General features: G+C 45.9%; 4 protein-coding genes and 1 long non-coding RNA gene across 8 annotated transcripts; 4 read left to right on the top strand and 1 right to left on the bottom strand.

The window, feature by feature from the left end:
* The first annotated feature begins 21,999 nt into the window (after positions 1 to 21,999).
* Positions 22,000 to 64,207, top strand: LOC137570742 (uncharacterized). Its single transcript, XR_011031158.1, has 3 exons — positions 22,000 to 22,093; positions 58,349 to 58,457; positions 64,112 to 64,207. It is a non-coding gene; the product is annotated as an uncharacterized lncRNA (long non-coding RNA).
* Positions 64,208 to 72,025: 7,818 nt separating this feature from the next.
* ZUP1 (zinc finger containing ubiquitin peptidase 1) lies at positions 72,026 to 120,133 on the top strand. 3 transcript variants are annotated; one of them, XM_068231348.1, is made up of 10 exons: positions 72,026 to 72,081; positions 74,142 to 74,868; positions 80,262 to 80,372; positions 83,479 to 83,597; positions 83,907 to 84,075; positions 84,725 to 84,913; positions 88,156 to 88,324; positions 97,286 to 97,440; positions 99,498 to 99,718; positions 119,441 to 120,133. In XM_068231348.1, the coding sequence occupies exons 2-10, from the start codon at positions 74,202 to 74,204 to the stop codon at positions 119,486 to 119,488; spliced, it is 1,848 nt and encodes a 615-aa protein (XP_068087449.1). In that variant the 5' UTR covers positions 72,026 to 72,081; positions 74,142 to 74,201; the 3' UTR covers positions 119,489 to 120,133. The 3 variants fall into 3 exon arrangements, with proteins under 3 accessions (XP_068087449.1, XP_068087450.1, XP_068087451.1); XM_068231349.1 differs by lacking the exon at positions 72,026 to 72,081 and adding an exon at positions 72,099 to 72,312; XM_068231350.1 differs by lacking the exon at positions 72,026 to 72,081 and adding an exon at positions 72,327 to 72,589.
* Positions 120,134 to 127,858: 7,725 nt separating this feature from the next.
* On the top strand, positions 127,859 to 194,755 carry LOC137503829 (amine sulfotransferase-like). The gene is made up of 7 exons (XM_068231347.1): positions 127,859 to 127,933; positions 128,021 to 128,187; positions 142,233 to 142,441; positions 162,185 to 162,311; positions 165,440 to 165,534; positions 168,838 to 169,018; positions 194,547 to 194,755. Exons 2-7 carry the CDS (start codon positions 128,028 to 128,030, stop codon positions 194,672 to 194,674), a joined length of 900 nt encoding a protein of 299 aa, XP_068087448.1. The 5' UTR covers positions 127,859 to 127,933; positions 128,021 to 128,027; the 3' UTR covers positions 194,675 to 194,755.
* Positions 194,756 to 246,209: 51,454 nt separating this feature from the next.
* On the bottom strand, positions 246,210 to 251,486 carry LOC137503827 (uncharacterized). The gene is made up of 3 exons (XM_068231344.1): positions 250,485 to 251,486; positions 248,297 to 248,462; positions 246,210 to 248,025 (listed from the first exon to the last, which is right to left on the bottom strand). Exons 1-3 carry the CDS (start codon positions 250,735 to 250,737, stop codon positions 247,419 to 247,421), a joined length of 1,026 nt encoding a protein of 341 aa, XP_068087445.1. The 5' UTR covers positions 250,738 to 251,486; the 3' UTR covers positions 246,210 to 247,418.
* LOC137503828 (amine sulfotransferase-like) lies at positions 251,366 to 282,214 on the top strand. Of its 2 annotated transcripts, none has more exons than XM_068231345.1 (7): positions 251,366 to 251,498; positions 253,833 to 253,999; positions 266,204 to 266,412; positions 269,239 to 269,365; positions 273,459 to 273,553; positions 278,414 to 278,594; positions 282,016 to 282,214. In XM_068231345.1, exons 2-7 carry the CDS (start codon positions 253,840 to 253,842, stop codon positions 282,141 to 282,143), a joined length of 900 nt encoding a protein of 299 aa, XP_068087446.1. In that variant the 5' UTR covers positions 251,366 to 251,498; positions 253,833 to 253,839; the 3' UTR covers positions 282,144 to 282,214. The 2 variants fall into 2 exon arrangements, with proteins under 2 accessions (XP_068087446.1, XP_068087447.1); XM_068231346.1 differs by lacking the exon at positions 251,366 to 251,498 and adding an exon at positions 253,650 to 253,737.
* The last annotated feature ends 730 nt before the right edge of the window (positions 282,215 to 282,944 follow it).

Here is a 282,944-nt window from a genome sequence, read left to right as displayed (position 1 = left end):
ACCAAACACAACTGGGCTCCTGCAAGAGTTTGAAAAAAAAACAATAAATTCTAACTACACTTCATTGATGCAGGCTGGGTCCACAGTGGTCAGTTGCATAACGTTGCCTATTACAACCAGTCAATGGCCCTAAAGGTGTTTATTATTGATGCAATCTTGATTTTAAAATCTTACCAAACCTAGTAGATGCGTAAACTGTGTGAATATACTTTGAATGTATACTTAACCTCCCTGGCGTTCTGAATCCCCGCGGCCATGCGGCCGCGGGTGTTTTTTTTAACCTATTTTTTTTAATCATGTAGCTAGCCTAGCGCTAGCTACATGATACCCCCCTCCCTGCGGCGTCCCACCCACCCCTTCGATCGCTGCCGGCGATCATGCCCATCAGGAAATCCCGTTCTGAACGGGATTTCCTTCAGGGCTTCCCCAGTCGCCATGGTGACAAATGGAATGACTTCATCAATGTCGTGACGTCACAGGGAGTCCCGATCCACCCCTCAGCGCTACCTGGCACTGATTGGCCAGGCTGCGCACGGGGTCTCGGGGAGGCCTATTACGCGGCGGGTAGCAGCGGATCGGCGGTGAGTGGCGGCGATCGGAGAAACACGCAGCTAGCAAAGTGCTAGCTGCATGTTTCCAAAAAAATAATTAAAATCGGCCCACCAGGGCCTGAGCGGTGCCCTCCGGCGTTACTGGACGAGCTCAGCTCGTCCAGAACGCTAAGGAGGTTAAGGTAGACCCTCATATTACATAGAATTGCTAGATTGTACAATCAAGATTGAAATCATTAGTGGGCACCTTAAAAAGGACAGTTGGAACCATGACAATTATCTCAAGAGAACCAACAGTTATTCTCAGCGAGGAAGAAAATGCTGAGCACAGAAGCACAAACTTCCTGATGAGCGACTAAAAACATGAATTAGTTAATCTATAGACCATAAATAAGAAAACAGATAGTAGGCTAATCCTTATTAGTACTTATTATATCTGTCCATCCATTCAGCTTATTACGTTTAGTGACTATTTCTCTTTCATTTAGTACATGCAAATAGATTATTTCTACCTAGCTGACGCAGGACACATCTTACGCTAACTAGCCGCTATTGCAAAAGGAAGCATATGAAGCAATGCTCGCATTACACTGATCTTGTGACTGTTATGAAAACAACTTACGTTGATGTGAACTGTATGCAAACCAAAGAACCCATAAACCCTAATATCATCACATTAAACAGTGCATTGTTATGTCAACAAATTAAACCTTAAATGCCTCAAGAATGAAGCAATTACATTGTTCTCAACAAACGCAGATATGTTTTACAGTGAAAGGAGGAGATTAAACATTTGCCAAATTATTGTTCCGTTGTTTAATATAAACAGCTTCTAGTTGGACCAAGCAAAGGGTTGTGCGCTTGAACTTCCAATCTATCTTCTGTGGTACTGCACACAGTTCAATACAGACAACAATGGGTAACACAAACACATCCATAATTTACACATAGTACAATAGGAGCATATAATCATACAAGGACATAAATGTATACAGTATATGCATAATACATAGTACAGTTACAACACTCAGCAATAAAAATACATGTTGTTGTGGTAGAACCAGTATAGTAAAGACATTATACAGTTATCATTATTGTGTTGCAAAGCAATCATCATTACTGTGTTGCAAGTGTTGCTACTTAGAATAAGCCATCATTTACATGGTCAATTATGGCAAAAAACTGTAAATTTCCGTAACCTCAAAACAAAAAATACATGAAAATGAATAGCTGTGAGTAGGATCACAACCCACATCAGAAAACAGATCTGCAGTCTGTTAGATGGAGGTGCAAGTATATTTAGTGCAATCATTTTGGTGTTGAGTTTTTGACACCAGGGCCACCACAACAGAAGCCCCCCTCACCTCTGCCTCCACACCACAAACCTCTATCTTCTGAAAAAATGCCACATATTTCCCAAACATAATTAGGCAGAACCTCCCCCAAACATACTTTGTGTGAATGAGTGCTAAGGGGAAATAGTATGCATACAAAATGTGGAGAAGATTACAATTCGTTTGTATATTTGTGAGTTATAAGAGATGGAAGAGCTTCCAATCTCTTATGGTATGTGAAAGGAACGTAGAAAATATTAGAGATTGCCACCCCTGGATGTCTAAGGCCAAGTACAAACTTTACACTTTGGTTACCTAAAATAAGCATCAAACATTCTGCATGGCTTCCACTGAGTAGCTTCTTCTGCCCTAAGGAGATGAGACAGATGAGCATGTTCAGGATTGAACTTTGGTGGAAAACAATAGTGGTCAGGAAAGTGTGTCAAGTCTGTCTGATATCTAACAACCAGTCGGTTGTCAGGACAGAGGAATGATAATAATTACTGCATACGTTACAGAGTGTTTGCAAAAGAAAGCTGTTGAAACTAAATACTGCACTGAAATTTACAGGAGCACATACAAAAAAGATTACACATCAAGTAAATCGAGTCAAAGTGAATGAAAAGCTATTAATAGCCAACATCATTTTGATAAATTTTTGATCGATATATAGCTTTTCATTGATTTGGAAAGGCCGCTCTTTGGTCAGGTTAACATGCGTGGGCGGAAGAGGTTTACGATTAACGGTCGCATAGTTTTGTACTACATTAAGATGTACAAAGCTAGTGATGTAGTGGTATGACCAATATTCCTTTTACTGAAATCTGATGCAACAATGAATGGTGCATATTAGTTACCACATAAACAATTGGACAGTTAAATTAAGCTTTTAAAGAGATCTTATATGTGCAGGTCACAGTGTGCCCTTTCCTCAGCTCACCATTATCAGCAGGCTGTCAGTGAGGAGTACATGGATACAGGGAGGATTCCATTGTAAACAAAGATTGTGATAAAGGGACACACTCTGACCCATACAGGGAGTGCAGACTTATTAGGCAAATGAGTATTTTGACCACATCATCCTCTTTATGCATGTTTTCTTACTCCAAGCTGTATAGGCTTGAAAGCCTACTACCAATTAAGCATATTAGGTGATGTGCATCTCTGTAATGAAAAGGGGTGTGGTCTAATGACCACAACACCCTATTTCAGGTGTGCATAATTAGTAGGCAACTTCCTTTCCTTTGGCAAAATGGGTCAAAAGAAGGACTTGACAGGCTCAGAAAAGTCAAAAATAGTGAGATATCTTGCAGAGGGATACAGAACTCTTAAAATTGCAAAGCTTCTGAAGCCTGATCATCGAACAATCAAGGGTTTCATTCAAAATAGTCAACAGGGTCGCAAGAAGCGTTTGGAAAAACCAGGGCGCAAAATAACTGCCCATGAACTTAGAAAAGTCAAGCGTGCAGCTGCCAAGATGCCACTTGCCACCAGTTTGGCCATATTTCAGAGCTGCAACATCACTGGAGTGCCCAAAAGCACAAGATGTGCAATATTTAGAAACATGGCCAAGGTAAGAAAGGCTGAAAGACGACCACCACTGAACAAGACACACAAGCTGAAATGTCAAGACTGGGCCAAGAAATATCTCAAGCCTGATTTTTCTAAGGTTTTATGGACTGATGAAATGAGAGTGAGTCTTGATGGGCCAGATGGATGGGCCCGTGGCTGAATTGGTAAAGGGCAGAGAGCTCCAGTCTGACTCAGACGCCAGCAAGGTGGAGGTGGAGTACTGGTTTGGGCTGGTATCATCAAAGATGAGCTTGTGGGGCCTTTTCGGGTTGAGGATGGAGTCAAGCTCAACTCCCAGTCCTACTGCCAGTTTCTGGAAGACACCTTCTTCAAGCAGTGGTACAGGAAGAAGCCTGCATCCTTCAAGAAAAACATGATTTTCATGCAGGACAATGCTCCATCACATGCGTCCAAGTACCCCACAGTGTAGCTGGCAAGAAGGGTATAAAAGAAGAAAAACTAATGGCATGGCCTCCTTGTTCACCTGATCTGAACCCCATTGAGAACCTGTGGTCCATCATAAAATGTGAGATTTACAAGGAGGGAAAACAGTACACCTCTCTGAACAGTGTCTAGGAGGCTGTGGTTGCTGCTGCACACAATGTTGATGGTGAACAGATCAAAACACTGACAGAATCCATGGATGGCAGGCTTTTGAGTGTCCTTGCAAAGAAAGGTGGCTATATTGGTCACTGATTTGTTTTTGTTTTGTTTTTGAATGTCAGAAATGTATATTTGTGAATGTTGAGATGTTATATTGGTTTCACTGGTAAAAATAAATAATTGAAATGGGTATATATTTGTTTTTTGTTAAGTTGCCTAATAATTATGCACAGTAATAGTCACCTGCACACACAGATATCCCCCTAAAATAGCTAAAACTAAAAACAAACTAAAAACTACTTTCAAAAATATTCAGCTTTGATATTAATGAGTTTTTTGGGTTCATTGAGAACATGGTTGTTGTTCAATAATAAAATTATTCCTCAAAAATACAACTTGCCTAATAATTCTGCACTCCCTGTACAGCTGTACTGATTATATTGCCCTGACGGTGGCCCTGTTTCAACATGATCAGTCTCGGCTTATGTTTGGCACTACCATTGACTAAAATGGGTGTAGCACAGGTCTTTAAATTCCACCCACAAAAATAGACCCCCTTTGTTGTCTTACCGGCCTTAGGTTCCCCTTGATGTTACTCTCTTCATCCCAACTCCTCCCTATGCTTCCATGTTGTTTGTACTTTTACACACAGCCTGGATCTATACAATGTATAGAACAGCTCCATGGCCACATGGGAGGGGCCAAGTGGCACTCCATACTTAATCCATTCTTCGGTAGATGTAAACTAAGTCAAGGGCTTGGAGCTTGGAAAAAAAGTAGATTTATTGCAGGTAAGTATACATTATTGTGAGCACTACCTCTACCGTGGTCAGCACCTGTGTGTTGTGAGTCTATAGTTGCACTTTAAAAACTGCACATATAGGTCCCTTTTCGCACTAACATTTAACAACAATAACAACATTTTTAAAGTGCATTTCTCCTGTAGGACTCAAAGTGCATAAGCATGGCTCAGACCAGTAATTGGTTGAATGGTAAATTGTGGTACAGAGGAAACATTCTACAAATCTGCAAATGCCAAGCAAACTGGTGGCTTTTCAGTCTGAATTTGAATACCTACAGGGATGGGGCTGCCATTACTGGGTGTGTTATGGAGTTTCAAAGGGTAGGGGCAGCATAAAAGAAAGCTTTGGCTCCAAAGGTTTTGAGGTGCACTCTGAGAGTGACCAAGTTTATGGATTCTGATGATCTGAGGTTGTGTAAGGTCTGGTGCAAGCTCACCCAGTCCATCATGTATCCAGGGCCAAAATTCTGTAGGGTTTTGAATGCCAAACAGTGTCTAACTTTTAACTTCACCCTAATGCTAGTCACACACATATTTGTGAAAGCATTTTTACACTTGCCTAAAACCATTGCACAGTACTGTATGAATACACATACACATGTAATCCTGTATATATTAACAGAGAGAAAGGCATAGAAAAAGAAGTGTAAAAAGTATCATCCATGCAATATTAACCAACGTGTACACACAGCAATAAAATCCATAGCCTCCATTAAAAGATACAAGTCTATCTGTGTAACATAAGGGCTCTAAGTTATGCCTTTGTTACAGCAGTAATTTATTATAAGCATACTGACTACTTCACAGTGGTCCCGATGTACCATTGTATACAGCAGACCCCTTCGTTTTGTAAATATATCTCACACACACACTCTCAGGTAGTCAGAAGTACAGCATACTAGAACCTAGCTTTTCAGATCATTGCATACAATTATCTGACCAAAATTTTGCTAAAATGGGCTACTCCCGTCCACAACCACCACTCCCTTCTTGAAATTATAAATTGTACTGTATAAGCGAAAAAATGGCCGCTCCTCATCACCCAACCCATCTATGGCTACTCACGTTAACGCTTTTGCATATCCAATATCTCTTTCTAATCTAGAAAGATAGAGAAGGAAAATGCTTCCCATTTCCTCCTAGTGACATGGAGGTCTCTATAATGTTTTCCCCTTTTTGTGGTAGATGAAAGAGTGGGCCTGGACCTCAGAAATCAGGTCCTTTATGTAAAAAGCAAAAAACAAAAAAACTTGATAGCAATTACTTTGTGCCTATGTAATAGTTGCATCCACAATCACAACACTCAAGAGAGGAAAAGGAAATTGTTTTGGCTGGAAATATGTAACTATTGTGCATATTTAAACGTATATACGGTAAGTCCAGTGCTTATGCATTGACTTTGTGCATTGTGTGTGTTTCCCATGCATCATGCAAACAAGCAGCAAACTGTCTGTTCAAAAAGTATGACTGGAAGATCAGAAAAAGATGTACCATATTTTTTGGACTATAAGACTCACACAAAAGAGGGGGGGGAAAGTCACTGCACCTTATAGTCCAAATGCAGGGAGTTCATGACTTATGCATAATCCACAACATGCCCCTTCACCATGGATGCAGCAGGTTTAGTATATATTTTTTCCCCTGGTTTTTGTCTTCTAAACCTAGGTGCGTCTTATGGTCAGGAGCGTCTTATAGTCCGAAAAATACGGTAAACCAATCCCGTGACTAACAAGGGCAGCGTATGTTATTTCGTTGTGTAAAAGTACAGCAAAACTCATACAATGTGAATGAGGTCACAGTAAACTAGGGTCATAAGGTTCCTATGACTGCCTTCTGCCTTCTGCTTTGCATATCTTACAACATTCCTGTCAGATGATACATTTAGTACAGGGCTTAGTCATAATAACGCAATGTAATAACACAAACATTGACTTTGATAGAAATGCAAATTAACACAATACAACTTTAACATAAAACAATAATTATAAGAATCATAATAATTTAATAAATCAATCAATACAATACAAATACAAGGAAAAGGGAAGCTACTGGTAGGTTCCAATGCAGTATGATATCAACACCTTAATTTGTGGTTGATTGTTGCAGCAACTGATTAGTAAAAAAAAAAAAAGGTTATTTGTAATATTAGGTCTGGAATAAACCAACTGTGCAGAAAGTTTTTCCTCATTTGCTGTTAAGGCTAATATCCAATTTGCATGTGTAACGAAAAATCCGCAACGTAGGATGGATTGCGGAAATACGGTCACATCCGTTCCGGCAGGCGGACTTTCCAACGTGGGATGCGGAGATTTGTCCGCATCCGTTGCGCAAAATCTTCAGAGTGCACAGCGCCAAACTCCCCAGCATGCTGCTTACCAGGGCTCTGCCCGCGTGCCTCTAGGGGAAAAAGCCTTTCATGTGTCGCTCTTGAAGCCGGCGGTACAGAAGGATTCCTCTCCTCCTCACCCTATCATGGTTGATGGTGAACCTGAATGGGAGGTTGAGGAAATTTTGGACTCCAGATGGGTTCGTGGTTCACTGCAGTATTTGGTGCATTGGAGAGGGTACGGTCTTGAGGAAAGATCCTGGGTTACAGCAGATAATTTACATGCAGATAATATTAGAAAACAATTTCATGAGCTTCATCCTGACAAGCCTGGTGGGACGTGTTCGGAGTCCACATCTAGAGGGAGGGGTACTGTAACGAAAAATCAGCAGCGCCGGATGGATTGCGGAAATACGGTCGCATCCGTTCCGGCAGGCGGACTTTCCAACGCGGGATGCGGAGATTTGTCCGCATCCGTTGCGCAAAACCTTCTGAGCGCACAGTGTAAAACTCACCAGCATGCTGCTTACCAGGGCTCTGTCAGCGTGCCTCTAGGGGGTGCGCGCGCACACCGGACACGCCTTTATGCTCCCAGAAAGCGGGTCAGCTGACCTAGAGGTCAGCTGACGTTTTTAGCCTGCTCTGATTGGTTGCTGCTTGGGGTGGAGACTCATTTCCCAGGCAGTATTTAAGGAAGTGCTTTTCAGTAGCACTTCGTCTGTGTTTGCGATACCCTGCGTCAGCACTCAGACCTAGTCAGTTCCCGTGTGCTAATCCGGCAGGACCCCGGCTCTTGTCACATCTAGTCAGCCTTGTATTTGATATTGTGCTATATATTGGTTTATCGCCAATATATACACATATTATACTGTCTTGATTTACCGTGTATGATTCTGTGCCTGTTTTGACGATTCTTCTGCTTCCTGATTCTGTACTTCACCAGCCCGTACCGTTATCGACTATTGGCTTGGTTTCCGACTATTCTCTTGTCTCACGTTTCTGTACTGTTGCCGCCTGATCTGTTGCCGAACCTCATTTTGTCTGACCTTTCTCCCTTCAGTGGAACGTCTCCCACTGTAGGGTTCTATCAGAGGCTTGCCTCTTTGAGACGACCACCTCTAGCAAACCCTTGCTGCTAGAGGCCGAGACTCCTCCACTACGTCCTTTGGAGGATCTCACACACGGGGTTCCCATTCAGAGGTAACCACACCTCCGAGGAATTACTGTGTGGTGGACTTTTCCACAAACTTGTGAATTTACACTGTATACCATTGTTGTCTGCTGTTCCAGCTTGCTGGAGCTTGTATTTCTGTGCCCTATAAAGATACTCTATTGCACCAAGCACCTTATTGCATCCGATTGTTCCGTGTCACGCTATACTTGCATTATTGGCGATTCTGCAGATCACTATATAATCAGGTATAGCATCTGTATTATTGGTGATACTGCAGATCCCCAATAATCAGAAAATCTGTGCTTGCTGACACCAATCGTTACATAAACACAGACCAGAAAGAAGTAAGATGGAGGAGGTGGTTAATCAGCTTTAGACCGTAAGGGCAGAGTTAGAACAGCTGAAGCTTACTGTGGCTACTCAGCATGCTCAGATTACTCAGCTGACAGAGACTGTCCAGAGGCTGCAAACCACCACTTAACGTTCTACCTCCCCCAGCTCCTAGTGAGCCAAAAATGAAAATCCCTGAGAAAGTTTCAGGCGCCAGGTCAGACTTCCAGAATTTTCGCCACAGAGTTCTGTCTTATTTTCAGATGAAACCTGTGTCCTTGGGAACTGAGGCTCAGAAGGTCACATTAATTAAGACTCTGTTGCATGCAGATTCTCAAACTTGGGCTTATGGTCTACCTGATAAGCATCCTGCCCTTGCTTCTGTCGAGGAATTTTTTTAAGGCCATGGCGGTCATCTATGATGATCCAGATAGCGCCGCCACGGCTTCACGCAAACTTAAAAACCTCAGACAGGGACGCAGTACAACAGAGGAATATGCGTCAGAATTTAGGAAATGGGCTGTATCCTCTAGATGGGAGCGGTATGCACTTCTTGATAGGTACCTGGATGGGTTGTCGGAAGCAGTAACCAACGTAATGGTTAGCCATCCAGAGCCTAAAGATTTAGATGAGGCTATAACGTTATCTATTAGAATAGATAGACGCCTCAGGTATAACAAGAAGGGCAGGTACCCTATGTATCCTAGGGGTTCAGGGGCTAGTAGCTCGGCAACAGTTGAGACTGAGGAGCCTATGCAAATAGGCCACGGGCGCCTCACAGAGGCTGAAAGGACAAGATGACGCAGAGAGGGTCTCTGCATGTATTGCGGAGAGAAAGGTCACATTGCACAAAACTTTAGTAGGAAGTCGGGAAACTCTTCGGCTTAGGTGTGGTTGGGGGTACCACCCTAAGCGGACTAGTTTCACCTCCTAAACAAGAGAAGATATTATTGCCCTGCTGCATAAATTGGGAGGGGCAAAATTCTCCTACCACAGCGTTTGTAGATTCCGGTTCCACTGCTAATTTTATAGATTTAAATTTTGCGTTAAGTTTAAATATTCCTGTCCTTCCTGTGGAAAAACATTTGAACGTCACGGCAATTGACGACTCTCCTTTACAAGGAAAGTCCCCACTGTGTCAGACTCCTCCTCTCTCATTTCAAGTCGGAGTTTTGCACCACGAGACCATACAATTCTTTGTTTTAAAAATGGCTACTTCTACAGTGATATTAGGCTTACCCTGGTTACGTTTACATTCTCCTCAGTTTAATTGGAGGGATGGGTAGCTGACTACATGGTCTCCTTATTGTTCTCAGCATTGTCTACAAAATATAGCCTTGTGTTCTACTAAGGTTCATGTGGACGTAGCGCCTCTACAATATCAAGATTACTCTGATGTGATTTATCCTCGAGCAGCAGATCTATTACCCCCTCATAGACCTTTCGACTGCCCAATTGATTTGAAACCGGGAACCATGCCTCCTAGGGGTCACTTATATAACCTCTCTGTGAGAAAACGCGGAAAAGCCACCGCGCGTTCTGACAGCAAGGCGGCTGATTCCGCGTCCAACGCGGCGGTTTGCACGCAGAGGCGTGCATCTGGTAACATGGCAGAACGCGGAAAAGCCGCCGCATGTACTGACAGCGAGGTGGCTGGTTCCGCGTCCAGCGCGGCGGTTATCACGCAGCAGCGTGCCTCTGGTGTGGCTTAGTCTGTTAGTTCACACAGGTTTAGGAATACGAGAGGCAGAACTTTTATGACGGCCAAGAGGGGACCAGCTGACCAGGCTGGTCAGCTGACGCCAGAGCAAGTTTCTATTGGTCCATCACTTAGAGGTGGCGCCAGAGAGCGCTACACTATATATAGTTGCTGCTGGCCAGTCACAAGTTGTCTGTCGTTGCGAACACTACGTGGAAGCACTCAGACCTTAGTCAGATCCTGCAGTGTGTTTGAACCAGGTGGACCTGGGAATTCACACTGAGCCAGATTACTTGTATTATCAATCTGTTTATGCTTAGACCAGTTCCAGGGTGTAGAGACCACGGACCTCACACCCAGACTAGGGAACTTGTGTTACCATTCTGTTATACATCAGACTAGTTCCAGGGTGTAGAGACCACAGACCTCACACCCAGACTAGGGAACTTGTGTTACCATTTTGTTATTCATCAGACTAGTTCCAGGGTGTAGAGACCAAGGACCTCACACCCAGACTAGGCATTGTTTGATATCTGTTATGACTTATTGCTTTCCTGACTACTCCTCTGATCTCTGATTCGGTACCTCGCACATCTGATACTCTGTCGCCAAACCCTGCTTGCCTTGGATACCGAATCAGCCTTCTGTCTATGTACCTTATCTGACCGTGTGTTGCCGACCTGGCTTGCCCGACCTCGAGAGCTATCTCTACTATTAAGAGATAGTTTCCAGATCACTCAGTGACATTTGTCCTTATTGTCACTCTCTCTCTGGACCTTCCTTCTTCCAGCCTGACTCCGCCCCTTGGGGAGTCTCAGGCTACTGGAAGGTCTCCTTATTTGTAGAGCAGTATTGCCCATACTGTCTATAATTTCCTGTGCTATACTCAAAGTACTACCGTTACACCCAACACTCACATTATCCAGGTGTCCAGAGGTTAGAAATATATCTGTATTATCGGTGATTCTGCAGATCATCAATAATCAGGTATATATCTGTATTCTTGGTGATACTGCAGATCACCAATAATCAGATTCTCTCTGCGTGCTGACACCGATCGTTACACTCTCTCATCCAGAAAAACTGGCTGTAACGAATGTGGAATCGTCTCCGTGGTCAGCGCACCAGAGGTGCGCTGACGCGGCGGATTTCCTCCACAAGCGTATAATTGAGGACACCCAGGCTAGGTGCTATGCACCCGCAGAGGGCAATTCCCACCGGCAGAGGGCAATTCCCACCGGCAGATGGCGCTGTGGAGTGCAGGCGAACACCGCCGCTGCACAGCCACAGATGCCAGGTGGGAATTGTACAGAACCCGACAAACGGGGCTGAAGAGCCCTTAAAGAGAAAGAGCACAGGGACAGGATGTATGTGTGTGCACCAATCTAGCCGCCACCCAGCGACAGTGAACACACAACAGCGGAAACAAAGTGGGAACGCAATCGCAAGATTGGCGATTGCCGATAGAGACACAAGACAGAGCAGGACAGCGCACAAGGGTAGCAAAGGCACAGAAAATCACACAATGAGAAGATAAGAAAAATAACAAACGCTAGCTAAACGCGTCCACCGCACTCATTCGCAACAGTGAACGCATTTACGCACGGTCCCTGCGCGTTAAGCACCCGGGGACAAGCGTGCCGCCCTAACTAACCAAAACAAGACAGACACCACACAGACACGCTAGCTACACGGTTGTCTTACCACAGGCACCAGCAAGCGTAAACAAACAGACAAACAAACAACAGGAAAAGGTCACACAGGAACCACTGCTCTTACTGTCAGAGCCAGTGCGAACCAAGTATGAGAAAAGACCCACTGCTCTTCCGCCAGAGCAGTGTGATCCAAGCACACGACAGACAGAAGGAGTAACCGATAGCGACCGCAGCCAAGGTTAACTCCCAGATTCAGACCAGAAGGATCCACCCCCTCTAACGCTAGGGCGAGTGCGATCCAAACACACGGCAGACAGAACAGATGAGGTAGGCAGAAACAACCGCTGCTCCAACCTACACTCCAGACTCAATCAGAAGGATCCACGCTAGGGCTTGTGCGATCCAAACACATGACAGACGGAACAGGCAAAACAGATAATGCAATCCTAACTGCACTAGGGAAACTGCCTAGTGCATTCCCACGAATTACCCTAAGATAACTTTAACAAACGAGAATGGCTGACACTCCAGGAGTGTCCATCAGGAACAGACCATGAAAGGGAAATGTCCAACAAAGCATTCTGGGAGCAGAATGCTTTTATAGTGCCAGTCATCAAAAGAAGGCAGGTAAGGGATTTGCATGACTAATGTATGCAAATTCCTCAGCAACACAAGCTGCAAAACTGACAGAAGATCTCCTTTCCAGAGTCCTGCAGCATGCAAACCTAAACAATGGTCAAAAGGCTGCCTGCCTGCGCAGGCAGCTGAGCGGATTCTCACACTGGCCATGGATGATTATATTCAGGAGAACTTACAGAAGGGTTTCATCCGCCCTTCAAGATCCCCTGCGGGAGCGGGATTCTTTTTTGTTAAAAAAAAGACGGAGGTTTGCGTCCCTGTATTGACTACAGGGGTTTAAATAAGATCACGATTAAAGTTGCGTACCAATGTTCTGCAATTGTTTCATGGACATAAGAATGCCGGACATCCTGGTATTTCAGAACCCAAGAATTGTTATGTAGATCTGTCTGGTGGCCATCTTTACAATCTGATTGCAGAAAATTTGTTAAAGCTTGTTCTGTCTGTGCTAGGAGCAAACCCTCCCGACAGGCTGCAGCCGGAACCTTACAGTCTCTGCCCTCTCCTCAGGAACCATGGACGCATATTTCCATGGACTTTGTGGGAGAACTTCCGGTTTCCAGTGGAAAGACTGTCATATGGGTGGTCACAGATAGATTCAGTAAGATGGCCCATTTTGTGCCTTTGAAGGGTCTCCCTACTGCCCAAGAATTGGCTGATCTTTTCGTGCAAAACATTTTTAAATTGCACGGCATTCTGGAGAATATCGTCTCAGACAGAGGGGTCCAGTTTGTCTCAAAATTCTGGCGGGCCTTCTGTAAAAGGATGGGTATGTCATTGTCATTTTCGTCGGGTTACCACCCGCAGACCAACGGTCAGACGGAAAGGATCAACCAGTCCTTGGAACAGTTCCTGAGATGTTATGTGGCGGACGCCCAACACCAGTGGGTAGTTTCTACCATTTGCAGAGTTCGCACATAATAATCTCAGGAATGAATCTTCGGGGTATGCAGGGCCGGTTTAAGCAACAATGGGGCCCCAGGGCAAAATAAACCTGGGCCCCCCCCCCCCCCCCCCCCAACATATACCCCGGAACAAAAATCAGCATTAGGGGACCTTTTTTGCAGCTGGTATAGTCAGGACGTGAAGCCCCAATCGGGCGGAGCTCCACATTCTGGCTACCCCAGCCTGAATAAGGGACAAGGGGTTAAAAAGTTTCAGGAGGGGGGACCCCACATAATTTGTTTTTTAAATTCCCACACTCTAAACATAAAAAAAATATTGGGAAAATAGGAAAAAATGCCAGGGATCTCCATGCAGCCATATTGCGGCTGTATAGCGATCCCTGGCCAAAGCGCTGCGGCTGCGTATAGACCCCCTGGAAACCCCGTCAGGAAATTTATTGCGCTTTTGTTTGATGCATGTAAAATTACACTACCGTTAGGTTTGCTACTAAAAGTGACATTTACCGCATTTAAAACTATACTTTTTTCCTTCTAAACTTTAAAATCGATTTTCTCATAAACTATAAGGTCTTTTTGAAAAATAGTTTTTTCCTCTTATTCCTAATGATCTCCTTAACATATCCTGCAAATTTAGGGTTTCTAGCATTTAGGCCTGGTGCACACCAAAAACCGCTAGCAGATCCGCAAAATGCTAGCAGATTTTGAAACGCTTTTTCTTATTTTTCTATGGCTTTTTGCTAGCGTTTTGCGGATTGCTGCAGCGGATTTCAGTATAGTACATTTCATATATTGTTACAGTAAAGCTGTTACTGAACAGCTTCTGTAACAAAAACGCTGGTAAAACCGCTCTGAACAGGCGTTTTTCAGAGCGGTTTGCGTTTTTCCTATACTTAACATTGAGGCAGAAACGCATCCGAAATCCAAAAAATGCCTCACCCCGGCATTTTTCGTTTCTGCAAAACGCCTCCCGCTCTGGTGTGCACCACCCCATTGAGATACATTGACCAAGCGGATCCGCAGCCGCAAGCGGCTGCAGAAACGCTGAAAAAGCCGCTCGGTGTGCACCAGCCCTTAAGGTGGATTTGCTATTAACCATTAAAATCGGCAGGTTTTTAAATGTGTTTTTTTTTTCTTTGAAACTTTAAAATCAATTTTCTCAAAAACTATAAGGCCGATTTGAAATTTTTTTTCCTCTTGTAGCCACTGGGGGCCCCTACAAGCTCTGGGGCCCTGGGGCAGCTGCCTCCTTTGCCTTAATGGTAGCGCCGGCCCTGGGGGTATGCACCTTTACAGGTGGTCAATGGGAAGTTTCCCAAATTTTCCCCCTTACCCGTGAGGGCCTCTCCGTTCCCTGTTCTGGAGGAGTGGCAGAAATCTTTTAGAAGGATTTGGGCTAATGTCAGTGCAAATTTAAAAAAAACTTTTGGCATACAGAAGAGGCAGGCAGATAAGAGACGATCTGCAGAGTAGGAGTTCAAACCAGGAGACAAGGTTTGGGTGTCTACTCGACATATAGCTCTGAGACAGCCGTCCGCAAAACTGGGGCCCAGGTATATTGGACCATATCCAATCTCCGAAAGTGTTAATTGTGTCACTTATAAGGTTAATTTAACCAATTCCCTGAAGGTGGGAAAAGCCTTTCATGTGTCGTTCTTGAAGCCGGCGGTACAGAAGGATTCCTCTCCTCCTCACCCTCCGTTCCGGCAGGCGGACTTTCCAACGTGGGATGCGGAGATTTGTCCGCATCCGTTGCGCAAAATCTTCAGAGTGCACAGCGCCAAACTCCCCAGCATGCTGCTTACCAGGGCTCTGTCCGCGTGCCTCTAGGGGGAAAAGCCTTTCATGTGTCGCTCTTGAAGCCGGCGGTACAGAAGGATTCCTCTCCTCCTCACCCTATCATGGTTGATGGTGAACCTGAATGGGAGGTTGAGGAAATTTTGGACTCCAGACGGGTTCGTGGTTCACTGCAGTATTTGGTGCATTGGAGAGGGTACGGTCTTGAGGAAAGATCCTGGGTTACAGCAGATAATTTACATGCAGATAATATTAGAAAACAATTTCATGAGCTTCATCCTGACAAGCCTGGTGGGACGTGTTCGGAGTCCACATCTAGAGGGAGGGGTACTGTAACAAAAAATCCGCAACGCCGGATGGATTGCCGAAATACGGTCCGGCAGGCGGACTTTGAAACGCGGGATGCGGAGATTTGTCCGCATCCGTTGCGCAAAACCTTCCGAGCGCACAGTGCCAAACTCACCAGCATGCTGCTTACCAGGGCTCTGTCAGCGTGCCTCTAGGGGGTGCGCGCGCACACCAGACACGCCTTTATGCTCCCAGAAAGCGGGTCAGCTGACCTAGAGGTCAGCTGACGTTTTTAGCCTGCTCTGATTGGTTGCTGCTTGGGGTGGAGACTCATTTGCCAGGCAGTATTTAAGGAAGTGCTTTTCGGTAGCACTTCGTCTGTGTTTGCGATACCCTGTGTCAGCACTCAGACCTAGTCAGTTCCCGTGTGATTATCCGGCAGGACCCCGGCACTTGTCACATCTAGTCAGCCTTGTATTTGATATTGTGTTATATATTGGTTTATCGCCAATATATACACATATTATACTGTCTTGATTTACCGTGTATGATTCTGTGCCTGTCTTGACGATTCTTCTACTTCCTGATTCTGCACTTCACCAGCCCGTACCGTTATCGACTATTGGCTTGGTTTCCGACTATTCTCTTGTCTCACGTTTCTGTACTGTTGCCGCCTGATCTGTTGTCGAACCTCATTTTCTCTGACCTTTCTCCCTTTCAGTGGAACGTCTCCCACTGTAGGGTTCTATCAGAGGCTTGCCTCTTTGAGACAACCGCCTCTAGCAAACCCTTGCTGCTAGAGGCCGAGACTCCTCCACTACATCCTTTGGAGGATCTCACACACGGGGTTCCCATTCAGAGGTAACCACACCTCCGAGGAATTACTGTGTGGTGGACTTTTCCACAAACTTGTGAATTTACACTGTATATCATTGTTGTCTGCTGTTCCAGCTTGCTGGAGCTTGTATCTCTGTGCCCTATAGAGATACTCTATTGCACCAAGCACCTTCTTGCATCCGATTGTTCCGTGTCACGCTATACTTGCATTATTGGTGATTCTGCAGATCACCATATAATCAGGTATAGCATCTGTATTATTGGTGATACTGCAGATCACCAATAATCAGAAAATCTGTGCTTGCTGACACCAATCGTTACAGCATGTTTGATGATTCAGTTTTCGTATTTCTCTTTGTAAAGCATAGACCATAGCATTTAAAAAGAAAACCTCCCAGCTACTTGTTAAATCTCTTTTTTTGTGATAACAGAACAGGAGCACATCCAATGACAAGTATAGAGGAGAAATGACCCCACATGTAAGAAATATTGCAGCAGTACATCATATATATCATGTATAGATAAACAAATGCCCCAAGGAAACTAGTGCTAGGGAGAACAAAGAGAAGAAATTAGTCAAGAAGAAAATAAATAGAACAGTACAGTACCCAAGGGCGTAGCAATCCTCATAGCAGCCATAGCAGCTGCTATGGGGCCATGGAGTAGAGGGGTTCCAGGTGGAACTTGATTTATTCACCAACTTTCTTGTGTTCCTCCACCCTATGATTGTATCTAAGTGCCCATGGACTACATGCATTGTAGATCACATGAGAATGCAAATCTCTCAGTTAACTCATATCCATACGGTAGAGGTAGGTGGCATTTCTAAAGAATGCCTGCATCTTATGGCCCCATGAAAGTTTTGCTATGAGGTCCCATAATGTTTAGCTACACCACTGAGTCAGTGCCCCATTGCCCAGGATTAGGCAAGAAAAGTAGGAAAGAAGTAAAATAAAGCAGGCAAGCAAGAAAAAATAAACAAAAGAAGAGGATCCCTGAGGGATCACATTGTTATTAAACTGTCAGAAAATGATACATCACAACAATTTCTTAAGAATGAACCTAAAGTAAATAAACAGTGGCGATGTAAGGTTAGAACTAACACTGCTCAAGTCAACAGTTAACGGTCTAATGATCTATAGAACTTGAAAAAGTGTAACCAACAGAACACAATGGCTCATATACAAATAACGTAATCTCCTGAGTAGGAGATGAGTGGGCGGATAGAGAAAGGAGAGCAGGTGCAGGAGAGCAGTAGCCATACAGACCTTCAGATCTCATGGCCAACCCAGCATCAGTTGGCAAAGGACGGGGTCGGCTTGTTAACAGCCTTGCAGCAGCATTCTGTACAAATCACAGTCAGTGTAGGTCTTTGTTTGGAAGGCCTGCACAGAGAACATTGCAGTAGCCCAAATGTGATGTTATGAAGGCATGAACTAGGGTTGGAAGATCTGCTGGAGGTATGAGGTGCTTAATTTTTGCAAATTTCCTTAGTTGAAAAAATAAATGTTTCACAACAACTGAGATTTGATTCCTGAAGCTTAATTTCTCATGAATCAGTACACCCAGGCTGCACACACAGTTTCAGTTGTTCAGGTCTGAGTTCCCTATCCTTAGTGGTGCTGGCTGAGACTGGAGCTGCTTTGCTGTCGAGTGCTGACTGTTCACAAGAACCTCAATTTTGTCAGCATTTAGCTTTAGCCGGTTATCATTCATCTACTTCTGAAGCTCACCTAAGCACACATTTATTTGTGGAGTAGGGTCTGTTATGCCAGGCTTGAATGATAGATATAGCTGGATGTCATCAGCATAGCAATGATATGTCAGATCATGTTTAGGACGATTTTTCACAGTGGCAGCAAGTATTTGGTAAACAGCAAAGGGGATAGTATCGCTCCCTGGGGTACACTAAATTTTGTGGTACAGGGTTGGAGAGGAAAGGCCCCAAGGATACCTTTTGTGTTCTGCCAGGAGGGAAGGAGTTGAACCACTGGAGAACTATTTATTTGCTGTTGGCTTATCCACATAACTGGAATTTAGAGAAAAAAAGCCTCTTACTGTACATTGCAGTCTATGGACCATATGCAATTCGAGCTGGTAAGAAGCTTGCAGCATGCAAGCTTCTTATCACCTGACATGGCACAGGATTTACTGCTCGGCTAGTAGCTATTTGCCTGAGGTTTACTTGTGACTGCCAGGCGATGGGGAGCTCATGGCCACTTCAGCCCCAAGCACCCTGGAGCTCACCCGACGTCCATCCTCTATCCTCAAATTAGCGGGGTAGTTACCCCCACCTCCACCTGGGCACAGGAGGTGGGGATGAGCCCCTTGGCCATGATCAGATAAAGGCTTTGTAAGAGAGGGGGGTGCACTTACAGAGCCCCCATATCATGCACCATGGGGGCTGGTGAAATTTAGTATGGCAGAGCCCCGGGTAGGTTGACTCCTGTCTATAAAGGCCTGCTGCATGGGTGAGAAAGGGGTTAAAGGATGTCTAATAGGTATGGGGGGCATGCATTTTATTTTTAAGAACGTGGCCCCAGCGCAGCTTTCTTTAACCCTTTCTCACCCATGCAGACTGGTGCAGGGGGATGACTTAGTCGCCAAACTGACCAATGAAAATCCTTCTCAGTGGGGATTCGGGGATTCTCATTTGCTGATACTCTATACCATTGGTGAGCCCCAGCAGGAGGCTCAAAGATGTTTTGGCTGAGCTCAGCACTGGAGAGCTGGTGAAAAGCAGTGGCACAATGTGTGCTCCCAGCGGGCAGTGGTGGAAGCAACGCTGTTGAGGGTGCTCGGCAGAAGGTGGGTGTGCTTGGCAACAGAGCATCAGTAATGCTGCTTTTTACTTTTTTTTTTTTACACTAAAGAGGTTAGAAGTCAAATATGACTCCCTTTACCTAATTACAAGGCAGACATCCTTATTGTCCTTAATAAAAGGAGCCTCCCAGATGCCTAAAGAAGCCATCTGCACATTGGCAATAGAGGCTTTTCACCAACTCTCCAGACATGCAGCATGATGTAGTGCAGAAAGTGGGCTCAAGCACAGCATTTTTCAGAGAGCCTACATGCTGCATCACTTTTCAGGTAGGCTTTAACAGAAGTCTTATCTTTTATATTTTAAAATCTGTTTCCATTATTCTGGCTTTTCTTTTTTTTACAAATATAATGTTAAGAAATTTCTAACAGTGTCAGGTCTGCATGAAGATATAGCCCTGGGTACGTGTTCTTCATATCACAAAATCTTTTGGAGCAGAGGGTGGTCTAAACAGTAATGACGTAAGTGGAAACAAAAACTGGCAGATTTCCAGGATGTCATTTAAATCAAAGCTGGGAATATTAAGAAAAGGCAAGCAGTACAGCAAGCAGATTTTGAGAAAGCATGTCTGTTGTCATATCTACAGGAAGAGGCTTAAAATTAAGCAAGATCATGTTTACATGCTATGATCAGAAGATGGCAATATTAAACCATACAAGACGAAGACCACCTGCTCCTGCATATTATTCAGTTGAAAGCAGTGCAGGAGGTAAGTGACATGGCATACTAAGCAAGCTTATTTACTTTTCTGAATGTTTTACAGTAACACTGTTTTTCTTTTCTTTGCATTGCAGTTTGTGTGGGTGTTAGTGTATATATTGCGTTCATAAAATGGCATTTTGTCATATAATTTATATTAAAGTGGTATTATACTCAAACTTTATCTATAGTCTAAAGCATTTAACACAGAATAAAATTAACAGCTAAAACCATCTGACTTTTTTTCAAGGTACTGGAAGGGTTAAAAGGCTTAAAATGCAAGCTTTTTACCTCATTTAGCTGCTAATTGATAAGCTTGTCATTGCTGACCAGAATTATCAGATTGTTTTGGAATTTTAACAAACTGTGCAAACAAGGCAGAAAGGTTTCAGCTGTATCCAGGGAGGGAGTAGAGAATTCTCCTTTATTTGCTCAGCAATTTAATTATGCTGCATTCATTTCTGAATCGGACGTGGCACCCGTGCTTCTGCAAAGCCAAATAGCTATAGATATTCAGGGCTATAGGGATTTGGATGTGTGCTGCAGCATGCAATTCAGATGGAATTCTGGTGTTTGCATAGGTAGCGTTTCCCCATCCAGTGTGCATGCGGGGAAACGGTCCCTAAGGAATCAATCTGATCTTTGGCCATGCAGCTGGCAGTGATATCAGTTAACTTCAGGGAGGTGTAAATATCCATTCAAATGATGTCAGTGTAGTCTTATAGTGTTGCATATTGTTTTTTACTGTTTAATGCAGAGGTGCACACACTTTTTTGGCTTGTGAGCTACTCTTAAAACTTAGCAAGTCAAAATGATCTACCTATGTACAATTTTAGGAGCACACTTGTATATACAGAATGGAAATTGTAGTGGGGTCGGGATCTACCATGAAGTCCTTTGCGATCTACCTGTAGATCGCAATCTACCGAATGGACAATTCTGGTTTAATGCATAAGGGCAAAAATTACATTTTGATTGTAATCCCACTTTAACCCATTAGCATTTTCAAACTAAATATTTTGTTAGAAAATGCTTGCTCATTTTAACCTCAGCTGGCAGAGCTCATTGTTCTGCCTAATGAGGTCATGCAGAGCGGGTGGCAGGGAGCGGTTATAGTTACATTTTCCAGATGTTGGTCACTTCCATTACCCCTCTTCCACCACTGGGTGGCTCTGTAGCACAGACACTTCTGAGCCCCGATCACATGTAATAACCTGATCTAAAATCATAAGAGCATGCCGTGGGTGCAGTGCCATGGCTGGATGAACAGAGGAAGCTAGTCCACAGTCCGTAACAGGTAACTATAAAAGCTCCCACTTTGCATAGCCTGCCAGTCTGGGGAAGGCACACTTCCCCAGCGGCAGAAAAAAAAAATTGACCCCGCAGCCATATTCTTCTCACTTCAGTTGTCTTTTAAATGTTTATCCATGGTGCTTCTAAATATGTCTAGGTGTCTCTCTGTTTATGTGAAATGTATGAAAAGGCTGGATCACATTTTTTCTGTTTATGCTACTTTCAGTGGAACCACATAGCCAACCAGTATGGTTTTTTTTATTTTTTTGGGGGTTGTGGAGGAAACTGGAGGCAACACATACAAATAAAAGTGTAAAGCATTTAGGCACCTTCCTGTCCCTCTTAGGCCCCCTGCACCCTGAAAATCCTATTTGCGATTTCAATTTGCGATTCAGATTTTCCCTGGATGCTATCAAAAGAAAAATGCCAAAAAATACAGCATGCAGTACCGATTAAAAATCAAAAATCAGAATTGCATGTGAAAATCGATTAAAAATCGGAATCGCATGTAGTGTGCAAGAGGCCTTATGTTAAACACCTATCACATGACCAATTTCTCACAAACAAAAATGAAACCATTTCCAGACCAGAATGACTACACATTTTACAGTAAAGCCATATTCAAAATGTTGTATTTGTCTATTTTGTGCTCACATTCCTAGGTGGTGAAAAAGACAATGTTCATCGCCATATACCAAGTCGTTTTGATAAAAAATTACTGAAGTGGACAGGACGTTACAAATCAGAAGAGGACATTCCGCAAACAATTTCGTAAGGTTTTACACAATTGACCTAAATGCTAAAAACAGGACAGGAAGAGCTGTTACTAAGTAAAGTGGCTCACAAATCAAGATTTGAAAAAGTGTCCATATTCCCATGAATAAAAATAAAAGCCAACAGTTTGAAGTGGAGCTATACTGGGTGATGTACTGATTAAGAGCCTTAAAGGCCCCACTTCTGATATGGGATACCAGGGTTTGAATCCTTGCTGGAGCCAACACCTGTTCAGTAAGATGGCAAAACCAAATTGGGAAATTTGGGTGAACGCAATTGTAAGAAACTTGTTCGCTGCCATAGGCACTATTATTAATTTCGGCTATAGTATGAAATGTGTGTGCCTGATAAATAGAAATTTCACACTCAGGGCCCATTTCCACTATCGCGAATTCGCATGCGTTTTTCGCATGCAAATTCGCATAGCAATACTGTTTCCACTTGTCAGGATTCCTTTGCGTTTTTCTGTGCAGAAAAAATTTGCATGGCAGAGCCATCAGAATTTGCATATCGCATACCGCTATGCGAATCGCATACAATGTATTTAATAGGAAATTCGCATGAGGTTTGGGTATGCGAATTTAAAGCACACCAGCACTGCCATGGTTAAATTCGCATACATCGTCATCCATGCGAATTCGCATGAAAATTCGCATAGACCCGCATGCGAAATTCGCATCCGCATGCAAATTTTTACCACGGCGATTCGCACCGCACAAGTGGAAATGCAGCGTAAAGGTGCCTGATAAATAACAAATTTAACACTATAGCCACTATTTATAATGGCACCCGTGGCACCCAACATTATTGTACTAGTGGCGGATTGGCGGCGGGAGGGGGGGGGGGAGCGGTTAAGGTAAGGCTCGGGGGGGATGGTTAACTGCTTATTGCTTCAAGATGTAGATTTTATGTCCTAATCAGTGCTTCTGTAGGTTTTAGGACATAGAATCTTGGGGCTTGATTTACAATGCGGTGCTAACCTAGTTAGCATGCCTAAAGACTTTGGGCGTGATAAGTAAGGTGCTAACTAGGTTAGCACCGTTTTGACAATAAGATCGCACGCAAAACGTTGCACTGCGATGCAACGATAACGGCGCATCCAATGCGCCTATAAGGTCGCACCCCATGCAACGGTCGCACCCCATGCACCGCAGTGTGCGCACGCAAAGTTTTGCTCGTGGGACTTTGCGCGCGAGTTGATTTTATCACGCCTAAACTAAGTTTAGGCGTGAAGAGGGGCTTTTCATAAGCGTGCTAACAGTTAGCACTGCTTTGTGAATCAAGCCCTATGTCCTGCATTAAACTCTGCCGCACATGCAATTTGTCAGTAGTAAGGCTTTGTGATAGCAATCTGTCAGTAATCTGTCAGTGATCTGTGTAATTGCAGCCAGGAGTGTAACTACAAGTGGAGACACCCTGAAAATCTTTGATGGTGCTCCCCAATGTTCACTTCTTCTCCCTTACCTACCCCTGTTAACCTTTGCAGCCTGGGGGCCTATCTTGCAATGATCATAAAACAAGTGTAGTCATCATAATCTTCACATCCATAAGTGTACCCACAAAAGCACCTTCTCTGAAGGATGAACCCATTTATTGGAGGGAGTGAAATAGTAGTTGGGGCCCTATTATAACTCTGGGCACCTTCATGGTTGCAGGGGCTGCTCCCCTGTAGTTACACTCCTGATTGTAGCCTCTCAGCATTCAGTCTCTAAAATAGCATCCGAACAGTGGGCAGCATCAGTACAGAATGATGTCAATATCTGTCAAGGCAGTACCTGTCACTGGCAGGGCCGGATTTGTACTAGTGATCACTGGGTTACATGGGCTCCTGTCTGTTTTGCTGCTTTGCCCCCCCTGTTCAACAAAGAAGCAGTGCATGCTCTCTCCACTCCATGTAATTTTGCACTCCAGCCTGGATGCACAGCAGCCGATAGTGTTCAGGGATTGCATAATTCAGAAATGATGCTCATATATGAGCAGCACTTGTCAAGTACACATACCCATAACACTCCAAGCCTCAGCTGCTGTGCATCTGCATACAGGAGTGCGAAATTACAAGAAGCCAGAGAGGACAGAGTATGCACTGCTTCTTTGTCCTTTGTGCGACTTGCTTCAGTCAGTCACAAACAGGTGATGGTGCAGCGCAAAGGCGAGAAACCCACCCAAAACAAAACAGGTAAGTAGAAGGATCCGACACTACACACGCTGGCATAGATGTAGTGTAATGCTAGGTACACACAATGCAATTCTGACAGATTTACTGTCAGATTGATTATTTCCAATGTCTGATCTGATTTCCGATTAATTTTTCAATCGATTTTCCGTTCATTTCTATAAAAAAATCATTCAGAAAATTGGAGAGCAGATCGGACATGTTGGAAATAGTCGATCTGACAGTAAATTTGTCAGAAAATTGCATCATGCGTACCTAGCATAAGCTCAGGTGTACTTTACACAGTGACAATTTAGCACTTGGGGCAAGTTAAGACAGATTGTCAGAATCCGCTCTGCTGGCCTTGATTCCTTGGACTGTGTTGTTTCCTATGCAACTTGCATAGTGCAGTCCAGGAAAAAGAGGCCTTTCTGTCAGTTTGCAAGGCTGACTGATTTGCATTCACTTATCTTGCAGATCTGCTTGTCTGCTTCCTTTGGAGGTTTGGCATAAGGGTGCGTTTCCACTAACGCGAATTCGCATGCGTTCCCCGCATGCAAATTCACATAACCAATAAAAGTGAATGAGCCTGTGTCCACTTGTCAGGAAAACGGAGCGTTTTCTTGTGCAGGAAAAATCTGCTCAGCAGAGTCATCCGAATTCGGACACCGCACACACGCATGCGATTCGCATACAATGTATTTAATAGGGAATTCGCATTGGGGTTTTTTCATGCAAATTCGCATACGATTTTGCATGGAATCAATGAAAAAGCACACAGGCACTGACATGGTTAAATTCGCACACAGCGTCATCCATGCGAAATCGTATGCGAATTCGCGGTAAAATTCGCATACAACCGCATGCGATTTTGCTCCTGCATGCGAGAATCCGCGGCGATTTCCCACCGCACTAGTGGAAACGCACCCTAAATGTTACTTCCTCCCGAATTCCTTGCTCGACATAGTTATCTGATTAGGGAAGCTTACCTTGGAGCGTCAGCCTCTTTTGTGCGAATATTCTAGTGTAGTAATTATTGGGGAGTGCATTTTGCACTTCCTATAGTGCCATCGGGTTCTGTTTTATTTGTAATGTTTATTCCTGTCTGTATTGTCCTGTCCTTGCGATTGTACTGTCACCTGCGGTGGCTGACATTGAATCGTTTGGTCTCGCTCCTAGATCGCTTTCGCCCTAGCGGTAGAGGCGGTGGATCTCCCTTGTCTGACTCTTGGAGTATAACCTTAGCTGCGGTTGCTATTGGTTGCTCCTTCAGTCTGTCTTGTTTAGCACGAACGCTTGCTGTTGTCTGGCGTGAGGCAACCGATTAGCAAGCGTTCGCGTTATTTGTCTTCATTTTCTGTGTTCATTCGATAGTTAGGGTTGGTACGTTTTGTCACTGTTGTGCTTATCGTGCAGTGGCTGTACCGTTAACGCGCTTGTCTTTGTTGTGCATATCGTGCGGGAACCGCGTTTAGCTAGTTCATTTGTTATTTTCTTTGACGTTCGGATTGTGGTTTTCTGCTGTGTCTTCCTTACTCAGTTCACGCTCTGTCTTTACTCAGTCTTGTGTTGCTGATAGCAATCGCTTCTCTTGCGATTAGCTTTCTCTCTGGTCTGCTCTGATGTGATATGTCTACCGTCGCGGGGTGGCGACTAGATTGGTGGACATTCATGTTGTCTGTCTCTGTCTTTGCTTTCTTCTGAATTGTTGCTTTGTTGTTCAGTCGGGCAATTTCAATCTGGCATTTGTGGTTGTACAGGGGACTTGTTCCTCTGTACTCCACATTTCCATCTGCTGGTTGGAATTCTCCTCTGTTGTCCTATCTTGCTTAATCGTGCAATTTCAATATGGCATCTGTGGCAGTGCAGAGGGTTTATTTCTCTGCACTTCACAGCTCCATCTGCTGGTTGAAATTCCCCTCTACAAATTTATACTGGGTACTTTGCTTCTGTGACTGTGGCGATTTCCTTCTGCTTCAGCGCACGTGGTGTGCGCTGGCTGGAAATCGCCCGCACATCATTACACAGATCTTAATCAGTCAGCAGGAAGTTTTTACATTTTGTAATAGAATGATAATATTTATTGGCTAACCAAAAGAAAACAGTGAGCCATTGGCTAATGAGCCATCTTCAGACTTTGTTCCTGTATACAAGATGTTAGGACACAGCTATATATACAGTCAGCAGGAGATGCATACATTGTTTTGTAAATATAAATAAATGTAATACAGTTGTCATTCTGTTTCAAAACATCCTGCTTTCACTGATGGCTAACACAGAACAATGCTTTGCTGCTTCTAAAACATGTCAGGAAAGAGTTAAACTGTAGCACAGAGAATGTTGCTGTCATTCCTTAGGAAAGAAAACCAAACCATAAATTCAACAGGTCTCAAGTCTTTAACAGCTCTGACCAAGTAATAAACATCAGTCAGGGGGAGAGGAGAGCTGATAATTCCTGTCCTTGAATGTGTGCATAAAGAAACTAATCTGAACTCAAAAGTTCTACTACTTGAGCCCATATATTTTGTATGTCCCCACTTATTATACTAAGGACAAGATCCTCAGACGACAACAGATGCTGTCATCACACACACTTTGCAGTGAGAGAGATGCAGGGATCTCTGGAATTCAGGCAGAATAGAGCAAAGCAGAAGTGATTTACTTTGACTTGTGACCGCTTATCTCTCCAAGTCCTGCGCCCTGCTGAATTTTAACGCCCTAGGCCTTGACCTTTGTGGCCTTCCCAGAAATCCAGCCCTGGTCACTGGCCTTCTGCAACATTAGTACTGTATTCAGTGGGAAGTATCACGTTCAGCAAAACAGGTGGTTTTGGCACACGGAGCTCACCACCGGGCGCTGAAACCAAATGCCACATAGCAGAAAAGTAATGCTGCATGGGGCCTGTAAGGGTAATTTAGGGTTCCGGCGGTTGCCAGACCCCAAATTATATTTCCCTCCAAGTTGCGACAGCTTGCAGGGAGAATGGTATTAAACTCTGTCACACGCCCCCTAGTGGCCGGACCGCACAATGCCTTCCAATCGGTTTCAGCACACAGACCATGCAATCTGTGGTTGCACTCGGTGCACAGAAACCGCTGAAATTTTGGAAGCAGACAGACCAGAGGGAGGCATGCGATCTATTAAACACAAAATACTATGCTGCCACCATCTCTGTTACCATGCGACAGAGAAGCCCACTGACTGACTCTAAGACCTGCAGGAAAATGGTTAAAACACACCCTGTTCTGACTAATAACAATTCTCAGTAGCGATCTTCAGAGGCTAGGATTCGGTTTGTGTTGCTGAATAATAGGTGTAGCTGAACAAATAAATGACGTTAGCGTCGCTTATTATAAATGCAATATAAATAATTAATATATACAGAAAATCATTAAAATCAACAATTATGGAGACAATTGTAGCGAAGTATGAAAATAAAAATGGAAGAATATACGTATACTTAAGGTCAGGTGAAATATGTCCTTTCTGGAAAAACACGTGCAGTTCTTTGTTTCAGTTCAGGAGCCAAAGTTCAGACAAGATGGCTGCTACTCTTCCTCAAAGCAGCAGCAGGCTCCCATGAAGATGGAATTGGAGGAATGTATGAGGAGTCCCTGGCAAGCACTTTTGAATAATCCACTTTTTTGGGTGGGGTCTCAGGTTCAGCCCAGGGCCTGGACAGGGTGCGGTTAACCTCCTGGGTGGGTTTCTGGTGCCCACCAAATATGACATTTTCCATATCTTGGCTTACGCTTCCCGCACACACATAAGGGCCTGTTCATACTTGCTGCGTTTGTAGCACGCGTATAAATTCAAAGAAACGCTTTGCGTTTGAATGCGTTTTCTATTGCGTTTTGCACAAACGTGACCCAGGGGAAAAAAAAGAATTATGGGAACCGCAGAGGAAAAACGCTAAAAACGCAATAGTACGCGTTTTTGATACGCGTCCATAGACTTTCATTGCGTCCGTTTCTATGCGTATCGCACAGAACTGCGTGCAGCAATGCGGATAAGAAACGTATGCGTCTCATACGCATACATGTGAACTAGTCCATTCAAAAGCATTAGGAGCCGTTTCTATGCGTTTTTGGTACCAGTACGCGTTCCCTGAAAACGGCTAGGAACGCATATAGTGTGAACAGGCCCTTACAGTCACAGATTCATGTCCGGTTACGAAGTAGCGGAATAACTCAAGTTCTGTGTATGTCAGTGGCCTCAATTTAATATTAAAATATTCACCAGATCCAGACCAGCAGAATGAGATAACTTTCGTACCTCTCATATGAACGATATTCCTTAAACCGGCTAAAAATCATAAACTCCATGTATTTCTAAGCTGTCTACATGGCTCCTGTGAGTCTGAGCCCTTGCTGTGTGGGAAGCTCACTTTGCTGGGGCTCACCAAATAGTATCCTTTCCAAATGGCAGGCTCACACTTTGATCATGCTGTGATCTGCCTGTGACAGGAAATCCTTTGTTCCTTGCTAATTAAACAAAACCTTGGGACAGTCACAGACAAAAGGGCTTCATGAAAAGACTTCCTCTTGCAGCTTTGAAAGCTAGATTTCCAAAAGAAGACCCCCTAGACATAAAATCTTGATCTGGCAATGCAACGACAATCGGTTCAGGAAACCGGTTGCGATTGCGTTTTTTGGCCTCACGGCTCTTCCGTGACAGAAGCCGCCGAGGAGTTTTGAGGCAGCAGGGAGAGCAGTCATTCGGCTCTCCGGGCGGCCATCTCACCGGGGACGCGTACATACATACAGTGGCTTGCAAAAGTATTCGGCCCCCTTGAAGTTTTCCACATTTTGTTAGATTACCGCCACAAACATGATTTTATTGGAATTCCACGTGAAAGACCAATACAAAGTGGTGTACACGTAAGAAGTGGAATGAAAATCATACGTGATTTCAAACATTTTTTACTAATCAATAACTGCAAAGTGGGTTGTGCTTAATTATTCAGCCCCCTTTGGTCTGAGTGCAGTTAGTTGCCCATAGACATTGCCTGATGAGTGCTAATGACTAAATAGAGTTCACCTGTGTGTAATCTAATGTCAGTACAAATACAGCTGCTCTGTGACAGCCTCAGAGGTTGTCTAAGAGAATATTGGGAGTAACAACACCATGAAGTCCAAAGAACACACCAGACAGGTCAGCGATAAAGTTATTGGGAAATTTAAAGCAGGCTTAGGCTGCAAAAAGGTTTCCAAAGCCTTGAACATCCCACGGAGCACTGTTCAAGCGATCATTCAGAAATGGAAGGAGTATGGCACAACTGTAAACCTACCAAGACAAGGCCGTCCACCTAAACCCACAGGCCAAACAAGGAGAGCGCTGATCAGAAATGCAGTCAAGAAGCCCATGGTGACTCTGGACGAGCTGCAGAGATCTACAGCTCAGGTAGGGGAATCTGTCCATAGGACAACTATTAGTTGTGCACTGCACAAAGTTGGCCTTTATGGAAGAGTGGCAAGAAGAAAGCCATCGTTAACAGAAAAGCATAAGAAGTCCCGTTTACAGTTTGCCACAAGCCATGTGAGGGACACAGCAAACATGTGGAAGAAGGTGCTCTGGTCAGATGAGACTAACACTGCACATCACTCTGAACACACCATCCCCACTGTCAAATATGGTGGTGACAGCACCATGCTCTGGGGGTGCTTCTCTTCAGCAGAGACAGGGAAGCTGGTCAGAGTTGATGGGAAGATGGATGGAGCCAAATACAGGGCAATCGTGGAAGAAAACTTTTTGGAGTCTGCAAAAGACTTGAGACTGGGACGGAGGTTCACCTTCCAGCAAGACAACGACCCTAAACATAAAGCCAGGGCAACAATGGAATGGTTTAAAACAAAATATATCCATGTGTTAGAATGGCCCAGTCCCAGTCCAGATCTAAATCCAATCGAGAATCTGTGGCAAGATCTGAAAACTGCTGTTCACAAACGCAGTCCATCTAATCTGGCTGAGCTGGAGCTGTTTTGCAAAGAAGAATGGGCAAGGATTTCAGTCTCTAGATGTGCAAAGCTGGTAGAAACATACCCTAAAAGACTGGCAGCTGTAATTGTAGCAAAAGGTGGTTCTACAAAGTGTTGACTCATTACAATGTTCTCATTATCACCGCAACTCCACGAGGTGAGATCTTGCATGGAGCCCCAGACTGAGGGAGATTGCCAATTATTTTGTGTTTATTCCATTTGCAAGTTATCATATCAGCTGTTTTCACCTTCCCATCAAGCTGCTTGGCCATAGTTTTGTAGCCCAGTCCAGCCTTGAGCAGGTCTACAATCTCGTCCCCAACATCCTTGGACAGCTCTTTGGTCTTGGCCATGGTGGCTAGTCTGGAATCTGATTGATTGAATTCTTCTGTGGGCAGGTGTCTTTAATACAGCACCTCTAACTTGCCGCTTTACACCACTTCCGCTGCTGGCTGCGTCACTTCTGCATCTCCCGATGCGGAAGTGTATTGGAGAAGATGGGGGCGGGGCTGCGGGCGGATGCGGCCATGCAGGAATCTGCAGCATGCTGTAGATCATCGGATCGCTCCGCACCGCTCCACTCAACATGCACAGAATGGAAACAATTCCATTGTCATGCATGTGTTTCAGGACACCCTTGGCACCGCTTCTAGTGGAAACGGGCCCTTACAGAGGGTGCTCCTAATCTCAGCTCATTACATACAGTACATACTGTGAAGACATCTAGGAGACTGAAATCTTTCTGGTTGATCTTGGATCAAAAATGTATTTCACTTATTATAATGCACATCAAGGTCTGACTTTGAGGCACTCATTATTAGAGGGTTCTTTTGTTCTTGTTCTTAGTCTTGGAGCAAGAATGCAAACATAAAAAAAAGTTGATTTGGGTAATACCTTTAATGATTTACTGTACAGGGTTAATTGCAATTAACCCCCTACAGTTAGTCATTAACGGTATTTCCCGAATCAACGTTTGTTGGATTGATGTTTGCATTTTTGTTGTAATTCTGTCTCTCTCAGCTACAATATAAGCCTACCATTACAATTATAGACTGAATTTTTTTTGGGTAAGAGGAAAAACAAGCATAATCAAAATGGTTTCTTCATCCCAATAGTACGGTAAAGAGTTCAGGGGTGTGCCTAGACATATAAGCCACAGTGTACCAACTGGGGTTTAAAGGTCTAGGCACACCACTGAACTCTTTACCCTACTTTTGGGGTTAAGGAACCATTTTGAGTGCTAGTCTCTCTCCCTCTGTGTTAGATACAGATGAAGATATTAAGACAAGTACATAGAAACAAGGGGTTCCCGATCCTAAATAATTATTGTGCAAAGTTTACAATGGTAGCCCAATATAAGTGTCTGAACAGAAAATACGTTATACTCACTCTCTTTCTAATTTTCTTATGCTTAATAAGAAATGTTGGTAGGAATCACAAACAGAGGTAATAGCAGGAAATAGCAGACTATAATGATAAAATGTTACATTTCAAATATAAAACGTAAATATGTAATCTGAAATCCCCTTTCCTTTTAAATAACTGTTATTCCTTCAAAGATGTCACAATAAACTGTGTGCACCTTACATTTACAGTAGCATTTGCTCAGAGACATTTCACACAGCTATTGTGTACGTGACATATTACAGGATTTGTCTGTAGTCACAGATCTGCCACAATATGAATGTTCTCTGAAGATGAAAGCTCCTGTTGACCTTACTTTACTGTCCATTTAGATGTCTTGTGTCTGTTCTAAATCTAAAAGCAATTACAGCTTTAATTTCCACTCCTCAAATTATTTGGCATTGAAGTGCATCTATGTACAACCTTTTTAGAGTTACTGAAACCAGATTTTCCACTTTTTCCTTTTACCATAAAATTAAATTAATTTACTTTATTTTTTTTCAAATTCTTGATTGAAATCGAGGTATACAATTAGAAAAACGCACAAGTACAGGATTATATAACAATAAAATCACATATGGAATCAATACAACTGGTATTTTGCATATTTTAGAAATCTAAAATTTACAATGTAACATGTCCTAACGCGTACATCATTAAGAATTAAACTTTCCATGTCATACACAGCAGGGATATTATAGCGATACAACCTTAGTAGAGGTTGTAACGTAGGACATGGGAGGATTTCAGTTTAACCTCTTTCGAAATTAGTAAAGAGAGATATATAAAGTCATATAAACAGGAACATAATGGCGTAACATGAACTAGTCAGATCCAGAATCCACCAGGGTAACCAGTAATAAGCCATCTAGATGTCAGTGATTATGTAAAACAAATGCCAAAGGTTCATATATGCATGAGTGGAACCTGATTCAGAGTGATAATATGTCTTTCAAATCATCAGATTCCCTATAAACCGACCACAAATCCCACGTTTTGGAATATTGTTCTTGTTTATCTAAGATGGACAATCTTTCATGTTCCAACCCTTCAATAATATCTAGTTCTTGGACTACTAGTTTGAGAGAAGGTATCGTGGTCTTTCCCCAAAGTCTCACCAGTACCGTCTTGGCTGCATTTAAAGAGACACTGAAGCGGAAAAAAAATATGATATAGTGAATTGGTTGTGTACTATGAATAATTACTAGAAGATTAGCTGCAAAGAAAATATTCTCATACTTTTATTTTCAGGTATATAGTGTTTTTTCTAACATTGCATCATTCTATATTATGTGCAGATTACACAACACTCAGCATGCAAAATGAGTCTTTCAGAGCAGTCTGTGAAGTAATGACCTCTCCTCTAGCAGAGAAAAAGTAAGCAGTTCACTTACAGTTGAGATAATAAAAGTCAGATAACAGCCCTCTCCACGACTAAGACTTAGTCGGAGAGTTAATGGCTTGTTTGCATAGAGATAATAACTGGAGTTTCTTAACTCTTCCTGTACTGGAAACAATTAGATTGATGTATCTGATCTTAATGTTTTATTTCTTAGCTGTACTACACATACAAATCATAATATCATAATTTTTTTTCACTTCAGTGTCTCTTTAAGATATGTCTAACCACTGAATTTTTGTATGATTTCATTTTCCAGTTGTGCATATGTAGCAGAAAAAAGGGGCAGGTAAAGGGAGCATCTCTAGCTGTCTTTTCCCTGACCAAGGTTTCAACCGATTTCCAGAATGGTAGAATTTTATTACAGCACCAGAAAATGTGTATTAGTGACCCAACTTCAACCTTACACCGCCAGCAGTTGGGGTCCTTGCTTAGGTAGATTTTATTTAACCGCAGAGGAACGTAATACCAGCGACCTACGATTTTAAAATTGATTTCTTGGATCCTGGAAGAAATGCTAGATTTATGAGCAAAGATACACATGTTGGTTCTTTCTCTATTTGAGAAAATTATTCCCAAATAATTTGTACTGTATACTAAAGATAAGGTTCGTTTGATTGCTCTCCTTCCACAACATACTTCTTCAAATGGAGTCAAAAGGGCCCTGCAGGAGACATCAACTCCCAAGGCAGTTAAAAAATGCCTGATTTGCAGGAGACCCCACCAATCCAAGTCTTGGGAATCTAACTGCGGGTCAGTTAAAAATGGTGCACAGCGCCAGGGGGATAAAAAAGGCGCCCCATAGACTTACATTATATAGCGCTATTTAGCATTATAAGTGTTAAAAAATGGCGCAGGCAGTGTGCCTTACACTTATAACGCTAAATAGCGTTATAAGTGTTCAAAGATGCAGCGGGGGTCGGGGAGGAGAGAGGCAGCGGGACATTGGAGGGCATAGGCATCGGGGGAGGATGTGCAGAGGCATACGTTACCTTGTCCTGGGCCGCCGATCGCTCCTTCCCTCCGCTCCTTCACTTCTTCCATTCGTTTACTGTAGTCCTGCAGCCGGCCAATCACCATGTGGCTTCAGTCTCCGCATGGTGATTGGCCGGCTGCAGGACTACAGCAAACGAATAGAAGGAGCGGAGGGAAGGAGCGATCGCCGGCCCAAGACAAGGTAACATATGCCTCTGCATACATCCGCTGCCTATGCCCTCCAGTGTCCCGCTGCCTCTCTCCCCCAGCCCCCGCTGCCTACACTAGCAGCCCCCGCTGGCTATACTAATGACCCCAGCCCTCTGCATGTTTTTCATGGCGCACCGCTCTGTAATCTGTAGCATAAAACGAAATTTACCGTTTTATTGTATTTACATTAAAACGGTAAATAGCGTTTTATGATACATTTATCGTCAGAACGGTGCGCCATTTTTCTCCCTGCGCCATTTTTAGATGGACCCATCTAACTGTGATCTAAGTTCGAGTAGGGTAAGCCATCTGTGTCCATTATGCAGTTTGGCAATGTTAAAGTGTGGTACTGCCATCCTTCTTAAATATTGATGTGAACAACCTTAGGAGAACTCTGGGTTATCAAAAATAGGTAACAGTGGTGAAGGCCAGGGAGATAACTGTGGTAAGGATCTGGCTTTTTGCAAGGTCTTAAGAGTATTGAAGACCAGGTTTGAGTTAGGCCAGCATATTTTAGGAATCAGTGCAGCCCAAGGAAGATTTTGCAGTTGGAAGGGAGTAAGGGCTCTTTCACATTAGGGCAGACTTTGTGCGTTAACGCAAATGGCAGCCGTTTGCGTTAACCAAGGTAAGATGAAAGTCCATAGACTTTCATTTTACCTTTCACACTCGACGCTGCGTTTCGATGCGTTGCTGTTCCGACGCACCCGGGCGCAGTTTTTCCTCCAACGCACCCGCGAGGCGGCGTTTTCCGTCAGGTTTAATTACCAGCTACCGCCGCTGATTGCGTCGCACCGCAGATACCCGACGAAACGCCGTAGGCAGACAACGCGTGCAGGAGAACGGCTCCTGTTCGCGTTGTCTGATGTGAAAGAGCCCTAAGTGATTGTTCAAGGGAAACCCATTGTTTGGTGTTTAAGTGTCTATTCCAGTCTACTATGAGTATGAGAACAGCTGCTCGATAGTAATTCTGCACATCAGGAACTACTAGGCCCCCTTCAGGTTTAGTCCTGAATAGGACATTTTTACTTATACGTGGAGGTCTGCCCTTCCAGATATATCTATTGAAGACAGATTGTACCTAAGAAACACATTTGGAATAGGCACTGGGAGGGTTTGGAATAGGTATAACAAGCGTGGCATAAGATTCAGCTTAATAATGGATATTCTACCCAGCCAGGAAAAGTGTGGCAAATTCCATTTTTTTTTGATCAGCAGACAATATTTCCAATAAGGGTGGGAAATTATATATGTACACGTCTTTAATGCCAAGGGTCAGTTTCGTGCCTAAATATGTAAAGTGTTTACCATTCCATTTGATAGGAAAGTTGCTTTCAACATGTTTCCTCATATCTATATCCAGGTTTATATTTAAAGAGAACCCGAGGTGTGTTTAAAGAATGTTATCTGCATACAGAGGCTGGATCTGCCTATACAGCCCAGCCTCTGTTGCTATCCCAAACCCCACTAAGGTCCCCCTGCACTCTGCAATCCCTCATAAATCACAGCCGTGCTGTGAGGCTCTGTTTACATCTGTAGTGTCAGTCTCAGCTGCTCCTCCGCCTCCTGCATAGCTCCGGTCCCTGCCCCCGTCCCTTCCCTCCAATCAGCAGGGAGGGAAGGGATGCAGGCGGGGACTGGAGTTCTGCAGGAGGCGGGGAGAGCAGCAGACTGACACTATAGAGATTAACACAGCCAGCTCTGACAAGCTGTCAGCAGCGTGGCTGTGATTTATGAGGGATTGCAGAGTGCAGGGGGACCTTAAGGGGGTTTGGGATAGCAACAGAGGCTGGGCTGTATAGGCAGATCCAGCCGCTGTATGCAGATAATATTCTTCAAACCCACCTCGGGTTCCCTTTAATGCTTCGCTTTTATCATAATTATCATCATTTTATAATTAATTTTGAAGAGGGAGAGAGCCCCGAATCTCTTGAATTCAGCCATCAAATTGGGTAGCATGATTATAGGGTTAGTAATGAAGAAGAGCAGGTCGTCCGCATAAGCCGCTACTTTATGCGTATTATTTCCTATCTTAAGGCCAGAGACATCTGGATTGTTTCTTATGCAGCACAGGAAAGGCTCCAAGGCCTGTGCGAATATTAGGGGAGAAAAGGGGCAGCCTTGTCTAGTTCCGTTGGTGATTGATAGGCTATCTGAAAGAACCCCATTGACTCTGATACGAGCTGATAGTTTTGAGTATAGACTGTTAACGCATGACATCATCCTGCCTCCTAATCCAATATGTGACAACACCTCTGTCATCCAGAACCAGTCTACCCAATCAAATGCTTTTTCAGCATCAGTTGATAGGAACATACAGGAAGTATTGGATGACCGGGCAGACTGGATTATGTTTAGGGTACGGATAGTGTTGTCTCTAGCTTCTCTGTCAGGGATGAAGCCCACCTGGTCCCAGTTAACTAAGTGTCCCATTAGTGGCGCCAATCTATTAGTTAATATTTTGCAAAATATCTTAAGATCTAGGTTAAGTAGTGAGATAGGCCTATAGCTGGTACACGTAGTAGGATCTTTACCGGCCTTGTGTATAACGGAGATGTGTGACTCCAGCGTTTGAGAGGGGAAAGAGGAAGAGCTTTCTGGGTCAGCAATCACATTAAATGAGGAGCATAGTTTGGGAATCAGAAGTTGCTTATATTTTTTATAATATTAAATGGGGAGCCCATCTGGCCCTGGAGCCTCTTCTGGTTTTATCTATGCTATTACCCTAGCTACTTTATCTTCTGTGAAGTTAGTGTCCAGTTCCTCTATCATATGTGGTTGTAAGGTTGGCATTTTGGAAGATTGTAGGTATTCTTGTATTTTATTACGAAGGACTATTTTAGATTGTGGGTCTTGATTGTTTGCTAGATTGTAGAGACCGGAGTAAAAATCTTTAAAAGTTCGAGCCATGGATTCATTCATTATGTGGTGTTTAGCTTTATGATCTATGATGCGGGCTATATAGTTTCTTTGCTGTTGCTGGCGTAGTGCCCTCGCTAAAAGCTTACTGGATTTATTGCCATGGAGATAGTAAAGATTTTGCATTCTATATGCTGCTTTTTGAGCTTTGAACTGCAAGATCTTTTTAACCTTGTCCCTGGCTTCAGTCAGTTTATCATAATCCTGCTGTTGTAAGTTACTCTTATGTTTTTGTTCTAGAATGTATATCTCTTTTAGTAGATTGGATAATTCCATAGTTCTTCAACCTAGCTCCTAGCTGAATTATGTATCCACATAAAACGCCTTTATGTGCTTCCCATACTATAGGTGCTGGAGTATCTCCTATGATATTAACTGCAAAGTATCGTTCTATTTCCAATTTAATTCTTTCTGCAGTCTCTTCATCATTCAGCATTGAGGTATTGAGTTTCCAATTAAAGGGTCTCTCTCTTTTGGGTTTATTAGCCAGGGTGAGCAATACTGGAGCGTGGTCTGAATATGTCATGACTCCAATGTCTGAATTAACAACATCAGAAAGCAAGTTATGCATGGTCAATATGTAGTCGATTCTAGAATATACGGCATGAACCGGTGAATAATAGGAAAAATCCTTATCTTTAGGGTGTAGAGCTCTCCAGACTAGAGATGGCCCGAACCTCCGATTTTAGTTTCGCGAATCTTCGCCAAACGTTCGATTCGTGCGAAATTTCGCGAACCGCAATAGACTTCAATGGGGAGGCAAACTTTGAAAACTAGAAACATTTATGCTGGCCACAAAAGCGATGGAAAAAATATTTCAAGGGGTCTAACACCTGGAGGGGGGCATGGCGGAGTGGGATAAAACCTGGATTTGACGCAAAGAAGCGTTTTAAGGGCCGAAATCACATTGAATGCTAAATTGCAGGCCTAAAGTGCTTTAAAACAACTTGCATGTGTATAAATCAATCAGGGAGTGTAATTAGAGTACTGTTTCTCACTGACAAACCAAACTCACTGTGTAATGCACTGCAAACATCTGTTTGTGTTGTGATGGCCGTGCTGGACTGGTGCGCACCATGGCAAGATTGCTCTTCCTCAGTGATATCAGGTAATGTCTGTCTGCTTTATCAACTTTCGATGGTTCTTTCTCTGCCATTGTTAAAGCTTACATCTATTTTTTTTAAATTACATTTTCTGCTGGCTGTTCAGTACCTGCAATGAGAATCTGTTATGGAGGGCAAGTCTGCCATTGTGAGTGACCACGGGTAATGGCCGGGGAATCAGGGTTCGATTCCGGTCCGGAATGGGAGCCTGAGAACTGGCTACCACCAGCACACATCCAAGTAAGGACCCATTTGCTGTATAAGTAATGTACCTGCCCTGACCGTGCTTTGCAGACCAGGCATCTGTGGTCAGGTGGACCCTTGACCCAGCGCTGTGTGCCAGAGATGACACCACTTGCCTTTAACGAGAATGTGTTATGGAGGGCCAGTCTGCCATTCATTCAACTGTGTGAAACTTTAGATGGTACTTTCTCAGTAGCATGGTGACCACGGGTAATGGTCGAGGAATCCTGGTTCGATTCCAGTCCGGAGTGGGAGCCTAAGAAACGGCTACCACCACCAGACATCCAAGGAAGGCAGCAGGCACGCTGTGGGCAAAGGAGTAGGAATGGCTCCCACACATCCAAGGAAGGCAGCAGGCATGGCATGCAGGTCCCGAGGTAGTGACCAAAAATAGCAATACAGGAGGACTTTCGAGGCCCTGCTATATATGACACTAATAGACTTTACTACCTTAAATAAGATTCTGTTATGGAGGGCAAGTCTGCCATCCATTCAAGTGAAAGGTATGCACTGACTTGACTAATACAATGTGCAGTCAGACAGGTGCAGTTAACAGGTATGCACGGAGTGGTATATCACACTGTGTGCGCTCATGTAGGTAGGTGGGCGCACTGTGAACAACAGGTAGGTATATGCAATGATGGGTATTACAATGTGCACCTGTCAGTCACACACAGACAGGTACCGGACAGGCACAGTGACACTGCGTGCATTCACAAAGGTAGGTGGGTGCACTGAAGTGAACAACAGGTAGGTATATGCAGTGATGGGTATTACAATGTGCACCTGTCACACACACAGGTAGTCACTGAATGTGCTGGGCCTGTCAGTGGCACACACACTAGGAATTACCAAGGCTGTCTATGCAACACAAGTGTCAGTGGGACACACACACACAAAAAAATAGATCACAAGAACAAGATTAGCTCTCAAAAGAGCTGTTGTGGGGTGCTTTTTTAGCAATAAGAATCAGCAAGGAGCAAGCTAACAAGACTACAAGAGCCTAACTAAGCTTTCTGTAACAATTGGTGTCAGCACACAGAGTGTATCTGATTATTGATGATCTGCAGTATCACCAATAATACAGATGTTATACCTGATTATATGGTGATCTGCAGAATCACCAATAATACAAGTATAGCAAGACACAGGACACCTACGTAATGTGAGTGTTTGGTGCAACAGTAAGAAAGGTTATGTCCCGAGGAAGATACAGACACCACTGCAGCCAAGGATTCCCTGAAGAGCAGGGAATTGGAATGCACTACCGCCAGTGGACACCTGAGGAGCAGGTGGCCCCTGACAGTGTAGATACTAATCTCCTTAGGAGGAGGAGATGGAGATTGTACTGCAGCCAGGGATTCCCTGATGACTCAGGAATCAGACTGTACTGCAGCCAAGGATTCCCTAATGGGCTGGGAATCAGACTGTACTGCAGCCAGTGGACTCCTATAGGTAAAGTCCCCTGACTGGACTGTAAGGAGACTTCCTGAGGAGCAGGCAGCCTTACAGCTAATGGACACCTATAGAGCTGGTGTCTCAAGAATGACAGAGTAACTGTTCACCCAAAGGAAAGGGTGACAGCCAGAAGGGTCATACAAGCCAGGTTGGCAACACACGAGCAGATAAGGTACAGAGACAGAATGCTGATTCTGTGTCAGGGTATAGGCAAGGTTGGCAACAGGTAATCAGATATGCGAGGTACCAAATCAGAAAGCAGGAGAGAGGTCAGCGAAGCTAGATATCATAACAAGTATCAATATAGCACAATCCTAGTCTGAGGTGTGAGGTGCTTGGTCTCGACACCCGGGAACTAGTCTGAAGTATAACACAGTAATATCCTAGACTTAGGTGTGAGGTCCTTGGTCTCAACACCCGGGAACTAGTCTGAAGTATAACACAGTAATATCCTAGACTTAGGTGTGAGGTCCTTGGTTTCAACACCCGGGAACTAGTCTGAAGTATAACACAGTAATAACACAGTAATCTCCTAAGCGGAATCTGGCTAAGTGTGAATTCCCAGTTCCAAATGGTTCTAACACACTGTAGGATCTGACTGAGGTCTGGGTGCTCACACGTGAGTATTCGCAACGGCAGGGATTGAACACGGAGACCGCCGCCCTGCCGCTTGTCCGCGCGGCGGCATCTCCGCTATTCATTACAGTACCTACCTTCCGCATGCATGCGACAATCCGGCACCCAAGTTCTTTCCTCCAGACCATACCCTTTCCAATGGACCAGATACTGCACCGAATTTTGCACTAAGCGAGAGTCCAGAATCTTCTCGATCTCATACTCTGGTTGGTCATCGACCATCACGGGGGGGAGGGGGGGGGAAGGAATCCACGTGCACTGCCGGCTTCAACAGAGACACATGGAATGATCTCACACCTCTCATGCTGGCTGGGAGATCAATCGCATATGTGACATTATTAATCTTTCTGGTCACTGGGTATGGTCCTATAAATCTAGGTCCCAGTTTGGGTGATGGTTGTTTTAAGGCCAAATGCCAAGTGGATACCCACACCATGTCCCCAGGAGAAAACTTCCACTCTACAGATCGTCTTTTATCTGCCTGTTTCTTCTGGGTCTGGAAAGCTTTCCCCAAGTTCCTCTTAACCATTTCCCAAATCTCCCTCAATGCTCTCTGCCAATCCTCCAAGGCCGGAAATGGTGTAGATGCCACAGATAACGGGGCAAACTTGGGTGATCTCCCCAAAACTACCTGAAATGGGGAAAATCCTGAAGAGGAACTCTTCAGATTGTTATGTGCAAATTCCGCAAATGGCAAAAATTTTACCCAATCTGACTGTGCATCTGCCACATAACATCTGAGAAATTGCTCTAGGGACTGGTTAACTCTCTCGGTCTGGCCATTGGTCTGGGGGTGGTAGCCTGATGAAAATGCAAGGTCCATATCCAGCTGATGGCAAAAGGCTTTCCAAAATTTTGACACAAACTGGACTCCCCGATCTGACACCACATTCTCCGGAATGCCATGCAGCCGGAAAACGTGCTGGATGAAGAGATCAGCCAATTCCTGGGCCGAGGGGAGTCCTTTCAATGGAACAAAATGGGCCATCTTACTGAATCTATCCACTACCACCCAAATGACCGTCTTGCCCTCAGACCTGGGGAGTTCTCCTAAAAAATCCATGGACAAATGAGTCCATGGTTCACTTGGCACTGGTAAGGATTGTAAAGTACCCACAGGTGCCTGGTGAGAGGGCTTGCTTCTAGCACATACTGCACATTCCCTCACGAACTCCTTACAATCTGTTGCTAATTTAGGCCACCAAGCACATCTGGCCAACAAATCCTGAGTTCTGGTGGCCCCGGGATGACCTGCATTCTTATGGGAATGGAACAGATGTAAGAGTTGCAGGCGAAAGGGTAGTGGAACAAACATAACTCCCTCAGGCTTCCCCTCTGGAACATCCTGTTGGTAAGGACTCAGAGTGGCCATCCAATCTTTCCAGGTCTCAGTAGCTGCCAGGACTACCTTCTGAGGTAGGATGGTTTCAGGGGTTGAGGGCTGCACTGTCTCGGGCTCGAAACATCTGGACAAGGCGTCAGCTTTGATGCTTTTACTACCTGGGGTATACGTTATAACAAATCTGAATCTTGAAAAGAACAAAGACCATCGGGCCTGGCGAGGGCTAAGTCTCTTGGCGCCCTCTATGTACTCCAAGTTTTTATGATCCGTATAAACTGTGATAGTATGCTCTGCCCCTTCCAGCCAATGTCGCCACTCTTCAAAAGCTAATTTAATAGCCAAGAGCTCCCGGTTGCCAATAACGTAGTTTTTCTCTGCAGGTGAAAACCTACGGGCCTTCTACTGAGGCACCTATACCATGGGCAGGGTCCGGCCACAAAACACTGCCACCCTATCTAGAGAGGCTCTCCTCAAATGGGAACCCCTGGACACCCCCAAGACTTCATGGGGCTCCGCCCTGTGGGATGCTGTAACCACCCACGCCAAATACCTCGTCTCCAAGTGTGCTCCGAACAAACGCCGCCACAGAGGTAGGAGGGCGGGGGCCCAGGTCAGACTCAAAAGGAAAGGTCTGCGCACTCCCGTCCCGGCCATCCTATTAGCAAACGTCTGCTCACTCCCAAATAAACTAGATGAGCTGCTCCTTCTGCTAGGTGGCAAACCCCATATCGGCAATAACACCCCTGTCCTCTCTTTTACAGAGACCTGGCTGAGTGACAGCACCCCTGACAACTTCCTACATGTACCAGGCTACAACCTCCTTAGAGCAGACCGTGACGCATCCCTCTCTGGGAAAACGAGAGGGGGGGGGGGGGCATCTGCTTTTACATCAATACCTCCTGGTGCTCCAACATCATCACTCTCAACAAAACCTGCACCCCTGATGTCGAGTTTCTGGTCATAAACTGCAGGCCCCAGTACTCCCCCAGGGAGTTCTCTTCCCTTGTCCTCATCGGAGTCTACATCCCTCCCGACGCATGCACCAAGACGGCCTTGAAAACCCTCAGGGACTGTATCTCGCGGTGGGAAACTGCCTTCCCGGAGGCCCTGTTTATCATCCTGGGCGACTTTAATAAGGCGAACCTTTGACATGAGTTGCCCCGCTACAAGCAGCATATAACCTGCCCTACCAGGAACTGTAACACCTTGGACCACTGCTACACGGTCCATAAGAACGCTTACAAGGCCTCTCTAGTTGCCCCCCTGGGAAACTCCGATCACAATACAATCCACCTGATCCCCACGTACAGGAGGCTCCTGGAGACCTCTAAGCCCACCATCAAAACCATCAAAAAATGGACAACCGAAGCAAAACTGGAGCTCCAGGCCTGTTTTGATACCACCGACTGGTCGACCCTCGAGGCTCCCTCCCTTGATGAATGGGCTGAAAACGTCACCTCCTACATCAGCTTCTGCGAGGATATGTGCATACCATCCAAGACCTTCAGGGTTTTCCCCAACAACAAGCCCTGGTTCAACGACAACCTTCGCCGACTTCGGAAACGCAAGGCAGAAGTGCATAGGTCTGGCTAAACTGAAGAGTACAAGGAGGCCAGGTATACCCTGAAAAGAGAGCTGCGATCAGCAAAGAGGGCCTACTCCGAGAAGCTGGGGCTCTGCCTCCAGTCTAACAACACACGGGAAGTATGGAAGGGCCTGAGGGCAGCCACGAACTTCAAACCAGCTTCTCAGCCGGTGACCCCAAGCCTTAAACTGGCGGAGGAGCTCAATGAGTTCTACTGCAGGTTCGAGCGTCAACCTGGCCAGCGCACAGACCAAACAGCCACGGCCAAGGTGACCCCCCCCTCGGGGGAATCCGGCACCCTGGAACCTGCTGCCGTCCATGAAGCTGAGGTACTCCGGCTACTCCGCAAGCTAAATCCCAGGAAGTCTTCTGGCCCCGACGGGGTGTCGTCGATCTGCTTGAGAACTTGTGCTGAACAGCTAGCCCCTGTGCTCTCCTCCTTATACACCCAGTCACTATTGGAGGGCATAGTCCCCTCCTGTTTTAAGCGATCCATAATCGTACCAGTCCCCAAAAGACCAGGCAGCACCGAGCACAACAACTTCCGACCGGTGGCCCTGACCTCTAACATCATGAAGCTCCTCGAGCGGCTGGTCCTTGCTCACCTGAAGAAGTTCACTGACGCCCACCTGGACCCACTCCAATTCACATATAGGGCAAACAGATCCGTGGAGGACGCCATAAATGCTTGCATGGCATACGTCTCGGAGCACCTAGACAACCCTGCCTCCTACGCTAGGATCCTGTTCCTGGACTTTAGCTCAGCATTCAACACGATCTGCCCAGATATCCTGCTCTCTAATCTGACGCAGCTCGGAGTAGACGCCACCCTTCGGGCATGGATCAAACACTTCCTGACAAACAGAACGCAACAGGTGAGGCTGGGAAACTGCTATTCCAGCGTCAGAACCACCAATACAGGGGCTCCACAAGGCTGCGTCCTGTCACCTCTACTGTTCTCTCTCTATACAAACAATTGTATCTCGTCCGCTGACTCTGTGAAGGTCATCAAATTTGCGGACGATACCACCATAATCGGCCTAATTGGCAGCAACGGAGAACAGGAATACCGCGGCGAAGTCGAGAGCATCTGCAACTGGTGCGGGGACAACAACCTGGTACTCAACACAGCTAAGACAGTTGAATTAGTCGTTGACTTCAGGAGGAACCCTCCCCCCCCACATCCATCCTCATTGGGGGAAATGAAGTCTCCAGGGTGTCATCTGTACGGTTTCTAGGCACGACCCTCACAAACAACCTGAAATGGGGACAAAACACCATCAAAATTCAGAAGAAATCTCAGCAGAGGCTATTCTTCCTGCGCCAACTGAAGCGATTCGGCATGCCCCGGAAACTGCTCACCAGCTTCTATTCCGCCACCATAGAATCCATCCTCTGCTCCTCAGTCATTGTCTGGTACGCGGGTGCAACTGCCAGTGACAAACTCAAACTGCAGAGGGTCATATCTGACGCAGAGAAGATCATCTCTTGATCTCCTTCACTCCGCCAGGATGATGAAGAGAGCCACCATGATCTCCCGGGACCCCTCCCACCCAGGCAGTCGCTACTTCGAAATCCTCCCGCGGGGCCGCCGCTACAGAACATTAACATCCAAAACCACCAGGCGGGAGAACTCCTTCTACCCCCAAGCGGTTCGGCTGCTTAACGCCAACCTTCCCTGTCGAGGCCTGCCTACTAGCATGCCCTAGCGCCAGCATCCGTCTTCTGCCTGCCCTGGTTCCCAATGCTCCTGGGAATGTTATACGTAAAGGACATATCTATACCTCTACTGAAGTTTTTGCTACCTATAAAAATTGTTACTTGTATGTGTTTTCGTGTCTGTCCTCATACTATGTCTATGCCATGTGTACCATAAGCAATTCCGAGTATGGCCCTGCCGTACTTGGCGAAAATAAAGTGATTCTGATTCTGATAAGTAAGCGCACGGGTGAAGTTTGCCCTGCAAACCAGAGCGTTGAGACAATACAGCCCCCACCCCAACCTCTGAGGCATCGACCTCCACTATAAAGGGGAAGGTGACATCCACATGTCTCAAAATGGGTGCAGAACAGAACAGTTTTTTCAGAGTAGAGAAAGCAGAATGTGCCTCTGCTGACCAATGGTAAGTATCAGCCCCCTTCTTGATGAGACTGGTGAGGGGTGAGACTACTGAGGAGTACCCCCTGATAAATCTCCTGTAGTAATTGGCAAAGCCCAAGAATCTTTGGAATGCCTTCAAACCTACAGGCTGAGGCCTTGCTTACCACCTGTACTTAATGAGTGCGTACCTGCTAGTCAGTCAGCTGTTCTATCCCTTCCATGTAAATCAATTCAGTGTAACAATCCGTTTAATGTCTCAGTACATAAAGCTGCTAAAAAGGTAAAGTCTGAAATGTGGAACACACTTGAATGTGATAAATCCAGAGAGACTTCTCAGGCTCAGGTTCTGCTGCCCCAAGCAAAAGCATATGTGGATCCGGTGATAGGCAGAATTATTCAGTATATTAGAGGAGTAAGAAAATGTATGCATGCTCCTGATCCCAACCCGTATGAGTGTTATCTTGATACAGGGTTGTTTGAGCCCCAATTTGCTCCATGGGAGATTGGGGCTTTGATTGAGGAGTTCGAGATTGATTGGAAGGCGTTTTGCGATTTTTACATCGCAAAAAGTGAAGAGATTCTTAATGCTTGTGTTAATTCTGTGTACACTTTGATTGGATCTGATGAGTGTGATGAATGTTTTGTGGATCCAGTGATTTGTGTGTGGCAGACGATTTTGGATGAATTGCACACACACCAACCAATTGACTCCAATAAAGTGACACCGTTATCAGATGCTTGTTCCTGCCTTTCTGGGGTAAAGCAAGTGAGTTTAGACACTGTGCGATCTGAAATGATTGGGTGTACCACTGTTGTTGACACCTGTGTGAATTCTGAAAGATCTTCTCCTGCTTGTGTGGAGTTTGAATCTGTGCGATGTGATGCCTGTTTCTCAGGTGTTCCTGCAGATTGTGATCGGCGTGAATGTGTCAGTTTTGTCAAAGATATGTGGGATCCCTTGTCATTTAAAAACAGATTTTTTTCTCCCAGTGATTCTTTAAGATCTTCCATCTATGATCCTGCTATGGGGAAAATTCCTAAACCATTCAGCCTCAAGAGTAATGTTAATATGACTAATAAATCTATGTGTCGCTCTGTTCACACCTGTAATGGCACGTTGCCAGATGACAGTTGTTCCAGTGTTTCTGTCTTGAACACTTTGCAGTCTGGTCCACAGATTGCGGAGGCTTGCGCTTTGGAAGCGTTAGTTTCACAACCCAAAGCGATCTTGGATTCACAAATTTTGCGTTCTGACTCCTCGGTTTCGACATTGTTAGCCGAGTCTAAGGGTGAGACAGTGCTTTGGTTTTGCGAATCTGATACTGAGGGATCTTTGCTTTGTCCAGTGAATGTTTCTGTGAGTCTACCCTGTACCATGGATGAAACTATGATGTCCACTCGCACTGACATTTGTGAGTCCCTTTCTTGCTCTGAGGAAAGTACTGACTTTCCACCCTGTACTCTGGATGAGTCAATATTACCTTGCAATAAATCTCCTGCAGGGAGCCCAGAGTCTCCTCGAGGTATTGCAGCTAATTTCATCTGTTTTTCTGCCATTTCAGATTTGCAGTCTGGTTTGACTGCTATGAATGATTCTGTCTGTAGTGAAACTAGATTCAGAGAGACAGTGTTGGTTTCACTAGATATTCCTGTGCATCCTGTTCTTGAAGATGAGATTCAGTCCCAACGTATGGTAAAACCATCCCTGGGACATCTGCCACGTCCGCAGAAGGTATTTGAGGTTCGGCCCTGTAACATGGATAGTTCAGAATCCTTGATTGCTTTATCAGAAAACTTGGAAAATGATGTTCCTGAAGTTTTGTTTGATGTTCTGGAGGTCTCCGAGTTCCTCCCAAAGGGTGCAGAACTTTTAGGAGTTGCCTCCTTCCCCGCACGGCCATCTGAGGTGTTGCCCACTTCAGTAGGCATTGCTGCTATACTGACTACTTTTGCAGCTCTTGTGGAGCTTCAGTCATGCGTAGTCAATAATGACTTCTGGTTGGATACAATTACAGTCACAGAGACTTCTAAGTCTGAATCCAAGTCTTCTTTTCAAAGACCAGTACTTGTGACCACTACTCGTGATGATTCTCTGCCCAAGTTCCTCCCAAAGGGTGCAGAACTTTTAGGAGGTGCCTCCTGCCCCGCACGGCCATCTGAGGTGTTGCCCACTTCAGTAGGCATTGCTGCTATACTGACTACTTTTGCAGCTCTTGTGGAGCTTCAGTCATGCGTAGTCAATAATGACTTCTGGTTGGATACAATTACAGTCACAGAGACTTCTAAGTCTGAATCCAAGTCTTCTTTTCAAAGACCAGTACTTGTGACCAATACTCGTGATGATTCTCTGCCCGGTCCTGGTTTTGGTCTTGTCGTGGTGGACTCTGAGGTTGGCAGTTCCTCGACATGTCCTGAGGCTTCTCTTGTGCTAGTGTACCCCGATGCGCTCTGTGAGCCAGAATGCCCAAGTGTGTGTCAGTTACCAGCATGCTCAGATGCTTCCTCGGTGGAGACATGTTCTGATTTTGCAAAACAAACCAAAGCAACTACCAGTATATGCTGTTCAACCACCTGAAGTTTATTACAAATTATTGATCAATTCACATAGGTCGATCAGAAGTAAAAATAGGACCTATTCAAGCTTATACATATTGCACACACCTATATTGCACAATAATCATTGTAAAGGGATTCCCCTAACATGTCTCCTCAGGAGGTCCGAGATGACTGTGCCCCGAACAGAACACCAATGTTGCAAAATTAACCATGTCAAATCCACACATGGGAAGAGGCAAACCCGGACACTTACAATGCCAAGAGATTAAGCATCTAATATGCCAATTGCTTGTCCGTTTGTCTGCGTCGTCCCATGTGCTGACAATAATGGTGGTCAACAGCAATTTGAATGCACCACCCCATGCCCCCCTATGCCCCCCGCAAATCACAGCACCATGCCCCAACCACAAGCGATACCCCAAAGATTCTGTCATAAGGGGTCGTCACCCCTAAAAAAACAAAAATGAAAATGAGAACAAAGTTACTGATATATATGAAAAGATTCCACAAGCGTTCCCAATCAGGACTTCAATTGTATTGAACAAAGTTCAGCATCAATATCATCATCATAGCAGAATATGAAAGATCACTGGCTTTTTTTCCCAAGAGTCTTTTCAACACAATAAGGCTGGTGCACCTAGCCAAGTTGCTATATGTAGATTACAGGCCTATGTTGATGAAAGAGATCGTTCATTCAGCAAAGCCGTGCATCTCACCATCCAGGTGTCGATGCATACAGTGTTCCTCCATGGAGCTCTGTGGATATTGGTATCATATAAACTTTTTCTCATAGTTACCACCTCCTGTATCAATACGAGATGCAATGTCCGCATAGACTGCTAGGCCGGCCCAGCTAACCGCAGCGTCCATGATGTATGTCTGCGGGAGTATTCCACTCAGGGCCTTAAGCCTGTGTCCTCGCGTCCAAGCGGGAATCCAATCTTAGGGGATACACGTCATAGTCCCGGGCACCGCGCCCCGATCCAGCGGGAGGGCAGAGGGGGGCAGAGAGGCACATCTCAGCGCGTGACGCAGGCCTACGTCGACGCGTTTCGCCCCGCCCAGGGACTTCCTCAGGACGTACTGCGCAACTGCGCTGGATCACATGATCGCCTTTTATGCGACCCGGAGGTCGCTTCCGCCAGTAGTTCTTTTAAACACCAGACATCATACTGCGCAGGTCTGTTCATCCAGATGACATCATATGGCACAATTTACGTATTCAGCGGATACAGACGCCCACATAGCTCCCCCTGGTGGCGTTGATATATATATACAGTCCCCTGCATCTTTCAATAAATTTGCACATAAACACCAAACACCCATGCCCAGAGCGGAGCACCATTCCATCATTGCCATCTAGTGGACATTATTTAATTAACCTCCACTCTATTTTAAAGAAATCAGACCATAGTACTATATCTCACAGGTACTATCTGTTTGTGCATCTGCACTTCAATATGTACAATAATACGTATAGTAGTCATCCCTTTATCATATAAAACAGATAGCATTTCCAACATAACTTCAATGAGTACCAACCAGGGCCGATTAATTCAAAAACACCTTTAAATTGAATTTGTGAAAAGTCTTAATTCAAATAGGTTCAATATTTTTCTTACTTCTACAATAGATGAAAATGAACTTGATTTTCTTGACATCAAGGTGTCCAGGAATGATGGGGGCCTGTCTACTAGGACTCATAGAAAGAAAACTGCAGGGAACCTACTTTTACAGTACGATAGTGCCCACTTAAATTCACAAAAAAGAGCTGTACCCATTGGACAATTCCTCCGGATTAGGAGGAATTGTTCTTCAACAACAGAGTATTTAAAAGAAGCTCAAGCTTTGAGGGCAAGACTACGAGCAAGGGGTTACCCACATAAATTGTTAAAATAAGCCCTATATAGAGCCCTGCATACGGATAGACATATGCTATTGATGAAAAAGCCTAAGGTGGCAGTAGAGGATTTCCCCAGAATGATTGCCACATATGGGGGACACTGGGACAGATTAAAAGAAATTTTGGAAAAATATTGGCATATATTGCTTAAAGATGATAAGATCGCTACAATAGTGGGCCCCCGACCGATGCTAACCGCTAGGAGAAACAAAAATCTGTCTGATTTATTGGTACAATCTGAGTACAAACCTGACCGGGATAGGGTCTCCCTGAGTATTAAGGGTATGACAAGATGTGGTAAATGTTCAGTCTGTCCCTTTGTCGATGAAACAGATGTGTTTTACGATTCCAGCAATAAACAGCAGTTTAAAATCACTAGTAGAATAGATTGTGATACTACACATGTAGTCTATCAGTTAACATGCCCTTGTGGTTTATACTATATAGGGAAAACTAAAAGAGAGTTTAAAACCCGTATACAAGAACACATTAGGAGCATTAATGACTCTATCAAGGAAGAGAAAAGAGACAAAACTCCTATTTCCACTCACTTTGCTGAATTTCATGAATCCAGCCCCGCTGGATTGAAGGCAAAAGGTATATATTGCCTAAATCCAAGTATCAGGTTTGAGAAGACTGATTCTATACTGTATAGGAAAGAAAGCTATTGGATATACACATTGGACACATTATATCCCAAAGGCCTAAATAGGGACCTCAATTTAAAGGTGTTTTTGAATTAATCGGCCCTGGTTGGTACTCATTGAAGTTATGTTGGAAATGCTATCTGTTTTATATGATAAAGGGATGACTACTATACGTATTATTGTACATATTGAAGTGCAGATGCACAAACAGATAGTACCTGTGAGATATAGTACTATGGTCTGATTTCTTTAAAATAGAGTGGAGGTTAATTAAATAATGTCCACTAGATGGCAATGATGGAATGGTGCTCCGCTCTGGGCATGGGTGTTTGGTGTTTATGTGCAAATTTATTGAAAGATGCAGGGGACTGTATATATATATATATATCAACGCCACCAGGGGGAGCTATGTGGGCGTCTGTATCCGCTGAATACGTAAATTGTGCCATATGATGTCATCTGGATGAATAGACCTGCGCAGTATGATGTCTGGTGTTTAAAAGAACTACTGGCGGAAGCGACCTCCGGGTCGCATAAAAGGCGATCATGTGATCCAGCGCAGTTGCGCAGTACGTCCTGAGGAAGTCCCTGGGCGGGGCGAAACGCGTCGACGTAGGCCTGCGTCACGCGCTGAGATGTGCCTCTCTGCCCCCCTCTGCCCTCCCGCTGGATCGGGGCGCGGTGCCCGGGACTATGATGTGTATCCCCTAAGATTGGATTCCCGCTTGGACGCGAGGACACAGGCTTAAGGCCCTGAGTGGAATACTCCCGCAGACATACATTACGGACGCTGCGGTTAGCTGGGCCGGCCTAGCAGTCTATGCGGACATTGCATCTCGTATCGATACAGGAGGTGGTAACTATGAGAAAAAGTTTATATGATACCAATATCCACAGAGCTCCATGGAGGAACACTGTATGCATCGACACCTGGATGGTGAGATGCACGGCTTTGCTGAATGAACGATCTCTTTCATCAACATAGGCCTGTAATCTACATATAGCAACTTGGCTAGGTGCACCAGCCTTATTGTGTTGAAAAGACTCTTGGGAAAAAAAGCCAGTGATCTTTCATATTCTGCTATGATGATGATATTGATGCTGAACTTTGTTCAATACAATTGAAGTCCTGATTGGGAACTCTTGTGGAATCTTTTCATATATATCATTAACTTTGTTCTCATTTTCACTTTCATTTTTGTTTTTTAGGGGTGACGACCCCTTATGACAGAATCTTTGGGGTATCGCTTGTGGTTGGGGCATGGTGCTGTGATTTGCGGGGGGGCATGGGGTGGTGCATTCAAATTGCTGTTGACCACCATTATTGTCAGCACATGGGACGACGCAGACAAACGGACAAGCAATTGGCATATTAGATGCTTAATCTCTTGGCATTGTAAGTGTCCGGGTTTGCCTCTTCCCATGTGTGGATTTGACATGGTTAATTTTGCAACATTGGTGTTCTTTTCGGGGCACAGTCATCTCGGACCTCCTGAGGAGACATGTTAGGGGAATCCCTTTACAATGATTATTGTGCAATATAGGTGTGTGCAATATGTATAAGCTTGAATAGGTCCTATTTTTACTTCTGATCGACCTATGTGAATTGATCAATAATTTGTAATAAACTTCAGGTGGTTGAACAGCATATACTGGTAGTTGCTTTGGTTTGTTTTGTATGTTCTTTTGACCAGTGCGTGTACCCACCTGTATTGCACACATGAATATGGACACTTATGTGTAGTTGGTTTATGTTCTGATTTTGCCTGCCTGCCTGCATGCCCAGAAGTGGTCCCTGAAAGCCCTGATCTTGATGGTTGCCCTGGTAATCCTGAATTGTCATAGGTTCCATGAGGGTTCTTGGTAGTTCTCCATGTGAGCCTGGTGAATATTCTGGCCTCTTGGAATCTCTGCAGAGCTTCAAAGTTTTCTGGGAGATTCTGGGAGAAATTGTCTTGGTACCCTGGATGGGATCAACAGTGGCTTCTCTGTTGAAAGGGACACTTCAAATGGCGATTGTGGCAGATTTGGTATTTTTGGACGGTCCCTGGAAGGTGGTGGGTATTGCTTGGAGGTATCGATGGGTTCTTTTCTGGCATTTGCAGTTCTGATGGGTGTTACGCTGAGACTGGTAGTACTGATGGGCATGTTTCGGTGGTTTCTGTCTCCGATGAGTACCCCTCCGATGGGGGGTACTGTAATGATCTGCTCAGCTGTCTGCACAGGCAGACAGCTTTTTGACCATTCTTTAGGTCTGATTGTTGCGGGTCTCTGGATAAGAGACCTGTCTTCACTCTGCAAGTTGCAGAGTTGCTCTGCTGGTGAGGAATTTGCATCTACTTGTCATTCAAATTGCTTAGCTGCTTCCTTTGATGGCTTGCAGTATAAAGGCCATTCCTTCCCAGAATTCCCTGCTGGTCATGATGGTTTATTCCTGCTAACTTGCCTGGAGTCTCAGCCCTCTGCTCATTGTTGGTTACTATTGCTAGCTTAGAGTAGATACCCTTTGGGAGTGCTCCTTGCATTCCTGTTTAGTGCAGTCAGGATTGTGTATATTTGTACTGCCTATTCTGTCGTGTCTTGTTCTTGCGATTACGCTGTCGCCAGCGGTTGGCGGTAGCAAATTGTTTTGTCGGTTGGGATCGCACTTGCTCTTCCGGACGAGCAGTGGATCCAATCTGACTTGTTCCTGTTGTCTGTTTGTCTGGAGCAAACGCTTGCGGTTGCCTGAGGTAAGGCAGCCGATTAGCAAGCGTTTCTGTTGTTTGTTTGTTTGTGTTTCTAGGTTCATTTCATAGTTAGGGTTGGCATGTTTTGTCTCTGTTGCACTTTTCATGCAGAGACCGCGCCATTAGCGTGCTGTGTCGCTGTTGCGCTTTTCGCGCGGCGACCGCGCTTAGCGAGTGCGTTTGTTATTTTCCTTGGCGTTATGATCATTGTTATTTGTTGTGTCTTTCTTGCTACACTCGTGCTCTGTCTTACTCGGTCTTGTGTCACTATTGGCAATCGCCACTTTTGCGATTGCGTTCCCACTTGGTTTCCGCTGTTGTGTGTTCACCGTCGCCGGGTGGCGACTAGATTGGTGGACACACATACATTCTGTCTTTGTGCTCACTTTCTCTCTACAGGTGCATTGCACCCAAGCTGGGTTCTGTCATTTTTATACGCTTGTGTCAGCGCGCATCTGGTGCACTGATCACGGAAATAATTCCCCAATCGTTACAGAACACAGAGTGCTAGAAGCCCTTGAACCGCTCAAAGAAACAGTAGGTCAAGTGTGCTCCCTAACTCTGTGTTTATCTTGGTGTCTTTTTACGTCTTGGATTAATGTCCTCCTTGTTTAATCTGTGAGTTTTGGTGGGTGGTCTTCACTTTTTAGGTTTGTAATGTTGCATTTTTTTTCTATTTTGTTATCATGGATTTTATGGTGCTCCACAAGATATTCATTGTACGACTTATTTTCCAACCCAATCCTAATCTATAATTCTTTAAGGATTTGGCATTCCTATAATTTATATGAACTTGGGGGGACACCAGTACACACACTTGATTCTCAACCAAGATGGCCATGAACAGCTGTCTTAGCCGAGTTTCAACTAAATAAAAAAGTTCAATAGGTCAAGATTTGTATGTATGGGAGCTGAAAAACATAAAAAAAAACCTTCACCTTATACTCAAGTATAAGCCTAATTTTTGGGACCAAAAAAGTGTCCCAAAAGTGGGGGTCTCGGCTTATATTCACTAACTGGAGCAGTCCCCCTCCCTGCCATAAGTAGATGACTGTGAGCTCCCCGCCAGAGCAGTGTGCACTATTTACACATCAGTGTATCTGTGTCATAGTGTTTTGTGGTATTTGTGCAGTGTATTTGCATCAGTGTCCCCCTGCCTTTGTGGTATGTGCTACTTGTTAAGCAGTACCCTCCCCCCCTCCTGACATATGCATGGCGGTGCACAGCGGGGATAGTTTATTCACTGCCTGTAATCACCTTGTCTGTCGGCTCAGCGGGGAGACTTTACTCTCTGCTTGGAATCTCCTTTTCTATCTGGATATTGCATAACGGTGCTCAGCGGGGAGACTTTACTTGCTGCTCGAACTCAACTTTGTCTGTCGCAGTCCCGTCTCTATGACTTCCTCCGGGCACATGTAATAAATGGCGCCACTAGAGGGTGTCATAGAAATGAGACTGCGACAGACAAGAAGAAGTTGAGTCCGAGCAGCAAGTAAAGTCTCCCCGCTGAGCACCGCTATCATATGCCGACAGACAAGGTGATTACAGGCAGTGTGTAAACAATCCCCGCTGTGCACTGCTATGCATATGCCCACAGACAAGGTGATTACAGGCAGTGAGTAAACGATCCCCGCTGTGCACTGCTATGCATATGCGAAATAGGAGGGTACTGATTAACAAGTAGCACATAATGCCATAGCGGGGGACACTAATGCAAATACACTGCACAAATAGCACATAACACTATGACACGGATACACTGATGTAAAAATAGCGTACACTGCTCTGGCGGGGGCTCACAGCCCTCTACATATGGCAGGGAGGGGGAACTGTTCAGTTAGTGACTCAATCAATTAGTAAATACCTGTACTGTTCCAGGTGGGGACATGTGCACTGCTCGGCATATGGACGTATGTGTAAATGTGGATGACTTTGGGTTCACACAATGAAGCCTTCCATGTCTGTGCTGCAAATATGTGAGCACTGCAAAACGCCCATGTGCAAGGAAAGGTTCTTAATCTGACCTGCCCATCAATCTATAATGAAAAGAGCAATATTCCCACTTGCACCAATTACCTATAGTAGGTGCTGCATTACCTACCCCCGGCTTATACTCGAGTCTTTCATTATTCCTTGTTGGTTTTTTTTTAGGGCAAAGTTGGGGGGTCGGCTTATACTCCGAGTATATACGGTAAACTTACATTTTGTGAACACTTAGATACAAAAAAGAAAATTGGATTCCAGGAAAGTTTTGTTTAGGATTAGGACTATAGATATTTATTTTCATTTCAGGTTTGCATTAAAGTGACACTGAAGTGAAAAAAAAAATGCATGATATAATGAATTGAATGTATAGTACTGATAATTAACCCCCTTGGCGGTAATCCCGAGCTGAGCTCGGGGTATGCCGCCGGAGGTCGCCGCTCAGGCCCTGCTGGGCCGATTTTCAATCTGAAAAAAGCAGCACACGCAGCCGGCACTTTGCCAGCCGCGTGTGCTGCCCGATCGCCGCCGCTCCGCGGCGATCCGCCGCGTGCAGCGGCGAAAGAGGGTCCCCCCAGCCGCCCGAGCCCAGTGCAGCCGGAACAAACAGTTCCGGCCGGCGCTAGGGGCTGGATCGGGCGGCTCTGACGTCAGGACGTCGACTGACGTCCATAACGTCACTCCGCTCGTCGCCATGGCGACGAGGAAAGCGAAACAAGATAGGCCGCTCATTGCGGCCTATCTTGTTACTTTCGATTGCCGGAGGCGATCGAAAGTACGCTTCCGGAGCGCCCTCTAGTGGGCTTTCATGCAGCCAACTTTCAGTTGGCTGCATGAAATAGTTTTTTTTTAATTTAAAAAAAACCCTCCCGCAGCCTCCCTGGCGATTTTAATAGAACGCCAGGGAGGTTAATAGAACATTAGTAGCAAAGAAAATAGTCTCATATTTTTAGTTTCAGATATATTGGCCTCAATTCACCAGAGGTTACCGACCTATTTATCGCATGGTAGGTAATTTACCTCCTGTGATATCTCAAAATAGCAATTCTCTACAAGCATAGGGTGAAATACCGACAGGTAGAAATTCATGCGAAATTTGGGCGATAAATGTACGATAAATAGGCTATAGTTATTCGTTATTTTTTCTCAAAATCACAATTCACTAGGGAAAAAAGGGGGTGTGACCATTCGTTATTTTAGATCTATTCGTTATTTTAGATCTATTTAACTCCTGCATATACCTAGCGATATGTGTTTCTTCTCACAGCTGCTGAAGCTCACTCTGCAGCTAGTTTACTAGCAGCACACAGTAACAGCTTATACTGTACATATTTCAGGCACCAGAGAGCAGCCCATTTACAATATTAAGCATATTAAGCAGTATTAAGCATTTACAATATTAAGTGGATAGGCGAAATGAAGGAGGAATTTGGATACATTTTTCATTCGGAGGGAGTGTGAAAATGTATCCAAATACCTCCTCCGTTTCACCCATTCACTTAATATTGTAAATCCTTAATCACCTTTGCGTTCCATTACATGCGCCAGGGTGGCGGCACAGCAGTTTTTTAAAAATATTTTTTTTTTCTAAATCATGCTAGCCTAGCGCTAGCTACATGATGCCCCCCTGCGGCGTCCGGCGCGTACCTTCGATTGCCGCCGACGCATACCCTTCTAAGGAAATCCCGTTCTGAATGGGATTTCCTTTAGGGCTTCCCCTGTCGATGACGACGATCGTGAGTCCTGATCCACCCCTTAGCGCTGCCTGGCACTAATTGCCAGGCTGCGCAAGGGTCATGGCGGGGGGGGGGAGGGTAGGGGCGTTACGCGGTGGGTAGCGGCACATCGGTGGCGACGATCGTCATCAACACGCAGCAAGCAGAGTGCTTGCTGCGTGTTTAAAAAAAAAATTGTGAAAAACGGTGCCCTCCAGCGGTCATGGACGAGCTGAGGAGGTTAATATTGCTTGATATGCTTAAAGAGAACCCGAGGTGGGGATCTTAGAAATAAATCTATACACAGAGGCTGGGTCTGGCTATAGTGCCCAGCCTCTGTTGCTATTTGAATCCCCCAAAGTGCCCCCTGGGTTTCGCTCTAGCCCATAAATTACAGCTGCGCTCTCGGGCAATGTTTACCTCCCTAATGTCACTCACGCCGCTCCCCCTGCCTCCTGCAGAGTGCCGGTCCCCGCCCACGTCCCTTCCCTCCAATCAGCAGCGTGGGAAGGGACGCGGGCGGGACCGGCGCTCTGCAGGAGGCGGGGGAGCGGCGTGAGTGACACTAGGGAGGTAAATACAGCCCGCTGCGACACGCTGCGTGTCGCCAGCTCGGCTGTAATTTATGGGGGAGAGGGGAGCGCAGGGGGGACTTAGGGGGGATTCCAATAGCGACAGAGGCTGGACACAATGGAGGGAGGAATTTGTAATGGAAGGAGAGGGTCAAAAAACAGGGAGGGAAAGCCTCTGCAGTCACATGCTGGTAATAACCTCCTCCTACCCACAATCCTTTACTTCCAGCATCCAGAGAGGCAAAGTATCGCATGCAAATCATTAACACTGCATAACTACCGACCGTTTATTGCTCAGTTTTAGCATCCATATCGCTCCATTATCGCACCATTATCGCCTGCTACCGAACACTCCTCTCTTTATCCTCTCAGAGTGGTGAATTGCAAACAAAGTGTTAAAATACCGCATGAGATAAAATACAGACCTTTTATCTCTTACTAACTCTCCTCTGGTTAATTGAGGCCATTATTTGCTACCAATGCTCTATTTCTTAGCTTTACTACTCATACAATTCCTTATATCATAAGTTTATTTTTGCTTCAGAGTCACTTTAAATAGTGTCTCATTATATAATGTAACATATATAAGTTCCAAGTAAGAATAATATTCCATTCTAACTATATTTTTCCATTTTGTATTCAGGATGGAAATGCTGGTTAAAGCTCAGAACAAAGCACGCATTAAAGCTTGCTACATTATGATTGCGATCACTATCATAGCTTGCTTTTCTGCGATTGTATCCGGCAAAAAGGTAAACAGCTTCTCTCAGATAACAGTTTTAATGATCTGACTCACTATTTTAAACATGCCACAATCTTCTAGCAAACAAATATACATTATAGGATTTAAAAATCACTAAACATCATTTGGCTACGTAACGACTGCCCTGACTAAGTGTCTTGACCTATGAAATCTAAACACTCATGCAAGAAAATATTACAGTAGTAAATCTGTAAAGTGCAGAAATAGGGAAATTTAAAAAAAAAAACCTTTTTTATTATCAGTTAACAACACACAAAGTGCACTAACAGATTACAGTTCCATGTATCAATCCTCAATGTGACCACCCTTTGTCTATACAATTCTCCACTATATAAAGTCAGAAACCCACTACTGGTAGGTAAGTGAATCTGATGCCAGCACTCCACATCTGGTACAACACTCCAAGAACTACAGATCCAGAGGCAGCACACTACATACAATGGTTTAAAGCAGTGTATTGAGAAGCAGATCACTATGTCCCATATGCAATTTTTTTTCTCCTGGGTTATCTCTTAAGAGAAAAATTTCATATTCTCTTTAAATAAACCTTTCAGCATTTAACAATTGAAAAAGAGCCCAAAACATGGTGTAAAGGACTATTATTTTAAGTATTTTCTTGCTTGCTGATGGTTTAAAAGGCTTTTTATGACAAGGGCCCATATGCATTTAACTTTTTCTCCTGACATATTTCCTAGGAGATCATTTTTCATCTTCACTTTAAAATAGCTTCTCAGCACTCTGTAATTGAAAAATACCAATAAGTAGTTCAACAAGTACTATCAAAATTATTCAGAGTATTATTCAGAGTATTTTCTCGCTTGCTGGTGTCTTAAAGAACATTTTTTGATAAGGTGCAAAATATCACCTAGGAGAAAACTCAACAGAAAATGTGAATTGAATAAGGGCCATTGGCTCGGGTCCTAAAGGGGAAAAGCACCTCAGTGGTCAAATACCACCAGCAAGCAAATAAATACTCAAAATAATTTTGATAGTACTTTTTACACCTATGTTTTGGTACTTTTTCAATTTAAAAGTGCTAAAAAAATTATATTAAAAATAAGTTGAAGAATTATCTCCTAGCATAAAGCTCAGGAAAAAAAGTTTATTGCATATGGGCCCTTATCAATAAAATGCCTTTTAAGCCACTGGCAAAAAGAATACCTTGTATAATTTTGATAGTACTTTTACATATCCTTTGGTACTTTTTTAACCACTTCATGTAAACTGGAAATACATGCACATCCAGTTTGCTTATATCACCGCGCTGCATAATATGTTGGCGCTTTATAAATACAATAAATAAATAATAAATAAAATAGTTGCTGCAGACAGGACCAGCAGGCGTGTCCTGCCAACTAGCTGATTTATGCGTGCATGGGACTCGCTTGATAATGATTGGTGAATGGGAACTGGTTCCCAAAGCCAATCAAAGTGCCTGATGAATGAATGATCACAGCTTCAGCCAGAAGCCATGTTTATTCATTAAAATAAAAGCAAAAACATACACTAACACTTACTGTAAACTACTACTTAAGATAAAGTGTGTAAGGCAGGGGTGCCCAATAGGTCGATCGATATCTACCGGTAGATCGCGACCGCCTATTTGGTAGATTGCGGGCTTTCGGCCGCGTCATGTTAAATTTTGCGGCCGGCAGCTATCAGATTCTGCTGTCGGCTGCTGGCCAATCGGAAGAGGCAGAGAGGAGAGAGGCAGTATAGCGGCATCCACCTTCAATTTACCTGCAAATGAGCGTAAAGACAATCCTCCAAATTTAACTTTTATACAGTGGTTTGCAAAAGTATTCGGCCCCCTTGAAGTTTTCCACATTTTGTCATATTACTGCCACAAACATGAATCAATTTTATTGGAATTCCACATGAAAGACCAACACAAAGTGGTGTACACATAAGAAGTGGAACGAAAATCATACATGAGTCCAAACATTTTTTACAAATCAATAACTGCAAAGTGGTGTGTGCATAATTATTCGGCCCCCTTTGATCTGAGTGCAGTCAGTTGCCCATAGACATTGCCTGATGAGTGCTAATGACTAAATAGAGTGCACCTGTGTGTAATCTAATGTCAGTACAAATACAGCTGCTCTGTGAGGGCCTCAGAGGTTGCCTAAGAGAATATTGGGAGCAACAACACCGTGAAGTCCAAAGAACACACTAGACAGGTCAGGGATCAAGTTATTGAGAAATTTAAAGCAGGCTTAGGCTACAAGATTTCCAAAGCCTTGAACATCCCACGGAGCACTGTTCAAGCGATCATTCAGAAATGGAAGGAGTATGGCACAACTGTAAACCTACCAAGACAAGGCCATCCACTTAAACTCACAGGCCGAACAAGGAGAGCGCTGATCAGAAATGCAGTCAAGAGGCCCATGGTGACTCTGGACGAGCTGCAGAGATCTACAGCTCAGGTGGGAGACTCTGCCCATGGGACAATTATTAGTCATGCACTGTACAAAGTTGGCCTTTATGGAAGAGTGGCAAGAAGAAAGGCATTGTTAACAGAAAGCATAAGAAGTCCCGTTTGCAGTTTGCCACAAGCCATGTGGGGGACACAGCAACCATGTGGAAGAAGGTGCTCTGGTCAGATGAGACCAAAATGGAATTTTTTGGCCAAAATGCAAAACGCTATGTGTGGCGGAAAACTAACACTGCAAATCACTCTAAACACACCATCCCCACTGTCAAATATGGTGGTGGCAGCATCATGCTCAGGGGGGGGGGGGGGGTGCATCTCTTCAGCAGGGACAGGGAAGCTGGTCAGAGTTGATGGGAAGATGGATGGAGCCAAATACAGGGCAAACTTGGAAGAAAACCTCTTGGACACTGCAAAAGACTTGAGACTGGGGCGAAGGTTCACCTTCCAGCAGGACAATGACCCTAAACATAAAGCCAGGGCAATAATGGAATGGTTTAAAACAAAACATATCCATGTGTTAGAATGGCCCAGTCAAAGTCCAGATCTAAATCCAATCGAGAATCTGTGGCAAGATCTGAAAACTGCTGTTCACAAACGCTGTCCATCTAACTTGACTAAGCTGGAGCTGTTTTGCAGAGAAGAATGGGCAAGGATTTCAGTCTCTAGATGTGCAAAGCTGGTAGAGACATACCCTAAAAGACTGGCAGCTGTAATTGCAGCAAAAGGTGGTTCTACAAAGTATTGACTCAGGGGGCCGAATAATTACGCATACCCCACTTTGCAGTTATGTATTTGTAAAAAATGTTTGGAATGATGGATGATTTTCGATCCACTTCTCACATGTACACCACTTTGTATTGGTCTTTCATGCGGAATTTCAATAAAATTGATGCATGTTTTTGGCAGTAATGTGACAAAATGTGGAAAACTTCAAGGGGGCCGAATACTTTTGCAACCCACTGTATATATTTAGAGGCTCACCTACATTGCTGCCGTGGTTCTACTTGAACAGACGCCCTACCGAAGTCACCAGCATACTAACAGTTCAGACTGGCAGAAACCAGTGGAACCCTGGTATGCTTATCTACATTTTGTAAAAGAGGTCAGAAGAGGTCTTTTATGAAAGCCAAACCTCCAATGTGAAAACAATAATTGTCAGGAATGCTATTTGAACTATGACCCATGTGCAATTAACTTTTTCACCTAAGTTTTCTCCTAGGTGATATTTTCACTACTTGTCATAAAAACCATTTTAAGCAACCAATAAGCAAGAAAATACTCAAAATAAATTTGGTAGTACTTTTTCACCAACTTTTGGGTAATTTTTCAATTTTAAAATGTTGAAAAGTTAGTTTAAAGAGAAGATGAAAATTATCTCCTAGAAGATAACTTTATTGGAATAAGAAAGCTGAAGCAACACTAAAAATATGGAATAATTGGAGCAGATATGTTCTCCAGCTATGGAACACTGGCTGGGAGATGTAATCGCATTAATGAGCTACCTCTCCCAGCAAGCATTGTGGTGGCCAGTGCCAGAGCAGGATCATCCACCAGGCAATCTAGGCAGGTGCCTGGGGCCTAGTGGGTGTCAAGGGGTCTACCAGCCACCTTCTCTGGCCTCTCTTTACTACGGCTTACCAAAAAGGCCACAGGGGGCCCCAGATCTACTACCTTGCCCAGGGCCCCATTACATTAATTCCATCTCTGGTAAAAGCTACTTTGTGCTGTGGCAGTGCAGCACAAGGGACAGACAAGGCGGAGACCTGCATGTAGATGAAGGGGCTATGGAGCAGTCCTCCGTAGGTAAGTAAATACATGCTGACCCCCCCAAAAAACACACCATTGACAAACATCCACTTGTATATGTTTGGAGCACCCAAGTGTTCAGTTAACCTTAATAAATTAGGTCAACTGCTGCAATGCCAGATGCACTAACCTAAGCAGTTCCTGTATACGTAAAAGTATCAGGAGTCAATGAGAAATGTGTACCCGGCACTGCTGTTTAAATACTGTAATATTTTATTTTTCAAACAGTCATAGACATTGTGATATCAAAAATGAGTGCAGGCATACTGATAGAAGCTTGAATAGGACTTTGTGTGCAGGGCACTAGAGGTGGCTGTTTTTCCCTGGGCTGCGTCCTTAGAAGAAGCCTTCAGAGGAAGAGCTGCCTGGTGCAAAATGGCTGTCAGGTTCACCTGACTGTTCTAACCACTATCATGCAGTTCTGCATGATAGTAAGAAACTTCCAAAATCCTACATAATACCGGCAGTTTAGCGTGGATTTCTAGAGCTGCACTATAGTTAAGAAAAGTGCAAATCCATTCCTAAACTGCTGCAGATTAAGAAGCGCTCAATAGCAGTTCTACAGATAGTGCAGGCTAGACATGATTTGTGAAGGGCTCCTCCCCCTGCTGAATTCCTCCTCAGAGCCTGCTGACAGCAGATATGTTGGCTACCTCAGCAACCTCATTTGCCCTCACACACTGCAATGCCTGAGAGACCTTCCTAACTCCTTTTATTCTTAACAGTTTAGGAAGGAATCTGCACTATTTACTGATTTCTTAGGACGTCTGGGACAGTTCTGCACAGATTTCTAAAAACCTACTAATATTTTGTCTCAGACACTCTTGATAAATGTCCCCCACTGTCCTATTCAAACTTCTATCTGTATGCCAGCACTCATTTTTTATATCATAATGTCTATGTTTAGAGAATAAAATATTGGTCTTTTTACAGTAGTGCCAGGAATACATATCTCCTCTACTCCTAAAGCTTATTACCTGGAACTACTAATACCCACAGCACACTAGCCATACAGACTGCCCTAACAGGACCATTCGACAAACTTTCACATTTGTAGTACCAGTTTAGCCCACCATTTTCCCTCTACCGTATTCCATATGTAAAAGTATAAACGTGTCACAGTTTAGTAGAAATGCATTTTTGCAAACCTTAACGGTGAGAATGATGGAACCATTGCTTCAAATTTCTATGTTTTAGCCTTTTGAGGCCAACTATTTCCTAGAACAGCAAATTAAAAACATACGTTTTTTTTATGACTTTGAACAACCACACATCAGTTAGATTGGCAACCACACATCAATTAAAGTAAACCATAGCAGATGTGTATTTTAATAATTGTTGATTTCCTGTAAGGAATATAAAAATCTAATATGTGCTATTTATATCTCGCTTCTGTTTTGCAGGCCGCAGCACGCAATGAGTCACTAACGCGTTTAAACCTAGCAAAAAAAGAAATGTGGCGGAGAGAGGCGGAGATAAAACAAGGAATATATACAGAACCTACAAATAAATAGATACAATACATAGGAAATGTTAATTACAGTTTAGCTTTTTTTTTTTTTTTTTGTACCAATGTTGCATGGGCTTTCCAGGTCCCCTTTTCTTGATGCCATGTCCATTAGGGGTAACATAGTGTGCCTGGCCTCTGTGCAAGCAAAACCATTTGCAGAATTCTTTCAGACATAAAGTATCTATATAGACTATCATTCAGCTTCTTCTTTTATTTCTCCAAAAGGAAAAAGACTGGAAGATAAAAGATCTACATGGTTGTTACAAGCAGCACAACAAGCTCTGTGCACCTCCACTGTTGTATAGAAAATTATATTGCACTGTATGTCAATGATACACATATCTAATAAAATTACCTTTCCAGTTCAGTCTGCAGTCAGTTATGATTTTATAGACATGCTAAAATTTCATTCTTTGCAGCCATGGCCAGAGTCCACTGTTTGGAGGACAGAGAAGCTCAACATTATTTATGCAAAACTGTTTCTCACAATGGGTTTGTGTAAGGATTCCTCCTGTAGCGTGTTCTGTCCGTTGCAGTGGAGCTGCAAACAGACAGTTTGGGCTTATCTGCTTGCATTCGGTTGTGCATTCGCAATAAGTCTCTATGGCCTCAATTCACTAAGCTTAACTCCTGTCTTTAATAACTCTTCTGAGCTGTTTTACAGTTATCACCATGGTGATGTAATTGTTAAAACTGTAAAACAGCTCAGAAGAGTTATTAAAGACAGGAGTTAAGCTTAGTGAATTGAGGCCATTGTCATTTGCAATCGCCCTGCAGTTCTGGGCAGCTCATGATGCTGTCATCATCATTTCACCAATTGCTTGCTGCAGCTGAGCTGCAGCCGGATAACCCTGGATTTCCTGCACGCATGTTGTTACATAATACTGCATGTATTTTTTTATGGGAGTCCTTTGCATTCACAGCCAGCTAGCAAATGGTAATCAAGCCAGCTCAGGATTGAATAATTACTATTCAGCTGTGTGGAAATTTGCATGCTTGCATCCATTGGCTGATGCCGGCATAAAAGTCTGCTTCCCATTTTAGACTTTGCCCGACATAGCGATTAGTACACTGGTCTGCTGGGCGCCTTGATACTCGGTTACAGATTGGTTATTGTAGTTCAATGTGACCTTATTATTTGTGCTTTAGCTAGTTCCTTGATAAATATATATGCAGACTTGCTAATATATATTTATCCATTAGTTGAGCCGTTTGTTATTTTTCTGTACTATTGTTTATTGCCTTGTTTCCTTGCCTGAAGGATGTTTGCTGAATCCGCGGTGGGTCAGTGAAGTCCACTATCCTGATAGCTTGGATTCTGCCATCACCACGTTGGTGACTGGTAGTATTCCTGCTACTCTAGTTTCTAGGAACGTAACTATAGGCTGCAGTTGCAATTAGTTACGTTCTATCCTGTAGCCTTGCCTGTGTGGATGCTTGCTGGTGACTCTTGCTAGCCTGCTTGCTCTGCTTCTGTGGACATGACTGTGAGCTACGGTTGCTACTAGTTACGCTCCAATCTGTAGTCCTGTCTTGTACCTGTCCGAATGCTTGCTATCACTATTACAGCGCAAGATTGCACTGCGCTGCCATTGTGTCTTATTTGTGGCAATATCGGAAGCCCAGAGCTGCAGTTGTTCTGGGCAGCCTGTGTGGCCTCTTCCATTATTCAGCTACCCGCCTTGTTGCTCTGTGTGGTCAAAGTATAACCCCCAAGCATTACAGCTTGATTCAGTAAGACAAATAGCATGCCTTCAAAGTTAGCACGCCTTAACAAAGTTAAAGCGAACCTCCGGACTAAAAATCGACTCAGCAGCACTGAAAAGGCCTGGTGTTTCTTTAACAGTTTCACAGCATCAGAACTTTGTTTCTCTTATCCAAGCCTCATTTTTAGCTGCACAGAAGAAAACTGCCCGGGCTTTTTTCCTCTGATGCTGTGCAAAGCATGATGGGATTTCTGATGTTGTTGCTCTCGTTCTGCTGTTTTGGTGCAATTTTTTTTTTGACATTTTGAATTAGACATTTGAAGCCTAGTGTGTGCAGCTCGGAGGGGTTATCAAGACACAGGAAAGTTGGAACTGTGTCTCCTGCTCCTTGTCACCTCCTTTCAACCAAAAAGATGGCTGCCCCTATGACAAAGATGGCAGCCCCCATGAATCACAAACATTTGCCTGTTTTTTTAAAACAGGGTGGGTAAAAAATTATATTACCTACCTATTCTAATTAACATAACTAATGTAACTTAATGACAGTATGTTTGTTTAGGCTGAAGTTCCCCTTTAAGACGCCTTATCAGAGTAGCATAGCAAGCTCTACCAACCCGCAGGGGCTCAGGGCAGGACGAGTGAAGCTCTCGTCATTGCCAATTAGCAGGCATAAGTTTGCTGTGCTACTCTGATAAGGCGTGTTAACTTTCATAAGGCGTGTTAAATTTGATAAGGCATGCTACTTGTCTTAGTGAATCAAGCGCAATGTCTGCAGTGGGTGTGCCATTCACTTAAAAGAAACCTGATGTGAAAATAAACTAAAGAGATAAAAGATCTCTTCTCCCACTCCTAAAAATTACCTGTATTTATTTATTTATTTAATTTTTGAAACACACTTTTTTTTTTAATTTTCTTTTTAAAAGCTAAAAACTAGATTTAATGTTGTATTGTCTCAAATGGATGATACAGTCTTTCACACAATCTAAGTGCACAACAGCTAAATGATATGAACTATTGACTTTTTTTTTTTTTTTTTTTCATTCAATTTACTGGCAAGAAATAATAAAAAAGACACTTGTACAAGGATATGCAAATAGCACGGGTCAAACTGTTACATAACAGGAGTCCTGGAGGGCAAAAAAAAAAACATATTCCAACAAGTATTGTACATACATAAAAGTCCAGAAAATCTTTCCAAAGAAAATAAAAACACAACCAAAGAGACCAAGAAACAGAAAAAAACCAATTCAACACAGCATCTACCACAGTAAGTAAACACTAAATTGGCAATCGTGAAACAATACCTCCCTCCTGCTCCCATTAGACAGAAAGTATACCCCACATTAGAATATTCCCCACCACTTTTAAGTAATCATCCTCTCCCTTGTTCATAGTTCATATCCCAGAAATCACACACCTTTCCAAAATACCTGATATTGGTTCCAATTGTCAAAGGTCTTAACCTCTTGTCGACCGCGTCACGCCGATGGGTGTGGCCGCGGCGGCAGCCCCAGGACCGCCTAACGCCGATTGGCGTAAAGTCCTGGGGCTCTGTTTTTGCAGTTCCTGCTTGGGGGGCGGAGCTATGCCCCACCTTCAGTCTCCGAGACTGTTAGACGGCGTGATCGTCGTCTATTTGTATGGTGCAGCGCTGCGATGAGCAGCAGCGCTGCACTGGGGACAGCCGTGTGACACGGCTGTCCCCTGGGGGACAAGAGAGCGATCGGCTCTCATAGGGTGAAGCCTATGAGAGCTGATCGCCATGATTGGCTGGCTAGGGGGAGGGAGGGAGGGGGGAGGGAGGGAGGGAAGGGGTTTAAAGGAACAGTTTATTTTTTTAAAAACACAAACAAAAATATTTGTTAAAAAAAAAAAAAACATGGGGGGAGCGATCAGACCCCACCAACAGAGAGCTCTGTTGGTGGGGAGAAAAGGGGGGGGGATCACTTGTGTGCTATGATGTGCGGCCCTGCAGCTTGGCCTTAAAGCTGCAGTGGCCTTTTTTACTAAAAATGTCCTGGTCACTAGGGGGTTTAGCCCTGCAGTACTCAAGAGGTTAAACCTTCAAAACAAAGGGAGAAAATTAAGATCATACAAAGAGTGATAGGAAGTGCTTAGTTGCATGCCCAAATACTTGATGCTATCAGATTTCCACTTAAAGTGAAAGGTATGTTGTAAATGTTGGCGGTCACGTATGGGTATATGAAGAAGGAGGGCTTCCGTTTTGTCTGGACTAATCTTGAACCCTAATATAAATTCAAAGTCCCTTTTCAATTTGAAGAAGTTAGGAAGGGATATCAGTGGCTGGGGCAATGTCAGGAGGACATATCGACAAAGAGGGACTATTTACATTCTCTCCCGCCTACGCTTACTCCTGAGATGTCAGTTGAAGTTTTTATAGCAATAGCAAGAGGTTTTACCATTTTTTTATCTATCTTCGGCTCTCAGAAGCTGTTCTTTTCCAGGCAAGAGTTTTATGGCTGTAAATCCTTATTAGTGAGGGTTATGCTATAGTCTGACTGAGTCCCGGTTGGAGTCTCTTGCACACCTAAATGGTTAACTCTTTTAGGAAGAAAAAGATTAAAAAGAAAACAGCCTCGTTATTTGTATGCTTGGCACTATACATACACATGTCTATCTCATCATTTCACATCTCCTCGGGTACACTTTAAATAGCACCATTCATACCTAAAGAATGCCTAATGTCAGTTAACAGTCTATGTGCACCTACACATTTCCTGAGAGACACAAAGAAAATGAAAGAAGTGAGAAACATTTTTACCATGAAAGCTCAGTTACATTTTAAAGAGAAACCGTAACCAAGAATTGAACTTCATCCCAATCAGTAGCTGATACCCCCTTTCCCATGAGAAATCTATTCCTTTTCTCAAACGGATCATCAGGGGACTCTGTATGACTGATTTTGCTGTGAAACCCCTCCCACAAATGATGTCAGCGCCTCACATCACTGAGGTACTGATATCACACTTTAGAAGCCTTGTTGCATTGTGGGAAATAGCAGCTATTTACAACTGCCAAAAAAGCAAGCAGCATCTTCTTTCAGGGACATCACCTGCCAGCAGTAAAAATGTCATCATGTGATAAATGTCATAATGTAAATCAGGGAAAGAAATTTTTTGTACAATGAGCAAACACTGACTAGATCATTAACACATAATTATTGTAACAATTAAGCACTTTTTTATTACATTATTTTCACTGAAGTTCTTCTTTAAGCAAGCTACTTTGCTAAATATAATTTTGTATCCTCAGGCCGGGATTTACATCATAGAAGCCTGTAGGCACAGATGTCCTGGCACCTTAGACTGCACCGTCCATGAACCCACAAACCCCCGCTTAGCCGCACTGCAAGTGTGCTGGCTGTTCCAGCTGTCACTTCTCCCATACTTCCTTTGCCCATCATAGGCAGCTACAGACACACGGTGTATAAGACGACCCCTGACTTTTCAGAAGATTTTCAAGGGTTAAAAAGTAGTCTTATACGCCAGAATATACGGTAAATTAAATAGCACCTGTTTCCTTGTATGTGAAGGGGTTTTCCACTAAATTCAACACCGGAAAACTCCCTACTATAAGAACTACGTTATATTAGGCTAGGTTCACAGTAAGACATTGCATTGTAAAGTTGCAACACTAGATTACAACACAACAAAAAAGTGGTAATGAAGATTAATGCTGCATTACCTTTGCGTAAAGTAGGTACCGTAAAGCCTACAGTCAATAAAAAGTATGCTGTCTTGTACCTGGTAATGTGTGCGTTAGTGCGTAGAGGTAACACACTGCAGTACCATAAAACTAAACGTTACAATGAAACTCTAACTTCGCACTGTGAACGTCGTATACACTCATTGCAAACTTTATAATTCAGCAACTCAAAATCCTACTGTGAACTTAATCTTAAAGTACTTTATTTTCTTTAAAATGAACCTGAGATGGGCAGTGGGGAGAAAAAATATACACACCTGGGGCTTCTGCCAGCCCCCTCAATGCTAATTGCTCCCTCGCTGTCCTCCTACGCTGTTTGGATCTTTGACAATTTGCCCCGGTAAGTCCTTCGGTCTGGGGAATACTGCATGCGCCCCACTTGTGCCCCCATGGCTGGGAGTGTCCTGTGCAGTACTACTTACTACGGACCGCAATGACTGGAGGACTTTTTGGGGATAGTTGAAGAAGATCCAGGAGGTGGAGAAGGACGACGAAGGAGCGATAAGCCTGGAGGGGGCTGGAGGAAGTCCCTAGTGTTTATATTTTTTCCCCCACTATCCATCTCAGGTACCCTTTAAGGGCAGGCTACACATTTGGTATAACTATTAGACTTTCTATATAGACAGCCTAATAGCTGCTACTAGATGGCACCTGGCAGGGCTAAGAACGCTCTGACTAGTAATCATGTATGCCACTAGCAGCACCAAGACTTTTTTGATTGCAACCTTTATAGTATTTTCTAGCGGGACTACCAAGCTAGCTAAAATGTAACGTTCCTTTGGGGTCCCTGTTACATCGATCAGTTATTTGTATATGGTTAGATGTTTATTAGATTTTTTATTTACCAGCCCATCCATTAGGACAATGACTGATAAGTACGGTGACCATACGTCCCGCTTTACCCGGGACGCGTCCCGCCTTCGGGGGCGCTGTCCCAGGCTGCATGAGGTCCCGGGAAACGTCCCGCTTTTAGCAGCGGGACATCCCGGCCTCGTGACTCTGGCCACCGTATCTGTATGAACTGGCTGCGACGCTGGCTATAGACGCCGTACCAGTTCATTGCCCGCAGCCCCGCTCCAGCCTACATAGTCTCCAGCAGGCAGAGCAGGGCTACGGGAAGATGGCTGCCGAAGCCCTGTACTGGAGACAATTTGTGTCTCCAGTACAGGGCTTCGGGCGCCATCTTGCCATAGCCTTGCTCTGCCTGTCAGCGCGGGAGACTGCAGGAGGAGCAAGATGGTCCCGGGAGCAGTGCGCCAGAAGCCAGCCGAGAGCGAGAGGAGACTTCTGTCAGGTGAGTAAATGCTTTTTTTTTTCCAGGTGAAATGCTGCCCAAATTGCGTTTATTTTGTGCTGACATGTTTCTCACATTGCGTTAATTTTGTGCTAACATGTTGCTCACATTGCTTTTATTTTGTGCTGACATGTTGCTCACATTGCTTTTATTTTGTGCTGACATGTTGCCCACATTGCGTTTATTTTGTGCTGACATGTTGCTCACATTGCGTTTATTTTGTGCTGACATGTTGCTCACATTGCGTTTATTTTGTGCTGACATGTTGCCCACAGTGCGTTTATTTTGTGCTAACATGTTGCCCACATTGCGTTTATTTTGTGCTGAAATGTTGCCCACATTGCGTTTATTTTGTGCTGACATGTTACTCACATTGAGTTTATTTGGTGCTGACATGTTGCCCACATTGCGTTTATTTTGTGCTGACATGTTGCTCACATTTCGTTTATTTTGTGCTGACATGTTGCTTACATTGCCTTTATTTTGTGCTGAAATGTTGCTCACATTGCGTTTATTTTGTGCTGACATGTTGCATACATTGCGTTTATTTTGTGCTGACATGTTGCCCATTGCGTTTATTTTCTGCTGACATGTTGCCCACATTGCGCGCTGCAGCCCCCTATTTTTCGCGTGCCGCCCCCCACCCCCGGCCCAGGTTGAACCAACTAAAATCTGGTCACTCTATGATAAGGCAACTGTTAATCTGTCATTTCAATGTGGTCTGCAGAAGAAATCACTTTAGCTCAACAGACGATCCAATATTTTTAAACAGGATTCAATATTTTGTGTGTGTCAGCCCCAAAGGTGCCCATTACAATCCAATTTCTTGAATGAATGATCTTACTGCCTGATCTGATTGTTCTGGCTCACCAATGGAGGGGAAAATGATACAAAATCCAAACAGACTCAATCCGAAATTCTGATCGACAGAACGATCATCATCGATTGGCATCATTGTACCTGATCCGATTGATAGTAGTGTCTAGGCAGCGGCAGGCAGCCAGCAGATACATACCTTCCTTGCGTTCCACCTCGTATAATCCTCGCTCTAGTGTCTGTCTGACGCTACTTCCTGTTTATACAGGAAGTAACGTCAGACGCTAGAAAGAGAAACTTTCCCGGTGGAACGCAAGGAAGGTATGTATCTGCTCGCTGCCCGCCGCTGCCCACTGTGCCCAGACACTAATTTAAGCAGGAGGGGAGCGCAGAGGGGAGAGCCCCGAGGTGAGGGTGGGGACCGTGCCCCCTTCCCCCCGAGTGTGGCAATGGCTTTCACCTCATGGTGCGTCCCCTCCAGTCCCCTAAAGCGGCCCTGAGCGGGCATATGTATGAGGCAAAGCACCAAGCAGACGCTATAAACGGATCTCAGTAGGTGGTAGCCTGACTGCAGTCACTCTGTCTCATATAAAATGCCAACTATCTCTTCATTTCCCATGAAATGTCAGTTCGCTGTGTCTTCTCCTACAAGCAGGGCTGTGGAGTCGGAGCAACTTTGGGTACGGGGGTTTCATAAACTAAGGAGTCGGATGATTTTTGTACCCACTCCACAACCCTGCATACAAGTCACTGCATTTTGTTGTAGCATACCATTCGTTATGGTGCCTTCCTGTAACACTTCAGTGGTCACTGTGTCTTCCTCCAGCAGGTTAGTGGTTGCTCTATCTTCATGTTGTATATGTGCAATTGGGGTGTTTCCAGCAGCTGCTCTCCCTGTGACATGGTAAGAAGTAACTGCATGATCTGCATCTTCCCTTTGCCAGAGGAAACAGGAACAGCAAGTGTAAAGCCCCTAATTTTTGCGATGCCATGCCCCTGCTGCATCTCATTGCAATGAAAAAAATTACAACCACATGACCCTGTGGCAGAGTTCGCCAACAGGGTCATATGCATAGCATCGCCCTCGCTCAGTAACATACACCTTGCTAGACAGGAAGTATATCACTGCACTCCATCATTCACACTTACTTCATCACCCATTGACTTCCATTACCCCAAGCACCGTGCTTCAGGCTGTGCGGTAGAATGGATACTTCTGGCGCAAAGCAATGCGGTAAGTGTAAAAGGCAGAGCTGTGGAGTTGGAGTCGAGGAGTCGGAGTAATTTTGGGCACCTGGAGTCGGAGTTGGAGTCGTTGATTTCATAAACTGAGGAGTCTGAGTCGGATGGTTTTTGTACAAAATCCACAGCCCTGTTAACCCCTTGCCGGTTGAACTCCTCCGGCAAGGAGGCAGCGTGGAACTTTTTATTTATTTATTTTTTTAAATCATGTAGCGAGCCCAGGGTGCTAAGCGGCGGCATCCCCCCCCCCCCACCCACTCCGATCGCCTTCGGCGATCAGAGTAAGCAGGAAATCCCGTTCAGAACGGGATTTCCTGCAGGGCTTCCCTGGTCGCCATGGCGACGGGGCGGGATGACGTTGGGCCATCATAGGGAATCCCGATCCGCCCCTCAGCGCTGCCTGGCACTGATTGGCCAGGCAGTGCTGGGATCTGGGGCGGCTCGGCGGGTGGCGGCGGCGATCGCGTACCACAACAAAGTGCTAGCTGCGTGTAGGGAAAAAAAAATTTTGCAAATCGGCCCAGCGGGGCCTGAGAAATCCTCCTGCGCAGGTTACCCCAAGCTGAGCTCGGGATAACCGGCAAGGAGGTTAAGTATTTGGCTAAGTAGTTGAGGAGTCGGAGCCATTTTGGGTACTCTGAGTCGTGGTTTCATAAACTGAGGAGTCAGAGTTGGAGTCGGAAGATTTTTGTCCCGACTCCACAGCCCTGCTAAAAGGCCCGAATAACTTGCATTGCCGCTGTGTTACCCTGCGGTAAAACAGGGTAACGCAACACACACTTGCAGTGCAAAATGTAAAAGAGTTCTCTGGGTTTGTGCAGGCAGAGGTAATTTCAATTTCCAGACACTTCATCCAAGTCCAACAGCAATGTGCTGATGGTTGAACCAAGTGACCTATTTACTTTTTAGCCAGTGAGAGCTTCACTTTGGCCTCTTCTCTTGTGCAAGAAAACTCTCTTTCACAGAGGAGGCTGAACTGTGCACTAGTTGGACACTTTACCCTCCCGTCTTGCCAGGCCACTTCCCAATTGTAGTTAGTGGTGTCGTTCCTTATATTCATTGGGTTGCAATGAATGAGTATATTTAACATGTCCTTGTATATTAATTGTGTATTATTTCTACTTTTTTTTTTTCTACAGCTTTAGGCAGAATCTAATGAAAACCAAATCTTTGAATCATCACTTAGACTTATATGTACGATGTCCAGTATGTTGGTTTGTGACATTTGCACACAAGAGGTGCCTTCGGAAGATGATATGAAGAGCCATTTGTTATTAGCACACATGGAAGAGAACAGTTGCTGTCCATTCTGCACCGTCGTTGGACTCACATATGATGAACTTACCTATCATATAAATACAGCTCATTCAGACTCACTAGAACTGGAACCATGGAATAATGATGAAGAACAGCCGCAAGAATTCCAAAAAGCTGCACCCTCTTCACCTGAATATATAGACAGGTCACCAGCTGCAGTGGGTTCAAAACAACATATAGAACATATATTGCCAGAGCAAATCTCACCTGTCAGTTTAGAGAAGAATAGCACAAAACAGAATAATCTAGTAGAATGTATACAGATAGATGACACAACTGAATCCTTAAACAGCTCCCCGGTAGCTTCAAACACTGAATATTTGCCGTTACCTGTGACACCTCTGGATTCTGATGTATGCAATGCTAGTTTTGATTCTGACAGCTTGAGGGAAAGTGGTTGTCAAGCCAGTGCTTCAGCACAACACACAGACTTTGATGTGGATACAGTTATGGAATGCCCTTTTTGTTGTGAAACTACAATCTCAATTGAAGAACTTGAATTCCATGTGAAGATGGAACACGCAGACTTGGTAGATACACCTACCAAAGGTAATAATTTATACATTTTATTTTAGGAGCCAGCTCCGGTGATAACTATTGTTGGAGACTATGAGCCTGATGCACCCGGTACTGTGCAAGAGTTTTAGGGACTTTCTGAAAAAATGCTGTGAAGTTAGACTGTTGTCAGAAATAATAAATAAAAACAATAAACTAATCATTACTTCTAAGTGCAGGAACAGAAAACATCCAATCAAAATAATATCCACTCAGTGGCCGATTCACAAAACTGAGGTAAGATTGCCATGTGCAAGCAGCGCGCAGCAATTTTACCAGTAAAAACAGGAGAGCACCGCCCATTAACTAATTAGCACCATACACTTTACCGGGATAACGCACATCTTCCTATGGTAGGCACATGGCACTAATAGGTTAACGGGCGCGGTTCCCCTGGCATACAGCAATCTTACTTGTCTTGATTAATTAAGGCCTGTGTTTTTAAAGAGGCAGCACAAGGACATGTAGTAAAATGTTATTCAGGATAACTGATTTTACATAAATATCCTGGTTTCAGCATCAGAAACACTTTCTATATGTGTATATTGGTACAAACCCCGCCCTCCCAGTGATGTTTTAGCCTAGGCTATGAGGTCACACAATACTGCCCAAAAGTACTCAGAGATCAGGTGTTTCTGCTCACTTATATATATAACAAAGAAACAGCGAACTGTGATGTTACTTGCCAGCAGTAAATGTGTTTCCACCTGGGGTAAATTTCAGAATGTAAGATTTTACAATGGGCAAACTCTAATGAATACAACTGCTTATTTTTTACAGCATTACTTTATAAAATTATTTCATCAAAGTGTACCTGGGCCGAAAGCTCGGACACAAAATTAGATAATTACCTAAAGAGAGGGAAGCATCAGGATCCTATTGAGGCTTCCCTCGGTGCTCTGATATCCCCCGTCGTTGAGTGTAGCCCCCTCAGAAGATTAAAGACAAGGCATTGTCGTTAATCATATTGGGGTGGTGCATTTGCTCTACCTTTAGCATGGCTGCGCAGTAGCTGCGTGAGCACGCCCGTGCAGTAAGCCAGAGCTACGGGCCATTGCGTATACGCGGCTGTGCTTGCGTGGCTACTTCATAGCTCATAAGAGGAGGAGTATGTCCCCGATGTGGTGAGGGGCCACGCTTAGCGACAGACATCAGACCATCGAGGAAAGCCTCAATAGGATCCTGAGGCTTCCCTCTCTTCAGGTTAATATCATATTTTGAACCTGAGCTTCAGCTCGGTATCACTTTTAAAGGAGACCTAAAGTAAAAAAAAAAGCCCATTTACTTTCCTGGAGCTTCTTCCAACCCCCTGAAATCTTCCTAATCCTTCACTATCATCCCACATTTCGCTGTTCCGCCTGTATCCCCCTCTAACACTAGATGTGTGGTGTACCTCTATCGTGCTCCCATGGCTCGGAGCGCTTGTGCAGAAACTGGTACCACGGATGTGCAAAATGCTTCAGACTGAGGGAGCACGATAGAGGATGATGGCGACCAGACAGCGGGGGGAACGGCTGACTGCGGGATGACGGCAAAACGACCAGGAAGACTTCAGGGGCTGGAGAAAACCCCAGGTAAGTAAATGGTCAAAAAAATGTTTCTAACTTTATGTTCACTTTGTTATATTCAGTTAAGTTCCACTTTAAATTCACTTTAGATCTCTTTGGTACAATTGTGCACAGTTTTCTTGTTTCTTTTCTTTTTAAGATGTTTATTTCCAGACATTTATGAGAATTTATCACTGTTCTGGGAATTTCGGCTGTCTCAGTTGCTTCTGTATGTTCATCTAATCTCTTACAGACTCAATTACCGTATGTCATGCAGGGCTCTGTGGTGGCCATATTTCCTAGACTTTGTGAGCTTTTTCTTTCTCACAAAAAGAGGTCTTTATGATTGTGGCCATATGCTTGGCCTGGATAGTGTTAAGGGCTCTGCCTCTGACACAGGAGACCAGATTTTGAATCTCGGCTTCCTAATCAGCCCTGCAGCGCTTTGAGTCTGCCAGGTGAAAAGCGCAATATAAATGTTCTGTGTCTTGGGGTTATTGTTCTGCAATTCTGATTATTCCAGTATAGGGCCTACCGGTAATCCCCATATTACTTTATTTAAAAGAAACAAATAGTCTCCACACCTCAGGAAAATACATGGTTGCTGGACATCCGACAATGACTCCAAAAACAGGCACAAGAAGGCTATACAGATTGTATTTCTTGTGATAGGTATATAAAAAAGTTACTGGATTTACTCTCTCTTAATAATAAGCCTTTGAGGTGAATTTCTCCCTCCTTGCAGCTGGGAAGTGGTGATCATTGTCCACCTGATAGGGAAAACCCAGCCAATTATAGTTTTAACCACCTATAACAAAGAATACAAGTCAAATGGCCTTATTTCCCTAATGGCCCCCAACAATGTATTGCCTGGAAGTGTGGAGACTGTTTAAGTGTCTAATATGGAGTTATTACTATGGTGATTAGGTCTTATGGAACAACTGAAATGAGAGGGATATGGAGGCTGACATATTTCCTTTTGAACAATGCATATTATCTGGCTGTACTGTTGATCTTGTTCCTGTAATATAGCCATAGAGCCTGTACAAGCAAGCAGATAATGTGTTTCTGAACAAAATCTGGCAAGATTAGCTGCATGTTTGCTTCAGGTGTGTGATTCCGAAACTACTGATGCCAAATAGATCAGCTGGACAGCCAGGGAACTGGTATTGGTTTAAAAGGAAATAAATGTGTCAGCTCTATATCCCTCTCAGTTCAGTTGTCCTGTAAAGAGCAATTGTGACTTTCTTTTAAATAAAAAGCACAGTGTTCTCCCCAAGCTCTTTTAGCCGGGTGCTCCACCCGTCTAATTTTAGGGAGCACCCGGCTGTAATTGGCTCGCCGCCTCATTCTCCTCCAATCCAGTAAGCAGAGTTACAGCGGCCCTGCATTCCCCCGTCGCGCCCCACCTGGCTACTTTTTCATGCCACCCGGCTGGAAAAACTGGGGAGAACACTGAAGCAGATACTTACCTCGGGAGGGTAATGAGGCTTCCACCCATTCCTCTCCATCCCTCCATTCCAGTGCTGGCAACCCCTAACAAAGTAAACAACAATTACCTGTGCCACTGCGGAAATAGCCGCTGGAGCCCAAGAGGAGGTTAATACTGCACCTGCGCAAGGCGCCTGACAAGCAGATCTTCGGGGGTTCGGGCACTGGATTCCCTCTGCTGAGGAGGATTGGGCAAGCCTCTTTAGAATCCAGAGGCTTCCCGCTCCCAAGGTAAGTACCCCTAAGAGCACTTTTTCCCTTTAAGTACTTAGGAGTGAAAAGCTTTTTTGAAATTAGCAGACCCAAATTTAAAATGCATCAAAATTATGTATATGTAAATGTGTAAGGAATATTGCACACCAAATATGATAAAATCAATTGAAATATTTTTCAAATGCTTGTATCATATTTGTTGTGCACATATTATATATTTGTATATTAGTCCTTTAGAAAGTGGGGCCTCTTATTTTAACCTCTATCTCACCATTTTCCTTTTGTCTTGACAGGCTATCTTTCTATGTGTTCATAGCAATACAGGTGTGCGTGGACATATTTTTTACAGTCATATATTCTTCTCGTGTGCTGTACTATATATTCAAGCAACAGTCTGTTTCAGTTTTATCACAGCAATTTCCCCTTTATATGGCTAGATTCAGGATGTTTGATTTGTGCAGCAGATCCATTCCCTTGTCACTCTAGACCAGTGATGGCTAACCTTGGCACTCCATTTGTGACAAAACTACAAATCCCATCATGCCTCTGCCTTCCCGAGTTGTGCTTAGAGCTGTCAGAGTATTGCAATGCCTCATGGGACTTGTAGTTCCACCACAGCTGGAGTGCCAAGGTTAGCCATCACTGCTCTAGACACTTGCCAGATATAATCATGCACCTCAATTACACTGGTAGTAAAGCAGCTGTCATATATTCTAATCACATCTCTGGTATATTAACAGGGACACAGTTCCTCATAATAGGAGCAGAGCCATACAAACCACTAAGGCTGAGTCACCATCCATGGATTAGTGGTCTGTACGTTTCCATTGTCAGAAACCGGGTCCCTGCAAGGTACCAGAGATGTGTTAAGAACATATATAACAGCTGCTTTACCACCAGTCTAATCAAGGTGCTTGATTATATCTGGTGAGTGTCTAGAGTGACAAGGGAATGGGCCTGCAAAAATCAAACCTCCTGACACTGGCCATTCAGAGGGAACCTGAAGTGAGCGGGATCTAGACGCTGCCATATTTACTTCCTTTTAAACTATGCATATTGTCTAAATGTCCTAGCTCTGATACTTTTAGCCATAGACACTGAACAAGCATGCAGATCAGGTGCTTCTGACTGAAGTCTGACTGGCTTAGCTGCATGCTTGTTTCAGGTCTGTGATTCAGACACTACTGAACAAAAAGATGAGCAGGACTGTCAACCAACTAGTATTGTTTAAAAGGAAAAAAATCTAGTAGCCTCCATATCCCTCTCACCCTGGGTTCTTTTAAATGAAGGAACCACCATGGAATAAAAATGGAACTGATAGTTGCTTGAATATAGACTGTATGAGCATACGATATGTTAGAGAGGGCAGCAGTTTTCATATAGTAATTGCAGAACTGTTGTCTGGACTGTGGCAAGACTCAAATAACTGCACATCAAGCAGTGAATATGAATGTTGGTTCTACAATGGTTCCTTTTGGGAACTGTCAGTTTCTTGAATGTAAAGTGGATGATTGTATAAGCTAGAGCACATCAGATAAATTCTATACATACAATTCTACAGTATAGAGCCACAAGTGGTGCATAGGTATATCACTGGTATATAAATATTTTCAAGGTTCACCGTACTTGTGGCAAATGCAATTCATGCGTACTTGTATGCAAGATTTGGTGCTGTTTCCCATTTAAAAGTGGTTCTACACACTAAGCCTCCACAAAGGCTGTTTTTAGTGGTTGGACATACTAATGTTTCTGGTTTTAAGCCACTGTATGTCTCTTCACGCAAAGGTTATATTACACCGATTCACCCATTACAAATTCCCAAGCTGTGTCATTTACTTGGTATTGAAATACTTGAGGATCGGAGATATGTATATGACTAATTTCTAGGCAAAATCTACTTTTCTTTAGAAGGGTGTTCAGAATAGCAGTTTACATATCTTTTCCACTATAGGCATCCTTTACAGAGATTCTTGCATGCATTATCAACACAAAAAGCATTGTGATAAGTCATAGGAAATATAAAAAGGTAACTTAATCCCAACTTTTCTTTTGTATTGCTTATTTCATATGTAAACCCAAATTATATTAGTGAATGTTATGAACACTTAGCATATTTGTTATCTCTTGGTTTCTTAGAAACTTCCAGGCAACGGTTTGAATGTCCAATATGTTCCCTGGTTTGTCCTAATTGCCGCATCCTTCAAGAACATGTCAATCTGCATTTGGAGGAAAACGTCAGGAATGAAGGTTGGTTTAGCATTATCTTTCTCTAGAAAGGTTAGTTGCTTATGGTGAGTTTCATAACCTAGTCGTGTAGTAAGCTTAGACATGCTAGATTTAATTGAATAATTTTGGCTCATTTCAAAACTGGCACATAGAGAGCAAGCTTCCCGCATCGTGGCCAACAGTGTGTTTCCCTGCAGGTGTGTAGAATCCCTGATCAGCCTCAGCCAATCGGCTTTCTCACTGACTCATTATAGCAGACTGGCATTTATTGCAATTGGTGGGGACAATAGCCAGATAACGCATGCTGGAATAGGAAGATCTGTCACATTATCCAGCCAGCAATATATTGTTAAAATTACTTCAGTTTAATCAAAAAGATGTAAAACTCCCACAACATCTACAGATACAGTCACAGATACCGTGGTAGCCTTTGTCACAAGCCAAAATTCCAAGAAAACCAAAGATAACATAGCAATATCAAAATGGTGAGAGAACTCAACTACAAGCAGTCTGTCTGATCACAGATTTTCATGCCCACACCTGCTAACCAAGAACCTATCCTGCCAAAGTGGATCAGATACTACTCTTTTCTATTTGTATGCATTTAGTCCAAATCCATGCTGCATAAACTTGACTTAGTTTCCATTTACTCAAAATTCTTAGCCTTTCATAGACGAATTATCACCAGCCTAGATACAGCATTAAAGGATACCTGAACTGACATGTGACATGATGAGATAGACATGTGTATGTATGTACAGTGCCTAGCACACAAATACCTATGCTGTGTTCCTTTTTTTCTTTCTCCGCCTGAAAGCGTTAAATGTCAGGTATGTAAGTGGCTGACTCAGTCCTGACTCAGACAGGAAGTGACTATAGTGTGACCCTTACTGATAAGACATTCCAACTATAAAACACATTCCTAGCAGAGAATGGCTTCTGAGAGCAAAAAAGGTGTAAAAAGGGGAATTTCTTATCAGTGAGGGTCACATCTCATCATGTCACATGTCAGTTCGGGTATCCTTTAAGGAAGGGAGGATCACTTGCAGTTTGGGGGGGGGGGGGGGGGCTTGTATATGACCTGCATATCAACAATCCAGTATTAGAGTATATATATGGAAAGCGTACATGCAAAGAAGGCATCAAGGAAATTTAGGGTGATATAACTGAAATTCTACATTAGGGATATTGGTAAATGTCCTTGGGTGTAATCTCGGCTGTAAGTGAAGAAATCTCTACTGTAACGTTTAATAGACAGCAGAGGAATCCTGGCAAAGGCTTTGACCCTTCCCCTTGCTAATTACGGGGCTGTGGAGTCGGAGTAATTTTGGGTGCCTGGAGTCGGGGGAAAAATGCACGGACTCCGACTCCTAATGAATTTGTAACTGTAATTAAAATAGAAAATATGATAAAATGTTCTATTTCTCAGATAATAGTCCTTAAAAATAATGTATATATACAGTAATAGCTGTGTTCAGTGCACAAAAATTAAATAAACCAATGAAAATTAGTTACTTGTGCTGCTTCAATAAAGCAGTCCCCGTATTTTTAAAGTCAGATATACATATCTGATTGTGACTGTATATATGATGTGTACACAAGAATCTCTTATATATACGAAATAACATCTATGCTGTAAGTATATAGCCTGATGTGTAGCCGTGTCACTAATAGAGATGGTCAATGAGATGGAAATAATTCTGCATTGATGCTGGTTTATGCAAATGTACTCTTTGCTCATGAAATCAAATAATTTGATATGATGTTAAAATTTGGTTTGGTGACTATGAATTAAAGGGTACCTGAGGCGAATTAAAAGAAAAGCTTTATACATACCTGGGGCTTCCTCCATCCCCCTTCAGGCCATTCGGACCCTCGCTGTCCTCCTCCGCCACCTGGATCTTCTGCTATGAGTCCAGGTAATTCAGCCAGTCAGAGCAGTCTGGCTACGTGCCGCTTCCACAGCCAGGAGCGTTCTGCACCTGCACAATAGTGCTGCGCAGGTGTAGTATGCTCCCGGCGGCAGAGTGTGTGCATGCGCACTACACCAGACTGGCTCAAGTACCTGGACTCATAGCAGAAGTTCCAGGTGGCGGAGGAGGACAGCAAGGGACTGATTAGCCTGAAGGGGCTGGAGGAAGCCCCAGGTATGTATAAAACTTTAATTTCATCTGTCTCAGGTTTACTTTGTTACACAGTAGTACTATACTCTACATATGCTCTCCCCACAGAGCTGCAGGGAATCCACTGAGAATGTTGTGCACATTGAACACAGAGGTGTTGTCTATCACCCATAAACCTTGTTCAGATTGTGCATGAAGAATGTGTAATAGAGGAAGAATCTCCTTATTCCCCTGCAGAGTACCTGCACATCACTCTTACATGTACCCAGTCACATTGCCTAGGGCCTGATCCATGTTCAGATGTGTAATAGAGGAAGAATCCCCTCATTCTCCTGCAGAGTACCTGCACATCATCCTTACATGTACCCACAGTTACATTGCCTAGGGCCTGATAGATGTTCTTTGTTCCGGTCTGTACCTTTTACAGGTACTCTTACCAAGGACTAGTTTTAGTCTAAAGGGAATAAATATAGTAGTCTACATATCCTTCTCACTTCAGTTGTCTTGTAAAATTCCTAAGCGTTGGCAGTTAAGAGACGAATTTCACGTTACATACTGTTAATCAACAAAATTGTAATATGCAAATTAGTGGAGGAGGAGGAGGAGTCGGTGGAATCCTAAACTGAGGAGTCGGAGTCAGTGGATTTTTGGACCGACTCCACAGCCCTGGCTAATTAAAACAAAATTGCTGTTTTGGCCAAAATTTGGGGGTAAGTTCTGTGTTGGAATGATTGCTCAGCACTCGACAATCTACACTGCTTCATTTAATTTTCTGTTTGTGTTAACGCCGGTAAGCAATCGTACACACGACTGTCTATTCATCTAAATAGACAGTGTTTCGTCCGTGTGAACCAGCCCTTATGCAGTCCCCACCTGCCCTGATATTAAGTATAGTGCCCAGGGCTGAAAGTGTTCTCTTCACCCTGCATAAGAGGTTGCTACAAAATATAACCATGTAAAGCATGTGTGCATTTTTTCATGCTAATAATATTTACTTTTTCTAGCTTCTGCAGATGGGTTTTCCAAAGACTCTATTCTGGCCAGACAGTTACAAGCTGAAGAAGACAAACATCGGAGAGAAGAGGAGGCTCAAAAAGAGAAGTTGGAATTCCAGAAACTACAGGTATAAATCTAAAATAGATTTACGCTAAGTACCGTATATCCCCGAGTATAAGCCAAGTGTTTGAGGCCAAAAAAGTGGCCCAAAAGTGGGGGTCTCGGCTTATACGAGTGCCCACCTCCCCGAGTGCACCTTCATTCCACAGAGTGTACCAAAAAAAAAAAAAGCTGAGCAGCGCTAATGGTCCAGTAACTTCCCCTTTCCCGCTCGCCACTATGTGTACAGTAACCCGCATGCATCTTTTCTTTAGATGTGCTCCCCTGTAAGAGCATTGGAGATTGATAGCTTGTTTCCCTATCTTTCTTTTTCCAGAGAAAGTTCGGATTAGACAACTCTGGTGGCTTTCGGCAGCAGTCCATGCAGAACCTAGAAAGGGCTGTTGTAAGGGGACGTTTGCAGCCCATGGAGTTTCACCTACAGAAAGCACAGATGATGGAGTCTATAGCTACTGGTGTAGATGATGGAAGAACAACCACTTCAGGTTGGAAATTGTACACTAACCTTTCTTATACTGGCAGATGACCTTGATTATTGCAGTATATTACTTCAGCATCCAACTAGCATTGTGGGGTGGGAGTGACGGTGGGTACCGCACTTGGGTGAAGGGAATGGTGTACATATTATTACACCACAGGGCAGTTGGGCACAGGGCGAGCTGAATGAAGGCTCACCCTGCTGCCGCTACTATTCCCCCTCTGAGTCATAGTAATTTGGAGTCCAGCACCCGAATTACCGGTATGCAACTGCAAACTATAGCATTGCAGCTATAGCCACTCCGATACTGGGCACTAAGCTGCTTCAATTGGAATAGTAATGTCATAAGCAGAGGTGTCTCCAGAAAAGTTTATAGGTGGGGTTTTGGAGGCATGCCAAAAAACAACTTCCGGGGGGTAGGTGGGTTGGGGGAATTGGGTGTGGGGGATAGGTGCAGTTTGGCTACAAGCGCAGCCCACTGAAATAGCTGATCTCACAGGTCACTTCTTACACACAACTGCAGTGTGCAGAAAAACTCCACCAGATTCAGCTTCCCGGGAGGGTGAAGAAGGGCGTTATGGTTTCTCCTGCAGATGCCCATGTTCATAGGTATGTTGAATGTAATAACTTAATATGTTTTCTCTCTGTTTATGAAGGGGTGCTGGAGGCTTTACGCCATTACTACAGTAATGCTGCTCCAGAGGTCAGTCGTGTGTGGCTCTGCTCACCAGTAGACCACTTCAGCAATTCTGCCGGAGACAAAGGATGGGGATGTGGTTTCCGAAATTGTCAGATGCTCCTTTCTTCCATCTTGAAAAGCAGCTCTTATAGAAACAGCTTACAAGGTATTTTATTCACAAAGACACCCACATTGTGCTATATTAGGGAAGCGAATCTCACTAATAGTTGTATTTAGTAGAATGCTTAAAGTGTACCAAAGACGTCCAGTGCTAAAGATTTGATACTTACCCAGGGCTTTCTCCAGCCCCATAGGCTTGTCTGAGTCCCTCGCCGTCCTCCCGCAGTCTGCCATTCAGCTGCGATCAGCCCCGGTAACAGGCTTAGTCGGGTCCAGTCTGGGTGTGCTGAACATGCGCAGACCTCCCGCGCATGTGCAGTAGGTCCGGACTGACTCGACTGAGCCATTTACCAAGGCTGAACGTCAGACTACGGGAAACCGGCGAGACAAGCTTATGGGGCGGGAGGAAGCCCCGGGTAAGTATCAAATCTTTAGCCTTGTACGTCTCTGGTTTCATCTTTTAATGTCCTTTGAAATTTGAGTGGAAAGAAATGGCATTAAAGAAACACTTAAGTAAAAAAAAAAAAAATCTCTTTAAACATACATAATGAAACATTACTCTAATAAGACACTTACTGCAGTGTCTTTTATCTCCTGCAGCCCTCCATTGCCTGGCAATTCTCCCCATCAGTCTCCCCGTCTGCGCCTGTCGCCGAATGACCCAGGATCATAAACAGTAGGAGGTTCCCTCCTGCGCTGGGTCCTAATTCCGCCCACTGCGCTCAAAGTTCCTGAGCTGTGCGAGCAGTTGTATCATGGCTACATGCGCGCGCGTACACACACACACACACACACACACACACACACACACACACACACACACACACACACACACACACACACACACACACACACACACACACACCTACACACCTACACACACACACACACCTACACACACACACACACCTACACACACACACACACCTACACACACACACACCCCTACACACACACACACCCCTACACACACACACACCCCTACACACACACACACACACCTCATTGTTTACAGCTCATTGTTTACAGCTCATTGTTTACAGCTTATTGCTGCACGAGCCAGCAGTACAACTACAGCGCGAGTACACCCAGCGCAAGTACACCCAGTGCGAGTAGTGACATAAGCAGGGAAGGAGCGCTGGCTGACCCGGAAGTAGTTCCGGCCAGCAGCACCATTTTGAATAAATTAAAAATAATCACGGAGAGGATAATAGCCGATCTAAGGCTTGGACAGCGGCGGTTTTTGTGACATAAGGGAGCGCTATAAGACTGCAACAGGGTAATACCTTTATGTGTAATATACTCTGACTTAAGATTTTCTTTAAGCATTAGTTTTAACCCCTCAACCACTCTGCCCAAAAATCAGTGTTTTGGCTGAGTTGGTCTTTAATCCAAGTCTATACACACAATGGCCTTAATTCACTAAGCAGTTTAGACTAATCTACTGTTGGTTTGGTGTAAATCAGTTGCATCAAAAAGGAATTCACTAATAATTACCGAATGTTTTAAGGCTCATACACACATCAGACCATAGTCTTTGGAAAATGAAAGATCACAGACCAATCTTACCACCCTTCATGTAGTATGAGAGCCATACCTACACAGTCTATTCTATGGAGCTGAACTCCCCGTCAGAAAAAAATCTTTGCAAGATGCTGCACACACAGATGCTGTACAGGCACAAAAGATCAGTATCTGCAAAAGATCTGTTCCTGCCAAAGATCCGTTCCTGCAAATTGCAATGATAGTCTATGAGATCTGCAGATCAGCATACACACATGAACTGACATTCATCTGCAGATCAAGCAATCATCCGCAGATCTGAAAATCCATCCTGGTGGATCTGATCTGCAGATGAATGTCTGTTAAGCAAGGTGTGTATGATGATCTGCAGATATCATAGACTATGAAGGCCTTTTGCAGGAACGGATCTTTTGCAAGAACAGATCTTTTGCAGATACTGATCTTTTGAATGTCTACAGCATCTTTGTGTGCAGCATCTTGCAAAGATTTCTGTCTGATGGGGAGTTCAGCTCCATAGAATAGACTGTGTAGGTATGGCTCTCATACTACATGGAAGGGGGTAAAATTGGTCTGTGATCTTTCATTTTCCAAAGACTATGGTCTGATGTGTGTATGAGCCTTTAGATCTGTTTTTAAACCTGGTCTAAAACATTCGGTAATTAGATCGAATTACCGAATGAGGTCTAAAGATACGAATAGCTATGACTGATATCGTCCTCCTCCTCTGACTAGCTCTCCTCTGGATACAATTAAACGCCTGCATAATTAATTCAAAAAGCTCCATCCTCACGTCTAAAATACCTCACAGAAGTACTTTACCGACAGAAATCAGCTTGTCTAATCTGTCAGAAAAAGTGGGCGTGGTTACTCCTTGTTTGCCTTTGTGAATTGTGTAATTACTGAATGTTTTAGACCAGGTCTAAAAACAGGTCTGAAACATTCAGTAATTAATAATAATAATTATTAGTGAATTGGCTTTTGATGTGTCTGATTTACACCAAACCATCAGCAGACTAAAACCATCATTAGACTAGTCTAAACTGCTTAGTGAATTGAGGCCATTGTATCCAAATAACTCTACTTCCATTTGCAGTCCCTTCCATCCTTCTCTATTGCACCCCCCCCCCCCAAAAAAAATGCACACACCAGAAAAAACGACATTCTGGTGCTTTTTCACATATTCCAGCCAATTTTCCTATCTCTTCCCCCCCCCCCCCCCCATCCTTTCCCTAACACGTTCTGATTCTTCGTAATAGTATCCATCTTATAATTTTGAAGAGTGAGGACAGGATGGAGAACCTTCGTCCTACTGTTCAGTGTGTATACTTGTCCACAGTGATGTAAATCCATCACTACAAGATAACTACAGCTGAGCTGAGACTGAGTGTGGTTGTATTCAGATGCGACTCTAGCCAGCTCTGCACTGCCAGTGCTGAGCACTAGCAAGCACCCAGCTTGTGCTGACAGGCAGTGGTTTCACCGCTTTCAGCCTTCTGTGTGAAAAAAGCTTAACTTGATTATGTGATGATTGATGCAGTGATTTGGTGCTAAACATTGCGTTTATTATAATTCTATTTATTAAGAATTGCTCAAATTGATCATATCGTTGTTTTTTTCTGTATATGGCTACCATAATATATGTAACTAGGGTTGTGTTTGGTATAGCCTTGCAAGATTTCTGAAAATGTTAAGTCATAATGCTGATTGATTATTAGTATTGTATTTTTATTCATTTACAGCAAATTTTACTTTGTGCCATTTCAGGTTGTAGGTACATTCCATGTATTCCCAAACTACAGAGCATGATAGAGAATGCCTGGAGGGAAGGGTTTGACCCTCAGGGAGCCTCCCATTTCAATGGAAAATTACAGGGTACAAAGGCCTGGATTGGGGCATGTGAAATTTATTGCATGCTGACATCTCTTCATATAAAGTATGTGTTCTTCTGTATGGAAAGATTATGAATACTGATGTACCGTATATACTCGGCTATAAGTCGCAAAATTTAGGACTGACTCAAAGTACAAAAGTGGGGAGGTCGACTTATAGTCGCATAGTCCTAAATTTTGTGCCTTACAGTCTGTGTGGGGTGGGGGTGTGGGGTATGGATGTGGGGTGTGTGTGTGGAGGGGTTACTCACCATCCATCGCTGGGCGCAGTGTCCTCTCTTTTCCTCTCTTCTACCTCACTCGCTTGGTCTACCTCCTTCAGAGAAGGTCCGGCTCCCGATGTCACATGACTTCGGGAGCGGAAGTTACAGTGCGAGTGGAGGAGAAGAGAGGAGACTGCGCCCAGCTGTGGATGGTAACAGACTGCTGCAGCGGCGGGGAGAGCGGGCATGGAGGCAAACATCTCACCTTCTGGGAACCCCACAGTTTCTATCTTGCATCTACTTCCTTTACCACGCATCCCTTGTGTTGAAACCAGCGTCTCCTGTGATGATGTCATCACAGGAGACGCTGGTATTGACTCATGGGATGTCTGGGAAAGGTAGTACGATAGATGGAAGATAGGTGAGATGGAGGCAAACTTCTCACCTTCTATCTTCCATCTATCGTACTTCCTCTCCCAGACATCCCATGCGCTGCAGCCTATATGTTGGCAACTGTACTGGCTACCAAAATGTATTGGGGGCAACTATACTGGCTACAATAAAACTATACTGGGGGCAACTGTAATGGCTACCTACCTATGCTAGGGGCAACTATACTGGCTACCTACCTATGCTAGGGGCAACTATACTGGCTACCTTCATATACTGGGGCATCTATACCTGGCTGCCTACTAGGGGCAACGATACTGGCTATTTGCCTATGCTGGGAGCAACTATACTGGCTACCTACCTATATTCAGCCCCTTCCAGTAATCACCAGTGTGGGAAGGTAGGGGGAGCAGCTTTGATTTAAAGTGCTGGTACCGTCTTGCCATTCTTGTGGCTGCACGTATAGACACCAGAGGCAGGGACACTCACCATATGCCCCACAGCCACATTGGGTAGAGAAAACACCTGAAAAGTAAAGAAGAAAAGAGCTGAGGCCCAGTTGCAGCCTTTCTATGTTGGAAAGTATGTGCTTTTTGCTGTATAGGTTCATTCATTCATTTCTTTTTCTTGCTTTTTTTTTATGTGTAACATTTTAAATTACTGTAATCGTAACTGTAAACTAAAATTCTGTGACAATGTATCTTTGCATGAAAGCATGGGACTTAAAGCCATACTTGGGGCTCCCATTTTATTAATCCATTTGTTACAAAATATGTGTGTGTTTGAGTCTGTGGATTTATATCAGGTAGGACATTAAAACCACCTGTCTATTATGTTGTGTCTCTTGAGCCACCACACAAGACTGATCAATCCAGGTATGGACTCCTCACTAGCTGTGAAGGTGTCCTGTGTATCCGGTACCCAGGCGTAGGCAGCAGACACTTTGGCCCTTTTTCAATTCACTTTTTCTCCTAAGTTTTTTCTTCTAGAAGATCATTTTTCATCTTCTGTTTAAAATAACTTTTCAGCACTCTGCAATTGAAAAAGTACTGTCAAAACTGAGAAGAAAAAGTGAATTGAATAATCACCTTTATGTCCTGTAAGTTGCACTGTGGGGCCTACTTGGATTGGATTTGTTCTTCTACTACATCCCATAGTTACTCCATAGGATCTGATTTGGGGGATGTGGGTGCCAATGAAAATATGTCAGACCAGGTTAACTTTTTTTCTAAAACAATTTTTACTGTTTTTTCCTCCTTTTTTATTTCAAGTTCATCATTTCTTGTTTGTTCTTGGTTTCTTTTTCTGATTTTTCTCCTTATCTTGCATATTTTTGCAAATTATCATGTGAGGTCAAGACGGGCACAAAGAGCATTTTTATAAAGACGCAGTGCAGTGGTTCAGTAAAAGAAAAAAGAAAGACCAAGCCACCTTCTTCCATTCCTCTATGGTTCAGTTTTGACCCTCACATAACCATTGTAGGCCTTTCAGCAATGGCCAAAGGTTCAGCAGTCTGATTGGTCTGTGGCTACACAACTCCTTACGTAGTAGCTGTGATACACATCGTCTTCTCACACACTTCCTTCATGGCTAGAAGTAAGGTTTTTATTTATCAGTTTTGTGCTATACTAGTTCTTATCTGGGATTGGTATAGACATGCTAGCCTTTGTTCTCCACCATCATCAGTGGGCTGTGGTTGTCTATATCCTTTTTGGCAGTTGTCTTCCTTGGACCATTTCTGATAGGTATTAACCACTTCATTCTGGGAAAAGCCCACCAGGCCTGCTGCTTTGAAAATTCTTTGATCAAGTTAAAAAGCCGTCACAATGTCAGTTCCTTGCCTAGATTTCCTGACTGAACCAAGCCAATTTCAAGGACTGGCAATTCAATTGATATCTAATATGTTCCACTTCTTGAGCCATGTCACTAACCATATAATTAGTATAACTCACTTTACCTTGTATATGGCACTACCCAGACCGTTTAGATACACCAGCTATTCTGACTGTGATGTTGTAGCTATATAAACTAGTGCTACTGAGGAGATCGTTGGATAAGATGTGTAAAGCAATGCGAATAAGTGGTGTATATTGTAGTGTGGGGCTTATAGTACCGCATATGCAAGGTATTACTTAGTTCAGGGAGGCACTATCGGTGTATAGCTATGTTGTAAACCTGTTCTTTCTCTAGCCGTCATACGGGACAATGGCAATGTGGCACTGCCCATCCAATTAATGGAAACCACCTGAAAGAGTAAAAAAAACTTAGAGGCCCCCACCCTCCCCTGGCTCCTCAGTTTAGTTTTGTTTCCGTCCCGGAAACACCAAAGAGGAATAGCTCCATTCATTTTTATTATTTATATTGTTTTTTATTTTAAACCCCACTACGTGGTGAGGTAAAGAGAAAACCAAGTGGCTTGGGTGATGGTTGTGACGCTGATGGTGTCTAAACAAAATTTGTAATTTTGACAGATTAGTGCTCCAGGTTGTGGTCCCTCCCTATGTGTGTCTTTTCAGACTACTTGTTTATCTCTCAATTGTCCCGTATGACGGCTAGAGAAAACCACAGTTAGACCCACCTGTAACTGTATTTCTAGACGTGCTAAGGGACACTAACCCACCTCTATTCCTGTCGCACTCTCTTACGACTATTGGATAAGGTGTTTCAAGGGTTAAACGTCTTTTGAGGTGTCTTGTTTCCTATCCTCTTCTCAGTGTTTTTGTTTTGAGGTTTCTTTCATTACACTGAGGAGCCAGGAGAGGGTGGGGGCTATTAAGTCTTTTTACTCTTTCAGGTGCTTTCCACTAATTGGATGGCCGGTGCCACATCTCCATTGTCCCGTATGACGTCTAGAAAATTGGTCTAACTGTGGTTTTTGTTAACGTACTATTGAAAAAAACTGCCATACATTAAACAGCATTTTGCAGCTGGTCTGCACAGTATAGCCCAAAACTACTTTTACTTTTTACCATAATCGTCACCACTTTGTGTTGTTTTGCTTAATAGGCTAATTATGAAAATACATCCTGTTGTACCATGAATGTATTAGCAGTGCTTCTTCAGTGCACATTACAATCAGGTGATAGGTGCTCACAAGAAAAAAAAACTGCAGGTACCCCCTCTAAGCTCCTTCCTGACTACTTTATGTAGGCGATTATGGCATTTTGGGAGAGGTTGGACAGCAACCAGAGACATGGTATATGCAATAAAATTACATTGTTGTCTATCTCAATGTGTAAAGGAGTGACTGGGTTCAGTCAGTCAAGTACTTTCAAGATATGTATTGCAAAAATTGTAGATGTGCAATGTGTAAAACTGTTAGCTTTGCTACTTCACGCATGCACAGTGCAGTATGTCCTGTATGCCTGAAGTATGGTAAATCTGGTCTGGAGCTACAGAATACCATTGTAATACTTTTTTCCCCACAATCCTTCAGGGCAAAGGTGAGACGTAGCTCCTCCCAGGAACAGGAACAGACAGCACTTCCCCTATAAAAAAGTCACATGGTTAGTCCACCCTCAGTGCTGTTTGTTCCTGCGTCCAGGCAGGTCGGCATCTCCCCTTTGGGTGAAGCCTGTGTGCTGGGCTGCAGGTGGATCTCTCTGGGTGGCTGAGACTGTGGTACTGAGGCAGTCTGGCCATGCGCCCCAGGCTGGAGCTTTCCTGGGGTTTGCCTACCTTTCTCTCCCGCTTCCAGGGAGAGCAAGAGTGGAAGGCGTGGGTTCCCCTTGGCGGCCTTGCGGCGGAGTGAGCTGGACGGAGGTAAGCCGGCGGCCATGTGCAGCGTGGAGCGCATTGCGGCCATTAGGACGCTTGGCCGCGTCCGGATGCGTACTTTCCGGCGGGTATGCCGAAAGTAACAATTTGTAGTGCCGGCTCATTACTCTCTCTGCAGCTTCCGGGCCGCCACTCATCCATTCGCGGCAGGCCAGGTATGTTTCAAGGGGAAGCTGCGCGGGCCTGTAGCACTGTTGCTCAGAGAGAGTTTGTCCTGCGCTGGATGTGTCCGCTGGAAGCATGTCAGACGCTAAAAGGATTGAGAGCAACCAGGCCGCCCAAAAGGTGAGATAATGGTTTCTCTTTCTGGGCTGATTGTGCTATATGTGTGAGCAGAGTTACATGCCTTGTTGTGTTGTTGTTTATGCCAATACTAAGGCTTCTGCTAAATCTGCTGCTGCTGCAGATAAGCATAGGCATCCTCCTAATGATAAAACATGCCCTTTGTGCAATTTTTATGTTGCCCTATGCAAAAACTCTGTCAGTTGTGCATACAGAGGGTTGTAGGGGAGGAGCCGGGTCACTCTGTTCAGGATACATTGAATCCTTTAGAGAGGTGATTAATGCTTCATTGGAATCAATTAAGTCCTCATTATTGAATCTAATCCATCCACTTCTCGGGTTGCTGTATCTGGAGTATCTGTGACTGAAGTTGATAGTTTCAGACACTAGAGAAATAGAATCTGAATCTGTTTCAAAGTTTAAATTCTGTATTGAGGATGTGGTAGCTGTTTTGTTTATTCATAATCAATTATACAAAGCTGAAGGATCCACTTAATTAAAAGGTGGATGTTTATTTGAAAAGGTCTTGGGAGGCTAGTGCGGCTATGTTTAGGCCGGCTTTTACCTCTACATGTGTGGCCACAACTTTGGAGCTGTGGATTAATAAGCTCAAAGCTAACATACTGGCTGGTGCACCTGTTTTGCAATTGTTTAATTCTATTGCTATTTTCATTTAAACTGCTGCATATTTATCAGATGCTTCTGCTGAAGCAATTAGGTTTACTGCCAGGTCCATTGCTCTGTTTCTATTAGAGCCTTGTGGCTTAAAATATGGGATGGTAATATCTCATCCAAAAACAGGCTGTGTGGTGTCCCTTTTTTCAGGTGAATTGTTGTTTGGTCCAGAACTGGATTCAGCTTTGGGAAAAAACATTGAATAAAAATAAAGTTTTGCTTAAGAAACAGAAGACTGTGGTAGCAATATTTTTCGTAAGCCAAGGAGTGATCAAAAGGATGCCTCTAAGGATCAAAGTAAAGGCAGGAGGTGGACTTTTGACAAGTCCAGGAAAGGGGGCTTTAAGTCTAAAGCTCTAGAGTCCCAGTCAGAATCCCAATGACTCGTGTCAGGCGGTGGGGGGAAGGCTAAGATACTTTCTCTTAGGTGGGCAAAAGTGTCAAAAAATCCATTTATTCGCCAGACAATAATGTTTGGTTTCCAAATAGTTTGCCCTTCCTCCACCATCAAGATTTGTGATCTCAAAGGCCCTAAGAGATCCCATTCTGGTTCCAGAGATTTTGAGCATATTGCAGAACATGCTAAGACAGAATTATTATTATTATTATTATTATTATTATTATTATTGATTTATAAAGCGCCAACATATTCCGTGGAGCTGTACAAGGTAATGGAATTCATCCTGTGCCTGATTCTGCACCTAACAAACCTGAGTCGGTTTATGAAAAATTTTCGGATGGAATCAGTAAGGGAGTTATTGTTTCCAGAGGCCTTTATGGCATCTCTGGATCTAAGAGATGCATATTGGCATATGCCGATTCACCAAAAATCACAAAAATTCTTAAGTTTTGCAGTGAGAATAAATGGGATGGTAGAACACTACCAGTTTGTTTGCCTCCTGTTTGGGATCACTTCTGCCCCAAGAATGTTCACAAAAATTCTGGGAGAAGCATTAATTCCGTTAAGGGAACAATCGATTTTAATCATTCCGTATTTAGACGACTTGCTTATTCTAGGAAGTTCAGCAAAACAGCTGAAAATCCATTTGAATCTGGTATCGGAACATCTCCGATCCCTAGGTTGGATCATCGACCTGGAGAAGTCCTCTCTAATTCCAAGTCAGAGAACTCAGTTTCTTGGCATGCTAGTGGATTCAGTAAAACAGATGATTTTCCTTCCTCCCAAGAAGATTCTGAAGATAAGTTTGGCAGTGAAATCATTACAAGGGGAAGACAAAGTTTCCCTAAGAACGATTTTGTCGGTGTTTGGGTTAATGTCATCCACGATGGTGCCAGTTCCCTGGGCATTAGCGCATATCAGGAAGATACAGAGGTTCCTCCTAGAAAATTGGGACGGTCGTCCACAAACATTAGATTTCAAAGTCAAAATCCCTCAAACTGTGTGTCTCTGCAACGGTGGTTGGAGGAATCCTACCTTATGAAGGGCAGGCCTTGGAAGGGGCCTGTAGACAACGTAATAACTACGGATGCAAGCGCCTGGGGCTGAGGAGCTCATATAGCTCACAGAGCCTTTCAGGGGAAATGGACAAAATCAGTCTCAAAGGTTATCCAATTGAAAGGAATTAACAGTAGTAAGGCTGGCTTTATTTCAGGTGCAATCGATACTGTTGCAGTCCAATGTTCTGATCCAGTCGAACAACGTTACGGCAGTAGCGTTTATCAACAAACAGAGGCACGCGATTCCTGTTGTTGCAGTAGGAAGCGGAGGACATCTTGTCTTGGGCAGAAAAGAATGTGTCATCCTTGAGAGCTGTTCATCTCAAGGGAACACTCAATATACATGCAGACAAACTGAACAGAAGCAGGATTCTGTCATCAGAATGGTCTCTAAACAAGGAGGTGTTTTCGCAGACATCATAAAACGATGGGGAACACCGTCAATCGATCTGTTTGCAACAGAAGACAATACCCAGATTCAGACTTTTTTTCTCTCTCAATCCAAGAGATCAAAGCAGGGGGGTGAATGCATACATTCAAGACTAGAACTTTCTACTTCTGTATGCATTTCCTCCTCTCAATTTGATTCCCGCGGTCATCAGCAAATGGAGAGGTTGTCAAAATTGGATGATTTTGATAGCACCTTGGTGACCAAGAAGGAGCTGGTTTTCAGCTCTCAGGTTAGCATCAGAAGACCCTTGGAGACTTCCTTGCAGGCCGGATCTACTGCTACAAGGGAACCTGTGGCATCCGCATCCAGGAAAATTGAATCTGTTAGTCTGGATCTTAAATTAGCCTTACTCAAAAAGTTGGGAGTATCTGAGAAGGCAGCCTCTACATTTGTTACTAGCTGTAAGGAAGTTACTAGGAGGATCTATCTGAAATACTGGAAGACTTTCCATCTTTGGTTATCTGGCTCTAAGTTTGATAGCTTGTCAGTCCCAGCAGTCCTGGTTTCTCCAGGACGGTTGGGATAAAAATATTTGTGAGTACGCTTAAGGTGCAGATTGCTACCTTATCTGCTTTTTCAGGTATCCCCTTGTCTTCCTCTCCAATACTGAGATTTCGGAAGGCTCTATCTAGGAAACTGCCAGTTTACAAGCCATACGTTTCTCCTTGGGATTTATCGTTAGTATTAGAGGGGCTGTCCAAAGGTCCTTTTGAGCCGCTAGGGGACAGTTCTTTTAAATTTCTTACATTAAAGACGGTATTTTTAGTAGCCATCACTACAGCCAGAAGGGTTAGTGAGCTACAGGCCTTGTCTATGAAAAGTCCTTATTTTCAGGATAGGTTAGTATTACAGACAGATCCAAAGTTTTGTCCAAAAGTTATGTCTAGGTTTCACAGGTCGCAGGATATTAGTTTGCCTACCCTCTGTGAATCCAAGTTGTGGAAAAGAGAGGATTTTTCACTCATTAGATGTTAGAAGATGTGTTCTGGAATACTTGAACAGAGCTGCAGATGTCTGGAAGACCGATTCCTTATCTGTTTTATTTCAGGGAAAACTGTAGGTCAGATAGCTTCTAAATCTACTATAGCTAATTGGATTAGGTTAGCTATTATAGAAGCTTTCAGAGTTATGGGAAGTGAGGCTCCTGCTTCATTTAAAGCTCACTTTTCTAGAGCTAGGGCAGCTTCTTGGGCTAATAATGCAGGGGCTTCGCCTGAGCAAATATGTAAAGCAGCAACGTGGTCAAGCTTTTCTACGTTCATCTGTCATTAACGAATTGATGCAATGTCTGCACACGACCAGGCGGTTGGTAGAAACGTTCTCCAAGCATTGGTCCCACCCTGAGGTTGTATTACTTGTTAATCGTCTCACCTTTGCCCTGAAGGATTGTGGGGAAAAAGCAGAGTTAGTACCTGCTAATGATGTTTTCAACAATCCTTCAGGGCAACGATCCCACCCGGGTGTTAATTGTCTGTGTCTGATAGTTGCACGGTTATGGGTAGTGGAATGTTCACCTGTCGGGTACTTGGCTAAACGCACTGAGGGTGGACTAACCATGTGACTTTTTATAGGGGAAGTGCTGTCTGTTCCTGTTCCTGGGAGGAGCTACGTCTCACCTTTGCCCTGAAGGATTGTTGAAAACATCGTTAGCAGGTACTAACTCTGCTTTTCAGACTGTTGATTAATAGAAATCACAGGTGTAGCCTGAAAGAAAAAGTAACAGTTTGCTCATATGTAATGATGGTTTTGTTTTAATATATTTTGCCTAGGTGTCAGATTCTTGATTTTCACAAACCAAGTAGTTCATCAGGAACGCATCCACTGTTATTTGATTGGGTTTTAAACTATTATTCATTTGATGTATGCCACAGTCCTGGAAAAGTAGTGTGTTCCAGCAAGCCTGCCATTTACCTTCAGCACCAAGGTATAGTACAACTCATTCACCTCCTAAATTTTTAACTAAAGTCAAGCTTTAATTAAAGGAAACCTGAGATAACAAAATACTTACCTGGGGCTTCCTTCACCCCTCTATAGATTGTCTGCTTTAACGCTGTCCTCCTGGGCCACTTTGTGTCCCGCAGTGTGGCCCAGTAAATTCCACAGTCGAGCTCCATTGTGCATGTGCAGTGTCCTGATGCTAGTGCAGTTACAGTCTTAGCATACTGCGGATTTGCAGAATGCACCCAGTAACGGGAGAGACCACACATGCACAGTTGGATTTCTGATCACAATTGTGCTCATCTTCAAGCACAAGTGTGGCCATTCTTGTGCTTGCGTGAGTACAGCTGTGCCTGCACAGTTAGCTGGAGATGCTTGTGCACTAGCAGCTCCGTGTTACTGCGCAGGTGTGGCCGTGCTCACACGGGCGTAGCATAGCCACATTAGTGAAGAAAGTGGAGCACAGTCGAGATCTTCAGGAAGGTCCAGGTAGTTGGTGGTCCAGATCATCGGAAGACCCTGCAGGATCCAGAGGTTTCCCACTTCTCATGTAAGTATCTGTTGTTTGACCCAAGGTTCACCTCGAGTGCACTTTAATCATGCCAGCTGTGGATTTTTTTTCCCTGCAGTATCAATGTATATGTAATATTTATATTTAAAAACAGTGGAGTTCTCTATGTATAGAGACACTACACTTAATAGTTTTAATAGTGAATACTGTAGTAATGTGCTATGCATGTAACATCACAAATATACGCTTATGAATAATTTTATACTAGCATTTAACATAAAAATAAGACCTTAGCGAAATTCTGGCCGATACTTTTCCAAAGAGGTTAATGTGTCATGTGACCATGGACGATGCTTTATTTAAACCAAAGGATTTGCAGGTACAGTGAACAATGGGAGAGCTGGAAATTAGACCCCTTCTAAAAATGGGCCATTGTAGAGAATGAGAAAAATGTCAGCAAAAAAATTGGTGAAAATTCTCTGCAAGTGTAAATGCGCACATCATCCAGTACTGCACAGCCGCGCATTATGCCAACAGATTTCACCTCACCACCACTGTATAATTGCATCGTGCTAGCAATGTGATATCATCTGAAGAGGGCAGGAGCCACCTGAGCGGAGAGCGTATTGCGGGGAGTGGGAGCCACCTAGGGAGATGGTGTATTGCGGGGGACAGGAGCTACCTGGGGAGACTGCATATAGCGGGGGCGGGAGATGGCGTATAGTGGGGGACAGGAGCCACCTGGGGAGACTGCGTATTGCGGGGAACAGGAGCCACCTGGGGAGATGGCGTATAGCGGGAGCCACCTGGAGTGATGGCCTATTGCGGGGTACAGGAGCCACCTGGGGAGACGGCGTATTGCGGGGTACAAGAGCCACCTGGGGAGACGGCGTATAGCGGGGGGCGGGAGCCACCTGGGGAGACGGCGTATTGCGGGGGACAGGCGCCAACTGAGGAGACGGCGTATTGCAGGGGACAGAAGCCACTTGGGGAGACGGCGAGGGATTGATTGGCCTTAAAGAGACCCAGAGACGAACTAACTGTTTTATACATACCTGGGGCTTCCTCCAGCCCCATTAGTCTGGATTGCTCCCATACCACCGTCCTCCGCTGCCTCTGTCCGCCAATACCGGGTCCCGTCATTTCAGCCAGTCGACGCAAGTGCAGTACGCTCCCTCCGTATTGCGCAAGCGCATGCGTACAGAGCCGGAAGAAGCCCCTCCGCATGCGGAAGACTGGCGGAAGTGACGGGATCCGGTACCGGCGAATAGAGGCAGCGGAGGACGGCGGTGTGGGAGCGATCCAGGCTTATGGGGCTGGAGGAAGCCCCAGGTATGTATAAAATCTTTTCCTATTTTTTCATTAGCTTCGTCTCTGGTTCCTTTTAAGGGGGCTGAAGGAAGCCCTAGATAAGTATAGTAGCTGAGATGTCTTTCATCTCAGGTACACTTTAATGTTTAATTCTGTTTTTTGTTATGTGCACTTATGAAAACGCACTTGCCACAATAAATGAATTCATATAATCAATACAGGTCACAGCCGCACAATCGTGGGAATTGAAGAAAGGAAGAATAAATCTTACTGCCTTTTAATATTTGATCCAGGACATCCACCTGAAATTGTACAGAGACTTACCAGGCATAATCTAGATAATTCTGCTCTCAAAATCCTTCGAAAACATTTCTCAAGCTTAAAACATAAACAGTACCAGATTGTGGCAGTAGAGGGTGCTCTTTCTCCTGAAGAAAAGGCAGTAAGTAACTCCTGTGAATTTTTATTTTATTGTAGGAGGGCCATCCAGAGATTAAAGGCTGTTTGCTTTTTTCTGGCATACAAGTTATTCATTAAGCGTAACTTTACCTGCATCTGTCAGATTAACGTCTTCTCTCCCTGCACTGCTTGTCACGTGACTGCAGAACACTGGTGATTGTTTGTTCAGCAACATTAACATGAAGACCCCGCATGTATCAAAAAAGGACGCCTGGAAAAAAGGGCGCGGGGTATAGCCGAAATTTTAAGTTTTAATGCAAAACTATATTTTTCTTTTAAGGGGTTGTAAACGAAAATTTAGTGCTAAATAGGTTAAATAAACGGAAATGAAATGGCAAAATACCGTCTATAACAACAAACGAATTCTGAAAAAAAACGTCAAATATCTATAACAAAAACGATATTTACACTTGTATTAAGCAATGCAATGGTAGGTTTTACAGATATTTTACTGTAATTATACCAAACTGTAGGCTCACACAGATCTATCCCTAACCCCTAGACCCCTCTTTGTTTAAATATATATAATTTAATAAATTGTATATATTACATATATTGTGCTGTAACTATACCTAACCTTACTCTCACACAGAGCCGTCCCTGTACCTATCCCTAACCCCTAAGACCCCCCCCTGGTGGTGCCTAACCCTAAGACCCCCCCTGGTGGTGCCTAACCCTAAGACCCCCCCTGGTGGTGCCTAACCCTAAGACCCCCCCTGGTGGTGCCTAACCCTAAGACCCCCCCTGGTGGTGCCTAACCCTAAGACCCCCCCTGGTGGTGCCTAACCCTAAGACCCCCCCCCCCTGGTGGTGCCTAACCCTAAGACCCCCCCCCCCCCTGGTGGTGCCTAACCCTAAGACCCCCCCCCCCTGGTGGTGCCTAACCCTAAGACCCCCCCCTGGTGGTGCCTAACCCTAAGACCCCCCCCCTGGTGGTGCCTAACCCTAAGACCCCCCCCCTGGTGGTGCCTAACCCTAAGACCCCCCCCCTGGTGGTGCCTAACCCTAAGACCCCCCCCCTGGTGGTGCCTAACCCTAAGACCCCCCCCTGGTGGTGCCTAACCCTAAGACCCCCCCCTGGTGGTGCCTAACCCTAAGACCCCCCCCTGGTGGTGCCTAACCCTAAGACCCCCCCTGGTGGTGCCTAACCCTAAGACCCCCCCTGGTGGTGCCTAACCCTAAGACCCCCCCTGGTGGTGCCTAACCCTAAGACCCCCCCTGGTGGTGCCTAACCCTAAGACCCCCCCCTGGTGGTGCCTAACCCTAAGACCCCCCCTGGTGGTGCCTAACCCTAAGACCCCCCCTGGTGGTGCCTAACCCTAAGACCCCCCCCTGGTGGTGCCTAACCCTAAGACCCCCCCCTGGTGGTGCCTAACCCTAAGACCCCCCCTGGTGGTGCCTAACCCTAAGACCCCCCCCCTGGTGGTGCCTAACCCTAAGACCCCCCCCCTGGTGGTGCCTAACCCTAAGACCCCCCCTGGTGGTGCCTAACCCTAAGACCCCCCCTGGTGGTGCCTAACCCTAAGACCCCCCCTGGTGGTGCCTAACCCTAAGACCCCCCCTGGTGGTGCCTAACCCTAAGACCCCCCCTGGTGGTGCCTAACCCTAAGACCCCCCCTGGTGGTGCCTAACCCTAAGACCCCCCCTGGTGGTGCCTAACCCTAAGACCCCCCCTGGTGGTGCCTAACCCTAAGACCCCCCCCCCTGGTGGTGCCTAACCCTAAGACCCCCCCCTGGTGGTGCCTAACCCTAAGACCCCCCCCTGGTGGTGCCTAACCCTAAGACCCCCCCTGGTGGTGCCTAACCCTAAGACCCCCCCCTGGTGGTGCCTAACCCTAAGACCCCCCCCTGGTGGTGCCTAACCCTAAGACCCCCCCTGGTGGTGCCTAACCCTAAGACCCCCCCTGGTGGTGCCTAACCCTAAGACCCCCCCTGGTGGTGCCTAACCCTAAGACCCCCCCTGGTGGTGCCTAACCCTAAGACCCCCCCTGGTGGTGCCTAACCCTAAGACCCCCCCCTGGTGGTGCCTAACCCTAAGACCCCCCCTGGTGGTGCCTAACCCTAAGACCCCCCCTGGTGGTGCCTAACCCTAAGACCCCCCCTGGTGGTGCCTAACCCTAAGACCCCCCCTGGTGGTGCCTAACCTTAAGACCCCCCCCTGGTGGTGCCTAACCCTAAGACCCCCCCTGGTGGTGCCTAACCCTAAGACCCCCCCCCCCTGGTGGTGCCTAACCCTAAGACCCCCCCCCCCCTGGTGGTGCCTAACCCTAAGACCCCCCCTGGTGGTGCCTAACCCTAAGACCCCCCCTGGTGGTGCCTAACCCTAAGACCCCCCCCTGGTGGTGCCTAACCCTAAGACCCCCCCCTGGTGGTGCCTAACCCTAAGACCCCCCCTGGTGGTGCCTAACCCTAAGACCCCCCCTGGTGGTGCCTAACCCTAAGACCCCCCCTGGTGGTGCCTAACCCTAAGACCCCCCCCTGGTGGTGCCTAACCCTAAGACCCCCCCTGGTGGTGCCTAACCCTAAGACCCCCCCCTGGTGGTGCCTAACCCTAAGACCCCCCCCCTGGTGGTGCCTAACCCTAAGACCCCCCCCTGGTGGTGCCTAACCCTAAGACCCCCCCCTGGTGGTGCCTAACCCTAAGACCCCCCCCTGGTGGTGCCTAACCCTAAGACCCCCCCCCTGGTGGTGCCTAACCCTAAGACCCCCCCCTGGTGGTGCCTAACCCTAAGACCCCCCCCTGGTGGTGCCTAACCCTAAGACCCCCCCTGGTGGTGCCTAACCCTAAGACCCCCCCTGGTGGTGCCTAACCCTAAGACCCCCCCTGGTGGTGCCTAACCCTAAGACCCCCCCTGGTGGTGCCTAACCCTAAGACCCCCCTGGTGGTGCCTAACCCTAAGACCCCCCCTGGTGGTGCCTAACCCTAAGACCCCCCCTGGTGGTGCCTAACCCTAAGACCCCCCCTGGTGGTGCCTAACCCTAAGACCCCCCCTGGTGGTGCCTAACCCTAAGACCCCCCCTGGTGGTGCCTAACCCTAAGACCCCCCCCTGGTGGTGCCTAACCCTAAGACCCCCCCCCCTGGTGGTGCCTAACCCTAAGACCCCCCCCTGGTGGTGCCTAACCCTAAGACCCCCCCCCTGGTGGTGCCTAACCCTAAGACCCCCCCTGGTGGTGCCTAACCCTAAGACCCCCCCTGGTGGTGCCTAACCCTAAGACCCCCCCCTGGTGGTGCCTAACCCTAAGACCCCCCCCTGGTGGTGCCTAACCCTAAGACCCCCCCTGGTGGTGCCTAACCCTAAGACCCCCCCTGGTGGTGCCTAACCCTAAGACCCCCCCCTGGTGGTGCCTAACCCTAAGACCCCCCCTGGTGGTGCCTAACCCTAAGACCCCCCCTGGTGGTGCCTAACCCTAAGACCCCCCCTGGTGGTGCCTAACCCTAAGACCCCCCCTGGTGGTGCCTAACCCTAAGACCCCCCCTGGTGGTGCCTAACCCTAAGACCCCCCCTGGTGGTGCCTAACCCTAAGACCCCCCCTGGTGGTGCCTAACCCTAAGACCCCCCCCTGGTGGTGCCTAACCCTAAGACCCCCCCTGGTGGTGCCTAACCCTAAGACCCCCCCCTGGTGGTGCCTAACCCTAAGACCCCCCCCTGGTGGTGCCTAACCCTAAGACCCCCCCTGGTGGTGCCTAACCCTAAGACCCCCCCCTGGTGGTGCCTAACCCTAAGACCCCCCCTGGTGGTGCCTAACCCTAAGACCCCCCCCTGGTGGTGCCTAACCCTAAGACCCCCCCTGGTGGTGCCTAACCCTAAGACCCCCCCTGGTGGTGCCTAACCCTAAGACCCCCCCCTGGTGGTGCCTAACCCTAAGACCCCCCCCGGTGGTGCCTAACCCTAAGACCCCCCCCTGGTGGTGCCTAACCCTAAGACCCCCCCCCTGGTGGTGCCTAACCTAAGACCCCCCCTGGTGGTGCCTAACCCTAAGACCCCCCCCTGGTGGTGCCTAACCCTAAGACCCCCCCCCTGGTGGTGCCTAACCCTAAGACCCCCCCCCCTGGTGGTGCCTAACCCTAAGACCCCCCCTGGTGGTGCCTAACCCTAAGACCCCCCCTGGTGGTGCCTAACCCTAAGACCCCCCCCTGTGGTGCCTAACCCTAAGACCCCCCCTGGTGGTGCCTAACCCTAAGACCCCCCCTGGTGGTGCCTAACCCTAAGACCCCCCCTGGTGGTGCCTAACCCTAAGACCCCCCCCCTGGTGGTGCCTAACCCTAAGACCCCCCCTGGTGGTGCCTAACCCTAAGACCCCCCCTGGTGGTGCCTAACCCTAAGACCCCCCCCCCTGGTGGTGCCTAACCCTAAGACCCCCCCTGGTGGTGCCTAACCCTAAGACCCCCCCTGGTGGTGCCTAACCCTAAGACCCCCCCTGGTGGTGCCTAACCCTAAGACCCCCCCCTGGTGGTGCCTAACCCTAAGACCCCCCCCCTGGTGGTGCCTAACCCTAAGACCCCCCCCCTGGTGGTGCCTAACCCTAAGACCCCCCCCTGGTGGTGCCTAACCCTAAGACCCCCCCTGGTGGTGCCTAACCCTAAGACCCCCCCCTGGTGGTGCCTAACCCTAAGACCCCCCCCTGGTGGTGCCTAACCCTAAGACCCCCCCCTGGTGGTGCCTAACCCTAAGACCCCCCCTGGTGGTGCCTAACCCTAAGACCCCCCCTGGTGGTGCCTAACCCTAAGACCCCCCCCTGGTGGTGCCTAACCCTAAGACCCCCCCCTGGTGGTGCCTAACCCTAAGACCCCCCCTGGTGGTGCCTAACCCTAAGACCCCCCCTGGTGGTGCCTAACCCTAAGACCCCCCCTGGTGGTGCCTAACCCTAAGACCCCCCCCCCTGGTGGTGCCTAACCCTAAGACCCCCCCTGGTGGTGCCTAACCCTAAGACCCCCCCCCTGGTGGTGCCTAACCCTAAGACCCCCCCCTGGTGTGCCTAACCCTAAGACCCCCCCCTGGTGGTGCCTAACCCTAAGACCCCCCCCCTGGTGGTGCCTAACCCTAAGACCCCCCCTGGTGGTGCCTAACCCTAAGACCCCCCCTGGTGGTGCCTAACCCTAAGACCCCCCCCTGGTGGTGCCTAACCCTAAGACCCCCCCCTGGTGGTGCCTAACCCTAAGACCCCCCCTGGTGGTGCCTAACCCTAAGACCCCCCCCTGGTGGTGCCTAACCCTAAGACCCCCCCTGGTGGTGCCTAACCCTAAGACCCCCCCCTGGTGGTGCCTAACCCTAAGACCCCCCCTGGTGGTGCCTAACCCTAAGACCCCCCCTGGTGGTGCCTAACCCTAAGACCCCCCCTGGTGGTGCTAACCCTAAGACCCCCCCCTGGTGGTGCCTAACCCTAAGACCCCCCCTGGTGGTGCCTAACCCTAAGACCCCCCCTGGTGGTGCCTAACCCTAAGACCCCCCCCTGGTGGTGCCTAACCCTAAGACCCCCCCTGGTGGTGCCTAACCCTAAGGACCCACCCTGGTGGTGCCTAACCCTAAGACCCCCCCCTGGTGGTGCCTAACCCTAAGACCCCCCCCCTGGTGGTGCCTAACCCTAAGACCCCCCCTGGTGGTGCCTAACCCTAAGACCCCCCCCCCTGGTGGTGCCTAACCTAAGACCCCCCCCGGTGGTGCTAACCCTAAGACCCCCCCCTGGTGGTGCCTAACCCTAAGACCCCCCCCCCCTGGTGGTGCCTAACCCTAAGACCCCCCCCCCCCCTGGTGGTGCCTAACCCTAAGACCCCCCTGGTGGTGCCTAACCCTAAGACCCCCCCTGGTGGTGCCTAACCCTAAGACCACCCCCCTGGTGGTGCCTAACCCTAAGACCCCCCCCTGGTGGTGCCTAACCCTAAGACCCCCCTGGTGGTGCCTAACCCTAAGACCCCCCCCTGGTGGTGCCTAACCCTAAGACCCCCCCCTGGTGGTGCCTAACCCTAAGACCCCCCTGGTGGTGCCTAACCCTAAGACCCCCCCCTGGTGGTGCCTAACCCTAAGACCCCCCCCCTGGTGGTGCCTAACCCTAAGACCCCCCCTGGTGGTGCCTAACCCTAAGACCCCCCCTGGTGGTGCCTAACCCTAAGACCCCCCCCTGGTGGTGCCTAACCCTAAGACCCCCCCCTGGTGGTGCCTAACCCTAAGACCCCCCCCTGGTGGTGCCTAACCCTAAGACCCCCCCCTGGTGGTGCCTAACCCTAAGACCCCCCCTGGTGGTGCCTAACCCTAAGACCCCCCCTGGTGGTGCCTAACCCTAAGACCCCCCCTGGTGGTGCCTAACCCTAAGACCCCCCTGGTGGTGCTAACCCTAAGACCCCCCCTGGTGGTGCCTAACCCTAAGACCCCCCCCTGGTGGTGCCTAACCCTAAGACCCCCCCCTGTGGTGCCTAACCCTAAGACCCCCCCCTGGTGGTGCCTAACCCTAAGACCCCCCCCTGGTGGTGCCTAACCCTAAGACCCCCCCTGGTGGTGCCTAACCCTAAGACCCCCCCTGGTGGTGCCTAACCCTAAGACCCCCCTGGTGGTGCCTAACCCTAAGACCCCCCCTGGTGGTGCCTAACCCTAAGACCCCCCCCCTGGTGGTGCCTAACCCTAAGACCCCCCCTGGTGGTGCCTAACCCTAAGACACCCCCCCCCTGGTGGTGTCTAACCCTAAGACCCCCCCTGGTGGTGCCTAACCCTAAGACCCCCCCCTGGTGGTGCCTAACCCTAAGACCCCCCCCCGGTGGTGCCTAACCCTAAGACCCCCCCCCCGGTGGTGCCTAACCCTAAGACCCCCCCCCGGTGGTGCCTAACCCTAAGACCCCCCCCGGTGGTGCCTAACCCTAAGACCCCCCCGGTGGTGCCTAACCCTAAGACCCCCCCCGGTGGTGCCTAACCCTAAGACCCCCCCCTGGTGGTGCCTAACCCTAAGACCCCCCCTGGTGGTGCCTAACCCTAAGACCCCCCCTGGTGGTGCCTAACCCTAAGACCCCCCCTGGTGGTGCCTAACCCTAAGACCCCCCCTGGTGGTGCCTAACCCTAAGACCCCCCCTGGTGGTGCCTAACCCTAAGACCCCCCCTGGTGGTGCCTAACCCTAAGACCCCCCCCTGGTGGTGCCTAACCCTAAGACCCCCCCTGGTGGTGCCTAACCCTAAGACCCCCCCCTGGTGGTGCCTAACCCTAAGACCCCCCCGGTGGTGCCTAACCCTAAGACCCCCCCTGGTGGTGCCTAACCCTAAGACCCCCCCCCCTGGTGGTGCCTAACCCTAAGACCCCCCCCCTGGTGGTGCCTAACCCTAAGACCCCCCCCCCTGGTGGTGCCTAACCCTAAGACCGACCCCCCCCCTGGTGGTGCCTAACCCTAAGACCCCCCCCCCTGGTGGTGCCTAACCCTAAGACCCCCCCCCCCTGGTGGTGCCTAACCCTAAGACCCCCCCCCTGGTGGTGCCTAACCCTAAGACCCCCCCCCCTGGTGGTGCCTAACCCTAAGACCCCCCCCCTGGTGGTGCCTAACCCTAAGACCCCCCCCCTGGTGGTGCCTAACCCTAAGACCCCCCCCTGGTGGTGCCTAAACCCTAAGACCCCCCCCTGGTGGTGCCTAACCCTAAGACCCCCCCCTGGTGGTGCCTAACCCTAAGACCCCCCCTGGTGGTGCCTAACCCTAAGACCCCCCCTGGTGGTGCCTAACCCTAAGACCCCCCCTGGTGGTGCCTAACCCTAAGACCCCCCCTGGTGGTGCCTAACCCTAAGACCCCCCCTGGTGGTGCCTAACCCTAAGACCCCCCCCTGGTGGTGCCTAACCCTAAGACCCCCCCCTGGTGGTGCCTAACCCTAAGACCCCCCCCTGGTGGTGCCTAACCCTAAGACCCCCCCCTGGTGGTGCCTAACCCTAAGACCCCCCCTGGTGGTGCCTAACCTAAGACCCCCCCCTGGTGGTGCCTAACCCTAAGACCCCCCTGGTGGTGCCTAACCCTAAGACCCCCCTGGTGGTGCCTAACCTAAGACCCCCCCCTGGTGGTGCCTAACCCTAAGACCCCCCCCTGGTGGTGCCTAACCCTAAGACCCCCCCCTGGTGGTGCCTAACCCTAAGACCCCCCCTGGTGGTGCCTAACCCTAAGACCCCCCCTGGTGGTGCCTAACCCTAAGACACCCCCCCCCCTGGTGGTGCCTAACCCTAAGACACCCCCCCCCCTGGTGGTGTCTAACCCTAAGACACCCCCCCCCCCTGGTGGTGTCTAACCCTAAGACACCCCCCCCCCCCCTGGTGGTGTCAACCCTAAGACACCCCCCCCCCCCCCTGGTGGTGTCTAACCCTAAGACCCCCCCCCCTGGTGGTGCCTAACCCTAACCACCCCCTGATTGCGTATATTATACTGTAACTATACCTAACCCTCCCTGTACCTATCCTTAACCCCTAGACCCCCCCCCCCCCCCTGGTAATGCCTAAACCTAACCATCCCCACTGCACAAACACCCTAAACACATATAAATAATAATATATTTAATCCTTAAAATACTTCTCTACAAATAACATGAATAAAATAATTTATATATTTGTAATAGAATAAATAGCCTTAAAATAGCCTTAAAATCACGTATACATTAATATTATAAATAGAAAAAAGTATATATAAATATGTACAATACAATAGATAGCCTTACAAGCATTAGAAATCTTAAAATAACTAACATTAAAAGCGATATTTTAATAACTATAATCAACGCATTATAAGTGTAAAAACAACCTTAAAATAACAGTAATATTAAAAGCGATATTTTAGTAACCATAATCAACGCATTATAAGTGTAAAAACAAAGTTAATACCAAAAGCGATGTATTTCTAATACAATAAGGTTGAAAACGGTATTTACGCATTATACATATGAAAACAAATTTTTAAATGATCAAAGAAGTGTAAACGAAAATTTAGTTGTTATACATTTGTAAGCGAAATTTTTAAACTAAGTAATAAGTAAGAACTGATATAAGCGAAATTTAAAAACAAAAAAATAAGCATAACACAAACTCAAAACGAACTTGTAAACAATATTTGTTATAAACCTTATTTTGTAAACGAAAACTTTTGTTAACACGATCCCTGCAACCGATATTTCTCGGCCGCCCTTTTTTCCTGTCGGGTGCCGAATAGCCGATATTTTGCATTGCAGTCTATGGTGGCGCCCTTTTTGTCCACTATCCCTGTGCGCCCTTTTTTACTAGCACCGAAGACCCCAATCCCTCCAACTCCTAGGTAAAGATTGTAATGTATATTTTCTATAACTGTTGCTCACAATGATCACTTGTGATTGTTTTAGGTAACAGTTTAGAAGTGATTATTATATGAGAAAGGATGAGCATGACACACTTCACCGCAGGAACTACAGTAGAATAGCAATAGTGTCAGCGTTGGGGAACTAACATGTTAGTGATCCAACACTGTACTTCCAGTACATTTTGCCCGACATAATCACATGATGAGTTCAAGCGATGGAAATGTAGCGTGCGTACATAATTTTACAGAATACAACTACTCCCACTGCATTGTCTATTCAGGCTTCAGTATAGTAAAATTAACATGTTTAAGAGGCTGTGTCTACTGTCTATCCCACATAACATGTCATCGGGCTACCCTAAATTTGTCTGCCAATCCAGTCACATGGACTTGTATGGCAGCCCCATACTATATAAATATCATGTAAGAATGTTGATGGGCTTTAACTGCAGCTCTCCAGCTGTTATTTCTTGTATGAGTTGTAGCTTGTGTCCAAGTCAGTGAGCAGAACACAGTCTATCTCCCATCCAATTCCGATTCCTCAGCTAGTGAATCCACCAACTCCAGGTACCCCAAATTGCTCTTATTCCGACTCCTTAGTCTAATAATTAACAGGGCTGAAGCATTGGTACAAACCTCCAACTCCGACTCCTAGTACCCAAAATTGCTCTGACTCCTCGACTCCGACTCCACAGCTCTGCTTGGAAGGGCTCTTTTCCATGAGTAGTATATTGGATCGTTTGCAGGTTGTATTATCCTAGGTACTTTAAAATCTGATGGAAACAGCACGGGAGTGTTTCCATTAGTGTAATGCATTTGAAGCCTGATTTATTTTTTTTTCTGATCGCAGATGTCAATCCTGCTGCATTTTTCGAACACTTCAGATCCTTTGCAAAGTATAGAAGCGCACAAAAACCCTACAGCAAATGCAGTGTCATACAATTTTTTTGCAATCCAACGAGTCAAACATTTTTTCTGCCTGTGTTTTTTTTTTCCTTCCTGTCACAAACTGAATCGCACGAAAATCACGGCAGAAATGCAATAGAAGAAAAAGATAAAACGTGGTTGCAGCCTGATTTCAATTGTGATTCCTAGTGGAAAAGTGCCTGAAGGTACAGCTTACTTGTTGCCATTACTGATTGATCAACCCAGGTCTCTAGGTTTAGATGGCTTGATTTACTATATTTCAAGCTTGCAGATGCAGGTGAGCAGTACAGGTGGGGTCCCAAGCTTTCACATTGCCAAGGAACTAAACAGGTAGAAGGCCTCTCTCTCCCTGAAACACCATATTAACGCAAATAATTAAAATTAAACATCCAATTAGAAATTATTTATTGAAGGGAACTTGAACTGAGTAAAGTTATTTAAAATAAACATGATGTAGCTGCAAATGCATATTACAAACTTCCCATGCCATCAGTTCCTCTCAGAACTTCTTACAGGGATCCCTTCCAGTTCTGAAACGATTTTGTTAGAACTGAAATATACCAGTTGCTGTCAGTTATATATCAGCTGCTGTCAAGGGGGCGATGCTACGGGGCTGACTGATAGCCTCCCATAAAGCCAGCTAGCGACAAGCAGATTGTCGCTAGGCTGGTGATCTTTTAAGGGGGTACGGCGCAGGGGAGGCTGGCAGCAGCAGTACAGCGGCCCAGGGTCATGTCACTGTGCACACCACATGCCTCTGGGTCCTTTTAGGATTATAATATGCCACCTCAGGTTCTCTTTAAAGGATACCCCAACTGAAATGTGACATAATGAGATAGACATGTGTATGTACAGTGCCTAGCACACAGATAACTATGCTGTGTTCCTTTTTTTCTTTCTCTGCCTGAAAGAGTTAAATATCAGGTATGTAAGTGGCTGACTCAGTCCTGACTCAGACAGGAAGTGACTACAGTGTGACCCTCACTGATAAGAAATTCCAACTATAAAACACTTTCCTAGCAGAAAATGGCTTCTGAGAGCAAGAAAGAGGTAAAAAAGGTGAATTTCTTATCAGTGAGGGTCACACTGTAGTCACTTCCTGTCTGAGTCAGGACTGAGTCAGCCACTTACATACCTGATATTTAATTCTTTCAGGCAGAGAAAGAAAAAAAGGAACACAGCATAGTTATCTGTGTGCTAGGCACTGTACATACACATGTCTATCTCATTATGTCACATTTCAGTTGTGGTATCCTTTAAGTAAATGTAAGATTTGGATAGGAATAACCCTTGTTTACAAGGCATACAACATTCTGTTGTGTGCTGATTCTACGGTTATCTTCAGAAATAGCATTGCATAGCACAGTGTGCACCTAGATAATGTTATTTCCGATTAGTTTTAGTTTATTTGTAATGTCAGCACAGAACACACTGACCTATTGCTAAATAGCCGTGTGTGAGTGCGTGTTTTTAGGTGTAAGAAATGTTAGATACGGAGTATATTGAGATTTCGATACTTTTGCATAAATGACTGCAGGGGTATGAGTGCACTGCAGTTTTCACACACAGTCGGTGTGTTTTATTCACAGTAGATTGTCAAATTCTGCTTTGGAAAGACTGCATAATCCACGCTACTTGTTTGTTTCCTGGTTTCAGTTCATATCTGTAAATTATTGTGTTGTTTTTTTGTTTTGTTTTTTTGTTAGCTTGTAAAGTCCTTGTCCAATATAGAAAGCAGGAATGTAAAACTGTTGAGATACATCCTACAGCCCTTTCGGGTTGAGTTCTTTCAGTCTACAGTGAGGCTATAGTGAACACATTTTTACTGTTCTGCAATACCCAAAAGCATTAGCTGAAGGCAGAGTATTCCCAGGTATAGCCAACAAAAAACAGTATGTAGCAAGCACCCACGGAGGGAAAAACTGATGTGCTGTGACCTGTAGTGCCTCTGCACACTCCGACACTCCAACGTCTTGTCTCCAGTCAAGTCAGCACCATCCAAAGGTATATTCAAGCTCTTTTATTAATAAAAAGGTTGCATAACAGGCTTTGCAGCCTAGCACAGCTAAAGTGCTCTCACCTCTCCACTGGAGTCCAGTGCTGTGCTTACGCTTGTCTGTTAACCACTTACCCTAGTCTAGTGCCTAGCATCTTCTACCACATGTAGTGTGATTAGTGGCTTCATGAGGAGAGTGAGGTGCTTGCACTAGAGGGAGCAGAATAGTGAGACAAGGAACGGGAACAGATAGTGGTACAGAGGGAGGCATAGTGAGACAGAAGGAGGGACACACACACACAGAGCTGGATCATTCATAAGGCAACTTAAGCAGGTGCCTAGGACTGGAGAGAGTCTAGGGGCCCGGTTTATGCTAGCACCCAACAAATCTTGCCAAAAAAAAGCTAGATGACCATCAAGGGTGGTCCTAGAGTTGTTGCTTGCCTTGGGCACCATTTCACCTTAATTTCTGGACACACGGGACTGAAGGTGGCAAAGAATTACATAGGGACATACGGGGGAAGGGGGGGCAGAGGTGACACTGCGGAGTGAAGGAGGCACAAGAGGACAGGAGGAGGAACAAAGGGGGACAGAAGGAGGCACAAACATTCAGGGGCATGACTTAGTTTAGGAGTGGAGTTTACACAGGGGCATGGCTCCCCTCAGGATCAATGGCACTCCAGCCAGTGGCCTGGAGTGCCTATGCCTAAAAACGCCCCTGGATGCATCTTCTTGTAAGAGAGCACATGATTCATGTAATGAATGGATTTTGGCAATTGAATAACCATTAGTAGGAACAACCTAATTTTTTGAGCCTAGTTTAACCACTTCAGCCTTCGGTCGTTTTTCATCTTATGCATCTGAGCAATTTTCACCTCCCATTCATTCGCCAATAACTTTATCACTACTTATGACAATTAATTGATCAATATCTTGTTTTTTTCCACCACCAATTAGGCTCTCTTTGGGTGGTACATTTTGCTAAGAATTTTTTTCTAAATGCATTTTAACAGGCATATATGGAAAAAAAATCATTTCTCAGTTTTCAGCCATAATATATGCTACCATCATTGCGCAGAAAAGTGGGATCAGCGCATCACCAGGCCGCCTCTGAATGGCCTCAGCTCAGAGATGCGCTGAGCCCCCCCAGGAACTACAAACGCACCTTGAACCCAAACAGAGGCTCTGCATATACACCAAAGAAAAACTAACAAGTGGGAGCAGCTGACCAGAATTAAATCAAACATAGCAAAGAAATGAACAGCGCTACTTAAAAACAGATGAATGCTTACCTGCAAAAAAGTGCAGACCCCACTCATGGGATACAAATACACAATGAGCACACATACAACCTGTCTACCACTTGGAGGATGTTAGTTTCCACTAACAGCTTGCAATGCTGATCCCACTTTTTCTGCGCAATTCTTAATTTTACTGGTAGCGCGCCCAGGCTATGCATATGCATAGGTAGGTTTTAGTTAGTGTTAGGTCCCCTCCCATGGAGGAAAGACTTCTTCGACAGTGGGAGGACGAGTACCTAACAAATTGCATTGCAAGCTGTTAGTGGAAACTAACATCCTCCAAGTGGTAGACAGGTTGTATGTGTGCTCATTGTGTATTTGTATCCCATGAGTGGGGTCTGCACTTTTTTGCAGGTAAGCATTCATCTGTTTTTAAGTAGCGCTGTTCATTTCTTTGCTATGTTTGATTTAATTCTGGTCAGCTGCTCCCACTTGTTAGTTTTTCTTTGGTGTATATGCAGAGCCTCTGTTTGGGTTCAAGGTGCGTTTGTAGTTCCTGGGGGGGCTCAGCGCATCTCTGAGCTGAGGCCATTCAGAGGCGGCCTGGTGATGCGCTGATCCCACTTTTTCTGCGCAATTCTTAATTTTACTGGTAGCGCGCCCAGGCTATGCATATGCATAGGTAGGTTTTAGTTAGTGTTAGGTCCCCTCCATGGAGGAAAGACTTCTTCGACAGTGGGAGGGACGAGTACCTAACAAATTGCATTGCAAGCTGTTAGTGGAAACTAACATCCTCCAAGTGGTAGACAGGTTGTATGTGTGCTCATTGTGTATTTGTATCCCATGAGTGGGGTCTGCACTTTCTTGCAGGTAAGCATTCATCTGTTTTTAAGTAGCGCTGTTCATTTCTTTGCTATGCTACCATCATTAAAACTCACATATTTTATTTGCCAATTTGTCCCGGTTATTACACCATTTAAATTATGTCCCTATCACAATGTATGGTGCCAATATTTTATTTGGAAATAAAGGTGCATTTTTTTTAGTTTTGTGTCCATCACTATTTACAAGTTTATAATTAAAAATATTAGTTGTATACCCTCTTCATATGCATATTAAAAAAGTTCAGACCCTTAGGTAACTATTTATGTTTGTTTTGTTTTGTTTTTGTTTTTTTAATTGTAATTTTATTTATTTTGTAGTTTAAAATTTTATTTGGGTGTGGGAGGTACACAGTTAATTTTAAATGTAATTTATTGTGTCTATATGCAATAAAAATATACGTGCATGTAGTTTTACTATTTGGCTGGCACCAGTGAGATTTTGGTTTTTCTATCATGTGAGCGAGCATGGGGGAGGGGTGGCACAGGAGCGCACGCGAATAGCACCCTTTTGGACGTGAAAGTCATGTCCAAAAGGCGAAAATAATTAAAGATCCGTTATATGCTTCCTTTAACCTTTTAATGACTGCTCCACGCCAGTTGGCATGAAGTCCTGGGGCGGGGTTTTGCAGGAGATCGCACACGCCCATGCACTCATCAGTCTCCCAGTGGTGATCGCCGTTAGACTGTTTAGACGGCGAAACCGCCGTCTTTACACTGTACAGCGCTGTGATCTACGGTAGGGCTGTACTTGGGACAGCCGTGTGACACGCCTGTCCCTCTGGGACCCACAGGTGTGATCAGCTGTCATAGACCAATGCCTATGACAGCCGATCGCGGTGATTAGCTGGTGGAGGGAGGGAAGGAGGGCGGGCTGGTATATTACATTTTAAAAAAAATGGTAACATTTATTTAAAAAGTAATCGTAAATAAAAAAATAAATAAACATGCTGGCGGGGATCAGACCCCACCAACAGAAAGCTCTGTCGGTGGGTAGAAAAGGAAGGAGGGGGGAGATAATCACTTGTGTGTGGAGTTGTACGGCCCTGCAGTGAGCCCTTAAAGAACAAGCGACACCCATGCTAACCTAGGAATAAAAAACACATAAATAAGTAGATAAATACTACTTCTACTTACATAACAGATGTGTTGTGCTATCCACGTAATGATTCCTGTGAATTTTATAAAGGAAAAGCAGAAAATCCTATTCTAGGCAGTGGCCATCTTGCCAAGCTACTGCTTACATCCTATCCTCCCTGACTCTTGTTTTCCCCCTCCCTTCTCTTGCTCATTGTGTATTCATTAGCTGCCCTCCTCCCAGAGGCTTTAGACACTCCCACTGAGGTGTATACTAGGAACTGCACTGTGTTTTTTTTTCCCTCCTCCTCCAATCGCTGAGTCACCTCTGCCTTGCTTGTAAACACAAGTGAGCAGAGGTCTTTCAGATAAGAAGCTAGGCAGGGAAATAAATTGAAGAGGAGGAATATATTATAGATAAAAAAGAACCCCCAGCATTCAACTGTTTGGCACTGAATACTAAAGGGGCAGCTGCAGTGGCCTAATTTGTGAAAAATAGCCTAGTCACTGGGGGGAGGCAAAGCCTGTGGTCCTTAAGTGGTTAACATACAAACCCAAGTTTACATCTAGCTATGTACAGAATTAAAGAAAATTGATCACTTTGCTGCTCCTAAGTTCAACACATTTATCAATCAATTGGGCTTTTAGGGGAGCAGCGAACATTCACTTACCCATGGAGAAGTCTGCTACTTATCATAGCCCCCCCCCCCATTTCCATCTTTATGAGGGCCTACATCCTCTCATGGTCTCTCATTCCAGTGTCGTGACCCAGAGGTCACTAAAGTGAAAGTGGGCTAGTGCGGCCCACAGGAGTGGCGGTTTTTGAGGCTACCTGATCCTCTCAGCCCCCCGGATCAGGTAGCCTCAAAAACTGCCACTCCTGTGGGCCGCACTGGCCCACTTTCACTTTAGTGACCCAGAGGTCACGACACTGGAATGATGCAGAACATAAGTGTTAAAAAAGAGACAAAACAAAAACCTGTGAGATTAAAAACCAGAAAAAAAATCACATCCTCCAGAGGTTTCCTCATGTTCCCCTTCACTTCACTATTCCAGTGCTGGGACCCCTGAAGTTCACAGCCATTCGCTGAAGAGGACGGGGAAGCCTCATTAGGATCCAGAGGTTTCCACACCCAAGCTATGTGTCTCTCCCCCCCCCCCCCCGGGGGCACTTGTTCTTTACAGTATCACTTTAAGGACCAGAGCCTTATTTTAATGCGGTTCTTCTGTGATCACTGTTTGGCTTACAGTGATCACCTGATAAGGAGCCAATTAAATTGACTCCTTACCAATAGGCGGAAGCTTGGCTGTCACACGACGTCATCAGAGTTAGAGAGCCGCAGATGCGGCGTAGAGTCTACTTACTGCAGTCCTGAAGAGATTAAGGGTGCTTTGTATGAGTGTACTGCTGTGGCTGAAGGTGCCTAATAATGCAGGCACACTCGGGCACAGCAGGGAACACAGCCACGAGAACATATCTGACAAGCTATTGATGGATATGTGTGTGGCAATGGTGGGAGTAAGGAGAACATGCCAAGCGTCTGGAGAATCCAGAGACTCCTCTCTTCATAAGTAAGTAGTAATTTTTTGTATTTTCATCCACCTTGGGGACACCTTACCAAAGTCATGCCAAGCTCTTTTTAATGAACATTAACTTCCTAAGCCCCAGGACCACCTAACGCCAATTGGCGTCAAGTCCTGGGACGGGATTTTGCAAGAGATCGCACGCGCATCTCAGCTTGAATGACGGAGCGGAGCTAGGAGACTGTTAAACAGCGAATTGCCGTATATTTACTCTGTACATCGCTGCGATCTAAGGCAGCGCTGTACTGGGGACAGCTGTGTGACACTTTTGGCACCCTGGGGGAGATGGGAGCGATCAGCTCTCATAGGCTGGTGCCTATGACAGACGATCGCTGTCGTAGGCTGGTGGCGGGAGGGAGTGTTAGGAAAATAATAAAAAAAAATAGGTTTATTTATTTTAAAAAAATACAATAAATATTTACAAAAAAAAAACATCCTGGGAGCGATCTGAGACCCCCAACAGAATGCTCTGTTGGTGGGAAGAAAAGAGGGGGGTGGTAATCACTTGTGCGCTGAGATGTACGGCCCTGCAGCGAGCCCTTAAAGCGGAATATAACCCAGAATTTCTTCTTTGCTCTAATAGATTATTCACAGCATATTCTATACAACCAGCATTTTTTTTTTTTTTTTTACTAGAACATCATTCAAATGTTAATCACAGGCTATAGAAGTTCCCCTGCCAGCACAGCGTGCCACATTGGGGTTTACATAATGTACTCTTGTGTTTACTTAAATGTATCAAGTGTGGAATATGACACATTCTCTGACTGTGCAGGAGCTGGTGGACAGAGAGAGAGTCAAAGCTTGTCTGCCTGCCTGAATGAATGAATAAAAACAGTTATTAATAAAATGCAAAGTCAGCTCACAAAGCAAAAAACTGTAATTTTGGGAACCTATAACTTATAAATGAATAATAATACTAATGCACAAATGCAAATATGATAACCGTATGGCATATAACATGTTGAAAACATGTTTTTATTGAATATTCTGTCAGGGTTTTAAACCGCTTTAAAGAGACTCTGTAACATCAAAAACATTCCCTGGGGGGTACTCACCTTGGGTGGGGGAAGCCTCCGGATCCTAACGAGGCTTCCCACGCCGTCCTCTGTCCCACGGGGGTCTCGCTGCAGCCCTCCGAACAGCCGGCGACAGACCCGACTGTCAGTTCAATATTTACCTTTGCTGGCTTCAGCGGGGGTGCTGTGGCTGCTTTCGGCTCCGAACTACACGGAAATACCCGATCTCAGTCGGGTCCGCTCTACTGCGCAGGCGCCGGAAACTTGCACCTGCGCAGTAGAGCAGACCCGACGGCAATCGGGTATTTCCGCCTACTTCGGAGCCGACAGCCGTCAGAGCGCCTGCGCAGGAGCCGGGAAGGTAAATATTGACGTCATCTTTCATGGAGGGCTGCAGCGAGACCCCTGAGGGACGGAGGACGGCGTGGGAAGCCTCATTAGGATCCGGAGGCTTCCCCCACCCGAGGTGAGTACCCCCCAGGGGATGTTTTGATGTTACAGATCCTCTTTAAAGCAGTAGGATCAGCCATACTATGCCAGGAAAGAAAATCACATATATAAGTAAATAAATACTTGATCTACTTACATAACACATGTATTGTACTGTCCACGTTTTGTTTTCATTGAATGTTCTATAGTAAATGAAGAGAATTCTGTTTCTGGTGGGAACCATGTCTTTTGCCCACAGTTTAGGCTAAATCCTGATGTCATTTCTGCCCTTTACTTATTTTTCTTTTCTCCTGCAATCGCTGAGTCACCTCAGCCTTGCTTGTAAACACAAGTGAGCAGGGGATCATGTTTCAGATGAGCAGCTAGGCAGGGAAATAAATGGAAGAGGAGGAATATATTATAGATAAAAAGACCCCCCAGCATGCAACTGTTTGGCACTGACTACTAAAGGGCCAGTGCTCCTTAAGTATATCATAACTACAAATAATAACAGCAGAAAAAGTTTTGAATGCAGGATTAGCATTTTTATCACTTAATACACTCAGACCAGTTGCTGTTGAAATTTGATTTTTATGGTGACCATCCCGCTTTGAGGGCTCGTTTCGCATGCGGATTCGCACATGGTATACAAGTGAATGTGCCTGTTTCCACTGTTGCGTTGGTGATGTACGTTTTTTTGAGCGGTGAAAAAACGCACAAAAGAGCCAATGAATTCGCCTGAGAGTGGAATGCATGCGAATCGCATGCAATGTATTTAATAGGGAAATCGCATGCGTTTTCCCCATGCGTTTTTTGCCGCAAATTCGCATAGGTCCTGATGTAAATTCACACAGGCAGTGACATGGTTAAAATCGCATATACCCTCACCTATGCGAATTCACGGCAAAAACCGCATGGGGAATCGCATCCGCATGCGATTTCATCAGCGGTGAAATCCAGGCGATTCTGCACCGCAATAGTGGAAACGAGCCCTAAAGCTGTAGTGGTGTAAATAGCAAAAAATAGCCTGGTCACTAAGGGGGTGTAAGTCTACGGTCCTGAAGTGGTTTATGGCATTTATTGATCCTCCTACATTTTATTCATTTCTACACACGTAGGCACACTCTGCATTTCAGCACCAGTTTCCTGACACTATGTGATACTGTAGGTTATCAATGAAATTAACCACCAGTATGCCGCCAAAGGTATTAATTTTGTATATTTTGAAACCTTACTTTTTAGAACTCTAATTTGTATTTTCTCTATTTTAAGGTACGGTTGCAGAAGTCTAAAGTCTTCAGAGCTGAAAGGATTCCATGAGTAAATTGGTCAGCTAGCAATAAAATCATTCATCATAGCTTATTTTTTTATGTGGATTACGTAAATTATTGTTCGACAGCTGTAAATCTCAACTTTATAACTGCTATTATGTAAATACGTAATGTGCAATATGTTTTATAAAATGTTTTCAGTTGTATATATGAAGTTTTGCTATTGTGTAAAGGTTTTTTGTGCATTTCTAAAGCATGCCAGTTATTTGATTGTTAAGGAAGTTGATTCAAAAAAAATTTTTTCCTTTTGCTTTTTTCTGTTTTCGATTTGCATCTGTTGAGAGCATCAAGCGGCATTTGATTAGTACCTTTGTCTTGCGATTGGATACCGCTGCAGATTCCATCTGCATACAATTTCAATGTCTTCCATACCTGGAACTTTTTCCCTGGAAACCGGTAACTTGTATTCATATGAGCAGCTTTAAAAAGCTGATTTATACAAATATACCTGTTCTCGTAATAATTATGATGAGTAACTTGCTATATACTCTGTGACTGTGGAGGTAGGACTTGGGCTTTAACTGTTGTTCATCCAAAGCTGTCTCTAGAATGGTTGTATTTGTATGAACGATGTAAGCTCCATTGGAGTGTTGTATGTCAGTGTTTAATAAATTATGAATTAAAATTTTAAAAACCTTTAGAACCACTATTGACTTTGCCTAGGACAAGAGCATTAAAAAGTTAAACATTTCTAAAAACTACTGTGAGACTTTGTAATAAGCCCTTGATGGTTGAATGCAACCTTGAAAATTATTATTTGTTCTCTTAACCACTTCCTGCAGTAATTTATAGATGTCCTAATTGTGCACCTAGCATGCTTACATAAGCCCGGCTATTCTGCCGAAATGCATGTGTGCCACAAGAGTGTGCATGCACTTGTTACCCTCAGCCCATGGCAAGAAGTGGTTAAAGTTTTATATTTTGAAAATCCAAAATTATTTTCGGATTAATTTAAAGCGGATTGGTGTTTAACCACATCTTAGAATAGTCGTTTGCCACAGGAAAAAAATTAGACCCACCCTCTAATAACAAGTTGGTCCATCTTTAGCTCCGATCACAGCTAATGTTCTTCTTGGCATGGACTCAGAAAGATGTTGATACAGGTGCTGAGGAGTGTTTGCCCATGCTGACATAATGGGAGCTCTAAGTTGGGTCAGAATAGTGGCATTTCCAAGCCTTGAAGTGATCTTTGGACTTCATCCCACAAATGCTCAATAAGATTGAGGTCAGGGGACTGAGCTGGCCATAGAAGCAGGTTAAACCCTGATTAATGAAAACACACTCTATAACATTTGTGAAATCAAAACACAGTCACTTAATATTTCTAACATAAAGTAACAGATAGGAGTGTCATAGCCTATCACTTGAACCAGTCTTGGTGTTAGTAATCCCTGGGGCACCTGGCCTAGTAGTTTACTGTATTGGAAGTTTATTACATCAAGATTGGTCATACATTGTATGGCAATACAAGCACATGGTCGGGACCTGAGGACTGAGTTTACTATAACAAGATTCTACTGTAGCAATATGTAAAAGAAGGACTTGTATGACTGTATTATTCCAACAAATCACAAAAATGTTCATACCAAACAAAATATAATAGGAAACTGGGCAATATATAAAATCGCTAAAAGAAACCAGCATAAAATCTATTAATGTGCAGGGGTCAAGTCTCACAAGCACGACCTGCCACAGTACTAAACCTAAATTTTTAAAGTTTCACAAATTTTAAATATAGGGTTAGTTGGTTTATTATGTTTAATTTATATAGTGCCAACATATTCAATAGCACTGTACAAAGTACAAAACGGGTAACATTGGGGGCCATAAATACATGAATTGTCAATGCACAGTACAATCAGAACATACAGAAACAAAAGTACAAAATGCATATTAAGGGTTGTGGAGTCGGTACAAAAAACATCCGACTCCTCAATTTATGAAACCTCCGACTCCAGATACCCAAAATTGCTTTGACTTCACAGCCCAGTATTATTTATGGTATGAAAACATCAAGCAAAACAGGTACATCTTTAAGGGTGTAGCTAAAGGTTTCCAGGCTTGGAGCATGGCAAGGTGTGTGTTGTGAAATACCACAAATCAATCTCTTTGAAGTAAAGTATTGGTTTATTTACTGTACCGGAGACATGCACTGAATAGCAATGTCTGGCTGGTAAAGCTTGGAATTGAAGTTTATATACTCCCAATTACACATTACAATCATTCCTCCTACTTAGACAATTAATGGATACTTACAAAATATCTGAGCTAACTATTGGAACACACAATACTGCATAAATTAATGCACATAAATGCTTAAATAGTTGAGGTCAGTTAGTCGTTAATTATTATTAGAGGTATTTGATTCAATAGTAGCTTGTTTAATTTAAAGTTAGACTGGTGAGATTCGCACGGCACCATCTCTTCTCTACAAGACAGCACAAATAATCCCTAGTAGCACATTCCAAACCCATGAAACCATGTGAAAGAAGAGAACTACTGTAGTCTTATTTGAGTAATTGTATAGAACAAAGGGAGTGTAGCAAAATAGCTCACAGGAGGCCATTTTATTATGTGATCAATTTTACTTTATGTGGAAGACAAACGTAATAGAGGACAGAGGCGCCAAAAGGATAAAAACAATTATTAAAAAGTTTAGAAATGCTTAGGAGGCAGTGGTGGACTTACCTCCTGCAAGCAGACACAACAAGCTGTGTATTCAAAACAAGGTAGATTTAGTGGTATACTCCAGAGGATGATCGCAACGTGTTTCGCAGGTTTAAACCCGCTTCATCAGGCAATAGACTGTAGGAGTACACAACTGGGGACAAGAGGCAACATTGGTGTGTGTTGGAAACAAACTGCATGTATACATTACACATATGTCAAATTTATGATAGACAGATGGTAAGCTCTTCAAAAAACAGTGATCACGATAACGTGAGTGTTCTAGTGTGTATAAGGGTGTAGTACGGGGGTAAAGTAATATGTTAAACAGTACAACAAGAGAAAATAGGACTGTGGGAGGTATAGAAGGGAGAAGTGTGTCTGCCATGGAGGGCAAGCCCTGTGAGGGGGGGGGGGGGGGGGTTGGACAGGTAAGTGTAATTATAGGGGATAGGACTAAGTATAGTAGACCAGCATATCTGGATGATTGTAGAACAAAAACAGGAAAAAATTGTATTGGACAGGGTTAGGTTTGTTATGTAAAGGGACAGCATGGTAAAGGGGACAAACTATCTGTGGTAACAGGGTGGGGTGGATTTCAGGAGGGCTGGATTAATAGTGCAAAAAGGCAAAGGAGGCGATGGGATATAGTGTAGGGGGGGGGGGGGGTACCTGTCTAATGCATTGTGGAGTGGGGTGGGTTTGGGGTGGCTGGGTTATTGGGAAATTTAAAATAATGGTGAGAAGTAATCCTTTTAATAAACCTTCAGTGTGACCTAGTAGAGAAAGAAAGCAGCGCAAGCAATGCTCATTTTTATCTTACCAGCAGTCCGTGCAAGTAACACCTGGCGCCTAATTGCCAGGGTGTCCCGGACCTGCTGGTTAAATGTAAAACAAAACACGCCTCTTGGCCAATCCGGGGAGGGGGTGTGTACGTAGTTTCCCGCCTTGTGCGCACTTGACGTCACACGTATAGCCGTTGTAATGTCAGATATTGCAGCCCCGCACGTTGTGCAGCCCCGCATGCGCAGTAGGAGCCTGTGCCCCATTACATTGTGCAGCCACGTGTGAAACGTCCTAAATATCTCAGCTTCCGCACCACGTACACCCCCGAAATTTTCAGGGGAGGGAGGGGACCCCCACATCTAGCTCTGTGCCGAATTGCAGCCCCCGAGCCCCGCTGGTTCCCGAGACTGATTGCAGCAAACCTATCTCGGGAAGTAGCGGGGCTAGGGGGCTGCAATTCGACACAGAGCTGGATCTGGGGGTCCCCTCCCTCCCCTGAAAATTTCGGGAGTGTACGTGGTGCGGAAGCGGAGATATTTCAGCTAAATAATGTCTAACTTCCCACTGAGCATGCGCGATACTCAGTGAGGAAGGCTGCTTCTGGGCTGCAATATCTGACATTACACCGAGCAGGGAGGTGGTATAGTGCGATGGTGACGGAGCACTTGGAATGACTTCCGGGTGGCGGCGGAAGTAGTCAAACCGACGTCACTCGCTGCTACTGTGCAGGCGCCGGGGTCCCGTGCGCCATGATTGTGGTGGGCAGTTGTGGGCATAGAGCATGGCCAGCGTTGTAGGCTGGTAAGTGAATGGTTGACAACTAAAAATAGAAATAGAATAAACATGACCTAACATGACACTAGGATATGGAGAATCCTAGTGTCACGTAAACTGTGGATATGATAAATCTATTGGAGGCTTACTCTTTTTCAGTGACACAAGGCATGCAAGTGCCATCTAGTGGGCATAAATGTTAATGGTAACTTTTGTATAGACTAAACATGAGTTTATATTCTGGAGGATATCAATGAGGTAAAAATTAGTGCAGGGGTAGGAGCGTGGATAATATTTAGTGGGACTATTCGAATATGCGTGATTATTAAAAAAAATAATAAAGTTGCACGATCAATATAGAAGATATATAATATATATATATATATACTGTGTGTATATATATATATATATATAATGTAAAAGTCTTTTGTCTACAGCAAATTCATGACCCCAGGGCCATAGATATGATAGAGCTAATGAAGTCATCCAGGAGATAATACCAATAATACGAATAAATACATTATAATAATGTGAAGAATACAAGAAATAAGAACGGATACAAGGTAAAAATGTGGAAGACAGCTCCAAAATAGGGATAAAGCTTTTGAGAAATCCTGGATGCGAGAGTCAGAGGAGATGACTGAACCTGATGACAAGGGGAGTTTCCTGTGGAGGGTGAAAGCTTCGGGCAGAATTGCAAAAGCAAAAACTCAAGTCACACAGTCAGTGGATGCACACAACATATAAAAAATTCAAGATTGGTGGTTCCACATACAAACAAACCCATGGACGGACACCTAAGTAAGCATTAAGGCCAATCTCATTGAGAGATCACTACACTGGCGGTGGATACAATGACATCCTACACAAAGTGAGCATATCCATGATTGGACACATACCTAATAAAATAAAAAGCCTGAGAGCAGAGGCACCTCAGGTTGCCCACTGGCACGTTTTGTGGGCTGCTGTTGAACATCAGGAGGACCATCAGCAGAATCCTTATGTCACTGCACACCATACAGTGCAAAGAACTGTTAGTCCAATCAGTCAGGCTGATAACTTACACACAGGAATGGTATACATGGAGGGAACAAGTTATGGAGAGATTTGAAAGAGCAGGCTAGGAAGTTGAACTGTACCCTCTTGGCAACTGTCATCTGGTGGAGGGTTTGGCAAAGAGGAAAACAGCGGGGTAGGGGGAGAGGTGGGTGGGATAAGCAGTAGAGTTCAGTGCGGATTGGAGAAGTGTCAGTCTGTATTTTAGTAGTCTGCAGAATAGGGTGTTGCAGTAGTCTAGACAGGATCTGATTACGGCATGTGAAAGCTTGTTAGTAACCACTTGTGTGAGGAACTAGTGAATTTGAGATATATTTTTGAGATGGAAAAAGTAAGAGGGGTTACTGAGGTAATGGGAGACTTTGGTAGTGTGTAGATACCAGCTTACCTATACAGCAGTCCATAAATGTAATCTGAAAATGTCTGAGAGGATCACAAGCTGCAAACAGTGAGGACCAGAAGTTCCCATTGTCTAAGGCCTAATGCACACCATACAATTTCCCGTCAGATAGATGGGTCAAATAGATCATTTCCGACAGGTCCGATCTGATTTCCAATAGTTTTTCTGATATATTTGCATAGAAGTGAGCAGAAAAACATACAGAAATCTGATCGAAACTGTTGGAAATTATCGACCAATCTATCTGATGGGAAATTGCATGGGTGCGTACCAGGCATTACACCCTTGTGAGCAAATCTGTTTCCAGTCTGTCACCCAGAGATGTGGTAAGGGAGATGTAGAGAGGGCAATGGCCTCTGACTGCAACAGCAAGAGGGGCGGACCTTGTAGGAAAAAAACATGCTGTATCAGACTGGTTGACAGCTGAGCCCCATCAACTTACAGTACATTTGTGACGTCATCCAGATCCAGCAGTCGTTTCTGATCCCCGCAATCGATCGCACATCTATTGCAGGGCTCAGAATGACAAACTTTAGCGTGAAGATAGACAGTTCTGGGAAAGGTAGTTAATTGCGTTTAGCACATAGCTGTAACAAGCTGGTTTCCCGGCCCCCTGGAAAGCTAATGGCCCCTCTCAGAGGATATGCCAGCTGTTTCACTCTGATAAGGAGGCCTAGATTCAGCCAGGGAGGCTACGAATCCCTGGGAGGTCTTGACACCTTGCTCCCTGGTAAGGATCAAAGGGAAGCCAGCTGCCAGCACACACCCTGAATGACCTGAGGCTCGTAGCATAATTCATAACTTCTCAGATCTGTCATATTTCTGGGGTTCCTGAGATGGCAGCTTCGCCAAATGTGGGGAAAGTGTAGCATGTGTCCCGGTGCTGGTTCTGTGAAATTCCCAGAACTCTGTCCCCTAAACTCTCATAGCAGTATGGGTTTGAAGAGATGGGGGGTAAATTCTCATGATAAGCCTGTCATATTTCATGTCCTAGGATTCTTAAAATCATGCTGTGTGTGAATATGCGGTATAGGTTTTAACTGCCCCCACGTGCACCCCAAGACGGGCCGAACTAGAATTCTGCCAGTCTGTAAGGATGGGACAGCCCATGCTCCATCCTCCCGAGGCTGGACTTGTGCCTGTCATAGACATTCCCTGCAGCGATGGGTGATAAAACTATTGACAGGCTGGAACGCAAGTGTCCTCCACCTTGAAACACCATCTTGATCACATCTGTGCCAGCTTGAGGATATGCTGGCATCCACCTGGTCTGAACTTTGAACTGAAACAAAAGGAACTCTACAAGTTTTTCCCACAACAGGACATCTTTCCACAAATCTAAGTATTTTTTATCCCTTTTAGTTTCTTTCATACTGTGTTATCATTTGTCTCTATAATTGTTGATTTTAACGATTTTCTGTATATATTAATTATTTATATTGCATGTAAATAAAGACTTTATCAAAGTCGTTTACTGTTCCGCTACACCTGCTATACAGCCATACACAGAAACTGAACTCAGGTCTCTGAGGAGTCGCTACTATTATTGATATCTAGACAGGATACAGCGTGTTTTAACCGTTTTATTTGCAGGATCAGTCAGTCAGTCGGTAGGGACCACTGGCCCATACCAGTGGTGGTGGCAGATATACCCTGAAATAGTGTGTAAAGTGTATTTCCGTAACCCACAGGCTCACTTCTGGTTTGTCTGCGGCCAATTCCCAACGGTTTCTGCGCATTGACTGCGACCACAGTTTGAACGATCTGTGCACTGGAACCGTTTGGAAGGCATTTCGCGTTCCAGCCACCAAGGGCTCCTGTGACAGTGGTTGGGATCTGTGTTGTGCTGAAAGTATCTAAGATAGCGCTAGCGCTATCAAGAAACAAATTAATTTGTTGGTGTAGCTAGAATGCAATATATTTTTTATATATACAGAGAGACTGTGTAGCCAGTACCCCTGCCCAAAAGTTTTATTTTATTTGGCATGGAAATGTCTGGGAACTACAAGAACATGTGCCCGGCGGACCTGCAAAATCTTTGCCAAGCGAGAGGCATTGACGTCGGCCGCAAGAAACAACAGGACCTCGTAACGGACTTGCACAGATAGGATAGCCAGCAACTGCGGGAGCTGGATGTGTCCGCTGAAGTGGATACCAGCCCATCTGGCTCACGTCGAGGGGAACCAGAGACTGAAGATCCTGAGCGTACAGAGGTTGAGCAACCTGCGGGCAATGCGGCAACAGTTACGCAGGAGACTGTCAGTGTGGACCCCGATCGCAGAGTTTCTCAGAGTACTCGTCTGGAACCGGCGACCACATTTTGCACGATCTGTGCACTGGAACCGTTTGGAAGGCATTTCGCGTTCCAGCCAACAAGGGCTCCTGTGACAACATTGTGTCTGGGAGAGCCAGTGTAAAGAGAACGTTAGAAGGGTGGAGGAAGGCAATCTGAGTAAATGTGGAACCTACTGTTTTTAGCTTTTAAACACAAAAATAAACTGAATTTTATGACGATCACATTAAGTTTTATGTCTATAGATACAAATGTTTATCCCATGAGTTTATTTTTCTTTCATGTTTGTTGTACAGAGATTGTAAGGTACTAAGTTCATTTGTTAAAATCGTGTTTTCTTACATGAAGTAATTGGCATAGTACATGCTCAGGCATTTTTCCAGCATTCTTTCTTTATCAAAGTCTGTATGACTCAAACTCTTGTCACTACATCTGAGTGAACAAGTGAGAGCAGAAAGGTAGGAGCAACTATTCAATTTGTAATACAGGTAGACTTTGTGACTTATTTATATTCATATCTATCCGGTCTGTTGTTGGATTTTTAGGTCTGCAATGGCACAGGAAGCTCTGCAAGAGGCATTGGAGGCTTTTCTTTTAAAGCATAAAGGCATGTACTTTCATAAAGGGATCACATCTCCTGAAGTCATAGATGCCGTGGAGCACATGGAAACTAGAAATGATGATGTTTTTCTAGTCACATATCCAAAGTCAGGTAATTCCCATTGGTAATCTGGTTGACTACATAGTACCACTAGCAACAGTGAACATTTTATTAGCTTTGTGCACTCCTGAAAGTTTAACTCACCAACAGTATTTAATTATGTTGACAACAACCAGTATACAGCTGAAATGCCCATCTTCTGATTGCATACCTCGGCAGACCGCTCTACCTGTCCTGTTCCATATTTCATATAAAACTGAAAAATATGTTTTAAGCAACCTCAATTCTGGAACATTTTTGCTGCTTTGCTTCAAATTCCATCCACTGCAGTTTATATAACATAGCGGGCAATATAGAATGAACTGATCCACTGCACTGGGTGATAAAGAGAATATTTATTTTCTTTTTAAGCCTTACCAATTACCTGGCTTTACTGCTTACCCTCTGCCTCTAATACTTTAAGCCACAGACCCTGAACATGCATGCAGATCAGATGTCTATGATAAATCTGAGTAGATTAGCTGCATGTTTGTTTCAGGTGTGTGATTTAGACCCTACTGAACAGAAAGATCAGCAGGACTGCCAGGCAACTGGTATTGTTTAAAAAAAACACATATATCCAGACACATCGCCTCTAGTTAGGACATTAAATAAGTTAAGGAAAGGGAGGTGCTGAAGGGGCTGTGGCCAGAAAAACAAGTAACCCTTCGTACACTCGCATGCAAATGTTCAAACAAATGTATTCACAGATTCACTCATCCAGGCACAACTGTAGACCAACAGTGGTGCCTGGATGAGTGAATTTGTGAATGCATTTGTTTGAACATTTGCATGCGAGTGTGCGAAGGGTTACTTGTTTTTTGGTATTGTTTAAAAGGTATTAAATATGGCAGTCTCTGTAGGTTTCATATCTCGGGTTCCTTTTAATGCTCAGACATTCAGATATACTGCGCCAACCACATAAAGAGTCCGGTATCGACAACTGATAGTGAGTTCGCACGTAGATAAGATTCCAGGATAAAATACAGTCTATAAAGATACCAGTGCGCACTCCACAGTGATCAATATCTGAAAAGAAAGCACAAAGCTCCCATAGCGTAATACTGCATCTGTAACTGATAAAAGGTCAGCAGCACACAGTGACCATAACATCAAAATCCTCAACCAATCAGACGGGTTCACTGGATATTTGCCACCTCATACACCAGGTGGATCTAGCGCTTAGGCTGTCATCCGGCCCAGTAAAGATAACCCAGGAATGATTCCACCGATAAAAATTTATTCCAGCAAGCATCCACAAGGGTGCACAGCACGTAAGATCTCCGGGGCACTGTAAGTTTAAACACTGCGGCGTCCCGCCAGTGAACTTTCCCAGGAACATGCAAACCACATGACCGCTGCAGGGGGCCGATAGAAGCCCCAGATAAGTGTCAGTTTTTGGTTTTTTATACATGCCACAGAACCCCTTTAAGGGGAGGGAATGCTACAGGGAAGATGAAAGAATGAGAGGGTGATAAGAGACCACCACTGCAGCCCATCTTCCTGGCTAAAATCATTTTTTTCAAGTAGTGTTTAGGGGGACCAGGGGGAATTAGGAGAGGAAGAGATAATGCACAGAGGTATATGAACGCAGCATGAACATACCTCTGTGCTTACATTATGTAGTTTTGGCTCACGTCAGGTATCCTTTGAAACGCTTAAAAGTCACAAATAACATTCTATTTTTCATTTTCTGTAACAATGCAGGGAAGCACAGGTATTTGCCTACGGTATATAATAGAAAAGGAGATTTTCATCCAGGACAAAGATACTTGAACAATCAGACTCTTATACTCCTGTACATACTTACAAAATCTTCTACAGCTGGGGAAACATGCTGGCCAGACTATTTGTGTGTGAATGTACTGTGTATGTCTACTGCACATGCAGTGTGTTTGTGTATGTGTGTCACTGTATTGTGTAGGCCCTCTTTTTGCCACTAAAATAGCTCAGACCATTTAGGTACAGACTCCACTAGATTTAGATTTTTTTTAAGCCAGCCTCACGGTGTGTGGTACCAAACGGCAGCATGTCCCTCAGGCCCTTTTCACACTGGTGTGTTGCGTTTGGCAATGCTACGCAAATGTAATTCTATGGCGCATTTCATACATAGTTTGATGTCTTCCGCTGGAGGTGTGATTCAACGCAAGAGCAACACTGCGAGGTTGGGCAACTTGTGCAGAGACGCACGGTGTCCCAGAACTCACGTAGGTCTATGGCAATGCATTTTTTTTAAATTGTTCGCGTTGCGGTATGGAAGTGTATTTTTTCAATCCACTTCTGTGCAATTCTTATTTCGGACACAGGAAGTGAGCGCTAGAGAGCCTCACTGCAGCCAGAATGGAGATTACTGCGCACTGCGGTGTAGGGCCTTCATGGATAGGACTTTATCTGAGGTAGGGAGAACACATATTAGAATTGCAAAATGTGCACTGTACACTTGCCATTGTAGTCAATGGCCCACTTGGGAGTTGCATTTCCTTTGCCTTTTCCATTTGCATTTCTTCTGCAATTTTTAAATCACAGCAGTTTGCTTTTCCACATGACGCACACACTACTGAGTTTGATACATTGTGTTGCAATCTAAAAAATCGTGAATGAACAGGGAAAATGTTGATAGGATAATCCCGCATTTATACCAGTGTGGCCAACAGTTGAACCGAGTGCATGACACCACTCCTGTTATAAGTCATTGGAGAAAAGCTGGCACCTCCTTGGTAATTCATAGTAATGTACTGAAGTAGAACTATGCCACAACAAACAAACATAGAATATTAGATAATAAACAAAACAAGGGGCACTATGGGTAAGGTGGACTGTATATAGTTATATACACCAAAAAACACAACACTTCTTCCTGCTGCTCCTCCAACTGTGGGAGTACCTCTTTCTTCCACTACTGACAAGACTATAATAAAACTAGGGGAGCAATATGCTGCGACTCAAGAGCAATGCCAGATATCAGAGTGTGAATTCCTTTCACGGAGGATAAGGATAGTGGAGACATAGGCTGAAGGAGTGCGTGAGTAAATGTATAAACAGCATCTGGCATTGCTCTTGAGCCGCAGCATATTGCTCGCTATTACAAGTGACAATACAACAATCTCTCCCCTCCATATATGGAGTCTTCCGCTCCATATAGGACTGTTTAGTATAATCTATACAGCAGGAATCTGTGTATAGAACTAGTTTTAGCTGTGACACTCTAGGTGAAAGGACTGGTTCCATCCTTTGTTGTCATTTTTTGCTCTTTTAACTTTTCACCTTTCCCTTATTTTTTAAAAAGGATCATCAGCAGGCTCAGAGTGGTGTGTGTGGAATTGAGTGTATGGCTGGTTGATGCACATATATCGTTCTAATGCCTTATCAGTTCTCTATGTGAGAGTATATATATATATATATATATATATATATTGTATATATATATATATATATATTTATTTATTTATTTTTTTACAATGAAATTGGAATTTTTTAAGACATATGTCCAGCGCTCCCCTAGTTTTGTTATAAACATGGAATATTGCGTGTGGAAATCTGATCTCATTACAACTGCAGAGCCACCTAACACTGCTACACCGCAAATCCAGAAAGAGCCAGTGGAATCGCGTAGACAAGTGTGCTCCCAGCGAAAAGGCCAGCATTTTTTAGTAATTTGTGCTACAGCAGCTGTCCTGTGAGATTGGACCATATGGGGTAGTCTTCACTTCAAACGTACATGAATGAGCCTTGGACACTAATTACCCTGTCCCATGTTGACTGGATGACTCCCTTTGGACCACCCTTGGTTACGCTAACAATGCATACCTGGTTCACACCACAAAACCTGCAGATTGGGAGATGTTCTGACTAAACCAAAATTTGGCCCTAGTCAGAGTTACACTTAGTTGGGTTGAAAAAAGACATACATCTATCAAGTTCAAACAGAAAATATGGTACAACACTAACCTGCACCCTCACATATCTCAGTTGATCCAGAGGAAGGTGAAAAATCCTTACAAGGCTTGGACCAACTAACTCTAAAAGGGAAATTTCTTCACGACTCCATATGGCAATCACATAAAATCCCTGGATCAACACTGCCTGGAATAGACTAGTAATTTTAGCCATAGATATCCTTCAATGCAAAGAAAGCATTGAAGACACCTAGAAACGCGTATATAAAATTTGCCCTAACTACTTCCTGTGTTACAGACTACCCAGCGAGCTCATGGTGAACCAGAACTCATTGCAGTATGTAAGGGACTACAAAGGACCAAAAAGCCCTCTTACTAAAATGTTAAACAAAACAAAAGTTTGCCTTCTTAAAACAGAATGAATTTGTGATAATTCAGGTTGGAGTGAGCATATGATGTCTCCCATGATGCACCACTGTTGAATATGCAAATTATCCCTTGCTGTCCGAGTAAAGCTAGCAACACCTCTAGTACTAAACCACAAAAATCCAATGCATATTCAGCAGTAATGCATCCTGGGAGACATCATATGCTTACTCCAACCTGAATTATTAATTAAATCCTTCCCTCCCACACTCCCCCATAGTACCCCGAAAAAAATGTTTGCAATTGAAAAAAAAAAAAGAATTAAATAAATTAATAGTTACCTTAGGGGCTGAAGTTTTTTTTATATGTATGTCAAAAGAGTATATTCCTGTAATTGAGCTGTAAACTGAGCTTGTAATTAGTCAACAGTCCAAAGAGAAAGCAAACCGTAATTAGTGATGGATGCAAAATGGACGCAAAACTGAAACCTTTATTTATTTATTTTTTTTAAACTATAATGAACTATGATGAACAAAAACTGAGAAAAATTTTTTTTCAGTTTTTTTCTTATTACTCCCATCAAAATGCATGTAAAATAAAATAATTCTTAGTGTAATGTACCACCCAAAGAAAACCTAATTGGTGGTGAAAAAAACAAGATATGGATCATTTCATTGTGATTAGTAGTGATTCATTTATTGACGAATGAAATGAAGACAGCTGAAAGGTGAAAATTGCTCTATTACTAAAGGGGAAAAGAAAACCTTAGTGGTTAAAGCACAAAGTTAATTTGTTAAAATCATTATTTATTCCATCAATTAACTGGCACAGTACATGCACAGACATTTTTCCAGCATTACCTATCCAAGCCTCCATGCCTCATAAACTCATGTAAGGTGCTGCCATATGTATCCTGAATAAACGAGTGCGATTGGAGAGCGGAAAGGTAGGACCAACATCCTATTTGTAATACAGGTAGATTTTCTTTGTGACATTATTTTTATATTAATATCTATCCGGGTCAGTTGTTGAACATTTGGCACAAGAAGCTCTGGATGAGGCATTGGAGGTTTTTCTTTTCAAGCATAAAGGCTGGCATGTACTTTCAAACAGAGATCACATCTCCTGAAGCTGTAGATTCTGTAGAGCAAATGATTAGAGATGATGATATTTTTAAAGTGACATATTCAAAGTCAGGTAATTCCCAGTGTTAAACTCATAATATTACTTTATGCAACAGTGAACATTTTATTAGCTTAGTGGACTTGATACAAAACCAACTTACTTTCATAGGGATTGCACAGTAATTCAAAGTATTCTATCTTCAAAATATAACTGGCCAGCAGCATTTACTCGCTATGTTAATAAAGACTAGCGTGTAATTGAAATGTCCATCTTATGTGATAGCATAGTTGGCAGACTTCTCTAACTGCTCCATATTTTATATAAAACTGAAAAATAGGTTTTCAGCAACCTCAATTCTGGGAACTTCTTTGTCGCTTAGCACAGTTTCTGTGATGTAATGAAATGGATTTGGAAGCACTTCATAAGTTTCAAAGGCTTTTATTGACAATGGCATAATGTTTATGTAAAGAGTCAATAATTGCAGTGTTGGCCCTTCTTTTTCAAGACCTCTGTAATTTGTTATGCTTTCAATCAACTTCTGGGCCAAATCCTGACTGATGACAACCCATTCTTTCATAAGCAATGCATGGAGTTTGACAGAATGTGTGGGTTTTTGTTTGGCCCTCTCTTGAGGATTCTACCAAAATGTAATAGATAGCAGAGAGGCCGCCGCAGCGGTGAGCGGCGTGGCGGCCTCCGCCGTGCAGTTACATGATGGAGTTTTGCCTGGTCCCTCAGTTGCACATAGACTGAGTGCTACGCGCGCGCCAGGCGACAGGACCATTATGCAAGTAGAAGGGGAGTCAGCTGATCAGCCAGTCAGCTGACTCCAGTAGTGCTCCGGATTGGCTGAGTGACTGGGGCGGCGCTGTGGAGCGCTCTGAGTATATATAGGACCTGCCTGTCAGTTGCTCTTCATCTGCTGTTGCAAATGCTACGTGTTAGCACTCAGACCTTAGTCAGATCCCAAAGTGTGCTAGAACCAGCAGGAGCTGGGGATCCAAACTTAGCCAGATTCTGTTGATAGCTTAAAGTACTAATTGAATTGTATTATTTGTTATGACCGTCTGCTAGCCTTGACCACTCTTCTGTCTTCTGATTCTGTGCCTATGCCTATCTGATCTTGTTGCCGACTCAGCTTATACCTCACTCTGATTCAGTCTTCTGTCTTTGTACCATATCTGTCCGTGTGTTGCCGATCCTGCTTGTCTGACTTTTCTACCCTCACCAGTGAGCTTAGTTCTGGTGAGGGATTCTCAGTTTAGTAATCACCTGCTCCTTAGGTTGATAGCTGCAGTACAGTCTGAATCACCAGCTCCTCAGGTTGACAGCTGCAGTACAGTCTGAATCACCTGCTCCTCAGGTGGATAGCTGCAGTACAGTCTTAATCACCTGCTCCTCAGGTGACTAGCTACTACAGTACTGTCCTCATCACCTGCTCCTCAGATGATCAGAAGCTGCAGTACAGTCTTGATCTCCTGCCCCTCAGGTGATCACCTGCTGCAGTACAGTCTGAATCACCCGCTCCACGAGTGATCAGTATAAGTTGTCTCACTGTGCATCACCCGCTCCTCGGGTGAACCGATCACTAATTCATCTGTGTCTCCAGCCTGCTGGAGTACTGATTCCAGTGTTCTATAGAGGTACCTCCCTCTACCAGCTCCTCTGGGATAGTGGGTATCTCTATCTATATTTACTGTTGCACCAAACACTTATCTTACACCTGGGTGTCCTGTGTCTTGCTATACTTGCATTATTGGTGATTCTGCAGATCACCACATAATCAGCTATAACATCTGTATTATTGGTGATACTGCAGATCACCAATAATCAGAAAATCTGTTCTTGCTGACACCGATCGTTACACACCAGTTCTCAATTTGATTAAGGTCTTGGTTGTCTCCTGACCATGGCCCCAAAATTCCAATGTTTTGTTCCCAGAGCCACTTAGTTATCACTTTGGCCTTATGATACATACTCCATCATCTTGGAAAAGGCATTGTTCTTCAACAAACTGTTTTTGAATGGTTGGAAGAAGTTGCTATCAGGGGATACAGACTACCCAGCAAGCTCACTGTGAACCAGAACTCCTAGGTGTGTGTAAGGGGCTACAAAGGACCAAAAAGCCCTCTTGCTTTTGTTTTGTGTATCAGAGGACGTTTTGGTTCCATTCTTTATTTATGGCTGTGTTCTTAGGCAAAATTTTGAGTGAGCCCACTCCTTTGAATGAGAAGCAGTCCTACACATGAATGTTCTCAGGATGATTTACAGTTGTCATGAGTCAGGACTGATGATGGTGCTCATCTTTTCAATGTGGACGATCATTTTGCCAGATTCCCCAACCATTCATAAAGGGGCTTCAACAGAGAAAATGACCCTAGTCCTCAGCAGTCCAATCACTGTAGCTTTGCAGGATATCAGACAGTCCCTGTTGTTTTTCTTCGAGACACAAGGCCATCCTCCAAAAGTCTTTACCTCACTGTGTGTGTAGATGTACCCTCACCTGCCTGCTGCCATTCCTAACCATGCTCTGCATGGGTGGCACCTCGATCTCACAGCTGAATGATCTTTAACAGACGGTCCTGGCATTTACTGAATTTCTTTGGCACCCTGAAGCCTTCTTCACAACAACTGAACCTCTCTCCTTGAAGTTCTTGATGATCTGATAAATGGTTGATTGGGTTGATGAGGTGCAATCTTACTAACAGCAATATCCTTGCCTGTGAAGCCCTTTTTATGCAACACCATGATGACTGCACATGTTTCCATGCAGGTAAACATGGTTGACAGAGAAAGAACAATGATTTCAAGCATCACCTTCCTTTTAAAGTAAACCTCCGGACTAAAAATCGACTTAGCAGCACTGAAAAGGCTTGGTGTTTCTTTAACAGTTTCACAGCATCAGAACTTTGTTTCTCTTATACAAGTCTCATTTTTAGCTGCACAGAAGAAAACTGCCCGGGCTTTTTTCCCCTGATGCTGTGCAAAGCATGATGGGATTTCTGATGCTGTTGTTCTCGTTCTGCTGTTTTGGTGCAATTTTTTTTTTTTACATTTTGAATTTGACATTTGAAGCCTAGCGTGTGCAGCTGGGAGGGGTGATCAGGACACTGGACAGTTGGAACTGTGTCTCCTGCTCCTTGTCACCTCCTTTCAACCAAAAAGATGGCTGCCCCCATGACAAAGATGGCAGCCCCCATGAATCACAAACATTTGCCTGTTATTTTAAAACAGGGTGGGTAAGAGATTATATTACCTATATATTCTAATTAACATAACCAATGTGACTTGATGATAGTATGTTTGTTTAGGCTGAAGTTCCCCTTTAAGGCATCCAGGCCCATATGCAATTATTTTTTTCACCTGAGTTATCTCCTAGGAGATAATTTTTTCTTCTCTTGAAACTAACTTTTCAGCATTTTACTGTTGAAAAATTTCCTAAAAGTTGTTCAAAAGGTATTATTACATTTATTTTGAGTATTTTCTTTCTTTTTGGTGGCTTAAAATGCATTTTATGACAATTTGTGAAAATATCACCTAGGAGAAAACTCAGGAGAAAAAGTGAATTGTATATGGCCTCTAGTCTTCACAGCCGGTGCACCGGTAAAACCTGCAGAAGGAAACGGTTAGTTACACAGAAATTATAGTGAGCTACAGTAGGTCTTTTCATACCACAATAAACCACTTTACAGCATATACAGATCACAGTACCGATGTTGGGCGTGGACTGGGGAAAGGGTTGGTCTACTGAGCAATTCAGTCCAATATCTAATCAGTTCTTAGTCCCTTGCAACCAAGTCCAAGCTATATTGCTCAGCAAAACCTTGGAGGAAACTAGTGACAGTTCGCAATATGGTACTGAATAGATGACAGTTGGTTGGTTGGTTGGTTGGTCCAATCAGGACATTCACCTTGCTCCAAGATCTTTTAGACACTTTAGGTTGTATTTGTAGCACTCAATACACTTTACTCTTAATACCTCCCCTCAGGATTGGACTTCCCAAATCAACAAACAAAATAAAATATAAATCAAATAATCAAAATAGGTTATAGCAAAATAAAGAAATGAAATAAATGTACCCCTTTATACCATCAACACCCCCCTCCTATAAAAGAACTCTTTTTAAGTGCACTTTGACTTTAAGGCTGAATAAGCTCTGAATTAGAGTTGATGCAAAACTTGTAATCGAAGTAGGTTAATTCTGTATCTTGATCAGATGACAGTGCACTTTCTCTGTAGCACACGTTAGTATCTCCAGTCATAATGCAACGCCTCCTCTTCCACTTAGCTTTGCAATACTGACAGGTTATCATTAAATATCAGACTCTTTGTAATCATTCAGAACACAACAACATATGAAGTTTAACTCTTGACTTGAAACAGACTTGACAGGGATAATGTCTCTATATAACAGGACCATATGCAAGCCGGGGCTGTGTCAGCTCAGCAGGGTACTTTAGGGAGGTTAAGAATGCATCTCAGTGACAGTAGGGCCTGGACTTTTTATAATCAATGACAACTTGTCTCACTTTATATCAGCAGCTTTCTTCTGCATAAACAACTGTATTCTCAGCACAATGTCTCTGTGACTGTACAGCTCTCTCACATTGGCAGTATTTAGCAATAGCACTCAGGGATACAATCTGGGCCTCTCCAGGTTCTAGTTTGCTATCATCAGCAAGTGGACGCTGGACACTAGCTACTAACAGTACACACTTTATGGCTTAGATAGGGCTCTCAGGCCTATACTCATTTGACTACGAATATCTTTAGATCAAGGTTAGTCCAGGTCTGCCGCCTCTGGCCTCCGGGTAGTGTCCGGCCGACGGCCGCTGTCCTTACTGCTCGACTGTGTCTTTCACTGGATGACCGCCCGGTCCCCCTAGGTTCCGGGCGACTACTACGGCCTTTCCCTGCGCTGGTCTCAGTCTGGGCTCCCACCCTGCTTCGCACCGCTTACTTCTGCTCAAGTCCTCTCTCCTCCACTCTCTCTCCCGCTCTCCAACTGACTCCAACGAGTTCCCTCCGGTTACACCCTCCTAGATTTTGCCCTCTGCTCCTGCGCTGTACCTTTCTGACAGGCCATGCGGGGCTCTGGAAAGTCCCAGCAAATTCCCCTACTTTGCATACTGTGGTCGCCTAGCAACTGGTTATGCCACCTTTCCTTCACTTACTGCCTGTAATGAGCGCAACCGCGGCGGACTGCATTGCCACCGCGGCTGCCTCTGGGCCCCTGTCCGTCCCACCGGCGTCTAAGATGCCGGGGACGGAACTACCTTTTTCCTGCAAGGTCGCTGTCTCGCGCAGGCGCGCGCATAGACAGGACCTTTATCCTAGGAGAGGGCTCGTCAGCTGACCGGCTGGTCAGCTGACAGCGGAGGAGACTCACGGCGCCCCGGATTGGCTGCAGCAGGGGGCGTGCCAGTGAGGTCTCCTCTGCTTCTTAAGCCTTCGGGCTTTAGTCTGGCGCTGTCTGTTGTCGTGAATGCTTGTGTGTCAGCGCTCAGACCTTAGAGTAGATCCCAGGTGTGATGCTAAGGATTTCACACCTAGACTAGGATATTGCTACGTTGCTTCTGTTTTCTGTTAGACTAGATCCCAGGTGTGATGCTAAGGATTTCACACCTAGACTAGGATATTGCTATATTGCTTCTGTTATCTGTTAGACTAGATCCCAGGTGTGATGCTAAGGATTTCACACCTAGACTAGGATATTGCTATATTGCTTTTGTTATCTGTTAGACTAGATCCTAGGTGTGATGCTAAGGATTTTACACCTAGACTAGGATATTGTTATATTGCTTCTGTTATCTGTTAGACTAGTTCCCGGGTGTTGATGCCAATGACTTCACACCTAGACTAGGATATTGTATTGTATGGATTTCTGTGTATGACTCTTAGCTAACTACTCTGACTCTGATCCTGCTTTCTAGTCCTGTGCTTCCGCCTGTCTGTCTTCTAGTTGCTGAACCTCTGCTTGATTACTGATTACTCTCTTGTCTCACGATTCTGTACCGATACTTGCCTCCCTGTTGCCGAACCTTGCCTGTCAAACCACCCTACTCACCGGTGGGCCCTCGCCACTGGTAAGGTGATAACTTCACCAGCTCCTCTGGTGAAGTTATTCATTAATGCAGTACTATTTGTATCTCCTGCTCCTAGGCTGCAGTACAGTCTGAATCACCTGCTAGTGCAGTACTGTTGTATCTCCTGTTCCTAGGCTGCAGTACAGTCTGAATCACCTGCTAGTGCAGTACTGTCTGTATCTCCTGTTCCTAGGCTGCAGTGCAGTCTGAATCACCCGCTCCTCGGGAGATTCAATCTCAGTTTCAGTTTCCCCAGCTTGCTGGGGTTTGTACTTTATTATACGGACGGCCTGTGTATCTTTAGTACCTCACCAGCATCTCTGGCGAGGTCTTGCCAAACTATACTGTTATCATATCTGTTAGTATGTTCTCTGAGGGCCCTGGAGGTTTGGCCGTATTTAGCAGGGCCGTGTAGCTGGTCCCAGCTAGCACCTCTGTAGAGGTCTAGCCTTTATTAGTTTCAGCTAGTGCCGGCCTGCTTCTCTGTAGGGGCCTAGTCTACGTGGTGTCCGAGGCTCATCAGCTCCACTGATGAGCACCTGTTATGTATTTACTATCCTCACCTGCTCCACTGGTGAGGTAGAGCTCAGTGATTGATGGTACCTTCTCAGCTCCTCTGGAAGGTTTAACCAAAGTGGTCTAAGTCACTTGTGTCACCTTTCCAGTTCCACTGGAAAAGCCTGGGGTAGCTTCTGGCTGCCAGTTAAGCTAGCTCCTTGCCAGCTCCTCTGATAGAACTAGTCTGCTATCTGGTGAATGTCTGTTAGTATCTGTCTGATTGGTTCTTGTCTCTCGCCGGCATCCCTGGCAGAGACCAGCTATACTACCTCTTCTCTGTCTGTATCCTTCCCAGCCCCACTGGGGAGCCTTTTGTCTAATCTGTCTTGTTTGTATCCAGATTGTTCCTTACCAACTCCTCTGGTAAGGTCCTGTAAAACCATTAAAGTTACGGTTGCACCAAACACTACACACTCTGCTCTTGGTCTTGCTCTTGGTCTTGCTATACTGGTATTATTGGTGATTCTGCGGATCACACATAATCGGGTATAGCGTCTGCATTGTTGGTGATTCTGCAGATCACCAATAATCAGACATCTGAGTTGTGGCACTAAACCGTCACAATGCCCCTTCTCATGCACCGTTTTGGTTCTAGCAGCTTGATACTTAGTCTTAAAGGCACCACACACATAGTAATGCTTAAGTAATCTGTAACCCTTTTTTTTTGGGGGGGGGGGGGAGGGGAGTTACAGAGTTACGGTATATAGTGTGTGAGAGACTGTGACTTTGTGTGTATGTGTGAGTGTGTCTATTTGTGTGTGTGACTCTGACTATTTCTGTGCGTGTGTGTGTCTGGGTGTGTGTGTGACCGTGTGTCGCTCTGTGTATGTGAGTGAGACTGTGCATGTTACTATGACTGTGTACCCCATATTTTCAGGCCTGTCCCTGCCTGAATGTACCTGACTATGCCTAGATTCCTTGCTGCAATGCAGCCTGGGATGTTACCTATCACTAGCTGGTGTACAGTAACAGCACTTACATGTCCCTTAACTCTTCAGCCCAGTGACGCAGTGTGTCCTGGCTTCACCATCTTGTTTTCCCCCCACTGTCAATTCACTGAAGATGTGGGCGCGAGATGTCACACAGATGAGATGAACACAGGCTGGGCAAAGTATCAGGACACATCAGTATTGTCACCCTAAACCAGTCAGTAACAGCGGGATGGCTTGCAGTATGGGGCCAATGCCAGCTTGGTCTGGATCCGGCAATGGCTCCTCTAGTGATCAGCCCAAATGCGCCCACTCAAAATGTATATTACGTGGCACCGCAGTGCGGGACGAGGCCCACAGAGTCCGACACTGATCTGAAGTGACACTGTACCGGATTGTATCCTGCAACATCACTGTCTATTGCCAGCCAGTTTTCCTGTGTCGGACTATGTCTGACATTGGTCCTACAGAGGAAAATGCCAATGTCAAAGATAGATTGGCAAAGGGTCAATGAAATTATTAAGGCTGGGTTCACACTGTGTATCTTGCATAACGTATGTGTTATAATACATGTGCACCACTATGGACACTGTGCATTTTATAGCATACTCATTATTTCAAAGCCTGTTCAACGTCTACGTATTGCGCAGGTACTGACACATGCTGTGCAGAAACACACTGCATACAGCGAGTTAGGATAACACGGTCCATTACAACACAGAGTTGTGAACATGCTATACAATTATATATGCAGTGAGTTCTGATGCAGAATTATTGTATGATGCAACATGCATGGGGCCATATCCTAGTTACTTTTCTCCTCAGTTATGTCCAAAGAGATAATTTTTCATCTTATCCAAAAAATATTTGTTCAGTACTTAGCAATTGAAAAAGTACAATCAATTAGATAAAAATTTAATTTCAAACTAATTTTGAGTAATTTCTTGCTTGGTACAGTTGTAAAAGTATTTTAATAATAAGGTTTGAAAATATCTTGAGAAAAGTTAATGGGATATGGCCAGAGAGTGTGAACTCACTCCGATAATTAGTGGCTATTGCTTTTATTGAATATATAATATTACAATTATATACACAGGTACAATATGGACACAGCAAATTCTAGGTCTAATATTTTCTGAACAACACCGGAATGGAAAAGACAATACTAATAACATGGACAGAGCTCCATGGATTGAATACAATGAGCACAACATTGTGTTTGATAATCGACCATCGCCTCGGCTCTTCACGTCGCACCTGCCTTACTACCTTATGCCGAAGGATCTCAGGCACAGGAGAGGAAAGGTAAATGCCAGAAGGGGTTTAGGAATGTAATTTGAAGTAGAACTTTCTGTCACATAACAATAACAACAATCATGGTAAAGAAATAAAAGATCATCACTTGTAAAGCGGTATGGGCCCTATTCAATTAACTTTTCTCCTGCGTTTTCTAACAGGAGATGTTTTCACACCTTATCAATAAAATACTATCTAAAGGCAACTGAGCACCAGCAAAACATTTCTCAATATGAACCTTCCCATAAGGGAGGTTCTCAATTGAGTGTACCATTAGGGGGCCGGGGTTGGGAGGGCAAGGTGTTGCTCCTCTGGTTCCTTGTCTGTATGTGATGCTCTATCTTCTCCACAAACCTGCTGTAGCAGTTGCAGTTTCTAACTTCCCAGCAGTGTTGCACAAACACGCCCAAGCAATGCATGCCAGGAGATCTAGTCTGTGAATGTAAGTACAGAGATGTACTGCGTCCACGGACTACATCCCACAGCATGAATTAAAGGGGGAAGGGGGGACCGGTGCACAATGCTTTTGGGAAATTACAAACTGCGGTTGCTGCGGTCAGTCAGGTGGAGAAGATGGAGAATCCCATACTGACTGGACCAGAGGAGCAGAACCCGTAAGTAATGATGCTCCCCCAACCCTCGCAGCCCCAATGGTACACTGAATTATGAACCTCCCCAGTAGCGTAGCTAAGGAGCTGTTGGCCCCGATGCAAGTTTTTCATTGGGAACCCCAAGCACTCTATACATAACAATTAATATGTTGTACCAAAACCAATCAAGGACAACCACAGTGTCAGAGGTGCAAGAAGGGAATGGGGAACGGTTTGTTAATTATTACCGATAATTAAGGTATCTACAGAAGTGATTATTATGAGCACAGGACCAATAGAGAGCTAATACTGCAGTGGGTGTGTAAGGGTTAAGGGCTCTGCCTCTGACACCGGAGACCAGGGTTCGAATCTCGGCTCTGTCTGTTCAGTAAGCCAGCTCCTATTCAGTTATGTAAGCAATGAAAGGAGCACAACAGAAATGTGATTGCCGCTAAGAGGTGGACTGGTTCCAAAGTCCTAAGGTAAAAATCAAAAAACAACAAAGTACCTCAGCGCAAAGTCAGACCACTCAACTATGAGCAGTGGTTCAGGATTGACATATGGAACAGTACCTGTATCTGTAGTTTCCCACCTCAGGATTCACACAGTATGTCCAGGAATTCTAAAGTACTTGCTGTAATCCCAAACATCCAAACGCTGGCTGCTAGATCTGGCAGCAGCACCGTCCGCTGTGCGAGCTCCGCTCTCTAGTGTAGCTGGATAGCCTCCCCGATCACGTGACCGCCCAAACTTCCGGTTTCTGCTCTCCTGCGTGTCACGCTGGTTGACGGTGGCTGCTGTCTAAAAGTCAGAGTAGTGCAGCGCTCAGAGCTGAAATAGAGTAAGCGACAATAGTGCACACTGCGAACAAAGCCAGCCACACACAGGGGAGCTACTTACTAAAAGTATTCTTGTTTAATGAGCATTATTGCAACGTAGCCTCCACTACCCGACTCGAGTTTCGGCTCTCGCCTTCGTCAGGGGGTGTGGCTACATGGTTAGGAGGTTACTTTTATGAACACAACTCCTCCCTTCACATTCATTAGGGAGTAACATAAAATACATCAAAAACATTAAAATCAAATCAAAATATGAGTATACTGGGTTAAAATGCTAAACTATAAGAACACATCAAGTTTCTGCACGACTTTAGGCAAAATTAAAACATTCAAGTAAGATAGCGAGTGGATATACAATCCAGGAATTTTCCAGTTTATTCATCTTTTATAAAAACAGTTCAGATCAATGTTGGCATTGAGACTGTTGGGTGCCAAGGTTTGTAGTTGAAATATCCAACGAGTCTAGAGCTGTGATAAGGTCTTTATCACACTGCCCCCTCTCCAATGTGGTTTTATCATGTAAATTCCATAACACCGAATACCGGTGGGATCATTATTATGGAACTTTAGAAAATGGTCAGGGATGCTGTGTGCTTTTTTCTCAGGGTGCCCTATATTATAGATTATTATTATTATTATTATTTATTAGATTTATATAGCGCCAACATATTACGCAGCGCTGTACAATAAATAGGCTTACAGACAATGATAACAGGGTTGACAGAACAATACAGGTAACAGACCATAGATACAACAATACAGGTAATAGCAATAAGATACACAACACAATGCAGATAATAGTACAATGCCAGATCATAAACTGGAATGGTAGTGGTAAAAAATTACCAGTTCCAAATTCTGGGTAAAGTGCACACAGTCAAGTATGATACACAAGGGAAGAGGGCCCTGCCAAAGGCTTACAATCTTTTCTTCACACGTCTGCCCGTGCGGCCCACATATTGTAGGCCGCACGGACATTCCAATACATATACAAGATTGATTGAATTGCATGTTATGAATTGATCAATCACAAATCTCTGTCCACTGTGAGTGGAGGTAAAAGTAGTCATCTTACAACCTCCATATTCACAAATCCTGCACTTATTTGTTTTTTTACAAGGAAAGAAACCTTTCAGCTGAGGGAACATAGGTGGTCTTACTCCCTTAACCCTCCTAGCGGTATGAAAAATTCCGCCAGGAGACAGCGAGGCAGGTTTTTTTTTTTTTTTTTTAAATCATGTAGCGAGCCCAGGGCTCGCTACATGATAGCCGCTGCTCACCGGCATCCCCCGCCCTCTTCGATCAGGAAATCCCGTTCAAAGAACGGGATTTCCTGGAGGGCTTCCCCCATCGCCATGGCGACGGGGCGGGATGACGGCACCGATGTCAGCGACGTCGTGACGTCATTGGGAGTCCCGATCCACCCCTCGGCGCTGCCTGGCACTGATTGGCCAGGCAGCGCACGGGGTCTGGGGGGGGGGGGCCCGCGCGCCGCAACGGATAGCGGCTATCGGGCGCGGGGCGGCGGCGATCAGTGTGCTGGCGCAGCTAGCACTTCAGCAAAAAAAAAAGTAAGAAAATCGGCCGAGCAGGGCCGGAGAAAACCTCCTGCACGGCTTACCCCGAACTACGTTCGGGGTTACCGCCAGGAAGGTTAATACAATTTTTTACAATTTTGTCCCCCAAGTTCTGCGTTCTCCTGTAAATTATCTTTGTTTTTTCTGGTAATACTGGGCTTATCATTAGGTCTTTCCTCAAAATGCCCCAATTGTCAGTAAGCATCTTCTTCATCTTCCTGTGGTCTCGGGAGTATGTAGTAATAAATGAAAACTCAATTTAGTTTAAAATGAGTTTACAATAGATGATGTTGCCATAGGGGCTTTTTTTTTTAGTCTAATGACTCTACCCTCCTTCAATACTTTCAACATCTCATTTTGGATCTGTGAGGAAACGCGGAAAAGCCGCCGCAAGGGCTCAGAGTGAGGCGGCTGTTTCCGCGTCTAACATGGCGGCACAACGCGAAGAAACCGCCGCAGGCCGCATGGGCAGAGCGGTGGAGTCCGCGTTGGATGCGGCGGATTGTATGCATGGCAAAGCAGATGGCATTGCGGCTGGACGCGGGGAAACCGCCGCTCGCTTAGAGAGCGGGGCGGCGGTCCCCGCGCCTGAATCTGTGGTCACATTGCAAGACATGTCTGGTGTGGCTGAGACTGCTAGTCCATATAGGTTCAGAAGGACGCGTGCGCGCGCTGAGAGGCAGAGCTTATATGACAGCCAGAAAAGGGTCAGCTGACATTTTCACCACCTGCCATTGGTCCAGCAATTAGGGGAGGCGCTGGAGAGCGCTTTGCTATAAATACTGGGTGCTGGTCATTCTCTGGTTGTCTGCCGTTGCGATCACTACGTGGTAGCACTCAGACCTTGTCTGTATCTGTGTTCTTGCATAGTTTCCAAAGGTGTTGACATCAAGGAGTTCACACCTTAGCAATAGGAATATTGAACTGTATTATTTGTTATGACCTTCTGCCAGTCTGACCATTCCTCTGAACTCTGATTCTGTACCTCGCAATTCCTGTTACCCTGTTGCCAATCTCTGCTCGTTCCTGGACTCTGTATTGGCCTCCTGATTCTGTACTGTGCTATTCTGATACTCCGTTGCCAAACCCTGTCTGTTTATTGGATTCCGTATCTGCCTCCTGTATCTGTACCTTATCTGTCCGTGTGTTAACGACCTGGCTTGCCGACCCGAGAACTGGCCTTATTGTTAGAGGCAGTTCACAGACCTGTCAGTGACACCCTCTCCCACGGGTGTCACTCTCGCTTTGTCCTTCCTCCCCTCAGCCTAGCTCCTCCCCCCTGGAGAGTCTAGGCCAGAGGAAGGAACATACTTCTGGAGAAGTACTCAAAGTATACTGTTGCATCTAAAACACTCACTTGTTACTTGGTGTCCAGAGGTTAGTAGATATATCTGATTATTGGTGATACTGCAGATCACCAATAATCGGGTATATTCTGTATTCTCGGTGATACTGCAGTTCACCGGTAATCAGACCCTCTCTGTGTTACACCGATCGTTACAGAACGGCAGACCAAAAAATACAAATGGACGCACACACTGATCGTCTGGGCGCACTTGCCACTTCGGTGGACAACATCAATCAAGTGAAGGGTAGTCACAAGACTATGATTGAAGCCTTGTCTGGTTCTTTACAAACCCTCCAGACAGCAGTGAATGAGGTGCGATCCCCTCCTAGCTCTGACATGCGACTGCCTGTACCTGAGAAATTTCCTGGTCACAGATCAGACTTCCGAAATTTTAGAAGTAGAGTGTTATCTTACTTTGAGTTGAAACCCCGATCTTCAGGGACTGTGGCCCAAAGGGTCACATTCATTAAGCTTACTACAAGAAAATGTATGCGTGCTCAACACCAAGCTTAACCCTTACAAGTCTGGCTGTGCAAATCTGGCTAAATTGGCTTATCATGAGGCATTGCTCATGTAAAAATGCATTTGCTTTCGCATGCCAAACTTTGCAGGGTCAAAAACCAATACCGCGAAGCGGTTGCCCTGTGGGAATTAGTTCATGCTACATAGCACTATCCAGGAGCGCCACGGGGAGGCTTCCCAATGCACCCAATACAACCGGGGGGACTGCGGGGCCCCAGGCTCTCTCACTGCCTAGGGACCACAGTGTTACCCCAGAGGGGGAGGCTGGGTGGAGCGGACGACCCCCCCCCCAAGCGTGGCCAGCGCCGGGGGGGGGGCATCCGCACCCACCTCCCAAAAATTAAAAACAGGCACTTACCTTAACGTCAATTGCGTTCTGCTACTGCGCATAAACTTGGGGGCACTGCATGGGAAAGGAATGAAGTATGGGTCACCCCAAGCTGAAGGCTCAGGGCTGGCTCGCACACATCACTCCAGAAGGGGGGGGGGGAACAGGCACAGACAGTCCACTCCAGGGCTCACACCACCTAGAGCAAGCCATCCACCACCTGCCTCCAAAGGATAGAGATTGCAAAATGCTTACTACAAGAAAATGTATGCGTGCTCAACACCAAGCTTAACCCTTACAAGTCTGGCTGTGCAAATCTGGCTAAATTGGCTTATCATGAGGTATTGCTCATGCAAAAATGCATTTGCTTTCGCATGCCAAACTTTGCAGGGTCAAAAACCAATACCGCGAAGCGGTTGCCCTGCGGGAATTAGTTCATGCTACATAGCACTATCCAGGAGCGCCACGGGGAGGCTTCCCAATGCCCCCATACAACCGGGGGGACTGCGGGGCCCCAGGCTCTCTCACTGCCTAGGGACCACAGTGTTACCCCGGAGGGGGAGGCTGGGTGGAGCGGATGACCCCCCCCAAGCGTGGCCAACGCCGGGGGGGGGGGGCATCCGCACCCACCTCCCAAAAATTAAAAACAGGCACTTACCTTAACGTCCATTGCGTTCTGCTACTGCGCATAAACTTGGGGGCACTGCATGGGAAAGGAATGAAGTATGGGTCACCCCAAGTTGAAGGCTCAGGGCTGGCTCGCACACATCACTCCAGAAGGGGGGGGGGGGGAAACAGGCACAGACAGTCCACTAATGAACTAATTCCCGCAGGGCAACCGCTTCGCGGTATTAGTTTTTGACCCTGCAAAGTTTGGCATGCGAAAGCAAATGCATTTTTGCATGAGCAATGCCTCATGATAAGCCAATTTAGCCAGATTTGCACAGCCAGACTTGTAAGGGTAAAGCTTGGTGTTGAGCACGCATAAATTTTCTTGTAGTCACATTCATTAAGACTTTGTTATCAGGCGATTCTCAGACGTGGGCGTACAATTTGCCCACCGGGGATTTGGCCCTCTCTTCAGTAGATGAATTTTTTAAAGCCATGGCAGTAATTTACGATGACCCAGACCTTGCCGCGACCTCTGAGCGGAAGCTCAAGCTCTTGCGTCAAGGCAAGGGTCCGGTCGAATATTACGCAGACCCGGGGTAGTAGTCATGTAAGAATGGTGTCCTACGCTGCACCTCCAGTAACTCCACCTCCTCCTGTCTTGCTTCCACCCGAACCAATGCAAATTGGTCGGTCGAAACTATCCCAAGTGGAGCGAAGACGCAGGATGTCTGAGCGGCTGTGTCTTTACTGCTCAGAGGGGGTCATACAGTACGTAATTGTCCTAACAAGACCGGGAAACGCTATCGCCTAGGGGTTGTAGGGGGTAGCACCCTAGGCACGCGGCTTTTACCCCTAGAAGATAAACGGTTACTTCTTCCCTGTACAGTCACATGGGAAGATAAAACTGGGGTTACTGAGGCTTTTGTTGATTCAGGCTCTGCAGCTAATTTTATGGATTTTGAATTTGCAAAGAAATTGGGTATTCCGTTCACCCCAGTAAAACCACCCATTCTGGTAACGGCAGTAGATGATTCTCCCCTGCAAAGTAATCATCCGCTGTCCCAGACACCAGAGGTGGAAGTCACTACAGGGGTGTTACATAAAGAGAGACTACAGTTTTTTGTGTTACACATGACCACCTCCACAGTCATCCTTGGCATGCCATGGCTGCACTTACACTCTCCACAGATTAATTGGGCTACCGGTCAGCTAACGAGCTGGTCAACCCACTGTTTTCAGCAGTGTTTAGGGAGAGTGACACTGGGCGAGACCAGGATCCAGTTGGAGGGGGTACCAGTATAATATTCCGAGTATTCTGATGTGTTCTGTCCCAAGGCTGCAGACAAGTTACCTCCACATCGCCCCTTTGATTGCCCCATTGATCTCCGATCAGGGTGTATGCCCCCTAGGGGCCATCTTTACAATTTGTCTGGTCCAGAGAAAATAGCCATGCAGGAATACATTCGTGAAAATTTAGCCAAGCGGTTCATTCGCCCTTCCCGGTCACCTGCTGGCGCAGGTTTCTTTTTTGTTAAGAAAAAAGACGGAGGCCTGCGGCCTTGCATTGATTACCGGGGCCTGAATAAGATCACAGTAAAGAATTGCTACCCGTTGCCCTTGATAGATGACTTGTTTACACAGATAAAAGACGCTAAGATCTTTTCAAAATTGGATTTACGGGGTGCATACAACCTGGTGCGGATCAGAAAGGGCGATGAATGGAAGACGGCCTTTAACACGCCCGACGGGCATTACGAGTACCTGGTGATGCCCTTCAGGCTGTGTAACGCCCCGGCCGTCTTTCAGGAACTGATTAATGAGGTATTCAGGGAGGTATTGGGCAGGTTTGTGTTGGTTTACTTAGATGATATACTATATTTTTTCCAACAACCTCTCTGAGCACAGGACACATGTCAAGTTTGTATTAGATAAACTAAGACAAAACATGCTTTACGCTAAATTGGAGAAATGCATCTTCGAGGTAACGTCTGTCGCCTTTCTAGGGTACATAATTTCCACCTCGGGCCTGTCTATGGATCCTGCCAAGGTCTCTGCTGTGTTGGAATGGCCTCAACCAGTGGGGTTAAAATCTCTTCAGAGATTTTTAGGCTTTGCCAATTACTATAGAAGGTTCATAAAGGGGTACTCCACTGTCATTGCACCCCTCACCAGTCTCACTAAGAAAGGGGCAGATACTACCCACTGGTCTCCAGAGGCTCTGCATGCGTTCTCCACTCTGAAAGATTTGTTTTGCTCTGCACCCATCCTGAGACACGTTGACACCTCCTATTGTTGAGGTGGACGCCTCAGAGGTCGGGGTAGGGGCTGTGCTGTCCCAGCGGTCAGGGTTGCAGGGTAGATTGCACCCATGTGCCTATTTTTCTCATAGGTTTTTTTCCGGCAGAGAGAAACTACGTTATAGGCAACAGAGAGCTCCTGGCCATCAAATTGGCCTTTGAAGAATGGCGTCATTGGTTGGAAGGAGCAGAACATACGATTACAGTTTACACTGACCACAAGAATTTAGAGTATATCGAGGGAGCCAAGAGATTAAGCCCCCGGCAGGCTCGATGGTCATTATTTTTCTCGAGATTCAGATTTATAATTACGTACACCCCAAGGAGCAAAAACATTAAGGCAGATGCCCTGTCTAGATGCTTTGAGCCAGAGACAGCACAGTCCTCCCTCCCAGAGACCATTGTCCCAGAGAGACTGGTATTAGCTACAACTGAGACTTGGGAAGATTGGACAGAGACTTTAGGTCCTTTTCAGCAGGACATCCCGGAGGGAAGCCCAAAGAAAGGGGTTATGTTTATTCCATTGCCATTTCGCCTTCAGATTTTGCAGATGTTCCATTCACACAGGAATGCGAGACACCCTGGGGCCTCCAGAACACAGGACCTTGTAGCCAGATGCGCTTGGTGGCCGTCTCTGGCAGCCGATTGCAAAGAGTTTGTTAGGGAGTGTGCGGTGTGTGCGAGGAGTAAGCCCTCCCGACTGGCACCTGTGGGTAGATTGCAGTCCTTGCCCTCCCCGAGTGAACCATGGACCCACTTATCCATGGATTTTGTGGGTGAGCTCCCCAGGTCTGAGGGCATGTCGGTCATTTGGGTGGTAGTTGACCGCTTTAGTAAAATGGCCTATTTTGTGCCCTTGAAAGGACTCCCCTCGGCCCAGGAATTAGCCGATTTGTTCATCATCCACGTTTTCCGTTTGCATGGCATTCCGGAAAACATCGTGTCAGATAGGGGAGTCCAATTTGTTTCCAGATTTTGGAGGGCATTCTGTCACCAAATGGGCATGGAACTGTTATTTTCGTCGGGCTACCACCCGCAGACCAATGGCCAGACGGAAAGAGTCAACCAATCATTGGAACAGTTTTTGAGGTGTTACGTTGCAGAAGCGCAAAATGATTGGGTCAAGTTTTTGCCCTTCGCAGAATTTGCGCACAATAATTTGAAAAGTTCCTCTTCTGGAATTTGTCCATTCCAGGTAGTGACTGGGAAGTTGCCTAAATTCTCCCCATTGCCAGTTGCCTCCACTCCGTTTCCAGCTCTGGAGGCCTGGCAAAGGTCATTTAAAGATATATGGTGGATTGTGAAAAATAATTTGGAGAAGGCGTTTCAAAGTCAAAAAGGTCAAGCTGACAAGAGACGTTCCTTAGAGTGGAGGTTTTTGCCAGGAGATTTAGTCTGGGTGTCCACACGTCACTTGACCTTGAAACAGCCCTCGGCTAAGTTGGGGCCCAGGTATGTGGGTCCATTCCCAGTAACCAGAAAGATCAACGATGTCACTTATGCCATTGACCTCCCTGCCAGTATGCGCGGCGTAAGATCCTTTCACGTGTCCCTGCTTAAACCAGCAGTTCATGTAGGCCCCACTCCTCCTCCTCCGGTGATGATAGATGACAAACCTGAGTACGAAGTAGAGAAGATTTTAGACTCTCGCATAGTTCAGAACTCAGTACAATATCTGGTTCATTGGAAAGGGTATGGTGTGGAGGAGAGATCATGGGTACCTGAATGTCGCATGCATGCTGACAAATTAAGAAGGGAGTTCCACGCGTTGCATCCTGAGAAGCCTGGTAGGAGCTGTCCGGAGTCCACTCCTCGGGGGGGGGGGGGGGGAAGTATTGTGAGGAAACGCGGAAAAAAGCCGCCGCAAGGGCTCAGAGTGAGGCGGCTGTTTCCACGTCTAACATGGCGGCACAACGTGAAGAAACCGCAACAGGCCGCATGGGCAGAGCGGTGGAGTCCACGTTGGATGCGGCGGATTGTACGCATGGCAAAGCAGATGGCATTGCGGCTGGACGCGGGGAAACCGCCGCTCGCTTAGAGAGCGGGGCGGCGGTCCCCGCACCTGAATCTGTGGTCACATTGCAAGACATGTCTGGTGTGGCTGATGTTATAATTTAAGTAGGCCTCAGTTATTTGGACTGAGTTAGTCAAAAAGGCTTGGGGTGCAGACCTGCCCTTTAAGGGGATTTTCTCTTAGAGAGAAAATCTACAGTTCTGTCAGCAGAACTAGAACATACCAAGAAGCTGTTCTATGGACAAGGCCACAGGTCTCACTGACCTCAACATGTACACCACAAGAACAGTAAACAAAGCCATGTTTATTCAACATGAAAATTCTTTGTATCTAGGGCAAAATATCTTATAGAATATTAATCGTGTAGGTGTGTGTCCTGTCATCACAAGGGATCTGAACTAATCATAGATGGTTCAGATGAGGTCACATTTAACTCTTTCTGGTTCATATAAAGAGGGAGCACGGAGGGAAAAGGGGACGGTACTGTAACGACCGGTGAAGCACAGAGAGGTCTGATTACCGGTGATCTGCAGTATCACAGGAAATACAGACGTATACCAGATTATATGTGATCTGCAGTATCACCGATAATCCAATATACTAGCTAACCTCTGGTCACCTGAGTAGAGTGTTGTGATTGGTGCAACAGTAATACAGAGGACAAGCCTCAGTGCAGCAAGGAGAACTGCACAGATTCCTTCCGCAGATCTGAGCTCTCCAAGACGGGAGGAGTCAGACTGACAGTAGGAAGGACAGACTGAAAGTAACCTTCAGGAGGAAGGATCACTAACAGAGCGAGGAACCGCCTCTAACAGTAAGGTCGGTTCTCGAGGTCGGGCAAGCCAGGTCGTACACACACGGACAGATAAAGTACAAGATCAGGAGGCAAAGGCGGAGTCAAAGTACAGGCAGGGTTCAGCAACGGGGTATTAGATATATCGGGGTACAAAATCAGGAGGCAGAAGCAGAGTCAAGGAACGAGCCGGGGTTCGGCAACAGAGTATCAGAAATATCGAGGTACAAGATCAGAGTTCAGGAGAATAGTCGAGGCAGGCAAAAGTCAAAACAGATAATCACAATCAAACTAGTACTTTAAGCCAGTGTTTCTCAACATTTTACTGGTATGTACCTCTTTTAAAACCCTGTACTCACCAAGTACCCCCTGGAATTGTAAACATTATCACAAGTACCCCTTGACAAATATATATTGGATCATAGTACATGAAAATTGGTTCTAAACACTTTCCAAGCATGTACTATTGCGTTTAATTAGCAAAAATATTAATCTGGTATTGTTTAAATAAGAATTATCATTTTCTTAAACTCTAAATTTGTTATTATTGGTAAAGTTTATCAAGCCAAGTACCCCCTGGAACCATCAGAAGTACCCCCTGGGGTACGCGTACCACATGTTGAGAACCTAGGCTTTAAGCTATCAACAGAATCTAGCTTAGTGTAGGATTACAGCTCCAGCTGGTCCCGGCACACTAACGGATCTGACTACGGATCTGGGTGCTCCCACGTATGTGATCGCAACGCCAGACAAGATATGAGTGAACAGCCGGCAGTATATATACTCATACGTGTCCCCCAGCACCTCCCTGATTGCTGGACCAATGGGGAGCGGAGCTGGAGTCAGCTGACCTGCCTGATCAGCTGACTCTCTCCCGGATGTCATAAAGCTTGTTTGAGTGCGCGCGCGCGCGTCACTCTAAACCCTGTGGGACTACGAGTCCCAGCTACAGCAGCCCCGCTCTGCGGTGTCTCCGCAGCGGGGACATGTGCGCGAACCGCCGCGTCCAACGCGGCGGTTTCGCCGCGTTGCACAACATGCTGCACGGAGGCAGCCGCCTCATGATGTAAAGAGGCGGCTGCCTCTCCGTGTGATGCGGAAAGAGCTGCCCGCCGCTGGCTCATGGCGGCGGCTCTTCCGCGATTCCTCACAGTACCCCCCCCCCCCCCCCCGAGGAGTGGACTCCGGACAACTCCTTCCAGGTTTTTCTGGATGTACCGCATGAAATTCCCTCACTAATTCGTCCGCATGCATGCGGTTCCCAGGTACCCATTGCCTCTCCTCAATCCCGTACCCCTTCCAATGTACGAGATACTGCACCGAGTTCTGCACAGTACGTGAATCTATGATCCTCTCCACCTCATACTCAGGTTGGGCATCGACTAAGACAGGAGGAGGAGGAGTGGGACCCACCTGGACTGCGGGTTTGAGAAGTGATACGTGGAAAGACCTTACTCTGCGCATGCTGGTGGGAAGATCAACGGTATATGTGACATTGTTGATCTTTTTGGTTATCGGAAATGGACCCACAAACCTGGGACCAAGCTTATTAGAAGGTTGTTTTAGGATCAAATGACGTGTGGACACCCAGACCAGGTCTCCTGGCTGGAACCTCCACTCCAACGACCGTCTCTTGTCGGCTTGACCCTTCTGACTCAAAAAAGCCTTCTCCAGGTTACTTCTTACTGTCCCCCAAAGGTCCCTAAATGACCTTTGCCAGGTCTCCAGGGCTGGGAACGGAGTGGAAGCTATAGGTAATGGGGAAAATTTGGGTGATCTTCCCGTCACTACCTGAAAAGGGGAAAATCCGGAGGACGAGTTTTTTAAGTTATTTTGGGCAAATTCCGCGAACGGCAGAAATCTGACCCAATCGTCCTGCGCTTCAGCCACATAACACCTTAAGAACTGCTCTAACGACTGATTTATTCTCTCAGTCTGGCCATTGGTCTGAGGGTGATAACCAGACGAGAAAGATAGTTTTATGTCCATGAGCTGGCAAAAGGCTTTCCAAAATCGTGAGACAAATTGGACTCCCCTGTCTGAGACTATGTCTTCGGGAATGCCGTGCAATCGAAAAACATGCGTGATGAACAACTCGGCCAGTTCCTGAGCCGAGGGGAGTCCTTTCAAAGGTACAAAATGGGCCATTTTGCTAAATCGATCGACCACGACCCAAATGACCGTCATCTCTTCAGACCTGGGAAGCTCGCCCACGAAGTCCATGGACAGGTGCGTCCACGGTTCAGTCGGGGTGGGCAACGGCTGCAAAGTACCGACAGGTGCCAGCCGGGAGGGTTTACTCTTGGCACATGTCACACACTCCTTCACATATTCCTTGCAATCTGCTGCCAAGGAAGGCCACCAGGCACATCTGGCTACCAAATCCTGTGTTCTAGATGCCCCAGGATGCCCTGCATTCTTATGTGCATGGAACATCTCTAGAACCTGAAGGCGAAATGGTAGAGGAACGAACAGAACCCCTGCGGGCTTCCCCTCCGGGATGTCCTGCTGAAAGGAAATCAACTTCTCTCTCCAATCTTCCCAAGTTCCAGTGGCTGCCAGTATCAACCTCTGGGGAATTATCGTCTCTGGAATGGAAGGCTGTGCTACCTCTGACTCAAAGCATCTGGACAAAGCATCCGCCTTAATATTCTTGCTCCCCGGGGTATACGTAATAATAAAAGTGAACCTGGAGAAAAATAGCGCCCACCGAGCCTGACGAGGGCTCAACCTCTTAGCCCCCTCGATGTATTCTAAGTTTTTATGATCGGTGTAAACCGTGATGGTATGCTCAGCTCCTTCTAACCAATGTCGCCATTCCTCGAAAGCTAATTTGATGGCCAGGAGCTCTCTATTACCAATATCGTAATTCCTCTCTGCAGGGGAGAACCTGCGAGAGAAATACGCGCATGGGTGCATTCTACCCTGTAAGCCTGACCGCTGCGACAGCACAGCCCCCACCCCGACCTCCGAAGCATCCACCTCCACAATGAACGGGAAGGACGTATCCACATGTCTGAGGATGGGTGCTGAACAAAAAAGGCCTTTCAGGGTGGCAAACGCATGTAAAGCCTCAGGAGACCAGTGAGCAGTATCCGCCCCTTTCCTGGTGAGATTGGTAAGGGGAGAAATGACCGTAGAATACCCCTTTATAAACCTTCTGTAATAATTAGCAAAGCCAAGGAAACACTGAAGGGACTTTAGCCCAACTGGCTGTGGCCACTCCAGTACAGCAGAGACTTTAGCAGGATCCATAGACAGGCCCGTGGTAGAAATTATGTACCCCAAGAAAGCGACAGATGTTACTTCAAAGATGCATTTTTCAAGCTTTGCATATAAAGAGTTCTGCCTTAACTGATTCAAAACAAATCTCACATGGTTTCTATGTTCCGAGAGATTGTTGGAGAAGATAAGGATATCATCAAGATAGACTAAGACGAATTTCCCCAACACCTCTCTGAATACCTCGTTAATGAGTTCCTGGAAGACGGCCGGGGCATTACACAGCCCGAAGGGCATTACCAGGTACTCATAATGCCCATCTGGTGTATTAAAGGCCGTCTTCCATTCATCGCCCTCTCTTATGCGTATCAGGTTATACGCGCCCCGCAAATCTAGTTTGGAAAAGATCTTAGCGTCTGTAATTTGTGTGAACAGATCGTCTATCAGTGGCAGAGGATAGCGATTCTTCACGGTAATTTTGTTAAGGCCGCGATAATCAATGCAGGGTCGCAGACCTCCGTCTTTCTTTTTAACAAAAAAGAAACCGGCTCCGGCAGGTGAGCGGGATGGGCGAATGAAACCCTTGGCCAAGTTTTCACGGATATAATCCTGCATGGCTAATTTTTCGGGTCCCGACAGATTGTACAAATGACCCCGGGGAGGTACACAACCTGAACGGAGGTCAATGGGACAATCGAAATGGCGATGTGGGGGCAACTTGTCTGCTGCTTTGGGACAGAACACATCGGAAAACTCGGAGTACTGGTCGGGTACTCCTTCCACCTGAATTCTGGTTTGTCCCAGGGTCAACTTTCCCAAACACCGCTGAAAACAAAGAGGTGACCAAGTGGTTAACTGACCCGTGGCCCAGTCTATTTGAGGTGAATGGACTTGCAACCACGGCATGCCTAGGATAATCGTGGAGGTTGACATGTGCAATACAAAAAATGATAATTGTTCCCCATGCCGTACCCCTATGGTGACTTTTACTTCCGGAGTCTGGGATAGAGCACGATTCCGTTGTAGAGGGGAATCATCTACAGCCGTGACTTGAATGGGGGGCCTCACAGGGGTGAGGGGAATACCCAACTTCTGAGCGAATTCAAAATTCATAAAATTGGCCGCTGAACCAGAATCAATAAATGCCTCAGTGGCCACCGACTTATTCTCCCATGTAATCGTACAGGGAAGCAGTAATTTCTTTTCTTTAAGGGGTGAAAATTGTGTGCCTAGGGTGTCACCCCCCACTACTCCTAGGCAAACTTGTTTCCCGACTTGTTCGGGCAGTTTCGCACCCTATGCCCTGCTGCTGCACAATACAGGCATAGCTGTTCCGACATTCTCCGCCTTCGCTCCACCTGGGTCAGTCTCGATCGACCAATCTGCATTGGTTCGGGCGGAGGCAAGGCCGGAGAGGGTGAGATAGGCGGAGAAGGTGTTACTAGGGGTGTAGCGGATGGTGCCGCATACGAAGTCACCCTGACACGGTGACTGCCCCTAGCCTGCCTCTGATGGCGTAGCCTACGATCAACTCGAATGGCCGATGATATGGCCTCATCAACTGTCTTGGGCTCGGGAACGGTCAACAGTAGATCGGAGACCTCCTCCGACAACCCAGACAAGAAGTAGTCCATCAGGGCAAAATTGTCAAATCTAGTGGTGACTGACCACCTACGGAACTCTGCCGCATAATCTTCGACCGAACCTCCGCCTTGCCGCAAAAGTTTGAGCTTCCGCTCAGAGGACGCGGCAAGGTCAGGGTCGTCGTAAATTACGACCATGGCCTTAAAAAATTCCTCTACCGAGGTCAGAGCTGTATCGGTAGAGGGCAGGTTATATGCCCAGGACTGGGAGTCACCAGTCAGCAAGGTTTTAATAAAGATGACCCGTTGGGTCTCAGTCCCCGAGGATCGGGGTCTCAACTCGAAATATGACAGCACTCTACTCCTGAAATTCCGGAAGTCAGATTTGTGGCCGGAAAATTTGTCAGGTACAGGCATACGTATGTCGTCACTAGGAGGGGATCGCACTGCATCAACTGACGTCTGGAGGGTTCGCACTGAGCCTGATAAGGCATCTAATAAGGCTTTGTGCTGGCCCAGTGCTTGATGGATACTGTCCACCGAAGTGGCAAGCGCAGTCAGAGGATCAGTGCGTTCCATCTGTCTTTTGGGTCTGGCGTTCTGTAACGACCGGTGAAGCACAGAGAGGTCTGATTACCGGTGATCTGCAGTATCACAGGAAATACAGACGTATACCAGATTATATGTGATCTGCAGTATCACCGATAATCCAATATACTAGCTAACCTCTGGTCACCTGAGTAGAGTGTTGTGATTGGTGCAACAGTAATACAGAGGACAAGCCTCAGTGCAGCAAGGAGAACTGCACAGATTCCTTCCGCAGATCTGAGCTCTCCAAGACGGGAGGAGTCAGACTGACAGTAGGAAGGACAGACTGAAAGTAACCTTCAGGAGGAAGGATCACTAACAGAGCGAGGAACCGCCTCTAACAGTAAGGTCGGTTCTCGAGGTCGGGCAAGCCAGGTCGTACACACACGGACAGATAAAGTACAAGATCAGGAGGCAAAGGCGGAGTCAAAGTACAGGCAGGGTTCAGCAACGGGGTATCAGATATATCGGGGTACAAAATCAGGAAGCAGAAGCAGAGTCAAGGAACGAGCCGGGGTTCGGCAACAGAGTATCAGAAATATCGAGGTACACGATCAGAGTTCAGGAGAATAGTCGAGGCAGGCAAAAGTCAAAAAAGATAATCACAATCAAACTAGTACTTTAAGCTATCAACAGAATCTAGCTTAGTGTAGGATTACAGCTCCAGCTGGTCCCGGCACACTAACGGATCTGACTACGGATCTGGGTGCTCCCACGTATGTGATCGCAACGCCAGACAAGATATGAGTGAACAGCCGGCAGTATATATACTCATACGTGTCCCCCAGCACCTCCCTGATTGCTGGACCAATGGGGAGCGGAGCTGGAGTCAGCTGACCTGCCTGATCAGCTGACTCTCTCCCGGATGTCATAAAGCTTGTTTGAGTGCGCGCGCGCGCGTCACTCTAAACCCTGTGGGACTACGAGTCCCAGCTACAGCAGCCCCGCTCTGCGGTGTCTCCGCAGCGGGGACATGTGCGCGAACCGCCGCGTCCAACGCGGCGGTTTCGCCGCGTTGCACAACATGCTGCACGGAGGCAGCCGCCTCATGATGTAAAGAGGCGGCTGCCTCTCCGTGTGATGCGGAAAGAGCCGCCCGCCGCTGGCTCATGGCGGCGGCTCTTCCGCGATTCCTCACAGGTACTCTACTTTCCAGCTATCCGGCTCTCTATGCTTCCTAGTTAGAATACTAGCTTCCTGTATGTATGCTGTAAATATATGTGATGTACATAGGACATAGGAAAGACTATTTATAATTTGAAGAAATCAAACTGTAACACAAGATGCTTAATAAACCCCTTTGAAAGGTGAAGAAAGCTGTCTCCGATCTATATCTCCTGTATGCTGTCGTTGTGAGTTGCAGCTCTGATGAGATGCTGGTGCCGGATCTAAATGTGATTTATTACAGCTGAGACCGCTAGTCCACACAGGTTCAGAAGGACGCGTGCGCGCGCTGAGAGGCAGAGCTTATATGACAGCCAGAAAAGGGTCAGCTGACCAGGCGGGTCAGCTGACATTTTCACCACCTGCCATTGGTCCAGCACTTAGGGGAGGCGCTGGAGAGCGCTTTGCTATATATACTGGGTGCTGGTCATTCTCTGGTTGTCTGCCGTTGCGATCACTACGTGGTAGCACTCAGACCTTGTCTGTATCTGTGTTCTTGCATAGTTTCCAAAGGTGTTGACATCAAGGAGTTCACACCTTAGCAATAGGAATATTGAACTGTATTATTTGTTATGACCTTCTGCCTGTCTGACCATTCCTCTGAACTCTGATTCTGTACCTCGCAATTCCTGTTACCCTGTTGCCAATCTCTGCTCGTTCCTGGACTCTGTATTGGCCTCCTGATTCTGTACTGTGCTATTCTGATACTCCGTTGCCAAACCCTGTCTGTTTATTGGATTCCGTATCTGCCTCCTGTATCTGTACCTTATCTGTCCGTGTGTTAACGACCTGGCTTGCCGACCCCGAGAACTGGCCTTATTGTTAGAGGCAGTTCACAGACCTGTCAGTGACACCCTCTCCCACGGGTGTCACTCTCGCTTTGTCCTTCCTCCCCTCAGCCTAGCTCCTCCCCCCTGGAGAGTCTAGGCCAGAGGAAGGAACATACTTCTGGAGAAGTACTCAAAGTATACTGTTGCATCTAAAACACTCACTTGTTACTTGGTGTCCAGAGGTTAGTAGATATATCTAATTATCGGTGATACTGCAGATCACCAATAATCGGGTATATTCTGTATTCTCGGTGATACTGCAGTTCACCGGTAATCAGACCCTCTCTGTGTTACACCGATCGTTACAGGATCCAATCTTTACTGTAACCCTTTTCAATGAATTGATGCTGTAGGGTCTCTGATTGTATCCAATAATCTGAATCTTTTGTGCAATTTCTGCGCACCCTACAGCTCCTATTCAGCAGGAGACCTTAGGCAAGTCTCCCTAACACTGCTACTGCCTATAGAGCGCATCCTAGTGGCTGCATTTTTCCAAGCAAGGGCTTGTAATTAGTGATGAATGCAAAACTGAAAAAATACACCTTTATTTCCAAATAAAATTATGTCACCATACATTGTACCAGGGGCATCATTTGAATGCTCTAATAAATGGAACAAATTGGGAAATAAAATGTGTGGCTTTCATCCACAGTAGCATGTATTATTTTAAAACTATAATGGGCAAAAACTGTGAAAAATGCATTTTTTATTTTTTTTTCTTATTATTACAGTTAAAATGCATTTAGAATAAAATAAATGTTAGCAAAATGTACCACCCAAAGAAAGGCGAAAAAAACACAAGTTTTAGATCATTTTGTTGTGATAAGTAGTGATAAACTTATTGGTGAATTAATGGGAGGAGCGCTTAAAGTGAATGTCCAAGCAAAATAAAAGAACAAAGTCCACTTACCTGGGGCTTCCTCCAGCCCCGGGCTGCCGTCCTGTGCCCTCGCCGCAGCTCAAGTGGCTCCTGGTGTCCTGCGCTGCAGAAGCCGACCCTGCCAGGTCGGCTTCTTGTGCGCTCCACGTGCGGATCACGTGGTCCGGCCAAAATCATCAGGTCTGTACTGCGCCTGCGCAGTACAGACCTGATGACGTCAGCCAGACCACGTGACCCGCGCCGTGGAGCGCACAAGAAGCCGACCAGGAAGCCGACCTGGCGAGGTCGCTTCTGCAGCGCAGAACACCAGGAGCCACTTGAACTGCGGCGAGGGCACAGGACGGCAGCCCGGGGCTGGAGGAAGCCCAGGGAAGTGGACTTTGTTTTTTTATTTTGCTTGAATGTTTCCTTTAAAGGTGAAAATTGCTCTGGTCCACAAAGAGAAAAAACCCTCAATGGTAAACTCATTATATTTGTACTTTAAATATTCATAGGGAAAAAAACAATATGAAGAAACAACATTGTTTGCAACTATATTCTCTTCTGATTTTGTTTATTCTTGCAGATAATCTACGTTTGCAGAAACCCAAAAGATTCAGTGGTGTCTTATTATCACTTCTATAAAATATACACCAAGTTGCAGTGCACTATAGACTGGAAGACTTTTTTTGATCTGTTCATGACTGGGAGAGGTAATCTAGTGCCATCATCATTGTGTATGTTCTGTAAATCATCTCACTCTGGAGATGTTCTCTCTTTGACTGGAGTGAGAAAGACAAAAGGCCTCTATGCCTATTTCCTTTGAAAAATGTTCATTGAGGCCTGCTTCACACTGCAAGAGCTTTTTTAGTACTAGTGATTTGAAAAGCTCTTGCTAATGCAGTGCTATAAGTAAATTTTATAAATCACATCGTTCAAGTGAGAACAAACTCAAAGCATTACATTAACAAGAGCTTTTAACCACTTCCGGATACCGGGTGGTTTTGCTGATCGGTGCTGCGTGGGCTCTCCAGCCCGCAGCACCGATCAGCTAGCAGTCAGGCCGATCAGACTTCCCCCCTTTTTTCCCCACTAGGGGGATGTCCTGCTGGGGGGGTCTGATCGCCGCCGGCTGCTTGCGCTTGCGGGGGGGGGGGCTCTCTTCAAAGCCCCCCTCCGCAGCGCTTCCTGGCCGCCTTCCCCTTCCCTCCCTCTACCTCCCCCTGTGAGCGGCGCAGGACGGAATTCCGTCCTGCGCCGGATAGGATAGGCTTCAGCCTATCAGGTGCCGGCGGTCCCCAGCCAATCAGAGGCCGGGGATCGCCGATCTCCGCCACGGCGCTGCTGCGTAGCAGCGCCGTATACATGTAAACACCGGGGAAGATCTTCCCCGTGTGTTTACATTTACCCTGCGAGCCACGATCGGATGCTCGCAGGGTGTTCACGGAGACACCCTCCGTGAACTGACATGGAACGGCCGCTCATACGAGCGGCCGTTTCCATGCAATCCACTTCAGGATTCAGGGGCGTAGTTAAGCGTACGCCGAATCCTGAAGTGGTTAAAATTACAAGCACTTAGGGCTTGTTCACACCTAGGGTGTTTTCGCTATTTTTTCAGCGCCGACGATTTTTAAAATCGCCCTAAAAGCGCTTGTGCAATGATTCCTTATGGGACTGTTCATATCTGCGCGTTTCGTCTGCTTTCCGCTGATGAAAGCGCTGCCTGCACCATTTTCGGGGCGATTTTGCTACAATGGAAGGTATAGGAAAAGCGCAAGATGCTCACAAAATCGCTTTATGTGGCAATTGCGTTTGCCCTTTTCGTCCCGGAACTATTTAAATGTGAAGTGTTTAGGTAAGGGGCTCTTTAAATCTGGGCAAAAAGTAGCTAAAAATCGCAAATAGCCCCTAAAAAGTGCTTACAAAACGCCAGCCCAAAAATGCAGCGTGCAGGTGAGTGCCGGGAGGTGCTAAACAAATCGTGCAAAAAAATTGAAAAATGCTGGCGTCACCGATTTCAATGTTAGATTTGAACCAAGCCTTAGATAAAGCTCTTGCGGTGTGAACCAGCCCTTAGAAGTTGTACTTTCTCTCTGCCCCAATCACCTTCTCTTTGTCTGACACAAAGCAGGTGTACTGAAGGTGTGTTACTAGGGCCAGTACACAATGAAATGTGCGATCACAATTTTCACTACTTTTAAAACGTGCTCTCTAAAGTGATTACGGGTGCAATCAGAAGATTTTTAAAATGTTATTGTGGCACAGTTGCGATTTCCAAAAGAAAGAAAAAAAAAAGGGTGCGGGTACAATTTTAAATGGGACACTGCAAAAAAAAAAAAAAAACTACATAGCACTCCATGCATTCACTATACCGTTTTCTTGCGCTCCATTGATTTAACCCAGTCGGAAATGCAGAAAAGATGCTGCTGTACCCAGTGCTTCGGCAATTGGGTTAAAATCAAATCACACCACTGTGAAAAGGGCACCACTCTTGCTATGTTAACCACAGTGTTAATCACAGTGCATATACGATTAGTAAAACACATGCACTTTATTTAATTGAAGCCTATGCAGTGTGAACAGGCCAAATTTGACTGAGTTCTGAAGCCAAAAGATCAATATTGCAGCTAGGCAACTAGCATTTTTAAAAGGGGAAAATTTGGCAGCCTCCATATCTTTTCCACTTCAGTTTACATTGAGGCCCCTTCTATACTTATAAACTTGTTTTGCGTTGTTACCCTTTTTGCATGCAGGGTAATGCAGCAGCAATGAAAGTGTATTGGGCCCAGAACACTTAGCATGTCACGTTGTGCCAGAAGCTTCCAATTTACCGCCGACCCGCCTCAAACTCAACGGCTTGTTATTGTGCAACTTCCACGGCAACGCAACAATAGCAGAATATATTGAAGTCAATGCATGACGCAGAAATTCGAAATTCATTGCAGCCAGCGGTGCGGCGCACTTGGCAGAAGGGGTAAATGCGACGGGAAAGTCGGGAATCTTAGTGATGTACTTCCTGCCCAGCATAGAGTACGTCACAGCGCAAGGGGTGCTGAAGGGCATGTGGGGGCACGCAAGCAGGGTGGTGCTATGCATATGACCCTGTTGGCCCACTCTGCTTGCAGGGTCATATGAATGGATTTTTTAACATTGCAGTCTGATGCGAGGGGGGTGGAGCATCGCCCCGCAATTCTATCCCCAAATTTAAAACTGGCCTCACTATAAATCATGGTGGGCTTTTGCACAGGAATTGAGGGGAAACAATTCAAACCTGATGGTTTTTCTTCATCTATAAAAAAGCTGTGTGTTGCACTCTACATCCCTAAAGATTTGCTTACTTGCTGATAGGACACACTATGAGGCAGATAGTATATTCCTGCTCTTATAGCATTCCTGATATGAAGAAAAAAAGTAATTCAGGGAAAGGCCGGACTTTTGTTCATGTAAAATGACGGTTTTACGTGGGCTCTTCTTCGTATTTCATGCATGTGTTTGTGCGCGCGCCTGCCACCACCTGCTAGTAGTCTATGGGAATCATTTCATATGTGCATTGTGATCGTATCGTATGTGTGGGGAGTCAGATTTTTACACCTGCGCATACTGCAGCCAAGAATTTGCAGACTGGCAAACGAATGGCATGCATCATGATTGTAAAACATTGCTTGCAATTTTTCAGAAAAATCGTATGCACTTTTTAACAAGTGTGGCCCCAGCCTAACTTTCTTTTTGTCCTGGAGCTGAGCTTTCTGCTCCTGAATAAACTTTGCTTCAGATTGTATTTGTAAACTAAGTCTGCATAATATTGTGGCTCATAGTAGTTTCTTTCCTTTATGTTTTATAGTGATTGGTGGGTCATGGTCTGACCACATTAGAGGCTGGTATACCCACAAAGAAGACTACAATATCCTTTTTATGACATACGAGGAGATGAGAAAGGTATATTGTGTTTTACAACTGTTATCTTACCCTCAACTGTTTCAGAGACATTTCACCTTTATTTAAAGGAGACCTGAATGGACTCCATAATTGTTAAACTACACGACACTGTATAGGGGTGGGCCCTAATATTTTGCACATGTGGCATTCTGAAGTGGGCATGCCGAGCAGCCATGGCTACTATGCACAGCCAGGCAGGAGCGCGTACTTAAAGAGAACCAGAGACGAAGCACCCTCATGTATTTTACCATATATATCAATGGGAACATGACAGTAAACACCTACTCTGCTCTTTGTTTCATTCTTCTCTGCTAAATCTGCCTGTTATCAGCTCTGATAAGAATCCCCCAAATGATTTGCCCTGAATGATTATAGCCGAGTCAGTCTTCTGTGATGTCTTTTCAAGCCCAAGCCCACCCCCTCCTGGCTCTGCTTTCCTGCTATGAGCATACATTGCTTCAGACTTGCACTAATGCTATGCCTTTTACAGTGAACACCAGTACACAACCTACATCACAAGAGCTCATAGAGGAGAATTTGCTTGATAGAAAGAGCCCCAGATGAAAGACAAGTGGGCAACTGTAAATAAACAGGACCTTGATGATAACCCTGAGAGGCTCAAAAATAAACTTGCCAGTAGATACAGTCTGAACTTTAAAAAAAATGAGGCATATGGAAGAAGATACTGCTCTGGGTGAAAACGAAAAAAATAAAACAGCCACTGATGGTCTTGGTACAGTGTCAGGATGTATTGCTCCAGGTTTGCCCCTGCTGATATCTATTTAGTGTCTTTGATGGTCTTTTCCATTTTGGAGAATCTGTACTATTGATGGTACAATTTATACATATGATACAGCTTGTGCTTGAAAAAGGGCTGGTGGATGCCTAAACCAGACTGGTGCCATTGCACTATTTGTTAAAATTGTAGAAACATATTTTGTCCCAGCCACTACTTGAGATAGAAATTGTTGTATTATTTTTGGAAACAATCCAATTTGCAAACTAAGGTACGGCATTGTTGTTTTTGCTAAGTATAACCCCCCCCCCCCCCCTCCATTTTTATACACTATTGGTCATGCAGGTCAAGCATGTGATGAGATGGTGTACTTATCTCTTTTTCTCGATTATTATTATTGAGAAAAATGGCCTCCAGGAATCTTTACATCTGGTGTCTACTTTAGACAAACATGAACAAGAACAGAATGTTTTTTGTAGTCAAGTTAGTTTCTTTTTGGAAAAAATTCACCATATGATGTTACTTAAGGAAGTTAACATTGTAGCTAGTCCTGGATTAGACAAGAGTAGACAATCACCATTTCCTAAAGCCTTTCCTAAAATTTTAACACAGAGCCTTAGAAAACTGCAGATACATTTATGGAGAATTTATATTCCCACTGTAAAAGGATTGCTAATCTAACCCAATAAATATTAATAACACACGTTAAAATGTGGTCAGAGCATAACATGCAAAAGTTTCACGCTTAGGTTTTCATTTTATGATGAGAAACTCACTATTGGAAACATATTTTACAAGCACAATACAAGTGGAATTTCCACAGCCAAATTACCAGCTGAGCATAAATCAGTTCTTAGAAGGCAAAACTGAAAAACTGTCATCCTAAAAGAAAACTAAAAAGAACTAGGACAGGGCATTAGGGATCTAGCGAAATAAATATCTTATGGTGCCCCTACATGGTACAATTTTTTTTCATTTGTTTTTGATTAGATAATTTCATTCAATTATTCAGTTAGATCGCATATTAAAGAGAATCTGTACTGTCCGATTTGTACAATAAAAAACATACCTATCAAGTCACTGTTATCTCCTGGATCCCTCTTTGCCTTTTCCGCCGCTCCCGCTGCAATCCTGGCTTTTAATCGCCAGTTTTAGGCAGTGTTTACAAACAAAAACATGGCCGCTAACCAGGAAGTGATGTATGTGTGTATTTACAGTATATCATGTTACAGTATACTACAAGTTTTTATTACATTGTGAATGATCTGCACTCCTGTCAGGGATTCTCACAGTTTCTCAGTATGACAAGCTGAAACAGAGAGCAGAGACCTGTCTGTGAGGGATAAACAAAGCACACACACAGAGCCTGCAGGGGGCGTGCAGAGGGCATGCATACATTCTCCCTATCACAGCAGATGCAGTGCATTCCTCTCTGTGTCGACAAAGCCTGACAAAGGAAAGAAGATAAGATATGTTACAGAGACAGTGCAACTACAAAAGGCTGCAGTAATCCATACCACATTAGAACAGGTATAGGAACTTATAGGATAGAAGAAATAAGGCTGAAAATTTTGTTACAGAGTCTCATTAAGATTTTTCCAACATGTTTATTGAAGAATCTGGATAATTGTTTGTTTTTGTTGATCGAAAAAAAAATATTTTTGACTTTCATTCGAACGTTTTAGTCAAATAAACAGGAAAATCAAACGTTTTTATTATATTGTGTATGGGCACCATAAGACATTCTAATACAATTTTAATTTTCTAGAAATGTCATTGAATATAAATAGTACAGATGCGACCACAGTTATTTCTTTTAACATTGTAAAGGTCTGCTCCAGATGCTTTAACTCCATACAAATATGAATGTTATAAGAACCCTACAATGAGGGACTGATGTGTGCATTATTACAGCTCACACTTGACAATGAAAACCTCCTATATGGAGGTCTGGGGCTCTGAACTAGAAAAAGTTGTGACAAGGCAACGAAAAACATTACAAAATCTTCCACTTTTATTGAGGTGGTGCCATGCCCTATAGAAACTTAAAAGTTTCCATTGGTGTCATATCATTGCTTTAGAAGATAGGACAGATAGGCATATTTGGGTTTACTCAATAAACTGAATAGTATGCATAAAGTCTTATTGCGCAGCCAGAAGAGCGTAATGCATTGCATAATGTTTTGCATTTTGCTCTACTCATTGTGTGGTAAACCTCTGTTTACATTTTAGTTTGATGAATATACCCCATTGCCATATATCTTCTGGATGTGCCCAAAACCAATATAATTTTTAAGATGAGTTGAAAAGCTGATGAAGCCCTTTTTGTGTTTGTAATAAATAGACTAGGTCAAATCCTGTTGTTGGATTACATTTTTACTCATTGGAGGCCAATCAGGATAAATTTAGAAAGATTTGGGAAGACTGGATCGCTTATACGATGGCTTTTCATAGCACATTAATATTTCATAACTCTTGGATAAGGGTTATAGATCATTTTGGGGACTATACAATCTTCTTTAGGAGGTTTGATTATAATTAGTATTATGCTTATTTGTTTTTCCTAGGATCTGAAATCTGCTGTGCTGAAGATATGCAAGTTTGTAGGAAAAATCCTTAACGATCAAGAAGTGGAAACCGTAGTTGAGAGGGCAACATTTAAAAACATGGAACATGATCCTGTTGCTAACTATAAATTTCTGACAAAGAACTTGTTCAATTTTGACAGAGGAAACTTTCTCCGTAAAGGTAAAGTATTGTTGACTTTTTACACAGCACTTATGAGTACAATTGACTGAGATGAGATGCCACAGTTTCACATACATGCAGTGTAGGTGATATCCCATATTGATACTTCCAGACTTGAAGTAAAATTCCACTTTCATAATAAAAATATATGAAATAAATAAAAAATAAAACTGGCAAGTCCCTACGTTGATGCTACACATGTTTTTATAATTTAACTCTATTTAAAAGTCTTTGGATTTCAATGTGCAGTCAGCTATGAATTTCCCAAGCTAACTACAAATTCTTCTCCTTTAAAAAATATGTAATCCTTACCAATAGTGGGTGTCTATAAAGGTCCAATTTCTAATGAAAAATCTTTCGAGCTATCAGAAATTCTGATCAGATTGGCTGTAAATAGTGGCTGAATGGAGTAATGGTTAAGGGCTCTGCCTCTGACGCAGGAGACCAGGGTTCGAATCTCGGCTCTGTCTGCTCAGTAAGTCAGCACCTTTTCAGTAGGAGACTGTTGGCAAGTCTCCCTAACACTGCTACTGCCTATAGAGCGCGTCCTTATGGCTGCAGCTCTGGCGCTTTGAGTCCGCCAGGAGAAAAGCGCAAAATAAGTGTTATGTGTCTGTCTGTATAAATAATCTCCATTGATGGGCACAATCTATTACAAACAATCATTAAAATAGGCCATCCGATTAAATTTTCGTGAAATGAAAATTTGGATTTTTTTTGTCTGTTGTGATAGATAAGAAGTAAAGATTGGTTTTACTTCCGATCAGAATTATCTGATCGCTAGAACAATTTTTCACTAAAAATTGGATTGTTAGTGGCCACCTTTACTCCTCACTCAGGCATGCTTATCATGGCCGAATCACGAGTAACCACGGTGGTTACTTATGATTCAAATGAGCTTTAATTGCCCGCAGCTGAGCGGCTAGATGCGACAGGGTTAATTACCCATAATGCCGCTGTCCGCCCTGCGTGTCAACGAGCTTGCAAGCGACCTATTGGTTGCGTTGCAAGCCTCGCTATGGCGCACTTCCTCCTTCAAGCCAGAAGGAGGAAGTGCGCCATAGCGAGGCTTGCAACGCAACCAATAGGTTGCTTGCAAGCTCATTGAAACGCAGGGCAGACGGCGGCATTATGGGTAATTAACTCCGCCGCATCTAGCCACTCAGCTGCAGCAAATAAAGGACTCACGAGGCGAAATACAAAAAAAAAGTGAAATACCTGCATGAAATTTGAATGCACGGAGGACGCCATCCACGCCCTCCATGTCGTTCCACCGGATCCCCGCTGCTCAATGTCCCCCAGGTCCGGCTCCCAATCCCACAGCCCGGGTAGGGCTCTCCTGCCTCCTATAAAATGGCCCCGGAGCTGGCCGCGGCTGCGCAGTCCGCACAGACGCCAGTGCGGCTGCGCAGCTCTGGCGAAGACAGCCAGTATTTCGCCTCATGAGTCCTTTAACGCTCATTTGAATGACCAGTAACCACCATGATTACCGTGATTTGGCCGTGATGAGCATGCCTGCTCCTCGCCTTTTCATGTAGTTGATTAGCTGCACCAAGCAAATGGCCTTGCTACCTTTTTTAACACTTGGACTAAATCAGTGATGAGCAAGAGCATTCCCACTCTATCTTGAGAGGAACAATATGGAATGGCTGTGTTGTATGCTCAAAAACAAGGTAAGTAAGCTAAAATAAGGTTTGCCGTTAAAGAAAACCCGAGGTGTGTTTGAAGAATGTTATCTACATAAAGAGGCTGGATCTGCCTATACAGCCCAGCCTCTGTTGCTATTCCAAACCCCCCTAATGTCCCCCTGCACTCTGCAATCAGACATAGATCACAGCCGCGCTGTGCGTGCTGTGTTTACATCTGTAGTGTCAGTCTCGGCTGCTCCCCCGCCTCCTGCAGAGCTCCGGTCCCTGCCCCCCTCCCTTCCCTCTAATCAGCAGGGAGGAAAGGGAGGCAGGTGGGGACCGGAGTTCTGCAGGAGGTGGGGAGAGCAGCAGACTGACACTATAGAGAAAAACACAGCCCGCTGCAACACGCTGTGTGTCTACAGCAAGGCTGTGATTTATGAGGGATTGCAGAGTGCAGGGGGACCTTAGGGGGGTTTGGGATAACGACAGAGGCTGGGCTGTATAGGCAGATCCAGCCTCTGTATGCAGATAACATTCTTCAAACCCACCTCGGGTTCTCTTTAACACTTGCAATGCACGAAGGTAAATCTGATGGATTGTTTTCTTCACAAAAATTGCGATTTGCTTTAACCACTTCAGGACCATAAGTTTACACCCACTTAGGGCTTGATTCACTAATTGGGCTAAGTGTTAGCGCTGGAGTGAAAAGCGTTTTCGGCGCACCGGGTGCAACGTTTACAGGGCAGCGGTTGCAACGTTATCGTCACAACGCGCACTATTACCAGCGCACCACACTGCACGCACAGTGCACGGTGCTGTGCGCGATGTGTGGGCACAAACCACCTAACTCCGTGGTTTGCGCCCACTAGGTATTAAAGCTCACTAACCGGCTAACCAATTGCTCAGAGCTTTCTGTTGGTGGGATCTGATCAGTGCTGCTATGTTTGTTTATTTATTTATTTTTCAAATAAATTACAGGCATCAGCCTATGAGAGCCGATCGCTCCTGAGCCTCTCTAGGGGACAGCCAAGTGACACGGCTGTCCCCAGTACAGCGCTGCCGTAGATTGCAGCACTGTACAATGTAAATAGATGGCTGTTTTACATTCTCCTAGCGGTGATTGCCGCTGGTAGACTGATGACAGAGCAGATCTCCGTCACTTAAGCGGGGATGCGGGAGCATCGGAGCGCGTGATCACCAGCAAATCACACCCCCAGCAGTTCACGCCAATTGGCATTGAGCGGTCCTGCAACTGCCACCTTGCGACCACCAATTGGCGTTAGGCGATCGCAAGGAGGTTAAAGAGGAACTCAATATTTAGCTAGCATTTTTAGATACAGAACAGAAGTTTTTAAGAAGTGTAGCCATCATCACTTACCACACCTCAGGTAAGTGATGATGGTTACACTATTTAACCCCCCTAACGTTATTCCCAAGCTGAGCTCGAGCTGAGTTTCACTTACCCAGAGCGGTATTCCCGCGTGCTGCACTTTCCTGTGTCCCGCACGCAATCGGCGCTGCCAGCGGGACCCAGGTATCTCCCCCCGTCAGCCAATCAGGACAACTGAGCGGTGGTGTGCGGCGTGCCCTCTGGCAGCTTGACATCATCTGGGGTGGGGGGAATTAAAGTGATGCCCAAAAAAAATTCAACTGATCGCCCATGTTATATATGTATATATACATATATATGTATATACATACACTGTACATGTGTGTGTATATATATATATATATATATATATATATATAGACAAAGACAAATAAGACAAATAACATTTATATTGCGCTTTTCTCCTTGCGGACTCAAAGCGCCAGAGCAGAGCAGCAGCCACTAGGGCGCGCTCTATTGGCAGTAGCAGTGTAAGGGAGACTTGCCAAAGGTCTCCTACTGAATTAGTGCTGGCTTACTGAACAGGCAGAGCCGAGATTCGAACCCTGGTCTCCTGTGTCAGAGGCAGAGCCCTTAACCATTACACCATCAGCCATATATAAATATGTATATATGTAAATACATGTATATACATACCCGTATATACTCGCTAGCAAGCCAACCCGCATATAAGCCGGCCCCCCAACTTTTACCTGAAAAAGCAGGAAAAAATGATTGACCCTCATATAAGCCGGGGGTAGGAAATGCTGGCCATGTGATTCCCCCCAGTGTGTCCCAGTATAGCTAGTATAGTGCCCAGTATAGCTAGTATAGTGCCCAGTATGGGTAGGTAGTGCCCTAGTATCGCTAGTAAAGTGCCCAGTATAGCTAGTATAGTGCCCAGTATAGTGCCCAGTATGGGTAGGTAGTTCCCCAGTATAGCTAGTATAGTGCTCAGTATAGCTAGTATAGTGCCCAGTATAGCTATTAAAGTGCCCAGTAAAACTAGTAAAGTGCCCAGTATAGCTAGTATAGTGCCCCAGTATAGTGCCCAGTATAGCTAGTATAGTGCCCCAGTATAGCTAGTATAGTGCCCAGTATGAATAGGTAGTGCCCCAGTATAGCTAGTATAGTGCCCAGTATGGGTAGGTAGTGCCCCAGTTTAGCTAGTATAGTGCCCAGTATAGGTAGGTAGTGCCCAGTATAGTGCCCTGTATAGCTAGTATAGTGCCCAGTATAGCTAGTATAGTGTCCAGTATAGGTAGGTAGTGCCCAGTATAGTGCCCTAGTATAGTGCCCAGTATAGGTAGGTAGTGCCCAGTATAGCGCCCAGTATAGGTAGGTAGTGCCCAGTATAGTACCACAGTATAGCTAGTACAGTGCCCAGTATAGGTAGTGCCCCCACTCTCCCCCGCCCCGCGGTCGCCACTATTACCTGAGCTGGCGCCGCATCTTCTATTATTCCCCTCTCCGCTCGTAAAGTAATTCACTCACAGCAGCGCGCCCCACGGGGCTGCTGTGTGATGATGAGGCAGGAAGCCATAGAGAGAGAGAGCAGTTCCCATAGCTACAGGAAGCCGCTCTCTCTCTATGGCTTCCTGCCTCGTCATCACACAGCAGCCGCCGTGGGGCGCGCTGCTGTGAGTGAATTACTATACGAGCGGAGAGAAGAATAATAGAAGATGCGGCACCAGCTCAGGTGATAGCGGCGGCCGCGGGGCGGAGGGGGGGGGGCAGGTGCGCCCACAGGTGACTCGCAAGCAAGCCAACCCCCAACTTTTGACCCCCTTTTTGGGGGTAAAAAATTCGGCTTGCTTGCGAGTATATATGGTATATACACTAGAGATGGTCCGAATGGTTCGCCGGGGGTTCGCGATCTGGGAGAACCGCGAACTTTACCGGAAGTCCGGTTTGCCCCCATAATGCACCATTAGGGTCAACTTTGACCCTCTGCATCACAGTCAGCAGGCACATTGTAGCCAATCAGGCTACACTCCCACCTGGAGCCACTCCCTCCCTTATAAAAGGCAGGCAGCGTCAGGCTTTGGACTCACTCGTGTGCCTGCAGTAAATAGAGAGGGGACAGCTGCTGCTGCAAACTCTCATAGGGAAAGATTAGTTAGGCTCTTGTAGGCTTGTTAGCTTGCTCCTTGCTGATTCTTATTGCTAAAATAGCACCCCACAACAGCTCTTTTGAGAGCTAATCTTGTTCTTGTGATCTATTTTTTTTCTGTGTGTCCCACTGACACTTGTGTTGCATAGACAGCCTTGATAATTCATACTGTGTGGGTGCCACTGCCAGGCCCAGCACATTCAGTGACTACCTGTGTGTGTGACAGGTGCACATTGTAATACCCAGTACTGCATATACCTACCCACCTACCTATGTAAGTTGAGTGCACGCAGTGTCACTGTGCCTGTCCGCTACCTGTCTGTGTGTGACAGGTGCACATTGTAATACCCATCACTGCATATACCTACCTACCTGTTGTTCACAGTGCACCCACCTACCTACGTGAGTGCACGCAGTGTGATATACCACTCCGTGCATACCTGTTAACTGCACCTCTGTGACTGCACATTGTATTAGTCAAGTCAGTGCATACCTTTCACTTCATCCCCCCCAATATGGACAAAACAAAAGGCAGAGGCAGGCCACCTGGCAGGTCTGTTCGAGGTCGCGCTGTCGTGATTTCGTGCGGCCCTCGACCAAAGTACAGTGTTCAGAAGAAGGCACATGCCATCAACCCCCAATATTGTCAGGACGTAGTTGACTATTTAACACAGAACACCTCATCTTTCTCAGCTTCCGCACGGAAGCGTGACATATCTTCCTCCTCCTGCTCTGATTCTGTCACCCCACTTAACACTCAGTCGGCCGCCAACACCAAAGTGCCATCACCCCAGGGCTTAGCGTTGTGGAAATGTTTTTGTGTGTCTGCCTCAGATAAGAGCAATGTCATCTGTTCTCTCTGCCACCGAAAATTGAGCCGAAAATTGGTCACTTGTGGGGTTCCTACACTGCCCTGGAATTTTGGGGCCCTAAACCATGAGAAGTAGTCTTGAAACCAAATGTCACAAAATGACCTGTGAAATCCTAAAGGTACTCATTGGACTGGGCCCCTTAGTGCAGTTAGGGTGCAAAAAAGTGCCACACATGTGGTACCACCGTACTCAGGAGAAGTAGTATAATGTGTTTTGTGGTGTATTTTTACATATACCCATGCTGGGTGGGAGAAATATCTCTGTAAATGACAATTTTTTGATTTTTTTTGTACACACAATTGTCCATTTACAGAGATATTTCTCCCACCCAGCATGGATATGTGTAAAAATACACCCCAAAACACATTATACTACTTTTCCTGAGTACGGCGATACCACATGTGTGACACTTTTTTGCAGCCTAGGTGCGCTAAGGGGCCCAACGTCCTATTCACAGGTCATTTTGAGGCATTTGGTTTCTAGACTACTCCTCACAGTTTAGGGCCCCTAAAATGCCTGGGCAGTATAGGAACCCCACAAGTGACCCTATTTTAGAAAGAAGACACCCCAAGGTATTCCGTTAGGTGTATGGTGAGTTCATAAAAGATTTTATTTTTTTGTCACAAGTTAGTGGAAAATGACACTTAGTGAAAAAAACAATAAAAATCAATTTCTGCTAACTTTTGACAAAAAATAAAATCTTCTATGAACTCGTCATACACCTAACGGAATACTTTGGTTTTTTTTTTTCTAAAATGGGGTCACTTGTGGGGTTCCTATACTGCCCTGGCATTTTAGGGGCCCAAAACCTAGTAGTCTGGAAACCAAATGCATTAAAATGACTGTTCAGGGGTATAAGCATCTGCAAATTTTGATGACAGGTGGTCTATAAGAGGGCGAATTTGAGGAACCGGTCATAAGCAGGGTGGCCTCTTAGATGACAGGTAGTATTGGCACTGAAGTGCAGGAAGCGCAGGATGCTTCAAATCGTGACCTGGACATGGCAGCAGAGGACATGGGCATGTGATTGATGGGTGTCTCAGGGGGTGATTGGAGGGGAAAATAGATGCAATCAATGCACTGGGGGGGTGATTGGAAGGGGGTCTGAGGGGGATCTGAGGGTTTGGCCGAGTGATCAGGAGCCCACATCGGGGAAAATTAGGGCCTGATCTGATGGGTAGGTGTGCTAGGGGGTGCTAGGGGGTGACAGGTGGTGACAGGAGGTGATTGATGGGTGTCTCAAGGTGTGATTAGAGGGGGGAATAGATGCAAGCAATGCACTGGCGAGGTGATCAGGGCTGGGGTCTGCGGGCGATCTGATGGTGTGGGTGGGTGATCAGATGCCCATAAGATGCAGGTTAGGGTCTGATCTGATAGGTGGCAGTGACAGGTGGTGATGGGGTGATTGACCGGTGATTGACATGTGATTACAGGGGAGGATAGATGTATACAGTACACAAGGGGGGAGGTCTGGGGGGGTCTGGGGAGGATCTGAGAGTGTGGGGGGTGATCAGGAGCCCCCAGGGGCAGTTTAGGACCTTATCATAAAAATAGTGTTGACAGATAGTGACAGGGAGTGATTGATGGGTGATTAGGGGGGTGATTGGGTGCAAACAGGGGTCTGAGGGGTGGGCAGGGGGGGTCTGAGGGTGAGGGGTTCTGTGGACGATCAGAGGGAAGGGGGGGGGGGCAGATAAGTGTGCTTGGGTGCTTACCTGCGTGGCTGCCCTTGTGATCCCTTGATCACTGGGACCACCAGGGCAGGAGGCAGCCTGTATACATTAAAAAGTGTATTATACACTTTGCAGCGGCGATCGAGCAGCTAGTAACCCGCCGGCGCTTCTGAACGGCTGGCGGGTTACTGTGCCAGGTAGGTGGAGCCTGTTGCCGGCGGCTGATCGCGCGACACGATCGCCACATAATCACGCCCGCCGCCGCCAATGGGCATATTGTGGTCGTTTGGGCCCAGCCCTTGCTGCCGCCCATCGGCTGTGGGTGGTCGGCAAGTGGTTAAACAATCTCTGTTCATAGGTGTCTTGTACATGTTTCTGCTTCTGAAGAAGCAGGTTTAACTTTAGCCTGCAAAACAGCTATTAGGCATTTAATACCCCCACTGCTCTGTACTGTGCGCAGCTGAGTTTACTGATTGATGGGTAATTACAGCACCACGGAATTTGTTGGCACTTTATAAATCAATAATAATAATCCAACTTCAGGAATAAAATTTCAGCTGTTGTCAAACATTCTTTTTCACAATAAATATTGGAAAAACTAAGCACCTCATTCCTTTAGAGATTCAATAAGATGTGGGTGCAACGTTTAAAGTTCAGTCTCTATTAACCACTTGCCGACCGCGCACTCATAACGCGCATCGGCAAAGTGGTAGCTGCAGGACCAGCGACGCACATCTGCGTCGCCGGCTGCAGGCTAATTAATCAGGAAACAGCCGCTGCTTCCTGTTAATTCACGGCGGGGGGCTCCGTGAATAGCCTGCGGGCCGCCGATCGCGTCTCGCAGGCTAAATGTAAACACAAACGGAAATAATCCGCTTTGTTTACATTTGTACAACGCTGCTAAAAGTAGCAGCGTTGTACCAGATCAGCGATCCCCGGCCAATCAGCGGCCAGGGATCACTGTCACATGACAGGCAGGAGCCTGTTTGAGGCTGCACAGGACAGATCCGTTCCTGTGCAGCCTCCGATCCCTGGGACAGGGAGGGAGGAGAGGGAGAGGGGGAATCCTGCGGTGGAGGGGGCTTTGAGGTGCCCCCCCCCGCCAGCCACACGCAGGCAGGAGCAATCAGACCCCCCCAGCACATCATCCCCCTAGTGGGGAAAAAAGGGGGGCGATCTGGTCACTCTGCCTGGTATTTGATCTGTGCTGGGGGCTGTAGAGCCCACCCACCACAGATCAGCGAAATCAGCGCTGGTCCTTAAGGGGGGGGGGGGGTTAAAGGCTGAGTCCTGAAGTGGTTAAGATCACTGTCATCAACTTGCACTTCAAATAAGATGGAGGGGTATGCGAACACACCTCCCCCCGTTGTGGAAAGACTCACCGGATCAGCTGGCCACACGGGCCGGTCAACGCATCAGGGCAGAGCTGGATTAAGGCTAAATGGGGCCCTAAGCAAAGTAACTGATTTGGGCCCCCATCATGTCGTAATAGAATCAGAAGATGCAGCTGCATAGCAACATGCCACACACACCGGGGCAGCCGAGCTACTGGTTGCTATGGGCAACAGCCCGCTTTCCTCTGTGGGTGCACAATGCAGGAAATAGCAGAGGCAAAATGCAGAGTGAGAGATGAATGGCTGGGACATTTGCACTCAGGGGCTGGGGCACCCCTGTGAAGAGGGCACCAGATATCACAGCAGCAGCACTTTCCCCCTGCATTTCCAGCCTCGCAATAGCAGAAAGCTCTCGACACCGCCAAATCGGAAGCCGTTCCCCAGACAGAATTACATAACCACCCCCACCACCGAACAACCTATTTCCTCCCAAACTAGACAGCCACCATGCAGCCTCCATCACAGTGAATACGATAGTCCAGCAGAGAAGGCAGCCGCAGCGGGGGAGATTGACAGCACCAGATGACTCACATTCACCTATTGCGATCCAAGCAATAGAGGTCCCGTCATCCGGAGCCCATCTGTCTCCTCTAGAGTGCTGCCGCTCTGTTCCTACTACTATTACTACTTCCTGTCTGATCTGAGAATCAGGATGTTCAGAGCGGCTGCACTGTAGAAGAGACAGATGGGTTTCAGATGACGGGATCTCTATCGCTTGGATCATGGATAGGTGAGTGAGCATTTGCCATCTGCTGCTATCATTCTTGCTGCAGCTGTGGTTCTCTGTGGGAAGGAAGGGAGGAATGGGCAGCGGCAGAGAGCACAGTAGCAGGAGGGGGACCTAGGAGGAGAGCTTGGCTCTGAAGACAATCAGCAGCGCACGGCATCATTTGTCAAGACAAGACAGATAACATTTATATTGCGCTTTTCTCCTGACTTACTCAAAGCGCCGGAGCTGCAGCCACTAGGATGCGCCCTATAGGCAGAAGCAGTGTTAGAGAGATTTGCCTAAGGTCTCCTACTGAATAGGTGCTGGCTTACTGAACAGGCAGAGCCGAGATTCAAACTCTGGTAGAGTCCTTAAAGGAACTCCGGGCAGTGCCTGTGGGTATGTCTTTAAGCATACCCTCAACTAATTAATTACAGCCTCACACCTACCAGCATGATGTTTGTAATTATATCCCCCTGGGTTCCTTATATTTCATTGCATTGTGATGAATCGAGCTGCCGACTTTGGAGAAAAGTTGTCCTGTGTAATACAATGTAACTATGGAAAGATGCATATCATTTTGAAGGTCTCTTTCTCCTCTTTCCAATGATAGATAAACTGCCACCCTACGCCTTTTAGTTTTTTTTGCGATCAAAATTAGCGAAAACTAAAAGGCATAGGGCGGCGGTTTATATATCATTGGAAAGAGGAGAAAGAGAGCTTTAAAATGATATGCATCTTTCCATAGTTACTGCACTGTTCAGAGTCCCTTTAACCATTATACCATCCAGCCACGGCTGACAGGATGGCAAGGGCTGGTTTATGTGCTGATGGGGCCCCTTTGACTCTGAATGGGGGCCCCAAGCGACTGCTTTTGTTGCCTGGTCGGTAATCTGGCCCTGCATCAGGGGTATTGGCCACCCCTCAGCCACCACGGCAAGTCAGCTGGGCTCTTGTTGTTCCGGATACGTCACCTCCAAAAAGAAACGCTTACCATAGCGTAAATGTGCAAGGGAAGATATCCCAATTTTTATTAAAAATTATTAAAAAACAAAAATATCCAACCAAGCGGACAAGCAGATATGGGGAGGCACGCGGGTCTGGTGTTGCATGACAGCCGCACCATAATCCGCTATAGCTCTTACCACAACCGCACCTCTGCTAGGAAGATAAATTCGTGTTCCGACAGTCACCGCGTCCGGTGACGTCACACGCAGCGCCGCTTGGTAGCTCCGCCCAACGCCTTTCGTTACTATAGTGACTCATCAGGGGCTACGGAGCTTATGAGACGGCATACTTTATAGTCTCGCAGGCCGGCCGTCATACACACAACAGACCCGCCCACTTCCCTCAATATAGTCATTCTTTGTAGCATCAGCTAACCTCATACAAAGCAGTTTACTGGCCATTATACATATGAACTAAAATGTACTTGCAAAGGCAAATATAGAGCATTAGAGGTACAATTAATAAAAATTAATAACAAACATTCATAAAAAACATTCATAAAACACAAGCTTCTCATCACATTAATCAGTTTTACTACAACATGGCAGTATATTCAATCTAGTTGATAAATAATTCATAGAGCATAAGATTCTCAGCATAATAATCAATTTGACCACAAGATGGCAGTATAATCAATGCAGTTAATAGATAGTATAGGCCAATCCAGCACCCACACACAAACGATCTGGGTTGCTGGCAAATAAATAAATCCCAGTGAAGCTGGCAAATATTCCTACCAATAGCTAAACACCGGTAATACATTATAATTACTCATTTCCACCTCACAAAAACCTAAATTAATCACCCCAAAATAGATACAGTTGGGGGTGGTCAGAGCACAACAGGTCTAATCAGTACTGATAAAACAAAGATTGCGAGGTGTTTAAAAATCACCTCGCATATAAATGGCAGATTAGGAAAAAAGATAGGGATAGTGCAGTCCCTCCTGATGTGAATGGGCCAAGTTCCTAGGCCTGTAGTCTTACTGACTCCTAGACCTCACCTAGAATATGGACAGGTGCCACATCCAGGGCATCGACGGAACGCTCCAAAATGGAAACCTAATCCTAAAGGTAGAGGCCCACCCCACGGTCAACAGCCGAATTATCCGGGCCGCTTGGGGCATGCACATCCATCTGGGCCCTTCCAGCAAAGACAACCCCCTAAAAATAGGGGTATCCATCCCACCTATGATAGAGGTCCCTACCAACAGATCCCTCCCAACCATCAACCTCAGAAACGGGGGTATTTTCCAAATAATTCCCAATCTGACTACCCTGTTCCCGCTAATAATAGGTACCAAGCATTAGACCATGCAGAGGTGGAATCCCCTTTTCCGTGGAACATCCCCAGGCCACGATTCAGGGACGAGTTGAAAGCATTCAATGGGGTCTCACCAAGAGGGTCAAACAAACGCAGCGCAGAAGAGGATGCAGAGGGGGGAGAAGGGAAAAAGTCAAGAACTTAGCTGGACAGGGAATCTTTAACATCAGTGGTTGCTCACTTTCTAAAGCCCACTTAAAACTCATTGATCAGGGCCTAAAGTATGCTCCCCCTTGTTCATTAAATAAATTTGAAACTTACATTGACGTTCACAAATATATGCGTAAGGTTAACATCAAAAAATACTTCCTCAAGAAAGAGGGGCCACACACTAGAATTAATCTACCTGATGTCTATAGACATATGAATCTAAGAAATAGATCCCTATTCAATCCCCAAGATAATGAAGCAGGTAGTACTGCTGATACATTTAAGCGAATGGTACTTCATGATCTGAGCAATCTCTCGGTTCAAAGGGATAACAATAATCTCAAAGTGATGTTAAAAGAGTTATTGGATGAGAAACAGCTTGTTATACGCCCCGCTGATAAGTAGTTGTTGTTAACAAAACCCAATACAATGCAGAATTGAACCGATTGGTGGGTGATCAGCAGACCTATACTAAACTGGCCGGGGATCCTACCAGACATTATGTGGAAGAACTGCGGGAAATACTGAAGGTGGGATTGCATGAGGGCATGTTAAATGACAAGGAGTAGGAATACCTGTTGCCTAGTGCACCTCGTATTCCAGTCATATACTAGACCCCACACTAGCCGAATGGTTACCAGGGTAAAAATATCAGACACTATGTCTAAAAAGACAAACCCTATAGGTATAAATAGGAGGTTAAATAGACTCCAAAATAAAAACACCAAGTGGTGCTAAAAAATGGGTCACCCTGCGGTGCGGGGCCCAAACGGTGTGTACCCTATTAGCGTAGCAGGGGCGCAATCATGCCAATATAGAGGGTCTTTGCTGATCCCCCCCGTTAAAAGAAAGCGGGGTGTAGCTATCTCATAGATGGCTGGTGCTTACACACTGGATATCGCAGTGCAGGATATGGGATATCACCCCTGGCCAACTGTGCATCAATAGTGGCCAGCGGGGTACCCAGAGTACTGCCGGCACTGCCAATCCCAGAGTGGGGCAGTAATGGAGGGTAGAAAGTGCACAGTGCTATACAAATGTGAATCACCCTAATATGAACATATTTCACCCTAACAGGCTTCCTCAGAAGGTGCTATACAATATATACAATGCTATACACAATATATACAAAGAACCCCCAATCACAGCCCCAGTAGCTTAAGTCAAAGCTACCTGTGTACTGACAAGCCACTGCTTAAATACCTGGTCCAGCAGGAAATGGGTCACACCCGGTGGGTGGGAAGGGGGTAGCCACACCCGGTGGGTGGAAAGGGGGTAGCCACTCCCTCCTAAACAACTCCCCCAAAGGTGTAATGGAGGCCAGCCCTCATCTGCGTAATAGGCCAAATGGCACATCCTGCAGCAGCCCACTGTAGTTATCTGGCCAATTTGTATCCTGGCCGATCCATGCAATAGATGTACAGTGGCTGTAAATGTGTATAGCGGCGGCTGCTCGGTATATCACTTTCGCCCCCCGTGTAGCCAAATGCGTGCAGGTGTTACCATGGCAATAGGAGACACCCCCATGTGACGCAGCGCGGCTGGACCAATAGTCTAGAGGCCACAGCCGCACTGAAGCTGAATGTGTGTCGAATGCCGCTGTGACGTCACAGCGCATCCGCCCACTTGCTCGCACGCCCAACGTACGTGCGGGTAGCCATAGCAACGGGCGCTCGCTGTCACATACAGCGCGTCCCTGCATCATCGTACGTGCGGGTAGCCATAGCAACGGACGCTCGCTGTCACATACAGCGCGTCCCTGCATCATCAGCCGTCAGAGATGGTCATGGCAACAACGCCCCCTACCAGTGGGCGTGTGGGGTGTCGTGCACTGAGCAGCGGCACTCCCACTCGCATCTGACAGGGTGATGAGGAGTGTGTGCTGGGTTACCATGCCAACCACCTCTTGCCATTATACATATCCCAGAAACCAGAGGAGGTTGCCTGTGGCACAATTGACAGCATATATAGACATAAAACGATGCATGGGCTGATTATATACACATGGAGCTGGCCACAAGGGGGGTTTAGAGGGGGGGGGGGGGGGGCAGACGTGGATTCGGAAGGAATCCCTCCCGCTACACCAGGCGCAGTGGACATCAGATGGGAGGCCAAATGGAGGCAACAATAAAATAAAATAAATATAAATGCTGTAATGCAACCGTGTTAACCAATGTTAAGCAATGCAGAATAATGACACTAGGTGGAACACCCAAACCCATAAATGTTGATCGCTCAACCCCATAATATGTTATAAAATGAATGCAATACCAACTGGATGTTACACACATAGATATGGAGAATGGTAAGAGGTTCACAGAAAACATGCCAGATTGAAATCCTCATTGAGGCCACGGGGAGCGATGGTATCCAGACGGAAAATCCACCCAGATTCAATCTGTGTGAGTTTACGGTCAAAATTCCCACCCCTTCTGTCCTTTTTCCAGCATTGTATCCCCCAAAAAACAATACTAAAACGGCAGTCGCTATGAAATTCATTCATATGTCGTGCAATCGGGGTGCTGCTTTTGTGCTTGATGTGACCCACATGTTCCAGCACCCTTTCCTTAAATTGTCGGGTGGTTTTTCCAATATACCACAGATTGCAGGGGCACCTCGCTCCATATACCACCCCTCTTGTTTCACAGTTGATGAAAGATTTTATTTCAAAGGTTCTACCGCTATGGGGGGCTGTAAAGGACTTTGTAGTGGGAATGTATCTACAGGCCTTACATCTAGCACACCTAAAAGACCCCGTGGGTTTCGGGGGTAGCCAAGTCCTTGTAGGTTCAATAGTGTTAGAGAAGGTGCTATGTACAAGCATATCACGAAGGTTAGCTGACCTTCTATATGTGATTGCTGGATGTGAAGGCAGGTGTCTAACGAGATCCTTATCTTTTTGCAGAATCGGCCAATAGTGTTTCATGATGTTAAACACAAACTGAGAATGTTCCGTATAGGTCCCAATCAATCTCGGTGTACTGATAGTAGGTGTAGGGTTGCACATAATAGCTCTGCTCTGGGCTGTAAATAGGTTGGTGTTTTTTCCTTCTTTCTTATTTGTAACTGAAAGGGTCTCAATCCGCGGGGTCGCTAGCGCCCTTTTATGGGCACTATCAATAACCTTCTCAGCAAAGCCGCGTTGCTTGAACCGTCTGCGCAGAAGTTCGCATTCTTTATTAAAAGCGAACTCTGATGAACAGTTCCGCCTGGCGCGCAGAAACTGACCAACTGGTATGCCCTTTTTAAGGGAGCTAGGGTGAGAGCTCTCCCATTTCAGTAGGGCATTTGTAGAGGTCGGTTTGCGGAAAATCTCTGTTTCAATGCAACTCCTCTCATTGATAGTGATAGTAAGATCGAGAAAATTGATAGTTTTGGGATGTATCTCGTGGGTAAATTTCATCCCCACCTGGTTATTGTTTAGGATGCTCACAAAATCTTCAAACAACGGAATAGGGCCTTCCCATAGTATAAGCACGTCGTCTATGAACCTGCCCCAATATAGTATGTGTGATGTAAAGAAGGATAGATCTTCCGTAAACACAATGCGATCCTCCCACCAGCCCAGGAACAGATTAGCATACGACGGGGCACACGCTGTCCCCATCGCACTGCCCCTCAGCTGGTGGTAGATGCGACCATCAAACATGAAAATGTTGTGCGTAAGTATGAACTCAAGTAGTCTAAGCAGTAGTTTATTATGTTCATGGAGGTGCTGCCCTCTTGTGCCTAGAAAGAAGCTCACCGCATTCAGGCCTAGATTGTGTTGAATGTTACTATAGAGGGCCTCTACATCTTACTATCACTATCAATGAGAGGAGTTGCATTGAAACAGAGATTTTCCGCAAACCGACCTCTACAAATGCCCTACTGAAATGGGAGAGCTCTCACCCTAGCTCCCTTAAAAAGGGCATACCAGTTGGTCAGTTTCTGCGCGCCAGGCGGAACTGTTCATCAGAGTTCGCTTTTAATAAAGAATGCGAACTTCTGCGCAGACGGTTCAAGCAACGCGGCTTTCCTGAGAAGGTTATTGATAGTGCCCATAAAAGGGCGCTAGCGACCCCGCGGATTGAGACCCTTTCAGTTACAAATAAGAAAGAAGGAAAAAACACCAACCTATTTACAGCCCAGAGCAGAGCTATTATGTGCAACCCTACACCTACTATCAGTACACCGAGATTGATTGGGACCTATACGGAACATTCTCAGTTTGTGTTTAACATCATGAAACACTATTGGCCGATTCTGCAAAAAGATAAGGATCTCGTTAGACACCTGCCTTCACATCCAGCAATCACATATAGAAGGTCAGCTAACCTTCGTGATATGCTTGTACATAGCACCTTCTCTAACACTATTGAACCTACAAGGACTTGGCTACCCCCGAAACCCACGGGGTCTTTTAGGTGTGCTAGATGTAAGGCCTGTAGATACATTCCCACTACAAAGTCCTTTACAGCCCCCCATAGCGGTAGAACCTTTGAAATAAAATCTTTCATCAACTGTGAAACAAGAGGGGTGGTATATGGAGCGAGGTGCCCCTGCAATCTGTGGTATATTGGAAAAACCACCCGACAATTTAAGGAAAGGGTGCTGGAACATGTGGGTCACATCAAGCACAAAAGCAGCACCCCGATTGCACGACATATGAATGAATTTCATAGCGACTGCCGTTTTAGTATTGTTTTTTGGGGGATACAATGCTGGAAAAAGGACAGAAGGGGTGGGAATTTTGACCGTAAACTCACACAGATTGAATCTGGGTGGATTTTCCGTCTGGATACCATCGCTCCCCGTGGCCTCAATGAGGATTTCAATCTGGCATGTTTTCTGTGAACCTCTTACCATTCTCCATATCTATGTGTGTAACATCCAGTTGGTATTGCATTCATTTTATAACATATTATGGGGTTGAGCGATCAACATTTATGGGTTTGGGTGTTCCACCTAGTGTCATTATTCTGCATTGCTTAACATTGGTTAACACGGTTGCATTACAGCATTTATATTTATTTTATTTTATTGTTGCCTCCATTTGGCCTCCCATCTGATGTCCACTGCGCCTGGTGTAGCGGGAGGGATTCCTTCCGAATCCACGTCTGCCCCCCCCCCCCCCTCTAAACCCCCCTTGTGGCCAGCTCCATGTGTATATAATCAGCCCATGCATCGTTTTATGTCTATATATGCTGTCAATTGTGCCACAGGCAACCTCCGACCTCTACAAATGCCCTACTGAAATGGGAGAGCTCTCACCCTAGCTCCCTTAAAAAGGGCATACCAGTTGGTCAGTTTCTGCGCGCCAGGCGGAACTGTTCATCAGAGTTCGCTTTTAATAAAGAATGCGAACTTCTGCGCAGACGGTTCAAGCAACGCGGCTTTCCTGAGAAGGTTATTGATAGTGCCCATAAAAGGGCGCTAGCGACCCCGCGGATTGAGACCCTTTCAGTTACAAATAAGAAAGAAGGAAAAAACACCAACCTATTTACAGCCCAGAGCAGAGCTATTATGTGCAACCCTACACCTACTATCAGTACACCGAGATTGATTGGGACCTATACGGAACATTCTCAGTTTGTGTTTAACATCATGAAACACTATTGGCCGATTCTGCAAAAAGATAAGGATCTCGTTAGACACCTGCCTTCACATCCAGCAATCACATATAGAAGGTCAGCTAACCTTCGTGATATGCTTGTACATAGCACCTTCTCTAACACTATTGAACCTACAAGGACTTGGCTACCCCCGAAACCCACGGGGTCTTTTAGGTGTGCTAGATGTAAGGCCTGTAGATACATTCCCACTACAAAGTCCTTTACAGCCCCCCATAGCGGTAGAACCTTTGAAATAAAATCTTTCATCAACTGTGAAACAAGAGGGGTGGTATATGGAGCGAGGTGCCCCTGCAATCTGTGGTATATTGGAAAAACCACCCGACAATTTAAGGAAAGGGTGCTGGAACATGTGGGTCACATCAAGCACAAAAGCAGCACCCCGATTGCACGACATATGAATGAATTTCATAGCGACTGCCGTTTTAGTATTGTTTTTTGGGGGATACAATGCTGGAAAAAGGACAGAAGGGGTGGGAATTTTGACCGTAAACTCACACAGATTGAATCTGGGTGGATTTTCCGTCTGGATACCATCGCTCCCCGTGGCCTCAATGAGGATTTCAATCTGGCATGTTTTCTGTGAACCTCTTACCATTCTCCATATCTATGTGTGTAACATCCAGTTGGTATTGCATTCATTTTATAACATATTATGGGGTTGAGCGATCAACATTTATGGGTTTGGGTGTTCCACCTAGTGTCATTATTCTGCATTGCTTAACATTGGTTAACACGGTTGCATTACAGCATTTATATTTATTTTATTTTATTGTTGCCTCCATTTGGCCTCCCATCTGATGTCCACTGCGCCTGGTGTAGCGGGAGGGATTCCTTCAGAATCCACGTCTGCCCCCCCCTCTAAACCCCCCTTGTGGCCAGCTCCATGTGTATATAATCAGCCCATGCATCGTTTTATGTCTATATATGCTGTCAATTGTGCCACAGGCAACCTCCTCTGGTTTCTGGGATATGTATAATGGCAAGAGGTGGTTGGCATGGTAACCCAGCACACACTCCTCATCACCCTGTCAGATGCGAGTGGGAGTGCCGCTGCTCAGTGCACGACACCCCACACGCCCACTGGTAGGGGGCGTTGTTGCCATGACCATCTCTGACGGCTGATGATGCAGGGACGCGCTGTATGTGACAGCGAGCGTCCGTTGCTATGGCTACCCGCACGTACGATGATGCAGGGACGCGCTGTATGTGACAGCGAGCGCCCGTTGCTATGGCTACCCGCACGTACGTTGGGCGTGCGAGCAAGTGGGCGGATGCGCTGTGACGTCACAGCGGCATTCGACACACATTCAGCTTCAGTGCGGCTGTGGCCTCTAGACTATTGGTCCAGCCGCGCTGCGTCACATGGGGGTGTCTCCTATTGCCATGGTAACACCTGCACGCATTTGGCTACACGGGGGGCGAAAGTGATATACCGAGCAGCCGCCGCTATACACATTTACAGCCACTGTACATCTATTGCATGGATCGGCCAGGATACAAATTGGCCAGATAACTACAGTGGGCTGCTGCAGGATGTGCCATTTGGCCTATTACGCAGATGAGGGCTGGCCTCCATTACACCTTTGGGGGAGTTGTTTAGGAGGGAGTGGCTACCCCCTTTCCACCCACCGGGTGTGGCTACCCCCTTCCCACCCACCGGGTGTGACCCATTTCCTGCTGGACCAGGTATTTAAGCAGTGGCTTGTCAGTACACAGGTAGCTTTGACTTAAGCTACTGGGGCTGTGATTGGGGGTTCTTTGTATATATTGTGTATAGCATTGTATATATTGTATAGCACCTTCTGAGGAAGCCTGTTAGGGTGAAATATGTTCATATTAGGGTGATTCACATTTGTATAGCACTGTGCACTTTCTACCCTCCATTACTGCCCCACTCTGGGATTGGCAGTGCCGGCAGTACTCTGGGTACCCCGCTGGCCACTATTGATGCACAGTTGGCCAGGGGTGATATCCCATATCCTGCACTGCGATATCCAGTGTGTAAGCACCAGCCATCTATGAGATAGCTACACCCCGCTTTCTTTTAACGGGGGGGATCAGCAAAGACCCTCTATATTGGCATGATTGCGCCCCTGCTACGCTAATAGGGTACACACCGTTTGGGCCCCGCACCGCAGGGTGACCCATTTTTTAGCACCACTTGGTGTTTTTATTTTGGAGTCTATTTAACCTCCTATTTATACCTATAGGGTTTGTCTTTTTAGACATAGTGTCTGATATACTAGACCCCAAAGATCCATAAAAGTCTGGTGGATCCCCCGGTCAGGTCAATCATTAGTGGAATGGGATCCATTACCCACCGTCTCGGTCAATACTTGGATGATATGTTACAACCAGCTGTAGCTCTTATTCCTAACTTGCTCAGGGACACCAAGCATACCCTGCAGGTCCTTCAGGGGGTTGGTGTCACGGATGGCACGCTGCTTGGTACAGCGGACGTGTCATCCTTGTACACCAGTATACCCCATGATCACGGACTGCGGGCTTCGGGGTGTTACCTGGACAAAACTGATATAAGACCTGATCAAGGTTTATCCTGACCCTTCTGGAATATACCTTAACACACAATTATTTTTGGCATGCAGAAGCGTGCTACGTGCAGAAGCACGGATGCGCTATGGGTGCAGGGTACTCTCCTAGCTTTGCCAATATTTTTATGGCTGTATGGGAGGAGGAGATCTTGAGTAGACCTATGTCTTGTTGTGTTCTCAAGTGGGCCCGTTATATAGACGACCTGCTGATACTATGGGAGGGCTCTGTCTCTGATTTTGAGAGGTACCGTATATTGCTAACCTTAATGACAACCAGCTTAATATTCAATTAACGGCCACTAGTAGCAGTGATTCGGTTGTCTTCCTTGACCTGGAGATACTGAAGGATGGGGACACTTTGTGGACTAAAACACACTTTAAGGGAACAGACAGGAATGGCTACATTCCTGTTAGAAGCTGTCATCACCCCAGTTGGCTTAGAGGGCTCCCCAGGGGCCAGTTCCTCCGGTTACGAAGGAATTGTTCCCGACTGGAGGATTATTATTCCCAATCCAATATATTGGCTGGGAGATTTATCGAGAAGGGTTATGACCCTGATGTAGTGTACTCGCAAAGGGGGTTGGTGGCTGATATGGATAGGAGCCAGACTTTTGTACCGTGTTCACGTACTGAGAGAGGGATAGATTTTAGTTTCCTGTCAGGATATAGTCGATAGTCAAAACAAGTGGAGAATATCTTTAGGAGACATTGAAGCATCTTGCGACAGGACCCAACCCTTGGACCATGCTTACCTGATCGTCCTAGCTTCATTTATCTGAAGATTTCTTGGCACCTAGTTGTGTGGCCCCCCCACGATCTATAACTAATTCTTGGCAAACAGCTGGTTTCTACCCCTGTAGGGATTGTCGGGCCTGCCGTGAGGGCTTCACCTCCAGAACCCAGGAGGTTATTTCTAACGCCAATGGGAGACCCTTTAAGATTAGAGACTTTATCACTAAAACGGCGCATGCGGTTTACTTACTGTCTTGTGCATGTGGATTACAGTACATAGGAAGAACAACTAGGGCCCTTCACAAAAGATGGGGTGAACATATATATAAGATTGGGAAGGGTTTTCAGCAGCACCGTGTCTCTAGACACTTTTTCTCCCACCATGCCAAATGTACTAACGGATTAAAATTGTGTGGGGTCCAGAGGGTTAGGGTAAACTGGAGGGGCTGTAACTGTAAACGTGAGGTGTCTAGGTTGGAAACCCAATGGATACATAAGATAGGGTGCCTGGAGCCATCAGGACTGAATATTGACATCGATCTTAATTGTTTTATCAGTACTGATTAGACCTGTTGTGCTCTGAGCACCCCCTAGCTGTATCTATTTTGGGGTGATTGAGGTTTTTGTGAGGTGGAAATGAGTGATGGTTGGGAGGGATCTGTTGGTAGGAACCTCTATCATAGGTGGGATGGATACCCCTATTTTTAGGGGGTTGTCTTTGCTGGAAGGGCCCAGATGGATGTGCATGCCCCAAGGGGCCCGGATAATTCGGCTGTTGACCGTGGGGTGGGCCTCTACCTTTAGGATTAAGTTTCCATTTTGGAGCGTTCCGTCGATGCCCTGGATGTGGCACCTGTCCATATTCTAGGTGAGGTCTAGGAGTCAGTAAGACTACAGGCCTAGGAACTTGGCCCATTCACATCAGGAGGGACTGCACTATCCCTATCTTTTTTCCTAATCTGCCATTTATATGCGAGGTGATTTTTAAACACCTCGCAATCTTTGTTTTATCAGTACTGATTAGACCTGTTGTGCTCTGACCACCCCCAACTGTATCTATTTTGGGGTGATTAATTTAGGTTTTTGTGAGGTGGAAATGAGTAATTATAATGTATTACCGGTGTTTAGCTATTGGTAGGAATATTTGCCAGCTTCACTGGGATTTATTTATTTGCCAGCAACCCAGATCGTTTGTGTGTGGGTGCTGGATTGGCCTATACTATCTATTAACTGCATTGATTATACTGCCATCTTGTGGTCAAATTGATTATTATGCTGAGAAGTTTATGCTCTATGAATTATTTATCAACTAGAATGAATATACTGCCATCTTGTGGTAAAACTGATTAATGTGATGAGAAGCTTGTGTTTTATGAATGTTTTTTATTAATTTTTATTAATTGTACCTCTAATGCTCTATATTTGCCTTTGCAAGTACATTTTAGTTCATATTTAATGGCCAGTAAACTGCTTTGTATGAGGTTAGCTGATGCTACAAAGAATGACTATGTTGAGGGAAGTGGGCGGGTCTGTTGTGTGTATGACGGCTGGCCTGCGAGACTATAAAGTATGCCGTCTCCTAAGCTCCGTAGCCCCTGATGAGTCACTATAGTAACGAAACGTGTTGGGCGGAGCTACGAAGCAGCGCTGCGTGTGACGTCATTGGACGCGGTGACTGTCGGGACACGAATTTATCTTCCTAGCAGAGGTGTGGTTGGGGTAAGAGCTATAGCGGATTATCGTGCGGCTGTCATGCAACACCAGACCCGCGTGCCTCCCCATATCTGCTTGTCCGCTTGGTTGGATATTTTTGTTTTTTAATAATTTTTAATAAAAATTGGGATATCTTTCCTTGCACATTTACGCTATGGTAAGCGTTTCTTTTTGAATGTGACGTATCCGGAACAACAAGAGCCCAGCTGACTTGCCGTGGTGGCTGAGGGGTGGCCAATATCCCTGATGCGTTGACCGGCCCGTGTGGCCAGCTGATCCAGTGAGTCTTTCCACAACGGGGGGAGGTGTGTTCGCATACCCCTCCATCTTATTTGAAGTGCAAGTTGATGACAGTGATCTTAATAGAGACTGAACTTTGAGCGCTGCACCCACATCTTATTGAATTTCTTCAGCTTTTCACAAAAGCAGGGAGCGCTTCACTTGTGTTGAACTGGTGTTTATGTTCAGTTTATATATACATGCATACTGTTATATGTTTCTATGACTGGTGATATTGTGAGCGCTACTTTATAATATTTTTTACTCATTCCTTCAGAGGATCTTCCAACCTTAGTTCACGCCTTCATCACATCACAACTGGACTATTGCAATGCACTCTATGCAGGGCTTCCTAATAAAGACCTATACCGCCTGCAGCAGTACAGAATGCTGCCGCATGACAAGCTAACCCTGCTAGTGAATCCTTTGCAAAATTGGCATGCTAACATTCAAATCCCTATACGACCTAGGCCCAGATACCTGAAGAATTTCTTGCAACTGCGTCACACCTCCCACAACATGAGTATGAGCTGGGACCTTGCATTTACAGTAAGGGATATTTTTACAAGACGGTAGTGCAGGGTCGCCTTTTATTTTGGTGCATGACTGACTGATGTTTATGCGTTGGTTATATTTTTTATATAGAAGCAGCAGAGCAATTAGATCTATAACAGTTGAAGTCCTGCATATTTCAGCTGTTTTTGCGTTTGTGGTTATGCATTAGTTTGTTTTTACGCATTTTTGTCCCTTGTATTTTGATTGATCGCCGTTTTATGCGTTGTTTGTTGTTACATGTATTTTTGTTGGTCGTTGGGGCTGCTGACAGGTTCTACATCACTTTCTGTTGACGTCTTGCTACTGTACATCTACTGTACCTTATTGGTCGCTCTTTTTGACTTACGATGTCCTGATTGGTGGAGGCTGACTTTTGTCAGTTCCCCATCAGGTCCTCCTCTGTTTATACACAGCTTTTTGTCAGTCTGCCCAGTGCTGCTATCTCTTTTGTGATTGCCTCATTGGCTTAGAGCCTAGTATTTAAGGGGCAGATGTGTGATTAACCTGTCAGAGGCTTTGCAGGCTTGACAAAGGGAGGGTGTCCTCCAGAAACGTTGTTACTTTAATGCATTAGCCTCTTGTTTGTATTGTATCCTGCTGATGTCTCATGGTGTGGTGTCATCTTCTGGATCTCCACACCTTCCACAACCTCAAATTGTGCCCTTTTGTGCCCTCTAAACCTAGGTGCATCTTACAGTATATGCTGGAGCATCTTATATTACAAAAAATACGTAATTGTTATTTCTTTACTTTTTACGATTTCCCCAAAATACTACATTATTGGTGCTCCTGGTGCTCTTTTTGGCTCCTTTTCTTACCTGTACCTGGGTTTTCAAACCTGAAATTCATCTACCGAACCTCTCAGAAATTACAGCCATAAACGTTTTGCTTAAAACTTTTCTCAACTTTACTCAACCCTCTGAGTAAAATAACTTTACTCAACCCTTTGGTTCATGAAACAAGTCAAGATCTTTGATAACCTCCGCCAATGATTGTGACAAACGCTAAATACACAGGCACACCTCTCCACTGGGAGTCTACCCTGTGGTTTCAAAAACAGGTGGAGTACTCAGTTAAAGAGAATTATCAAGTTTTCTTTCCTGCACCATTTACTAGTGACAGGAATTTGATATGTGCTTCTCTGTATGTTTTTTTTTTGCATACAATTATTTATAATAATGGCTAAACATGTTGTTTTTTCTGGATTTATACATTTTATGATGTTAGGATTGTTCTTTGTGTGAATAAAAAATTATAACTTTTAAGCATAACTAGATGACCTGACTTACGATATAAATTTCTCGCTATTTGACATAACCTTATATTATTCCCTGATAAATAACCCCAATGAGCCTCTACAATCTTATATACAGGATCTTCTCAAAAAATTAGCATCTTGTGATAAAGTTCATTATTTTCTGTAATGTACTAATAAACATTAGACTTTCATATATTTTAGATTCATTACACACAACTGAAGTAGTTCCAAGCCTTTTATTGTTTTAATATTGATGATTTTGGCATACAGCTCATGAAAACCCAAATTTCCTATCTCAAAAAAAGTCAACCTTCAAATAATTATGTTCAGTTATGCACTCAATACTTGGTCGGGAATCCTTTTGCAGAAACGACTGCTTCAATGCGGCGTGGCATGGAGGCAATATGCTAATTTTTTTAGAAGATCCTGTAGAATTTGGGGAAAACTGTCTAATAATATATATGATGATACGTGCATTCAAGGAAGACACCCTTTCTTTTTAAATGCTTCATGATTCTGATTATACGGTAAGTTCAGGGCACGTGTCCTCCTGAATTAGTGCTGTTATCTTTGTCTTTTCAGGTACTATTGGAGACTGGAAAAATTTAATGACTGTAGCACAAAGCGAACAGATTGATGAAATGGTAAAATCTAAGCTGGGTGATCTGCCAATCAAGTTTGTTTGGGATATAGATGATGAACCTCAATAATTATCACGCTCACCAGACAAGCAAGAAATTCTACCGCAAATAAATGAAATTCCTGTTGGACCATTTTGTTTCTGAAACAAAGCATTTTCTTTGCTTTTTAATATTGTGCAATATGGCTTCAAACCTACTAATCTCTGGCAACTATTAAAGGACCACTATTGCGAAAATTGGCAAATTTAAAATACATGTAAACACATACAAATATGAATTACGTTTTTTCCAGAGTAAAATGAGCCATAAATTACTTTTCTCCTATGTTGCTATCACTTACAGTAGGTAGTAGGAATCTGACAGAACCAACAGGTTTTCGACTAGCCGATCTCCTCATAGGGGATTCTCAGGGATTTTTTTTTATTTTCGGAAGCACTTAGTGAATGATAGTTGCTCTATCCAACTGCCAAAAAAAGTGTGCAGTGAGCAGGGAGGCTGGTCAGCATCTTTGTATATATCCTATTTAGGGAATATCTCTATAAAGAATAAAAGTCTTGCTGAAGAGATAGACTAGTACAAAACCTGTAGGTTCTTGTGAAGAATCGCGGAAAAGCCGCCGCATGCACTGACAGCATGGCGGCTAGTTCCGCGTTCAGGCCGGCGGTTTCCGTGCGGTGACATATGTCTGATGTGGTACAGCCTTCATGTGCACACAGGCTGAGGAATACGCGCGCGTGTGCCGAGAGGCAGAAGCTTTACGGGAAACAGAGAGGGATCAGCTGACCCGCGTGGTCAGCTGACCTCGCAGCAAACGGCGATTGGCTGAAGGGCAACGGGCGGCGCTGATCAGCGCTGCACTGTATAAGATCTTCCCCTTCAGTCTCACGTTGTCTGCCGTTGCAAATGCTTGCGTGTTAGCACACAGACCATAGTCAGATCCCACAGTGTGTTAGAACCAGGAGGACCTGGGAATTCACACTGAGCCAGATTACTATTCTGTGTTATTACTGTGTTATGCTTTAGACCAGTTCCAGGGTGTAGAGACCAAGGACCTCACACCCAGACTAGGAAACTGTGTTATTACTGTGTTGTGCTTTAGACCAGTTCCAGGGTGTAGAGACCAAGGACCTCACACCCAAGACTAGGGTCCTGTGTTATTACTGTGTTGTGCCTCAGGCTAGTTCCGGGGTGTAGAGACCAAGGACCTCACACCCAGCTTAGGGCCTCACTTCTATCCATTAGCAGCAGGGCATCCTGCAACTCAGCCTGGTCCCCTCTCCTAGGGGACCCTAGGCTCCAGGAGTATCTCCCACTGTCACAGGGGGTATTCCGCATTGCTTCCGACCACTGGCTCCCCCAGTGGTCCATACTCAAAGTTGTATCTTTACATCATACACTCATTCATTACAAGTGTCCAGAGGTTAGCAATACCTGGATTATTGGTGATTCTGCAGATCATCCATAATCTGGTGTATATCTGTATTCTTGGTGATTCTGCAGATCACCAATTTATTTAGACTCTCTCTGCGTGTTGACACCGATTGTTACAGAACGGCAGACCAAAACAACATGGACGCACCGGGCAGCCTTCTGGATGCACTCACCACCTCGGTGGAGAATTGCACCAGCTTGTTGAATAGTCATCAGGCCCAGATCAATGATTTGACTCAGGGGAGCCTCTAGGCATAGGCAGTAAAGGCCATTGCCTAGAGTGCCATTGGTCCTGGGGGCGCCATGTTGCTGGATTAAGCCACGCCCCCTGACATAAGCCATGCCCCTGACTAAGCCCCGCCCCCATGGGTGTTCTGCTTAGCGTAAGTTGCAGTGCCTTGTACATCCCCCCCTCCTTTGTGCCTCCTTCTGTCCCTTTTGTGTCTCCTTCTGTCTTCATGTGCCTCCTTCAGTCCCCCTGTGCCACCTCTGCCTCTTTCTGTCCCCCTGTGCCTCCTTATGTCCCCTTGTGCCTTTCTTTGTCCCCATGTGCTACCTCTGCCCCCCTGTTCCTCCTTCTGTCCCACTCTGCCTCCTTCTGTCCTCATGTGCCTACTTCTGTCTCCCTTTGTGCCTCATTCTGTCTCCATGTGCCTCTTCAGTCCCCATGTGCTACCTCTACCCCCTGCGCCATCCTCTGTCCCCTTGTGCCTCCTTATGTGCCCCTTTGTGCCTTCTTCTGTCTCCCTGTGGCTTTGTCTGTCCCCCTCTGCCTCCCTGTGCCCCCATACATCCCCCTCTGCCTTTTTCTGTCACCCTTTTGTGCCTCCTTCTGTCCCCCTTTGTGCATCCTTCTGTTCCCCTTTGTGCCTCCTACTGTCTCCCTGTGCCTCCCTTTGCCCCCTTTGTGTTTTTTTCTGTCCCCCACCGTGCCTCCTTCTGCCGCTTTTTGTGCCTCCTTATTTCCTTCTGTGCCTCCTTTTGTCTCCCTTTTTGCCTTAATCTGTCCGACATTGTGCCTCAATCTGTCCCCCTTTGTGCCTCCTTCTGTCCCTGTGTGCCTCCTTCACTCCCTCTGTGCCTCTTTCTGTCCTTTTTTGTGCCTCCTTCTGGCCCTCATGCCTTCTTCTGTCCCCCTGTACAACCCGCTGCCCCTCTGTGTACCTCTTTCTGTCCTCCTGTGCCTCCTTCTGTCCCCCATTGTGCCTCCTTTTGTTGCCCATGTGCCTCCTTGTGTCCCCCTGTGTGCCTCCTTATGTCCTCCTTTGTGACTTCTTCTGACCCTCATGCCTCCTTCTGCCCCCCTGTGCCTCCCTATGTCGCCCTGAGTGCCATATTCAGTCTCCCTGTGCCTTCTTCTGTCCCCCTTTGTGGCTCATGAAAGTGGAGCCCTGCCTATGTGTATTTTCTGGTGAAACACTGCCCGCATTGTGTAATTTCTGGTGAAACAATTGCGCATTATGATTATTTTCTGGTGAAACATTGCCGCATTACGATTATTTTTGGGTGAAACGCTGCTGCAATACGATTATTTTTGAGTGAAACGCTGCTGCAATACGATTATTTTCTGGTGAAACGCTTCCGCAATACGTGTATTTTCTGGTGAAACGCTGCTGCATTACGATTATTTTTGTTGAACTGCTGCTGCTTTATGATTATTTTCTAGTGAAACGCTGCCGCATTACGATTATTTTTTTTTGGGGGGGGGGGGGGCACAGGTTTTCTCGCCTGGAGTGACAAAATGGCTTGAGGCACCCCTGGGGGTCTATACAAGCCCTTCAGACGGCTGTTAATGCAGTGCGATCTCCTCTTGTTACAGACTTAAGCATGTCTGTGCCCGAGAAGTTTTCTGGTCACAGATCTGTTAATTTCGAAACTTTAAAAATCGAGTGTTATCATACTTTGAGTTAAGGCCTAATTCATCAGGCACTGTTGCACAGAGAATTATTTTCATTAAAACACTATTGACAGGGGACTCTCAGACCTGGGCGTATAGTCTTCAACCTGGGGATGAGGCCCTGACTTCAGTGGAGGAATTTTTCTAAACTATGGCTATAATTTATGATGATCCAGACATTGCCTCTACCACTGAGCATATGCTCAAGACTCTGCGGCAAGGCAAGGGTTCAGTGGAAATGTATGCAGCCGAGTTCAGGAAGTGGGTGGTATCGGCTAGATGGGGCTCATTTGCACTATTAGACTGTTTTTTGTCAGGATTATCAGATGCAGTGTCTAACCTGATGTTGGGATATCCTGAACCAAAGTCTATTGATGAGGCCATTGCTTTAGCTGTTAGAGTGGACCGTCGTCTACGGTATTAGAGACAGGGTAGGGAAAGTGTAAGATATGTTTCTTATGCCTCATCTCCACCCGCCTCACCACCACCTGAACCCATGCAGATTGGTCGGTCAAAATTGTCGCGGGTCAAGCAGAGTCGCAGAAAGACAGAGCAGCTCTGCTTGTTCTGTGCAGAGGAGGGTCATAAAGCGCAGAACTGTCCCAAGAAGTCGGGAAATGCTGCCGCCTAGGTGTAGTCAGAGGTAATACCCTAGGCGTGCAGAATGTACCTCTTAAGGATGATCAATTGCTTCTCCCATGTACTGTTTCATGGGAGGGTCAGACAGTTGCTACCGAGGCTTATCTCGACTCTGGCTCGGCCGCCAATTTTATTGATTACGAATTTGCTAGAAAATTGGGAATCCCTATTGTCCCGTTGAATCATAGGGTGTTTGTTACTGCAGTGGATGACTCTCCTCTGCAGAGTAAACACCCTCTGTCTCAGACTCCTGAGTTGGGGCTTACCATAGGGGTTTTACATCAGGAGAGTTTGCAGTTTTTCGTGTTGCGAATGGCGACTTCCACTATCATTCTTGGCCTGCCGTGGTTACGACTTCACGCCCCTCAAATTGATTGGGCTTCTGGTCAGCTAACGAGCTGGTCGACCCACTGCTATCATCATTGTTTGGCGAAGGTAACCATGGGTAACACCAAAATTCAAGTGGAAGGTTTGCCAGGGCAGTATAAGGAATTCGCTGATGTGTTCTGCCCCAAGTCAGCAGACAAGCTCCCTCCTCACCGTCCCTTTGACTGCCCTATCGATTTGAGATATGGTTGTATGCCCCCTAGAGGTCATCTTTATAACTTGTCTGGGCCAGAGAAATTGGCAATGCAAGAATACATCAAGGAAAATTTAGCTAAAGGCTTTATTCGTCCCTCTCGATCACCCGCAGGGGCTGGTTTCTTTTTTGTAAAAAAGAAAGATGGAGGTCTCCGCCGCTGCATTGACTATCGGGGCCTAAATAAGATCACAGTGAAAAATCGTTTTCCTTTGCCTTTAATTGACGATTTGTTCTCTCAGATCACTAATGCTAAAATTTTCTCGAAACTGGATTAAAGGGGAGCATACAACCTTGTGCGTATCAGGGACGGTGATGAGTGGAAGACGGCCTTTAACACACCCGACGGGCATTACGAGTACCTGGTGATGCCCTTCGGGTTGTGCAACGCCCCGGACGTCTTCCAGGAACTGATTAATGAGGTGTTCAGACCGATATTGGGCAAATTTCTTTTGGTATATCTCGATGATATATTGATCTTTTCGTCTACCCTCTCAGAACATCCGAGACATGTTAAGATCGTTCTGGAGAAGCTGAGACAGAATCAATTATATGCTAAACTGGAAAAGTGCATTTTCGAGGTGACTTCTGTGGCTTTCTTGGGGTACATAATATCTACCTCGGGCCTTGCTATGGATCCTGGGAAAGTCTCTGCTGTCATGGACTGGCCGCAGTCTGTGGGTCTAAAGGCCATCCAGAGATTCCTGGGTTTTGCGAATTACTACAGGAGATTTATAAAGGGGTACTCTACGGTGGTCGCACCCCTTACAAGTTTCACCAAGAAAGGGGCCGATACTCACCACTGGTCCAAGGAGGCTCTGTCGGCCTTTACCACCCTCAAGAAACTGTTCTGTTCTGCACCAATTTTGAGACATGTTGATGTCACCTTCCCTTTCATTGTGGAGGTCGATGCCTCTGAGGTGGGGGTGGGGGCTGTGCTGTCTCAGCGTTCCAGTTTGCAGGGTAAATTTCACCCATGTACCTACTTCTCCCGTAGGTTTTCCCCAGCAGAGAAAAACTACGATATAGGTAACCGAGAACTTCTGGCCATCAAGCTAGCTTTTGAGGAATGGCGACATTGGTTAGAAGGAGCAGAACATACTATCACAGTTTACACGGACCACAAGAATTTAGAGTACATAGAAAGTGCCAAGAGACTCAGCCCCCGACAGGCCCGGTGGTCACTATTCTTTTCCAGATTCACCTTTATAATTACGTTTACCCCTGGCAGTAAGAACATCAAGGCTGATGCCTTATCCAGGTGTTTCGAACCCGAAACAACACAGCCCTCAGCCCCCGAGACTATTCTGCCTCGGAAAATTGTGTTAGCAGCCACAGAGACCTGGAATGATTGGGCTGCCACACTGGCTCCTTATCAGCAGGATGTCCCAGAGGGAAAACCTGAGGGAGTGTTGTTTGTGCCCTTGCCTTTTCGTTTGCAGCTCTTACAGTTGTTTCATTCACACAAAAATGTTGGTCATCTGGGGGCCACCAGAACACAGGACCTCCTTGCTAGGTGTGCGTGGTGGCCGTCATTGGCCACGGACTGTAAGGAGTTTGTGAGAGAATGTGCTGTATGTGCTAGGAGCAAACCTTCTCGTCAGGCACCTGTTGGAACTTTGCAGCCGTTGCCGGTGCCCAGTGAGCCGTGGACTCATCTATCCATGGATTTTGTGGGTGAACTCCCCAGATCTGAGGGCATGACTGTCATTTGGGTGGTGGTAAACAAGAAGGTAGATGGAGGCTGGCACTTCCAAAAATAAGCTCTTTTATTGAAAGATTAAAAGCATGTGGCTATACGGCGACAGCCCGCTGTTTCAGGACTCAGCCCTTCTTCAAGGGCTGAGTCCTGAAACAGCGGGCTGTCGCCGTATAGCCACATGCTTTTAATCTTTCAATAAAAGAGCTTATTTTTGGAAGTGCCAGCCTCCATCTACCTTCTTGTTTGCTGCAGTTGGATCCCATAGTGCGGGGAACCTTTGAGGCTTGGGCACCCTATCCCTCTCGTCAGTGAGTGCCACTCTTTTTATCTTTACATTTGGGTGGTGGTAGACAGATTCAGCAAGATGGCCTATTTTATCCCTCTGAAAGGACTCCCCTCAGCCCAGGAGCTGGCTAGTCTCTTCATCCAGCACATCTTCCGGCTGCATGGCATTCCGGAGAATGTAGTGTCAGATAGGAGAGTCCAATTCGTTTCCAAATTCTGGAGGGCATTCTGTCATCACATGGGCATGGATCTCTCGTTTTCATCAGGCTACCACCCACAGACAAATGGCCAGACTGAGAGAGTCAATCAAACCATGGAACAGTTTCTCAGATGTTATGTGGCTGATGCGCAAACCGACTGGGTAAAGTTTTTGCCTTTCGCAGAGTTTGCGCACAACAATCTGAAAAGTTCCTCCTCTGGCTTTTCTCCTTTTCAGGTAGTGTCGGGAAGGTCACCTAAGTTTGCTCCATTGCCAGTTGCATCTACTCCTTTCCCAGCATTGGAGGATTGGCAAAGGGCATTAAGGCAGATTTGGGCAATGGTTAAAACAAATTTGGGAAAAGCATTTCATTCCCAGAAGAAGCAAGCTGATAAGAAACGGTCCGCTGGGTGGGACTTTTCACCAGGGGATTTGGTCTAGGTGTCGCGGAACTTGGCACTAAAACAACTGTCACCCAAATTGGGTCCCAGGTTTATTGGGCCATTCCCGTTGACCAAGAAAATTAATGCTGTCACTTATGTTGTTGATCTTCCTACCAGTATGCGAGGTGTGAGATCATTCCACGTGTCATTGCTCAAGCCGGCAGTGCAGGTGGATTCTGCTCCCCCCCCCCCCGTATTGATTGATGATCAACCTGAGTAAGATTCTGGACTCCCGGCTGGTGCAAAATTCAGTGCAGCATCTGGTTCACTGGAAAGTTTATGGTGTGGAGGATGGAACTTGGGTGCCAGATTGCCGCATGCATGCAGAGGAATTAAAGAAAGAGTTCCATGACTTACATCCTGGGAAGCCTGGTGGGAAGTGTCCGGAGTCCACTCCTGAGGGGGGTACTGTGAAGATTTGCGGAAAAGCCGCCGCATGCACTGACAGCATGGCGGCTAGTTCCGCGTGCATGCCGGCGGTTTCCGTGCGGCGACATATGTCTGATGTGGTACAGCCTTCATGTGCACACAGGCTGAGGAATACGCGCGCGCCGAGAGGCAGAAGCTTTATGGGAAACAGAGAGGGATCAGCTGACCTCGCAGCAAACGGCGATTGGCTGAAGGGCAACGGGCGGCGCTGATCAGCGCTGCACTATATAAGATCTTCCCCTTCAGTCTCACGTTGTCTGCCGTTGCAAATGCTTGCGTGTTAGCACACAGACCATAGTCAGATCCCACAGTGTGTTAGATCCAGGAGGACCTGGGAATTCACACTGAGCCAGATTACTATTCTGTGTTATTACTGTGTTATGCTTTAGACCAGTTCCAGGGTGTAGAGACCAAGGACCTCACACCCAGACTAGGAAACTGTGTTATTACTGTGTTATGCTTTAGACCAGTTCCAGGGTGTAGAGACCAAGGACCTCACACCCAGACTAGGAAACTGTGTTATTACTGTGTTGTGCTTTAGACCAGTTCCAGGGTGTAGAGACCAAGGACCTCACACCCAAGACTAGGAACCTGTGTTATTACTGTGTTATGCTTTAGACCAGTTCCAGGGTGTAGAGACCAAGGACCTCACACCCAAGACTAGAGTCCTGTGTTATTACTGTGTTGTGCCTCAGGCTAGTTCCGGGGTGTAGAGACCAAGGACCTCACACCCAGCTTAGGGCCTCACTTCTATCTATTAGCAGCAGGGCATCCTGCAACTCAGCCTGGGCCCCTCTCCTAGGGGACCCTAGGCTCCAGGAGTATCTCCCACTGTCACAGGGGGTATTCCGCATTGCTTCCGACCACTGGCTCCCCCAGTGGTCCATACTCAAAGTTGTATCTTTACATCATACACTCATTCATTACAAGTGTCCAGAGGTTAGCAATACCTGGATTATTGGTGATTCTGCAGATCATCCATAATCTGGTGTATATCTGTATTCTTGGTGATTCTGCAGATCACCAATAATCAGACTCTCTCTGCGTGTTGACACCGATCGTTACAGTTCTGTCAGATTTCTACTGACTACTGTTAGTGACAGCAACATTGGAGAAAAGTAATTTATGGGTCATTTTACTATGGAAGAAAAATACTGCTTATTTGTATGTGTTTACACGTATTTTACATTTTACAATTTTTTCGCGATCGTCTTTTAAACAAAACCTAAACTATGGTGTGACGTGGGTGTGTAAAAAACTGCTACTCACTGGCCAGAGGTTTCTGATAAAAGGAAAGCACATATGAATCGACAAAGCATAGACTGAATACATCTTTTTATTCTGGGCCAATGACGTGTGATTAATTAATTGAAGCTACAAGATCAGCATAATAGTTACAAATGGCATTTTGTTAAAAATCTACATGGGGAAAGTGGTGCCCAAGATATGGTAAAACTGAGTTAAAAACAGTAAAAGGAAAAAAACGAGGTGACTTACCTTAAAGAGAACCCGAGGTGGGTTTGAAGAATGTTATCTGCATACAGAGGCTGGATCTGCCTATACAGCCCAGCCTCTGTTGCTATCCCAAACCCCCCTAAGGTCCCCCTGCACTCTGCAATCCCTCATAAATCACAGCCACGCTGCTGACAAACAGCTTGTCAGAGCTGGCTGTGTTTATCTCTATAGTGTCAGTCTGCTGCTCTCCCCGCCTCCTGCAGAACTCCAGTCCCCGCCTGCATCCCGTCCCTCCCTGCTGATTGGAGGGAAGGGATTGGGGCAGGGACCGGAGTTATGCAGGAGGCGGGGGAGCAGTCGAGACTGACACTACAGATGTAAACACAGCCTCAGAGCACGGCTGTGATTTATGAGGGATTGCAGAGTGCAGGGGGACCTTAGGGTGGTTTGGGATAGCAACAGAGGCTGGGCTGTATAGGCAGATCCAGCCTCTGTATGCAGATAACATTCTTTAAACACACCTCGGGTTCTCTTTAATGAAGACAAGAACAATTTTATTATATGCACTGGCAACATGTTTCGCTGGTACTAGGGTACGTCGAGGTATTGAAATAACGTCCTAATCCAGCGTGACTCCATGCCTCTGATGAGTCGAATGACGAAACGCGTAGGGCGGAGCTAGGAGTCACGCAGGATGGAAGGGGGAATTGATCAGAGCGGGGATTGTGGCGTGCAGCGGAGATCCGACCGCGGCGGTGCTGGCACACATAGAGAAGCGCTTGTTTGATCTTCAATCTGGTACGCAGATCTTTTAAGCATTTTTAGCAATAAATCTTAAAGTTTTTTTACACTATGCGAGTTCCGCTTTGTGTTTGAAGGTGATTACTGTTGCTGTTGCTGCCCAGGAAGGAGGGCTGTTATGCATAGAACTCAAGAAACAATCTGGTGAGTGAGACTCACAGAGGGGGCATAAAGATCCCCCTTGCTTTCCCATAGTCCTGGGTGGAGGCCTTTATTTGCACAAACTACTGAAGCGAATCACGTGGTGGTTCTTATGAGGCAGTATTGCACTATTTCCTGCTTGTTTTACAGGGAAATCCTAGGCTCCTGTTGGGAGGGCAGGATTGTGATCGCAACTTCGTTTGGTGGACTGGAATTTGTTGGAGAGTGTGTGTACTCGGTTGAAGTTTGCGGATCCCCAATACAAAACTGGTGACATTGGTGCTAACTTTATACTATTTATATTGCTGTGGAGCGCTGTCCTTTTCTCCTCTCCTGGGAGTGGTTTTTGGTTTCGCTGGTACTAGCCCACTTCCTTAGGCCAATTAATGTGCCAAAGGAGACTCTAAGCCAAGAAAAAGGTGGCAAAATCTTACATTCCAATATTATTTTATTTAATATATAGCGCCGATTTGCATTTAACTATAAATATGTAATTCACATTGGTATTATATAATTCACTATATAATATATTCATTCATATACCCCATTGTACTTGCTTACTAATTAGCTGTGCTTATAGGAAGATGGTGCATTATTTGGCAGCCATGGCCACAGGATTCTGGCTTTTTCTTGTTTTTCTTCCCTTTTCCCTACCGATTCACCTTGTTTTCCCCCTGAAGGTGTGCAGTGTAGTCCGGTGTAGCCTGAAACACTGGTGCGGGCCATGGTGAGTTCGGGACCTGGAGTCTTTTCCACCTTGCTGCTGCCTAGGTCCATTGTCTGTGCAGGTACAGGCTTTGTAGAGTCCACCGCTGCTACCCTGCTGACAGATGATTGCCAAGTGCGACTGGTGGCGCCGTAGTATGGCAGCCCCGGCTTTTGGCTTTCGGACATTATCGCCTCCATCTTTCCAGAACCTGTATGAGCCAAAACCAATTCTGTGCACAACCTCCCATTTGTAATAGGCAAAATAAATTCTGATTTTGTATTAGTAAAAAATAGTTTGATTCTGTGTTAAAAATAGGTAACCATGTTGCCTCTCTGCCATTAGTAATATACACTCACCTAAAGGATTATTAGGAACACCATACTAAGACTTCAGAACTGCTTTAATTGTACGTGGCATTGATTCAACAAGGTGCTGAAAGCATTCTTTAGAAATGTTGGCCCATACTGATAGGATAGCATCTTGCAGTTGATGGAGATTTGTGGGATGCACATCCAGGGCACAAAGCTCCCGTTCCATTACATCCCAAAGATGCTCTATTGGGTTGAGATCTGGTGACTGTGGGGGCTATTTTAGTACAGTGAACTCATTGTCATGTTCAAGAAACCAACTTGAAATGATTCAAGCTTTGTGACATGGTGCATTATCCTGCATGAAGTACCCATCAGAAGATGGGTACATGGTGGTTATGAAGGGATGGACATGGTCAGAAACAATGCTCAGGTAGCCCGTGGCATTTAAACAATGCCCAATTCGCACTAAGGGGCCTAAAGTGTGCCAAGAAAACATCCCCCACACCATTACACCACCACCACAAGCCTGCACAGTGGTAACAAGGCATGATGGATCCATGTTCTCATTCTGTTTACTCCAAATTCTGACGCTATCAAGACTCATCAGACCAGGCAACATTTTTCCAGTCTTCAACTGTCCAATTTTGGTGAGCTTGTGCAAATTGTAGCCTATTTTTCCTATTTGTAGTGGAGATGAGTGGTACCCAGTGAGTCTTCTGCTGTTGTAGCCCATCTGCCTCAAGGTGGTGTGTGTTGTGGTTTCACAAATGCTTTGCTGCATACCTCGGTTGTAACAAGTGGTTATTTCAGTCAACGTTGCTCTTCTATCAGCTTGAATTAGTCGGCCCATTCTCCTCTGACCTCTAGCATCAACAAGGCATTTTCGCCCACAGGACTGCCGCATACTGGATGTTTTTCCCTTTTCACACCATTCTTTGTAAACCCTAGAAATGGTTGTGCGTGAAAATCCCAGTAACTGAGCAGATTGTGAAATACTCAAACCGGCCCGTCTGGCACCAACAACCATGCCACGCTCAGAATTGCTTAAATCACCTGTCTCTCCCATTCTGACATTCAGTTTGGAGTTCAGGGGATTGTCTTGACCAGGACCACACTCCTAAATGCATTGAAGCAACTGCCATGTGATTGGTTGATTAGATAACTGCATTAATGAGAAATTGAACAGGTGTTTCTAATAATCCTTTAGGTGAGTGTGTGCTACTTGCATATTACATTGTTACTGCTGCTCCGTGCATCAAGCCCTTGGCCTCTTGCATCAGAAGTATGCTTTGTACTCTTTTATATGCATCTTTGTATCTGTGACCTCAAGAACTATTACTCTTTTGCTGTCAGGTGCTGGAGCCTTTCAGCACTTGTATTAATCTTTTAGCCTAGTTTTGACAAATTCTAGTTTGAGTACAATGTCAGGCTTTAGCTCCACAGCATTAATCAGTACAGTATGTGACTCAGGTAAACTGAACAACATTATGGCTGATCAGTAGATATATTTTACATGCTCTCCAACTGACTAGAGATGTGCGACAACCTCCAGCCTTAAAGTACCCCTGAATCAGATATTTTTAACCTATTTTTAATTCTGATTTATCTGCTGTGTGTGATATGTTACAGCAACACCCACACCTTCCTGCGCCCTCTGCGCTCCCCGCTGGTCAGCCGTAATCTCCAACTGAGCAGGACATTGAATATGGGCGGGGAGGAAGTGGCAGTTCTCCTCCTCTCAGCCTGTCCTAAGGAACACCCCCTTCACTCCATGCTGATTGTTCCCGATATCACTGTGTGTAATGGCCTGCAGCGCAGGAGAGCTGCGACTTGTGTGGGCTTAGGGAGATTGAGCTCAGAATGTTACAATCAGAATCAACTTTATTCGACAAGTGCGACAGATGCCACATCAATAATTATTTGTAGACACATGGCAATTGGCATAGTGCAGATAATCAACATTCAACATAGAGCAGATAATCGCTACATAGCAACAATATAACAACAGCAGCTCATAGTGCAGATGAAAGCCACAGTGTGCAAAACAAACATGGCATAACCACATATGGTACAGTGCGGCTGGTGGGAAACAACCTACGGCCATGTGCTCATATGCTGGGCACCAGAGGAGCTGGAAGAGACTAGGAGATGTCATTGGAGAGAGGGCTTGAGTTGAGTAGAAGGACTGCTTGGAGGAAGAAGGTTTTTCTATGACTTGAGGGGTGGGGATGGCCCTATAGCGGTTGCCTGGAGAAAGGAGGTTGAAAAAGTGACTGCCAGGGAGAGTGCACTGATATCATATAGTGTTCTAGGCTTTAGAGGTGATTCCTGCTGCCCTGTTAGGTAAAAATAACACTAATGAAACAAATATGTTACTGAAGCTGACATGCAGTATAGCAACAAATACAGGATAAGAAGAGTGTGCCTAACAGAAAATATTTTTTAAGCCCATCCTGTTCCTGCTGCAAAGTTGTAAGTTGCAAATATGGCAATCTGCTTGGAGGCTCACACTTCTGCTAAATGTTAAACATTCTCCCAGTGGATGATATACTGTAAGTAACAGTTTTGGTCTTTCATACAGTATATTGTCTTATTTCCATATAGAGTACATATCTGTGCTGAGCCCTACCAAGGGCCTGACCAGTACAGGGGAGAAGCTTACAAGCAGTGAATTCCTGGCCTTCAGCTTTCTGTGGGAAAAGGGCCTCAAAGTGTCACTTTTCATCTTTATAGCTTCCAATCTAGCAGTATTCTTTCTTTCAATATGCAGTTTATATCATGGATATTTTCTGCAGCACTTTACACAGTATCTTTACTAACTGTGTCTCAGAGGAGCTCACAAATTAATCCCTAATATAGTCCTAGCCCAATTTATTTGGGGAACTGGAGCTAAGTTAACTAACCTGTATGTTTTTGGGATACTGGAGGAAACCAAGGAGCCCAGACAAAACCCACACAAATATGGGGAGAACATAAAACCATGCACTAAGTCCATGATTTAAAATGTGTATTACAAAGCTGCAAGCTGAGAGTCAGGGCCCTTTTCCACTAGCAATCGCAATCACAAATCACAAACGCCAGCGATTGCGATTTTTCATTAATTCTGTTATGCGATTGCGATTTGTGATTTTCATTTGCATTGCATTATCATTGTAAAAATCGCCCCAGCAAGCGATTGCGATTTGCGATTAGCGATTTCCAAATCGAATCACTGTAGTGGAAAATACTTCTCGTGATTTCTATGATAAAGTAACAACTCTAGCGATTTAAAAATCACTAGCGATTTGCGATTTTGCGATTCAGCAATCACAATCACTCTAGTGGAAAAGGGCCCTCAGAGCTGTTGTGTCACTGTGCTGCTAGGTTCATCAATAATCACATTTAATAAACAGGCCCAAAAAATGTGGTGAATGCTAGTTGCAGAGTTTCACATTTTTATTCTGATTTGCAAAGTAATCACACAAGATACTTGTGTTGTAAACAACTGGACTAAACTGTATCATTTTCTAGATAAGCTGAAATATTTGAGATCCAATCACTGCAGGATGGGTTTGCATAAATCCCCCCCCATGTTTGGGGGCATACGTGCAAATCAGCGGCGGGAAATTTGGCACAGGGTGAAACTGAAAAATGGCTCACCCTGCTCCTGCAAAAGTCAGACACTACTGCTGCCAGTAGGATGCTGCTATCCCTCTAACTTCAGGTGTCCTTTAACTCAGGGTACCCCAACCTCTGGGCCGCGGCCCACTACCGGGCCACAGGCTGTTCTGAGCTGGGCCTTGCGGTCATCACAGTGCAGAGAGAAGTGTCACTGAAGTTTGCCGGAAGCTATAGAGAAGAGCGGTCTGCAGCTATTGTTACTGCTGCCACCTAGTGTCTGTTATTTGTAATGCAGCAGCTTTCTGTCTGTACGGACACCAGGTGGCAGCAGTGAGGATGACTGGGACCTCTGGTCTCTTGCCAGCCAGGCATGAAGGTGAGCAGCTGATGCTGGAAGCTAGAGTGGGAAGAAGAATGGAAGGGTAAAAGTGAGTGTGGGGAGGAGGAAAGGGTTGGAGTGAGTGTGGGGTGGAGGGTAAAGGGGCAGTGAGGTGGAGGGAAGGGTAAAAGTGAGGGGAGGCAGATGAGGATAGGAAATGACTGTGCCAGTAGATAAGGAAGCCCAGGCAGTACCCCCCTTCAAACCAAATGTACCTAGTGCTGGTGGCTTATGCAGCAGCCCAAGTGCAGTGTGAAGACATCTTTTCCAAAGTGCTGAGGGTGATGAAGTTAGTGGTTAGGTAGGGCTGGTGTTGCCAGGACTTTTTATGTAATGACCCTGCCCCCCCTCCCCCGTGCAATTACACCCACATCCCGGGCATACGCCCGGTCCTTGGAAACATTGCCTGATGCTGAAGCAGGCCTTGGGTCAAAAAAGTTTGGGGACCACTGCTTTAACTACTTGCCGACCACATCACACTGATGGGCGTGGCCGCGGCAGCAGCCTCAGGACTGCGGGCCTGTTTTGCAGGAGATTTGCCAAAAAATAAATAAACATGAAGGGGGGGGCGATCAGACCCCACCAACAGAAATCTCTGTTGGTGGGGAGAAAAGGGGGGGGGGAATCACTTGTGTGCTGAGTTTTGCGGCCCTGCAGCTAGGCCTTAACCTCCTTGGCATTATGGGCGGCTCAACTCGTCCATGTACGCCAAGGAGGATTGCTCAGCCCTGGAGGGTCTTTTTACTTACTTTTTTTTTTTTTCAGAACATGTAGCTAGCACTTTCCTAGCTACATGTTCTGTCCGATCGCCGCCGCTACCCGCCGATCTGCTGCGATGCACCGCTAAAGGGGCTGTCCCCCACCCCCCCAAAATGCCTAGCGCATCCTGGCGAATCACCATCAGGCTGCGCAATGGGAAGGATCGGAGCTCCCCATGATGTCATGTCCGATCATCACCATGGCGACGGGAGAAGCGACGATAGGAAGTCACGCTTCTCGCGGGATCTCGGACGCATAAGTATGGCAGGCGGGGATTGGGAGGGTGGACGCGGATGGCATGACATACTGCTGTAGCTAGCAATACGCTAGCTACAGCATGGAAAAAAAAAATTTTTTACAAAAACGGTAATGCGTACTTATGTACGCATTACCCAAAACGCCAGGGAAATTAAAGCTGCAGTGGCCAATATATTGAAAAATGGCCTGGTCTTTAGCGGGGTTTAACACTGTGGTCCTCAAGTGGTTAAGGTGGCCAAGTATATTACAATTATTACTTCTGTTACTTAACTACGCAACAACCGCTTCACGCAGGGGCGTAACTAGGCCCCACCGGGCCCCCCCTGCAAAATTTCAGAGCGGGCCCCCCCCCCTCTCTGGTGCCCGCTCGTGGCCGTTTTGTTGGGGCTGGAGGGGTGGCAGCATGAGGGGAAAGCCTTGGCCACAGTCGGCGGGGAGAGGGGAAGTCCCCCCCCCCTCTCCCTCACCTCAGGGCTCTCCCCTCTGCGCTCCCCTGTGGCTAGTTACAGTGTGGGCAGCGGGCAGCGGCGGGCAGATACATACCTTCTTCCGTGCGTTCCACCGCATACTCCTCGCTCTAGCGGCTGACGTCACTTCCGGAAGTGACGTCACCCGCTAGAGCGAGGAGTATGCGGTGGAACGCACGGAAGGTATGTATCTGCCCACCGCTGCCCGCTGCCCACACTGTAACTAGCTGGAGGGGAGAGCCCCGAGGTGAGGGAGAGGGGGGGAACTTCCCCTCTCCCCGCCGACTGTGGCCAAGGCTTTCCCCTCATGCTGTCACCCCTCCAGCCCCCACAAAACGGCACCGAGCGCAGGGGCTACAGGGCCTATTGTTACGCCAGTGGCTGCACGCCAATAGGCGTGGCCGCCGCGGCAGCCCCAGGTCCACCTAATGCCAATTGGTGTCAAATCCTTGGGTCAGCTACTGCAGGAGATCGCGCGCATGCTGCGCGTGCATCGCCTGCTTGAGAGACGGAGCTGCGCCCCGCCTTCAGTCTCCGAGCGGCGATTACTGCTCGGGAGACTGTTAGAAGGCGTAATCACCTTCTATTTACATAGTACAGCGCTGCGATCTGCAGCAGCGCTGTACTGAGGACAGCTGTGTGACACGGCTGTCCCCCTGAGGGACACAGGAGTGATCAGCAGTGATAGGCTGAAGCCCATCACAGCCAATCGCTATGATTGGCTGACTGAGTCAGGGAGGGAGGGGGAAATAAAAAAATAACCAAAAAATTGTTAAAAATATTTTAAAAATAAACAAATAATTATTTATTTAAAAAAAAACAAAAAACATCTGGGGGGCGATCAGACCCCACCAACAGAGAGTTCTGTTGGTGGGGGGGAGAGGAGGTGGGAATCACTTGTGTGCTGTGTTGTGCGGCCCTGCAGCTTGGCCTTAAAGCTGCAGTGGCCATTTTAGTAAAAATTGGCCTGGTCTTTAGGGGGTTTACCACTGTTGTCCTCAAGTGGTTAAACATAACAATTTCATGAGATATCAAGATCAAAATGGAGAGCTGCATTACAATCCTTTTTTATATGACTGTCTGTAACTTTAAACATTAGATAGATCTGGCTTTTGTACATTATCATTAATATAATTATAATGCTTAATTATTATTTTTACAACATTCTTTTTATTGATAGAATAAACAGGTTTAAACATAACTGGTCAAGACAGACTGTAAAACATACAATATGCAAAATGTCACTATGCGTAACAGTCAAGTCAAGAAACTATAATCCTGTATTATTAAAGCACTACTATATAAGGAGATTGACAAACAAGCACGGAAAAAATGTCAAACTTTCAAACAAACTTGTTATTTTGAAACAGGACTCATATTTCAGCTGACAAATGATAGATTAGCCGTCACAGCAGTCTCTCTAACTTTCACAAGTAAACCTTATCTGACCCTTTGTACTTCATGAATTGTTGGAATAACATCTGGCTGAAGAAGCAAGATCGGCTGTATGATTTTTATTTATATGGGCACACACAATTATTTAGCAACCAGAGACAAACAGTTTGCACAACTATTTTCCTTCACGGTCTCATTCAGGGACAATGACGGCAATGCAAAATATTTGCTTCTAGAAATATTAAATGCTCACCGATGATACAACACACCTAGAAACCACCTTGTGTACAAGTTTTTCAAAAAGATCCCAGGTGCCACTACACACACAGGCATCTTCTGGTTTCCTGGTTCTTATGGAAGATTGTATATCCATCATGTGACTCGAGTAACTTCAGCTTGATGGCTGATGGAGTGATGCAGATTGTTATAATCACCATTTCAGTTATCTTGTAAACCTCTAGTAATACAGTATCTCTGACCGTGGGCTGTCTTATACTAAGATGTCTGTCTTTTTCCTTAGGAGGGGGGGGGGGGGGGGGCAATCTCTCTGCATTTCCTTTCTCACAGGTGCTCCCTCCACATTCAGACTCCCTCCACCCTGAGCTCACCTCCTCTCTGCTCCTACTGACTTCGCTGAGGGCCAGGCACTCTGTCAGTCATAGCGGCCCTGCAGATACATTGTCGGCAATTTAAACATGGGCTGGGAAGCACTCATCTGCAGCATGACTCATTGATCTCCTCCTTGTCGGCAGCAAGACTGGGGGTCTCCTTCTGGTAGCACAGGGGTTGGCTGGGCAGCATGGGGGAACTCTATCCTGATGTAGCAATACTTGCAGGCCGCTGCATATCAGCTGAGCGGCACTTCTTTGAAGCATTGCCACTCCCTCCTGTATGATTGGATGGCCACAGCAGCACCAGCATTGGCTAATGGAAAGTTGGTGCTGCTGCTATTGGCCAGTCTCCCCCTGCTTGCTGCTCTATGACAGAGGGTGCAGGGCCTTTTTAAGATGCAGGGCCTGGGGCAATTGCCCCACATGCCCCCCCCCTCCCCCAAGGCCACCTCTGAATATATTAACCACTTCTCTACCACGGGGTTTTTCACCTAAAAACCACAGCAATTTTCACATTTAAGGGAGGCAAGGGTTAATGGGCTTAATGGGGGTATAAATTATTTAAAAAAAAACTCACTGATGCTGATCAGTCACTAATGCTGTGTTAGTTATCTGAGATCCTCTCACGAGTGATCTCAGTAACTGTAACAGCATAGTGACTGATACAATGTTTACACACATTCTGCATGAATAAGCACTGTCATTGGCTTTGTGAACACATGTTCACATCAGCCAATCACAGACCAGCGGGTGCCCGACGCGTATGCACGTCCGCGTGCACGCGAACGCGGACGCGATCGCGCACAGCAGGAAAATAAACAGGAGTTGCCTATCTACGCCCCTGTGACTCAGGTGAATTTTAAAGGGGCGTAGATAAACGTGGCAGAGGTTGTTAAGTGGTTAATTCAAATACCTCAGTGTACTTGCTTACTATTTAGCTGTGCTTATAGGGTAACCCACGTTGCCTCTCTGCCATTAGTAACATAAGTGTGCTACTTGCACATTGCATTCTTACTGCTGCTTTGTGCATCAGGCCCTTGGCCTCTTGCATTGGAAGTATGCTTTGTACTCTCTTATTTAGTGGGTTGCAAAAGTATTTGGCCTCCTTCACATTTTTTCACATTACTGCCACAAACATGAATTAATTTTATTGGAATTCCACGTGAAAGACCAATACAAAGTGGTGTACATGTGAGAAGTGGATCGAAAATCATACATCATTCCAAACATTTTTTTACAAATAAATAACTGCAAAGTGGGGTGTGTGTAATTATTCGGCCCCCTGAGTCAATACTTTGTAGAACCACCTTATGCTGCAATTACAGCTGCCAGTCTTTTAGGGTATGTCTCTACCAACTTTGCATATCTAGAGACTGAAATCCTTTCCCATTCTTCATTGCAAAACAGCTCCAGCTCAGTCAGATTAGATGGACAGCGTTTGTGAACAGCAGTTTTCAGATCTTGCCACAGATTCTCGATTGGTTTTAGAACTGGACTTTGACTGGGCCATTCTAACACATAGATATGGTTTGTTTTAAACCATTCCATTGTTGCCCTGGCTTTATCTTTAGGGTCTTTGTCGTGCTGGAAGGTGAACCTCCGCCCCAGTCTCAAGTCTTTTGCAGTCTCCTAGAGGTTTTCTTCCAAGTTTGCCCTGTATTTGGCTCCATCCATCTTCCCATCAACTCTTTTTTTTTTCATTGACCAAAAGGTTTATTGAATATATGAAAGCAGTACAGAGTATACAAACTTGAATATGTAGAAAGTACATTAAGTAAAAATACATAACCAGATTTGCAGTAGAGAACCATAAAAGGTAGAGTGTAACAGACATTATACAGTTTATCATAAACATAGCTGATGTGTGCCATACCCACGAGTATTGATTGTGAGTTCCAAGGCATGGGTAAATCGAAGGAGGAGGATAGTAAAAGTAGAAAGGATTGTGCATCGGTTGGAAGGTGGAGAGGCACAATAAAGAGGGAAAAGAGGGGAAGGGGGGGTATTGGATAAGAGGAGGTGGGGATCATGAATTGGAGGAAAGGAGAGGAGAAACAGGCCAGTTGACAGCCTATATAACAGGGGCGTTTCTAGGGTCCTTGGAGATCGGGGGCACCTGTGGGCACCAGGCAGGGAGGTATCTGCGGCGCGGCAAAAAAATGGGCGTGGCCATGAGGTGAGTGGGTGTGGCCATGGGTGGGGCCAAATGTACATGAACTTAGCAGCGGTGTAAGCTACAGATAATGGGTCTGCCCATCGAAATATTGGATGGAGCCCCCTGTCCTTTATTTAGATAATTTACAATCAGTATAGGCATAGATCAAAGATGTATACGCACATACAATTTCGATTGGTCAATCACTGACCCCCAATTTTACCACCCCCGTGCAGTAAGTGGGCCAACAGACAATGAATTTTATGAACAGAGCTAAAATTGGCTAATCAAAATTGTATGTGTGTACCAGGCTTTACAGCTAATACTGTACATACTGAAAGTAGCAGGGATCAGCATACAATACAGCTGGTTTACAATCAGTAAAGGCACAGAGTAACACCTTACACTGTACACACTGGAGGTAAATCAGCACACAGTGCAGGCACTAGAGAACAGCGTATACTGTACATACTGTAGGCAGCAGAATTCAGCACACTGCAGCTAGCGTGCCAAAAATATGAGGATCACGTTGTGCGGCGTGCTTATCGCACCGCACCGAAAAATGGGTGGGCCATGGACCAGAATATAGGTGTGGTAACGGGTGGAGACAAATTTACATGAACCTAGCAATGGTGGGACATTAGATTATGACAGTGGTGTCGAACCTTTTGGAGGCCGAGTGCCCAAACTGCAACCCAAAAGTCACTTATCTATCGCAAAGTGGCAACAGCAATTTAAACTAAATACTGTACAAACGTTTTAACTCATACATGAACATTATGGAAAATCCAAGTTGAAAATAAACTGTGAAGATAAACAATTTCATCCATCCTACTCCTGAAAAATGTATTCAATTTTTTAGAACCTCCCAGTTTTATTTTCTGTTTTAAAAAGCTAAAAAAGTAGGTTTAATGCTATTGTCTCATATGATAAGGATTCAGCTTTTCCCATAGTCTCGCAGTTAGCAATCATGTGACCCCCAACAAGACAAATTCAGCAATCATGAGGCCCCCAACAAATCATGAGGCCCCCAACAAGACAAATTCAGCAATCATGAGGCCCCCAACAAATCATGAGGCCCCCAACAAGACAAATTCAGCAATCATGAGGCCCCCAACAAATCATGAGGCCCCCAACAAGACAAATTCAGCAATCATGAGGCTTCCAACAAATCATGAGGCCCCCATCAAGACAAATTCAGCAATCATGAGGCCCCCAACAAATCATGAGGCCCCCAACAAGACAAATTCAGCAATCATGAGGCCCCCAACTAATCATAAGGCTCCCAACAAGACAAATTCAGCAGTCATGAGGCACATACATAGACATGATTTCACATAAATAGGCAGAATGCCCCCTTAATATGGTAGCCCCCCAAGTTAGGTAGTGAGTGACAGGGACCCCCAGGTTAGCTAGTGAGTGACAGGCGCCTCCAGTTAGGTAGTGAGTGACAGGGACCCCGATAGTGAGTGACAGGGAGCCCCTTCAGGCAGTGAGTGAGTGCCAGGGAGCCCCTTCAGGCAGTGAGTGAGTGCCAGGGAGCCCCTTCAGGCAGAGAGTGAGTGACAGGGAGGCCCTTCAGGTAGTGAGTGAGTGACAGGGAGGTCCTTCAGGTAGTGAGTGCCAGGGAGCCCCTTTAGGCAGTGAGTGAGTGCCAGGGAGCCCCTTTAGGCAGTGAGTGAGTGCCAGGGAGCCCCTTTAGGCAGTGAGTGAGTGCCAGGGAGCTCCTTTAGGCAGTGAGTGAGTGCCAGGGAGGCCCCTTTAGGCAGTGAGTGAGTGCCAGGGAGGCCCCTTTAGGCAGTGAGTGAGTGCCAGGGAGGCCCCTTTAGGCAGTGAGTGAGTGCCAGGGAGGCCCCTTTAGGCAGTGAGTGAGTGCCAGGGAGGCCCTGTAGTGAGTGAGTGCCAGGGAGGCCCTTCAGGCAGTGAGTGAGTGCCAGGGAGCCCCTTCAGGCTGTGAGTGAGTGCTAGGGAGCCCCTTCAGGCAGTGAGTGAGTGCCAGGGAGCCCCTTCAGGCAGTGAGTGAGTGCCAGGGAGCCCCTTCAGGCAGTGAGTGAGTGCCAGGGAGCCCCTTTAGGCAGTGAGTGAGTGCCAGGGAGCCCCTTCAGGCAGTGAGTGAGTGCCAGGGAGGCCCTTCAGGTAGTGAGTGAGTGCCAGGGAGCCCCTTTAGGCAGTGAGTGAGTGACAGGGAGGCCCTTCAGGTAGTGAGTGAGTGCCAGGGAGCCCCTTTAGGCAGTGAGTGAGTGCCAGGGAGCCCCTTTAGGCAGTGAGTGAGTGCCAGGGAGCCCCTTTAGGCAGTGAGTGAGTGCCAGGGAGCCCCTTTAGGCAGTGAGTGAGTGCCAGGGAGCCCCTTTAGGGAGTGAGTGAGTGCCAGGGAGCCCCTTTAGGGAGTGAGTGACAGGGAGCCCCTTTAGGGAGTGAGTGAGTGACAGGGAGCCCCTTTAGGCAGTGAGTGAGTGCCAGGGAGCCCCTTTAGGCAGTGAGTGAGTGCCAGGGAGGCCCCTTTAGGCAGTGAGTGAGTGCCAGGGAGGCCCCTTTAGGCAGTGAGTGAGTGCCAGGGAGGCCCCTTTAGGCAGTGAGTGAGTGCCAGGGAGGCCCCTTTAGGCAGTGAGTGAGTGCCAGGGAGGCCCCTTTAGGCAGTGAGTGAGTGCCAGGGAGGCCCTGTAGTGAGTGAGTGCCAGGGAGGCCCTTCAGGCAGTGAGTGAGTGCCAGGGAGCCCCTTTAGGCAGTGAGTGAGTGCTAGGGAGCCCCTTCAGGCAGTGAGTGAGTGCCAGGGAGCCCCTTCAGGCAGTGAGTGAGTGCCAGGGAGCCCCTTCAGGCAGTGAGTGAGTGCCAGGGAGCCCCTTCAGGCAGTGAGTGAGTGCCAGGGAGGCCCTTCAGGTAGTGAGTGAGTGCCAGGGAGCCCCTTTAGGCAGTGAGTGAGTGACAGGGAGGCCTTTCAGGTAGTGAGTGAGTGCCAGGGAGCCCCTTTAGGCAGTGAGTGAGTGCCAGGAAGCCCCTTTAGGCAGTGAGTGAGTGCCAGGGAGCCCCTTTAGGCAGTGAGTGAGTGCCAGGGAGCCCCTTTAGGCAGTGAGTGAGTGCCAGGGAGCCCCTTTAGGCAGTGAGTGAGTGCCAGGGAGCCCCTTTAGGGAGTGAGTGAGTGCCAGGGAGCCCCTTTAGGGAGTGAGTGAGTGACAGGGAGCCCCATTAGGGAGTGAGTGCCAGGGAGCCCCTTTAGGGAGTGAGTGCCAGGGAGCCCCTTTAGGGAGTGAGTGAGTGCCAGGGAGCCCCTTTAGGGAGTGAGTGAGTGCCAGGGAGCCCCTTTAGGGAGTGAGTGTCAGGGAGCCCCTTTAGGGAGTGAGAGAGTGACAGGGAGCCCCTTTAGGGAGTGAGTGACAGGGAGGCCCCTTTAGGTAGTGAGTGAGTGACAGGGAGCCCCTTTAGGCAGTGAGTGAGTGACAGGGAGGCCCTTTAGGTAGTGAGTGAGTGACAGGGAGGTCCTTCAGGTAGTGAGTGCCAGGAAGCCCCTTTAGGCAGTGAGTGAGTGCCAGGGAGCCCCTTTAGGCAGTGAGTGAGTGCCAGGGAGCCCCTTTAGGCAGTGAGTGAGTGCCAGGGAGCCCCTTTAGGCAGTGAGTGAGTGCCAGGGAGCCCCTTTAGGGAGTGAGTGAGTGCCAGGGAGCCCCTTTAGGGAGTGAGTGAGTGACAGGGAGCCCCATTAGGGAGTGAGTGCCAGGGAGCCCCTTTAGGGAGTGAGTGCCAGGGAGCCCCTTTAGGGAGTGAGTGAGTGCCAGGGAGCCCCTTTAGGGAGTGAGTGAGTGCCAGGGAGCCCCTTTAGGGAGTGAGTGTCAGGGAGCCCCTTTAGGGAGTGAGAGAGTGACAGGGAGCCCCTTTAGGGAGTGAGTGACAGGGAGGCCCCTTTAGGTAGTGAGTGAGTGACAGGGAGCCCCTTTAGGCAGTGAGTGAGTGACAGGGAGGCCCTTTAGGTAGTGAGTGAGTGACAGGGAGGCCCTTCAGGCAGTGAGTGAGTGACAGGGAGGCCCTTTAGGTAGTGAGTGAGTGACAGGGAGGCCCCCCCTCTAGCCGCCGCCGCTCCCCCCAGGTAGTGAGTGAGTGACAGGGAGGCCCCCCCTCTAGCCACCGCCGCTCCCCCCCAGGTAGTGAGTGAGTGACAGGGAGGCCCCCCTCTAGCCGCCGCTCCCCCCCCCCTTACCTGGCAGTATAGTCAGACCTCAGGATCAGCGGCGACCCGACCAGTACCAGCGGGCGCCGGACGCACCCGCTCGATATGCGGAAGTGATGTCACTTCCGCATATCAGTGCGGGCGCTGGGTCCTAGCGCCCGCATGATTGGTCGCCGGCTCGCCGCCTGATCCTGAGGTCTGAGTGACGCGGCGGCTGGGATCCGTGGCACCCCAGAACAGATTGGGGGCACGTACCCCCCCAAAATAGGGCTAGCGACGCCCCTGCTATATAACATTATAGAGCAATTCAGATAACTTTATCTAGCCACCTGTCCAATATCTTATTGAATTTAGACGGGCATCCCCTATGTTGGTATACCAGTCTCTTGAGAGGAAGCGAATTTTTAACTTTAGTTTTCCACTCCAAAAAAGTAGGACAAATAGGGGACAGCCATCTAAAGGCAATACATAATTTGAGCGTAAACAGGGTTTCAACTAGAAAATATTTGTCAAATTTGTTCATATCTTCGTCATATATATTGAGGATACAACATTTAACATCTAGGGTGGCTGGAGACCCCATGGTATCGTGAAGGAAATTGACCACTTGTTTCCACAAGTCGGCAATCGGGGGGCAGAGCCATAGCAAATGTAAAAAGGTGGGATTAGGCAATGTGCATTTAGGGCAGGTATTGGAGGTGTTGGCGGAGTATTTGGAAATCTGTCTAGGGGTAAGGTAGCTTTGGTGGATTATGTATAGTTGGGTCAGGCGGTCTTTGATGCAGGGGGATACCAGGCGGGTGGCAAGCAAGCAGTCCTCCCATTCCTCGTCCTCAATCTGTATATCATATTGTAGCCATTTATCTCTGGATTTCTCCACCACCGCAGCAGCAGTGTGTTCATTTAGTACATTGTACAAAGTGCCAATATGGTGAGGTAGTGGGCCTTCTTTGAGGAATTCCATAAGAGTTGAATTCTCAAGTAGGGGGAGACCATTGGGGAATTGTGAGTGTAATGCATGTTGCAATTGTAGGTACATAAATTGAAACTGTGGGGGTAGTGAGTAACGAGCTTGCAGGTCAGCGTATGCGTGTAGCATTGAGTTTGTAATTATCTGACCCATGTAGTGTATACCAACAACAGCCCAGCAAGAAGTGTGGCTAAGCTTGAGTAGCTCAGAGAGATTGGGATTTTGCCATAGTGGTGTATAGTATTCCCACTTGGAGATAGACATTAGTCTATTGGCCGTTTGCCAAATTTTAGAGGCTTGCAATAGGATGGTGTTAGATTGGGAGTGGGTAGTAAGAGTATTTTTAGGAAGAGCGAATGGGAGGTTCATGGTGCACTCGGTGAAGGAGAATACCAGCAGACCTGGGGGTTGCAGAGAGTTTGTTACAAACCAGTGCGCCAGATGTTCTAATTGGGAGGCGATATAATATAGAAGAGGGGACGGCAGGGCCACTCCGCCTAAAGCTGTGGGACATTGTAATATTGCATGTCTGAGTTTGGCCCTAGACTTATTCCATACTATAGATAGTATGAGGGATCTGAGTTTATTAAAGAACAGTACTGGGATATGTACGGGTGAATTATGGAGAATGTAAAGAATTTTGGGCATAAGGACCATTTTTATTAAATTTATACGACCCATAACTGAGAGTGGCAGCTTTGTCCAGGAGGTCAGTTTATTTTGGGTAAAGGAAAGTAGGTGGGCTACATTATCTTCATAATAACAGGTTGGAGAGGCCCGGACCGTCACCCCCAAGTATTTAAAGGAGGTAACAGCTAGGAGAGGGCATGGTAGTGAGGAAGCCGAGATCTCCAAACCATCCAGAGGAAGGATAGCGGATTTACTCCAATTTATTGACAGGTCTGAGTATTCACCCATTTCTGTAATTAAGTCAAAGGCAGTAGTGAGGGATGTGTGGGGATCTGCAAGATAAAGGATAGTGTCGTCAGCGTACTGGCTGATTTTTTCCTCAATGGTGCCGATTTTTAAACCAATAATTCGTGAGTCTGCGCGAATTTTACAAGCGAGTGGCTCAGCTGAAAGTGCGTATAACAGAGGGGAGAGCGGGCAGCCTTGCCTGGTACCTCTACCTATTGAAAAAGGGTCTGAAATATTGGAGTTAGTGCATATTTGGGCCCTAGGACCGTTAAATAGGATTTGTACCCATCTAATAAAATTGTCACCAAACCCAAACCTGGAAAGCGTTGCAAGTAAAAATGGCCATTCCACGGCGTCAAATGCCTTGGCGGCATCAAGGGAAGTGATAACTCTGCTACCACTATTGTAGTGATTAACTTGCAAGTTCGCAAACAACCTTCTGATATTAAGTGAGGTTTTCTTACCGGGCATAAAGCCTGTTTGGTCGTTATGAATGAGGGATAATATAACTTTGCTTAATCGTGAAGCCAGTATTTTAGCTAAAATCTTAACCTCCCATCAACTCTGACCAGCTTCCCTGTCCCTGCTGAAGAGATGCACCCCCAGAGCATGATGCTGCCACCACTATATTTGACAATGGGGATGGTGTGTTCAGAGTGATGTGCAGTGTTAGTTTTCTGCCACACATAGCGTTTTGCATTTTGGCCAAAAAGTTCCATTTTGGTCTCATCTGACCAGAGCACCTTCTTCCACATGGTTGCTGTGTCCCCCACATGGCTTGTGGCAAACTGCAAATGGGACTTCTTATGCTTTCTGTTAACAATGCTTTCTTCTTTTCACTCTTCCATGAAGGCCAACTTTGTACAGTGCATGACTAATAGTTGTCCTATGGACAGAGTCTCCCACCTGAGCTGTAGATCTCTGCAGCTCGTCCAGAGTCACCATGGGTCTCTTGATTGCATTTCTGATCAGCGCTCTCCTTGTTCGGCCTGTGAGTTTAGGTGGATGGCCTTGTCTTGGTAGGTGTACAGTTGTGCCATACTCCTTACATTTCTGAATGATCGCTTGAACAGTGCTCCGTGGGATGTTCAAGGCTTTGGAAATCCTTTTGTAGCCTAAGCCTGCTTTAAATTTCTCAATAACTTTATCCCTGACCTGTCTTGTGTGTTCTTTGGACTTCACTGTGTTGTTGCTCCCAATATTCTCTTAGACTACCTCTGAGGCCCTCACAGAGCAGCTGTATTTGTACTGACATTAGATTACACACAGGTGCACTCTATTTAGTCATTGACACTCATCAGGCAATGTCTATAGGCAACTGACTGCACTCAGATAAAAGGGGGCCGAATAATTATGCACACACCACTTTGCAGTTATTTATTTGTAAAAAAATGTTTGGAATCATGTATGATTTTCGTTCCACTTCTCATGTGTACACCAATTTGTGTTGGTCTTTCATGTGGAATTCCAATAAAATTGATTTATGTTTGTGGCAGTAATATGACAAAATGTGGAAAACGGCAAGGGGCCGAATACTTTTGCAACCCACTGTATGTACCTTTGTTTCTGTGACCTCAAGGACTATTACTCTTTGTGCTGTCAGGTGCTGGAGCCTTTCAACACTTGTATTAATCTTTTAGCCTAGTTTTGACAAATTCTAGTTTGAGTACAGTGTCAGGCTTTACCTCCACAGCATTAATCAGTACAGTATGTGACTCAGGTAAACTGAACAACATTATGGCTGATCAGTAGCTATTTTTTATATGCTCTCCAACTGACCAGAGATGTGCTACAACATCCTCCAGCAAAGGATACCAGATGTGAAAACATCTGGTATTAACCGAAGCTGTACTCGGTAGGAGTAGGCATAATTACTCACCACGCCTCCCATTCCCTTCCATCCCCCGCCGTTCTTCTCTGGTCTGTCCCATTGTCCTGGGCGACTTCGGCGACTCCAAACCTGGACTTACTGCACTGCACATGCGCAGTATGTCCCTTCTTCTCCCTTGTGGCTGTGCCTAGTGACATCACAGGACAGGAGTGTGCTTGCTCCCCCCACGTCTCCATTCAGCGCTCCTGTGACTTCACTATGCGGCAACAGGTTTTGAATCGCCAAAGTCACCCAGGACAACTGGACAAACCAGAGAAGAGCAGCAGGGGACAGAGGAGAACGGGAGGCGTGGTGAGTATTTGATTATGCCCCCCAGGGCAGCTTCAGTTTATACCAGATGCTTTCACATTAGGGAAATAAAACTATTACCTCTAAGGTCTCTTTTCCACGGACAGTTGAACTGTCTGCTCAGCAAGCAGTTACCAGGCAGCAGCAAGCAGTTCTGAGAGTTTGAGAGGCAAAGGCCTCTTTTCCACGGACTGATGATAGGCAGCGAAATGCCTCTCAAACTCTCACAACTGCTCACTGCTGCCTGGTAACTGCTCACTTCTGCCTAGTAACTGCTTGTTAGAGATGGCTCGAACGATTCACCGGTGAACTTGTTCGCGTGAATCCCAGCGGTTCGCGTTCATGGGGAACCACTAACACATAGCGGGTTTGATTTGCCCCCTATACCACATCATTGGGCTAAACTTTGACCCTCTACATCACAGTCAGCAGACACATGGCAGCCAATCAGGCTGCACTCCCTACTGGACCCCTGCCCCCCCCACCCCCCTTATAAAAGGCAGCAGCATCGGCCATTTTCTCACTCTGTCTGCTGCCTGCTTAGTGAGAGAAGGGAGAGACATTGCTGGAGAGATAGGGAAAGCGTTATTTAGCTCTTGTTAGCTTGCTCCTTGCTGATATTTGTTGCTTAAAAGACCCCCAAAAAAGCTCTTTTGAGAGCTAATGTTCTTGTGATGTGTTTTTTTTTGTGTGTGCATCTGACACTGCATATATACAGCCCTGTCTGTCGCAGCTGGCCCTTGCTATACATTGCCAGGCCCAGCACAGTCAGTGCATACCTTTCACTGCATCTGTGTGACTGCACATTGTATTATACCAGTCAGTGCATTCCTTTCACTGCATCTGTGACTGTATATTGTATTATACCAATCAGTGCATACCTTTCACTGCATCTCTGTGACTGCACATTGTATTATACCAGTCAGTGCATACCTTTCACTGCATCTGTGTGACTGCACACTGTATTATACCAGTCACTGCCAGTGATGCTCAACTGAGCTAGGATATCCGAGTTACTCAGATATCCTAGCTCTTTTTTCACTATTCGAGCTCGAATACCGAGCTCGAATAGTATTAGCTATCCGGGCTGTGCTATCCGAGCACACTCGGATAGCAAGCAGCTATCCGGAGATATCCTAGCTATCCGAGCTCGGATAGCGTCACGAGCTCGTATAGCGTCACGACAGACATCACCTCGAGTCCTCACAAGCGAATCAGAGGGCTCCCAGCCCTCTGACTGCAGCCAAACACAGAGGGGGAGCCTGGCCAAGCCCCCCTCTATAAATAGCGGACGCCATCTTGCCTCACTCGTCCTGCTTGCGACTTACTGACTGATAGTACTGAGAGACTGCTCCAGTGCTTTTTGTCTGTGTGCAAGTGCATTGCTATTGTTCTAAACCTAGCGTTTTTACACTCCAACACTTGATATTCAACTGTATTGCTTTGTATTGTAGATAGATTGTATTTTAGGCAGTTTAGTTTGTGTGATTACTAGGGGGACTAGGGAGGGAGAGAGACTGTCACTGGTGCTGCTGCAGGCCTGCAGCCAGCAGCTAGGCCCTGTGCCTAGGCAAGGCAGCCTGCCCTGCTCTGTGCTCTAGTCTCTAGTTACCTTACCTGTGCTCTCACCTGTCCTACTCTACTCCTGTACTACTACTACTACTTCTGTGTTATATTGATTTGTACTATTTTGTAGTTAGCAAGGCCCAGCTTTACTGCTATACCTGTCCTGCTGTATCTGCTCTCTGTAATCTAGTCACACCTGTTCTATTATTTAGCTAGATTCTTCTATTGTTTAGTTAGTAGTACTGTAGTGTACTGTACTCTAGTCTGTGTATAGGTACCGTCCGTCACCGCGTTACCTAGGGTCTTTGTGTGCGCAGTGCACGTCTACTCTGTCCGCACCCTCTCGTTAGTGCTACACCCGTCCTATTGTTTATATATTACTTCTATTGTGTATTCGCTGACTTGTACTGTAGTCTGTGTATAGGGACACCGGCAGTCAGCGTCAGCTAGGGTCTTTGTGTGCGCAGTGCACATCTGCGCTGTCCGCACCCTCTCGTTAGTGCTACACCCGTCCTATTTTTTTCTATTACTTCTATTGTGTATTTGCTGACTTGTACTGTAGTCTGTGTATAGGGACACCATCAGTCAGCGTCAGCTAGGGTCTTTGTGTGCGCAGTGCGCACTCTCTCGTTAGCGCTACACCGATCTCTGCTGTAGAGTACACCTGTCCGTCACCTCACACACCCACCACCACCAGTCCCACCCCATTAAAGTACTGAAATTTTGCCCAGAGAGGAGGTCGTGGGCGTGGCAGTTGCGCCACCACCACTATGCGCAGTTCTGCGTCTGCACCAGTGGCTATTCCGCCAATAGCCACTGGCCGTGGACGCCTTGGCCGCCCAACAGCTGGGAGTCACGCTGCAGAGACACAGCAGCAGCAGCGTGTGGCCCAGATGTTCCTCCCACCGCCAGGTCGTAGCCGTCCTATTGAGGAGAAGGACGCAGACGCTGTGGTGGAACTGATGGTGGATGAGCAGGCCACCATTAGCTCTGGAACCGAGTCCTCCACCCCCGCCACCACTCCTGTACGCAAGAGCAACAGCAGCCGACCAGCACTGCCTGGGGAGCAGGAGGAGGAGTGTAGTTCTCCAGCCCCAGCGGGCGACATCAGCACCCTGTCACTCAGCACCTTGTTATCCCCAAGCGCAGTGGGGTTAGGGAATGCTGTTGCGGCAGAATTGGCGGAGGAAGGAATGCTCATGGGCACTTTGGGGGATGATGCTTTGGACAGTCAGACAGTGGTGACTGTCCATCCGCACATGCATGCAGAAGGGGAGTTTGGGGGATCCCAGCAGGACATGTTTGCGGAGGGGGAGGATGATGATGACAGGGTGAAGGACAAAGACTGGGTGCCAGGTCCTGGGAGTGGGGATGTCATCAGCTCTGAGGAGGAGGAGGAGGATGCGTCTGCGGGCCTTGCTAGAAGGATCAGCATCGCAGGCATGGGCAGGATCACAATTGGGCGTGGTATGCAGGCCACACAGCGTGCTGATGAGGAGATGAGCTCTGCCAGTGCCACCACCAGCCGCACCAACCCCCCCCCCCCCCCCAACCACCACCGGGAGACCAGCGGCAGCAGCACCTTCCAGCCGAAGGGGCAACTTCACCTCCCCAATATGGAATTTTTTCACCCTTCCATATTTGGAGTGCAAGTATGCCACCTGCAACCAGTGCCGCAAGCAGCTCAGCACAGGGAAGGAGCCCTCTGCGTTTGGCACCACCTCTCTGGTCAACCATCTTGCAGGGAAACACTTTCACGAGCATGAGGAGTTTGTGAAGTTGAAGAAAGCTGGCAGTGGCAGTGGCAGACCCGCCACCACTGCGAAGCCGTTGGCAGCAGCCACCCGCCCTCCTCCACCTCCTCCAGCAGCACCAGCAGGAGTGCGTCAGCAACGCACTGCTCCTCCTCCCTCTGCAACTTCTGCCGCCGGCACTTAGGCCTGTTCTGGCAGCCAGTCCTCAGTGGCCTCCTCTGCTCCCTCCACTGCTTCCCGTGCCAGCAAAAGGCCTCGCCAGACCCTGCTCAGCGACACCTTCCAGGGGGTGGTCAGGGTTCTGCCTCCCAGCAGCCATCGCGTGCGTCAGCTGAACGGCTTGCTGGCATGGGCCATGTGCTCCCAACTCCTGCCTTATTCCCTTGTGCAGGAGGGGAGCGACATGCGTGCGCTCCTGATGTGTGCAGCCCCCGATTGGCCAATCCCCAGCCGACATTTTTTTGCACGCACGGCCATCCCTGCACTTCACCGCTCTGTGATGTCGGGAGAGGGCTGGAGCACACGGTGGGTCAACGGGTCCACGTCACCATGGACTCGTGGAGCAGCCGGTTTGGGACAGGCCGCTATATGTCCTTCACCGCGCATTGGGTCAGCTTGGTGGAAGGGGGTGAGGAGGGGGGAGCAGCATCGGGCACTGTCAGAGCAGCAGCACCAACAACGCAGTGGGTGGTGCCACCATGCAGGGTCAGCGGAACAGCAGCAGGTTCCTCTGATCCGCTTCCATCCTCTGGCACATCAGCCCAAACCCCCCGCCTCAGCAGCAGCATGAAGCCCCGCCACTGCCAAGCGCTGCTGGAATTGGTCAGCCTGGGGAAGACCAAACTGACGGCGAACCACGTCCTGGCCAAACTCGGAGAGCAGGAGAGGAATTGGCTGACCCCCAGAGGCCTCAGAGTCGGAGAGGTGGTGTCCGACAATGGGGCAAACCTGGTTGCTGCCATCAGCAGGGGAGACCTGACCCACATCCCCTGCCTGGCGCACGTCCTGAACCTGGTAGTCCAAAAGTTCCTGCGGACCTACCAGGGGATGGACCGACTCCTTGAGGCAGCAAGGAAGGTCGTGCGTCATTTCCGGCTCTCGCCTGCAGCCGTAGCGAGCCTGGAAGAGGTGCAGAAGGAGCTGCACCTGCCACAGCACCGGCTCATGATCGATGTTCCAACTCGCTGGAACTACACCCTGGCGATGTTGGAGCGTCTGGTTGAACAGAGGCAGGCTGTCAGCCAGTACCTTGCACGTGCAACAGTTGCCTCCATCACTGCAACTGGGCGTGCCGCCACCAACCTCCCTTCAATCATCTCCACAGAGGACTAGGGGCACATGCAGCAGGTGTGCTCAGTCCTGGCACCCTTCCTGCAGGCCACCAACATGGTCAGCAGGGACCATGCAATGGTGTGCAAGTGGGTCCCCTTGGTGTGTGTGCTGGACAGGGCCCTGTATGCACTGGTGGAAGAGGGAGCGGCAGCCTTGGACCAGCAGGAGCTGCAGGCAGCTTCACAGGCCACATCTGAGGAGAAGGAGGGCTCGGAGTTGGTGGAGGTCCCTGACCTTGCTGCTGATGAGGGGGAGCAGCAGAGCGCAGCTGGACTGGTGCGGGGGTGGAGAGAGGATGAGCTGGAGGAGGCAGAGGAGGACAGCAATGTCGGCTCTGGGGCTGCCGATGATGTGCCAGCAGACGTGGCCAGACTCTTCCCAATGGCAGCGCACATGCTGAGGTGCCTGCGCAAGGACCCAAGGGTAATCCAGATGAAGCAGAGGGAGGACATCTGGATCTGCATGATGCTGGACCCACGTCTGAAGGGGAAGCTCAGCCAGTTCCTGCCTGCAGGAGGAGACCGTGCGCAACAAATGAGGGATTTGCAGCTGTCCCTTGTTGAGCGCTTGGAGGAAGCCTTCCCTCAGACATCCACCCCCACTGTCCAGCCAGCACAGAGGCAGCAGCAGGTGCCTGCATCCACCAGCAGCAAGCGCACGCGCACCACAGACCTGCTGTCTCTGACCCAAGAGCTCTACATGAGTGTAGAGCTGCCAAGGACTAGAGAGGAGGTGCCTGCAGCAGCATCCTTCTCCAGTCACAGGCAGCGCTTGACCCGCATGGTGGCTGACTACATGGGGTCCTTCAGCGGGCTTGACAGCGTGGCCCCTGTTGATCCCATGGAGTATTGGGTCAAGCACCTGCCGATCTGGAGCGAGCTTGCGCAGTATGCCCTGGAAGTGTTCTCCTGCCCCCCTTCCAGCGCACTGTCAGAGCGTTGCTTCAGTGCAGCCGGTGGAGTCGTCACTGAGAAGCGATCTCGTCTGTCTCACAAGTCTGTGGACAGACTGACGTTTCTCAAAATGAACCAGGCTTGGGTGGAAGGCGAATTCCTGGCCCCTGTTGTCGGCGAGAGGGGGAAAATGAAGTGGCGCACACACACATTACACCTGCTGCTGCTGTATTTCTTCCTGCTGTCTGTGTGTCTCCACTGCCAGGGAACACATTACAAGGTGCTGCTGCCCATGCGCCACCAGCTATTACGCTCAACAATAGCTGCATTAATTAGAAAAAAAAATGTAATTATTTTAGAGGTGTCCGGGTTGAAAACTGTGCTGTCCCAATTGTGTATTGGACACAATGTGGGCTTCACGACCGCTGTCTGGAACCTCATGCTGTGTATTTACGGCCCTGGAACCACCGCTAGGAACCAGGGCCTACTAGGTCTCGCTGCCTGCCCTCCTGCCTGCTGCCAAATGCCAGTCTGCCACACACTTATCCTCCTCACGCTGCCTGCTGTTATATTTCCTCCTGCTGTCTGTGTGTTTCCACTGCCAGGGAACACATTACAAGGTGCTGCTGCCCATGCGCCACCAGCTATTACGCTCAACAATAGCTGCATTAATTAGGAAAAAAAAATTGTAATTATTTTAGAGGTGTCCGGGTTAAAAACTGTGCTGTCCCAATTGTGTATTGGACACAATGTGGGCTTCACGACCGCTGTCTGGAACCTCATGCTGTGTATTTACGGCCCTGGAACCACCGCTAGGAACCAGGGCCTACTATGTCTCGCTGCCTGCCCTCCTGCCTGCTGCCAGTCTGCCACACACTTATCCTCCTCACGCTGCCTGCTGTTATATTTCCTCCTGCTGTCTGTATGTTTCCACTGCCAGGGAACACATTACAAGGTGCTGCTGCCCATGCACCACCAGCTATTACGCTCAACAATAGCTGCATTAATTAGAAAAAAAAAATTGTAATTATTTTAGAGGTGTCTGGGTTGAAAACTGTGCTGTCCCAATTGTGTATTGGACACAATGTGGGCTTCACAACCGCTGTCTGGAACCTCAAGCTGTGTATTTACGGCCCTGGAACCACAGCTAGGAACCAGGGCCTACTATGTCTCGCTGCCTGCCCTCCTGCCTGCTGCCAAATGCTAGTCTGCCACACACACTCATCCTCCTCACGCTGCCTGCTGCTGTATTGCCTCCTGCTGTCTGTGTGTTTCCACTGCCAGGGAACACATTACAAGGTGCTGCTGCCCATGCGCCACCAGCTATTACGCTCAAAAATAGCTGCATCCATTTGAAAAAAAAAATTGTAATTAATTTAGAGGTGTCCGGGTTGAAAACTGTGCTGTCCCAATTGTGTATTGGACACAATGTGGGCTTCACGACCGCTGTCTGGAACCTCATGCTGTGTATTTACAGCCCTGGTACCACCGCTAGGAACCAGGGCCTATTATGTCAGTCATATCACACTGCCTGACACACACTCCTCCTCCTCCTGTAGCTGCATTGAGCTTCTGCTGTCTGTGTGCTGCTACTACTGCCAGGGAGAACAGAAGAAGAACTATTTTCTGCTGCCACCCGCCCACCCACTCTCCTACTGAGTACCGACCGACTATTACCACACACTACAAATAGCTGCAAGCCTGCAACTACTTCCTCCTCCTGCTGATGTCTGTGTTTTACCACCGCCAGGGTACACATTGGCTTGCAATGTGCCACTACCTACCTATTATGCCATCAACACAAATATAACTATGGTGTTATTAAAATAAAATATTTCCACAAATGAAGTAAAAAAAAATATTACAAAAGAAAGGAAAACCAAGACACATAATATAATGATAGAGAAGAAGAGGAAGAAGAAGAAGAGGAAGAAGAGGAAGAAGAAGAAGAAGAAGAAGATATAGAAGAAGAAGATATAGAAGAAGAAGATATAGAAGAAGAAGATATAGAAGAAGATGAAGAAGAAGATATAGAAGAAGATGAAGAAGAAGATATAGAAGAAGATGAAGAAGAAGATATAGAAGAAGATGAAGAAGAAGATATAGAAGAAGAAGAAGAAGAAGATATAGAAGAAGATGAAGAAGAAAATATAGAAGAAGAAGAAGATATAGAAGAAGATGAAGAAGAAGATATAGAAGAAGAAGATATAGAAGAAGAAGAAGATATAGAAGAAGAAGAAGAAGAAGAAGATATAGAAGAAGAAGATGAAGAAGAAGATATAGAAGAAGAAGAAGAAGAAGAAGAAGATATAGAAGAAGATGAAGAAGATATAGAAGAAGAAGATATAGAAGAAGATGAAGAAGAAGATATAGAAGAAGAAGAAGAAGAAGATATAGAAGAAGATGAAGAAGAAGATATAGAAGAAGAAGAAGAAGATATAGAAGAAGATGAAGAAGAAGATATAGAAGAAGAAGATATAGAAGAAGAAGAAGATATAGAAGAAGAAGAAGAAGAAATAGAAGAAGAAGAAGAAGAAGAAGAAGATGAAGAAGATATAGAAGAAGAAGATATAGAAGAAGATATAGAAGAAGAAGATATAGAAGAAGATGAAGAAGAAGATATAGAAGAAGAAGAAGAAGAAGAAGATATAGAAGAAGAAGAAGAAGATATAGAAGAAGAAGAAGATATAGAAGAAGAAGAAGAAGAGGATATAGAAGAAGAAGAAGAAGAAGATGAAGATATAGAAGAAGAAGAAGAAGATATAGAAGAAGAAGATATAGAAGAATATATAGAAGAAGAAGAAGATATAGAAGAAGAAGAAGAAGAAGAAGAAGAAGAAGAAGAAGACTGTTACAACAACCATTTTGGACACACCTTCTCATGCAAACACTTTTCATGAAGTTTATTTACTATTTTTGATACCTTTTTTATAACTACTACATCACCACATAATCACTTGATGTTTTTCTTCATAAAAAGGTGGTTTCATGCATCATTGACCTCCAATACAAGTTTTACAAGCTATTTAAGGCCAGCTCGAATATTTTACTTGAATACAGACTCGGATAGTGACGTCGGATATCCGAGGTCGAATCGGATATTCGATTAAATCGGATATTGAACTTCGAGTGAATTCGGATAGTTTACTATCCGAATTCGACCAAACTCGAATAGGATAATGAGGTATCCGAGCAACACTAGTCACTGCATACCTTTCACTGCATCTGTGTGACTGCACATTGTATTAGTCCAGTCAGTGCATACCTTTCACTTCATCTGTGTGACTGCACATTGTATTAGTCCAGTGTAATGAATAGCGGAGATGCCGCCGTGTGGGCAAGCGGCAGGGCAGCTATCTCCGCGTTCCAGCCGGCGGCTTCTGAAGCGCAGCAACATGCCGCTGGTTCGCCTGGTCCTTCTAGTGCACACAGATTGAGAGCTACGCGCGCGCGCCAGGCGACAGGACCTTTATGCTAGCAGAAGGGGAGTCAGCTGATCGTGGCGATCAGCTGATCCCAGCTATGCTCCGGATTGGCTGAGTGACTACAGCGCTCCGCAGCGCCGCCCCCAGCCACTCAGCCACTCAGGAGTTCCGCTGGGATCAGCTGATCGTCCTGATCAGCTGATACCTCTCGTGCTGGCATAAAGGTCCTGTCTTCTAGCACGCGCGCACGTAGCTCTCCATCTGTGTGCACTAGAAGTCCCAGGCAATCCAGACACATGCTGCTGTGCGGAAAGCGCCGCCGGTCTGAACACGGAGAAAGCCGCCCCGCTGCCAGACCGCGCGGCGGCATCTCCGCTATTCATTACAGTACCCCCCCCCCCCCGAAGAGTGGACTCCGGACACTTCCCACCCGGCTTCCCAGGATGTGAGTCATGAAATTCTTTCTTTAATTCTTCCACATGCATGCGACCGTCTGGCACCCAAGTTCTTTCCTCCACACCAATATCCCTTCCAGTGGACCAGATACTGCACAGAATTTTGCACTAAGCGAGAGTCCAGAATCGTTTCGATCTCATATTCAGGTTGGTTATCAACCCCACTGCCGGCTTCAACAGAGGCACATGGAATGATCTCACACCTCTCATGCTGGCTGGGAGATCAATCGCATAAGTGACATTATTAATCTTTCTGAGCACTGGAAATGGTCCTATGAATCTAGGACCCAGTTTGGGTGACGGTTGCTTCAAGGCCAAATGCCGAGTGGATACCCATACCGTGTCTCCTGGAGAAAACTTCCATTCTACAGACCGCCTTTTATCAGTCTGTTTCTTCTGGGTCTGGAAAGCTTTCCCCAAGTTCCTCTTAACCATTCCCCGAATCTCCCTCAAAGCTCTCTGCCAATCCTCCAAGGCTGGGAATGGTGTAGATGCCACAGGTAACGGGGCAAACTTGGGTTATCTTCCCGAAACTACCTGAAATGGGGAAAATCCTGAAGAGGAACTCTTCAGATTGTTGTGCGCAAATTCCGCAAATGGTAAAAATTGTACCCAATCGGACTCAGCATCTGTGACATAACATCTGAGAAATTGTTCCAGGGACTGGTTCACTCTCTCGGTCTGGCCATTGGTCTGTGGGTGGTAGCCTGATGAAAATGCAAGGTCCATATCCAGCTGATGGCAAAAAGCTTTCCAAAATCTTGATACAAATTGGACTCCCCGATCTGACACTACATTTTCCGGAATGCCATGCAGCCGGAAAACGTGCTGGATGAAGAGATCAGCCAACTCCGAGGGGAGTCCTTTTAATGGAACAAAATAGGCCATCTTACTGAATCTATCCACTACCACACAAATGACTGTCTTGCCCTCAGACCTGGGGAGTTCTCCTACAAAATCCATGGACAGATGAGTCCATGGTTCACTTGGCACTGGTAAAGATTGTAACGTACCCACAGGTGCCTGGCGAGAAGGTTTACTCCTAGCACAGACTGCACATTCCCTCACAAACTCCTTACAATCTGTTGCTAATGTAGGCCACCAAGCGCATCTGGCCAGCAAATCCTGAGTTCTGGTGGCCCCGGGATGACCTGCATTCTTATGGGAATGAAACAGATATAAGAGTTGCAGATAAAAAGGTAGTGGTACAAACATCACCCCCTCGGGTTTCCCCTCTGGAACATCCTGTTGGTAGGGACTCAGAGTGACTGTCCAATCTTTTCAGGTCTCGGTAGCTGCCAGGACTACCCTCTGAGGTAGAATGGTTTCAGGGGCTGAGGGCTGTACTGTCTCGGGCTCGAAACACCTGGACAAGGCGTCCGCCTTGATGTTTTTACTACCTGGGGTATACGTTATAACAAATCTGAATCTAGAAAAGAACAAAGACCACCGGGCCTGACGAGAGCTAAGTCTCTTGGCGCCCTCTATGTACTCCAGGTTTTTATGATCAGTATAAACTGTGATAGTATGCTCTGCACCTTCTAGCCAATGTCGCCATTCTTCAAAAGCTAATTTGATAGCTAAAAGCTCCCGATTGCCAATAACGTAGTTTTTCTCTGCGGGTGAAAACCTACGAGAAAAGTAAGCGCACGGGTGAAGTTTGCCCTGCAAACCAGAGTGCTGAGACAATACAGCCCCCACCCCAACCTCTGAGGCATCGACCTCCACAATAAAGGGGAAGGTGACATCTACATGTCTTAAAATGGGTGCAGAACAGAACAGTTTTTTCAGTGTAGAGAAAGCAGAATGTGCCTCTGCTGACCAGTGGTAAGTATCAGCTCCCTTCTTGGTGAGACTTGTGAGAGGTGAGACCACTGAGGGGTATCCCTTTATAAATCTCCTGTAGTAGTTGGCAAAGCCCAAGAATCTTTGAAGTGCCTTCAATCCCACAGGCTTAGGCCACTCCAAAACAGCAGAAACTTTTCCTGGATCCATGGAGAGGCCAGACTTAGAGATAATGTACCCCAGGAAAGCAACAGAGGTTACCTCGAAGAGGCATTTTTCCAGTTTAGCGTAAAGTGAATTTTGTCTTAATTTCGTTAACACAAACTTGACATGTCTGCGATGTTCCAACAGACTGGAAGAGAAGATCAGTATGTCGTCCAGATATACTAAGAGGAACTTCCCCAACACCTCCTGAATACCTCATTTATCAACTCCTGGAAGACGGCCGGTGCGTTACACAACCCGAAGGGCATCACCAGATACTCGTAGTGCCCGTCGGGTGTGTTGAAGGCCGTCTTCCATTCGTCACCATCCCTAATGCGAACTAGGTTGTATGCGCCTCTTAAATCTAGTTTAGAGAAAATCTTGACGTTGGTAACCTGAGTGAACAAATCGTCAATCAAGGGCAATGGATAACGATTTTTCACTGTAATCTTGTTCAAACCTCGATAATCAATGCAAGGACTCCATCTTTTTTTTTTTACAAAAAAGAATCCTGCCCCTGCCCAGTGAACGAGAGGGACGAATGAAACCCTTAGCCAAGTTTTCTTTGATGTATTCCTGCATTGCCACTTTCTCAGGCCCAGATAGATTATAGAGGTGACCCCTTTGAGGCATACAACCAGATCTTAAATCGATGGGACAGTCGAAGGTACGGTGAGGGGGAAGTTTGTCTGCCGATTTAGGACAGAATACATCAGCAAATTCTGCGTACTGAGTTGGCACACCTTTAGCCTGAATCTTGGTGTTCCCTACGGTTACTTTCGCTAAACAGTGATGATGACAATGGGTAGACCAGCTTGTTAGCTGACCTGAAGCCCAGTCAATCTTAGGGGAGTGAAGGTGTAACCATGGCATGCCAAGAAAAATGGTGGAGGTTGTCATACGCAGGACCAGAAACTGTAAACTCTCTTTGTGTAGTACCCCAACATTACATATCAGCTCTGGGGTTCGAGAAAGGGGTTGTCTACTTTGCAGAGGAGAGTCATCTACAGCAGTGACCAAAAGCTGTTGGTCTAACGGGAGTAAGGGAATCCACAATTTTTTAGCAAACTTGTAGTCCATAAAGTTAACCTCTGAACCAGAGTCTAAAAAAGCTTCAGTGGGAACAGTCTGACCCTCCCATGTGATAGAGCAGGGTAGGAGCAGACGATTACTGTTTAGAGGTAGTGCCTGCGCACCTAGGGTATTACCTTTGACTACACCTAGGCGGCAGCGTTTCCCGACTTTTTAGGACAATTCTGTACCTTATGACCCCCCTCTGCACAGTACAAACTGAGCTGTTCTGTTTTCCTGCGATTCTTTTCCACCTGAGTCAATCTAGAATGTTCAATTTGCATTGGCTCTGGCGGAGGTGACACAGGTGGAGGAGAGGCGTAGGAGACATATATTACAGTATTCTTACCCCGGGTTTGTTTTTGATAGCGTAAACGGCGATCAACCCGTATTGCTAAAGAGATTGCCTCATCAAAAGATTTCGGTTCAGGATGTCCCAACATCAAATCAGAAACTGCATCTGATAAACCTGACAAAAAGCAGTCTAACAATGCAAATGTCCCCCACCTAGCTGACACAGCCCACTTCCTGAATTCAGCTGCGTAAACTTCTACCGGATCGTTACCCTGACGCAAAGTCTTAAGCTTCCACTCAGCGGTGGAGGCAATGTCCGGATCATCATAAATTATGGCCATAGCCTTAAAAAATTCCTCAACTGATGACAAAGCCTCATGCCCTGTCTGAAGGCTATATGCCCATGTTTGTGAGTCCCCTGACAGAAGGGTCTTTATAAAAGTAATTCTCTGTGCCTCAGTTCCCGATAAATTTGGTCTTAACCCAACATAAGACAATACTCGATTTCTAAAGTTCTGAAAGTCAGATCTATGCCCAGAAAACCTTTCGGGTACAGACATACGCAAGTCTGTAACAGGAGGCGATCGCACTGCATTCACAGCCGATTGTAGGACTTGTATGGACCAGACAAAGCAGTGATCTCGGTCTGTTGGCCATCCAACACCCTGATGAAATTCTCCACCGAGGTGGTTAGTCCGTCAATACGGCTGTTGAGTGCGTCCATTTTGTTTTTTAGGTCTGCCGTTCTGTAACGATTGGTGTCAGCACACAGAGAGTATCTGATTATTGATGATCTGCAGAATCACCAATAATACAAGTATGACTAACCTCTGGACACCTAATGAAGTGTAAGTGCTTGGTGCAACTGTAAGGCTAGCTCCCGTGGAACGAGAGACACAGATACTACTGCAGCCAGGAACCACCTGAGGGACAGGCGGCCTCTGGCTGTGCAGGAACTATCTCTTTAAGAAGAGGAGATGGAGATAATCTTGCAGCCAGTGATTCCCTGGTGGACTAGAAATCAGACTGTACTGCAGCCAAGGATTCCCAGATGAATTGGGAATCAGACTGTACTGCAGCCAGTGGACTCCTAGGAGGTAGAGGCCACTGGCTGAACTGTGGGAAGGACTCTCTGAGGAGCAGGAGGTCCTTGCAGCTAACTGACACCTGGAGGAGTAGTGTCACGGGTAGTACAGACAGACTGATCACTCGAGGGCTGAGTGACAGTCAGAAGGGTCAGACAGGCCAGGTCAGCAACACACGAGCAGATAAGGTACAGAGACAGAAGGCTGATTCGGTAACCGGGTACAGACAAGGTTGGCAACTGGTAGACAGACAGGCAGAGGTACCGAATCAGAAAGCAAGAGAGAGGTCAACAGAGCCAAAGGTCATAACAGATATCAAGCACAATCCTAGTCTGAGGTGTGAGGTCCTTGGTCTCGACACCCGGGAACTAGTCTATAGAATAACACAGTATCCTATGCTTGGGTGTGAGGTCCTTGGTCTCAACACCCTGGAATTTGTCTAAAGTATAACACAGTAATAACACAGTAATCCTATGCTTAGGTGTGAGGTCCTTGGTCTCAACACCCTGGAACTGGTCTAAAGTATAACACAGTAATAACACGATAAATTACAAGAGCGGAATCTGGCTAAGTGTGAATTCCCAGTTCCCAGTAGTACCCAACTGGTTCTAACACACTGTAGGATCTGACTGAGGTCTGAGTGCTCACACGTAAGTATTCGCAACGGCAGACAACCAGCAACTGATAAGCAAGATCTATATATACTACAGCGCTCCGCAGCGCCGCCCCCAGCCACTCAGCCAATCAGGAGTTCCGCTGGGATCAGCTGATCGTCCTGATCAGCTGATACCTCTCCTGCTGGCATAAAGGTCCTGTCTTCTAGCGCGCGCGCGCGCGCGTGTAGCTCTCCATCTGTGTGCACTAGAAGGCCCAGGCAAACCAGACACATGTTGCTGTGCGGAAACCGCCGGTCTGAACGTGGAGACAGCCGCCTCGCTGCCAGACCGCGCAGCGGCATCTCCGCTATTCATTACATGTATTAGTCCAGTCAGTGCATACCTTTCACTGCATCTCTGTGACTGCACATTGTATTATACCAGTCAGTGCATATTTTTCACTGCATCTGTGTGACTGCACACTGTATTATACCAGTCAGTGCATACCTTTCACTGCATCTGTGTGACTGCACACTGTATTAGTCCAGTCAGTGCATACCTTTCACTGCATCTGTGTGACTGCACACTGTATTATACCAGTCAGTGCATACCTTTCACTGCATCTGTGTGACTGCACACTGTATTAGTCCAGTCAGTGCATACCTTTCACTGCATCTGTGATTGCACATTGCATTATACCAGTCAGTGCATACCTTTCACTTCCTCCCCCCCCCCAATATGGACAAAATAACAGGCAGAGGCAGGCCACCCGGCAAGTCTGCTCGAGGTCGTGGTGTATGTTCAGAAGGCACGTACCATCAACCCTCAAGATTGTCAGGACGTAGTTGACTATTCCACAGCTTCTGCACGGAACCGTGACATATCTTCCTCCTCCTGCACTACCTGCTGATCCATGTGTACACCCGCAAGATGTTTTCAAGCACTTTATGCCTCCAATTTAGGAATGCAATGTGATTTCTGCCCTTTAGAGATTATAACCCTGCTCTTCGTCATATCCGTAATTTTCCCCGGGACTTCTGGCATGTATCCCACTCCGCCATGCCCACCTCCAGGTGTTAGACCCCTTGAAACATCTTTTCCATCACTTTTGTGGCCAGAAAAAGTGTTTGTAGTTTTTCAAGTTCGTCTGCCAATTGAAGTCTATTGCGGTTCACCGGTTCGCGAACCTTTGTGGAAGTTCGTGTTCATGGTTCACGAACCTAAAATCTGAAGTTCGGGCCATCTCTGCTGCTTGTTGCTGCCTGGTAACTGCTTGCTGAGCACACAGTTCAACAGTCTGTGGAAAAAAGGCCTAAAGGAGGTTTATCTGGATACTCCTAAGGATGGAGACGCCCAAGTGGATAAATATAGATAAATTTCTAATAGTTGAAAAAAAAATGAGAGGTAATCTCTTACCTCTTCTGACAACAAAAACACCAGTAATAGACAAAAACACAGAATAGACAACGCATTTCAAGGGTACTGGCCTTCTTCCTCAGGTCAATACACAATGCCTAGAACAACAAATATATATATATATGCGTGTATAATAACGCCCACTTATTCACATTACCGATATGTTAACATCTAATACACCATACACCAAAATCAATTCCGTTTGGAATCTATGAACCATGGCATAGTGGTTAGCACTCTTGCCTTGCAGTGCAGGGTCTCTGGTTTGAATCCCTGCCAGGACGCTTTCTGCAATTTGGATGTTCTCCCCATGTCTGCGTGGGTTTCCTCTGGACACTCCGGTTTCTTCCTACATCCCCATAACATACAGATAAGTTCACTGGCTTTTCCCTAAATTGGCCCTAGACTTTGGTACACATACACTACACGAGATATTGTGTACCACTCTCAGGCATAGTTATGTGGCAAGACAATATACTCTGTACAGCGCTGCGGAAGATGTTTGCATTATATAAATACTAAAAAATACTACTAATAATAATAATTCTAAAAAAACAAACCAAAAACATTTGACTAAAATATACTGACAGAAAGCTATAAACAAGAATGTATTCCATGGTAAGGAATAAATAGCACATAAAGTATTATGGTATAGGATGGATCAGAATGTACTACAGTGAACCCACTCTAGGGGATAGGTGGGATAGTTTAGAAGGAATTGCAATGAAAGTCCTCTGGGTAGGGCTATTAGAGTGCAATGTAACATGTGGCCGCATCTAGTTTGGTTTAAACAGTTAAAATAAAGGGTACTTACATACTGTATTATGCCATCTGGAAAGTTTGGCAGCTTTTTGTTAAAGTTCTATTTGCTCCCCCAGGAATATCTGATCATTTTTGGAAAGCTGAAAATCCCGGCTTTCTGTTGGGTTTTGAAGGAGGGATGTCCTCTGAACTTGGCTGCAGAAAGTGCAAATACAGAAGTACGGGACGAACCAGACAATCCGACATGATAAGCAGCAAACCCGGTAGGTCTTCTTCCTTCATAGGCCATCATTCATAAGAGTGAGTTTGGTAACAAAAATCGGTACGGGAAAATACCGCTTTCGGTATTTTAGACTTCTGGGTGCTCATTCATAAAAATGTTGCCAGTTGCGATAGCAGTGTGGTGATTTCCAGAACTAGGCTGGCTCTAGGCTGTCGGTAGGCTGGCGTAACAGGAGAAGCTGCCTGAGTCCTTTTGTGCGCTGCTCTCACTGCTGCTGCTTGGGAGGCAAAAACAAAAATCTGGATGTTATGCTGTATTTCTTCATATGCGGGTGGGATCTGGATGCGAATCGCGGCTAATGTAAGTCAATGGGGCCGCATATCGCCACATCCAAAAATCTGCATCCAGAAAAACTGATGCAGAACTAGTGGAAATAGGCCCTTAGTGTAGCCCAGGGGTGCCCAATAGGTCAATCGCGATTTACCGGTAGATCGCGACCGCCTATTTGGTAGATCGCGGCTCTTCGGCCGCGTCGTGTTAAATTTTGCGGCTGGCAGCTATCAGATTCTGCTGCTGGCCGCTGGCCAATCGAAAGAGGCAGAGAGGAGACAGGCGGTACAGCGGGAGAGGACGCCGCGCGTCATAGCTAGGGGCGGCGCTGGGCACAATGCATCAACGCACGCTGCCTGCCGCCCCCTGCGCTCACCGGAGTCTTCATTTAGCCGCCCATCTGCACTCTAGCCAGCGCGGCCGAAGGATGGGAGACCAGGAGGAGCCTCAGACACCGTCGCTGGAACTGGAGGGAGGTAAGTGGCACCTACACCTAACTACACTATACCTGGCTAACTATAATGAAAGCACCTACACCTAACTACACTATACCTGGCTAACTATAATGAAGGCACCTACACCTAACTACACTATACCTGGCTAACTATAATGAAGGCACCTACACCTAACTACACTATACCTGGCTAACTATACTGAAGGCACCTACACCTAACTACACTATACCTGGCTAACTATCCCAAAGGCACCTACACCTAACTACGCTATACCTTGCTAACTATACCAAAGGCACCTACACCTAACTACACTATACCTGGCTACCTATACTGAAGGCCCCTATACCTAGCTATCTGTACTGAAGGCACCTATACCTATCTCCTTTAAGTAAATGGATAAGCGCTCAACTTTGCTTGCACATCATTAGCAAGTGAAGTGAAATAAAAAGGCCCCCCCTTCAGGGAAAGACTCACCAGATTCTATGACCTTCTGGGCCCGTCTCAGCATCCCAGGTATAGGCCACCTCGCAGCCTCACTGGCAATCCACTTCCTGATACTCCGGGTCTGTAATCATGCAAAAGAACCATTACAGGCAGGGATGCTTCTGCCGTTCTAGGTGCCCAAGACTGCAGGGAATTTCTATAAAGCACCAATATCACGTTTGGTAGGTCGTGCCTGACTACTGTTCCTGAGAGGCTGCTTGCAGCCTCTCTGCTCTATGAATAGAAGTCTAATGGGCAAATAGGCAAAAGGAGTGTGCATGCTGATGTGCTCGTGCATGCACAGAAGCCGCCGACCTGGCCGGGTCGGCAGATGCTACGGAGGGGACCCGGGGAGACTGCTTGAGAGTGGAGCTGTCGCAAGGGACACAAAGGCCTCAATTCACTAAGCTTTATCAAACACTTTATCAAACGTTTGATAATTTACCTCATGGGTAAAATCTAATTTTGAATTAATTAAAGTGTTATGTATTTATTGACCGTTTTATCGATAAAACATTTGTAAAATATATAACACCTTAATTAATTCAAAATTCGATTTTACCCATGAGGTATATTATCAAACGTTTGATAAAGTGTTTGATAAAACTTAGTGAATTGAGTCCATAGGCTTCCAGGGGCTGGAGGAAGCCCCAGGTGAGTTAGGCCTCTTTTCCACGGACAGTTGATAGGCAGTAAATGCCTCTCAAACTCTCACAACTGCTCGCTACTGCCTGGTAACTGCTTGCTGAGCACACAGTTCAGTTCAACAGTTTGTGGAAAATAGGCCATAGGGCCCGTTTCCACTGTACACGGTGCAATACGGCTACATTTCCGCTGACAAAAGCGCTGCATGTACCATTTTCAGGGCGATTTGCCCTGGATGGCAGGTATAGGGAAATCGCAAAGCGCTTGAAAAAGCGTTGTATAGCGATTTCCCCAGCACTTTAATGAATAAATACATTGTATTTATTCATTTTCAGAAATAAAGTAATCACTTCCTGACTGTGTCAGGAAGTGATTTAAATAATCTCTCTGCTAAAGCACTTACAAAACGCTTAGCAAAAACAACCAGCGCACAGAAATCGCCGGAAATCATAAAAAAAGGGGTCAAAAACGGCCAGCACGAATGCGATTGAGTGCTATGTGAACGAGCCATAAGTAACGCGGAGCCGAAAAATAAAATGGGTGTGGCCCTGACATTGTATGGGCGGAGCTAACATAATGATGTAACAGCGAGGCATAAGAAAGCAGTGTTTACGCCATGATGAGGTCAGACGAGGTTTCGCATCATGGGTGTGCAGAAACTGTGTGATGCTATTTAATAGTATACTATAACCCAAAGCAGCAAACATAGCCAACTGTGACCATTAAATAATAAATGCAGCAACAGTTACCCCAGACACCAGAAAATAAACGCAATGTGGGCTAAATTTCAGCACAAAATAAATGCAATGGGCAACATGCCAGCACAAAATAAACGCAATGGGCAACATGTCAGCACAAAATAAACGCATTGAGGGCAACAAATCAGCACACAATAAACGCATTGTGGGCAACATGTCAGTACAAAATAAACGCATTGCGGGCAACATGTCAGTACAAAAGAAACGCAATGCGGGCAACATGTCAGCACAAAATAAACGCATTGTGGGCAACGTCAGTACAAAATAAACGCACTGCGGGCAAACATGTCAGCACAAAATAAACCCACTGCGGGCAAACATGTCAGCACAAAATAAACACACTGCGGGCAAACATGATAGACGGCGCTGAGAGGCAGGGCTGCAGCCGTTAGCCCTGCCTCAAGAGGAGCAAAATCTACGACCAAGTTGGTCGTAGATTTTGCAGGGGGGGGATTTGGGGGGTAAGGGACCCCCGTTTAGCTGCAGGATAGCGGCGTTTTAGCAGGGGCACACATGCCCCTGCTGAATATAAGCACTGAAGCGAGATTGTGGCCCGCTAGTTAATCTCTCCCCTTAGCTTAAAGGAATACTTAAAGGAATACTATCGATTGAAACAAACTTTTTTTTTTAATACTCTATATTAGTGTACACATTACCACTAGTGCTAGGGGCACTTTATTTATTCATCCAGGTCTCTCTCTCGCTATCCCTGCTTAAAAATTCATTTCTCACACAGCTCATAGTAGTTTGGGTCACCCTGAGCTGCTTGGTTACTCTGTCACACAGCTCACAAATATATTTCACTGTGTCACTCACAGCGTGCAGCAGACATGAGGAGAAATAGGCTGATCTGAGGTGGTAACAGGTAACTAAATGAGCTGTAATATTGCTGGAATATAACTAGCTATAACACTACTCTGTGTTTACACTCAGACTGGCTGCCTGCTTGAGGTGATTCATTCCAGGCTGCATCCACTTTACAAGCTGCTGAGAAGGGCAGACCACTGTCTACAATTAGCATTATTAGTATATTTATCAGTCAAGAGAAGCAAAGATAATAAACACACATTACTAGAATCTTTAACCCCTTACCACCATATCAATAAGATTCTTTCAGCAAGGTGATAATTAAACTATAAACTGAGGAGTTGATAGCAACTCCCCTGTGCAGAGACATGGTCTAGCCCTCTGGGAGCTCGGTATTAGATACATTTTGTATCCAGGACCAACACCGACGCCAAAACTGACGGAGGATTTTACAGCTGAGAGGAACAGCTGTGTGAGGAATCAAATTGCTCCTAGTACTTGCCCTAATGTGTGCTACAACATACAGCATTTAAAAATAAATGCATACATCGATAGTATTCCTTTAAGTGAAAAATCCCTCAGCCCCCTGAAGCTGTATGGTGCCCTCGCAGCCGCTATATCACATATATATATATATATATATATATATATATATATATATATATATATATATATATATATATATATATATATATATATATATATATATATATATGTGCTATAGCAGCATAGAGGGTGATATAGCGGCTGGGAACGTGGAGAATCACTCGCGTTCCCAGCCTGTCGGCGGCTGTCGCCAAACCTGGAAGTAGGCGCCGGCGGGGACAGGACGATCAGAGCGGGGCTGCGAGGGCACCATACAGCTTCAGGGGGCTGAGGGATGCCCGGGTGAGTAAAGATCAGCAACTGGTCTGAGTGTATTAAGTGATAAAGATGCTAATCCTGCATTTAAAACTTGCAAAACCTTTTCTGCTGTTATGGTTTGGAGGTATCACATACTTTAGGAGCATTGGCCCTAGTGCCAAACAGTGCCAAAGAGTTGAATGCTGGGAGTTCTTTTGAATGCTGGGAGTTCTTTTTATCTATAATATATTCCTCCTCTTCCATTTATTTCCCTGCCTAGCTGATTACTTGTGTTTACAAGCAAGGTTGAGGTGACTCAGTGATTGGATGTGTAAATAAAAAAAAGACTGTGGGAGGAGGGCAGCTAATGAATACACAATGAGCAAGAGAAGGGAGGGGGAAAACAAGAGTCAGGGAGGATATTAGGCCCTGTTCACACTTGCGTTTCTTGACAAACGGACAGGATGCCCGGACCGGATCCGGACCGGAACCGCACGGCTCCTATCCGGATCCGATCCGCATCCAGTCCGTTTGCATGCGTATTCCATCCGGTATGAATACGGCTGCGATGCGGATTCCGGCTTTTTAAAGAGATAACACACTATATAAATTCCAGGGGTCTGGGAGGTCAGCAGAAGCGCTGGGGTCATTGTTGGATAGAGCTTGACGTGTGCAGATCATCCTTGTCTACAGAGACTGCAGTTTGGACCATGGATCCAGTGTTTTCCTGGGAATACTCTCCTTTTTGGTGTTCACCTACTACTATGTGGGGAGAAGGCTTGCTCCTCACAGGAGATGGTGGGTGCATCCTCTACTAGCCAGGAGGCAGAGGAAGGGAGAGTTCCAGACCCTCTACCGGGAACTGAGACGACACCCAGAGAAGTTCTACAGCTATACCCGGATGTCCATACCCCTGCAAGTATCCAGACCTAAACACACCATCCCTAAACACCCCACAACACCTCACCCCTGTATACCAATTCACCCTCACCCCCACACCCCTGTATACCTAGCTAAACACACCAGCCCCACCCTCCACAAAACACACAAACCCCTAAACACACCTCTCCCATTCTCCACCCAACACCTTGTCCCATAGCAAACTTTACAGCTTCTTCCTTTCCATCTCCTGTCAGGTTTGATACCCTCTTGGAGATGGTGAAGGATGACCTACGGAAAAAGGATACCACGTTCAGGAGAGCAGTCACACCACACGAACAACTACTGATCACGCTGAGGTATGTCAAAACAAATTTTTTTTTATTCGATAAAAACAAACAAACAAAAAAAAAAACTTTCCAACATGGAAACATTCTTCCAACATGGAAGACAAAATATAAATAACATTTCTATGACACATTTGCACTCTTGTGACCCAGGTATAGTATCTTTGGGGGACACCAGGCCCTAAATTTAAGTACTTTAAAAACCTAACCACTTGCACGCGGTCCTCTGAACCTTGGACGAAGGAGACAGGGCCGGAAAAGGCTTGCCTCTTCCCTGTCCAGGTCTCCTTCGTCCAAGGTTCCAAGGATCACGTGCAAGGGTGAGGAACAACAACACGAGAGTGAGGAAGAAGAACAACAAACGGCAGAGGTGCAGGGCATAACTTGTGCAGAGGTGCAGGGCATAGCTGCCCTAAAGGCACTTTTGTGACCCAGGTATAGTGTCTTTGGGGGACACCAGGCCCTAAATTTAAGTACTTTAAAAACCTAACCACTTGCACGTGGTCCTCTGAACCTTGGACGAAGGAAACAGGGCCGGAAAAGGCTTGCCTCTTCCCTGTCCAGGTCTCCTTCGTCCATGGTTCCAAGGGGCACATGCAAGGGTGAGGAACAACTAGAGAGTGCGGAATAACAACATACGGCAGAGGTGCAGGACATAGCTGCCCGAAAGGCACTCATGTGACCCAGGTATAGTGTCTTTTGGGGACACCAGGCCCTAAATTTAAGTACTTTAAAAACCTAACCACTTGCACGTGGTCCTCTGAACCTTGGACGAAGGAGACAGGGCCGGAAAAGGCTTGCCTCTTCCCTGTCCAAGTCTCCTTCGTCCAAGGTTCCAAGGATCACTAGCAACGGTGAGGAACAACTAGAGAGTGCGGAACAACAAACGGCAGAGGTGCAGGGCATAGCTGCCCAAGGTGTCTTTCGGGGACACCAGGCCCTAAGTTTAAAGGACTTTAAAAACCTAAGTACTTGGACATGGTCATCGGAAACCCTCTGAACCTTGGTTGATTGAGACGGGGCAGGGAAAAGTTTGGGCTAAAGCCCTGTGCTTGTCTCCTTCCTCCAAAGTTCAGAGGGATTCAGAGGACCATGCCCAGGAACAAGAGGAAATGTGGTCAAATGTTAGGGTCTACAGCACTTGTTGGGAACATGGGAGGTGCTGCCTGGAACTCTGGACTGTCTTGGGTGCTGGTCGTGGAGGTGCTGGACCCTGACAGCAGCAGTGTGTATTGACTGCCTCTGAAGCCAGTGTACGACTGGGATGAAGATTGCCAGGGGCACCAATGCAGGTTGAGAATGTCTACATGTTGGCGGTAGGATCAATGGCGTCTCCATGTATTGTTTTATAGCATCGAGCACACTTGAATGGCATGCCATCATGTTGTTGCTTGGCACCTTTTCTAAGTACGGCAGGAGAGACATGACTGTGTGGAATGCTGGGTGTGCCTGCAGTTTCAACAGTTCACTACTTTGCTGATGCATCTGCTGCAGCTGTGCCACCGCTTGTTGATCTTCCGCACACGCTTGGTGATGTTACGCAAGCAGCTGGTCAAACTGTGCCCTGTGCACCTCGCGCATCAATTTTATTTCTTCACGGTAGTGTTCATGCACCGATTGTAGCTCACTTTGCAGTGATTCGATGTGTCTCTTATACTGTTCTATTAAATGTCCCCTGTCCCCATCCTGCAGCTGCCTGGTAATTAGTGCCTCGTGGCTCTGTATAATGCCGAGAAGTCCTGAGACAGCACCGGACATCTCAGCTTCGGTCTCCCTTCTGGTTGGAGGGTGGACAGGGGCAAATCGACGCCTCAGTGGGGGGGTAGCCTCATCACCCCGGCCTCTGCCTTGCGTAGGGGTTGCCCTGCGTGGCGGTTGTGCCTGAATGTCCTCTGCCGTTTGTTCTTCTTGTGTCGTAGGAGCTTGAGGAGCTTCATCACTAGGAGCTGGGGCACTAGTTCCTGCCACCTCATCTTCCATGTCTTCACCCAACTCTTGGTCAGTCGGTTCCACGTCTTCCACATAACTTAATGACTGACTCCTTCTCTCTGGGACAAATGTGACATCCCTCGTCTCATCATCATAGTCCTCGCTGGTGTACTGTGCCTCTGCCTCCTCTTGTTCCTCAAAATTGTCTTGAGTCCTGTTGATGATAAAAACAATATATTGGTTTGCCAAACAACATCACATACAATGTGGCCTAAATTCACAGAGCTTTGTCATACATTTATCAAACACTTTATCAAACGACATTAGGTAAATTAGCAAACGTTTGAGAAAGTGTTTGATAAATGTTTGATAAAGCCCTGTGAATTGAGGCCAGTTTTGTCAATACATAATCAAAGTCATGGTAGTTGTCTGTCAACGTCATATACAATGCCTTCTCAGTTCGTGGTCACAATAGTGGTACTTACTCTCTCGGTTCCACGCTTGCATTTAGGAACGTCAATTGTTGGGCGAAATTGGTAATCTTTTTTTTTTTTGAGGACCCACTGTCACTTCTTTCTTCCTCGGCTTTGTGCCGGAGGAACTTGACATAGGCATCCCGAATACTGCGCCAACGTGTCTTGTACTTTTCACCTGCAAAGACATAAAAAATTGATTTTGATTATTTCTCTTGTAGGTACATCTCAACTGGACAAACTTATGCATCTCTACATGTCACTTTTCGGATTGGGAAGAGCACGGTGTCAGGCATCGTTGTGAGGACCTCAAGGATCATTTGGCGAAGTCTGAGGTCCACATATATGCCAGTGCCAGACACCCAGAAATAGCAGGAGATCGCCCAGCGCTTCTGGACCATGTGCAAGTTTCCAAATTGTGTTGGCGCGCTGGACGGCAAACACATTCGGATTCAGAAACCCGTGGGGAGTGGCAGCCATTACTTTAATTATAAAAAGTACTTTAGCATTGTGCTAATGGCAGTGGCCGATGCGGACTACAACTTTGTCTATGTGGATGTGGGGTAGTACGGAAGTTCAAATGACTCTGGAATCTTCCAGCGTACGGCCCTTTGCCAGCGGATGGAGCAAGGCAGACTGCATCTCCCTGCTGACAGACCCTGGCCTGGGACAAGAGCACCGGCCTACCCTTATGTGTTTGTGGGGGACGAGGCCTTCGCCTTGTCCAGCCATGTGATGTGGCCGTACCCAGATAGGGGCCTTGATGCCAGGCAGCTCCACTTCAACACTCGTTTGAGCCGAGCTCGGAGAATGGTGGAATGCACATTTGGGATCCTGGTGTCAAAGTGGAGGGTGTTCCACACGCCGATGCTGTTGAAGCCAACCAACGCTGTCGACGTGGTGAAGGCAGCGTGCATCCGCCACAACTTTGTGCGCCAGGAGGAAAATGACACTCCGGAACCCCCAAATGTGCTTCCACTACTGCCGTTGAGGAGGTATGCCACCAGGCCAAGGGCAGTGTCCCTCCGCAACAGGGACCTACTGAAAAACTATTTCTATACCCCGCCAGGACGACCCTGAATACTGTTTTGTTTTTACTGTATTTTTTCAGTTTTTACCATTTGTTAACATTTGTTAAACTTTTTAATTTTTACTTTAATATTTTTAAATTTGTTAAAATGTGCAATAAAAAATGTGGTTTACATTTTTTCATTGGTCCATCTGGATGTTGTTTGCGCTCAAAGCATGCGTGTCTAGGCCACAGGATTGCACTTGCGGCCCAGACACGCATGCTACAAGGGTGTGGCAGGGCCACAGTTGGCAGGGCAACAGGTGGGTAGGACACAGGTGGGTAGGCCACGGCACAGGTGGGTGTGACACAGGTGGGTGGGTCACGGCACAGGTGGGTGGGCCACGACACAGGTGGGTGGGCCACGACACAGGTGGGTAGGCCAAGGCACAGGTGGGTGGGACACAGGTGGGTAGGCCAAGACACAGGTGGGTGGGACACAGGTGGGTAGGCCAAGGCACAGGTGGGTGGGACACAGGTGGGTAGGCCACGGCACATGTGGGTGGGACACAGGTGGGTAGGCCACGGCACAGGTGGGTAGGGCACAGGTGGCAGGGCAACAGGTGGGTGGGCAACACACATCAATAGCAAAAGTGGAATACATCACAATCAAACAAAACACATATGAAAAGCCACAAGCCCCCCAAAACAACACGGCACAGGTGGGTGGGACACAGGTGGGTAAGCCACTGCACAGGTGGGTAGGCCACGGCACAGGTGGGTGGGACACAGTGGTTAGGCCATGGCACAGGTGGGTAGGACACAGGTGGGTAGGCCACGGCACAAGTGGGTAGGCCACGGCACAGGTGGGTGGGACACAGGTGGTTAGGCCACAGCACAGGTGGGTAGGCCAAGACACAGGTGGGTGGGACACAGGTGGGTAGGCCACGGCACAGGTGGGTAGGCCACAGGTGGGTAGGCCACGGCACAGGTGGGTAGGCCACGGCACAGGTGGGTAGGGCACCACGGCACAGGTGGGTAGGCCACGGCACAGGTGGGTGGGACACAGGTGGCAGGGCAACAGGTGGGTGGGCAACACACATCAATAGCAAAAGTGGAATACATCACAATCAAACAAAACACATATGAAAAGCCACAAGTCCCCCAAAACAACACTTGTAGTCAACATACCCTCTGCCGTTTGTTGTTTGCGGTTCAGGTTTGCAAAATCCTCCACGTACAGTTTTGCAATATTCTGCCACACCCTTCTGCAAAGCCTCACATTGCTGTGGTCTTTGTCCCCCTTGTTCCACAAGGCAGGTATCTGCTGCACTTGTAGAATCAGGTCCTCCGCTGTGTAGGGCCTCACCTCCACCTCCGACATACTGTCAAACAGCTCCAGCAAAAAATCACTGCTGCTCCACTCTAGAAATGCTAGGCCCATGTGTCCCCATCCAAAATGGCTGCCAGTACCATAGAGAACGCATAGGAAGTGGGGTAGAACATCCTGTTTTTATAGCCAGTGTGTTCTGTGCTTTCCATTTCCCATTGGTTTCTATGAGCGCATGGTGCAGTCAGGTTCCGTTCCGGCTCCGGTCCAGGTGCGTGGGCCGGATCAGCCGGACCCAAAAAATAGCGCATGTTGGAAAAGTGTCCGGAGTCCGGATCCGATCCGGCACCGTTCCGTACGGAATGGACGCGTGTGAACGTCCGCATAGACTTTACATTGCTATGCGGAAAGTACGTTCCATTTGTACAGTATACGATCCGGATCTGATCAGGCGAATCCGGACAGCGAACGCTAATGTGAACCGGGCCTTAGCTTGGCAAAATGGCCAGTGCCTTGAATAGGATTTTCTGCTTTTCCTTTGTAAAATTCACAGGATTCATTACGTGGATAGCACAATACATCTGTTATGTAAGTAGAAGTAGTATTTATCTACTTATATATGTGTTTTTTTTATTTCTAGGTTAGCATGGGTGTCGCTTGCTCACTGCAGCACATAGTAATCCTGCAGCCTTCCTGTCCCATGGGCTGTGCTCCCCTCCCCTGTTTCATTTTGCCACGCCTCCTCAGCGCTCAGGCAGCCCAGCCCCAGGAGGACTCGAGTGGGGAGTGAACGTGTGTGAGGACTCGTGTTTATCACAGTGCCTGGGGCAGGAATCGGGGGAGACCAGAGACCAGAGACAAGAGAGGACAGAGTGGTGAGACAGGAAAGGCTGCTGCTGCTAACTTCTTATCGCCAGCTCCACAGTAGTCTGTTTGCTGTCCCTTCATTGTGCCAGCATCCTCCTCACAGCTGTTAGAGCCTGCTCTCGTGTGTAAAGTTTGTACCAGAGCACCCCTCCCTTTCTGTAGGAATGTCATGTCAGCGTTTCTTCTCAGCAGCTGACATGCTATGTGAAAGCTGGGTGCTCTCTGGCTGTACACATGTAGCACATCATATATCTGCTGCGGAGAATAAACACTGACATGACATTCCTTTGGGAGGGGGGCTGCTCTGGTTCAAACTATAACGCGGGCACACAGGAGAGCAGCCTCTGTCAGTTGTGAGGAGGGTGCTGGCAAATTGATTGCAGGGGACAATAAGCAGGTTAGTTCAGGAGACAAAAAGATGCATTGTGTCTGTACAAAATACAGACAATATATACTAAACTGGCACAGTAACTAACAGTGCCTCACAAGGAACACATCAAGTATGAGAGATAAGGAGAATCCTGCTCTTGTGAGATCCAGATGTGTGGCCAAGCTAAATGTATTATCGATTTCCAAATACTTTGGTAACTAGTATGGCTGCGTTTACACTGAGCCAATTCTATAATGTGCATGCTACGTGCCATTTTCATAGCTTGGTCACTGGTGTAATGTATAGTGTGAGTAAGGATAAAGTGAGTTGGGCATAATGTGCAACACCCACTACTTTGCTGGCGTAACTGGCTTTTAGTAAATTGACCCCATACTGTGAATGATTTCTGAGTAATGTGGAAAACAGCAAAGCATGGTTATTTGCAGGGCTGTGGAGTCGGTACAAAGATTATCTGCAGTGTTGGCAACTACCCATTCATTTACAGGCATACCATACATTTCTAAGCAAATTTAGCGGCACAGCGTCCGGAGCAGGAGGGGAGGCAGCTCAGTGAAGGGGGGACAGTGGGCACAGCGACGGGGAAGAGGGTCTGTGTCCTCCCCCTTCACTCGTGGCTCTCCCCTCCTCGCTCCCCCCTCCAGAACTAAGTTTTGTGTGCGTCTGGCAGCAGGCGGGGACTTACCTCTCCCTGTTCCCGCCGCTTCCCCTTCACTTCGCTGCCTCCACTCCTTCTTGGGACACCTGGCTACCTATTCTGAGGACACCTATGGACCTGGTAACTGAACTAGGGACACCGTAAGACCTGGCTACCTATTGTGGGGACACCTATAGACCTGGCTATCTAAACTGGGGAAAACTATAGACCTGGCTACCTATTCTGGGGACACCTATAGACCTGGCTACTTATTCTGGGGAAGCATATAGACCTGGCTACTTATTCTGGGGAAGCCTATAGACCTGGCTACTTATTCTGGGGAAGCCTATAGACCTGGCTACTTATTCTGGGGACACCTATAGACCTGGCTATCTAAACTGGGGAAGCCTATAGACCTGGCTACTTATTCTGGGGAAGCCTATAGACCTGGCTACTTATTCCGGGGAACCCAATAGACCTGGCTACTTATTCTGGGGAACCCAATAGACCTGGCTACTTATTCTGGGGAACCCAATAGACCTGGCTACCTATTCTGGGGACACCTATAGACCTAAACTGGGGGCACCTTTTTTGGGAGAACTGCTGCCAAATTATCTGTATTTTTGGGGAACCGCTGCTGCCAGATTAAGTGTATTTTGGGGAACCGCTGCCAGATTATGTGTATGTTGGGGGAACTGCTGCTGCAGATTACATCTATTTTGGAAGAACCACTGCCATATTATCTGTATATTATGTATATTTTTGGTGAAATGCTGTCAGATTACATGTATTTTGGGGGGGGAAACACTATGGCAGAGCTCAAACTTCCCCGGCAGACCTTTTACAGCACTGCTAAGGTCATGAATATTTGGCCCCACCCATGACCACACCCACATTCTGTTGCGTGACCATGCCCATTTTTCGGCGCTACGCGCAGCGCAGGGATTTTTGTCAGTAAAAAAAGATCCTTTGTCAGTAAATTTTGATGTCTTTGCCAGTAAAACATAATGTGAAAGGTTGGCAACACTCTTTAGGCGTTGGATAGTATGTTAAAGAGATTTCAGGTCACACTACTTGGGTACAAAGTTCATGTGATAACATGTAGTTTACAGGATGTGCCCAGGCATTTTTTTCAACACTCCTTATTCAAGTTCCCATGCGTCATAAACGTGTTTTAGTCAGTACATGACTGAGTGAACAAGTGAGATCAGAAAGCAGAAAGGTAGGATCAACTATGCTTATGTGTAATATGTGTAGACTTTCTTTGTGACTTTTATCTATATTGATCTCTATCTGAGTCAGTTGTTGTATTTTTAGGTCTGCAATGGCACAGGCAGCTCTGGAAGAGGCATTGGAGGCTTTTCTTTTCAAGCATAAAGGCACGTACTTTCAAACTGGGATCACATCTCCTGAAGCCGTGGATGCTGTGGAGCACATGGAGATTAGAGATGATGATGTTTTTATAGTCACATATCCAAAATCAGGTAATTCCCAGTATTAAACATATTGACCAACCAGTACCATATGCTACAGTAAACATTATATTAGCTTTCTGGACATGGTGCAAAATAAACATATGTGCATAAAATGGAAGAATGAATGACAGAGCAGATGTGACCTCAAAAATCAATCACACATGTAGCCAGAGTGCTTTAGGAAACATGTCTGTTGTGGGTTCCAGAAAGAAGTAGAGTAAGTAACATGATCTCATAGGTATCACATATTAAAAACGATGTATTCTATTCTTAACTAGATAACGACCGCTCCACGCCAAGTGGCCTGGACGTGGTGACAGCCTCAGAACCACTCAATGCCAATTGGCTTGAAGTCCTGGGGCGGGGTTTTGCAGGAGATCGCGGCCGCCGATGCACGCACATTTCATTCTCCCAGCAGTGATCACTGCTAGGACACTGTTAGACCGCGAAACCGCCGTTTATTTACAATATACAGCGCTGCGATCTGAGGCAGTGCTGTACTGGGGGACAGCCGTGTCACTCGGCTGTCCCCTCTGGAGGTACAGGAGCGATTGGCTGTCATAGGCTGATGCCTATGACAGTCGATCGCTGTCATTGTTTAGCAGGGGGTGGGGGGTTGGAGTAATAGAAAAATAAATACAAAAATGGTAACATTTATTTAACCACTTGAGGACCGCGCTCTTAAACCCCCCTAAAGACCAGGCCATTTCTCTTCAATTGGGCCACTGCAGCTTTAAGGCCTCGCTGCAGGGCCGCACAACTCAGCACAAAAGTGATTCCCCCCCCCCCTTTTCTCCTCCTCAACAGAGCTCCCTGTTGGTGGGGTCTGATCGCTCCCCAGCTGTTTATTTATTTATTGTTTTATAAATATTTTTCTTATTTATTTTTAAATAAATTTACACTTTTTTTTCCATTTCTCAGGATGCTAAGAGATACTACTATGTAGGTGACCTGCACAACTTATATGATTACCTTACTAACCTATATGCTAGGGGCAGCTATACTGGCTACCTATACCGGCTGCCTATACTGAGGCCAACTGTGCCTGGCTGCCTATACTGGGGCAACTATGCCTGGCTGCCTATACTGGGGCAACTATGCCTGACTGCCTAAACTGGGGCAACTATACCTGGCTAACCTATACAGGGGGCACCTATACCTGGCTGCCTACCTACCTATACTGAGGGTGTTTGTTTTTTTGAAAGGGGGGCGGTCACGCTGCAGCTGTAGCGTGGTGCTGTGCTATCATGCCAAATCGGGGGGTGGGAGGGGCAGCCTCACAAGTTTGCTTCAGGCAGCAAAAAGTCTAGAACCAGCCCTGATCGAACATAGACTTATACGTTTCATCCTCTATTTCTACAGTTACTTTGAAATTTTTGTACATAACATTTTGTCTTAAAGTTGCATGTTATAACAAATTTTGATTTTTATATTGCAACAATATACACAATTACATATAGTACACCTGAATCGACATGTACACTTCAAAAGGGCTTTTGGGGCTTCTGTCAAGAACCGCAAGGGCCGATCCTTGATTGGGGTCAATCGCTCAGAGTCAGAAACTCGGTCTCACCGACTTGCCGAGAGGAGTGTTCTGACTCCAAAGGATTCACCACACACATACAATTCAAATGCTTGCCACCACATGCGAGTCAGCGCACCGCTAACTATTTTAACACACTGAGAACGCTAAATTAACTCTTAGCTGTATGTAGGGATCGGCGCCAGATCTGTCTATCTGTGCCCTATTCAAACATATGGGTTGTAAATACAGGATACTCTACACAGTGCTCCCCAACCCTGTCCTCAAGTATCACCAACAGTGCATGTTTTGTGGAAATCCACAGAGGTAGTTAATCAGCTCTGCCGAGACACTAATTACCCCATATGTACAGGTTTGTGGTTTTCTGCAAAACGTACTGTTGGTGGGCCTTGAGGACAGGGTTGGGGAACTCTGCTCTAGAACACAAGGTAACGTTTTCGGAGGAGTAAGTACGATTGTGTATGTTCAGGAACAGGTCATAACGGTAAAACGATTTTTAAACGTTTTAACAAAAATGCATCATAGACATTTATATACACTAATTGACATATAAACACAAAGCTTAAAGAGACTCCGTAACAAAAATTGCATCCTGTTTTTTATCATCCTACAAGTTCCAAAAGCTATTCTAATGTGTTCTGGCTAACTGCGGCACTTTATACTATCACTGTCTCTGTAATAAATCAATGTATCTTTCCCCTGTCAGACTTGTCGGCCTGTGTCTGGAAGGCTGCCAAGTTCTTCAGTGTTGTGGTTCTGCTATGAACTCCCCCTTCCAGGCCCCTCTCTGCACACTGCCTGTGTATTATTTAGATTAGAGCAGCTTGTCTCTTCTCTCTTATCTTTTACAAGCTGGATAAATCGTCCTCTGAGCTGGCTGGGCTTTCACATACTGAGGAATTACAAACAAGGGCAAAGCTGTTTGCAGGAAGAAAAGAGCAGCCTGAAACTTCAGTGCATGGGGGAAAGAAACACACATAATCTCTTGAGATTCAAAAGGAATGCTGTATACAGCCTGCTTGTGTATGGATGTATTTTTCTATGTGTGGACATACTGTACATCAACCTACTTTCTGTTTTGGTGGCCATTTTGTTTGTTTACAAACAAACTTTTTAAAACTGTTTTTAACCACTTTTAATGCAGCGAGGAGCGGCGAAATTGTGACAGAGGGTAATAGGAGATGTCCCCTAACGCACTGGTATGTTTACTTTTGAGCGATTTTAACAATACAGATTCTCTTTAAAATAAAAGGGAAATAATGGTGAGGTTTACTTAGCTTAACAGTCCTTGTGGGGATATTGAATGAAATAAAGTCCAGTTCAAATGCAGGCATTGATATCAAAAAGTCCTTGAAACAAAGCATGCGTTCGGTCCTCCTTAGAACGCATGCATTCGAGACAGTAAGTTTCTGGTAGGTGGAATTTGGAGAACTAAAATGGTCGCCGATGGACCAGACTTTTATAAAATCTGACTTAGTGGGCTGGCTTACCTGAAAAGTAGGTGTGTTTACCTCCTGCGGAGCACGAGAGACAGGATTTCTGTACAAGCCTAAAATGACACAATTTACCAATAACCTGCGCCATTTCTGTCTGGATTGGTGCTCAGTGAATCCAAGGGCAGATTCGTAACCTGCGGCCAATGCTTGATAAAATGACACCAAATAGCAGTAGATTAGCATGTGTGGTCTGCAAGTGATAAATAGCTATGTTGCCCTAGCAGCCAAGCTGGTAGAAATTGGATGATCTATTAGGCTGATTTTTAGGAACACAAAGCTTAAAATAAAACCGGGAAATACATTTGTCTTTTGTCTGTGATAACCGCATCTTGAATTATTAATACCGTATATACTCGCATACAAGCCGAATTTTTGACCCCCAAAAAGGGGGTCAAAAGTTGGGGGGTCGGCTTGTATGCGAGTCTTCCCTGGTGGTCTAGTGGTGGTCCGCTCCCCGCTCCCGCCGCTGCTATTACCTGCGTAGGCAGCGGCCGCTTCCTAATCCGCGTTCCCCTTCTGAAACTTTTCAGAGTGTATCACAGCAGCGCGCCCGGCGCTGCTGCTGTGACGATGCAGGGGGCAGGCGGCCGCGGGGGGGGGGGGGGGGGGGGGGAGCACTACCTACCTATGCTGGGCACTATACTGGCTAAACTGGGCACTATACTGGCTAAACTGGGCACTATACTAGCTAAACTGGGCACTTTACTAGCCATACTGGGGCACTATACTAGCTAAACTGGGCACTATACTGGCTAAACTGGGCACTATACTGGCTAAACTGGGCACTTTACTAGCCATACTGGGGCACTATACTGGCTAAACTGGGCACTATACTGGCTAAACTGGGCACTATACTAGCTAAACTGGGCACTATACTAGCTAAACTGGGCACTATACTAGCTAAACTGACTGAGGCACTACCTACCCATACTGGGCGCTATACTGGGCACTTTACTAGCCATACTGGGGCACTTTACTAGCTATACTGGGCACTATACTAGCTATACTGGACACTACCTACCTATACTGGGCACTATACTAGCTATACTGGGACACACTGGGGGGCTGCACCAATCCAGCATTTCCTACCCCCGGCTTATATGGGGGTCAATCATTTTTCCCTGTTTTTTCAGGGAAAAGTTGGGGGGTCGGCTTATATGCGGGTCGGCTTATATGCGCGTATATACGGTAAATGGGATCTCCCCATTGTCCTGATGCAGCATTTCGGAGGGAAGGTTTGAGAGGGTACCAAAAGGACTGATCACTATCTGCTTTCTGCTCTACAGATCAGCATTTGGTCGTAGCACCTAGTTGTGAATAGCTAGGAAGGAAGTGAATGGGTGAGGGGCTCTAATTCAGAGTGAAGGGAAAAAAGACATCTGCTGTACATTTAAAACAGAACTGACATTCTGCTCTGCTTTGCAGAACGATACGGAATCGCTAATCGTCTCGACTTCCGTATCATTCATGACAGCTTCCTTTTGCATTTGTGACTGTTTGTTGTTGCTTGTTGCAGAAACCAGCAGTAGTCACCCATCATCATCATCATTATTATTATTATTTAGTATTTATATAGCGCCGATATATTCCGCAGCGCTGTACAGAGTATATTGTCTTGTCACTTAACTGTCCCTCTGAGGGGCTCACAATCTAATCCCTACCATAGTTCTATGTCTATGTATGTATTGTGTATTGTATGTATCGTAGTCTAGGGCCAATTTAGGGGGAAGCAAATTAACTTATCTGTATGTTTTTGGGATGTGGGAGGAAACCGGGGTGCCCAGAGGAAACCCACACAGACACGGGGAGAACATACAAACTCCTTGCAGATGTTGACTGGCTGAGATTCGAACCGGGGACCCAGCGTTGCAAGGCGAGAGCGCTACCCACTACGCCACTGTGCTGCCCATGTTGGGCAGAGCCGTGCAGATGATCCGTAAGGGGCGATGTTCACATTTAAAATGATAGTAGATGATAAAGTGTGTTTAGAGACTCTGAAGTCTCTTAAAAATCCTTTTTTTTATCCCAAAATATTGTTTAACATATTAGCCCTAACTAAACCGCCGCATCCCCACCGTTGTACACTATCTAAATCCCCCCTAACTCGTCGGGGGGCAATCCGTGCAGCGCTTCTGTGAGAGGCAGAGCAATGAGCCACAGCTCTGCCTCTCAGCATGTCTGTCAGCCCGGATCGCCGCCTCTCCCCCATCCCTCTCAGTCTTTCTTCACTGAGAGGGGAGGGGGAGAGGCGGAGATCCACCGCTGACAGACGCGTGTAGAGGCAGAGCCAAGCTCATAGCTCTGCCTCACACGGAAGTGCACAGGGCAGCAAAATCCATGACCAAGAAAGTTGTGGACTTTGCAGGGGAGAGGGAGGGCAAGTTTGGGGGGATTTAGATGGTGTACAGTGGCGGGGATGTGGCAGTTTAGTTAGGGCTAATATGTTAAACAATATTTTGGGATAAAAAAAGGATTTTTAAAGTGAACCGAGCATAATTTTTAACACCCAGTGCAGCTCTATAGCAAATTAAAAATGCATTCTAAAAATGTAGTTTATTATTAAAAAAAACTTTCATTTTATACCTCATCTTTTTACATTTAAGGGTTAAAATACACACTTCTTGTATCCATGAAAGGACCTGAGAAACAGATGATGGAAGGCAGATAAGAAAACGCCTCATTAGACTTAATTGACCACAAACAAACCCTGAGCCTTCCCAATTGTACTTCAAACAGAAAACATAAGACGCACTTGAAGAATTTCACACCTAGCCTGCATAAGACAGTGTAAAAGCAGCAGGGGTTTTGAACTGAAACATGGCAGCCCTTTCAGCTATTCGAAGCCATGAGCTGCTTAGATCACTTTAAGAGACTTCAGTGTCTCTTTAAAGTGGATCCGAGATACACTTTTACTCATTGCATAATTGTGTTCCTTTCATATAGTTTATAGGGCATTCCTCAAGCCAAATACTTTTTTTTGTTTTGTTTTAATACTCTAACTCCCTATAAACTAAACAAGCCTCGTCCACAGCTTTTCAGAGAGCCTTGGCACTCAGTCCCAGGTAGCAGGGGCTTATGGGAGCTCAGCCTGGGCAGGAGGAGGAAGTTACTAGCCATTGATTTCAGAGGCAGAGGGGTGGAGGGAGGAGAAGAGGAGACTGAATTTACACAACAGGCAAGCTGATAGCATCTCCAGTTATTTGTTATAGTTACTTTTTTATCTCGGATCCGCTTTAAAGTGTACCCGAGGCAAACTTTAGGTAAAAAAAACACGTTTACCTAAGAGGGAAGTCTCTGGATCAGCTAGAGGCTTCCCATGCTATCCTCAGGACCTCGTTGCCACTCGCAGGGCCTGCAAAGAAATTTAACAAGAGCTTGTTAGATTTAAGATCTGGACCATGGTCCTCTTCATGCACTAGCACAGCCATATTGGGCCTTCATGAGTACCGCAGCACCTGTGCAGTAAGCCAGAGCCGCTCGTGCAGGCATGGCCGTGGTAATCAATGGACCCGTGCGCACTCGTCCGTTCCTCCAGATGCGGTCTACGGTCCGGCCTGCGGTCCGGAATTTTCCAATCTGCTCCAATTTTCCGGACCGGTCCTCCGGCTGGACCGGATCCGGACAAGAAATCCAGCTTAATAGGAACTGAGGGGAAACGGAAGTGCACAACACACTTCCGGATGAAAGCCGGACGTCCTACCCCACTTCCTGTGGGGTTCTCTATGGTACAGGCGGCCATGTGAATGTACCGAGCGCCGGACAGCCCCCAGCCTCTCCACAGCCACCCCAGAACACAGCGGAGGACGGAAGGACCCGACCATCCAGACGCAGGGCCCCGCGGGACGAGGAGGATGATGTCCGCACAGCAGGCTCTCCCCAAGAAGGACTCCAGCGCTTTTCCAGACCTTCCAGGCCCCTCTTTGAAAACGGAAACGGATCCAGGACGCATGAAGAACGGAAGAAGATCCGGATGAAAACTGAACGTGACCTGACCGGATCCTGATGGCCTCCTGATGGCGAACGGATGTTCTCAGAACGGACCGGAACGGACCCGTGCCACCAGTAAGTATTTCATCAAAACGTAAGTGTGAACCGAGCCTAAGTGTTTTTTGACCCAAGGTTCATCTATGGTTCACTTTAAAGTGAACCGAGCACCTTTTTAGCACTCAGGACATTTCTATAGCACATGAGAAATGCATGCCAACAACCTGTTTCATTATTAAAATAAACTTTCATTTTACCTTGTATTTTACAATCAAAGTAGTTTTATTAGCCTGTTTCAGCAGCATGACCATCTGCAGAAATCTCAGGAAGCTAAATGTTTTATTGAGCTAATTACCCAGAAGAAAACCATTCCTTTTCATCAACAAAGGGGGTGGGTAATTAGGACTGTTTGACACACACAATGTCTTTGAAGAAACAGTCCTAATTACCCACCCACTTTGTTTATGAAAAGGAATTGTTTTCTTCTGGGTAATTAGCTCAATGCTAGGTGTATGCCTAGCATTAGATACAAATGTATCTATTTACAATGTAAATAAACAAACGCCTCTCTGAGGGCTGGTGCACACCGAGCGGGTTTTTCGGCGTTTTTGCAGCCGCTTGTTGCTGCGGATACGCTTGGTCAATGTATCTCAATGGGGTGGTTCACACCAGAGCCGGAGGCGTTTTGCTGAAACGCATACTCCCGGGGTGAGGCATTTTTTGGATTGCGGAGGCGTTTCTGACTCCAATGTAAAGCATAGGAAAACTGCAAACCGCTCTGAAAAATGGCAGTTCAGAGCGGTTTTGCAGGCGTTTTTGTTACAGAAGCTGTTCAGTAACAGCTTTACTGTAACAATATATGAAATCTACTACACCAAAAACGCTTCACAAAACCGCGAAATGCTAGCTGAAACGCTACAGAAAAATAAGAAAAAGAGTTTCCAAATCTGCTAGCATTTTGCGGATCTGCTAGCGGGTTTTGGTGTGCACCAGGCCTGAGAGAGCACAGAGGGCTTCCCAGACAGGCTTTTCAGAGGTCTATTTGCATTCCAAACAAAGATACATTTGTAACTAAACGTCAGCAGGATGCGGATTTCTAGCTAAATGCAAAACTAAAATGTCATGTTTAACCCATTCAGTGAATTTCTGCTAAAAAAAAAGAAATCTGGCATAATAGTTTCTAAGCTGTAAGCAATCTTTTAAAGCAAAGTTGAAATGCTGGGTGTTAGATCACTTTAAGTTAGGAGCATAAATAGGATAAACGATTGAACAATATCGGTCTAGAACCTGAAACGGTAATTGAATAAAATTGCATCACACTTAATCATACAATGTAGCAGTAATTTATACAGTGTACTAATCAACATTTGTGTGTATATGTATAAATCATGTAAAGTATCTTTGGGGCATATAACGATGCAAAAACTTTCTGTCACTCCAGTGACAGCGGAAGCTCAAATAGAGCGCCCTCTATTTGTACTTCCGCTGTCACTGCAGTGACACAGGAAGATATACACGGATGCCGTGATGCGGAAAAGATGGGAGCCGGGAGGTGATGTGGAGAAGATGCCGGGAGCCAGCTTCAGGTAATGTATACCTGCGTCGATCGTACGCCGCTAGCGATGCGCTCCCTACCCACGGGCGATCGACGGTAATTTCCCGCACGGAGCGATCGACGGGACAGATCTATTTCGGGATGAAATCGATCGAAATTTAGCATTTTGCGTGAACGATTTGACAGCAGATTCGATCCCAGTGATCGAATCTGCTGTTGATCAGCGAGTAATTGGCCTAGTGTATGGCCAGCTTTAGATTTATGGGCACTTTAAGTGTTCAGACTTCTGTTTTGGCAAAGAGAGGTCCCTTACTACACCATATAAATCTTATTGGCTTATAAAATGAGGCTTATGGTGTGTACACACTTGAAAGATAAATGAAAGATATCAGACCAATTTTACCCCCTTCCATGTAGTAGGAGAGCCATACTCTACACAGTCTATTCTATGGAGCTGAACTCCACATCAGATAAATCTCTTTGCAAGATGCTGCACACAAAGATGCTGTACACATTCAAAAGATCAGTATCTGCAAAAGATCTGTTCCTGCAAAAGATCCGTTCCTGCAAAATGCATTCATAGTCTGAGATCTGCAGATCCTCATACACACCTTGTTTAACAGACATTCATCTGCATATCTGACAATCATCTGCAGATCTAAAAATCCATCCTGGTGGATCTGATCTGCAGATGAAAGTCTGTTAAACAAGGTGTGTATGATGATCTGCAGATATCATAGACTATGAATGTATTTTGCAGGAACAGATCTTTTGCAGATACTGATCTTTTGAATGTCTACAGCATCTGTGTGTGCAGCATCTTGCAAAGAGTTTTCTTATCTGATGGGGAGTTCAGCTCCATAGAATAGACTGTGTAGAGTATGGCTCTCCTACTACATGGAAGGGGGTAAAATTGGTCTAAGATCTTTCATTTATCTTTCAAGTGTGTACACACCATTACTCTCTATCAATTCAAGTTCATAACATTTATTGGGTTTATCAACATCATCCTCCTGTTCCTCATCTGACATGTTATGTTTTTGCTTTTTTTTTTTTTTTTTTTTCATATTGGTGGTGGTGGCGGGAGGGGGGGGTTAAAGTTAGCCATGGGGAGAGGGGTGGTTAAGGTCAGCCTTGGCGGGGGGTGGTTAAGGTTAGACTAGTGAGTGGGTTCAGTGTGAGAATCAGGTTAGGTTTAGCTGTAGTAGAATATCAGTATTTAATTTTTTACTATCCTTTTTTTCCACTGTAACAGTAGTAAATTTACTGATGGTCTACAATGGCTTTTCTGGGCGCCCTTTTAGCAGTAGGTCCCTGGCAGGGCAGGGCTACAGTCACCTCCCCCAAAAAAGGTAAAAAGGGGAGCCTGCTGATTCTTACACAGCTAAAATGTTATAAGTGTTGCTTTAAAATCCAGACAGGATAGATTACGTGAGTTCTAATTCGGAATCGTCATACTCAATTTCATGTAAATAACATTTTATGCCTAGTAGTAAAATCTGTTTTCTAACAGAATGAAGCAAAACTTTTTTTCTCCAATTCATCAGCTGGGACACGACCTTTGGAGGCTTGGGCACGCCCAGACTCTGAGGAAACACAAAAAAGAAAGTATAAAAAGCTCCCCCCCCCCCCCTTTATCCTCAGTGCTTCAAACATTGAGTGGATGTGCTTTCTCAGCAAGATTTGTTGTTTGGCGGGAAAGTGCTCCAGGCAGTATTCCCTCCCTAGGTGGGTATCTACCTGTACTTGTGTATCTCTCCAGATGTCGTGTCCCAGATAATGGATACAAGAAAACCACCAGTTCGATTTTTTCCGGTAAAAGTGTTTCTATGCATCAGCTGGCCTGGGACACCTTCTATTATCCTTATCCTACCCTATCTGTCGCATTTCCTTGTATCTTAATCTATTTTTAGTGGGTCACTAGGAGGTGCTTTGCCCTTTTTTTTCATCCTGGTGTTTCAGTCTTTTTTTTTACTCTAATTTGCACTGAGGATGGAGGGGGGGCGGAGCCTTATATACTTTCTCTTTTGTGTTTCCTCAGATTCTGGGCATGCCCAATCCTCCAGAGGTCATGTCCCAGCTGATCTATAGAAACACCGTTACCAGTAAGTCTAACTGGTGCTTTTCACTCATGATCTGCTTGGGCCCTATGCAGTTACCAAGCTTGCCAGCATTAAGTGCTGATGAGTAGCAAAGTCAAGTAGCAGTGTGTAAATCACTTGACTTTTTTCTTGACAAGTTCTTTCCTTCCCAGGCAAGTACAGATGTAGGGAACTGGTGCCATACACCAAATCTCTTCCAAGCATCCCTGACACCACTGTTTCCCAATGCAGCACCACCAGCACTCACTGCTAGCACTTCAGTAAAGGATATCCCAGAAAAAGCACTTATTAATCACCTGTCAATGCTCCCCATTGATCTATTGATTGTGGCTCCCTATATTGCATTATTACAGCAGAAATAGCAAGTCCAGCAAAAGAACTTCTCACCAGGGTTTCCTATTGGTCAATATACTGACCAATGGAATTCCTTAAAAAGGTACAGATAAAATGAAAACCTGAATTGTATTGTGGTTTTAAAGAGAATCTGTACTGTCCGATTTGTACAATAAAAAAAATCCCAATCGAGTCACTGCAATCTCCTGGGTCCCTCTTTTCCGTTTCTGCCGCTCCCGCCACAATCCTGACGTTCAATCGCCAGTTTTAGGCAGTGTTTACAAACAAAAAACATGGCCACTCACCAGGAAGTGATGTGTGTGTGTGTGTGTGTGTGTGTGTGTGTGTGTTTTTATTACATAGTGAATCTGCACTCTAGTCTGGGATTAGTCACAGTTTCTCAGCATGTAACAGGCAGCAGCTCCCTTCCCCCTCAGCCTCACAAACTGCATCAGACAAGCTGAAACTGAAAGCGGGACGCGCACACACACAGAGCCTGCAGGGGGGCGTGCATAACTTGTCCCTATCACAGAAGAGGCAGCGCCTTCCTCTTTGGGTTGACAAAGGAAAGAAGATAAGATATATTACAGAGACTGTGCAACTAGAAAAGGCTGCAGTAATCCAGACCACATTAGAACAGGTATAGGAACTTATAGGATAGAAGAAATAAGGCTGAACATTTTGTTACAGAGTCTCTATAAAGACTTTTTTCTTGTACGGGATTTTTATAATCATCATGAGAAATTTAAAATAAATATTTTATACTATTTTGTGTTATATATTCTGAGCAAACCACAGGACCTACCTCTACATGAATGGGACACCCTACCTTCAAGCATGGCCAGCTGCTGCACAGGAAAGGGAAGCTGCAAGAAAGCTGGCATAGGGGTGGGAAAAAGTATATACAGTAAATGGCCTTGCAGAGGAAACTGATAACTGATGCAAACTCTATGTAGACAGTGTTTTGGCCCAGATTGGAACCAGGACCCTGTGCTGCTGGGTGAGTGTGCTGTCCACTACTCCACCCCCAGTCTGCCTCTGCTCTCAGTAAATAGTTCTGTTTACAATGAGGTATTAAAATTTCAGAACAGTGTGCAATGCACACTGTTGGGTTAATGGAGCCATGGTTAATGAAATGATAAATTATTAGTGGCTTACTCTTTTTTTCTTAAACATAGCATTTTACAACTCTATGTACAGGTACAATATGGATGCAGCAAATTCTAAATTTAATATATTATGAAGAATATCGAGATGGAAAACTGAATACCGATAACATGACCAGATCCCCATGGATTGAATACAATTTATTCAGCACTTCATTTGATAGCCAACCATCGCCTCGGCTCTTCACATCACACCTGCCTTACTACCTTATGCCGAAGGATCTCCGGCTCAGGAGAGGAAAGGTAAATGCCATGAATGGTTTTAGGACTAGGTGAAGTTGAACTTACTGTCATATAATCATAGCAACAATCCTGGTCAAAGAAGAACTTAAGCGCTTAAAAAGTTGCTTAAATCAATAGATATAGGCAGGCATGGATTTACACCACAGGAGCCTATAGGAACAGATGTCCCGGCACCCTAGATTTTGCCCACCATGAACCTACAAACACCCGCCGAACTGCACTGCAAGTGTCCTGACTGGCCCAGCTGTCACTTCTCCCTTACTTCTCTTCCCCATCACAGGTATCTACAGATGTCCCTTAGGATTAGGTAGCCGGAGGTACCCTCAGTATTAAATAGCTAGCGATGTCCCCAACTGAAGGGAGATCTGCTCAGTAACCTCTCATTTATGCTCTGCCTCGGGACTCTGCATAGGGAAGGAGGGAGGGAGGCACTGGGGGAGGGGAGTGAGCCACCTTTTCCATCCATCAGGCGCCTGTAGGTATCTACCTACAATGCCATATGGTAAATCGGGCCCTGGATATATAGGTAACATTGTGCATGCCAGCATGTAAATCCTTCCATAAGCTAACTATAGCTGCAATCTGTTTTCACCGAGCAATAATTTCTACTATGTTAATGAGTTTATTTAGGTTAAACAAATGATTGGTGTAGTTCTTCGGCGCAACTACCAAAATCCTCACATGGCATCGCAAATGCAATGATAGTCCTATGTGGCTATCACATTGCAGTGCGGCACGGTGGGTTCCAATACAGTAGTCCTCTGCATGCAGTGTTTTTAGAGTAACATGCTTGTTGACATTGGCAGTGAGGCATACTTTCCTGGTATTTTCCTGGTACTGAATGCCTCACTGTATGGTTGTACCGCTAACGTGCGTTGCAACTCTTCTGAAACGTTGCGGTGTGACTGCATTGCAACATACTCTTCATAGTGTGACATAAGGCTCATACTTCATTTTTTTTATTTATAAATTAGTAATCTCTTCACTTGAGCTCTACATACTGTTGGGATTAATGGGACATCGCATTACAAATTGCTTACCTTGTATAAATAAATTCAAATGTGCAGACATTGTTCCACATTGATTATAGCATAGTGATGGTCATGTTTAGGAGAACTTGCAGGGAAGCATGTGATCAGTTTGGTCAGGTGATAGATATGTAAGTCTCTGATTTGCTAGTCATGATCATGTGCTAAAGCAGGATGTGATTACAGCAAATCAGAGCTTTGCAAATCTATCAGCTGCTCAAACCAATCACATGTTTTTTCCTGAGTTCTCCTAGACATGACCATCAAAAATCAAAACTGGGAGATTTTGAGCACCTGCTCGTCGCTCAGTTATTGCAGGTGGCAGAAATAAGCCACAATGGTTCCTGTTCACTGCGTCAGATTTATGGTGGAGGAAGAGGACACACCCGGGCCCATATGCAATTCACTTTTTCTCCTGAGTTTTCTCCTAGGCGATATTTTCGCAACTCGTCATAAAATGCCTTTTAATCCACCAGCAAGCAAGAAAACACTCAAAATAAATTAGATAGCACCTTTTCACCAACTTGTGGGTAGTTTTTCAATTGTAAAATGCTGAAAAGTTCGTTTAAAGAGAACATGAAAGCTATCTCCCAGGAGATAACTCAGGTGAAAAGGTTAATTGCATATGGGCCCAGGTCTCTTTGCACTCATAACTAGAACATTACATAGTACCAATTCCAGAGCAGAAAAGCAGAACTAACTTATTTCTGGAAATTGACTGCTGGCTGCAGAAATGTAAAAGGAAGGTTGTGTTTGCTTCTATTTCTACATTGTAATGGATCCCGTTACCGAATGCTGGGAATACACAATGAGGTTTTTTATTTTGACAGATTTACTTTCCGATCGATTTTCCGATCATTTTTCTGATCAATTTCCAATCCCTTCTATTTATTTTATTTATTTAAGTATTTATATAGTGCCGACATATTACGCAGTGCTGTTCAGAGTATATATTGTCTTGTCACAAACTGTCCCTCAGAGGAACTCACAATCTATTCCCTACCATAGTCATATGTCTGTCTATGTATGTATCATGTAGTGCATGTTGTGTATGCTGTGACAAAACTACAAATCCCATCATGCCTCTGCCTTCCCAAGTTATGCTTAGAGCTGTCAGAGTATTGCAATAACTCATGGGACTTGTAGTTCCACCACAGCTGGAGTGCCTAGGTTAGCCATCAGTGATCTAGGGCCAATTAACTTATCTGTATGTTTTTTGGGATGCAAGAGGAAACCGGAGTGCCCGGAGGAAACCCACACAGACAAAGGGATAACATACAAACTCCTTGCAGATGTTGACCTGGCTGGGATTCAAACTGGAGACCCAGCGCTGCAAGGCGAGAGTGCTAACCACTACGCCACCGTGCTGCCCATTTCTATGCGAAAATCGATCAGAAAAACATTCGAAATCAGATCGGACCTGTCAGAAATTATCTATCAAGCCATCTATCTGCCGAAAAAAACTCATGAAGTATTCCAAGCATAATACACTCTGCAATGGGTTTATGGGCTTGGTTCACTAAACCGTGATAACTTATATCACGTCGGTTTTTGCGCGTTTGTGCATGATCGCAAATTCACGCAATTGCGAGTTTTCGTGCAAAAATTTGCGATTGTGTGCGAACACGCTAGCGCGGCCATGATATGAGTAATCACTGTTTAGTGAAACAAGCCCGATGTGTGATAACATGCAGGTTACATAGCAGTTCTTCATGCTATGAAAATAGGACAGAGAACAAACAGTATAAAAAAATAAAAAAAAATTGCAACCATTTTTTTTTTTTACTACCCTTTACAGATAATCTACGTTTACAGAAACCCAAAAGATACGCTGGTGTCTTTTTATCACTTCTATAAAGTGATTTCCAGGTTACAGTACACAATAGACTGGGAGACTTTCTTTGACCTATTCATGACTGGGAGAGGTAATATGCTACTATTACTAATATGCATATTGTGTAAATCCGCTCAATCCATGGGGAAAATGCTTTGAATAGTTTGAAAAGTGGTCAGTGGTTACTGCTGTCTGTGACATTCCTGTGGAGATGTTTTCTATGTTTCTGTCAATGGCCTTTCACAGCTCTAGGAAAACCGGTGTGAGAATAATATGTATGCTATTATACTTATTTCCTTTAAAAAATGCTAATTGTTTAATTGTTGTGCAGTACCTCTGCCTCTAATGCCTGGTACACACTTTCAATTATGATTGGCCAATCACTGACCAATTTTACCACCCCTATATAGAGTGAGGCCTCATTCACTGTGGGATGTTGCGTTGTAATGCGAGTTTAAAGTCACAACGGAGCATTAAAACGCAACGCAATAAAAAGGTGGTAAAGCACATTATCACTGTGTTACCGTTGCATACTGTGCAGTAAAGCACCCAGCAATGAAAAGTATGCTTTCCTGTACCTGGTAACGTGTGCATGCAAGCAGCGAGTTACCATAACATTACAATGTGACGCTAACATCACACTGTGAAGATCTCAGAGGATTACCATAGCAGTGCGGTAAGCTGCGTTATAAGAGTTTATAACGCAGCTCTGCAACGTCCCACTGCGAATGAGGGTTGTACCTTAGCGCCACAATCAGCGCATAGTATTCAATATCTGTTGACCCTCATACTACATGGAAGTAGTAAAAGTTGTCAGTGATTGGCCAATCATAACTTAGGTCTAGTGCACACCGAGAAGTTTTGGTAGCGTTTTTAGATCCGCTTGCGGATGTGGAAACGCTTGGGTAATGTATTTCAATGGGCTGGTGCACACCAGAGCGGTAGGCGTTTTGCAGAAAAGCATACTCCCGGGCTGCAGCATTTTTGGATTTCGGAGGCATTTCTGCCTCCAATGTTAAGTATAGGAAAAACGCAAAACGCTTGATAAAACGCCAGATCAGAGTGGTTTTCCAGGAGTTTTTGTTACAGTAGCTGTTCAGTAACAGCTGTACTGTAACAATATCTGTAATATGCTACACAAAAAAACGCTACACAAAACCGCAAAACGCTAGCAAAACACTTCATAATAATAAGAAAATACGCTTCAAAAACCGCTAGCATTTTGCGGATATGCTAACGGTTTTTGGTGTGCACTAGGCCTTAAATTAAAGTATGTACAAGCCTTAAAGCTAGACACAAAAGCTAGATAATAAAAAAAAAAAAACAGGAGCAAGTTCAAAGTAAGCTTGGTACTATATGTAACTTACCAAAATGTTTCAAGCAAGGGTCTAGTATACATTTATAATATAATATAAAAGCTTGAAACACAATCAAATCAAAACCAACATTTCTAAATTACTCGCCAAAATCTCTGATCATTTACACTTCCAAGCTGCAGCTGCTCGACCTGCACTAATACGAATGTAGAGCTAGCCATACATATAGCGATGATGGGCAGATTCGACCAAGAGACAAATCTCTCTCTGATCGAATCTGATTAGACAGAGATTTGGCGGCTCCCCGGTGCAGGGAACAAGCACAGTGAGTATCAGCGCCGGTCACCCGCATGGCTGCGGAGGGAGGGCTGGAGTGAAGCACACAGGGAAGTATGCAGCTGCGGGGAGAGATCCTTTCAGGTGCTGTCGCAGCTGAGGGAGGGGGCAAAATCACTATGGGGGGGGGGGGGGGGGGAGAGATCACTGGTGGGCAACAACAATTCTGGGAAACGTATAGCTAGCTAACATGTCCTGGCCCCCCTATAGCTAGCTAACTTACTCCAGGTGTACACAGTTTATTAGAAAATCTCCTGAGCGGCATGCTGCTTTCAGCAAGCTTTCCTTGCCCGACACAGTGTTGGGTATACCGCCAAGGAGGTTAAAGTACACTTAACCATAGGACACGGTTAGTCTAGGGCAGGGGTCAGGAACCTTTTTGGCTGAGAGCGCCATAAACCCCACATATTTTAAAATGCAGTTCCATGAGAGCCATACAATATGTTTAAAACTGGGACAGTAGGGCTCACGTGCCTGTGGCCATGGTGATGTACAGTTGATACGGCGGGCAGTGGAAGTGTCAGACACGTCTTCAGCTTCTCTTGGGTTTCAGTAATTTCCCCGAGATCCAGACAGGAGTAATACCGACTCACAGCTTGTACAATTAGCTAGCTGACTTGGGGGTTGATTCACTGTGTAGGATGAGAGCCCCACACTTTGGCCCAATAAGGTGCCTATCAAGTGACAGGCAGCCTATTGGGCCAATCAAAGTGCAGGGATCACATCCTACAAAGTCACTGGACCTGACAGATCCAGAGTGGGACAGTTGGAGCAGCCGTTAGTTTTAGGGGTAGAGCAAGTAAGTTAGTAGTGCATGCTACATCAGTAGCGTGCCTACTTTGAAATTGTTACTTGCGCTGCTTGTGCAGTGTAGCTTAGTGAATCATCCCCTACTGATTTGTCTGTGAGCCAGATGTAGCCATCAAAAGAGCCACATATGGCTCCCGAGCCATAGGTTCCCTACCCCAGGTCTAGGGGCAGGAAATTTGTTGCAACAATTAAAAAACTTGACTAGATACAGCTTTTGCCCTATTTACTCAACTGTTGCTTATGGCTGTACATAGCTGGGTCTTCCTCCAGCCCCCTTCAGGCTAATCAGTCCCTCACTGTCCTTTTCCACCGCCTAGATCTTCTGCTAGAAGCCCCATTAAGTCCATGGATCGCCCCGTCGCGCTCCGTTCACCATGAGCATCCTGTGCCTGCACCGACTAGCCCTGACTGGCAGACTTAATGGGCCGCCTAGACGAGTATCCAGGCAGAGGCGGAGGAGGGTGGCAGCTGGCAAGGGACCAGTTAGCCTTAAGGGGGCTGGAGGAAACCCCAGGTATGTTATAATTTTATTTTTCTTGATCTCAGGTACACTTTAAAGATATATTCTGACTTGTAGTACCGGACCTGTCAGTACAGAAACTGAGACAAAATTTCCCAAACGGGCACACGGGCGCTATAGCAAACCTAAAGATAGTATATTCCCTCTCTACACAATCCAGGACTAACATTTTTTTTTCCACTGGATTTGAGCTTTAAAGCATACCTTAGCCCAATGGAAAATTTAAAAAACGAGGGAGCAGGCATGTGATGTGGGTTCTCGTTGTGCCCACCACTCCCCGTTTTCCTCCTTTCCTTATCCTTTAAAGTGTACCTGAAACATTTGAAATTTATACTTACCTGGGGCTTCCTCCAGCCCCATATACTCCGTGGGCTCCCTCGCCATCCTCCCGGGAGGTTCCGTTCATCTACAGTCTCACCCAGTAATAGCGTCCAGTCACATCAGTCAGACTGCACTGTGCATGCACCCACCACCACCAGCAGCATAACCCCCAGCAAATGCCCCAGTCAGAGCTGAAAAGCCGCGTTCGGCATGCAAATAAGTACTGTGGAAAAAACGAGGCAGCGCCCAGAAGGGGTGTGGCTATGCGTATTTCATATGCCTATTTTGTGGCAAGTAAGGAAAGAGGTGTGCGTGTAGCCAGTATGAGGTATGGCTATGCTGCTGGTGGTGGGGGGCACTCTTGTATATATGTAATTAAATTCTACTGTTAATATGTATAGCATCTTTTTGAAAAAGCCGTGAGGTGAAACATGTCAGAGATATACATTACAGCACTTGTATTATAGAGCACCATCCACTTTGTATATACCTTTCCAGCCAAGTCTGAATGTATGCACCAATACCCTAGGAGAACTCCATGTCTGGGCTATCTACCTGACAGGGAGGTTCTTGGAGTGCAGCGTTCAGTGTCAGTGGGGTCTGATTGCATTTTCTATATGGAATAGCTACACCATACTCTGCCTGGCTGTGCCAAGAGTGTGGGGGATCAGCAAAGACCTCCATGTTGAGCAGCTCTCACTGCACACCGATATCAGTCACCCCATCTGAAGAAACATATGACGATGTGATTTCACTGTCTCTATTTGAGTAATTATATTAAACAAGTGATACGCTTGCAATTTCATGTACGCATAGGGCTTGTCCATACGGACTTAGTAATATTATTTTCTATAGTAGTTTCCATATTTTGTATTTTATAGTGTTTCCTGGGTCATGGTTTGATCACGTTAGAGAATGGTATACCCACAAAGAGGACTACAATATTCTTTTTATAACATATGAGGAAATGATTAAGGTATGTACTTTTTTTGACAATTGTTACCTTAACCCTAAGGCCACGTTCACGGTGGAAGCTGCATTGAATTCCCTGTAAAGACAGAAACGCAACAGTGAACTTTGTGTGACCTTTAGGTTGCATACAGTCAATGAAAAGTATGCCTTAAAGAGACTCCGTAACAAAAATTGCATCCTGTTTTTTATCAACCTACAAGTTCCAAAAGCTATTCTAATGTGTTCTGGCTAACTGCAGCAATTTCTACTATGGCCTCGTTCACATCATTTAGCGCAGATGGCTGTGCGATTGGAACGCAACGCGTCCGATCGCACGCCATCTGCACTCCTATGCGCTGCGCTGCAGATCCCATTCATTACAATGAATGGGATCTGCGCTGCGATTCCCAAAAATGCGTGCAGCACGCGATAGCGCAATCGCGCTGCCACGCAGCGCATATGATGGGAACGGTAGAAGGGCTGTCTATGTCCTTCTACCGTTCTTGCGTGTCGCACACTATACGCGCTGCCAAAATGCACACGGCAGCGCGTATAGTCTGAACGAGGCAGTCTCTGTAATAAATCAATGTATCTTTCCCCTGTCAGACTTGTCGGCCTGTGTCTGGAAGGCTGCCAAGTTCTTCAGTGTTGTGGTTCTGCTATGAACTCACAATTCCAGGCCCCTCTCTGCACACTGCCTGTGTGTTATTTAGGATTAGAGCAGCTTCTCTCTTATCTTTTACAAGCTGGATAAATCGTCCTCTGAACTGGCTGGGCTTTCACATACTGAGGAATTACAAACAAGGGCAAAGCTGTTTGCAGGAAGAAAAGGAGCAGCCTGAAACTTCAGTGCATGAGAGATGCAGGGGGAAAGAAACACACAAATGATCTCTCGAGATTCAAAAGGAAGGCTGTATACAGCCTGCTTGTGTATGGATGTATTTTCTATGTGTGGACATACTGTACATCAACCTACTTCCTATTTTGGTGGCCATTTTGTTTGTTTACAAACAAGCTTTTTAAAACTGTTTTTAACCACTTTTAATGCGGCGAGGAGCGGCGAAATTGTGACAGAGGGTAATAGGAGATGTCCCCTAACGCAGTGGTATGTTTACTTTTGAGCGATTTTAACAATACAGATTCTCTTTAAGCCTCATACACATGAGGCACCATTGTAGCTGTTGCTAGCACACAGGAGACGTGTGCGCAACAGCTCAGCGACAGCTCCGCCTGAGCGACAGCTGTCTACACGTCTCTGCCCAACAGGCAGAGATGCGGCGGAAGCTGTCGCCGAAGGTTCGGCCTCCCGCCGGAAGCTCCGTTAACAGTGTTGTGGGTAGCTGTCGCTAGTCCGCATACACACGCAGTACGCGTGGCCGACCAGTGACAGTTGCGGAGACAGAAGTTGCCAAGAACTTTTCAATCGCATGGCAACTGCTGTCTCAGGCGACAGTTCGGGGTGCGCGCCTCATACACACGGGGCAACTGTTGCCCAGACATGCGCGTGCCACGTGTTTGTGGCGACAGTTGTGCCCCGTGTGTATGAGCCTTTACTGCCTCTGCATGAAGTGCATTAGGATGCTGTAGAGCATTGGATCCATATGCACCCCAGGCACTCTTAAAGTTGCATAGACTTACTATTTAAGTGCGACTTAAGATCTGGCCATATATACAGTTAAAATGTGAGTATATTTATATTACACTCCCTCTCGTTTGGCACAAATGCATCCAGGCGGCTGATCTGATGCGTGTCCTAGAAGCAATCAATCGCCTGGAGATTTCATGCATATGGTATGGGATTGCTTGCACATACAGAGAGACTGGGAACAGGTTAATAGAATCCTTCAAAAAGTATTTGAAAGACCCATCATTTTAGACCCTAAAACTCATCTACTCGGGATCTCAGGAGCTATAACGCCCTCTAGAAGCGTGGTACTTCTCTGGGACATGCTTTGTTACTTTGCTAGGAAAACTATCATACTTCATTGGATACAACCTACTGCACTGACAGTGGTAGAATGGGTAAAGACCACTAATCCTTATATTAACTTACTTCTCTTCAACGCAACAGCCCTCTTAAGTTTGATAGAATTTGGGTTCCATGGATAGAACACCTTAAAGAGAACCCGAGGTGGCTTTGTATAACGTTAGTGGGGCACAGAGGCTGGTTGGGCACACTAACACCAGCCTCTGTTGCCCCATGGTGTGTGTCAAAGACCCCCCTGCTCGCCGCTATACCCCCGCAATGCTGGCGACACGCAGCGTGTCGCCAGCACAATGTTTACCCTAGCGCTGTCTGTCAGCGCCGCTCCGCCGCCTCCTCCGCATCGCCGCTACCCGCCCTCGTCCCTTCCCTCACGCTGATTGGAGGGAAGGGACGAGGGCGGGTAGCGGCGATGCGGAGGAGGCGGGGGAGCGGCGCTGACAGACAGCGCTAGGGTAAACATTGTGCTGGCGACGCGCTGCGTGTCGCCAGCACTGCGGGAAGGATAGCGGCGAGCAGGGGGGTCTTTGACACACACCATGGGGCAACAGAGGCTGGTGTTAGTGTGCCCAACCAGCCTCTGTGCCCCACTAACGTTATACAAAGCCACCTCGGGTTCTCTTTAAGGAGGCGGGTATAGACTATGAAACACAGAATTAGTATAATTTAATACCTAAATCCTGAAACAACTGGCGCATCCTTATAGGACAGAACTGCGAGGGGAAGGGGGCGGGAAGGGAGATGTATCGATTGAGTTGGGCTTTGGGACTGTGCATGTATATGTCGTAATTTTTTTTTTTTTTTTTTTTTTTTTGACAAAAATTCAATAAAACTTAACTGTTAAAAAAAATAAAAAAAATAAAAATCTGCCCATAAAGTCACACCGCAGTGCACCACTGTAAACATAGCCTAACTGTTTCAGAGGCTTTTCCCACTGCAGATCAAATTCCCAATTACTAATTTGAGGGATGTGTTTTTTTTTCTTTAAAGCAGCAGAAACAGCCATACTATCACTGGAAGAAAAACACAAATATAAGTAGATAAATACTTGTTCTACTTACATAAACACATGTATTTCACTATCCACATTTGAGTTCAGTGAATTTTATACAGTAAATAAAGAGAAGAGTTTCAGGCATTTTCCATTTTTACTGACTGAAGCCAAACCGGATGTCATTTCCTCCCTTAAACTTTTTTTTTTCTCCTAGAAACTGCACTGTCATATCTAGCTTGCTTGTAAACACATGTGAACACAGCATAGATCTTATTTCAGCAGCTTAACACTGAACTGCCCTCAGCTAATCTGTGAGGTGCAGGAATATGGGAGATGACCTAAGAAGCTTCCCTCTCCTCTGCAATGTACCAAATAGAGCCAGGCTGACTGAGATAAGGTTTATTACAGCAGAAACATTTATTATTATATTGGAATGCTTGCAATGCAGTGCCAGGTTGTAGACTGCATAATCAACACAGAGCCAGGCAACGCCTCTGGGTGCACAGAAACCTTCTTTTTAAAATCTTCAAAAAAGGCCCCTCTAGCCACGCAAAGGAAGCTCCGCCCCTGACTGTGATAAGCCCCACTCACTTAAGCCCCTCCCCACCTGGGACACTTTGAAAATAAGTGTGGCTATTCCATCAGCTGCACTCACAATGACCGCTACATCCCCCAAGACCCAAAGTGACCTCCCTTTCCTCCAGCACCCATACTGACCTCCTACCGTCCACAGAACCCACAGTTATTTTTACCCCCCCCCCCCCACAGTACCCACAGTGACCAACCCTTCCCCCTGCACCCACACTGACCTCTACCTCCCCTAGCAGCAACTATGCCATTTATAGCAGCACCCACAGTGACCTCCCACTACCCCCTGCACCCACAGCAATCCCACCAATATCTAGCACCAACATTACACTCAGACAGTAACCCTCACTATAGCAAGCACCCATTACTTGCACCAAGCACCCACATGATATCCAATCTAAACACACACACACACACACACACACACATTTCACCCTATAGCTGGCACCCAGTCCTCACACCCACATGGCACAGTTCTTGCATCCATCCCAGACACTGCACTCACTACTCACACCTGCACACAGCCTCCACATGGTACCCACTATCTGCACCCACATAACCAGTACTAACACCCGAACTACCTGCACTCAGAACCCACATGACACACAATGCCCACCAATAGCTAGCACCCAGTGCAGGCATGGTACCAAGTATTAGCACCTGTGTGATACCCAGTGCCTGCACCCAGCACCCACATATTTCATCTGCAGTAGTTCCAGCTGCACCAAGCCTCCACTTGGTGCCCTGCACCCACACCAAGCACTCACATGACATCCAGTACATGCACCCAGAACTCACAAGGGACTGAGTACCTGCAATAAACACTCATATAATGTGCGATACCCACCCATACAGCCAGAATCCACATTACACTCTGTGCCAGCACCTAGAACCTACATGGCACCCAGCATCTGCATTTAGCACCCACATGGCAACAAATACCCTACTAGCCAATCATCCATATGGCACCATGTACTCACTCCCAGTATCCACTTGGCACTCAGTATTTGCACTTAGGACCTACATGACACCCTATACCCCCATAATCAACAAATATGGTATTTGCTACGTAGTCATCTCTGCATTACCACATGATCTGGGCCACTGCAGGGATTATGCAGTAATACAAGTCAATAGCAAAGCAGTGAGTGTGAATGAATGAGCACAGTGCAGGACCAATGGAAATGCCGGTGACATACTTCCTGTCCAGCAGGGAGTACGTCACTCACTGAACGGGTGATTAATTAAGCTTTAATTTTTTCAACATATTCTTTAACTGGTTTGTTTACTATAAGTAGTATTCTATGTGTTTTCCCAAGGATCTAAAATCGGCTGTGCTGAAGATATGTACATTTGTAGATATAAAACTTGATGACGAAGTACTGGAAAAAGTAGTTGAAAAATCAACATTCAAGACCATGGAAAGTGATCCTATTGCTTCCTATAAAAACGTTTCAAAGGATATATTAAATTTTGATAAAGGAAGCTTTCTCCGCAAAGGTAAAGTGTTGTTGACTTTTTAAACAGTAATAAGTGCAGTAGTTTTAAGTGAAATTCCCTGAAATTCATGAAATGCCATAGTCTCAGAAACCTGCAGTGTAAGTGTCATAAAAAAACAAATATGGCATGCTAATACAGGAATGCTGGAGTTTCATGTATGCAAGCAAGGTGTAGTGGCGTGCAATGATCTAAAGGATCCCTAGTACCACCAAGAGCCCAGATCAAATAGCAAAAACTTGTATAGTTCAGCACCACCTAAGATTAAAGAGTTTTGATTAAAGGTGGCCATACACTGGTCGATTTGCCATCAGATTCGACCAACAGATAGATCCCTCTCTGATCAGAGAGGGATCGTATGGCTACCTTTACTGCAAACAGATTGTGAACCGATTTCAGCCTGAAACCGTTCACAATCTGTTGTGGTGGTGCTGCTGCTGCCCCTGCCCGCCCGCATACATTACCTGCTCCGCCGGCGCGACTCCAGTCCCCCGGTCACTGCTGCTCTGTCTGCGCTCTGGTCTCCAGGTCCGGCATGCCTCACTTCTTCTAGCCCGGCAGGAAGTTTAAACAGTAGAGCGCCCTCTACTGTTTAAACTTCCTGCCGGGCTAGAAGAAGTGAGGCATGCCGGACCTGGAGACCAGAGCGCAGACAGAGCAGCGGTGACCGGGAGACTGGAGTCGCGCCGGCGGAGCAGGTAATGTATGCGGGCGGGCAGGGGCAGCAGCAGCACCACCACAACAGATTGTGAACGGTTTCAGGCTGAAATCGGTTCACAATCTGTTTGCAGTAAAGGTAGCCATACGATCCCTCTCAGATCAGATTCGATCAGAGAGGGATCTATCTGTTGGTCGAATCTGATGGCAAATCGACCAGTGTATGGCCACCTTTAGTCTTAGATTAAAGAGCTATATTTTACTTCAATCTATCAGCGGCTTTCACCTGTATTATAAGGCCGCTATCAGCTGCCTACAAGAACCAAAAAGCCACACGTTTTTATATTTTAATGTTGTTAAAAATTATTTTAGCTTGCAGGTAGCTATGAATCTCCCCAGCTGACTAGCTTCAAATTTCTGTTTTTGCAAATATAACATTAATATTCACTAATGCTGGGAATACACCATGGGTTTTTTTGTGCTGATAGATGGCACATTAGATAATTTCCGACATGCTGTATGTTTTCAATTGTTTTTCTGATTTGATTTTCTCATAGAAGTGAGTGGAAATCTATCAGAAAATCGATCAGCCAGTAAATCAGCTGAAAAAACTCATTGTGTATTCCCAGCATTAGGCCCGGCTTACATTGGCATAAAAAAACCCGCTCTGTTTAGTGGACTGTAGTGGATGTGAACGGATGCTATGTTAAATAATAGGATCCGTTCACATTGCTCTGTTGGTACGGATCCATTCATCCGAATGGACTGCAAGTTTAGGAAGGGAGCATTTTTTTTCGGATGACCCATCGCATTCACAGCAGGTAAGGGAGGGTCAAGGATCACACACTGCTGCCCAATAAAAATGGATCCATTTCACGGATCACTTTTTACACAGACCAATTTTTGATCGATCCAGTGTGAACCAGCCCTATAGCCATATATAAATAGCCCATACAAAGATTCCATGAACACACAATTTTACGCACACCACGGCAGACTGAAACCAGGGGCAATTCTTGCAGAAAAAGGTTGTTGCACAGAGGGTACTTTGCTGTGTAAAATATGTAGTACTCCTCTAGATGGATGGAGAAGTATTCCTTACAAAAACTTTCCCTACAATCTCCGCTATATGCCAATCACTGTAATCATAAGGTTCACAGTATTGGGAGACCACACTGATTGATCTACGATCACTATTCAGGTGTACTGCTGTGAACTGCAGTACAGCCCTAGAGATAGCTATGCACATGAGAGCATACAACTGGGTCAGTAGATTAACAAGAAATACTGGAGGAATGTTAGTTGTAAGTGCTGCCATTAGCAGAAGATGGATGGCACTTCAATGATATGCAGCAATAAAAAAAATGTAGAAGGCTAACTACTCAAAACTATGGTCAGAAGATACAACATAGTAATGCCTGGCCTCATCCAGTATTAATAAGCTCTTGAGTAAATATATCAAACACCAGTAAGAAATCCACCAGCTTATTTTTTAAACTAAGTTACCCATACAATATCAACCCTGAAACAATATTTAAATATGGTTAATATCATATATACTTGGATACAAATCGACCCCGTGTATAAGTCGACCCCAATATTTGACCCTCAAAAGCTGGAATTTTCCAATTACTCAAGTATAAGTCTATCCAGCAAAGTTAATAGCTGCACTTCGGGATCAGGATGGGTTAATAGCTTCACTGCATACATTATTGTAGTCAATAACCCCTCCTGGTCCCCAAGTACAGCAAATAACTCCTCCAGGACACACATTCAGCCATTAACCCTCTGCCTGTAACTCCTACCACCCACCATCACCCAAATGCATGCTGCCTGTATTCCCCCCTCCCCTCCCCCACCGTCTGCTTGTATTTGCTCTCTCGCTAAGTGTAATCCTATGCAGAGTGATTTGCGCAGCAGAAGCCGTCACTCACCAGCAGCGGGCACACCGCGCTGATCTCCGTGCTTTAGCATAGCTCCGTCTTCTGACATCGGGAGGTGAGGCTACACTAAAGCACGGAGATCAGCGCGAGTGAAGGGAGAAGAGAGGGCGGTGCGCCCGCTGATGGTGAGTGACTGCTTCTGCTGCGCAAATCACTCCGCATAGGATGATTACACAGAGCGAGGGGGGGAAATACATGCAGACGGCAAGTGGGGAAAGTTAGGACTGACTCGTGTATAAAGCGAACCCCCCACTTTTATGCAGTGAGTCAGTCCTATATTTCTCGACTTATAGCCGAGTATATACGGTAATTAACCAATCCTTTTAAATTGCATGCTATCCATGGACAACCATCACTACACAACCGGACCTGATAGAAAATTACATACAGTAATCACAATCCAATAATGTAATAAGCATGACCTCATACCGTGCAAAATCCCACCCACTTACTTATCTCATTCCTGGGTCCCCATCCCATAAATAGCCAGCCATGTTCTCCTCCAGAATAAAGCCCCCATAGCAGAGTGAGGTGGAGTAGGTGAGTACCCAATCGGTTCCGTCTCACATGGCTTCTTCCCTTGAAAAACACACGCAAGACAAAACTGGTCAGGTTTGCAGAAGGACTGAGCGAGCAGAGAGAAGTGGACACATATGGAACTGAGTGCATTACCATAGGAGTAAATAGCTGCAGCACAGTACCTGAGCGCCAAGAAATTTCCTGTATTAAATTTGTGACACTAAACTTGGTGGATTTATATATAGATCTTATAAGTTCAGGGCACTTGTCCTTCTGAATTAGTGCTGACATCTTTGTCTTTTCAGGTACTATTGGCGACTGGAAAAATATAATGACCGTAGCACAAAGCGAACAGATTGATGAAATGGTAAAATGCAAGCTGGGTGATCTGCCAATCAAGTTTTTTTGGGATATAAATGACGAACCTGAATAATAATGACGCTCAGCAGAGAATTAAGAAATTCAACATCAATTAAATGAAATTCCTGTTTGTTTCTGAAACAACATGTGTTTTCTTTGTTTTTATTGTGCAGTGTGTTTAATATTGGCTTGAGAAGAGAGGGTTTAAAGCCAAAGAGAACCTAAACTGGTGTGACTGTGGTTTGTAGAAGACTGCTTCATGCTGGCCAGAGATTCCTAGTAAAAGCAAGGCACATACAGTATGAATAGACCGAGCATAGGATGAATACAGCTTTTTGTTCTTGGCCAGTAAGATGCAAAGAACTGAAATGGTAAAAATGTCCCCAGTTTAACTTACCTAGGACTTCTTCTGGCCCCTGTAGTCCTCCTGGTCCCTCACCATAATCCCAAGCTGCTTCCTTCAGCTGCTGTACCGAGTGGCGTAGCATAAGGGAATGCAGAGGTTGTGGCCGCACCGGGCCCTTGAGCCAGAGGGGCCCGACCTCAACCACAGTATTAGCACTCCATTGGTCCAGTGCTGATGATAATCACTTCTATAAATACTTTGAATATAATAAAGTAGTAATTATTAACAAACTTTTCCCCACCCCCTTCTTGCACCTCTGACACTGTGGTTGTCCTTGGTAGGTTTTGGTGCGCTGAAGAAGGACTTAGGAGTACTCATCGACAACAAGTTAAATAATCGTATTCAATGCCAAGCCGCTGCAGCTAAAGCCAATAAAATGTTGAGAGGCATTAAAAGGAAAATAAAAACTCAAGATGCTAGTATAATATTGCCCCTGTTTAACTCTCTAGTAAGGCCACATCTGGAATA

This window comes from Hyperolius riggenbachi, chromosome 4 (assembly GCF_040937935.1).
Source record: "Hyperolius riggenbachi isolate aHypRig1 chromosome 4, aHypRig1.pri, whole genome shotgun sequence".
NCBI classification, from domain to species: domain Eukaryota; kingdom Metazoa; phylum Chordata; class Amphibia; order Anura; family Hyperoliidae; genus Hyperolius; species Hyperolius riggenbachi.
Note: the sequence above shows the minus strand (reverse complement) of the source record. Positions and strands in the feature narration are given on the sequence as shown.

Bases quoted from the DNA above. Each gene is read 5' to 3' on its own strand.
- ZUP1 (XM_068231348.1), top strand. From the start codon at position 74,202: ATGTCCAGTATGTTGGTTTGTGACATTTGCACACAAGAGGTGCCTTCG. The intron at 74,869-80,261 runs GTAATAATTTAT...TTGGTTTCTTAG, and splicing joins GGTAGATACACCTACCAAAG to AAACTTCCAGGCAACGGTTT. The intron at 88,325-97,285 runs GTATGTGTTCTT...TATTTTGCCTAG, and splicing joins CTGACATCTCTTCATATAAA to GTGTCAGATTCTTGATTTTC.
- LOC137503829 (XM_068231347.1), top strand. From the start codon at position 128,028: ATGGCACAGGAAGCTCTGCAAGAGGCATTGGAGGCTTTTCTTTTAAAG. The intron at 162,312-165,439 runs GTAATCTAGTGC...TATGTTTTATAG, and splicing joins TCTGTTCATGACTGGGAGAG to TGATTGGTGGGTCATGGTCT. The intron at 165,535-168,837 runs GTATATTGTGTT...TGTTTTTCCTAG, and splicing joins CATACGAGGAGATGAGAAAG to GATCTGAAATCTGCTGTGCT.
- LOC137503828 (XM_068231345.1), top strand. From the start codon at position 253,840: ATGGCACAGGCAGCTCTGGAAGAGGCATTGGAGGCTTTTCTTTTCAAG. The intron at 254,000-266,203 runs GTAATTCCCAGT...CTCTATGTACAG, and splicing joins AGTCACATATCCAAAATCAG to GTACAATATGGATGCAGCAA. The intron at 273,554-278,413 runs GTATGTACTTTT...TGTTTTCCCAAG, and splicing joins CATATGAGGAAATGATTAAG to GATCTAAAATCGGCTGTGCT.
- LOC137503827 (XM_068231344.1), bottom strand. From the start codon at position 250,737: ATGGGCCTAGCATTTCTAGAGTGGAGCAGCAGTGATTTTTTGCTGGAG. The intron at 248,463-250,484 runs GTATGTTGACTA...ATGTCTTTGCAG, and splicing joins CAAACAACAAACGGCAGAGG to GTGAAAAGTACAAGACACGT. The intron at 248,026-248,296 runs GTAAGTACCACT...TATCATCAACAG, and splicing joins GCAAGCGTGGAACCGAGAGA to GACTCAAGACAATTTTGAGG.